General features: G+C 47.5%; 2 protein-coding genes, 1 long non-coding RNA gene and 1 pseudogene across 7 annotated transcripts; 1 reads left to right on the top strand and 3 right to left on the bottom strand.

Annotated features, from left to right (window-relative positions):
- Positions 1-16,662: 16,662 nt before the first annotated feature.
- On the bottom strand, positions 16,663-19,330 carry LOC102127537 (anamorsin pseudogene; annotated as a pseudogene).
- A 4,322-nt stretch (positions 19,331-23,652) lies between these two features.
- Positions 23,653-31,754, bottom strand: LOC135971831 (uncharacterized). Its single transcript, XR_012415098.1, has 3 exons — positions 31,593-31,754; positions 29,184-29,284; positions 23,653-25,742 (listed from the first exon to the last, which is right to left on the bottom strand). It is a non-coding gene; the product is annotated as an uncharacterized lncRNA (long non-coding RNA).
- Positions 31,755-31,947: 193 nt separating this feature from the next.
- On the top strand, positions 31,948-72,462 carry ANP32A (acidic nuclear phosphoprotein 32 family member A). The gene is made up of 7 exons (XM_005559910.5): positions 31,948-32,145; positions 63,447-63,596; positions 63,834-63,956; positions 66,764-66,962; positions 68,317-68,414; positions 70,900-70,963; positions 71,231-72,462. The coding sequence occupies exons 1-7, from the start codon at positions 32,092-32,094 to the stop codon at positions 71,290-71,292; spliced, it is 750 nt and encodes a 249-aa protein (XP_005559967.1). The 5' UTR covers positions 31,948-32,091; the 3' UTR covers positions 71,293-72,462.
- Positions 72,463-129,569: 57,107 nt separating this feature from the next.
- On the bottom strand, positions 129,570-280,881 carry CORO2B (coronin 2B). 5 transcript variants are annotated; one of them, XM_065548114.2, is made up of 13 exons: positions 227,939-228,026; positions 227,167-227,311; positions 212,081-212,281; positions 162,353-162,469; positions 147,004-147,153; positions 146,182-146,346; positions 143,857-143,973; positions 142,908-143,012; positions 142,237-142,333; positions 138,953-139,065; positions 138,530-138,620; positions 138,211-138,350; positions 129,570-131,532 (listed from the first exon to the last, which is right to left on the bottom strand). In XM_065548114.2, the coding sequence occupies exons 3-13, from the start codon at positions 212,279-212,281 to the stop codon at positions 131,401-131,403; spliced, it is 1,428 nt and encodes a 475-aa protein (XP_065404186.1). In that variant the 5' UTR covers positions 227,167-227,311; positions 227,939-228,026; the 3' UTR covers positions 129,570-131,400. The 5 variants fall into 5 exon arrangements, with proteins under 5 accessions (XP_065404186.1, XP_045251586.1, XP_065404187.1 ...); XM_045395651.3 differs by lacking the exons at positions 227,167-227,311; positions 227,939-228,026 and adding an exon at positions 280,265-280,881; XM_065548115.2 differs by lacking the exons at positions 227,167-227,311; positions 227,939-228,026 and adding an exon at positions 242,273-243,916.
- Positions 280,882-288,358: the final 7,477 nt, after the last annotated feature.

The raw sequence follows: 288,358 nt of genomic DNA, 5'->3' as shown, positions 1-288,358 counted from the left end.
TGCTGCATGGACACCTTCCCACCCTGTGCTGGGCAGCTGTCTTCATGTTGTTCCAGCTCTGACACCCCAAACCCCACAGACTGGACACCCTCCTCACACTATCAGAGAGATTCAGGCAGATCATCTTGTCCCCCTGACGCTGCTCTACGACCAGTTTGCCTAAGGCATCGCCTGTTCAGGGGGCTCAAGTGAAGGGCCTGGGCTTTATGAGGGTCTTTCATCCAAGGTGAATTCTGAACTTCAATATCTGTCTCCTCATAAATATGAAACTGCCAAAATCGCTGCTTAGCTTTTTAGCCTGTTTGCACCTCTTTATTTTTTTTTTATTTTATTTTTTTGGAATCTTATAAGCTCAACTTTGGTGTCAGCAAATGCCTTAGAAGAAGATTATAAATAGAATTTCAGGCTCACTCTTTTGTAGTTTCCTTTTTCCTGGGATTTTTGACCCCTCAAATCCTAGCTGTATAGGTAGCACTGAACTGCAATTTTTGTCTCCCTGTCCCAGTAAACTTGCTGAAGGTTCCAGGCTGCTGCTTTCTAGTCAGCTTCCATGGCCAGAACTGTGAATTTGCAAACACCCCAAGGGGAAAGGCTACTGAGAACGCATTTAGAAAACAATTCAATTCACTTCTCTTTGTTTCAGGATATTGGTCCTTCAAATCCTAGTTATCCGCTTCCTCTCTAGCGCTTTCGAACAGCTTTCATAAAATAGCTTTTTAAATCTAGTTTTCATAGTGGTTCTCAGTAGGAGAGAAAATATGGTATCAACTACTCTGTCACACCTAGATGCAGAAATCTACATTTGAGTTTTGTTTTTGTGTTTTTTGCTGAAAGTTTCTCTGAGTTGGGAAGTCAATAGGTTCACTGCCTGGTTTCCGGAGTAGGATTAGAGTAGTTGTAGACAACCATCCTTCTAGAGTAATTATCTATTTTGGTGCTAGAAGAAATTAGGTATATTCTGTTCCTCTCTAAAAGGGGCTAACATGAAACCAGCCATCCTTATAGGGTTATCTGTACCTAGAATGGCTCGGATATGAGCAGAAACTGTTTCTCTTAGTAGAAGCCCATTTCTTCCTTTTATCAAGTCTATATTATAAAACAGAGAAACTTTAAGCAAGGGTTACAAAAATTGGAGCGCATTTTACATTTTTACGTGTAATGAATGTGACCTTCTTTAAAATACAAAACAGGTACAACCTTTATATTTTATTATTTACTCTAAGATAATCGTAGAATTATTAGAGTATTAATTTACTCTACACTATCAGCACTGATGTCCAATAAAGTTTAAAGTTGTAAGAACATCTTTTTCTTCCACTCATCAGTGTACCTTACGAAGTCAGATATCATCTCATTTGGAAACAACATTCACATGTGATTCTCCGAAATGTGCATCCCTGACCATGACAGACCATACCTGGGAGAATTGTTCCAAAGAAACAGGAGTTAGAAGAAAACCCTGATTATGGCCTTATCCCTAGGCCTCAAGTTGGGAGGAAAATAATTAAGGTATAAAAAAATGTCCAGCTTTAAAGGTGTATCACTGGGTTGTCTTCACACTAGAATGCACATAGGTAACGAATTTAACAGACATGTGTCACTGTGAATATCCCAACTGTTGCAGGGCCCTGTGGCCCAGTGGGGAGGGTATGCGTTCTGGGTAGGACCAGGGTCTAAATCCCAGCCCCACCTACCATTCACTAATTGTGTGACCTCACAGAGGTTGTTTAATCTATGTGAGTTTGTTTCCCCCAAAATTAAGAGAAATTATGATATTAATAATGTCCACCTTACAGGCAGGGCATGGTGGCTTATGCCTGTAATCCCAGCGCTTTGGGAAGTCAAGGTGGGTGGATTGCTTGAGCCCAGGAGTTGGAGACCAGCCTGGGAAATATGGCGAAACCCTGTCTCTACTAAATATATAAAACTTAGCCAGGAGTGTGGTGCATGCCTGTAATCTGAGCTACTTACTTGGGAGGCTAAGGTGGGAGGATGGCTTGAGCCCAGGAGGCGGAGGCTGCTGTGAACTGAGATCACACCACTGCACTCCAGCCTGGGCGACAGAGTAGGACTCTGTCTCAATAAAAGAAAAATCCAACTGACAGAGTTGTGAGAATTAAATGAGACAATGGTGCATGAAAGCACCCGGCAAATTGTATTTCCTCTTTTAGTGACTATTTTCAAAGATGGTTTAAGATGTGGTTAGTGATTACTAAAACTATGTGAACACAACAGCTAGAGTGTCACTTCCACATGCAGAATACTTTCCACATAGAGAATATTTTTCCACAATGGCTGGCAATTAATTTTATTCCTTAGTCTAGTTGGGTGAGAATGGCTGTATGCAACATACATACATTAAAAGTGTTCATGAACATGAAATCATAAAGATCTAGAAGAATCTGTAGGATTATCCTGGTTGGATCTCTTTGTCTCATAGATGAGGAAACTGGGCCCAGGAGGTGAAAGGCATTTCCCTGGGTATCCTCCTAGTTTATTGGCAGAGCCAAGACTGGTTTGTGGGGGTCCAGACTCCTCACTCTCCTCTCCTCCCATGTGTCCACACAGATCATGTTTATTTGGAAGCCTACATTCATAACTGGCACTTTTTCTCTCCTGTCTCATTGTAATGGCCAAAGCAGGTCACATGGGCAGCACAGATTCAAGGCTGGGGAAGTGGACTCCACCTCCCAGTAGGAGTACCTGCAAAGTCACATTGCAACAGATATGGCTTTAGGACAGGGTGAAGACTCCAGAATATTTTTGCAATTAATCTACCACAAATGGCCAATATCTTCCACAACCCTGATCTTTTCTCCAGGCAAAGTAGCAGGGGGTCCCATACACACTTTTTCAAGTGCAAGTATTATGTTTGTCTTTTGGCATTCTAGACATCTCCTCTCTAAACTGTGGGGAAGCCTTGGAAAGGTCTGTAAGTACCTGCTGAGTGGCTATTGTGAGCTCAGCACCACTGTGAGGCTGAGGAGCGTACAGAGGCACGAATCTATAGGAATCAGTAAGCTGTCTCTGCAGGCTCGCAAGCGAGATAAGATACACATGGGAACAATCAGGAGATGTGAATGGCAGTGAACCACAAGTGACCCCAACACGGGCAGAGAAAGATGAGAGCAACCTGCCAACACTCAGGACAGCAAAGGCGCCTTGAAGGCAATGAAATGTATACTAGGCAGGGAAAGAAATAGGACTTAAGTAGCCAGACGGAGTGCGGGGAGAATGTCTTAGCTGAGGGAAACTGCATGAGCCTGGGCTGCTGCGGGGAGTTAGATGGCATTCACGGTGGAAAGATGAGGTTAGTCCAGATAATAGTAAACCTTCCATTCAGGATGGCTGGGACACAATGAGGCAGCTGGGGCTACACCTGGTCTTCGAGGCAGGGGTATGGAAAAGAAGGACAAATCTAGTGGTATATGTGAGGCAGAGCTGGGGCAACTTCAGGAGCGGAGACAACAGAGAAAAGCCTTCTTTACCAAACCAGGCACTGGTGGAAAAGTGTTTGGGTTAACAAGACCTGGGCAGTGGGAACCCAATGGGAAATGCAAAGTCTTGTTTGAAGGAAGGATAGAGAGGATTTGGAATTTCTGTGTCCCTTGCATTCAGACCCTAGTGGCAAACTGCATTATAAGTTAATTCAGTGTTTCATGATTCCGACATATACGTACAAAGTCGAAGGTTCTTTCTTTTCACTGTTATCTCCACTATCTTATCCTAAATGCAAAAATATTAGTTGCTTGCTGGGTAAATAGAATTTTTCAGCTTATTTTTCCATTCTTGAAAATATTCTAGAACAAATGCAAAACAAAAGTACCTATTTGGAAAGTTCACCTTTGAAAATGTTGTACTTAATACTGCTCACCTGCAACACCTAAATTAGCCAATTCTACTAGGCCCAGTATTTTTATTTCAGACCAGAATTGTCCCACATGTAAGCCACTACCGAGTACTTGAAATGTGGCCAGTCCCAACTGAGATTTGCTGAAAGTGTAATTTATACACTGGATTTCAAAGACTTAGTACAATAAAAGAATATAAAAGATCTCTTTAATCATGTTATACTGATTAGTTATTTAAATGATAGTATTTTGGATATATTGAGTAAAATATAAATATTAAAATTAATTTTACCTATTTTCTTTTTACATTTTTGAATGTGACTACTAGAAAGTGTAAAAGTATATCTGGGCTCACACTTGTGGCTCACGTCGTATTTCTGTTGGACAGTGCTATTTTAAAAGCACATTATGGGCTGAGCGTGGTAGCTGACACCTGTAATCCCAGCACTTTGGGAGGCCGAGGCAGGTGGATCACTTGAGGTCAGGAGTTTGAGACCAGCCTGGCCAACATGGTGAAACCCTGTCTCTACTAAAAATACAAAAATTAGCCAGTTGTGGTGGTGCACGCCTGTAATCCCAGTTACTCGGGAGGCTGAGGCAGGAGAATTGCTTGAACCCAGGAAGCAGAGGTTGCAGTGAGCTGAGATCGCGCCACTGCACTCCAGTCTGGGTGACAGAGTGAGACTATGTCTCACACAAAAAAAAGCATATTATATCTAGAAATATTATGTTATGGAGATGCCCATGTTGCAATTAATGACATTAACAGGTAGAAAGGTTTCTCATGTCCAGTGAAATGAAAAATTGTTCCATACATTTCTATTTTCTTCCCAGGCTGAATCTGTAATTTAGTGATAAATCATACAAATATCTTGGAGCACATGTTATATTATCTGCTTTCAAGGATAGCCATTTATATGATTATGGTTTCTTTTCCCATGGGAAGGAATACAAAAGCAAATTGCAATAAAAATTCCCATTTATTAAAAAGTTTTAATAATAAATATTTTTGATTATCGCTAACACATCATAAATGAATGTGCCTGCATCATTTTTGCATTAATTTATAAAATCTAAGTGCAGCTAGCAGTAGGCCCTCACTGAACAGGTGTGTTTTGTTGTTGCAATTGTTTAATTAGGTCCCTCAAGTGTTTTTCATCTACAGCAGTCCCCTTGCTACTGCTCCTGCTTCTTTACATGACATTGACTTTTTGAAGATTCCAGGTCAATTGCCTTGTTAAATATTCTGCATGGTGTTCTTTAACTTGTCCCACTATTCCCTGAATTCCTGAAAGGTAGAGATCCGGTCTAGAGGAGCTTGCTTACACTCAGGCCACACATTGTAGTAAAAATGCTTTGTAGTTGATGTTGTACGCTTAATATTGCATCATATTAGGACGCATACATATCAAGTTTTTCTATGATTCATGATGTTGAATTTGATTACTTGCTTAAGGTGGTAATTGCCAGATTTCTTCATTGCAAAGATATGTTTCAGTTTGCAGTTTACGAATAATCTGCATGATTCAAATAATCATGTGAATATTTGGTTCCCTAGTAATTGTTCACCTAATGACTGTAACATCCATTGCCAATCCCAGCAATTGGGATGGGATTGCCATCCAATCCCAGCTGGAACCAAAATTATTTCATTAGAAGTTGTAAAATGGTGACTTTAAAATTCTATCATTCCTTTTACATCTATTAGCTACTAGCACTCTTCCACAAAAAAAATTGCCCTTTTCTCTCTTTATTTCTATTACCATGAATTCATGAATTGTTATTTATGCAGTATTTACAAATAATTATGGTCATTATTCATTTTGATGCTCAAATTTTCCCAGATCTGACTAGTGTCATTTAGACATGCCTGCCATTCTTTGAGCACTTCCTTGCTTTCTTGTACAGTGAAATGTCCCAGGCTCACCTTGTACTTCCTCTGCCCCATATTGGGCCCCCTTTATTGAAGGAAGCTATTTAGAAACCCAACTCTGGGCACAAGGTGTGCTTGGTGATACTTGGGTCTCTCAATGAACATTTTTTCATTGAAATATAATTCACATATAAAATTCATCCTAAAATGTACAATTCAAAATGCAAATCAAAACTGCAATGAGATATCATTTCATATTCATTAGGATGGCTATTATAAACAACAACATCAGAAAATTAGTGTTGATGAGGATGTGGAGAAATTGGAACCCTGTGCACTGTCAGTGGGAAAGTAAAATGATATACCCACTATGGAAAACAGTGTGGCAGTTCCCTAAAAAATTAAAAATAAAATCACCATGTGATCCAGCAATGCCACTTCTGGGTACATATCCAAAAGAACTGAAAGCAAAGACTTGAACAGATATTTGTACATCGATGTTTATAGCAGCATTATTCACGATAGTCAAAAGGTGAAAGCAACCCAAGTATCCATGATGGATGAATGGTTAAATGAAACATGGCATAAATGCATAATGGAATATTATTCAGCCTTAAAAAGGAAGGAAATTCTAACACATGCTACAACATGAATGAACCTTGTAGACATTATGCTAAGTGAAATAAGCAAGTCACAAAAGGGAAAATACTATATGATTCTACTCATATGAGGTGCCTAGAATAATAAATTCATACAGGAAGTAGAATGGTGGTTGCCTGGGGATGCAGGTAGAGGGGGATGGGGAGTTATTGTTTAACGGGCACAAAGTTTTGGTTTGGGAAGATGAAAAACTTCTGCAGGTGGCTGGTTATGTTTGCACAACAATATGAATGTGCTTAATGCCACTGAACTGTACACTTGAAATGGTTAATATTTTAATGGTTAATGGTAAGTTTTATGTATATTTTACCACAATTTTTAAAACATTGTTCAGTTCACAGAGTTGTATAACCATCATCACTATCTAATTTGAGTACATTTTTATCCCCCCCAACAAGAAACCCAAGCCCATTAGCAACCACTCCCTGTTTCCTCCCACCCCAAGCCCCAGGCAATCACAAATCTTTCTGTCTCTGCAGATTTGCCTATTCTTGACATTTCATATAAATGAAATAAAATATGTGGCCCTGTGTCTTTCTCTTAGCATAATGCTTTCAAGGGTCATCTATATCATTGCATGTATCAGTACTTCATATTTTTCCATGGCCAAATAGTATTTCATTGTCTAGATATACCACATTTTGTTTGTTAATTCATTCGTTGGTGGATATGTGGGTGACTTTCCATGTTTGAACTATTATGCATAACGCTGCTGTGAACATGGGTGTACAAATTGTTGTGTGAACACGTTTACAATGTTTTTGTAAACATGAAAATCAATATACCTAGGAATAGAATCGCTGGGTTATAATGAAAACTCTACGTTTAACTTTTTGAGAAACGGCCAAGTTGTTTTCCACAGTGGCTGCATATTTTACATTCCCTCCAATATATGAGGGTTTCAAGTGAAAAGTTTCTAATGCTGTTCTTTTCTAAACTTCTAAAAGCTTGTATAACTTGGTTTAAATGATACAGCTTTTGCCTTGTATTGTTTTGCAAATGTATAATAAAATACACTGGGAATGCCATACACATTAAAAAAAAAAAAAAAACAATTTTACTTATAAACTATATATAGTCCAAGCTCTGCTATCTATAATCCAGATCCTTTTCCGACTCAACCTGTGACCTTCTGACTCCCTGGCTGACAGGTAAGGTGGGACGATTTCCAGCCGGACCTGGCGTGTTGTGTTGGATAAACAGACAGCGCTCAGCATCCTTCCCGCCCCTCCTCCGCAATGCAGAGCAACGGGAACTACACTTCCCAGGATGCCCCCTTCCAGCTGGAGTTTGCCTTGGGAGGAACTTGAGGGATATTTGGGAGAAGGGAAGGGGATCTATGATTCTCCTGAGGTGGTGGCAGCCAGTGCTGAACAGATGTGAGAGTCGCTGAGGCGCCCCAGCGAGCTCTCAGGAACCGCCCGCGTCAGGCTAACACCTTCATCTCCGCTGCCACCGTCGCAGCAGCTGCTTCCACGCCGCTCTCTGGACCTGCCAGCTGCCCTGTGAGCCTAGCGCGGTGTGCACGGAGCCCGCCACGGCGGCAGCGCAGAGCCGCCTGTCTCCTGAGCAGCCCCTGAAACACACACGTGTGTGTGTGTGTTGGAGGGGGGGCGGCGGGGGCGGGGAAGGGTGGAGGCAGTATTTCAATACAGTGAAGGAGGACAAAACTGAAGCGTGTTCTTAGAAGCCAATTGTGCTTTCACCACCGGGAAGTTTCTATTTCGGACGGGTGGTGAAAGCACAGTTGGCCTCTAAGACACGCTTCAGTTTTGTTCTCCTTCATTGTATTTAAATACTGCCTCCACCCCGCCTCCCCCCCGCCCCCGCGCCTACACACACACAGAGTTCAGCCTTGCTGTCCTTAAGTTATCGTGAGCATAAAACATTAAAAAAAGAAAAACGTAGTATTAAAAACTCCTTGTAAACACCATTTAATGGTAGAATAATAATCCATCAAACGGATGTCTCATAATTTAAGAATTAGTCCCTTAATGTTGGCATTTAATTTTTCTTGTTTTGATTTATGAATAATCCTGAAAAGTATTTTTATTATTTCTTTTAGATGGATTCCAAAATGTGGTATTTCTGATTCAAAATATATAATCATATTAAGGATTATCACTACACATCCCTAGATTGGCTTTCAGAAATGTAACAATTACAGCCTTCCACGTATTGAACATACATTCATCTCGCCACGCCACAGCTGCCATCGAATGCTATCATTTAACAATAATTTTGCTACTTTGATAGATTTAATTTGGGTGTAAAAATTCAGGTTTTTTATCCACCTGCTGATTAACCATCTGTGTTCTCCCCACTCTGTTCTTCCTTAACTCCTTTCCCTTTTTTTTGTCTTCTTTTTTTCTTTCCCTCCTGCCATTGTTCCTTTCCTACCTTCCTCCCTCCTTTCTTTCCCCTCTTTTTTCCTTTCTAGATTTACATTCTTTATTTATAAATCTGTTGAATGTCCTTCTGTTTTTGTAGATTCCCCCAACTTCCTGTTACATTTAATTGCTTCCATTTCATTATGTATTGGGGTATTCTAATGTAGCAAAAATTTACTTGGTTAGAGTTCCTAACATTACTTTTAACCATTGAAAGTTTCTTTGCAACTCAGAAAGCAGATAAATGTTAACCCCTGTTTTCTATTATTTATGACTTAATTTAAAATTTGTGGCTTGATTTTATACATTACCTCTTTGACTTACCTAAGTATTTTTTGTATATATTAAAAGAAGATCTAACTTAAGTTTTCCTCAAAATAACTAGTTGCTTGAGTGCAATTTGGACAAATCCCACTATCTTCATGTAATTATATATTTAGATGCTCAATGTGGCTCTTTTTAAAAACTAAGACATACTGGTTGAAATAGTTCAAAACCTCAGAAATACATAATGTGGGAATCCCGTTCCCTAGAGATAACCACTGCTGAGGATTTAGTACATTTTAAAGTTTTTAGCTTTTTAAATTGAGATATAGTTTACAAAAACAATATGCATAGATTTTAAATGTACAATTTGATTAGTTTTGTCAAATATATACCACCACCCAATCAAGATATCAAACATGGCCAGGCACGGTGGCTCACTCCTGTAATCCCAGCACTTTGAGAGGCTGAGGTGGGTGGCTCACTTGAGGTCAGGAGTTTGAGACCAGCCTGGTCAACATGGTGAAACCCTATCTCTACTAAAAACACGAAAATTAGCTGGGCACGGTGGCGGTAGCCTGTAATCCCAGCTATTCGGGAGGCTGAGGCAGGAGAATCACTTGAACCTGGGAGGCATAGGTTGCAGTGAGCTTAGATCATGCCACTTCACTCCAGCCAGGGCAACAGAGACTGTCAAAAAAAAAAAAAAAAGATATAAAATATTTCTGCACCCAGAAATTTTCCCACAATCCTTTTCAGTCAATCTCCTTTTCCCCAAAGCAACAACTATTCTATTCTAATTTCAATCACTATAGTTTAGCTTTGAATGTCCTTGAATTTCATATCAATGGACTCATAAGTACAAACTCACCTGTGTCTGACTTCTTTCATGCAACATAACACTTTTGAGATTCATCCATGTTGTTCCGTGTGTTAGCAGCTCATTCCTATTTATTACTGAATAGTATTCACATTGTATGGACAAACCACAATTTATCCATTTGCTTATTAATGGACATTTGGGTTCTTTCTAGTTTGGGGATATGTTGAATAAAACTTAAGAATACACAGGTCCTTTTGTGGATGTGTCTAGAAGCAAAAGTTTGTTACACCTAGGTTAGGTGTAACTTTAAGAGAAACAGACACACAATTTTCCTAAGTGGGACAGGTGCTCCCTTTCCTCACAAACACTTGGTATTATTTGTGTGTGTGTGTATGTGTGTGATGATAATAGTTAACAAAATTTTGGCATAATCACATATTTAGAGAAAGTTGCAAGAACAAAACAAATAACTTTTTTTCTGAACGTTTTAGAATAAATTGCCAACCTGCTCCATTCCCCCTAATTCTTTAGTGTGCATTTTATACTAACAAAGACATTCTCCTACTTAACCACATACAGCCAACAAATTAGGAAATTATTGATGCAAACAACCATCTAATTATCAGACCCTATTCAAGCTTTCTTTAAATTTAAATTTTATTTTATTTGTAGAAACAGGATCTTGACATGTTGCTGAGGCTGATCTCGAACTTCTGGGCTCAAGTGATCCTCTTGCCTCAGCCTCCCAAAATGCTGGGATTACAGGCATGAGCCACCGTGCTCAGCCCCGAACTTTAACAATTATCCCAATAATATTCTTTCTAGTAAAACGATGATTCAAAAATTATATGCTGCATTTAGTTGTCAAATTTCTTTAGTCTCCACCAAGCTGGAACTGTTCTCAGGTTTCCTTGACTTTCATGATCTTGCTACTTTTGAAGTTTACAAGCCAAGCATATTGAAGAACAGCCCCAAATTTGGGTTTATCTAGAAATTTCACTTCTAGACACGTCCACAAAATTTGGGTTTATCTAATGTCTCTTCATAATTACATTCAGATTATGCAGCTTTGGCAAGATTATCATAGAAGGCACATCACTTTCATTTGCCCCTTTACTGATGATGTTCACGATCACTTGAATTAGATGGTGTTTGCAAGTCTTCTCCACTAAAGTTATTGTTTTCCCTTTGTAAGTAATACTTTTGCACAGAGGTACTCTGAGATTAGTTAACAAGTTGTTTCCCAGACAGATTTTTAATTTGTTCATTTATTAATTTATATCTGCATAAACTTGTGGTTTCCTATATTCTTCAGTGAGTTATAATCTATCATTTATTTTAATACTCAAATTGTGCTAAATTTGGCTCTCCAAACTGGCTTCTGTGTCCTTTTGACGCACATGTTCCTATCATTCTTGGAACAACCTATTCCTTTCTGGAACAAGAATATCCAGAATCCCCTATATTTTTTCTATCCAACCCTGGAATCAGCCATTTCTTCAAGGAAGCCTAGTTTCTTTTAGTGAAAACTTGTATCTAGAAACCAAAATTTAGGCACTTGGTGTGCTCAATTTTATGGCATGTTACTGCTTCCAGGGCGTCTCTCAGAACATAGCTAGAGAATATATGGATGGATACACAAACACACACAAGCATATACGTTTACATCTGAATTTATTTCTACACCTATGTGTATTGAAAGCCATGAGTGTACACTAATATTTGTTCTTTTTTTATTTTTAGTAGAGACGGGGTTTTGCCATGTTGCCCAGGCTGGTCTTGAACTCCTGGGCTCAAGCGATCTGCCCACCTCAGCCTCCCAAAGTGCTGGGATTATAGGCGTGAGCCACCGTGCCCGGCCTATGCCAGTACTTCTAAATCCAATCCAACACCATAGAGTTCACTTTAGTTTTTCTCCTTTCTGCATTCATAGCTCCTTTCTCTGACACGTGCTGTCCTTATTATATCCACTTATTTGGTCAATATGCTAAGTGCATCCAATCTCCCATGTTCATTGCCATCCCCTCCCCAGCATGGTAACCTCTTCATCGCGCCCACTCTCTGATGCTCCATTCCAGGTCATCCCTCTGCCAGTGTACCCTCTTCACCTCGCCTCTTGAAATCTTCACCTTGAAATCTTCTTTGAGCCTCCCCTCCAGTAGATGCCCTCCTTACTCCACTTACGCTCTGACTCCCCATGCTGGGCCACCTTCACAGCAACACCCCTCTCACCGGGCTAAGGCTCTAATTCCCCGGGTTGGGCTATCTCTCCTATGGACTCTGCTCTCCTAGTTCAGGCTCTGATATGCAACACTGGGCTGCCCCTATCTGGATATCTGTCTCACCCTGGGGCTCCTACTCCAGTACGCCATGCTGCACTGTCCCTGGACGTGACCACCTCTCTTTCTCTCTCTGCTGGAGCTCTGAACTCCTCCATGCCAGGCTTCCTCCTACATGACTGGCCTTCTCTCCCTACCTGGGCTCTGACCATGCCAGGACTTCCACTGTGGGGATGCTTTACTCACCTTTCTCAGGCTCTGATAATACTGTTCTAACCTATTGCAGCTGCCTCCCCCTACCTCACCAAATCCCCATCATGTGGCATGTTCTTACTAGCCGTTTATACATCTTCCTTTGTCAAATGTCTGATTGGGTTTTTGCCCACTTATAAAGTTGTTTTTCTTGTTTATTGGTTTGTAGGAGTTCATATATTCTGGATCCAAGTCCTTTTTAAATCAATACATTGAGAATGTTTTCAACCACACTGTGGCCTGCTTTTTATTTTCTTAATGGTATTGAGCAGAAATTTTTACTTATTACAAAGTCCAATGTGTAAGTTTTTAATTTTATGGCTAGTGTGCTTTTTTGTGTGTCCTGTCTGAAACACTTACCTAAATTCAGAAAGATATTCTCCCATTTAAAAATAAATTGTGTATGCTGTGAGACAGAGGTCAAAGTTATTTTTTTAAATGCAGATATCCAGTTTTCCAACACCATTTATTGAAAAATATATTCATTTCCTGATGAATGACCTTGGGTCTTTTGTCAAAAATCAATTACCAGGTGAACGTGGTGGTTCACACCTGTATTCCCAGCATGTTGGGAGGCCAAAGCGGGAGGACTGCTTGAGATCAGGAGTTCAAGACCAGCCTGAGCAACACAGTGAGACTCTCTACAAAAATTTAAAAATTAGCCAGGTGTGGTGGTGTGCACCTGTAGTCCTAGCTACTCAGGAGGCTGAGGTGGATGATCACTTGAGCCCACGGGACAGAGGCTGCAGTGAGCTATAATTGTGCCACTGCAGTGCAGCCTGAGAGAGAGCAAGGCACTATCTCTAAAAAATAAACAAGTAAATAAATAAATTGCCATATATTGGAGATTCATTTCTGGACTCTATTCTATTCCATTGATCTGTAGTCTATCAATACACCAATATCCCATGGTACTTGGTTACCATAGCATTTATTTATTCATTCATTTAGAGACAGAGTTTTGCTCTTGTTGCCCAGGCTGGAGTACAATGGCACGATCTCGGCTCACCACAACCTCTGCCTCCCGGGTTCAAGCAATTCTCCTGCCTCAGCCTCCTGAGTAGCTGGGATTACAGGCATGTGCCACCACACCTGGCTAATTTTGTATTTTTAGTAGAGGCAGGGTTTCTCCATGTTGATCAGGCTGGTCTCAAACTCCTGACCTCAGGTGATCCGCCTGCCTCGGCTTCCCAAAGTGCTGGGATTACAGGTGTCAGCCACTGTGCCTGGCCACTATCGCATTGATAATCAGGTGGTATAAGCTCTCCAATTCTGTTCTTCTTTTGCAAGATTGCTTTTCCTAGGTCTTTGAATTTTCTATATCTAACTATGTGTATTGAAAACCATGAGTCTACAGCAATTCTTTATTTTTATTTTTAGTAAAGACAGGGTTTCCCAGCCTATTGCCCAAGCTGGTCTGGAACTCGTGGGCTCAAGCAATCTGCCCACCTCTGCCCCCTAAAGTGCTGGGTGGGATTACAGGTGTGAACCATCATGCCCATCTATGCCAACACTTCTAATTCCAATCCAATGCCATGTAAATATAAATTCTACACTCAGCTTGATTTGCTACAAAAAAAGTACTGCTTGGTATTTCGATCGGGATTATGTTGAATCTATATATCAAATTGGGGAAAATTGTTACCCTAATAATACTAAATTTCTATTCTATGAACATCATATATTGCCATTCATTTAGGTATTTGGTAAATTTTCTTACAATGTTTTATAGTTTGGAGTATAAATGTTTTGAAGATATTTTATCAAACTTATTCTCAAATATTTTATACTTCTGAAGAGTATCATAAGTGGTATTTTTAAAGTTTTTATTTCAATTGTTTGTTGGTAGCATATACAAATATAGTTGACTGTATATTGACTTTGTATTACACAATATTTTTAAATTCGCTTTTCAGTTTTAGTATTTTTTCATAGATTTTTAAGGATTTTAAATGTAAACAATCATGACTGCCATAAAGACAGTCTTGCTTCATTCTTTTTCAATCTGCATACCTATTTCTTTTTCCTGTCTTATCACACTGGCTAGGACTTTCAATATAATGTCAAACAGAAGTGGTGATAATGCATAGTCTTACCTTTTCCTAATTTTAGGGAAGTATCATTCTGGCGCTGTCACCCATGCTGGAGTACAGTGGCACAATCTCAGCTCACTGCAATCTCTACCTCCTGGTCTCAAGCAATCCTCCCACCTCAGCCTCCCACAGCTTGGTTAATTTTTTGAATTTTTTTGTAGAGACAGGGTCTCACTATGTTGCCCAAGATGGTACATTTAATTTTCTACTTATGTTATAAACCTTGCAAATATTTGTTATAATTGTTGTTTTAATAGTAAATGGTCTGCTGTGAGGCATGCTGGCTCACACCTGTAATCCCAGCATTTTGGGAGGCCAAGGCAGATGAATCACCTGGTCTCATTAGCAGTTCGAGACCAGCCTGGCCAACACAGTGAAACCCTGTCTCTACTAAAAATATAAAAATTAGCCGGGTATGGTGGCAGCTGCCTATAATCCCAGTTACTAGGGAGGCTGAGGCAGGAGAATTGCTTGAACCCAAGAGGTGGAGGTTACAGTGAACCAAGGTCATGCTACTGCACTCTAGCCTGGGTGGCAGAGCGAGACTCCATCTCAAAAAAAGAAAAAAAAGGAGAATGGTCTTCTTTCGTATTTACTGGGCAGGATGACATGGGATCATTTTCTTTTGACCTGATAAATTACTTTAGGATTTCTTCTCATGTTAGTCTACTAGGTGTGCAACTTCACAGTTCTTATTTGTCTGAGGACATTTTTTTCACTTTCATATTTGAAGTTCTTTTTTGGTGGAGGGTAACAGAATTCTAGGTTGACAGGGTTTTTGTTTAGCTTTGTATTTCTTTCAGCATTTTAAAAATGTTATTGTCTTCTGCTGTCCATAGGTTTTTGATAAGAGATCAGTTATCTTTACTGTTGTTCCCCAAGAGAAATTGTATCATTTTTTTCTCTGACTGCCTTTATTGTTATTATTATTATTTTTGTTGTTGTTGTTGAGACAGAGTCTCACTCTGTCACCCAGGCTGGAGTGCAGTGGCCAGATCTCAGCTCACTGCAAGCTCCGCCTCCTGGGTTTACGCCATTCTCCTGCCTCAGCCTCCCAAGTAGCTGGGACTACAGGCGCCCGCCACCTCGCCCGGCTAGTTTTTTGTATTTTTTTAGTAGAGACGGGGTTTCACTGTGTTAGCCAGGATGGTCTTGATCTCCTGACCTCGTGATCCGCCCGTCTCGGCCTCCCAAACTGCTGGGATTACAGGCTTGAGCCACCGCGCCCGGCCTATTATTATTTTTTTTAAGGCTGAGTCTCACTCTACTGCCTAGGCTGGAGTACAGTGGCATGATTTCTGCTCACTGCAACCTCCGCCTTTCCGGTTCAAGTGATTCTCCTGCCTCAGCCTCCCGAGGCACCCACCACCACGATTGGCTAACCTTTGTATTTTTAGTAGAGGCGAGGTTTCACCATATTGACCAGGCTGGTCTCGAACTCCTGACTTGAGGTGATCCACCCGCTTCATCCTCCCAAAGTGCTGGGATTATGGGCGTGAGCCACCACGCCTGGCCCCGGGTTGCTTTTAAGATTTTCTTTTTGGACCAGGTTTGGTGGCTCATGCCCGTAATCCCAGCAGTTTGGGAGGCCAAAGAGGACGGATCACTTGAGGTCAGGGGTTCGAGACCAGCCTGGCCAACATGGCGAAATCCCATCTCTACTAAGAATACAAAAATTAGCTGGGTTTGGTGGCACGTGCATGTAGTCCCAGCCACTCAAGTGGCTGAAGCACAAGAATCGCTTGAACCCAGGAGGTGGAGGTTGCAGTGAGCTAAGATAGTGCCACTGCACTCCAGCCTGGGCAACAGAACAAGACTTTATCTCAAAAAAAAGATATTTTATTTTTATCTTAAGTTTTCAGAAGTTTTATTGTGCTGTGCTTAGGTGTGCATTTATTATCCTGCTTGAAGCTTTTCAAATCTGTGGACTTTATCATTTATTAGATTAGGAAAATTCCCAGCCATTATTTTTTCAAGATTACTTATGTTCTTTCTCTTTCTCTTCTCTTTCTAAATGCTAATTACACATACGTTAGACCTTTTACCTATGCCCCACATCTGTTATTTTTTATCCCCATTATGTTTTTTCCTTCTGTGTTCCATTTGAATATTTTATATGACTATTTTTGAATCTAGACTGGTGCTGTAACCATTCAAATAGTTCTTAATTTCAGATATTTCTTTTTTTTTTTTTTTTTTTTTTTTTTGAGACGGAGTCTTGCTTTGTCACCCAGGCTAGAGTGCAGTGGCCGGATCTCAGCTCACTGCAAGCTCCGCCTCCCAGGTTCACGCCATTCTCCTGGCTCAGCCTCCCGTGTAGCTGGGACTACAGGCGCCTGCCACCTCGCCCGGCTAGTTTTTTGTATGTTAGTAGAGACGGCGTTTCACCATGTTAGCCAGGATGGTCTCGATCTCCTGACCTCGTGATCCGCCCGTCTCGGCCTCCCAAAGTGCTGGGATTACAGGCTTGAGCCACCGCGCCCGGCCAATTTCAGATATTTCAACTTGCATTTATAAATGTCCATTTGACTCCTATTCAGAGATTCAAATGATCAGTTAAAGTACTTTATCTTTTCATCCATGTTATCCATCTTTCCAATTTTTTAAAACATACTCATGATCATTATTTTGAAGTCCTTGTCCACTAACTCTTGTATCTGAATCATCTCTGGGTCTGCTTCTTTTACTGTTTTATCTCATGATTGGTTGTTTCTTCCTTTTTCTTTTTTTGTTGCATGTTCAGTGATTTTTTTTTTGTATGCTGGATATAGTGATTAAAACAGTGGATGGGCTCTAGATTATATTCTTCTGCATGTTTAATCTTGTTCTAGCAGCAAATTGAAATTTAGCCCTCACATGCCATAATTGACACGTCTTATTTGAGAATTACAAAATTGGATCATGATCATATTGTAGCCTATCAAAGTGCTCTAGAAATTTTCAGTGGTTTACATGAAGTGGTCATGGGTGTCTGGAGCACCCTGAAACTGTATCAAAGTTGTACATATTTCCAAACACTTTTATTTTATTTATTTTCAAGATATGCAGCAAGTTTAAGACCTGAAGGTTAACAGAAATGACAACAGGACACAGATGCAATGCTACAGTAAAATGGGGCTGGGGGTAGAACAGGGCAGAGGGACACTGGATATCATCACAACCACCAGTGAATGACTCCTCTGGTGCCCTGAGGTCATGAGACACTTGACTGTGTCACAAAGAATGAAGTAAACGAACAACTCTGAAAGACAAGTAAGGTGGCAGCATTGCTGAGATTAGACTAGGGGCCAGGGCCTGGAGCTTTGTCACAGAGTGTTGATGCTCAAGCATGCCTGGGCTCAAGAGTGTCTGGTCAGCATTTTAACATAAGGAGAAGGGCTTCTTCAGGACATACTCCCTTCTCTTAACACGAGGTGAAGAAACCCATCTCATTCTGGGTAACGGGGCCCCATAATACCTTGGTCTTTTGATACACAGCAGCACTACACACAACTGTGCCCCCCAGCCAGCTTCACTCTGTCTGCTAAGCACCCACTTTGCAAACGGATCTCAAACAGAGAGAAGAAATCCAGAGGAGGTGGGAGGAGCACAGTGGTGGGATTTGAGGAACAGGAGTTGGCCAGAGGAGCAGATGTGTCCCATGTCAGGTCCCTCCTAGGCATGGTGAAGACTGCTATCGCTCAGAAGCACCTTTTCCCCAAGTTTGAAGGCTGGCATCCCAAGGTAGGGGCGGCTGGCACAGCGGAAACTATCGCCCAGATAGCAGTTTCCACAAGCTGACTTGGGTTGGGAGCTCATTTGCTCCCTTGACTTCTCTTTTTCCAGTTCTTCAGCAAGGCCATGGGTGCAGCTCTGGCAGGTCCTCCTTTTTTTCCCTTCCCCACAAGCAGTCCACAGGGGAGCCAGATCTGGCTTCTTCAAATCTTCTGGATCCAGCAGCTCCTCTGAGTCAATGAGAGCCATGTTGTCATCCTCCATATCATTGGCTGAGAGGGTCCACAGCTTGGCAGCAGCAGGGTACCCAGCAAACTTCACTGAAGATGACGTCTTGGTGATGGAAAGCTTAAGCTAACTAGAAGAACCTACTTCAAAGTTTGCTTGGTTTTTTTTGCTTGTGATCTGAACAAACAGCAGGCTGTCACTTTCATGACCCAGGTGTTCTTGAACAGACTGTACCTCCTCAGGGCTTAAGGGCTCCCACGGCAGCTCTTTCACTTCCACAAGACCAGAAGGAGTCAAGGCTGAACACAGCTTGCTGTCTTCGCTTTGCTATTGTTACCTACAGCTGTCTCTATGGTTCTTTCAGAAAAAGACATCCACTAGGCTGAAGGATCCGGGCGATTTCAGGCAAAAATCTCAGCACTGTGCAGAGTGGTACTTCCCAGGCCTAAACCCAACAAAATAATGTCAAAGCTGGATTATTTGTGGGCAGACTGCAACAGGTGGTTGATGTTTTCCACAGACACGCGGCCTTTATTGCCAGTTAACATTTGAAGTTTATCCACCAGATCTTTCAGAGCCTCCACTGGGGATGACTTATCCCAGACCACTGCCATAAACTGGCTAGCAGAGATCCCGAGGTCTGCCATTCCTGCAGTGCAGTGCTGATGAACCTAAAAACTGCCGCCTGGGCTCGCTCCCAGCTTCTCCTCAGTCGTTGACCCCACGCAAACATTTTCAAAATGAAAAGCCACTCTCGTGTTCTCCTCCCTCTGTGCACTTTGCTGTTGGTGTGACAAGGCATCTAAAGATGTTTCTGGCTTTTTTTTTTTTTTTGGTAAGGTGGTGTTAACTATGTGGTTATTGGCTAGAAATTCTAAGTTATCAACTGTGTGTGTATATATGTATATATTATATATAAAATACACGTATATATTATATATAATATAATGTATATGTATATAATATATGCATATATTATATATAATATATACCTATATATAATATATACACACTATACATATAATACATGTATATATTATATATGTAATATTTATGTAATATATGTAATGTATATATTATATTGCATATATGTATATATAATATGCATATATAACATATAATATGCATATATTGTATATTTTATATATATTTGTAAAAAGAACAAAACAAACGAGATGAATTCTTGACACTCCCTGCTTGGCGTCGAGGCAGTGGAGAAGATGCCTTTTGGAGGGGCGGTAGCTCAGGGCGTGCACTGCGAGGCTGGGCCTGTTGACTCTGCAGTGGCATCCATTTAGCTTCAGATTGTCTTGTTTCTGTATATAGTGACAGCATTCTGCTGCCATCTTAGCTGTGGACAAAGGGGGATCAGCTGGCATGAGGAGCTTTTTTGTTTCCTTTTGTTTTGTTTTAGTTAAGTGCGGTCGTTTTTAAACTTTGTTTCTAAACAAATTGTAGAACTCTTCACTGTCAGCAAAGCGAAGAGCCACTGTATGAATGAAAGTTCAAGAATCTTCCATACTTAAACACAATTTGTTATTTTGTTGTTATTTTTTGTATGTTTAGAATGTTGAAATTTTTTGAGGTTAAATAAATGGCATTACATTAAAAATAGATAAATAAGTAAATAAATAAATAAATTTAGCCTTCACTCCTACTGTGTAACACTGGTAATTCATGGTCCATAATCCTAGGATGTGGGCTTTCCAGTCTCTGTGAATACCTCGGCATCCATGAAGGTTTACACATTGTACATTAGAATGAGCCTAACGGCTTGCATATCCACATTATTGTGCAACCTCTGAAATCTCTGTTCAGCTCTCAGCCTCCCAAAAACTATTATCTGCTAGACATTCTGAAGTCTTGCCCTGAAAATACAGATCTTAACAGTGCGCTGAATAGCTGAGGGAAATTTTAATGCAATTTGCGAGGGCTCCTTTTCTGTAGCTCCTGTCTCCTTGCCCTCCAAACCCAACTGTGTTAGAAGGCCTGAGCTCCAATCTTTGTTTCTTCTGCCCAGAGACACTGCTGCTCTCTCTTTGGGCTCCATCTCTCTGTGCTGGGATGAATGTGAGGTTGGCCACAGGCTTCCTTTTTCTGAAGGATAATAATCCAGTGACGCATGTTGTCATTTTACGTAATGTGTCTAGCTTCTATTGTTGTTTACATCAGAAAGGTGAATCCAATACCAGCTCCTCAATCATGACTGGAACTGGATGTCAAGAAATTTATTTTTTTAAAGGAATAAATTTGAAAAACCATTATGCTTTCCCCATCTCTAGTTGTAGTGCACGGCTACACATAAAAAGGCTCTTACCACATACTCTGACTAAAATTCAGATTACAAGTTGTATTTTCCTGGCCAGTTCTAAGAGCCAAGAAAGTTCTATATTTTTATAGGGTTCTGTCTTTTATTTTCATACCTTCCATAAAACACTTAATCATGGCTGGGCGCGGTGGCTCATATCTGTAATCTCAGCACTTTGGGAGGCTGAGGTGGGTGGATCACCTGAGGTTAAAAGTTCGAGACCAGCCTGACCAATATGGTGAAACTCCGTCTCTACTAAAAAGTACAAAAAAATGACCGGGTGCGGTGGCTCATGCCTGTAATTCTAGCACTTTGGGAGGCCAAGGCTTGTGGATCACCTGAGGTCAGGGGTTTGAGACCAGCCTGGCCAACATGGCAACACCTCGTCTCTACTAAAAATACAAAAATTAGACAGGCGTGGTGGCGGGCACCTGTAATCCCAGCTACTCAGGAGGCTTAGGCAGGAGAATCGCTTGAACCCAGGAGGTGGAGGTTGCAGTGAGCTGAGATCACACCACCACATTCCAGCCTGGGCAACAAGAGTGAAACTCAATCTCAAAAAAACAAAAAACAACCCCCAAAATGATTAATAACAAGATAGAATATATTTGACCTAATCTTTGAGGATTTTTCTTTTATTCCTATAAGAGGAATAAAACTTTAAAATTTACTTTTTTTCTTTTTCTTTTTTTTTTTGAGACATTTGGTTCTTGTCACCCAGGCTAGAGAGCAATGGCACGATCACAGCTCACTGCAACCTCCACCTCCAGGGTTCAAGCAATTCTCCTGCCTCAGCCTCCCGAGTAGCTGGGATTACAGGTGTGTGCCACCATGCCAAGCTAATTTTTATATTTTTAGTAGAGACAGTGTTTCATCATGTTGGCCAGGGTGGTCTTGAACTCCTGACCTCAGGTGATCTGCCGGCCTCAGCCTCCCAAGTGCTGGGACTACAGGCGTGAGCCACCGTGCTCGGCCAATATTGATTTTCATAATAATAGCACACTATAAAAAAAATATTTCTTAGGTCAAAGACAGAACATGGAAGTACAAGTGCTCAGATTTCCTTCAAAAGTGAAATAAGAGGGAAATAGATGAGTTTTGTTACCCCATTTTTTTCTTGCTTTTTGGTGAAAACAAAATCTAAAGGAATAAAAGCCGTGCCCAAGTACCTTCACTAAAAATGGCTTGTACACAAAATTAGATCAGAGTTAGGAAGATCTGTAATTCCTATTTCTCCTACAAATTGTCTTTTAAGACAATTCAATTCCTGGTTAGGGCCCTAAAATAAAAGACAATTCCTGGGTAGGAGCCCAAAATAAAATCTTTATAGTAGAAAAATCTTCTGTGTTATGGTCATAGAAACTGGAATTTATTTTTGTTTCCTTCATTTTGGAAAGAATAAACAAGTTACTTAGCAATCTGTTTCCCCAATACCCTATTGTTATTTACTTGACATTGAAGATTAAAGTTATTTAAACGTTTCAAAGATACTTTTTAAAGTCTGGAGCTCACTATGTTTAAAGTATTCATTAAGTCATTAAATATATATTAAATATTTAATGTTCAAATAATGGAGGGGTAATAAAAATGAATCAAACATTTTTCTTCAAGGATTTATTGTAATTTTGTGGGAGAGGTAAATAAGCACAGCATGTGGAAGAAAGCAGCCACTTGCTATACTTTACAATGTTATGCAAGTTCAAGGAGAGGAAAGCTCTTGTTTGTGTGGGTAAAGTGGATCAAAGGTTTCAAAGGAGGCAGTGATATCAAATGTGGTCTTAAATTTTGGGTAGAATTTTGAGTGGTGGGGAAAAAAGGATAGACTGTACAGGTGCAATAACTGCATAGTCAAAGAGAGGAAACAAAAAGGAATAATGGAAGGTCTAATTTGCCTGGAAATTAGGAGATAACACTGGAAAGGTAGTGTGAGGTCTTCTTTGGGGAGTTTTAATGCCAGGTTGGGGAAAGCAGGCCACAGGGAACCAGAGAGGCTGTTGTTGACCAGAGGAGCACTGGAACTGGAACTCAGAAACATTCATCTGGCCACAAGACCACATCAAGACCTCAGGGCCAGTGCTGATCTAGGCAAGACTTTCCAACTACCCAATCTTGAACAAGGTAGTGAATTCTCATAAAATTAAATTCAATGTAGAGGAATGTCCTATATTCTAAAGCTGAGTCCTCTCTACATTACCATTCTTAAAATAGTCTATAGAATAAAAGATAAGTTTTTTAAAGAATGTCTTTATCTGGCAAAATTAAAAGTTTGGAATTCTATGTTGGTCCTAAACCCTTTTTTGAAATGTTATTGGTGAGAAAACCCAAAGCCTGGGAACTCTTAGCACACGGTGCCAATTTAGACATGAGAGAGTGGGGCGAGCTTGCTTGGATAGAGTGGTGAAAAAGTGGGGCTGGTAGGAGGAAAGGTAGTTGGAAATTTAGAGGACGAGGTAACTATTTGGTTATGGGAGTCAACAGAGGATAATTCCAAGGGTACCATTAATCAAAACAGGAGAGCCAGGAGGATAAAGGTAGTTTGGTGGAGGCAGAGTAGGCAGAGGCTGGCAAGGAAGAGATTCATTTTGGAAATGTCATGTAGTTTGTTCCTGTAAGACAGCTGTTTGGAAATGCCCAATGAGCAATTAAAATGTGAGTCTGCAGCTTGGGAGGGGACGGTTACTTATTGATGAAACAACAGGCATTTGTTTTATAATTACTATGAGCCAAGCACTAAGTTTGGGGGAAAGAGACACATTTACATGTTATTCTATAGACTCCCTTGCACTGACCTTTTCTTCAATAAGTACTTGTTAATATAATCCTTCTATCTGTTTTATGGTGCTTTGAACATGTAAGCCAAGATACAATGGAAATACAATATTCACATTTACAATTGGTCTACAAATGAATAGAAAACTAAGACCGAAAAAAACCTTTATTATTGTACTAGTTACTAGCATAGGCTACAGTAACAAACAGATACAAGCACATAATGGCACAGCCCCATAAAAGTTTCTTGGTCACAATTCATCTCTTGGTGGGCAAGTAAATAGGTTGCTGAAATGACTCTTAAGAGATACAGCCTGAGAGGGGGTCCACCTCATAAACACAAGGTTTCCAAGGGTCACTGCATCTCAGTCAGTATGCAGTGGCACTTTCAAGCCTTTAAGTGGCAGCATCACTTCCACTTATAATCAACAAGCTAGAACCCAGTCACATGGCCCCATCTAACTGCAAGGGTCATCTAGGAAACATAGTCAAGTTTTGTGTTCAAGGAGAAGAGGAAATGGACTTTGTTGAACAATGAGCAGACTGCCATAATTTTCATTAAATTATCTGAGAAAAAAGTTAAATTATAAGAAATAAAACACTGGGTCATGAAGAACACTTAGTGTACCAATGAACAGAATCTTTAGCACTGATTCTCTGAAGTAATTTGCACTTATAAGGAACTTCTATCCAGGTAACAGTTAAACCATGTTTTATTAGAAACAAAACAGCTGAATTCCAATATTGTTCAGAGTCCTTGCAAGGGTGTAATTTGTTTTTTTCTAGCTGAATAGTAATCTAAGCTAACTGATCTGAAATGATGGGAAAGAAGACAATATTCCAGTATTAATATGTTTTCTACAAGCACATCATTGATAATCTTCCTCTTTGTTCCCAGGAATATAGGCCTCTTCAATGTGTTTGTGGTTTTTGCATTCGCTTCACCATCAGCATTTTTTCTTCACAATTGTCCTTCAATGACTGCATCCTGTTATGAACCCTTACTTAGCCTGTGACCACTTGCCTACTTCCAGATTTTGACTAAATTCTCAAACCCTTCATGTTAGTTCTGCACTTGAGCCTGAACTTGTGCTCAGAGTAGCAGACAGAAATCCATTAGCAGTAATCCATCACTGCTCAAGATCTTCTATCATCTGATATCTAGAGAGATTTCCATTTATCTATGAAATATATAGATTATCCCTTAGAACTAAATTCCTTGTAATTTAAAAATCAAATATCTCTACTAGGGATATTTCTTTTCCAAGTCTTAAGATTATCACCAGTTCTGCTTTGGTAGAGTTTTTTGTTTTTTTTTGTTTGTTTGTTTGTTTGTTTTGAGATGGAGTCTCACTCTGTCACCCAGGCTGGAGTGCAGTGGCACCATATTGGCTAGCTGCAACCTCCACTTCCCAGGTTCAAGCCATCCTCCTGCCTCAGCCTCCCAAGTAGATGGGATTACAGGTGTGCGCCACCACGCTGAGCTAACTTTTGTATTTTTAGTAGAGATGGGGTTTCACCATGTTGGCCAGGCTGGTCTTAAACTCCTGACTTCAACTGATCTGCCCACCTCGGTCTCAAAAAGTGCTGGGATTACAGGTGTGAGCCACGATGCCCAGCTGAGGAAGTCTTATTGACATCAGCAGGAATACATTGTTTCTTCTGACTTCAAATTTGGGAAGGCAAGCATTTGAAAAGAAATTGGGATTTCAGATATTAGCTCTGCTTTACATTGATCCTAAATAGGTGATATGGTCTCTTGCTGGTAAGTAGTAGGGAGGAAGAGAGGAGATACTATGGGAGTAACATGGATCATCAGGAAACCTTCACAGCATTATTTTGTTAGAACATGTTCATGGATTTTTGGTTTTGGTCACCTAGCACCAGAACACTTTGTTTAGGCAGAGTCCTAAAATAGGCAGGAGGCAGGGTCACACATCCCACCGTAGAAGCTGAAGGAGGAAGATAATCTTTTTTCTCTGACAGCTGGGGCATCTGCAAATGTTCTTGCCAAGGGCTTTCAACCTCGAGGGAGTGACACAAAAAGGCAGGATGCTGAGATCATTGTAGGTATGGTGGGGTTCACAGCCCACAGCATAGAGATGACTTCTGAGGTGTGCGGTCCTCTGAAGACTGTACCTAGGGCAGGGACCATCTTGGCTGTGCTCCAGGTTGCCAGCTTCCCTGGCTGCTTATTCTTTCCTAGACCTTGTTCTTCTTCTTTAGCTCTGTGACAGACTTATAAAAATTTTTCTTGCGTTGGTCAGGGTACATTTCTGTTGTCTTCACCAAAAATTCTGACTAGCATAAACATTCCACATATCATCTACACCTATAATTTCCATTAAAATAACTGTTTCATTGCAAAAATTATCAATGGAAAACTTTTAAAATATAGACAAGTAAAAGACCCCAAAACCAAAAACCACTATGACCTCATCACCCATGCAAAACCATTGTAATCAAAGTTTTAAAATATTTTTTGGTACATACTCTCCCAGACTTTTTTCCTGGGCATATGAGTCTTTTCTGTTTTTTTTTTTCTTTTTAATTTTCCCTCTTCCCCTTTCTTTTCTTCTTTTTTTTGCTATTATAAAAGTGCTATGATACGATGATCAACACGTCTGCTATACATCTTTGCACACTTGTATCCTGAGTTTGTCTGCTCTTCTGCCTCATCTATAGAATTACTTCTCAACATGAACACAGACATGAGTTGGTCTAGCCTAGTGAAAAATGTTTGTCACACTTACTTGACTTGCCCTCCAACAAATAGATGTAGAAGTGGTAATTCTCATATACAAGAAGGCATATACAATAATTTCACGTACATTATTGAGTTATAAGACCAATGCAAGGCTGGGCAGCACGGCTCACATCTGTAATCCCAGCACTTTGGAAGGCCCAGGCAGGAGGATCGCTTGAGCCCAGGAGTTTGAGACTAGCCTGGCCAACATGGTGAGAGCTCATCTCCATAAAAATTTAAAAATTAGCCAGGTGTGCTAGCACATACCTGTGGCCCCAGTTACTTGGGAGACTGAGGCAGGAGGATTGCTTGAGCCCAAGAAGTCAAGGCTGCAGTGAGCCATTTGCACTCCAGCCTGGGTGACAGTGAGACCCTGTCTCAAAAAGAAAGGAAAAAAAAAAAAAAAAGACCAACGCAGCAGAGTAAAACATGAAACATGTTCCTCCACTGGGTAAAAGTCCTCTAACACCTATCATGGCTATCTCATTTCGTCATGTACAAATGAATTCAAAGTTTTTATACTATAGTTGCTAGGATCCAGAACTTCCAAAGAAAGTTTAGGGTATACATATACTCTCGCCTGAAAGGACCCAATATTTCAACTAGAAATACATTAAAAATTTACTAGTTTCTCAGAATGCATTAAATTGATTTCTAATTCAAGAGGCGTTGTAGAAAATGTTTTACAGATAGATCATTACTTAAGAGGTACAAATAACAATTGCCATTACAAAGCAGAGAATCTAAGAGGATTTAATTATTGTACACATAATTTTACTATGTATATGAAAGTTACAAATGCCATTTGCAAATAGCAAAAATATTAAAAGTTCCTAAAAAGTCTGATCTCTACCTCACATCTTAATAGATTTTAGTATTCTTTTCTTCATAGAGGTAAACCTCAACTCCAGATGGATTAAAACAAATCAGTAGAATCTAACTTAATTGTATTTCTATTTTACAACCAAAATTGCCTTAGGTCACTTTGTTCTATAGCTCCTCATTCCATTATCTGTCTTTAAGGCATTTATTTTTTTCCTTCACAGTCATATTTTAATACTAAAAGTAAGAGCTTACAGCTCTGGTTTTCTTCCTGATGAATGGTAAACAAACTTCCCTCATTGCTACTTCAAAATTGTCTTTAATATATTTAAGAAACTGATTCACAAAATTTTTAGAGACTTCCAAACAAGTGTGCAAGTGTTTTTTTTGTTTTTTTTTTTTTTGAGATGGAGTTTTGCTCTTGTTGCCCAGGCTGGAGTGCAATGGCGCAATCTTGGCACATGGCAACCTCTGCCTCCTGGGTTCAAGTAATTTTCCCACCTCAGCCTCAGCCTCCCGAGTAGCTGGGATTATAGGCATGTGCCACCAAGCCCGGCTTTTTTTTTTTTTTTTTTTTTTGTATTTTTAGTAGAGATGGGGTTTTACCATGTTGGCCAGGCTGGTCTTGAACTCCTGAGCTCTGGTGATACACCTGCCTTGGCCTCCCAAAGTACTGGGATTACAGGCGTGAGCCACCACACCTGGCATTTTTTTTTTTTTTTATGAGACAGGGTCTGGCTATGTTGCCCAGGCTGGAGTGCAGAAGTGCGACCTCGGCTCACTGCAACCTCCACCTCCCAGGCTCAAGTGATCCTCCCACCTCAGCCTCTGGAGTAGCTGGGACTACAGGTGCACGCCACCATGCCTGGCTAATTTCTTTTCTTTTTTTTTCATTTTTGGTAAAGATGGTTTCACTATGTTCCCCAGGCTGGTCTCGAACTCCAGAGCTCAAGCAATCTGCCTGCAGCTTCCCAAAGTGCTGGGATTGCAGGCGTGAGCCACCGCACCCAGGCCTGTTTTTCCTTTTTAAAAGAAACCAACCATCTTAAAGCTGTTTGTAAAGATTTTGACTATTTTTTGTCTTTAGAGAAACAGGTCTTGCTATGTTGTCTGAGCTGTTCTTGAACTCTTGGGCTCAAGCGATCCTTTCACTTCAGCCTCCCAAGTAGCTGGGCCTACAGGGGCACATCACCATGCCTGGCTTATTAATTTTAAAAGTCACATATATGACTGTTTTCATCCAACAGTGCTTTTTGTCCATGACCAACCCATTGATAAAGTAACTACCCAATCATTAAAAAAAAAAAAAAAAAAAAAAAATCCTTTTTCTAAATTATCAAATACTTTATTAAGCAAAAGAAAATAAGGAATAAACTTTTTAGATCCCAGGCTTCAACATTATTTTGCTATTCAAATAAAAATGTAGTAGTTTTCACATTTGTTACCACAGATTTCAAAATAATAATCTACATTCCTAAAAACTATTTACATATACAAACAAAAGAGAATATAATTAAGCTGGAGTTTTTCCATGTCATTGTCTTTGGGGTTCAAGCAGCAGAACCATGATGTAGGTAAGAGTACTATGGCCGATTGCCAGTGATGTGATTCAAGTTCAAAAACAAAAAGCTGAGCTGTGGGTATATTAGCTTGACTCATAAAAAGGATGTTAACCAAAAGGTCTCCATCTTCAGAGACCAAACAAGGGCAAATGTGCTATTGGTGCAAAAGTAATTGTGGTTTTGCCTTTTTTTAAAATGGTAATTACTTTTGCACCAACCTAATAAAATGGCAATAGTAACGATATGGTTATTTGTAAAACAGTACTCTCCTACACATTTCAAAAGAGCCTAAAGATACTCATAGATCACAGGTCTTTAAGAACAAAATAGGCTGCTTATTTATTTGGAATGGTTCTTGATGGAGGATATTCTAGAAGGCGGGAAGATCTTTCCTCCCTTGGCCATCTCTCTCTCTAGGGGGTCAAACTTTGAATTGTATCTCATTTATTTTTCTCAGTGTGACTCAAACCTAGTTTCAGAGGTTAGAGATTCTACATCTTTCAAACACAATTCCTATTGTAGAATTACACAGTAGATAGGAACTCTTACCTGTTCCCAACTCCGTTTCAAAATTCAGCCAAGATTCCTTGATATAGGATTTCTTTTCTTTCTATATTTTCTGCATTGCCACTTAGAACACTTATTTACTCCTATAATATACAATAAAATGTAATTTAAAAAACAACTTTGTAAAATAAGGTATGTAAGAGCAGTGTTTTTTTGTTTTTTTGTTTTTTTTGTATTTGGTCATGTTGTGTGGGGCAAATACAGCTCCGCTTTGGCTGAGCTATATTCCTTTTTTTAATAATAAAAAAGCAAAATCATATGAAAATTTTCTTACAAATAGATGTATTTGTAAAAGCAAAAGAAAATTTCTTATTTCAAGTATGTAAGGAAAGCGGAAAGTATTCAATTGGTTATACATATACTTTTAGATATTTCAGTCTCTGTAATGACTAACATCCAGTGAAGCCTTCTTTCAATTTTCTAACATTAATACAAAAGTTATCAAAATGCATAAAAGTAAGATGCTTCTAAAAACAACTGTCACATTTAATGTTGTGATTTAGTAATCAGGTCATGATTTTTTCAACTCTAACTTTAATTTGTTTCTGTACTTTCTCTTTAATGGGAGAGGGGGTGGGCTTCTAAGTCTTCCTCTTGAGTCTTTGTACAATAAAGTGAGCTATTTGCTTCTATTTAGCAGAGTTGGATGGGGCATATCTCTGCATTTGATTGGTTGGTTTTTAAGGGATTACTCCTCTGGAAAGACACTGTCTCATATCGAATTGCTAGCAGCGTGGTCTTAACTGTGGTTCAACTTTTAAATAGAAGATGAACATTTACCATCAAAGAGAACACAAACTTCAGGACTCCTGTGTTACACAGATCATACACACTATATTGACCTGTTTTGATAAGGTTCTGTTTGAATACAACCCTAAACACCATCTCCAGAAACAACAACTGTCTCAATGGCATAAATCGGTAATTTGGGGTTTCTCGTGTATTACAAAGAAGCCAATAAAACTTAGAATAAATTCCAACTATACAAATAGGCTTCAGTAAGATTAACAAAATCTGAGGATGACAGGTAAGTCAACAAGTTAAATAAATTATACTATTTATACCCAGATGAAATAAAACAATGACTTCTAACTTTTATGTTGCATTTCCCACCTACTCAGAGTAAACATCAGACTTCAAATTCCATTTATCATTTTATCTGAAAGAATTTCCTCAGTCAAATCCTTAGTTGCAGGGCTTTACACTTGCAATCCATCAGGTTGCAACATTAAAGTTACTACAGCTTCTTCCCCAGTGTAAGCATTCTGTATGTGTTTTATTTACATTGTCACTTTTTACTTCCTCCTCAACTTTATATGTCTAAGAATGAAACTGTATTGCTATTATGTAACAGTATTTTAACTTTGCAACATACATACTGGTTTCTCTCTCCTTTGAACCCGTGTTCCTGAAAAATAAACACAATGTATCCGGAAAAACTATCTTGAGGTGTGTGGGGAAGAGTGCAGACATGTAGAAACAGACACTAAAATACAGTTGTGTGGAAAGGTAAGGATGTATCTGTCCTTGTTGACAACAATCCCCGTGGTTTATTAACAGCCACAGGCAGCCAACTTAGTGCCATAAGTCGGTAACCCAGTGGGCATCAGGGCTTTAGGGTCTCTTAAAACTTAATGTGATTCAAAAATACCCAAGGCAAGCACGCCGAAAAACCTGGAGAAAGTGCTCCAGTTAGAGCCTCCTTGGCAACCCAAACCGAACCAAATGACTCAGGTGGACGATTAGAATAAACCGTGCGCCGTTCTCTTTCACTAGGTCTATAAAGCCCATAAATTATGTTTCGTCCAGAAAACCAGGAGTTATGAGCACCTTCCTTTTCCACCTTTTAATATTCTGTATATCCAGCAACAGTTCTTAATCCATGGTCTTCATTCCTTTATTGCCTAAACAAGATCTTGGGTGTCTCCTGGTGATCACTTCTTCCAAGCTGACCTTATGTGACAGCAAACTGAAAAGCCTCTTCGTGGGAAGGGTCGCGACCGCGCGGTAAGTCATCCAAAAGTGGAAGCATCTTGCTTTTACTGACTTATGTATACGCGGGTGGCGACGGCGGCGGCCTGACCGGGACGAGGCCGGAGGGGAAGAGGGGCGCGGGCTGGGCGGCCGCGGCGGGGGTGACGGGGGCAGCCACGTTCCCCAGCGCTAGCCGCCGGACCCGGGACACGACGAGCCCCTCCCCGCATTGCACCCTGACCCCTCCCCTCCTTCCAGGCCTTTCATCTGCCCTCCCGCTGGGCAGCCCGCGGCCCCCAGACCTCAAGCCTCCCGCCTCCTTCCGCAACCCCGTCGCGCCGCCTCGCGAAGCCCTCAGCCGGGCGGGGACCCCGACCCGACCCCTCCGGCCGCGCCCCTCCCCCTCGTAGAACGCACCTGCGGCCCCGCCCCCGGCCGAACGCTGAGGCGGCGGCGGGCTGGCGAGGCCGGGCGGCTCGGCCCTCGAGGCACAGTCACCTTCCCTTCCCCCGCCATTCCGCCCACCCCCCTCACTCAGCCACAGAGCAGCCGCTGCGCTCCTCAGCCGCCCCGAAATCTAAAGGGGTCCGTCTCCGGCACCACAACCAAATGGCCGAGCCTCCCTGGCCGGCTGCGCAGCCCGCCCATTGGTCCCTTCCCCCCCCGCCGCCGCTGCCATTGGCTGTTGCCCGGAGACCCTCGGCGGCGATTGGCTCGGGCCGCTGCCGCTCGTCCGCGGGGCCGCAGATCCCGCCTCCACGGCGATCAGGTTAGTGTGCGCCGCGGGTGCTGGGGGCTCGAGAACCGAGCGGAGCTGGTTGAGCCTTCAAAGTCCTAAAACGCGCGGCCGTGGGTTCGGGGTTTATTGATTGAATTCCGCCGGCGCGGGAGCCTCTGCAGAGAGAGAGCGCGAGAGATGGAGATGGGCAGACGGATTCATTTAGAGCTGCGGAACAGGACGCCCTCTGATGTGAGCATTTGCCAAAAATATCTCTGTCGGTCCATTCTCCTACTTTGTGTGTGTGTGTGCGCGCTGGGGGGAGGCACTTTTTTTGGGGGGGGCGCCCGGGAGGTGCGGGTTTGGGGGTCGGACTGCAAGCGAATTGGCAAGGCTGGGGGGTTGCAATGCCATCCGAGCATGTTCCGGCTGCCGCCGCCGCTGCCCTTGGTGTGTGACTACCTGTGCGTGTGCTCCCGCGTGTGCGAGTGTGGGTGCGAGAGTGTGCGTGCGAGTGTGCACCCATCGGGGGCCGGCGGGCGCACGCGTTTGGGTCGGAGAGAATGAGGCGAAATCACCCTCGCAGATCGCTGCTCCCGTGACTCCGTCTGGGGGGAAGATTAACGAGGGAGGAGGAGGAGAGGGGCTGCCTCCTGAATTTAACAACAAAAAAAGGGGGTTTTACATTTTATAAATGTATCCCCCCTTCCGCCCCCCTCCCGCGCCTCCCCCCTCCCTTTCTCTCGCTCGCTCGCTCGCACACACAATAAGTTTGGGGCTTCGCGAGTCCGGTTTAGTTTCTGATAAATGTGGGCCGAGGGCCCCGGGGAGAGCGCGTGGGGAGGGGGCTGCAGCGGAGTTGGGAATGGCTGGAGTTTAAAGTGCGTCTTCATTTCTTTGCAGTGATGAGGCGAGAGACGGGGGAGCCATATTTGTAACTTTGTAGTGTTCGTGAACGCGCCCTTTCTCTCCCTCCCTCCCTTTCTCTGCCTCCCTTCCTCTCCTCCTCTTTCTCCCTCACTCTTTCCACCCCACCTTCGGGCCAGATGCTGATGTTTCTTCCTTTCCTTCCGAAGGGAGGATAAATTAGAAGGAGGGGGAGGGATTTTCGAACGTGCAAAGGCACAGATAATCCCCGCGCCTCCCTGCCTCCAGTGATCGCTGGTGCAAGTTGCCCAAAGGCTACGTCCCGGTCCCCCCTCGCCCCAGCTCCTTCCGGCCTCCCCAAGATGCCAGCCTTTGGGCCCTGGTGTCCCCCAGCTCGAACCCCCGGCCCGTCTTTCTCAGGGCTGGGCTCGTCGGCAGCCATTCGGCGCCTGCTTAATAAATGGGCACGGGAAACTTTGTCAGGACGCGAGCTGCCCGGAGCTGGCGCCGGTGGTGGGTACTGGCTGGGTCCACGTTTATGCGGGCATGGCAAACACGCAGCTCTAGGATGGGAGTTTGCCCGCTAGCCGCCGTTATTGATTGGGCAGCGGCGGGAGCACAGCCGGAGGAAACTTACACGGGTGGGAATCGCCAGGCTCGAGCGAAAGCCCACCCCCGAGGAGGGGGAAGGTGAGGGTGGGTGACTCGAACGCTGGTTTTTATTTCTGCCTCCCTCTCGCTTTCAAACCTGAGTGTTTTCGGCGAGTTGGCGGCTCTGGGGCGGAGACCCCGGCCAACTCCCCTCTTGGCCCCTCGAGGGGACCGGGGACGCGCTGGCGGGAGGACGCCCCCAGTCTCGGTGGCCCGAGCTCCACGGAGTTGGGAGTTTGGGCAGCACCGTGCGCTGGCCTGTCGCTCCTCCAGCCCGTTAAACCCGAATCCCCGCGAAGGCAGGCCTCGCTTCCTCTTTTCCCTAGTTCCTCCCCCCAAACCTGAGTGAGACTTTTGAAAACAAGATCCTTTTTGTCTACCCCCTCCCCGCCTTAACGCAGCTGTGGACTGGAGACGTGCGAGTGCCTTATGGCGCGCAGGGCGGGGAGGGGGCGGTCGCGGGAGAGTAGGGGGCGCCGCCGGAGGAGGCCGGAGTTTCCCCGCACTATTTGCCATTGGTTTGCTTCTCTCCGGCCGCTTTCGTCCTGGCCGGGACCCGGCGCCTTGCGTTTGGGGGCTGGGTGTGGTGATGGGGGAGGGGGTCGGGGCCGCGGTCTTCCCGCGTACTTTCCGGAAGCCCCCTGCGCGGAGGGGGAAGGGCGCCGAGCGCGGGGTCGGGGTCGCCGCGGGTGGGTGTGGGGGCGCGGCTGGCCTGGCGAACCCGACTGACGCTGCCGGCCCCCCGGGAGAGAGCCGGAAAGCGGGTCGAACCGGCTCTTTAAACTTCCCCGAGTGTGTGTGTGTGTTGGGGAGGGGAGCGCACCGCGCCGTTCTGGGAGCGATTTCTCACGCTTCGCCCCCTCGCCTCCCAGCCTCGCGGCCCACACGCCTGCCCCCTGCCTGGAGGCGGGGTGGGGCGCGGGTGGCGGAGGAGGGGGCACTTTCTGCACATTTGCGGGGGTGGGGGAGAAAGCTAGCGAAAGAGGGACAAAAGGGGTGGGGGAGGAGGAACTGTATTTTTTTAAACGTTCTTAAGACAAATGGCTCCCAGAGCGTGCCCCCTGCGCCCCTCCCCGCCGCGCTGCTCCCAGGCCCCCCACACACCCACCTTCGGCACCTCTCCCAACTGGGCTCCGGGAGCTGGTGGCCATGCCGCGACGCCGAAATAGGACGAGCAGCCATGTTTCCCGGGGCTCGCGCCGCACGCCCCGCCCCTCCTCCCCGGCGCGGGGCGCGGGGCTCGGAATGCGGGCTCCGGGCTCCATGCGGCGCGGGGCGCGGGCAGGCGGGCGGTGGGGGTGCAGTACGCGCGGGGCCGGCCTTGTGGCTTCCCGGGCTGGTTTCGAGCTCCAGGTTTTATTTTTATTATTTGTTTTTGTTTATTTATTTATTTTAACGGCTAGGCCCGCCAGGGGCTGAGCCCGAAGGGCGCCCAGGCGTTACTGGGGGGCAGGAGCCGCCGCCAGGGCCCTGCGCGCCTGTGGCACGACTGCCGGGCGCCGGGCTGCCATTTTGTCACCGTGGCTGTTGTCGCTGTGGGGGGCGGGGGGAGCGGAGTCTTGCGCCATCGCCCCGACGGCCTCCCGCGCGGAGGCGGCAGGGGGAGCCGGCATTGGGGACCCCCAGTTGTGCTCTGAGCCCCGATGGGGGTTTCCGCCCGGCGCCAGCGGCCTGAGGCTGTGCTGGAGCGTCACGGCGGCCGCGGCGCCGGGAGGACGACGATCCTCTGTGCAAGTGCCCCCCCACGCGCTCCCTGCCTCCCACGCCCTCCTCTCCGGGGTTTCGCTGTTCCTCCTGCAGGCGTTCAGACGTAGTTAAATGTGGCCTTAAGGACTAACCGTTCGCTCTGGTGTTTGCTCTTTCGGCGGAAGTGATAGAGTAAGGGGAACATTAAACATGAGGTTCTTTTGGCGGGGGTGAAGGGTGTCGCGCACGCGACTGTAGTGGCCCTGACTGAAGCCAAGGACAGCAGCCTCTTCCCCGGGAGGGAAGAGTTGTCGATCCGTTGGGGAAACGCCCTCCCGGGCTGGGCTCTCCGGGAAGGTAGGTCGAGCTCCGTGTTTCAGGTGGATGTTGCAGCGCCCTGCAGGCTAGGGGAACCCTCCTCGGTCTTAACCTGCTCCTTCGCCCTTTTATTTTTGCCTGGGGGAAGACAGCTACAATAGTAATGAGGTCCTAAACCGAAAGAGAGGGATGAAGGTTTGCTTTTGAAAAAAGTAAACCGCCTTTCTCCGGCTGTTGACTTAGGAGCCAGGCAATTCGTCGTGTCGGGTCCTCCGGTGCTGGCGTCTCTGAGAATTTTTAAAAGCCGGTATTTAGGTGCTGGTTAAGCACCTCACGAGCTGAACTCTGGTATCTGTGCAGAGACTAACTTTCATGGCAGTGTCCAGCAGAGACTGCCTTGGAAGCCAGCTTTTACTTTGACCTTTGGAATACATCGCATGATGTTTTCCAGGCTGACTTACTGCCTAATTGGGTTCAAGTAGCATGGTATTAACTCCAGTTTATGCAAGCCAACCAGGAACTCACAGGCAGAAAATTGAGCCTGAAGTTCCCGTATGGTCATAGTCAGTTGAGTTCTGCTGCTGATAGTTTGGAGTTTGGGGGGGCTCCATGATGAAGATGGGCTTAGGAATTACACAGACCTGGGTTTGAATTCCCCCTGCCACAAGGAGGTAGGATACGTTTACCTGCCCTTGTGACCTTGGACTGGTGAGCTTAACCCACCTTTTTGAAACTTGGTTTCTTCACCTGTAAAATGAAATAATTCCATTTAATCAGTAAATGATGACAAAACTGGTTTGATATGACTCTCAGTATATGCTGTCTATATGACAGTGTTAGTCTCCGAGACATATCAGGGTGCTTCCAGGCATTACTTTGAGCTCCTCCATGGTTTAGGATAATAACAATATTAGCTAATGCTTACATAGCAGCCACGCTGTGTCTGGCACATTTCTTAAGTGGATTACATGTATCAACTAATTTAGTCCCCACAACAGCACTGTGAGGTAAGTATTATTATCATCATTATTGTGCATATGGAAATTGAGGCATACAGGGGTTGTCATGTGACCAGGGAGTGGCAGAACCAGGACTCAAACTCAGCCAGTCTGCATACTCAACCTCTACACACTCCTTTGAAACACCCTTTTTTCTTAAGATACCGTAAGGAAGAGCTTTTACTTCTCCAGCTTTGGAGTGGTGCCACCTTAGAAAGAGAATGAGTTTTCTATTATTGAAGATGCTGAAATGAAGAGTGGATAGCATCCTAGTTGAAGATATTAGAGGGCCAGGAGGTTCAGGACCAGGGGCTCTGGATTATCATTTTATGAAGCCATGCATTGAGTTTACTTTAGCACATCACAGTGGGTTAGATTGAAGTGGATCTGGCCTTTAAGGTGCTGGGGGACACGTTTTGAGTAAGGAGAAGACAAGCAGGAGCTGCTCAGGCAGTCTGCATCTGCAGCCAAAAAAAACTCAACATAATTGGCATGTCGTTAGTATCTGGGACATAGTATACTCATAACACCTCATGGATCATCTCACTTAATCATCCCAGCAACTCTTTAAGGGTAGGCCAAGCAGTGCAATGCCATCCCTGTTGTGAGGATGAATCATCTGATTTTTGGAGAGGTTGAGCAACTGGTAGGTGGCACAGCCGGGTTCTCGCACTGCAAAACCACAGTCCCCTTTGGTGGACAGTGGACAGAGACTCCGAGGATTGGATAGTCCGTTGGATCCATGGCCCATTACCAGAATCATGTGAGAGGCATGTAAAATGTGGATTTCTGGGCTCTACCCCTAGTCACAGGAGTACCACAGCGATCACCAAACTGTAACTGAGCTCCCTGTTTTTGTACAGCCATGAGCTAAGAATTATTTGTACATACAAACATTGCAGTCAATCTGATGGTATGGAACACTATCTTTGAATCCCAATGACGAGATGTTATTCCCTCCCGAAATAAGAAATCCACTTGTCTCGTTAGCAGATCTCATTGCAAAAAAAAAAAAAAAAAAAAAGTACTCAATATATTCTGAACTTTATCAATAAAAGAATTGTGGAAATGTGTTAGATTTTTCTCTTGTAAAAGTGCCTATGTAGTGTTCTCAATTTTGGCTCTTGATGAAGTTTACTGTCTGTCTCCTTTGCAGAAGAGGTTTGGTGAAAAGGTGGTTCAGTAGATTGGCCCCTGGGATCTGGTGTTTTGCTTTGTTTAAGCAAATGGCAAGCCATATATTTGGGTGGTACTCTCAGGGTCTTTTTAAGTCCTTTTATGTGTTCTGTGCCCTTTAAGTAATTGGCGCCTAGTGGAAATCAGCCTCAACCCAGGAACTTCCACAGGAAGAGAAATTATCCTTGTTACTGGTTTAATATGAAGCACTTCTCATCTAGAGTTCTGTATAGCCAACTGAAATTCTTCGTTGTGTACCCAGAACATGTCAAAGCCTTCTGTGTATCTTGTAGTTGAATGGTCACTCTTAGGTTCTAGATGTCATCTCAGACAGAAGGAGCTTTGGATTGCAACAGTTAGAGCTTTGAGGCTTGAACCAAAGGTGGGGCCCCAGTGGCTGACATCAGCCTTTCAGAGCACAGATCTTTGAAAACAACAGATAATCCTGGAATCTCTAGTTTTTGGCCTGCTGCTTTTCTACCATGTGTGTTTCCTGGGGAATGAACCAGCAGCATAGTGGCTTTGAGTTTCAGAACAGTTTTTCCCTCTAGCCTCTTATGCCTGAGCTAATGAACGGAAGGAATGGTTATAAAATTGGCCAGGTCAAGGGAAGGAGGAGATAAATTCAAGGGGACAAATTCTAGTCCCCATAACGGCAGCCTGTGTTATGACAGCAAACCACAACCCCAGTTCCCTCTCTCGTACTGCTGCTGCACCACCAGCCTCTCAGGGTGACTTACTCTAGACTTAGACAGTTGGCCATCCTTCTTTTTTTTTTTTTTCTTTTCCTCTAGCAGTATGAGACTTGTTTCCTTTATTTATTTATTTTATAATTTTTGTAGAGACGGGGTTTTGCCATGTTGACCAGGCTGGTCTCAAACTCCTGGACTCAAGTGATCTGCCCACCTTGGCATCCCAAAGTGCTGGGATTATGGGTGTGAGCCAGTGCGCCTGGCCCCCTTCTTCAGTACCACTGGAAAACACCTGCTTGAGCTTTCAGAGCTGGCCATCCCAGAACTTGGGTCCAAATTAATTACATCACACTGAAATTAAAAACTTCCTGGAAATTGTGTAGGATACTCTTCAGACATCTCATGCCTTCTCTATTTTGGTGCAGTCACTTAGGAAAGGAGCAGGGAGCTTGTTGGTGATTGGGCCCTGGCCCAGTGAACGTGGTCCAATTGTCTGGCCTGAATTCTAACTTAGTTTAAGAGGAGGCTCATAGCTCTGGTGTCCAGAGAGGCATTTCTTTAGAAACGTTTGCCACCAGGATCCCTCCTTCTTGTTCTGGCAGTCCATCCCTTGCTCTAGCTAGTTCTCTGGTCTCCTAGGAACTACCCTCTCCCAGTCCCCCAGCACCGCTGCCTTCAAGTAGAGAAACATGGACCTGACTCTGAATCTTCTATTGCTTTGAAATATAATTATACAACAAATGATAAATACCCAACAATGATGTTTTCATTAAAGAGATGGAGTCTGGCAGGGACAGAGATTTGTGAAGGCATCTGTTATTCAGAACTTCTCATTTAATAAAATTTGTTGAAACTAGATGAGCAAAGCACCATGGCCCTGAGCCACCTTCTCAGACATGGAAGCAGCCTCCTTGTCTAGAACTAGTTGTCCTGATGATATACAGACTCTAAAGAAGATAGACGTCCCTTTATTCTACCATACCAAGCCCTGTGCTGGGCCACACCCTGCAACCCCCTGCTTTCCCTCGGATTTATTTTGTTTTTAGCTCCACAGCTGCCCCCTGAATTCATTCAGCTACTGTTTCCTTTACCAAAACTTGCTCCAGGCAGCAGATCTAAAAGATCAGCTTACTTACTACTCCACTGTTATTTACTCTAATGTGGATTAAAGTCAGCGCTGTTTTTCCCAGAGGTATTTACATTTGGAGATTCTGGTTTGGTAAGGAAATTACCGGACAACTATTAAAGACTTGGATACTTTGCTATTAACTAAGTTGAACAAGTTGTTTGGCTTCTTTGGGCCTCTGTTTTCTCCATTCTAAAATGGGAGTGTTGAATTAGATCAGTGGCTTTCAAACTTTCTGGTCCTAATAGTAAGAAATCCATTTTACACCACTACCCGTTGTGTACATGCATTCCTGTGTTCTGTGAAAAACCGACGCCACACTCCTCCCTTACTACATGTAAAATATTTTTATTCATTAAAAAGAAAACTGACTGGCTTGGACCTACAAATTAGTTTCATTACTTGTTAATGTTTGAAAGCCATTAAAAGATGGATATGCCCTTGGTAACTTTGTGAGGTCTCTCCACTGAGGGTCAATCATGACTTGTTTTAAACCAGCCCACCCCATCTTCTCCAGCTGCTCTCCTCTGTCTTGCTCCTCTCCCCGCAGACCTCACAGCATAAGGACTCAATCCTAGGCTCCTACCCCAGACTGGTGCCTTCCAAAGTTCCTGGTGCCAGTGGCCCCCCATCAGCCATGTTCCCCTAGCCCCTTCTCCACACTCTTGTCACCCAGGGCACCCATCCTTCAGTGCATTGCACACTTTGTGTGCTGGGTCAGGGTAGACTGTGGAGAGAGGACAGTGCACCCGGTTTCCCCACATAGACTGCGTGGGGGTATGTCCTGCCTCCCCTACTTCCAACTGTGGCACTTGGGCATGCCCCTCTCAGGGCACCTTCCCTTTTTGTCTCAGCAAAATGAGGTTGTAATAGTGCCTGCCACACTGTGTGGCACACAGTAAGCTCTCAAGAAATGTTAGCTGTTGTTGCCATTAGAACACCATAGCTGGAATACCATAACTGGTATTCACTTAAAAAAAAAAAACAAAACCTTAGGGCTGGGCGCAGCGGCTCACGCCTGTAATCCCAGCACTTTGGGAGGCCAAGATGGCAGATCACCTGAGGCCAGGAGTTCAAGACCAGCCTGGCCTTGTCTCTACTAAAAATACAAAAAAAAAAAAAAAAATTCAGCCGGGTGTGGTGGCGGGTGCCTGTAATTCCAGCTACTCGGGAGGCTGAGGCAGGAGAATCGCTTGAACCCAGCAGATGGAGGTTGCAGTGTGAGCCAAGATCATGCCACTGCACTCCAGCCTGGGCAACAAGAGCGAAACTCTGTCTCAAGAAAATAACCAGCTTATATTATTCACAGACAAATTACATAAAAAAAGTGACATTTCTTTCAATGGGAAAAGAGGTTTAGGAGCCAGAGATTCAAACTTACCAGAAGTTACTTTTTCCCACTAGGAATTCACTACAGTCATGATATTGGACTCTGGGTAGTTTCTACTGAGGATAAAGCGACTCGTCCCTCTTCTGGGTAGCTCTTCTTACTGCCCTCAGCAACTATTTCAGGCCTCCACCCGTTCCCTCCCAGCCAGGACATCCTCCTCACAGAAAGTGGAAACCTCCTGGTTTCCTAAGCAACTGTGAGGCTGAACCTGCCTTAATCCCTCCCAGTTCAGCGGTCCTCTTGTCTTGGCCACCCCTGCCTAGTTCCCTTGTTCCTCCTGGGCACCTAGCCACTCCTGTCCTTTGGATTCTTCTCCAGCTGGGGATGCTTCTCCCATCTTAAAGCAAAGACTCCCTTAATTGATCCTGTGTTGTGCTATAGTTACTGCCCATCACACTCGTCTCCCTATTCCCTAAACTTTCTGAATTGTCTATCTTCTCCACCCTGTCACCTCTCTGACTCCACCCCGTGAAGTCTGGTTTGTTTCCAGATAGTGCCAAGAATCCCAACAGCCTTCATTTCTTATCTTGCATGATGTCTCAGTGGCGGGATTCAGCATTCTTTTTTTTTTTTCCAGACAGAGTCTTGCTCTATCCAGGCTGGAGTGCGCAGTGGCGTAATATCAGCTCACTACAGCCTCCACCTCCTGGGTTCAAGCAACTCTCATGCCTCAGCCTCCCAAGTAGCTGGGATTACAGGTGCGCACCACCATGCCTGGCTAACTTTTCTGTTTTTAGTAGAGATAGGGTTTTACCATGTTGGCATGGCTGGTCTCGAACTCCTGACCTCAAGTGATCCACCTGCCTCGGCCTCCCAAAGTGCTGGGATTACAGGCATGAGCCACCACGCCTGGCCGGGATTCAGCGTTCTTGACTTTATGAAAGATGTTCCCCACTTGGCTCTCCCTTTCTCTGGTATGTCTTCTACGGCTCTAGTCACTCCTCAGTTTCTGGTGTCCTGTTGCTCTCCTGTTTAGCCATGAAGTACTGACTTAGTCAAACGTGGGCACTGGGCCTTCTTATCCTGTATTCTCTCCAAAGGGAAATTTGCCCTCCCTCACTGACAGCTGCAGGTACTATGTGCTGCTCCCTGAGGTTTGATGTTTACTGCTTGGGTAAGCTCGAGACCCACCTGATGTCTCCACCTGGGTGCTCCAACAGTGTCCTACTCTTAAGTCCAAAGGGAACCCGTGTCCTCTGTCCCTTGCCCCCCACCACCCACACACACACACACACACACACTCATGATCCTCTTTCCATCCATCACCATTACAAGTCCTGTCTGTTTAAAACATGCTCTGTTGCTTGCCACTGATCTCCCTGTATCATAGTCTAGTCCTCTTGAAGCCATGCTGTGACCTTCGACTAGAATGATCTTATCAAAGCACACATGTAACCATGTCACCCCATACTTAAAATTCACCATTGTTCCTAGGATAAAGTCCCAAATCTTTAATAAAGACCAACAAGGTGCTGCATGGTCTGGCCACTGCTGGCCTTTTCCTGTCATCTGTTCCCTTGCCCCACCCTCTCTGGGCCTTCCCGGCTACCTCTCATTCCTGCAAATCTGCACTACACGGAGATTGCCACTGTATCCAGTTAGCATCTAGTCATCTTTACTGTCTCCAGCCTCCTCTCTCAGGTTTAGATCTAGTTCTTTTGCCAGAAAACTCTTACAGAACTTTTCCCTCAGAGTGCTTCAGTTTATAACTACATATTCCAGATTATGAGTGTTTAATTAGCATCTCTGTCCCCTTGCCTTGTGGGTACACTGCACGATTTGAGGGACTTGCTTTTGCTGATCATTATAGTCCTCAGAGCTCCACACTGTGCCCGGCACATGGTAAGCATTCTAGAAGTACTGATGGAGAGAAAGATCTGCGGTACTTACACCTTCTTGTCACTTTCACCACCTACCGGTTGGTACATCAAGCAGGGAAGCCACTGAAACGAAGCCCACACCTTCGCACCCCCACCCCCACCCATGCTGGTATGAGTTTCTGATTGGAGTTGCCTCTGGGTGGGTGATGCATACTTCGCAGGTCGCTGGTCATCACGTTTTTCTCATTATCACATCCCTTACCAGTAAACAATTTGAACCTGAGCCCCAGTATGTCTATCTTGCAGTTACAGTTATTCACATACACTACCTATAAATATGTACATTATAAAATGTAACACCAAAAATATAAATTAAAAAGGCTGCGTTTAAAAATCTAAGAAGTCCTGAAATTCTTGCATCCCAGTGGTTTGTCTTGGGCAGTCCACATAAGAGACGACTGTTCTAATTAATTGCTCATTTTATTTTAAATTCAGTTACTAAAGTTCACTCTGTAAAAGAAATGCTCATACCTTCCCAGACACTGTTTGCTTGTTAAGATCTCTCTAGCCCTAGCGTGTGATGAGTAGGGGTGGGGGACATTCACAGTCCCCCTTTAATATAATAAGCTAGCTTGCCCGAGATCCTTGGTGAATCAAGGCTCCATTGCCACGTGTCAGCTTGGTACTCTTTGTTTAGGCTGTGTGGACAGATCCACCAAAGTCCCCTCCAGTCACCCCTGGGCTCCCACGTTGATAAATCCCCAGGTTCTCTCTGCCCATGTCCTGAGAGGCCAAGAAGTAGCTATGATAAGGATTCCATCAGCCATAGACTCAGGGTGGGTGGGAACGTGGCTTTCTCCTAGTTATCTTGGAGTGGGGAACAGGTAAGAGGCAGCATATGTGGGCTGGAAGGGCAGAGACAGAGGTACACAGTGAAGCTTGAAAGAGAGGCCCGCAGAGTCTCTTTGCTGAAAGATTTCAGCAAAGTTGTGCTGGGACTCTGCAGCCAGTAGTGCCCACCCCTGGGTTTCTGGATTCTGCTGCCTCCTATAGAATTCGTGAGAACTATGTGTGTATGCATGTGCGTGTGCAGGGGGTGATAGGGTGGAGGCAAGGGCCTGTCATTCTAAATTTAGAGGAATTACTTTCAGATTTCTTCAGGGACCATGCATCTGGAGGAGGGACTCATCTTCACTTTATGTAACCAACTGTCACCTTAGCCACTGGCTTCACAGGCAGGCCTAAGTAGTATAACTGAATGGAGGGGTGAGAGGAGTCCACTGACATGGCCTGTGTGCCCAGCATCCAGAATGAGGCAAGGAGTTGTATAAATGCTGTGTAAGTATTTTTGTAGCAAATTTCATTTCTTGAATCCAGTCTTTGCATCCTGGGCTGGGTAGGGGAGAGTGATTATAGAGGATGGTGGTGTCTGGCTCCCGTGGTGGAGCTGGGGTGATGGAGCATAGCACATACACTGGAGGGAAGAAGGTGTGTGGTTAGTAAAGCAGATTTCAACCCCAGCTGTGGATCAGAACTGCCAGGAGAGCATCTGAAGCAATACCCAGGCTCTGCCTGAACTGAATCAGTCTCTGAGGGTGTTGCCCCAGTCCGTGTATTTTTAGAAAGCTCTAAAGGGGACTCTAAAGCACAGTTGGGAACTACCCCATGGAGCAGGGTGCAGAGCTTCACAGCAGGTAGAAAGAAGTAACTAAGTGGAAACTAGAGGAAAATGCAGCAGAGAAACCAGGAAATAGGAAAGAAGGATGCAGGATTTAATCTGCTGGGGTATAGGGATCCGCTCCTTGACTTGCCCCCCACATCCCCACCACCACGGGGTTCACACGAGCACGTTCTGCTCATCACACTTGGAATTTTTCATTTACGTGTATTTCAGGATGCTGCTGCTGGGAGTGTCGAGTGAGCCTTACTGATCAAGACTGGACTTGGCCCATCCTTCATGTCCAGCTCTTGAGAGGCCGTGGACCTTTTGTAAAATGGCAGGGGCCCAGGCACAGACCCAGGCAATCAGATACAGTGGGCAGTAGTGCTTGAGGACTACTGAGCCTGAGGATGTTGGCAAGTCACCTCACTGAGCCTTCGTTGGCACATCTGTGAAATGGTGAATAACAGTACTACCTGCTTCCCAGGGCTTATTGTTAGGACTGAAAGAGATACCCTTTATGCCAGGTATGTGTCGTAGAAGGACTGAAGGTTAAATTCTACCCGTCAGGGCTTGAATGAGCTGTTTGGTCAGCGGTGGGGGTGGGGTGGAGTCAGCCCCTATCCAGAAGGCGCTTGCTGGGGTGGGAGCAAAGTCGGAAGAGCTGTCTCGGCCTGCCCCAGGAGGAGGCCTCGCCTGGAGCTGTTGAAGCGGAGGAGAGGGGGCAGGGAGGCTCTGGGCAAAGGAGAGACTCCCCCCAGTTTTTTGGGGCGTTGGGGCTGGAGGGATACCAGCCAAGCTGCAGGCATCCCCTGCCCCCTGCCAGGCCTCTTCTGGAGTGTGGGCTCTCGCCCTGGCTCACCTTTTCTGTAGCAGTTATTCTGTGACCCTAGCCTTCTTGCCTCTAAACTCCCCTTCTGGCTGCAGAACTCTGGGCAAGCCTCTCGCTGTCCTTTATCTTTCATTCACACAGCTCCTGAGAGGTCCCCTTTTCTGGGAAGCCCTCCTCAACTCATTGGAAGAAAGGGAGCAAATTGTGTCCACCCAGGTGATGTAAGTCCCCACCCTGGGGACTTCCAGGGCACACAGCAGCGTTCGCCTCTCAGCCAAGTCCGGTACCACTCACTTAGGTGTGCATCTGTGGCTTTCTCTGTGTCTGGTCAGTGCTCCTTTATATGTCCATACCCCCTGCCAGAGGGCAGCATTGAGGGTGTGCAGAGCCCAGTGTGACTCTCCTGCAGCTGGGGACATAGAAGAGCTCTGTGATGATAGCAGATGTGGTTCTCCAGCCTCCCGCCTGGCTGCCAGTGGGAATAGCCTGTCTGCTCTGGCACAGGGGCCTGTTCCGTATGGAGGGCCAGGAACTGGTCTTCACAGCCACCCAGGCATTCCTTCCACTTCTGTACGTCTTCCTTTCCCCGTGAAGATTTGGGTGTACCCTGTTTGTGGCCTGTGAAGACTGGGCAGGCATGTACTTTGTGAAGCTTTCTGCTCTCTCTGGTAGGCCCGATGAAGCCTATCTGCAGAGGTTGGCCTGAAGCCATAATGAGCAGTTCTGTTCTTTTTAGCCCTTGTCTAGTTTATGACTGTGTTGCAGACATGCCTTTCTGTGTCTTGGTTAAAAGTACTGGTGTGTCTGGGCATTTAGGTGTGGTCTATGAGTCTGGGAAAGCTTCTCCTAGAGGAGAGCCCTCCAGGGTTGCTCTTTGGGGTGGGAGTAGTGGGAGCGGAAATGGAACGCTAGCTGCCCTCTTAAAGCCAAAAGCCTACTTCGTTCAGGGCAGGCAGTTGGCATGTGTAGGCACTCAGGAGCCTTCCTTCAGTTCCAGCGGCCAGTGTGGTCATCATCAGGAGCGATAAGGTCGGATGTGGGAGTGAGAATGTGCCTCTGAGATTGACCAGTAGCCATAGACTCCAGCAAGATGAGGATCTTGGTCTGAGAGGTGCCCACTGTATCAGAAACTAGACTTGTATTGAGCAAATGGCTTGTTAGCCCCAGGAGGCTTTTTACGGCCACAAATGTCCCTGATGGTGAGCAGCACTTGGCCACTACTGTCTGATGTTAACCAGAGTTATGGGGGTGGTTTCTGCAAATACACAATACTGTGGAGGGGTTATGTGGCTTACCCAGAGGTGCCCAGATAGCAAATGAAGGTGCAAGATTGGAATCCCTGTCTTTCTGGTTGACCCTTGGCTTGGCTAACTCACTCATTCATTCATTCCATTCCACACACACTGATGAATGCCGATCCTGTACTGGGTTCTGTTCTAGGAACTAGATAAGACACATCACCTATGCTGCTCTTGTGGGGCTTCTGTTCCACTAGGGGAGACAGTCAGTAGTAAGCCATCAAGCAAAGGCATGGCTGCTGGTGTGATGAGTTCCATGAAGACCCATAAAGCTGTGTTAAAGGAGATGGGTGGTCCAGGAAGGCCTCTCTGAGGAGGTGGCATTTGAGCACTCAAGTGACTTACACTGGATTTCTGACCCCATGAGCTGGAACTTAGGATATCTGATCTAGAAGTACCTCTAGAAGTCCTTTTCCCAGTAAACAAGCTAGGGTCCAGTGAGGTTAAGGTGTGAATTCATGGTACGACTCATGGGAAAGATGAAATTATATCCAAGAAGGACAAGTATAATAGCTGGCCACTGCTCTGCCCACACCAGCCTTGGGCTCTAGCCATCTGCCTTTTCATCCCAGAATGTGTTTTATTTTCCTCAAGACTCAGCCCTTTGAAAGATTTAGACTTCCAAATTGCATTTATTAGCAATAATAAATGTATTTTCTCATGGCTGGGTGTGGGGATGGGGTAGAAATTTTGAACACATTTGTGATGGTTGATCAGCCCTCCAGGTAAGGCAAGGGCTGACTACCTGGAGCTGGTGTTTTTCCTGCCTAGGCAGAGACACGGCCCAATTTTGTACCACCAGCTGCTGTCAATGTCTGTCAGAGTGGAATTTCTGTTGGTGTTTCTGAAATAGCAGTGTTTCTTGGAAGACCCCCATTAGTACTTTCTGGATTCCATCTGGACCTGGTTTAGGGGGTTAGATGCTTTTGAATGGAGGCTGGAGAGACCCTACTGATGCCTCTGACCAGAGATGGTGAAGCAGGACTCAGAGGGCCCCCAGGGCTTATTTCAGGGAGAGAGAGGCCCACAGTTAAATCAGAGGTCACAAATAAAGCAGCGGACCCCACCTCTCCCAAGGACCAGGCTGAGCCATAATTGGCCAATAGTTTCATCTAGAAGCAGGCATCCTACATCAATTTGAAAGGAGCTTCTGGTTGAAGTAAGGCTTTATTAATTAGCCTGTTAGGAAAACAGCTTCCCAGTATTATGAGGGCTGGATAATTTCATGCCTAATATTTTTCTTGGAGCTTCTAAAAGGAAGACACGGCCGCGCACAGTGGCTCACGCCTGCAGTCTCAGCACGTTGAGAGGACAAGGCAGGTGGATCACGAGGTCAGGAGATCGAGACCATCCTGGCCAACATGGTGAAACCCCATCTCTACTAAAAATAGAAAAATTATCTGGGCTTGGTGGCACACACTTGTAATCCCAGCTACTCAGGAGGCTGAGGCAGGAGAATCGCTTGAACCCAGGAGGCGGAGGTTGCAGTGAACCGAGGTCGCGCCACTACACTCCAGCCAGGCAACAGAGCAAGACTCTGTCTCAAAAAAAAAAAAAAAAAAGTTTGATTGTGAAATAGAGCACATAAAACCAAACAATATGTGTGAAATTTAATGATTTTTTTGCCTATTTTTTTCTATTTAAATTATTATTTAATACTTTCAGGGATATCCTAGTAAAAGCGACTTTCCCTGTGCCTGCCTGTGCCTTTCTGTGCTAGGGCGTTAGAAATGTGTCTGGGTTTCCCCTGTGGCTCTGACACTCCATCAGACACCAGGGCTTGTGCACGCAGGTGAGAAGCATCCCCAGGTGCCTCAGAGATACCGAAGAGAGTCTGGAATGTGGGAGAAAGGCAAATAGTTTTCCAATAAAAGTAGGCTAAGACATAATTAGGGGCTTAGGTGCTGCTTTAAAAAATAAGTAGCAGCGTATTCCAGACTCCTCTAAGAAAAGAGAATTGCTCATTGTGGAACAGGTGTGGCAATGCAGTGCCTTTGCCTGGAGCACCTTGCTGCTGCCATCACTTAAGACCCATTCTGGGATAAGAGGAGGCTTACCCGTTATTGATTATCTACCATGAGCTTTGTACTTTGTATGGTCCTTGCTTGCCAGGTACTTGGCAAGCAGCATCTTTTTGACCTTTTAGAACACCCCTGAGGTGTAGGTATGGCCACCCATTTCCAGACAGAGATTGGCCTAGAGGTCCAGATGGCTTCCAGGGCACACTGAGCAGCCCTTGTGTGTTGTAATGGTCCCTTCTGTTTGTCCTTCCCAGGCTGGACACTTTGGGAGCAGAAGTCAAAGACACCTTTATCATTGTACCCTTAGCACCTGGTGTAGTCCCTGGGATTTAGTAGGTTCCGAGGAGCGTGTATTGAATGAATGGAGGTTAAGTAACTTAGACATTAGATAATAGGACTCTGGGCTGGGCGCAATGGCTCATGCCTGTAATCCCAGCACTTTGGGAGGCTGAGGTGGGTGAATCACCTGAGGTCAGGAGCTCGAGACCAGCCTGACCAACATGGTGAAACCCCATCTCTACCAAAAATATAAAAAATTAGCCGGGCATGATGGCACATACCTGTAATCCCAGCTACTTGGGAGGCTGACGCAGGAGAATCGCTTGAACCTGGGAGGTGTAAGTTGCAGTGAGCCCAGATGGCGTCACTGCACTCCAGCCTGGGCGACTAGAACAAACCTCCGTCTCAAATAAATAAATAAATAAATAAGATAATAGTACTCTGAGGCTCTATGACTGCCACCCTGTAGGTCAGAAATGGGATCTCATTCCAGCTCTTATCAATAAGCTAGGGGAATGCAAACTGACATGCCCAAGCTTATTGATATTGCAAAATTATTTATTACAGCAAAAGATTGGAAGCAACCCAGATATTCATCAATAAGAGACTGGTTAAGAAAAATGATCTCACACTATGTAGTTGCAAATAAGAAACGAAGAAGGTTTTTATGTGCTCTGTTACACAAACTCCATGAAAAAAAGGCAAGGCAATGATTAGGATAATATGCTAGATTTTTAATAAAAGAGAGAAGAAATAAGATTCTGAATTTGCTTGTATGTGTGTGAATGTTCTAGAGAGATACTTAGCAGGTAGTATGGTTGACTGGGCAGACAGAGGATAAGATGGGAGGGAGAGTTAACTGTGTATCTTCTTATACTTTTTAGTTTTAAAACCATCAGAATGAATGTGCTAGTCAAAAAATTGAAAAGAAAAAAAATAAAAGAGGTGACCTCGAACCAGCGATTCCACTGACCTGGCGTTAGTCTCCCTATCTGTATGTGAGGCAGTTGGACCAGATTGTGACTCCTTAGTCTGAAGTGGAACGTTGTGAATATTGTATTTCCCAGGCTTTCGTGGACTTTTCCAGGAGATCCTGACCTTGTGCTAGGGTAATCTGCAGTCCCTTTCATTGGTGGCCTGGCCTGGCCCTCTCAGGATGTTTGAGAAAGGTTGGAGGCCACAGAGAGCAAGGAGCCTTCCCCAGAGGAGTCAGGCCTTGTTCCTGTCCCCTTTCCTCAGTTTATCCTCTGAGCACATGCCTCTGATGTGACTCAGTTGGTTCTTCCTCCAAAGTGAAGGATTTCAGTGAAGAGAGACTGTTCTGGAGCATTCTGGCAAAGTGCTACAGTTTAATAGGAAGGAAAAAAATGGCAGAACATTTTCCGGGTTATTTTTAATGCTTCTCAGTTCTGCAAACATTTATTGAAAGCTAAGTGCAAGGCAGTGTGGGAGAATCAGTTGCGTAATACCTCACCTCTGCTTTCCGGGGTGCAAAGTCTTAAGTAAGAAACATGCTCATAAAATTCATCATAGTAACCTCTAGGACAGCCTGGCTTACCCATGCTCTCATTGGGTCCCATGGAGACATGTGGGATTGGTAGGGATTCTTCCCATTTTACAGGTGAAGAAACTGACTCGCAGTGAAGTCTTGCTCAAAGCCATACAGTTTGGAACCAAACAAGATTTTCCGACTACTTCTCACGTGTCCTAACCCCCGTAATCAAAACATTCTCCCATAGGAGATATCTGGGGTGTAGATTAGGCCGGTTTCCACCTGGAAACATGGGGCAAGCACAGTCCTGATTAAAGCTTCTTCTCCTTCACTTTTTTCCATTGCTTTTTTTCTTCCTTTAAGGCAGAGCAAGGTAACTCTTAGGCTTATGGCCAGATCTCAGGTCTTATCTCCTTTCCTGTGGTCCAAGCAATTCTTCTTGCTTTGCCTGTGAAACCCACTATCCTGCCACCAGTTGCATGCGGAATGTCCCATGTGGGTAAAGGTGTGTGTAACCTGTGTAACCTACAGCAGCCTTCTCTCCACCCCAATCTCATGCTGCCACCTCCTTTCATTCCCTTCCACAAATTCTCTCGTACCAACCTGGCTTCCTAGCTGTTCCCCAATAGAGCCAAGCATGCTGCCCACTTAGGGTCTTTGCCCTGGCTGTTCCTTCTTTCTGCCTGGAAGGCCCTTCCCAGTTGTAGACTTGGCCTTACGTCTCTGCTGAAAGCTCACTTTGGATAGGCCTTCCTGGTTACCCTTTCTAAAGTAGTATCCCTTGTCACTATTGCTTTTCTGTCCTTTTTTTTTTCTTTGAAGCATTCATACACATTATATACACATGTATATATTTATTGGTTTATTATTTGGCTCCCCTACTGGAATGTAAACCCGTGAGATAGGCACCTAGTTTTGTTTACCACGGTATCACTAATGCCTAGCATGGTACCTAGCATGGCATGTAGTATATACTCTATATGGACTGTTGAATGACTGTATCAGGCCTGCATCCTAAAGCAAGTAATATTTAAGAAGAAGGAATCAAATCATAGCATTTTAAGAGGGGAAAAGACTCAGGGCTCTCTTTGTAGGGCTTTATCATACAATATTATTAATTCATCTAATAAGCATCCAGCACTGTTTATGTATGAAGCTCTTTGCAGACAGTCACTTACAGCCTTCTGATTCATACAGGGATGAGAAGCTCCCAAATTTTCAGAGCAGCCCATTATTTTGTGAGACAGCCATAATGATCTGGGGACCTTCTTACAAAGTACACTGGGGAGAAAGCTGTCCCTATGATTCCTGCACTCTGATCTTAGTTCTTGAACCGCTGGAAAACACAATAAACATACATGACACTCCTTCAAATAAGTGGAGAGAGAGAGAGAGAGATCATGGTCTCCCCTACCCTCAGGCCTAAACATCACTAGTTCCCTCAGTTATTCTTCTAGTATCCCAGTTTTCAGATGCCTTCCTACCCTGGTTGCCTTCCTCAAGTTTGTTCTTCAAATGTTGGAATTTCAGGTCTAGTCCTGTCAGTGCAGAGTGTTTCGGGACCAAGGAACCCTGGTCCATCCCACGTGTTCCTATCAGCATAGCCTTCAATGGCTCGTCTGTGTTGGCTGCCATGGTAGAAGCCTCCTTCATGAGCCTCTGATGAAGACTAAAATCATTAAGCTCCGTTTTACATTGTCTCGAGTCATGTGGACCCTCCCTGACTCTTCATAGTTTTTTTGGTTTGAGGGTTTTGTTTTTTAGCATTTTGAGATTAAAGCAGCCATAGACTTGTGAACAACAATAAACTTAACCTGCACTCTTTTTAAAAAACAAGTGTAGGTAAAGTTCTATCACCAAACCCAGGGGAAGGAGATGGAACTCTGGAAGTTCAGCAATACCTGCAAAGCCTCTAACTCCTTTCTTCCCTCTCCGTGTCTTTCTCTGCGTCTGTCTCCCTCTCCCCTTCCTTCCAGCAGCCCCTCACTTTGCCATAGCTTCCTTGCTCTCCCTCATTCCATTGCTTTTATTAATCCTCCTTCCAATTAGAAATATGGAGCTAACATATACTGCTAGCATTTCTTGCACTTCCATCACTAATATTTTTTGCCATACATGTGTAATTTACAGATTAAGGAAGCTGCACATTTCACACTTGTCTAAGGGAGAAATAACTAATGTTAAATGGCTTCTTATGTGTAGCCCTTGGCTAATTTGTTTTGTGGCCTTGGATAGAAAAAACTTTCAGCCCCAGCCTTAGGTTCTTCTGCATGATTGGTTCCCATTTCTGCCCAAATCAGCGATTTCCCATTGGTGGTTGGACACTAGGGCTTCAGTGCCGAGGCGGCGTTTGCTCTGCTTCTGTCATTGCTGATGCTGCTGTCATTTTGCATAGAGGTGGCAGGGAAGGAGGCCAAGGTCGAGGTTTCATCTATGAGGCCATTTAGCTTTCCCTGCCTCTTCTGCATTTGCAGCCCTGCCTGGGTGTGTGGAAGGTGGGAGGGGAGAGCAGGGGCTGAGTTCAGGCCGGGGCTCTTCCTAACAGCTAATTTTGTTTTTCACCTTTCTTTCCTCTTGCTTCAGGGAGGATGGAGAGGCCTGTAACTTTGAGGGTGTGGGCCCTAAGTTAGGAGTCTTGAGAGAATGGCCTAAGGTTCGATTCTACAATGGGGTAACTGTGTAGCCTTGGGTGAGTCAGAGTTAGTTTCCACCCAGCTTCGTCAATTGCTAGGGAAGTTGGATTAGATACAGTGGTTCCCGAAAAGTGGCATTGATGGGGTCCTTTATTTCTTTGAAGCATTTTTTAAAAGCTATCTGGAAATGGAGCAGACGCTCACACCACGGCTGTGGGATGTGTCCCGGCCTCTGAATCTGATTGGCATGTTTTCTTAGATGGGTTACGCTGGGGGCTGGAATAGGCAGAAACTTTGAACTGCCAGCTCCTGGGTCTCTGAATAGTAACACTGGGGAAATGAATTAACTTCTGTTTTGCTGACAGTTCCTCCACTCGGGGGTCCATCCCGGACTCCGAGGCAGAAACCCTGGGCTGCTCCCTGAAGACTCCAATGGGATTTCCTTAGCAGACAGCTCCCGCAGTCCGCAAGCGGTCCCAGCCAAGTTGGGCTTCAATCTCCCAATCTGATTTCAGCAGCCAGAATTAACCCTATCTGTATCTGTCAGCTGGGACAGTTGATTTTTCTGAGTGGTTTTAGTGGGGAGCTTTGCCTCAGAAAGTGAATAAAGGGTTTGCCTTCTATATAATCTAGATGATTCTCCAGAGCCATTCCCCACCCACACCCCAACCCCTCCCCTAGCCTGTTTGGCCATTCAGCAGGCATTTACTGAAAGCCAGCCCCTCTGGGGAGGGCACCAAGGTGACCCTGAGACCTCGGACCTTAGCAAGGCTGTGTTGGGGGAGAGACAGGAGGAAGAATGACTGGCCTTCAGCAGCTCTCAGGGCCCTGGTGGACAGGGGGCAGGTTGCCTGGGAGGGACAGAAGGGGTAAAATTTCCATTGTCTATGAGGGGAAGCACTTTGTAAACTGTAACATGCAGCACCCAGTTGTGTCATTATTTTTGCTGCACATCAGGGAGGCTAGCAGAGGGCTGAGATGGGAGGAAGCACAGGGTTTTTGCCAGAGGACACTGATGGGTGGGGGGCCTGGGAATCCTACTCTGGATTTACACTTGATCCCTGTGGCCATTAAAAGCTTTTGGACAGGGGAGTAATGAGACATGATGTGATGTGATCAAAGCAGCATTTTAGGAAGATTGAGCAGGATTTACCCTCTTTGCTCTCTAGGCCTTGGTCTTCATTCTCTGTGGCTTTTCTGTTGCATGGGTGCAGTGCTGTGGCTCTGTAATAAGATCACCAAGAATGGCTGTGGTTTGTGTTGTGAATCACCGAATTGTCAGCTCACGGATGTGAGTAGTGATTGGTGATCCTAGTCTCTCCTCTCCTCCCACCCCAGGCATCTTGGAGGCCACGCAATGACCTGTGAGAGGAAAGACATCAGATGGGACAATGCCGGACTCCCACATTCGGAACCCAGCACCCGGGGCCTCTGGGGGGTGTTTTTATATCCTGATGTGTGGTTCTTAAAAACTTGTAATTAATTTTACAAATTGATATAGTTGTACTTACTTTGGGGGTGCTGATATGTTTTAAGAGATTAGATGATTGAGTTTCCCATTTCACTCACCCAGGGTAACTGCCCCGTGTCCCAGATTTCCTTTCTGGCATCCCTCAGTGATGAATCCTGGGCCCCTTGGCCCACGAAATTGGCCACATTCTTTCAGGAACAGTGACTGAGTTTGGATGTGGCGTGGGCACTCAGGCTCAAAGTGTATGTACCGAGAGAATTTTGAAACTAGAGGGACCTTATTTCTGTACTCAGGCTCTATTGTCCAGTGTGTGGACTAGAGAACTTGGAGAAGCCCAGAGAGTGGTAGTGACTTCCTGAAGGGTACGCAGCAAGTTAGTGGCAAGGCAGACCAGAGCCCAGGTCATCAGAGTGCCTGACAAGTATTCTGTGCACTACACCTTGGTGCATCTTGGCCCCCTTTCCTTCTCTTCCCTGGTTATTGTTCACACACCACCTGCTGGGACTCTACTTCCAGTGCCTACCACTTCAGTCTTCCAGCATTCACTGAAGGTAGGAAGGGAACAACCATTTAGAAGAGTCAAGTCTGTGGCTGGGTGCGGTGGCTCATGCCTGTAATCCCAGCACTTTGGGAGGTGGAGGCAGGTGGAACACATGAGGTCAGGAGTTTGAGACCAGCCTGACCAACATGGTGAAACCCCATCTCTACTGAAAATACAAAATTAGCCAGGTGTGGTGGTGGGCGCCTATAATCCCAGCACTTTGGGAGGCTGAGGCAGGTGGATCACCTGAGGTCAGGAGTTCAAGACCAGCCTGACTGACATGGTGAAACCCCGTCTCTACTGAAAATACAAAATTAGCCAGGCCTGGTAGTGGGTGCCTGTAATCCCAACTACTTGGGAGGCTGAGGCAAGAGAATCGCTTGAATCTGGGTGGCAGAGGTTGCAGTGAGCCGAGATCATGCCACTACACTCCAGCCTAGGTGACAAGAATGAAACTCTGTCTCAAAATAAAATTTAAAAAAAAGAGTCATCGAGTCTGTGAGATTTTCACTGGGTCATGTAACCCGCCAGTTCTAAAACCTTCATCTCCCCTTTTCCATACTGCAGCTCACATCCCCCAGCAAAGCTAGACCCAAGACCCCTCCTTCCCTTCTTCAGACCCCAAAACAGTTCCTGCTCCTCCTGTGAACACTTTTAAGAGCTATACATGCTCTTAAACCAGTCAGGCCTGGGCTAGAGGCTGGGCAATCATGGAAGGCTTCCTGCAGGAGGTAGAACTGACAGGTCCTTGATGTAGAGTCTATACCAGCTGGTAGATAGGAAGGAGGTTTAAGGGGAGGAAGCGAAGGAACAATATCAGGGAGGGGCCCAGCTAGGATTTACCAGCTAAATAGGCCCATTTGGCAAGCCCAAAACTCAGGTCCGGCAGCCACCCCAGCCTGCAGAGTACTGCCCTGAGTCTGTTTCTGGCTGGAGGAACATCTGCGGTGGAACCAGCTCCTCTGCTTTGGTGAAGCAGAAACCCAAGTCCCTCTCACACCCACGGGAGGAGAGAGAGGAAGCCGGTTCCAGGCGGTGCAGGAGCAAGTCACAGGGTTTATGTTAATGAGGGCCCTCCCCGCGCCGGCGGCTTAGCCTATGAGCTGGGGCCCTGGCAGACAGCTTAATTACCGCTGCAGCGCGCCTCAGCTTGTGTTCCTTGGCTCCCTAAAATAATAAGGATGGCGTCACCGACTTCCCCGGGCCATGTGCTCCCCGCCTGCCTTCAGAGCTCTATTGTAGGAAACAAACAACAACAAAAAAAAACATCAGAGACATGGATGCTTTTTTCTTGGGGAGATTTTTTGTTTGTTTTAAAGTAATAGGGGACTCTGCCCCTAGTTAAGATTTTAAAAGATCTTTGAGAGGTGTAGAGATCCGGATCTACTACTGTTGAGGCTACAGGCCTCCTGTTAGCAGAAACTTGAAAGCTGCATGGGTGATCTGTTAATTCCATGGTCTTCCATTGGGGATGTGAGTTCTGATGCCTAGTGGTGGTGTGTTCTGCCAGGAAACGAATCGCCCAGCTCACAGTGACTCTGGGCCCAACTCTGGACCTTGCTTCTTCCTCTGGAAAAAGAGAGCTGAGCTACACCAGAGTTTTGCAGACTGTGGGTCACGCTACACATATTTTGTTCTAAGTAACATAAGAAAGTAATTGCAAGTGTTAAGTTTTGTTTTCAGTTGTGTCTGTGTACACATAAAAACGTGTGTACTGAGCCACGCTGTAAAATGTGGAAAGCCACTGGCCTAGGAGATCCCTAAGACCTTTCTAGCTTTCAAAGTGTCTAACTTTTCTCCCAGAGCTGTTGCTTTTCCCTAACATGGAACCTGACCGATTTTTGCAGGTTTTGCCACACTGGCTGTTCAGCAAAACAATCGATTTTATGGTTAAAACAACAAAATCACAAGCATCTATCACCCCAGTCTAAAACCTCGGTGTCTCAGACAGTTTGGCCTTCTAGCTGAAATGGGATCTGCAACAGGGGATGGCCCATTTAAAAGCTGACCTATTTAAAACCCACGAGCACCAAAAAACACAGGGTCAATTTGATATGAGTCTTCTCTTGTGTGCAAAGACTGGAACCTGAAAACCAAATTGGTCAGGGACTGACAAGGTTGAAACCAAAGCTGCAAATATTTACTGAATTCTTGCTCCGTGCAGGAAAAGAAAATCAAGGGTAGTCAGGGTTAGTGTGAAAAACAAAACAAGGTGTGAATGTAAATATCCAAAGGGGTTTGTTTTGAGCACACCATTCCTGGTTCCCCAATAGGTTAAGAGACCTCGTATTTCTGTAAGGAAGCTGTACAGACAGCTTAATTGACTCAAATCTGCTAACCTGCCTTTTGTTCCCATTCTTGTGCCTTGACTATACACAACAGTAAAGATGGCCGTGGAAAAAGGGGAAGGCAAGTGGCTTTTTCCAAGCTGGGGATGCTCTAAGTACATTCTTATTTAATCCAACCCTAGGTGATGGACATTATAGTCACTAAAGGAAACGGAAGCTCAGAAAGGTAAGCTGGACTAAAAAGAAGAAAAATTGAACTTGAGCCAGTTCTCTTGGACTCGAGAGCCTGCCTTCTGTCCACCTTTCCATGTTGCCTCAGGAAGTACTAGAAAAAGAAGGAGCAGTTCTTACTGTAAGCTTCCTTCTCTCTGGTCCTGTCCTTCAAAGGGCTCTGTTTCAGGCCCAAACTGTCTACTTGAATCAGAGCCAGCTTCACAGGCATGCGACCCCTGCAGCATGTACTTGGTTTAATGCGCTGCTGTCACTGTCTTGGAATTCTTAATAATTTTTAAGCAAGGGGCTCTGTGTTTTTCATTTTATGCTGGGCCCTGTAAGCCAGTCCTGGCTTTTGATATAGTGTATCTCCTCTGTAGGTCCTTCTGGGTCCCCCTCATCTGCCTTTAGCGTGCCTGTTCTATCTGGTAGAGGCATTTGAAGAATGCACCCTGGCCCGGCCCATGTCCTGCTACCTGGCACACTGGACTGGAGTTGTTTACTGGTGGCTGTCTCCTCCCAGCCGGCCACCACACCTCTTGCTGGCAAGGACCCCGACTTTGGCTTACTGTTTCTTCCGTGTCCCCTCAGCCAACAATGTCGCAGGCGTGCCCCATGTGGAGAGGGCTGGAGACCTGCATGCAGAACACTGGGCCAGTCAGGTCGGGGGGAGTGTGCACAGCTGACCTGCCTCTCAGGGGCTTATGCTTGTCTTGGGGCACAAGAAAGACTCCAAAAAAAAAAAAAAACACTGGTGTTTATAAAAGGTAGGGTTCACTCAACATTTATTCGTCATACTGTTGAATACATTTCATGACAGTTTGACTCACCTCTATATTCCCAGTACCTAATGTTATACCTGGCGCAATAAACAGGACATTTGTTAAGCAGTTGCTCTGGTCTCCGCTCCCTGCTAGGCTGATTACGGAGGACAGTCCCTGACCTCTAGGAGGATCGGATGCTTAATACACGATTAAATGATTCATGCAGCAGCTGCCCTTGGTGCCCCAGGATGCACAGAGCTGGGCTGGACAAGGCTTCCTGGGGAGGGGAACTGGATTTGTAGGGTAAGAGTGAGAGATGGGGGGTGCTGAGGCTGGATGAAGGGGAGGGAGCTGCAAGAGTGGAGAACCTTGGAGGTCATGTGTAGGAAAACATTGAATTTTTCCCAAGGCAGTGAGAAACCAGGAACGTTTTTCAGGCTGGAGTTTACCCTTTATAGGTTAAATAGATCTCATCATCCCCTTTCTACAGAGGCAGAAGCCTGAGGCCTGGGGGAAAGAGCTGAGATCATTGAGCCAGTTGGGTCCTTGCCCTCTAGGTCGAGGCCTATTCCCAGTAATGGAGGCTGCCTCTTGACCACTTCCATCCTCATAGTCATAGAGACCTGGTTTGGAGGCAAAAGCAGGCTTGAAGTGACTTGAGGTGACAGTGCAATGTTGGGAACAGAGAGGAAAGGCCAAATTTGAGAGATTTGTAAAGACAAGATTTCAGTTTTAAACAACAAGTTGTTCCTTGGAGTAATCACGTATTTGTGTTTATCATGGAATTTTCAGGTTCCATTGATGAAAAATGACTGACAGGTCTTTGCTTTGGGGACAAGTTTTTCAGGAAATACAGGACCCCCAGCAATCTGACATCTTGGGAACCTTCACTGCCTCCTCACTGACCTCTCTTACGAGTATGAGGGCCCCTTTTAGGTGTTCACTTGAGGAATGAAGCATTGGGTCCTGTGTAGGTTTCTCTTTGGGGTGTTGGAAAAGCTCCTGATACAAGCAGAGTAATTTCAGTTCAACTGGATAGAGTAACCACATTCGGATATTTTTAAATGGCCAGTGGAATTGGGGAAAAGTCTACGAAAGTACAAATTTTCAGTTTAATTTTAACTTTGCACTTCGCTCACATCCAGGACTTGGCAGGGGAAGTGGGCCTTGATTTTTTTTTTTTTCTTTTTAAAGCGGAACACACCCTGGATGGAAAAGGGATGTTCTCTTCGCATGGAAGGGTTAGAGCCAAGTACAGAGGAAATGGGTTGGTATTGTAGCAAGAGTTCAGGGGTGGGTCTAGTGTTTGAAACTGGAGCAGTAGGAAAGTGTGGCCCTCGTGGAGGCAGGCAGGGAAGGGGATGGGTTCACAGGCAGCTGTTGGGCTGGCGTTTTTGTTTTGTCCTGTTTGATGCATTTCAGATACTTCATAGCTCACCTGCTGCTCCCATTGGGACCCCTTTTCACCTCACAACGAAGCAGGGGGTCTTTCCCCCATGTGATTTGGGCTTTTTGGTGGTATCAGCAACCTCAGGTCTAAGCCCTGTCCCCTCCCTCCCCTCTGTGATCCCACCCTGCACAGTGCTGAAACCAATCAAGGAGGAAATGCAGAAACAGTGGGGATTCTGAAGACCTCACCTTTAAAAAGATGGGGATTTCCCAAGAGAGTGGAAGCAACCGCTTGCTGTTTGGGGAAGAGCAGGGTCCCAGGTCCCTCTCTGTATCCTTGCCCACTCCTGCAGTGTCATCTGAGCCAGGGCAGGGTTGGGCTCTGTGCTTTGGTTGCTAAGGATGTGTAACCAGAGCAGAGACCTCTGGGGGTGGTGCCCACCTGGTTGGTAGAACAGTTAGAAGAGGAGCTGAAAAGGAACAGTTACAGCCGTAGGGGCGGAAAGGTGTATTCCCTTTCCTCACCCATCATAAGAGTCATGGCCAACACTTAACAAAAGAAAGGCTAACAAAAGAAAAGCATAACAAATTTATTTAATTAAAGTTGTGACATGAGAACCTTCAGAGAAGATGACCCAAAGACCCAGGGAAACTGCCTATTTTTATACTTAGGTTTGATGAAGAAAAGACAGCCATGAAGAAATGTGACTGGACAAAGGGGTGTAGGCTGAGAGGGAACCCAGAAAGGCCTGTCTGTTCAGATAATTTGTGGCCTCCAGTGTAGCATTCCTTCCTCCTGGATATGGGGCAGGACCTCTCTGGAATGAGGGTCTTCAAGGGAGAAGGGAGAGGAGACAGTAGCCTTTCTCAGTTTTGCTTTGGGAGACAGGAATTCTAGTTTCTGTGGCCTGCCTTGAGGAAGAGAAGTTCTGGATTCTATGACTTCTGGGGAGAGAGGGTGAGATAAATTCACAGAGCTTGCTTCTGTGGCCTTCCAGTCTTCTTTAGTTCAAAGTACCCAGCACGCCAAAGCCCCTTACATTGGGGGTATTGTGTTCTGAGCCCCAACACAGTCAAGAACTTGTAGAATTGACTTAGGGGTCTGGAGAGAGCTTGCGCCTGAGCTTCCTGTCCCAAGAAGCAACCAGGGGCCCCTCCGCATCTTGTGGCTAACACCAGCCACCTGAGTGCAGTAGACACCCACCCTCCTGTGACCTTCTTTTGGGATTTTAGGATAAGCAGTTCGGATATGCCTTTAAAACAGAGAGAACACACCCCAAGGAATGGTTATGGAGATTAAACGAGACTGTGTATGAAGCACCTAGAGTGTGCCTAGCGAGTGTTCGAGAAAGGTACGATGATTATTTTTAATAAAAGCATTGATAGTGGTTGCTTGCATATTGTCCTCGAGAGGAGCAGCCACCAGTTTTGGTGTGGTGGTAGGAGCCGGGGACTGGCCTCGTCAGGACTCCGAAACCTATGTCTATCTGTAGCATTCCTGGGCAGGGGTGACAGGCAGCACTGTTCCTCTCCAGGAAGGAGGCCAACTTCCTAGATGAATTCCCTGGGCTCCCCAGCACCGCACTCTGAGGCCCTCCTCTCCTTGGCAAACAGCAGTAAGAGGAGAAGCCATTGACCTGTCTAGAAAAACCGCATGTCTGCAGTCTTTGAGGGTAGACTGGAATCTCTTCTCATATTTGCCTTGCTTTGGTGGAGCTTCAAGAATTCCCAGGCCTTCCAAGAAAACCAATTACTAAAGAAGACTGTGGGCCATGTGACTCCAGTGTTTACTGCAAACAAAGGAGATGTCTCCCCTCCCCCAATACAGTTACTCTCCCTCCATCTGCACTGGTCCCCTAAGGCCTGACTTCCTGGCTCTATACTGCTTTCCTGTCCTAGGGCAGAAGGCCTTAGAGGATTTATTCCCAGGCACTCTTGCCATGACCTTGAGAAGGTGGCTTGACCTGGACATCTGGATCTCAGGGACTGAGGGGGTGGGAAAGGACTGAACCTCCCCCTCCCAGACCCAAACAGGAAGGTGGGCCTTGGTGACCATTTCCTAGGCTGAGAACGCCTTAGCTCCAGGAGAGGGCTGCGCTCCCTGGCTCTCCCGCTCTGTGGGCTGTGCTAGATGAAAGCCACAAATTGCTGCTGTCCCTGGCGGAGCGGCATGCCTCCACCCACCAGTGAAGAATGAAGGCAGGGCAGCTGCAGGGCCCTGCAGGACTCTGAGATCCAGATGTACCCCAGTGCTCCCCTGCTCTGCCCACTGGCAAGAGGGGGCTGAGGAGGGGCATAGCAGGCCTCACGTGGACTCTGTTTCCATCTCCTTTCCACCCATATCTCTGTTTGGTCCAGAGATGCCTGAGTAACAGGGGTACCTGGTCACTCTGGGCCCAGAAGGAAGAAGGTAGGCATGTTGGCCTGCTCAAAGGAGCAGGAGCGGCCCTGGACAGGGACAGGTTAGAAAGCCTGGCTGCTTATCCAAGAGAAGAAAAGGCCCTGAGGGGCAGGAGCAACCCTTTGAACAATGCCGTACTGCTGTTGAGAAGGACAGGCTTGTACCATGTGACCCATTGGTGAGAAATCAGGGCCTGTGGATGGAAGTTCCAGGGAGGGAGGCAACAAATCCAGTTGACATTGGTAAGTGTTTCCTGGCACCTACTGGGAGCTTGGGCTGCTGCGTCTTGGGCTGAAGGGACTCTTTCAGATATCAGGTGCACGCAGGGATCACCTTTAAGGTGTCTTCCAGTCCAGAGAGGCCAGGTTTCCCAGAAGCTGGCTGCTCTGGGGCAGGATGGAGAACTCTGGGCCAGCTACCACACGCCGGGTCTCCCTCGCTTACTCCAAGGGTCATTTCGTGCCTGCGACCTGGTTACTCTTCTCGGCCTGTCTTCTTACCTTCATTAGAACCTGCAGTTTCACCTTCAGCTAAGTCTACCTCTTAACAGCCCCGTGAGAGGGTGGCCTTTTATTCGTTCTTTCTACCTCATTAGAAATAAAGGATTTAGGACCCAAATTGTGGGTAAGGGAGCTGAGTGGGGAAAAAGACAGCCACAGAAGTGCCTCCAAAGACAGCCTTTGAGACAGACCTCAGCATTTCATTATGGGCCCATCCTAGGTTTGTGGGTTTCCACTCTCCTTCCACGTCTATGCTGGACCATGAAGAGCAAAGTCTAGAGCTGTGCTATCCAATATAATAGTTACTTGTGTCTGTTTATACTTAAATTAATTGAAATTAAATAGAATTAAAAGCTCCATTCCTTAGTCTCACTGGCTACACTGCAAGTGCTCCATGGCCACACGTGGCTAGTGGCCCCTGTCTTGGACAGTACAGACTGTTGCCATCCTTGAAGGAAGTTCTATTGGACAGTGCTGGGCTAGAGGTCGGAGAGTTGGAGGAGCCCCTGGTCTGCTGCCCCTGCCTCAGGACAGGCCACATGGGTACTGCTGTGTGAATGCCAGCTACAGGGGCAGGCTCTGCTGTGATGGCAGGAGTGGGTGAAAGCAAATGGGCATGTGGGGGGATTGGGGTGGCGGGCCAAGCCCAGAAGTCCCTAACAACGCTGTGGCTGATGTGTGTGCGTTTTGGGATAATGGGAGAACAGGGTTGGAATGAGACCATCAACCTTGCAAAGGCAGCAGGGCTTACTGGGTTTGTCTTCTGCAGTCCAACCAAGGCCCCTGTCTGGAGTGGCCCCCTGGTTCTGCAGCTTAGCTCACCACAGACTTCTTCTCACCCCAATGTTGAAAAGGCAGAAAAGTCAGGGTGGGCAACTCCATCCTGTGGTCGTTGGCAGCACAGTGATCCGGAAAGCTAGAAGAAGTGACGGAATGACGGACCGCTTCCTGCCTCTGTCTCCCTGTCCCCTAAGGAGTCCTCTAACACCCTTCCCCTGCTTCAGCCCCATTCCTCACCCCCACTCACACAGCTGGGCCTTCTTTCAGGTGAAAGAACTTGTCCTGGACAACAGTCGGTCGAATGAAGGCAAACTCGAAGGCCTCACAGATGAGTTTGAAGAACTGGAATTCTTAAGTACAATCAACGTAGGCCTCACCTCAATCGCAAACTTACCAAAGTTAAACAAACTTAAGAAGGTAAATAGAGTGTTTGGAGTCTGTGTGTGCTGGGAGGCGGGGGTGGGGAGGGGAAGGGTTATTACCTGTGTTTAGGAAGCGTAATTGAAGGGAAAACCAGGTGCTTGCACTAACATGCCAGACAATTCCCTGAGACTGCTTTCCCTTCTTGCCCGTCTGGGGAAAGCCAGGCAGCTCTGAGCCAGGAGCCTTCATTTTAAAAGCCTTTTCTGATTTTTCTCTCCCTGCCTTGTTTAGCTTGAACTAAGCGATAACAGAGTCTCAGGGGGCCTGGAAGTATTGGCAGAAAAGTGTCCGAACCTCACGCATCTAAATTTAAGTGGCAACAAAATTAAAGACCTCAGCACAATAGAGCCACTGGTAAGTCATTCGGACCCTCCCCTCCCTGCAGGGGTAGGAGGTGGGAGGAATTGGCATCAGCGAATACTATTTTTGCATTTATCCTTTTCCCACTTAATTTCTTTGACTCTCATGATGTGCTATGAGATAGAATTGAGCTGTTGTTTCTGCTGAGTCCATAGAGAAACTGAGGCCCAGAGAAGTTAAATACCTTGACCAAGGTCACACAGACAGAATGGGCAGCTTTTGTATGGGTAGGGTAGAACCCTAGTCTCAATTTCTGCTCCTGCTTTTCCACTCATAGTTTCTGCTCAGCTTTGGAAACCTGAGCTGTAATGTCTTCAGGTTCTGGGCGTGGCTTGTTGCCCCTTTTTGGGAAGGGAGGAGCAATCCAAGAATTAAACTGTCCCTGGAGGTGGACTCCAGTTTTCTCCTTGGGTCGCTGGCCCCTGAACTGTGGGAGATGAGTCAGTCCTGACATAGAACCCTGGAATGACTGAGAGCCGTGTGGTGTGAGAGCCTCATGCAGGCAGGCCTTCCTCAATGTGGTGTGGAGAAGACTGACCCCTGGTCACCAGTCCTTGGTGCAATAGTGAACAGGCTCTCAGGGGCCTGGGCAGCGTTTCTGGCTCCTCTGCTCATCCTTGTAGAGATGGACATCCCCTAAGCTTCACCGATTTACCAGCCAGAAAGGGGCAGGTCATGTTCAGAACAATGCTTTCTTTATTACCAGGATCTGATTTGCTGTATTCCTTTGATTTTTAAGGAAATCAACTGTAAGATGTGTCACTGAAAACAACTCTTTTGGAATAGGAAATACTACCACATGAAGTAAATACACCTGTTGTGAATATACATATAGGAGTCACCTCATAAGGCCAGGCGTGGTAGCTCACACCTTTAATCCCAGCACTTTGGGAGGGCGAGGCAGGTGGATCACCTGAGGTTAGGAGTTTGAGACCAGCCTTTCCAACATGGTGACAACCCTATCTCTACTAAAAATACAAAAATTAGCCGGGTGTGGTGGCAGGTGCCTGTAGTCCCAGCCACTCCGGAGGCTGAGGCAGGAGAATTGCTTGAACCTGGGAGGCGGAGGTTGCTGTGAGCTGAGATCGCATCATTGCACTCCAGCCTGGGTGACAGAGCGAGACTCCATCTCCAAAAAAAAAAATGGGGGGCAGCAGCAGCACCTCAGGCATCTTAGAATTGGGGGAAAGACCAGGAGGACAATTGGCCACGTTTGCCAAATTTCCGTTCTGGGTTTATAGGGGAGGTGGGGTATCCCTCAGATTGGGTTGGAGTTTTCAGGGTTTCTGTCCCAAAAGGCACTCCTTGCTCTCCATGGATGCTCATGGGACTTGCTGGTGGCCAATGTGGCAGAACAGGACACTGGCATTTCTTTTCCAAGCTCTTTACCTGTCCATCAATGGCATTGGGGCCAATTAGTAGAATGTACTTCCCACAGAACTTCTTTTCAGGCCTTCCACTGGTCTTCCAGGAGAAAGCCAAACTATTCTGATCTGTCTGGAAGTCTTGATTTTATGTTATTACAAAAGGAAAACGTCTTTGAAGTTCTGTGTATGGGCGAGGTATGGGGATTGAGTATATAAAATCCTTGTAAAACACTGTGATTCGGTCACCATTAGGGATCAGGCACTCAGGCACGCCCATGTTCACGCTTTCCACTGCCCCCTGCCCAGATCACCCGTGTCTCAGTGCTTTCCCTGCCCCTGCTTGTCAGTGTGTGTTACCTTACCTCCCTGGGGCAGGAAGCTGCTTTTGGTAGGGGGTGCTGGGCTTGCCTACACAGTCCACTGTCAAGACTTCCTCCTTGCCCTTGGCTTCTGCTGAGAATGACCCAGGTCTCAACTGCAAGGTCGTAGAGAGAGAGCAACCTAGCTCCCGACATTGACTCCAAGGAGCAGTGTTTTACTCCCTTGTTAGACCTGGCCCCCTTTGGAATGGGGACTCAGCCTGGGATGGGATTTTTTTGTACCTGGTGCCTCGAAGGTGGGTGAGGTGGGAAGTCAAAATGCAAATCAGTTACTTTCAAGCAGTATGACCCTTCACTTCCTGGGCCTCAGTTTCCTCTACCATCAAATAGGGATAACATTGGCTAGAACCCGTCTGGTGTGAAGCTTTGACAGAGCACATGATGTCAGATACTACAGACAGAATTGGAATCCTCCATCGCTTTTTCTCTTATCCTTTTCTGAGAGGTAGTATTTCAAAGAGTAAGAGCACAGGTCTGAAGTTGGGCTGCCTGATGAATTACCAAATCCTGTACTCTCCATTTCCACATAGGTGAAATGAACTAATAATTATTTCTACCTTACAGGGGTTGTGAGATAAAGTGACTCAGTACATGAAGTGCTATGTTAACTGCCCTCATCATCATCATTATCAGATACAGAAGGAGTTAGTTTGTTAGTTCAAGTTGCTTTTGGTTTCCCTCTCGTTCCTTAGTCTCAGGGAAAGGCAGCAAACCTCTTGGCTCATGCACCAAGAAAGCCCCAGGCTAATTTCAAGTCAATCACTGTTAAGAGAAGCTATAATTGCAAAATAAAAGTGTTAACATTAGATAAGGCTTCAAAGATCCTCCAGTCCAACCCCGTATTTTCCAGATGGAGACACTGAGGCCCACAAATTGCAGGTGATAAGTCTGGGCAAACACTGTGGCTAAGCAGAGCCAAATCCAAGCTTCCTTATCACCTGGAAGTCGTGGTCTGTCCACTGTATCTCATGGCATCCTTGCCTTTTTGCTAGGGCTGTTCCCCCGCCTTCCTCCCACAAATCACTTACTGTTGGTTTCATTTTTCCACTTGCAGAAAAAGTTAGAAAACCTCAAGAGCTTAGACCTTTTCAATTGCGAGGTAACCAACCTGAACGACTACCGAGAAAATGTGTTCAAGCTCCTCCCGCAGCTCACATATCTCGACGGCTACGACCGAGACGACAAGGAGGCCCCTGACTCGGATGCTGAGGGCTACGTGGAGGGCCTGGATGACGAGGAGGAGGATGAGGATGGTGGGTGACAGGGGGTGGCCCAGGGCTGCAGGGGCCCAGCTGAGGCCTTGGGGCTCCTCCTTGGCTTTGCAGAGGTGGGTGGGCTGGGTGTTGGGAGGCCCCCACCCAGCTACTGAAGGCTGGCTGGCTGGCTGGCTGGCTGGCTAGCTGGCAGCTACCTCCTTCCAAAGCTAGGGAGGGGAGTGGGGCTGTCTGCTTTATTTTCCATAGTCCCTAACCTGTCTCATTGGTTGTCTTCCCTAAAAGAACAAAGTATGAGTCCCATGCTCATGGAAATATCCTGAGATTCTCCAACTGCGTAATAACTCCTTTAAAATCATCCAGCTGAATCCCCACTTCAATTTTTGTCCCTTTCCAAAGCCCTTCAGGGAGTGGTATTCTACTGTCATCCTATAGTGTGACCCGCACTTAGACACTCTCTCAGGGAGGGAGGGAGGGGATAGAGAGAGAAGAGGGTGTAGACCCCCCTTTCCTGTCTAGGTATTCAGTAGTGGAGAGGAGGTCCAGAGCTAGAGGGGTTGTGGGGCCCCCTGGTAGTTGCAGCCCACAGCCCCACACTTAGGGGCACTGGCTCAGGTGCTCAGGAGCCACAAGTGCTGGGAAGTTGAGGGCTGCAGGCCGCCTGTAGGGTTCCCTGGCAGTGTGGTGTGCAGTCGCGGCCTACAGGAAGGAAAGAGGGAAAAGAATGGGGTTCTTCGTCCTGTTACATCCCCTTCTCCCTTGCCACCAGCACAGTGCAGCTTTCCCATGGGTCTTCGTGGCCAGATAAAGTTGAGAATGGAGACACTTGCCTGATTGATTCAGATACAGGATTTTGGTTTTCCTTGTTCAATTGGGAGTGTTTTGCAAGATACTCAGAGACCGTGTTTGCCTTGGTGGGGATCTTGTGATATGGCAGAAAGGAGCCAAAACTGGCAGTCCCAGTACCAGGTCCCCTAGGCCCAGCTCAACCAGTGACTCAATGTGTGACCTTGAACAAGTCAGTTCTCTCTGTGCCTCGGATCTCTCACCTTTAATGTGAGGAGTTTGGATTGACCTTGCCGCTCTCCCGGGCCCTGGAACTTATTGTTCCGCTCTGACAATTTCCTGGTGGTCTCAGTGTGAGAGACCTCCAGAAGGGGTCTTTCACATTCATAACACTTGTGAGGGGGGGCTTATCTTTGGCACAACTTCAGGATGTGTTTAATTATGTCGGCATTGTTTTCATGAGAGTTAGTGTGTTCAATCTTTGGGCTTAGGTGGGTGTGGCAGGGTCGTGAGCCCCACACTGAAGACGCTACAGGGGCCTGTGCTATGTGGGGGCGGAGCCAGCTCACCACTAGTTCTGTTTCCATTCCCCATTTCCATTGCACAGAGGAGGAGTATGATGAAGATGCTCAGGTAGTGGAAGACGAGGAGGACGAGGATGAGGAGGAGGAAGGTGAAGAGGAGGACGTGAGTGGAGAGGAGGAGGTAAGGAGGCTGGGCTGGGCTGGGCAGGGCCACCGTCTGCCCCTTTGAGGCAGTCCCACTGACTGCCTCTGTGATCAGTCTTGGCAACCCTGGAGCCCTGGTTAGGAAAGTCGCTCCCCCGTGGGTAGTGAAGTGAGTCCATTTCAGAGCCTTTCACTGGACTGTTTCTGGGGAGACAAGACTTGCAGCAAGCTCTGGGGAGGCTGGATTAGAAGAGGGGAAGAGGATTTTAGAGGCAGGGACTGAACCTGCTGGGGTAAGCCTGGCCATTGTTTCTGTGTGAAGAAGTACAGAATGCATGACCCCATTTTCTGCTTTTTGCTTTCATATGCTAATTAAGATATTCATTGAGCACTTAAACTGTGCTGGGGAAAACCAAAGACTGCCTTGAACTGATAGGTAGCAGGATAACACTGCTGGATCCCAAATCAGAGAGTGACACTATGGAAATAGAGCGTCAGGAGTTGGCCATTTTCCTAAACAGATTGGCTGGTTCCCAGTTTTTTAACAAGATCTGTGAGGGGGTGAGTCCTAGATCTACCACTTACTAGCTGTGTGTCCCCGGACAATTTACCTGACCTTTCTGAGCCTATTTCTTCATCTGTAAAACAGGGATCATGATAGCTTTCTCACAGGGTTGTTAAGAGGATAAAGTGAAGTGTAAGTAAAATGCTTAAGGACAATGTCTGACAAGGGGTAAGTGTCTGACTGCTTATTGTAGGCGTTCACACCCTCCTCCAGGTTCCTGGCACTGTGTTGGGTTTTGTGTTTGTGTGTTCTGAGTCTCTCTGTAGCAGAGTCATTTTCTATAACTTGCTCAGAATTCTAAATCAACTCTTGCTAATTGCAGAAGTTAGACCTAGAGAGTTTTAAAGTGACAATAGCATGGACAAGGTACCTGTGTCCCCTCCCAACTCCCCCCGCAGTTTCCTGTCTCCCTCAATGGAGGATGCAGACACATCCGCTTGCCACACGGACTCACTCAGATAGTGTCTTCCAGTTTCAGCCAGCCGGCCCAGGCTTGAGAGACACAGGCCAATGACAATAGAAAAGCGGAGGCCAGGCGCGGTGGCTTATGCCTATAATCCTAACACTTTGGGAGGCCGAGGTGAGCAGATCGCTTGAGGTCAGGAGTTCGAGGCCAGTCTAGGCAACATGGCGAGACTCCTTCTCTACTAAAAATATAAAAATTAGCCAGGCATGTTGACGGACACCTGCAATTCCAGCTACGCAGGAGGCTGGGGCACGAGAATCACTTGAACCTGGGAGGCAGAGGTTGCAGTGAGCCAAGATGGCACCACTGCACTCCAGCCTGGGCAATAGAACGAGACTCAGTCCAAAAAAAAAAGCTGGCGAGATGAGCTTGGTTTCTGTTTAGTTGTGCTGCTGACTTTGTCTTCTCCCTAGGTCTAGACTCTTAGGCTCATCTCTAAAGAATATTGTATTTTAAAAATAAAGTCTTAGTAAAACAGGTTTCCCTACAACAGGGCAGTAAGTTGTATTGGCTAATAGCTGTTTCGTCTTCCCCTTCCTGTCACAGAAGTGCTGCATGTGGGGTTTGGCGGCGGTGCAGGGCGGGGAGGATTGTGGGGTTTTTTTTGTTTTGTTTTTTTTTTTTTAATAATCTCACTGACCATCTGCATATTTCCAACTTTCAGTAAAGGAGAGCTTATACATGCAGAAAAACCCAGAACCTTAGCAAACAGACTTATGAGGGAACTCTTTGGTGACATTTTAAAAGAATATTTCCCTTGACAAAAAAGAAGTCTGTCACCAAGTTCTTTTAAACTTCAGGAACTGGGTTTAACAAGCAGAGGTTCAGCTTGCATATACTTTCAGGAGCAGAGGAAAGCCACGGTCCTGTGTTGAGAAGGAAAGTCGTATACCTTGCTGAACCTCAAGCTGGTTGGCAATGATGTCCTCAGGGGGGTCTTGAATTTATCTTCCCCATCCCTTCCAGGTGGTCCACGTTTGCAAGCTAGGGAAGGGACTGGATCGGGTGACATTGGACTTGCCCACAGAATCTGGATTTGCTGAAACTGGGGTCTTCCCTTGAAGCCAAAACTAGATTGAGGACAGATGCAAGAAAGGATGGCCTACTTTGCACAGCAGGGAGTCTGCTCGGGAACTTGCTCTCCTCAGAGAACGCGCAGACAGGAAAGCTGCCTGCCTTACAGGGACTTCAGATGGGAGTTCTTAACCTGGGTGCTGGAATCCATCACCCCCTGAAACTGCTTGCAAATATTATAAATGATGCGGACATTTTCTGGAGAAGGAGTTCAAAGCTTTCTGCAGATTCCCCAATGGGTCCTTGATCCAAAATAAATTAAGAACCTTTGCTTTACATTCCTCCCGAGATGGCAAGTCTTGGTGGGGGCTCTGAGAGGCTGGGGGTGACCCCGGCCTTTTTGTGCTCTGTGTGGCTTCCTCAGCGTGTCTCAAGGCGGGGCGTTTCTAATGTTCTGGTGCCTGTCTTTTCTCCTAGGAGGATGAAGAAGGTTATAATGATGGAGAGGTAGATGACGAGGAAGATGAAGAAGAGCTTGGTGGTATGGCAGCCTTTTTACTCTCAACTGGTAGCAGCCTGGCCCTTTTACTTTGGCCTTAGATCGCTGAGGCTCTGAGTCCCCTGGCAGTGGGCAGGACACTCCTGTCAGAGGCCTCAGGTTCCCCCTCCAGCTGTGCAGATGTCTTGCCTTGGTTTCCAAGGATGGCACAGCTTGGTAGTCGTGGGCCCCGTGGCTTCTCATTGGGTGGGTTGAGTTAAAGAGGTGGGATTCATAACTAATCTAAATGCCACTTTCTTGCTCTTCCAGAAGAAGAAAGGGGTCAGAAGCGAAAACGAGAACCTGAAGATGAGGGAGAAGATGATGACTAAGTGGAATAACCTATTTTGAAAAATTCCTATTGTGATTTGACTGTTTTTACCCATATCCCCTCCCCCTCCTCCAATCCTGCCCCCTGAAACTTATTTTTTTCTGATTGTAACGTTGCTGTGGGAACGAGAGGGGAAAAGTGTACTGGGGGTTGCGGGGGGAGGGAGGGCGGGTGGGGGTGGAATAAAATACTATTTTTACTGCCACTCTTTATTTTTTCCCCCTACTTTTTCTTTGTGTCCGGTTTTTGTCCCTGTAAATGCGATAGCTAAGTACACACTAAGTGAGCATTTGTTCCTGACTCTCAAAGAGGATGGTTTGGAGTTCTCTTACGTTTCCTGGTATTTCCCAAGTCTCTTGGGTTGGGTGGAAGGCTGTGGCTGGTCTCAGTTTGGTTTCTCAATGCCCAGGAGGGGCTGAGCACCAGCCATGTTTTTTTGCTTTGGTTCATGTGATACCTGCTTTTCTCGGGCCTGCTAGAGGCATCCAACGCCCTGGTTTGTAAATAGCAACCTAAAGGCGTATTTTGGCACTGGTCTGGGGACATTCCCCATCTCTCATCCCTTTTCCCCCTTCACAGATGGTGGTGGGCTTCGCTCTACAAAGAGGACTCTGATGTTACTCTTGAGAGCTTATGAGCCAGAGAGCTGAAAACGGCAGGCTTGTGAGTTACAAGGAAAATGGATTTGGTAATTAAAATTAAAAGAGAAGAAACACACCCTCAAACTTCAACTTCTTTAAAAGAAAAAAAAAAATACTGTCCTATCTTGTTCTGTAAAATATTAGAACGCTTTGTTTTACAAAAATGATGAGAGAATTCTTCCACATGTACTTCTGTGCTTAGAACATTTTTACAGTCCTAAGCGCTGGAGACGTTGCTGCATGTCGGCTGGGTTTTTTTTTCATACACCCGAGCACGGAAAAACTAACGCAAAATTGTATTTTCTTACCTAGTGGAAATCTGAAATGACTGCAAATTCCTAGTGAATGTACAGGTTTGCTTTCGTGTCCCTCTTCTGGTTGCTTTAGAAGTGACGTGTAATTTCTGAACCCATGTTTCATCTGTATAAAAGAACATCTGCACCAGTTTTTCTCCTGCCCCTCAGAAGAGCCAAACTTTGAGTTTTATGTCTGTTTGTCATTGATAAATTTCAATAAATCTTTTTATACAATTTTTTTGGGGATGGCTTCTTTGAGTCCAACAGGCCATTGATCTTGTCAAGATGCATTCCAGATGAACTGCTAGGTGAGGGGGAAGCTTCATTTTTGTTACCTGACAGAATAGCTTTTCTGAGATATATATATAATGTGATACTAAGTTTGGATATTTTTGGTCTTAAAGCAAGACTCAGTGGTGTATCTTCATTAAAAGCTTCCTTTAAAAAAGTTACAGAGTTACTAAAAAAACAAGTACCCAAAAATCAAGTTGGGCTAACCTTGGAACCTTGTTTTGAATATCTTTCATTGTTTTGTTTGTCGTATTGTAAAAAGAATGTATGGTTGAAAACTCAGGAATGTTTATAAAACAAATTATTTCACAAACCCAGAGGTTTACATATGGTGTTTTATTTTGTTACTTTACTTAACAGTATTAGAATCATTTCCTTGTACCTTTAATTTTCAAAAGCATGTATCTTAAATGGCTACATAGTAGTCCATCAACTATATTCTGATTTACTTAATTCTAACCAAATGGTTAGATGTTTTCGTTATGTCCAACTTACCCCTAGAGTGGATATTGTTATATTACTACTTATTCATACTTTTTGTGGATTTCTTAGTACAAACTCTTAGAAGTAGTACAGTCATTGGACCAAAAGCTGAAAACATTTATGAGGCTCATGTACAAGGTTCCATGTTTTCCAGAAGAGTTAAGCCAATTTACTGTGGTTGTTTATACATGTTCACATATACTCATTCTTATGTATTCATTCTTTACAGCCTTGAACCCACAACAAGCCCTAATTCCTTAGAGTGTCTTATAGTTATTGTGTGATTCCAGCAGTGTAAAGTGTTTCCAGAAGAGTCTGTGACCCACCTCACCCTCTGGGTGGTACCCTGGCACCTACTGCCCTTTGGAGCAAGCTGCCTGTGGTTCCAAGCATGGGATGGATGGGATGGAGAAGTGACCTCCTCCGGGCCAAGTGCTGTGCTAATAAGCACCTGGGCTGTGAAAATGAACTAGGCAAGCATGTTCTTGTGCCTCTCAGAGTGAAAGAACATGGAAGTGGGGTAAAATTGAGAGATACTCTGGTCTGGCCTCAGGTTTTCTGGCCCTGACTTCCCTCCATGGGGCCTTTAAGGATCAGGTGACTAACAGATACAGCAATAAATACCATAGGCCAGGCACGGTGGCTTATGCCTATAATCCCAGCACCTTGGGAGGCCAAGGCGGATGCATTGCTTGAGCCTAGGAGATCGCTTGAGACCCACGTGGGCAACAGAAGGAGATCCCGTCTCTACAAAAAATACAGAAATTAGCCAGGCGTGGTGGTGCATGCCTGTAGTCCACTTGAGCAAGGGAAATTGAGGCTGCAGTGGGTCATGATCACCCCACTACACTCCAGCCTGGACGACAGGCTGAGGACCTGTCTCACAAAGAAAGAACTAAAAAATATAAGGAAAAAGGGAAGGTGGTGAACAGGTTGATGTTAATGGGCCTCGGGGAGGAGAACCCTTTCTGTATTGATCATGCCAAGCATTCGTGTTAACCCTTGAGGAAGATCGTATTATGCCCATTTAACAGATAAGGAAAACAGGTCAAGTCACTTGGAAAAAGTGGAATCAGCATGCAACCCAGGCCCATCTGGGGCTATTTGCATTTCGTGGAACTTACGAGTGGCACAGAAAGCTCAGACAAAGAGGAGAGAGGGGCAGGGCTGGCTTTTCCTGAGCTCTTGCTATGTTCTAGGCCCTTTGCTTCAAATGCAGCATCTCATTAATCTTACCGAATCATCACAGCCACCTTAGGTAGATGCTGTTACCCTTGCTACACAGTGGCTTAGAGGGTAATGCCCAAGGCCATACAGCCAGGAAGAAGAGCACCATCAGGAACTAACCAGGTGTGCGATTCCAGAGCCGGCCCTCTTGCCTGTACCATAAGTGCCTCCCACGTCCTGACTCCTGCTCCCCAGATCAGACCACTTGTGTGAGTGAGGTGTGTTGGAGTAGTTCCTCACCCTGACCATCACGGCTTCAGCGAGGGAAGTTTCACCACTCAGTGTGCTAGTAAATGCCATAGGACAGACCCCTGAGATAGAAGGACTTAGGTTTCTAAGTCACCCCGTGCAACCCTCTTATTTGACCAAAGAGGAAATTGAAGCCCAGAGAAGGCAAGTGACGTGCCCAAGGTTTCACTGCAGGGGAGTGACAGCCAAGCCTGGAAACCAGGACTCCCATCCGTGGGCTTCTGCACCGTCTCACACACAGCTGTACTGTTTGGGTTGGGGGAGGCCAGCTGCAGTGAGAAGACACACCATGCAGTGTGTCTTCCAGGAAGGAAACAGCTGAGCCTTGAGTGAACAGGATATAGTGAGTACCATGGCCAGGTATGTGTTTTAGGTGGCTTTGGAATGCATCATAGGTTCTTGCTATTCACAGTGGAAAATTTGGCTCCCTGACATTGTCCTATCTGACACTGATCACCACTGAAGGGCTGCGTGTTTCCTGGTGCAGACCGGTGCCTGGAGAGGACAGTAATGACGATGCTTCTTGATTATGAGCTACTGTGTGTAATGTGCTTTCCATCCATTGCCTCCTCTAATCTTTGCGGATTTCACAGAGGAAACCGAGGCTCAGAAGTGAGACAACTAGCCCAGCTAGTAAGTGAAGGGCCTCAAAACGACATCCTTCTGACTCCAGAGACCTTGTTCTTAGCCACTGTGTTCAAAGTACCAGGCAGATGAGGGAAGGGGGGTTGAGCAATTCAGTTTGTCTCATTTGCTGACTTGCAAAGGCTGTTTTTATCCTGGTTTAGAAACTCATTGTTCATGGTTGGAAGAATTCCCACAGTGGGTCTCTAATAAGCAGCTTTGGACAACAGCAGCTCTAAGTCCCTGGTCCAGCCCTTGGACAGGCCCCTGGGACAGGCCGGCCCAAGGGTGAACAGGCCAAGGAGGGGGCTGGAGATGGTTGCACTGATGAGGGTAGGTCCCAAAGGCTGGGTCATCCGACTGAGACCCTCAAGTCTGGCGGTGGTCGCACTAGCAGAGGAGAGATTGCCAGACGCTCCGGAGTCACTGAGGCATCTGGAGGCTGCTGGCTCACTGCGAACTGGGGAGCTGATGCAGGGAACGTCCGTGGGGCTGCCTGCCAACCATCCGTTTTTCTTGGCCTAGCAACAACTCCAATGGACCATTGGAAAGACTCACATGGATATGGACCATTCTCCACTCCTGAAGTTCAGATGGGCTGGCCCCCATCCCTCTGGGTCTTAGGTAAGCAAGTTATTTTGTCCTGGCCAATCAGCCTAGTCCAAATCCTAACCACAGTGACTGGTACAAGGAAGGACCTGAAACCCAAATTGGTCAAATGAGGCTTGCTGCCTGAAATCTAGAAAACAAGAATCTTCCCATGGGAGGTGCTGGGCTAGAGGATGGAGGCCTGGAGTTGAGGAGGCACAGCACTTGGATAGAGCCAGGACAGAGAACCAGCGAACCTCCAGGTGATCCCATCCCATCCTGGGAGTCGTGATGAGTGCAATGAAGTGAGGACTCCAACAGATACTTACAACTTACTGTTTGCCAGGCACTATACGTTATTATTCTTGTGTTTCATCATAACCCTATCTGGTAATCATTATTATCCACATTTCAAAGATTGAACCCATCTAAGCGCTCAATATTGGCTGCTTAGTGCCAGACACAACAATAAATGCTTTATAAAAATCAACCTAGTGTTTCCCAAATTTCCCTGATAATCCCTGGGGCCTGTCAGACTGCCAGGCCTCATCCCTGGGAATTCTAGTTCAGTAGCCCTGGACTAGGGCCCAGGAATTTGTGATTTTAACAATACCCAGAGGATTCTCATCATGAGGGAAGTTTGGGAAATGCTGCATTAAACTCAATAGCCACAGCTAATATGGCCATACTCATTTAAACAAAAAAGTGAGGCTCAAAGAGGTTAACTGACCTGCCCAATATCACACAAGTGGCAAGCAGAATTCAAATCTGGGTCAACATGTCTTTTACACCTCTTGTAGAAAGGGGATGATAATAGCCAACTGTGTATCTCACAGGCTGTGAGATGATGGAAAGATGGTGTGTCAGTCAGTTCTTACCTCACTCTAAAGAAATGCCTGTCTGGGTATGGTGGCTCATGCCTGTAATCCCAATACTTTGGGAGGCTGAGGCAGGCAGATCTCTTGAGCCTAGGAGTTAGAGACCAGCCTAGGCAACATGGTGAGACCCTGTCTCTACAAAAAATACAAAAATTAGCTAGGTGTGGTGATGTGCACCTGCAGTCCTGGCTACTTGGGAGGCTGAGGTGGGAGGATCGCTTGAGCCTAGGAGGTCACGACTGCAGTGAGCTGTGATTGCACCACTGCACTCCAGCCTCAGCAACAGTGCAAGCAAGACTCCATCTCAAAAAAAGAAAAGAGTTTTAATTGGCTCATGGTTCTGCAGGCTGTACATTAAGTGTAGTCCCGATATCTGCTCGGCATCTGGTGAGTCCTCAGGGAACTTTTTTTTTTTTTCTGAGACGGAGTCTCGCTCTGTCGCCCAGGCTAGAGTGCAGTGGCCGGATCTCAGCTCATCGCAAGCTCCGCCTCCCGGGTTTAGGCCATTCTCCTGCCTCAGCCTCCTGAGTAGCTGGGACTACAGGCGCCCGCCACCACGCCCGGCTAATTTTTTGTATTTTTTTGGTAAAGACATGGTTTCACCATGTTAGCCAGGATGGCCTCGATCTCCTGACCTCGTGATCCGCCCGTCTCGGCCTCCCAAAGTGCTGGGATTACAGGCTTGAGCCACCACGCCCGGCCTCCTCAGGGAACTTTTACTCATGGTGGAGGTGAAACAGGAACAGGTCCGTCACATTGTAAGGGAGCAAGAGAGAGAAGGGGGGATGCCTTGCTCTTCTAAACAACCAGATCTCTGAGCGAACTCAGAGCAAGAACTCACTCACTACCATGGGGATGGCACCAAGCCACTCGTGAGGGATCTGCCCCACCCAAACACCTTCCATCAGGCTCCACCTCTAACAATGGGGATCACGTTTCGACATGAGATTTGGAGGGTACACATATCCAAACCATACCAGATGGGAAAGAGCAGTGGAAAGTGAAAATTTCTATTTTTTTAAAAAGTATGGTAAAGAAGCCCAGGCAACCCAAATATTTTTTGTAACAAGGAGAAAACAAAATTTTCAATGGCCCTTGGTAATTAAGACAAGCTTCTTAGAAGTTTTCCTCCCTTCCCCTTAAAAATTTACATTAGCAAAATCCACTCTGTTGTTTTTTGTTTGTTTGTTTATAAATGTAAGGGATACAAGTGCAGTTTTGTTACATGGATATATTACATAGTGGTAAAGTCTGGGCCTTTAAGTGTAACCATCACCTGAATAATATACATTGTATCCATTAAATGATTTATTTGTATCAACCACCACAGTCATGATACATTCCATGGACTCTCTTGGTTATAAAAAGCAATGGATTTGCCCTCTGGGAGTATCCTAAATCTTGCTGATGGCCTTCTGCAGGTGTTACACATTTTGGTGAGGCGCTCAGGAGTCAGGAGACCTGGATTCTCATCCTAACTCTGAAACTAACTAGCTGGGTAGTCGCCAAGTCACCTCTGTGTCCTACAAAAACAGTGATGCGAACTAAATGACTTTGACAGTCTTAGTCGATAGTTTGTTGTATTATTTCCCTCATTGCCCTGGGGCCTGTATTTACATCTATTTTGAACACAAAATAAAGCATTCCCCTGCCAAAACTCTGCAGTGGCAGTAGGAAGGGTCAACGTGGGAGAAATAGTAGCCTCTCTAGTGAGGCAGGAGTGTTTTGATGAAGAATTTGCAAAACGGCTTTCTGAGGTCTCAAAGTGTAGACCGATAACCTGATCTATACACACCTACAATTGCCTGGGTAATCCAACTGGCTCAATAAGGAAGTGTAGATAAAACTAATCTGTCTTGAGTGCCCCTTATGTGCCCAGAACTTGACACACATGATCTCATGTAATTCTCACAGCAGAATTCTACTTGAAGTAGCTATTATGATTTCCACTTTCCAGATGAAGAAACTGATGTTCAAAGACATTATGTTAAGTTGCTCAAAGTCACACAGCCAGGAAGGCACCAGCTGGTATTAGAACCCGTAGCTTCCTGGTCTAAAGTATGAAGCTGTTTCCTCAATTTTTAGGTCTTATGCAGCCTACAACGAACTGCAGCAAGATTCATCTCACCCAAATCTTGGCTTGATTAATTTCACACCTTTTCTCAAGAATCCAGCTCTCAGGCCCAGCACGGTCCTCCCACTCATCTCTGCAGTTCTCCAGACTTCCAAGCCTGTGACAAAACCAGTCTTTCCATAGTCCCTGGGAACAGATGTCTTGCAACAAAAATGTCTTGAACCTCAGGAACAAGGATAATGGATCTCTGCTTCTGGAGAGAGGGACACTAGATGTTGTGAAAGATCAACAGCAGCTCCTTTCAATGCCTGAAAAATAGGAAGAGGCAACACAGTTGGTGGTACCATCCTAGGCTAGAGCTAGGAAGCCTGTGTCACCTTGGACTAACTACCTCTCTCTACTCTCCACCTCCCAGAGTGTCAGGAGATACAGGACATCCATGCATGCTGATAGGAATGATCCAGTAGAGAGGGATGCATCGACGATAGAGGAGAGAGGGGGAGAATCTTTTTTTTTTTTTTTTTGAGACGGAGTCTCACTCTGTCACCGAGGCTAGAGTGCAGTGGCCCAGTCTCGGCTCACTGCAACCTCCACCTCCTGGGTTCAAGCGATTCTCCTGCCTCAGCCTCCTGAGTAGCTGGGATTACAGGCACATGCCACCACGCCTGGCTGATTTTTGTATTTTTAGTAGAGATGGGGTTTCACCGTATTGGTCAGGCTGGTCTCAAACTCCTGACCTCATGATCCGCCCACCTCGGCCTCCAAAGTGCTGGGATTACAGGCATGAGCCCCTGTGACCGGCCGAGAGGGGGAGAATCTTGGAGAAATTCAGAGGCATGGGTTCTAGCACATAAATAGAAGTTTGACCTTTGGAAAAGTACAGGACGCTTCATCCTTCATAAAAGGAGAGTAGGAGAAAGACTATAGGTACAGGTAGGTGGGCAGATTCGGTGGAGGGAAGATGGGAGAGTTCATGTTGGCTTTTAAAGGAAATGTGAAGCAAGGTCATCAGTGGGAGATGGGGGCACAGAAGGGCAGAATGGGAGTGGGAAGTTTGAGAGATAGGAGGCATGAGAGTTGTTTTGGGGGCGGGAAACTACTACACCAGGGAGGCATGGGAGAGCTAAATGCCCACTTATTTGAGACCAGTGAGCATGATGTTAAGAGGAGGCCCATCATCATGGCTCAGCAGCTTGAGTGCAGGCACCAAGGAGGCAGACAATTGCGTTAACTAGCCAGATGATTCTAATGAGTAAAGCGCAGGCCGTGGAGGATAGGGCATTTAGAAGACTGTAAGGATGGACCATGAGTTCTAAGCTGGCTAGGGAAGGAAGTGAGTCCGCATTGATAGTGAGAAGGTGGGGAAGGTCAACAGATGGACATGTGCTAGGGCTGAAGGGTTGCTGGGGTGGGAACATCAAGAAGGTCAAGGTGAGAAGATGGTGAGAAGGTCAAGGATGTGACCATGGGAGCAGGTATCTCATAGGATAGAGGAGCTGACCTTCACTGGACATGAGGAGGTTGCAGAACTGAGAAGTTGAGGTATTGGACAGTTCATTCTTGAGATTGTTGACATTGCTGAGAATGATAATAGGAATAATACTAGAAAAAAAAAATGAATCAAAGCTAGTCCTCATTCATGCAGAGGCCAGTTGCAGCAACGAAGAGGCACTCATGCCTCTTTGAAGGAGGAGGGAGGAGCCATGGAAGCAGTAATGTGGAACGAAGAACAATGCCCCAGTTCCAGGCTCTGGGGCCCAGGAAGGAGGGGCAGCCGTCCCTCTGGCTTCCTCATGAGAAGTCTGCAGGGGGAGTGGAGTTATCAGGCAGGGAGCAAAAGAGGAGGTTCAGCAACTGCTTATCAATGGACCACACATGGTCCCAGCAGGTTGAGGACGTGAAAAAAGTAGAAAATAGCCCTTGTTTTTCCCGCTATAATGTTCATGTATTTTCTTAATTAATTTTTAGAGACAGGGTCTTGCTCTTTTGCCCAGGCCGTAGAGCAGTGAAGTGATCTTAGCTCACTGCAGCCTCTATCTTCTGGGCAAATATGATTCTCTCACCTCAGCCTCTCGAGTAACTGCCTGGCTGATTTTTTAAAATTTATTTATTTTTTGTAGAAACAGGGTCTTACTAGGTTATTCAGGCTGAGCTCAAGCAATACTCCCACCATAGCTTCCCAGAGTGCTGGGAAAGTGCTGGGATTACAGGCATGAGCCACTGCATCTGGCCACAGAGCACTTGCAGTGCAGCTAGTGAGACTAAGGAATGGAGCTCTTTTTTTTTTTTTTTTTAGATGGAGTCTCATTCTGTCACCCAGGCTGGAGTGCAATGGCGCGATTTTGGCTCACTGCAACCTCTACCTCTTGGTTCAAGTGATTCTCCTGCTTTAGCCTCCCAAGTAGCTGGGATTACAGGTGCATACCACCACACTCAGCTAATTTTTGTATTTTTAGTAGAGAAGGGGTTTCACCACATTGGCCAGGCTGGTCTCAAACTCCTGACCTCAAGTGATCCACCCGCCTTGGTCTCCTAAAGTGCTGGGATTAGCAGCGTGAGCCACTGCACCTGGCCTAGGAATGAAGTTTGTAATTATATTTAATTAATTTAAGTGTAAAGAGACACAGGTGGATATCATATTGCACAACACAGCTCTAGGCTTTGCGCTTCAGGGTCCTGAGCATATATATGGAAGGAAGTATTTTTAAGCTGCTGATGTGGCAGGGCTAGGGCAGGCTACAGAGCCAGATTTTTCTGTTCCAGTGCTTATGGATGTCCACAGAGATGCTGGCTGTCTTGGGTTTTGCTTGTCTTCTCTGAGTCTCTGGAGATTGCTGGCCTCTCCTTTTGAGGGCTGCCCAACTTCCTGCAGCCTCACACCCTCACTTCTCTGTTCTAACCAGGAACAGATGGCAGTCACCGCCTGTTGCCTCCGATCCACCCACCCTCTCAGACCAGTTCTGGCAAGAAGTTCACTGACTGAGCATTCACTTTCCAGATACATAAGTCAGGTGCCCCCTGTCACCTCTGGCCAGTGTTCCAAACTTCATCGTTAGAATTCAAATGGCAGGGGGAAATCAGGAACACCACAGTACCATCCAAGCCCCATCCAGACCATACAACAGGTGTTTTGCACAACTGCAACCAAGGTTCCTCTGTCACCTAAACATGATGGCAGCTCCAGGGCCACAGGCATTCAGTTCACTCTGCTGTTCTCTGCATGACCCAGGCAAAAATTAGCTGCCTAAGCTGGTTGGTTACCAACACTGGGAAGCTCCCTGATTGGTCAGGTTCTGGCTTGGACACCAACCCATGCTTCAATCATCTGGTGAGGGGGCTCCTGCTTTAATTTATAGGCCCCCTCAACTGTGCAGAAAGAACTGCCTGGGCCCACTTTCCCAGAAGAGGCTGTGGGCGTGCTCACCACTTGGAGCTCCACGGATTGTCTAAGGCAGCAGAGTGCCTGAGTCTGGCTGCCCACACTTCAGCACTCTAGATCCCCCTGTCTTTGCTGGCTTCCTTGAACCCTATTCATATTCTGCAGATGCTTACCTGACTTGACTGGCCTCTGAAAGTCTCTCTGACCTCCGTCATTTTGGTTCCTGGCACAGTCCTTACTGCTCCTTACCAGCTCCAAGCTGTCGCCATTCAATTCCTTAGCAGGCAAAGCGGGGCAGAAATATGGAGTTTCTGCAGTGAGGAGTCTTAAACAAGAGGATAAACCCATGGTTCTGTTGACATTGTGGAGTCAAACTTCTCGACAGATTGGTTTTTAGGAAATGGACCACACTCCAGAAAATGGTAAACGAGAGCAGATATATAAAGATATAGAAAGAGAGATTTTTTTTTTTTTTTTTTTTTTTTTTTATGAGACGGAATCTCACTCTGTCGCCAGGCTGGCGTGCCGTGGCACGATCTCGGCTCACTGCAACCTCCACCTCCCAGGTTCAAGTGATTCTTCTGCCTCAGCCTCCCAAGTAGCTGGGATTGTAGGTGTTTGCCACCATGCCTGGGTATTTTTTTTTTTTTTTCAGTAGAGATGGGGTTTCACCACATTGACCAAGCTGGTCTCAAACTCCTGCTCTCAGGTGATTCACCCACCTCGGCCTCCCAAAGTGTTAGATTACAGGCATGAGCCACCTCCCACCTGGTCAAGAGCAGACACTGACCACCATACCAACCACTGGAGTAGGTATTGGGTGGGGCTACAAAGTTTAAGGAGGTTTATTTTCCACTGTTTCAAGACAGCAGACTGAAGCACGATTTGGACTTGAGGTGTCCCTTGAGATTTTATAGTGACAGACAAAATTTTGCCAAATTTGATCAGCAGCCACCAAAAATGAGAATTCTTAAAACTGTCTCAGAATGGAAAGAGGCTTCTGACACTTTAAAATGCAGTTTCTAGCTTTCTAGGAGGAAAAGGTACAGGAAGGGATGCTATAATATTTATTGAAAAGAAGAGAAAACAATTACTGTGCATACAAATGGGGATAGTATGTAAAGTTTATTGTCATATGAAAAGTTAAATGCTCTAAATTCAATAAGAAAAAAAAACAATTTAAAAATCAGCAAAATATTTGAACAGACCACAAAAGAAGAGTTCCTACAGGCACAGGAATGGGGACTAATTGGAAAGAGGCACAAGAGAACTGCCTGGGGGGATGGAATTATTCTATCTCTTTACTGGAGTGTGGATTACACATGTGTATACGTTTGTCAAAATTCATAAGCATGTGAAAAAGTACCCAACATCATGAATTATCAGGGAAATGCAAATGAAACCCACAATGGGTTATCACTCACTCACTAAAGTGGTGAAAGTTAAGGAGACGGACAACACCAAAAGTTGGTGAGGATGTGGAGCAATCAGAGTGCTATGTATTAGCTGGTGGGCATGGAAAATGGTACAACCTCCTAGGGAAACATTCTGGCAATTTTTAATTTTAGAATTGTATACATACCTTAAAACCTAGCAAAATTTTTTTTCTTTTCTTTTTTCTTTCTTTTTTTTTCTTTTTATTTTGAGACAGGGTCTCTTTAGGTCACCCAGGCTGGAGTGCAGTGGCACGATCTCAGCTCACTGCAATCTTTGCATGTCCCCACCCCAACTCCCCTCTGACCCCCAGGGGCTCAAGCGATCCTCTCACCTCAGCCTCCTAAGCAGCTGGGACCACCACAGCTGTGCACCACCACACCCAGCTATTATTTCTTTGTATTTTTAGTAGAGACAGGGTCTTGCTATATTGCCTAGGCTGGTCTTAAACTCCTGGGCTCAAGTGATCCACCTGCCTTGACCTCCCAAAGTGCTGTGATTATAGGTGTGAGCCACTGCGCCCAGCCAGACCCAGCCATTCTATGCCATGATATTGACCCAACAAAAGTAAAATACATTCACAAAAAGACTTGTACAAGAAAGTTTATAGCAACTTTGTTTGTAATAGCCCAAAACCGAGACAACTGAGTTGTCTCAAATGTCCAAAAACAGATGTATGAAAAAAAAATTGCGGCATATCCATACAACAGAATACTACCCAACGATAAAAATCAGTGAATTACTGATAAGCACCACCCAGAAGAATCTCAGAAACATCATGCTGAGCAAAACCAAGCCAGACACAAAAGTGTACATCCCACATCCATTTATATGAAATTTAACAACAAGCCTCTGCAAGCATGGGAATGGGGACTGATTGAAAAGAGGCATGAGGGAACTGCCTGAAGATGGAATTATTCTATCTCTTAATTTGAGTGTGGATTACACATGTGTATGCATTTGTCAAAATTTGGACAGGTGCAGTGGCTTATGCCTGTAATCCCAAAACTTTGGGAGGCCGAGGCAGGCAGATCACCTGAGGTCAGGAGTTCGAGACTAGCCTGGTCAACATGGTGAAACCTCGCCTCTATTAAAAATACAAAAAATTAGCCTGGCATGATGGCCCGTGCCTGTAGTCCCAGTTACTTGGGAGGCAGAGGCAGGAGAATCACTTGAACCCGGGAGACAGAGGCTGCAGTGAGCTGAGATTGCACCACTGCACTCCAGCCTGGGCAACTGAATGAGACTCCGTCTCAAAAAAAAAAAAAAAAAAATTTACATGTTGTTGTGCTAACCCCTATCAACTCCAGTGAGGATGGCACCAGGTTCAAGAGGCCAAAGAAGAGACCCAGAGCCACCAAATGTGACACAGAGTTTTAATGGGGGCTTACATGCAGGGGAGAGAGTGCAGTGGTGGTGGGGCAGGCAAAAGAACTGCAACTGCTTGCAAATGGCATGCAGTTGATACAGCATTTCCACTTAGCACCGTCACAACCTCCACCTGGCAACCTTCATTCAGCCCAGAACTCAGAGACTCAATCTGCCGTATGGGCTGTCTTCCACAGGGTGGGACTGGGGCTCAGATATTCCTCATACATAAGGAACAAATCTCCAGGTTGGCCACCCCCAGATTCCCTAGCTCAGAACACACATTCAGGTGTGTCTGCCATACAGGGTCATTTTCAGGGTACCCCTAAGTTATTGCTATCAGGTGCATTTACCACACACATAAGATTTGTGCATTTCACTGTGTGTACATTGCAAAAATAAAAAATATATAGAACTGTTATTAATGATATACATGCTGAGGCATTTAGAGATGAAGTGCACTGATTTCTGCGCTTTATTTTGACATGCATAAAAAAGATGAATTGATGTATATATGGTAAAGTAAATATAGCAGAATGTTCATTATAGAATCTAGTTAGTAAATATATTTTCAGGCTTTCAGTATATATTAAAAATTTCATGGCAAAATAATGGTGTGAAGGTAATATGCAAAACAAAGATACAGAATTAAGATTACGGCCAATTTTTAAAAACCACAGAAAACATTAATTTTGTGTTTTTATATTTAATTAAAACGTTAACATAATACTTGTATTATGAGTAAAACAAACAAAAAAACCCAAAACTCATTATAGAAATTCTGAGGCCAGGCGCAGTGGCTTACGCCTGTAATCCCAGCACTTTGGGAGTTCGAGGCAGGCGACCTCACTTGAGGTCAGAAGTTTGAGACCAGCCCGGCCAACATGGTGAAACCCTGTCCCTTCTAAAAATACAAAAATTAGCCGGGCGTGGTCACGCAGGCATGCATGTCCCAGCTACTAGGGAGGCTGAGACACAAGAATCACTTGAGTTAGGGAGGCAGAGGTTGCAGTGAGCCGAGATCGCACCACTACACTGCATCCTGGGTGACAGAGTGAGATTCTGTCTCAAAAAAAAAAAAAAAAAAAAGAAAGAAAGAAAATAGAAAAAGAAATTTTAAAATATGCGGAGAAGTAGAAATAACATCTTAAAAATCTGTACTCTCATGACCCATGGAAAATCACTTACAACATATTAGTATATTTCTTTTTTTTACTTAGCATATCTTGAAAATTTTCCACTGTCATTAAATGTTCTTCAAAAAAATGATTCTTGGATGGTAATATATTCCATTGCATGTATGTACTATATATAAATTGTTTAATCACTCCCTATTGTTAGATGTTGGCTTGTTTCCAAGTTTTTCTATTCCAAACAAAGCTAGGGTGAACATTACTGTGCATACATTTTTGACCACATTTTGATTTTTCTTTAGGTTAGATTCCTTAAATTTGGCTTACTGGGTCAGAGGTTAGGAACATTTTTAATGTTTAGTACTAATAAATTGTTTTCCAGAAAGGTTATACCCAGTTACATACCCTATGTAGTATACTAGAGTGTTTGTTTCCTGCAACTTTGATATCTTTGGGTATTTTTTTAAATTTAGGTTTTTTTTTTTTTTTGGCCAATCTAGGGGAAAAATTGTATTGTGTTATCATTGTAGTTTGTATTTCTTTGAATACTATTAAATTTAAACATTTCTTTTTTCCAAATTCTTACTAGCGATTTGTATTTCTTCTCTGAATTATCTGTTTATATCCTTTCTCTATCATGTGGGGGAGGCTGTTACTACTTTTATATTGATTTGTTGAAGCTTTTTGTAAAATAAGTGTATTAATCTCATGCCTCGTGTGTTTGCTACAGCTATTTCTCAGCTTATTGCTTATCTTTTCCATTAAACTTTTGATTTTGAAATAGTTATAGATTCACATGTAGTTGTGAGAAATAATACAGAGATTATGCATACCCTTTACCCAGTTTCCCCAATGGTAAGATCTTGCAAAATTATAGTACAGCCTGGGTGAGGTGGCTCATACCTGTAATCCCAGCACTTTGGGAGGCCGAGGTGGGCAGATCACCAGAGGTCAGGAGTTCAAGACCAGCCTGGCCAACATGGTGAAAACCCGTTTCTATTAAAAATACAAAAAATTAGCCAGGCATGGTGGTTGGTGCCTGTCATCCCAGCTGCATGGGAGGTCGAGGCAGGAGAATCACTTGAACCCAGAAGGAGGAGGCTGCAGTGAGCCAAGATCATGCCATTGCACGCCAACCTGGATGACAAAGGTGAAACTCTGTCTCAAAAAAAAAAAAAAAAAAAAAGATTATAGTACAATATCACAACCAGAATATTGACATTGATAATAGAGTCAAGATATAGAACATTTCCATCACCACAAGGATTCCCCATATTGTCTTTTTCATAGCCACACCCACTTCCTTCCAGCCCCTAATCCCTTCTTAATTCCTGGCAACCACTAATCTATCCTCCACTTGCATCATTTTGTCATTTCAGGAATTTTATATAAATGAAGTCAACATTACATAAACTTCTGGGATTGTCTGTTTTCACTCAGCAGAATTCTCTGGAGGTTCATCCCAGCCGCTGCATGGATCAGTAGCTTGTTCCTTTTTATTTCTGAGTAGTATTCCATGATCTGAATGTACTATAGTTTAACCACTCACCCACTGAAGGACATCTGGGTTGTTTCCAGTTTGGGGGTATTATGAATAAAGTTGCTATAAACATTCATGTACAAGTTTCCACGTAAACATGTTTTCATTTCTGTGGGATAAACACACAGGAGTGCAGTTGCTGGACTGTATGACAGTTGCATGTTTAGTTTTCAAAAAAGCGGCCAAACTCTTTTCCAGAGTGCCAATGCCATTTTACATTTCCACCAGAATATATGAGTCATCCAGTTTCTGTACATCCTTGCCAATATATGATGTTGTCACTATTTTAATTGTTTAATTAATTAATTAATTAAAGAGATAAGGCCTTGCTTTGTCACCTAGGCTGAAGTGCAGTGACACAATCATAGTTCACCTGAGCCTCAAACTCCTGGGCTCAAGTGATCCTCCCACCTCAGCCTCCCAAGTAGCTAGAACTACAGGTACATGCCACCATGCCAGGCAAAAAACTTTTTTTCTTTTTCTAGAGACAGGGTCTCACTATGTTGCCCAGGCTGGTCTTGAACTCCTAGCCGCAGCAATTCTCCTGCCTCAGCCTCCCAAAGTGTTGGGATTACAGGTATGGGCCACTGTGCTCAGACACTATTTTTATTTTAGAACTTCTTTTTCTTTTCTTTTCTTTCTTTCTTTCTTTCTTTCTTTCTTTCTTTCTTTTTTTTTTTTTTTTGAGATGATATGTCACTCTGTTGCCTAGGCTGGAGTGCAATGGCATGATTTCAGCTCACTGCAACCTCCGCCTCCTGGGTTCAAGCGATTCTCCTGCCTCAGCCTCCGGAGTAGCTGGGATTACCTCACCACCACACCCAGCTAATTTATTTTAGAACTGATTTTAGAACACACATTTGATAGATGTGTGTAATAGCTCATGGTAGATATAATTTGCATTTCCCTAATGATTAATTTTGAACACCTTTTCATGTACATATTTACCATCAGTATATCATCTTTAATGAAATATATCTTTATGTCATTTGTCCATTTTCTTTCTTTCTTTCATTTTTTGAGACAGTCTTGCTCTGTCACCCAGGCTGGAGTACCATGGCACGATCTTGGCTCACTGCAACCTTTGCTTCCCAGGCTCAAGCAATCTTCCCACCTGAGCGTCGCCAGTAGCTGGGACTACAGTCTCACGCCACCACACCCTACTCATTTTTGGATTTTTTGTAGAGATAGGGTTTCATCATGTGGCCCAGGCCAGTCTTGAACTCCTGAGCTCAAGTGATCCACCCAACTCGGCCTCCCAAAGTGCTGGGATTATAGACATGAGTCACCATGCTTGGCCCCATTTATTGATTTTCTAACTGGATTCTTTTTCTTTTAACCATTGAGGTTTTTTTTTGTTTGTTTTGTTTTGTTTTTTGAGACGGAGTCTTGCTTTGTCACCCAGGCTGGAGTGCAGTGGCGCGATCTCCACTCACTGCAAGCTCCGCTTCCCGGGTTCACACCATTCTCCTGCCTCAGCCTCCCGTGTAGCTGGGACTACAGGCGCCCGCCACCACGCCCGGCTCATTTTTTTAAATGTATTTTTAGTAGAGACGGGGTTTCACTGTGTTAGCCAGGATGGTCTCGATCTCCTGACCTCATGATTTGCCCGTCTCGGCCTCCCAAAGTGCTGGGATTACAGGCGTGAGCCACCGCGCCCGGTCAACCATTGAGTTTTAAGAGTTCTTTATGTATACTAGTTTGTCCTTTATTGAAGTTGGGATTTGCAAATATTTTCTCTCAGTGTGCAGCCTGTCTTTTCATCCTCTTGACATGGTCTTTTGCAGAGCAAAAGTTTTTAATTTTGATGAAATCTAATTTTTCAATTTTTCCTTTTATGAACAATTCTTTTGGCGCCAAGTCCAACAACTCTGCTTATACATCCAGAATATTTTATCCTATGTTTTCATTTCCAAAGGTTTTATAGTTTTACATTTTATATTTAAGTTCACAATGCATTTTGAATTAATTTTTGTATAAAGTGTGAGGTTTCAGTTGAGGTTCTTTTTTTTTTTTTTTTAAGCTATAGACGTCTGGTTTCTCCAGCACAATATTTTGAAAAGCCTCTTTTTTCTCCATTGATTTGCTTTTGCATCTTTGTCAAAAATCAAGTGAGCATGTATGTGTGAGTCTACTCTGGGTTTTCAACTCTATTCTATTGATCTCTATGTCTATCACTGCACCAATACCAGACACTCTTGATTACTGTAGCTATATAATGTCTTGAAATTGGATAGACTGATTGTTCTTACTTCATTCTTATTTTTCATAACTGTTTTTAGTTATTCTACTTCCTCTGCCTTTCCATATAAATGTTAGAGAAATCTTATCTACGTCTGCGAAAAATTTTCCCGGGATTTTGGCAGAAATTGCATTAAGCTTATATGTCAATTTAGAGACATCCTTGCTATGCTGTCTCCTAATCCATTAACACAGTACATCTCCCCATTTATTTATATCTTTGATTTCTTTGATTAGTGCTTTGCGGCTTTCGGCACACCCGTTCTGTACATGTTTTATTAGATTTATACCTAAGTATTTCATTTTTTGAGTGATGATGGTATTTTATTTTTAATCTTGATGTCCACATGTTTATTACCAGTATACAAAATTACAATTGACTATTCTATCTTGATCTGGTATCATGCGACTTTGCTAAACTCACTTATTCTAAAAGTTTTTGGTAGATTCCTTGGAGTTTTCCATATACACAATCATATCATCAGCAAGTAAGGGCTGTTTTATTTCTTTCTTCTAATCTTTATGTCTTTAATTTCCTTTCCTTGCCTTAACACTCTGTCTGGAATTTCCTGTACTATCTTGAATATGAGTGGCGAAAGCAAACATCCTTGCTTTGTTCCTAAAATTTGGGGACAAGCACTCAGTCTTTCTTCAGTGAGTATAATGTTAGCTGTACGTTTTTTGTACTCCTGTTTTCCTATTTTTCTAAGAGTCTTTATCAGGAATGGGTATTGAATTGATTTTTAAGTGTTGAACTGGTCTTGCATCCTGGAAATAAATCTGGATTTTTTATGATGTATGATTCTTTTTATTTTATTTTTTAGGATTTTTTTTTTTTTTTTGAGACAGAGTCTTGCTCTGTCGCCTAGGCTAGAATGCAATGGCGTGATCTCTGCTCACTGCTACCTCCACTTCCTAGGTTCAAGCAATTCTCCTGCCTCAGCTTCCCAGGTAGCTGGGATTACAGACATCCGCCACCTTGCCTGGCCAATTTTTGTATTTTTAGTAGAGATGAGGTTTCACCATATTGACCAGGCTGGTCTGTAACCCCTTAGGTGATGCGCCCACCTGGGGCTCCCAAAGTGCTGTGATTACAGGCTTGAGTCACTGTGCCCAGCCTGATTCTTTTTATATAGTGCTGAATCTATTTGCTAATATTTTGTTAAGGATTTTTGCATCTATATTCATAGTGAATATTGGTTTGTCATTCTCTTTGTTGTGCTATTTTAAATCTGATTTTGGTATCAGGGTAATATTAGATTCATAAAATAAATTGGGAACTATTCCCACTTTTGTTTTATGAAAGACTTTGTTTAGAATTGGTGTTAGTTCTTTAAATATTTGGTAGAATTCTCCAGTAAAACCATCTGGGCCTGATTTTGGAAGTTAAGTTATGAATCCAATTTTCTTAATGGATAAAGGTCTAATCAAGTTATTTCATATTAGGCGAGTTGTGGCAATTCGTGTTTTTTGAGGATTGATCTTTTTCATCTAAGTTGTCAAACTTATGTATGTAGAGTTGTTCACAGTATTCCTTTATTTTCCTTTTGATCTCTGCAGGGTTTGTGGCAATATCCGCAATTCCATTCCTGATATAGGTTATTTAGAATTGATGTTTTCTCTCATTTTTTTCTGTACATCTTGCTAGAGTTTTGTCAACTTTATTGATCTTTTCAAAGAACCAATTCTTTGTTTCATCAATTTATCTATATTTTCTGTTTTTAATTTCGTTTATTTCTCCTCGTCTTTATTATTTCCTTCCTTCTTGCTTTGAGAGTATTTTGCTCTTTTTCTGGGTTCTTGAGGTGAGAGCTTAGATTGTTGGTTTGGGGCTTTCCCTCTTTTCTTTAATATTTATTTATTTTCTTTTTTTTAGAGATGGTGGGAGTGGGGGTGGGTGGAGGGGTATCTCACCATGTTGCCCAGGCTGGTCTCAAACTCCTAGGCTCAGGCAATCCTCCTGCCTTGGCCTCAAAGTGCTGAGATCACAGGTGTGAGGCACCATATTTGGCCTTTTTTTTTTTTTTTTTGGAATATTTATTTATTTTTCTTTCTTATAGAGATGGGATCTAACCCTCTTTTCTAATGTATGTATTTAGTGCTAAAATTTTCCTCTCAACACAACTTTGTCTTCCGCAAATTTTCTTTCTCTCTCTCTCTTTCTCTTTCTTTCTTTCTTTCTTTCTTTCTTTCTTTCTTTCTTTCTTTCTTTCTTTCTTTCTTTCTTTCTCTTTCCTTCCTTCCTTCCTTCTTCCTTCCTTCCTTCCTTCCTTCCTTCCTTCCTTCCTTCCTTCCTTCCTTCCTTTCTTTCTTTCTTTCTTTCTTTCTTTCTTTCTTTCTTTCTTTCTTTCTTTCTTTCTTTCTTTCTTTCTTTCCTTTCTTCCTTCCTTCCTTCCTTTTTCTTTCTTTCTTTCTTTCTTTCTTTCTTTCTTTCTCTTTCTTTCTTTCTTTCTTTCTCTCTCTCTTTCCTTCTTTTTCTTTCTCTTTCTCTCTCTCTCCTTCCTTCCTTCCTTCCTTCCTTTTTCTTTCTTTCTTTCTTTCTCTCTCTCTCTCTTTCTTTCTTTCTCTCTCTTTCCTTCTTTTTCTTTCTCTTTCTCTCTCTCTTTCCTTCCTTCCTTCCTTCCTTCCTTCCTTCCTTCCTTCCTTCCTTCCTTCCTTCCTTCCTTTCTTTCAGACAGGGTCTCACTTTGTCACCCAGGCTGGAGTGCAGTGGTGTGATCTCGGCTCACTGCAGCCTCACTTCCTGGGCTCAAGCCATCCTCCCACCTTAGCCTCCCAGGTAGCTAGGACTACAGGCACATGCCACCACGCCTGGCTAATTTTTGTATTTTTAGTTGAGACAGGGTTTCACCATGTTGCCCAGGCTGGTCTTGAACTCCTGGACTCAAGCAATATGCCTGCCTCAACCTCCCAAAGTGCTGGGATTATAGGTGTGAACCACCACACTGGGCCACAATTTTTCCTATGCTTTATTTTCATATTCATTCAGCTCTTTGTATTTTTTTTTAAATTTCTGTTGAGACATTTTTTACTCATGGATTATTTAATAATGTGTTGTTGTGTTTATAATTGTTTGAAATTTTTACTCTCTTTTTTTAAATCAATATCTAGTTGGGTTCCATTGTGTTCAAAGAATAAACTTTGCATGGCTTTCACTCTTAAATTTGTTGTTATCTTTCTATCAGCCTCATCTGGCAGATTTATATATGAGGCACTATAATGGGATTTAAGGCTTGAAATCATGGCATTTGTGATCAGGATTAATGAAAAATTTTATCTCTTATCCCTTGCTACTTTAAAATAATAAAATAAAATACTTCTTAGGCTTAAAAGGTAAATATCAAAATATTGAAAGAACAAATGGATACAGAAACCTCATCAGCTGAATATCTAGGACCACTTTTCTCATATCATTGGTATATTAATTTGAAGCAAAGTTAAAATTCTTGTTCCCTTTTGTTTTAAATAGGTAATACATTCACATGGCTCAAAACCCAGATACTATTAAAAAGGTGTATAACAAAACATTTCACTCCCACCCCATCCCCCAATTCCTCTGTTCCCACCCCACCCTTCCCTACAAGTGACACACTTGCATCACTCTCTTTTTATTCCAAGATCCTGTTTTACAAATATGAATATATTATTATAACTTCTCTTCCACCCCCCCACTTTTTTTTCACACAAAAAGTAGCATAAAGAACATTTAAACATGAACTCTGAAGCCAGACTGACAATGTCAAAACTGCAGTTCTTCCACTCACTAGCTGTGTGTCTTTACGCAAGTTTTGTAACCACTCAGTGTCGCAATTTCTTCATCCATATGGTGAGGATAATAATAGCATCTGTCTCATATGGCTATCTGAGGATTAACTAAGCTAATATATGTACGAAACATTTATGACAGGGCCTGGCACATGGGGATCCTTCTATCTGTGGTACTGTTATCATAGGGAGGTGTGGTTTCATGAGTCTAAGGACTCTGGAGCCAGACTGCCCAAGGCCAAATTCATTTTCTTACCTGTAAAACGTAGATTATAATAGTACTTACCTGGCGGGGCTGGGCGCGGTGGCTCACACCTGTAATCCCAGCACTGAGGTGGGTGGGTCATCTGAGGTCAGGAGTTCAAGATCACCCTGGCCAACATGGTGAATCCCTGTCTCTACTAAAAATACAAAAATTTGGTGGGCGTGGTGGCACATGCCTATAATCTCCACTACTCAGGAGGCTGAGGCAGGAGAATCGCTTGAACCTGGGAGGCGGAGGTTGCAGTGAGCCAGGATCAGGCCATTGCACTCCAGCCTGGGCAACAACAGTGAAACTCTGTCTCAAATAGTGGGAATAATAACAATAGTACTTACCTTCATAGGGTTGTTGTGGGATTGAATGATCATATATATATATGTAAAATATGTATTTATATGTATATAAAACTTAGGACAGTGCCTTGCACAGGGCAAGCACTATTCTATTTCATCAGATCCAAGATGCCATGGATTATAAGACACATCATTATTTTATGTACTAAGAAAGAAAAACCATTACAATTAAATTATGACCTGCCTTTGATTATAACACATCCACATTTCAAATATGTTACGAAGTAAAAAAAAAAAAAATGCACATCTTAGAACTGATGAAATATGGGATATAAGTGTTAGCCACTCCATTCTTATATTTACTTAAAAATATATCTTGGATATTGCTCTGTATTGGTACAAATAGAGCTTCTCCTTTTTTAAAAAAATGGCTATATAGTAATCCATTGTGTGGATGAGCCATAAATTATTTAACCAGTGTCCTATTAGTTTCCAGTCTGTTGCTGTTACAAACAATACCACAATGAATAACTTTGTAGACGTGTCATTTTGCAAGTCTGCGGTGTATCTGCAAGATAAATTCTCGGAATTGTCACTGTTGGGTCAAAGAGTAAACATATTTGAAATTTTGGCAGGTACACTAAGCTCAAGTTTTAACTTGCCAGGCCACTTCAAACTAAGGAAATCATGGATCAAATATGTTTGGGCCACGCACGGTGGCTCAAGCCTGTAATCCCAGCACTTTGGGAGGCTGAGGCGGACGGATCACCCGAGGTCAGGAGTTCAAGACCAGCCTGACCAACATGATGAAACCCCATCTCTACTAAAAATACGAAATCAGCCAGGCATGGTGGTGCACACACCTGTAGTCCCAGCTACTTGGGAGGCTGAGGCTGGAGAATCGCTTGAACCTGGGAGGCAGAGGTTGCAGTGAGCGGAGATCGCACTTCTGCACTCCAGCCCAGGTTACACAGAGAGACTCCATCTCAAAAAAAAAGAATGTTTGAAAAGGATGGGCCTGATGAGAAGAATCCCACCCAAAGGTATGGGAGAAAGAACTTTCTCATTCATTTCTGGGGTTCATGTAAATAGGTCAGATTTTTGGAAAATTTTTTCTTTTCCTTTTTTCAATTGTACTTCTAGAAAGCAATCTTACAAGGCCAGGTGCAGTGGCTCACACCTGTAATCCCAGCACTTTGGGAGGCCAAGGTGGGTGGATCACCTGAGGTCAGGAGTTTGAGACCAGCCCTGGCCAACATGGTGAAATCCTGTCTCTACTAAAAATACAAAAATAAGCCGGGCGTCGTGGCAGGCACGTGTAATCCCAGATGCTTGGGAGGCTGAGGCAGCAGAATCGCTTGAACCCAGGAGGCAGAAGTTGCAGTGAGCCAAGACCACGACATTGTACTCCAGTCTGGGCAACAAGAGCGAAACTCCGTCTCAAAAAAAGAAAGCAATCTTAGAGAAATACAAGCACAAGTTACAAAGACATATGCAATAGTGATAGCAAGCGCTTACTGTGGAGCAGGCACAAGGCTAAGTAATTTACAGGAATGAACGCATCTACTTCTAGTAACACTCTGAGGTAGGGGCTACTATCCCAGTTTTATAGATATGGAAACTTGAAACACAGACAGGGTAAAGCTAAAAATCTGCAGAACTAGGCTTGGACCAAACTAGCCTGGTACAAGTCTGTGCCCTTAACCATACAAATACACTATTTTGAAATAAGCAGTGGAAAAAAAAAAAAAAACAGTGAAGCCTGAAAGTCCCAAAGTGAGCTAGTGCACTATGGACCCTCTCCCACACTGTGGAAAACAATGCAACCATGATAAAGAATAAGGCAAATTTTTACACACCAATATCAACCTATGTCCATAACGTATTGCTTTGTTAAAAAAAAAAAAAATACATGTAATTCCAGCACTATGGGAGGCCGAGGCAGCCGGATCACCTGAGGCCAGGAGTTCAAGACCAGCCTGGCCAACATGGTGAAACCTTATCTCTAATAAAAATACAAAAATTAGCCTGGCGTGGTAGCGGACGCCTGTAATCCCAGCTATTCGGGAGGCTGAGGCAGGAGAATCACTTGAACTGGGGAGGTGGAGATTGCAGTGAGCCAAGATCTCGCTATTGCACTCCAGCCTGGGGGACAAGAACAAGACTTTGTCTCAAAAAAAAAAAAAAAAAAAAAGGAAAAAAAATACAAAAGGGGGCTGCAGGGCAGCTTGAACAGCATGAGTACATTTCAATATATACATGTATGTAATGTATCAATCACATAGATGGATGCATGGATGAATAGGTACATAAATAGATAACATAATATTAGAAGGTCTGAAAGGATAATTAAACAATTAAGGATATTCACTACAATTATGTCTGCATGAGAGAAGGGTAGGGAAGGGGGACTTCACATTGTATACTTCCAAATTATTTGAATATCTATGATAGACTTGTTCTTATAATGAGTTTATTGTTGTTAAGAGGCAGCAGTCGTGGACATTTAATTCTTGACTCCTAACTTTTACTTTACTCCTGCACCAGTGTTATCAGAAACACCAAGAAATGGTTGGGTATAAAAGGGCACTATGGACCTTGCGAGTTGAAGGAAAAACGAAAAACAACCAACCTCGATTCATGAGGGTTGTACACTGACTTGTGCTAATGTATTACCTAGAAAATGATTCGGCATTATCACCTACAGAAGTAGGCCCTACCTGCTCGGCACTTTTCAAATACAAATATTCTTTAAATGATTAAAAGTAGTTTAGTTTTCAGCCAGGCGCGGTGGCTCACTCCTGTAATCCCAGCACTTTGGGAGGCCGAGGCGGGCGGATCACCTGAGGTTGGGAGTTTGAGACCAGCCTGACCAACACAGAGAAACCCCATCTCTACTAAAAATACAAAACTAGCCAGGTGTGGTGGTGCACGCCTGTAATCCCATCTATTCTAGATGCTGAGGCAGGAGAATCGCTTGAATCTGGGAGGGCGGGGGTTGCAATGAGCCGAAATCATGCCATTGTACTCCAGCCTGGGCAACAAGAGTGAAACTCCATCTCAAAAAAATAAAAATAAAAATTTAAAAATTAAAAAAAAAGTAATTTAGTTTTCTTTAGCATTTTAAAGTATGATTTCCTCCATTTCTAAGTAGTTTTTACTCCCTAGAATCTTCCTAACCTGACTTGAATCTCTCTCTGGAAACATCTACTGTCTCTAGCTCGTTTATGCTGTGATAATAAAATACCCCAGAATCGGTAATTTACAAAGAAGAGAAAACGTATTTCTCACAGTTCTGTAGGCTAGAATTCCAAGATCAAGGTGCCAGCACTGGTGTCTAGCAAGGGCTGCTCTTTGCTTCCAAGATGGCACCTTGTTGCCTCACCCTTACATGGTGGAAAGGGAATGGGCAAGAGAGTGCCACCACTTGTAGCTAATTTTGTATTTTTAGTAGAGATGGGGTTTCTCCATGTTGGTCAGGCTGGTCTGGAACTCCCGACCTCAGGTGAACCTCCCTCCTCGGCCTCCCAAAGTGCTGGGATTACAGCCGTGAGCCGCCTCGCCCTGCCTTTGAGCCCTTTTATAAGGGTGCTAATCCCATTCATGAGGGTGAACCCTCTTGAATCACATCCCTCAAACCAGAGCATCTACCAATTAGAGTAAAATTAAGATATTTTATAACAGGACATGTGTATAAATGATCCTAAAGGGAATATCATTTTTGAAAGGTGTAGGCTAGGCTGAGAGGGTGGAGTGAGTAGGCCTGGGCATGCTGGTGAGAGGAAAGTCAAGAGTATTTCAGGAATACAGGGTGCAGCTGCCTACAGAGGATAGCAGCCTCCTACCAAGATAGCCCATCTCCGACTCACGAATGAACCCTGCCCTGCCCACTTGTCACCGCTGGGGGTGGTGTGCAATGAACTCCATTGCTTCTGGGGAACAAAGACTGTTCTCAAGAAAGGAGGAGAATCACTGAAAAATGAAGAATTGATCTTTGGAGAAAGTCGTTTGAAATCATATAAAGGGAATTTTTAGGGAATCAGTTTCCTACCAGGAAAACAGAGGAGAGGATAAAGCTTCATCTTCCAATAAAGAATTTTTGTGCTGCTGAAGTTGTCAGCAGGAAGTGTCTATTTCAGTACACCTGACCCTCTAAGGACAAAGTTGTTGCACCTTCTAGTTTCAGGCTCTGGATAAAGTTTCTATCTGAGGAATCCTAATTTTCCAAGCTTCTTTTCCTTTTTATCATCCTTTCCCTACTTTCTGAGATACTCAGCCTGCTTTCCTCCTTCGCCTTAGCATATTCTTGCTCCCATTGTTTTGCTGAGTTTTCTGGAGTATGGGCCATCTGGAAATCTTTCTTAAGAAAAAGATTCTTGGTTCTGCCTTCTTTCCCATTTATCTTAAAATGTGATGTTCGTTGTGTCTTGGGGGACCCTGTTTTACTGTCCTATTACTCACCTTCCCATTTATTACTTTTCCCAGATGTCTTACTGGTGCTGGGAGGGGTTTCTTGAGCTGATATGGTTCCTGAGCCCTCACTCAATTTGTCCAGAGGTCAAAGGAATCTGCATCTTTGGCCATCACTGGAGTCCCTAAGTTTTAAGCCATATTCAGGGCATTACAGCAAAAAGTGATTGAATTTGTCATCTTCTTTTAGCCCTTTTCTGGCAGTGCTCATCCTCACTGGTAGATATTTGCTACTGGTGCTTTGTGGTTGTGCTTCTTTTCCTTTTTCCTCTCCTTTTCTTTATTTTCCTAAACCAAAACACTATCTTTTTATTTTTGTAGAGACAGGGTCTCACTATGGTACCCAGGGTAGTCTCAAACTCCTGGCCTCAAGCGATCCTCCTGCCTTGGCCTCCCAAAATGCTGAGATTACAGGTGTGAGCCATTGCACTTGGCCAACAGTGTCTTGATTTTCTTCTGCTTTATAGAACTATTCTAAACATCTATTCTTTTAAAAAAAATTCTGCTTTATTTTAATATATATATTTTTTCTTTTTTGAGATGGGATCTCACCATATTGCCCAGGCTGGTCTTGAACTCCTGAGCTCAAGCGATCTGCTGGCCTTGGCCCTCCCAATGTGCTGGGATTACAGGTGTGAGCCACCCACGTGGCCGAAAACATCTATTATTTTCAGCTGCTCTTCTCTCACAATGAAAGAGGGGCAAACGTGTATCTTCGAGGAAGCCTGTATTCTGGTTTTGTGTCATCTCAAGAAGATACTTGTAGTTGGTGTCTCATCAGGCACTCCTCCGGGCTTGCCACCTCCTCAGCAGGTGGGACATCCTGCCCTGCCTTCCTTCTCCTTTCTCCACAGCCCTGGCATACTGCTGCAAAGCTCCGCAACGCCTTTGCTCAGGAAGTTCCCCGTGCAGGCTCTCATCAGGGATGTCTCCTGGATTGCGTCTATACGTAAATATGTAATTTCCCAGTAACATCACTTCCTGGAGTCCAGTTTTTCATTGGTCTCGGGAACCAACACTTTCCCTACTTGATTTTGTCCTTGTCACCTACAGGTTATTTGGAAGTCATCTTGTAGCTTTAGTCCCTGATGATTGCTTCCTCTGTTGTTTCACCTCTGGTAGCCTCTTGATGGGGCCATGAGAATGGATCATTAAGACTACTGTGGCCGGGTGCAGTGGCTCACTCCTGTAATCCCAGAACTTTGGGAGGCTGAGGTGGGTGGATCATTTGAGATTAAGAGTTTGAGACCAGCTTGGCCAACAGGGTGAAACCCCGTCTCTACTGAAAATACAAAAATTAGCCAGGCGTGGTGGTGGGCGCTTGTAATCCCAGCTACTCAGGAGGCTGAGGCAGGAGAATCGCTTGAACCCGGGAGGTGGAGGTTGCAGTGAGCCAAGATTGCACCACTGCACTCCAGCCTGGGCGACAAGAGCAAAACTCCATCTCAAAACAAACAAACAAACAAAAACTACTGCAAAGCAGCTTTTTATACCAATAAAATGTTTTCAGCTTAGTCCTGTTGAAGGGCAATCAGCCTTCCATCTTGTTCTTTAGTGTTATATTATATCTCTGTTTCTCTCTCCTGCTTCCCCAAGCCTATATTTAGAAAATGCCCAAAACACAGGTTAGAGAATACCTGTGCATCTACCACCCAGCTTGAGAAATAAAGCCTGACCAATACAATTGAAGCCTCTTTATAATTCACAATCACAATCACTCACACTTTCCACCCAGATAACACTATTCTTATAGTTCATACATTTTTTTCTTATTTAATTTTAATAGTGTATGTTACAGACAACTCATATTTATTTATTATTTTTATTTTTTTGAGACGGAGTCTCGCTCTGTTGCCCAAGCTGGAGTGCAGTGGCACAATCTCAGCTCACTGCAACCTCTGCCCCAGGCTGGAGTACAATGGCACCAGCTTCACTCACTGCAAGCTCCGCCTCCCGGGTTCAAGCCATTTTCCTGCCTTAGCCTCCCAAGTAGCTGGAATTACAGAAGCCCACCACATGCCCAGATAATTTTTGTATTTTTGGTAGAGACAGGGTTTCACTGTGTTGGCCAGGCTGGTCTCGAACTCCTGACCTCAGGCAATCCACCCGCCTCGGCCTCCCAAAGTGCTGGGATTACAGGCGTGAGCCACTGTGCCCGGCCCAGTCACATTCTCTACCATAGTTCTTATTGTGAAACTTCTTTAGTTTTAGCAATCTGATGAGTGTAAAATGATATCTCATTGAGGTCTAAATTTATATCTCACTGTTAATAATGACATTTAGCATCCTTTCATATATTTTTAACCATTTATCTCCTGTAGTATGTTCATTTCTTATTGCATGTCACTTTTCTAGTGAGGCGTTATTTCTTATTTATCTGTAGGGAGTATTTTCATATTCACTAATTCATTCACTAACTATTGTATTAATTGAAAGATTTTTTTTTCATTTGGTCAGACAATAGTGAATAAAACAAAGATCCTTGTCCATGCAAAGTTTACAGTCTAACAGAAGGCCACATACAATAAACACATGATAAATAAGTACATCATGTAGTAAGTTAGAAGGGAATACATAATATGGGGAAAGGTGGTGTGCACTCTTGGTATCACTCTGAGCTGTTAGTCTTCACTAATTGCTCTGTTGTTTTTAATGAGACCCTAGGGTATAATTGCTCTATGGTCTGATCCAGTTAAAGGTGGGCCCCTTTGCAGTGGCAGGGTGTTGCAAGGCATTAAGGCTTGCTCCTACCCTAGAAGAGTTCTTAGTTGTGTCTTACTCTGATTCTCTCTGTAACATTTCTAGCTGTTCTATAGTTTAACTCCCTCTTAATTTTCCACCACCAAAATCTGTATTGTTTCCCACAATGCCTTTAGGCATGAACTTCCCCAAGCTCCATTGCAAATAAAGTCAGGGAGAGCTGCTGAACTCGGTTATTCTGGTCCACCTTTCCCCTGAGGAGAACCTCTGCACACTGCCCTGGAGCTGAGGGTGAGCACAGCATTTACTTCTCCCATATGGATTCCAGTTATTCCAGTGTCATTTGTTGAAAAGACTATCCCTTTTACCATTAAATTAATTACCCTGGCACCTTTGTAAAAAAGTCAGTTGCCCGTATAGGGAATTTTATTTCTAAATTCTCTCTCTCTTTTTTTTTTTTTCTTGAGACAGAGTCTCACTCTGTCACCCAGGCTGAGTGTAGTGGCACGATTTCGGCTCACTGCAACGTCCACCAACGTGGTTCAAGTTATTCTCCTGCCTCATCCTCCCGACTAGCGCATCCTCATCCATCCTGCCTCATCCATCCTACCTCATCCTCCTGACTAGCTAGGATTACAAGCATCTGCTACCATGCCCAGCTGATTTTTGTATTTTTAGTAGAGACAGCGTTTCACCGTGTTGGCCAGGCTGGTTTGGAACTCCTGGCCTCAGGTGATCCGCCCGCCTTGGCCTCCCAAAGTGCTGGAATTATGGGCCTGAGCCACCCTGCCTAGCCTATTTCTGAATTCTCTATTAAGTTCCATTGATTTAAATATCTATCACTACGTCAATACCAATTGTGTTTACTGTAAATTTATAGTGAGATAGTCGAAATCAGGAAGTATAAATCCTTGCACTTTGTTCTTTCTCAAAGTTGTTTTGGTTATTTTAAATCCTTTGCATATAAATTTCTTCAAAGGAGTCTGCTGGGATTTAATTGAGTTTATAAATCAATATGGGAAAAATTGGCATCTTAAAAATATGGAGTCTTCTAATCCATGAACACGATATGTTCTCCATTCATCTCATGATGAATTCATCTCATGATGAATTTTCTTTTTTTTTTTTCTTTTGAGACGGAGTCTCGCTCTGCCACCCAGGATGGAGTGCATGATGTGATCTCGGCTCACTGCAACCTCCACCTCCCAGGTTCAAGCAAATTCTCCTGCCTCAGCCTCTCGAGTAGCTGGGATTACAAGCGACCGCCATCATGCCCGGCTAATTTTTGTTTTTTTGTAGACATGGGGTTTCACCATGTTGGCCAGGCTGGCCTTGAACTCCTGACCTCAGGTGATCTGCCTGCCTCAGCTTCCCAAAGTGCTGGGATTACAGGCATGAGCCACCATGCCGACCTCTCAGGTTGAATTGTAATCTCCATTGTTGGAGGTGGGGCCTGGTGGGAGGCGGATCCCTCATGAATGGTTTAGCACCATTTCCTTGGTGAATGAGTTCACAAGAGATCTGGTTGTTTAAAAGTGTCTAGCACCTCCTTCCCTAATCTTTTTTGCTCCTGCTCTTGCCATATGATACGCTGGCTCCCTCTTTGCCTTCTCTGTGATTTTAAGCTTCCTAAGGCCTCCCCAGAAACCGTAGCAGATGCTCAGTACCATGCTTCCTGCACAGCCTGCAGAGCTGTGAGCCAATTAAACCTCTTTTCTTTATAAATTACCCTCAGGTATTTCTTGATAGCAATGCAAGAATAGCTCAACGCACCAGGTCTTTAGTTTCTCAGTACATAGGTCATCTTGCACAGTTTTTATTAAATTTATCCCTAGTAGTTCATTTTTTAAATGCTACTATAAATAGTATTGATTTTTTTTTTTTAGAGACGGAACTCACTCTTGTTGCCCAGGCTGGAGTGCAATGGCATGATCTTGGCTCACTGCAACCTCTGCTTCTCCGGCTCAAGCGGTTCTCCTGCCTCAGCCTCCCGAGTAGCTGGGATTATAGGCACCCGCCACCACGTATGGTTAATTTTTTGTATTTTTAGTAGAGACGGGGTTTCACCACGTTAACCATGGCTGGTCTCGAACTCCTGACCTCAGGTGATCCGCCCGCCTTGGCCTCCCAAAGTGCTGGGATTACAGGTGTGAGCCACCACACCCAGCCAGTATTGATTCTTAATTTCTTTTTCTAACTATTTGTGGCATTTTAAAAAGTACTGGTTGGGTGTGGTGGTTCACGCCTATAATCTCAGCACTTTGGGAGGCTGAGGTGGGTGGATCACTTGAGCCCAGTGGTTCCAGACCAGCCTGGCCAACATGGTGAAACCCTATCTTTACTAAAAATACAAAAATTAGCTGGGCATAGTGGTGTGTGCCTGTAATCCCAGCTACTCGGGAGGCTGAGGCAGGAGAATTGCTTGAACCCAAAATGCGGAAGTTGCAGTGAGCTGAGATCTTGCCATTGCACTCCAGCCTGGGTGACAGTGAGACTCTGTCTCAAAGAAAAAGAAAAAGACAAAGACAAAGAGGGGAGGGACATCTCAAAGAAAAAGAAAAAGACAAAGAGGGTACAGGTGTCTCAAAGAAAAAGAAAAAGACAAAGAAAAAGGCGGAGGAGAGGGGAGGGGAGGAGAGGGAAGAGGAGAAGAGGGGAAGGGAGGGGAGGAAGAACAAATGATATCTGCATATTGACTTTGTATTCTGTTAATTTTGCTAAACTCAATAATTCTAGTAGCTTTTTAATACATGCATTTAAATTTTCTTCCTATGTTTATTATTATATCATCTGCAAATAAGACAGCTTTGCTTCTTTTTCTTTCCTTTTTCCTTTCTTTTTTTTCTAACACAGAGAAGGTAACCACAGCCATAAACAAATTGTTTTATACTTCAGAATTGCCTAAAGGGGCTGGGTGTGGTAGCTCACACCTATAATCCCAGCACTTTGGGAGGCTGAGGCAAGGGGATCCGTTGAGGCCAGGACTTTGAGACCAGCCTGGGCAACATAGTGAGTGCTGTCTCTAGAAAAAAATTCAAAAATTAGCCAGGCATGGTGGCATGAGCCTGTAGTCCCAGCTACTCAGAAGGTTGAGGTGGGAGGATTGCTTGTGCCCAGGAGTTTGAGTCTGTAGCGAGCTAAGATCCCACTACTGCACTCCAGCCAGGGTGACTGAATGAGACCTTGCCTCTAAAAAAACTAAAAACTCAAAACACAAAGAAATGACAAATATTTGAAGTGATGGATATCCAACCACTGTAACTTGATTACTACATATTGTATACACCCCAAAATAAGTACAATTACCATGCATCAATTTTTTAAAAAATCTTTGCGTTTCATGGTCTTAGTATAGAAAACTCCTAGAATTTCTTTTCTTTTCTTTTTCTTTTTTTTTTTTTTAAGACAGGGTCTCACTCTGTTGCCCAGTCTAGAGTGCAGTGGTGCAATCTCAGCTCACTGCAACCTCTGCCTCCTGGGTTTGAGTGATTCTCATGCCTCAGCCTCCTGAGTAGCTGGGATTACAGGCATGCGGCACCACGCCCAGCTAACTTTTGTATTTTTAGTAGAGATGGAGTTTTGCCATGTTGGCCAGGCTGGTCTCAAACTCCTGGCCTCATGTGGTCTGCCTGCCTTGGCCTCCCAAGGTGCTGGGATTACAAGCGTGAACCACCATGCCCAACCCCTAAAATTTATTTAGGTGAAAAAGCACTTTCCTGTGACTGAGTGTTAGATTCAGCACATTCCACCATAACCGTGAAGGGTAAACACAATCCAGATTGTGTACAACTAGGAGAGTCCACAGCTTATCTTTTTTGTTATTATATTCATTCATTTCTTTTTTTAACCTTCCTCTTCCTGAAGAGCTTTCTGATCCCCAACATTTTTGGGCACCAGCTTCCCGCAGCAGTGTTTCTCACTAGAAGCAAACTTTGCTATATCAAAGTGGACCCATTGGAAGCATAGCCCCAACCATTGTTCACAATCTTATGGACAAAATTCACAATTTCTTTCTTTTTTTTTTTTTTTTTTTTTGAGACGGAGTCTCGCTCTGTTGCCCAGGCGGAAGTGCAGTGGCACGCTCTTGGCTCACTGCAAGCTCCGCCTCCCGGGTTCAAGCCATTCTCCTGCCTCAGCCTCCCAAGTAGCTGGGACTACAGGTGCCTGCCACCACGCCTGGCTAATTTTTTGTATTTTTAATAGAGACGGAGTTTCACCGTGTTAGCCAGGATGGTCTCGATCTCCTGACCTCGTGATCCGCCCGCCTCAGCCTCCCAAAGTGCTGGGATTATAGGAGTGAGCCACCACACCTGGCCAAAATTCACAATTTCTGGCACATACACACTAACTGGTTAAAACATCCAGAGAGAGGACGTTCAGAGTTTCCACATATTTGTGGAACTCCCCATCCCAGAACTTGCGCAGTTTGGAGAAAATGAAATTGTCAGTCACCTGACTCCAGAATGTGGAATCCAGCAACTCAGAAAGCAAATCCTTGGCCTCTTCCAACAATCCTTGCACACAGCTGTTGACTTTCTCTCCAGCAAGTCTGCACTACACAGCTTTCTCAAGCGGTTCTGTGTCAAGCTTCATTATGTGCTGAATTCATTATAGCATCTGCTTTTTATCAGGATCTGTGGTCTCATTGAATTTTACTAAAAATGGCTTCAGGGGCCGGGCGCGGTGGCTCACGTCTGTAATCCCAGCACTTTGGGAGGCCGAGGCGGGCGGATCACGAGGTCAGGAGATCGAGACCATCCTGGCTAACACGGTGAAACCCCGTCTCTACTAAAAATACAAAAAACTAGCCGGGCGCGGTTGTGGGCGCCTGTAGTCCGAGCTACTCGGGAGGCTGAGGCAGGAGAATGGCGTGAACCCGGGAGGCGGAGCTTGCAGTGAGCCGAGATCGCGCCACTGCACTCCAGCCTGGGCTGGGCGACAGAGCGAGACTCCGTCTCAAAAAAAAAAAAAAAAAAAAAAGGCTTCAGGGCAATGTGAACATGCCCCAGGAACTGTGCCACCTGGGACTTCTTCTCCCTATACTCCTCAACAAGTAGTTCTTACCACCAATGTCCCTAATGTTCTTGCAATAAAGGACATCACATTTGAAGTAATCCTTCAACATTCTTCTCAAGATAACGAAAGAGATGTAGGACCTGGCGTGCCCTGTGGGACATACATCTTAGATGGTTGGCCTGGACCATGTCACCTTTCTCCCATCTTGAGGTACAAATGTGTCCTTGCTCCCAGTGAGGCTGTTGCAAAGGTGAAGCTTACATGGCTTGGCTGGGCCCAGTAAAAAGGGACCATGGAGGCCGTACTCTCTGGCCTTTATCCTGCTCCCCTGAGGAACCTGCCATGGCTGGGAATCCCAGGCCCACAGCCACAGCGACAGATACTTCCCCTTTTTCTTCTTTTTCAATCTGCTTACCTTTTATTTCTTTTTCTTGATTTATTACACAGGCTAGGACCTCCAGTACAATTCTGAATAGAAGTTGTGAGAATGGCTATCTTTACCCTTGTTCCCAATCTTAGAAGAAAGCATTCATCTTTCACCATTAGGCATGATGAGAGCTGTAGTTGTTTTTAGATGCCTTTTATCGGGGTGAGGGAGTTCCCTTCTATTCCTAGTGTGATAAGAGTTTTAAATGTGAATGAGGTTGAATTGTTAATATATATTATGGGGAGATATTTTGTTTGCTTGTTTGAGACAGGGTTTTGCTCTGTCACTCAGGTTGCAGTGCAATGGTGCCTTCACAGTTCACTGCAGCTTTGATCCCTGGGGCTTATGCAATCCTCCCACCTCAGCCTCTTGAATAGTTGGGACCACAGCGCACACAACCACACCTGGCTGATTTATTTTTTTCAGTAGAGATGAGGCCTCCCTTTATTGCCCAGGCTGGTCACAAACTCCTGAGTTCAAGCAATCCTCCTGCCTGAAGTGCTGGGATTACAGTTATGAGCCACCTCGCCTGGCTGAGTGTTGAGTTGTGTCACATACTTTTTCTGGTATTTTTTTTTGTTTGTTTGTTTTGGTTTTTGTTTTTTGTTTTTTTAGACAAAGTCTTGCTCTATCGCCCAGGCTGGAGTGCAGTGGTATGATCTCAGCTCACTGCAACCTATACCTCCCAGGTTCAAGCAATTCTTCTGCCTCAGCCTCCTGAGTAGCTGGGATTACAGGCACATGCCACCATGCCCAGCTAATTTTTTGTATTTTTAGTAAAGACGGGGTTTCACCATGTTGGCCAGGCTGGTCTTGAACTCCTGACCTCGTGAATTGCCCACTTCGGCCTCCCAAAGTGCTGGTGTTACAGGTGTGAGCCACTGCACCCGGCCTGTTGTTGTTGTTTTTCCTTTTTTTTTTTTTTAGACAGATCTTCATTCTGTTGCCTGCCCAGGCTGGAGCACAGTGGCTTAGTCTCGGTTCAGTGAAGCTTCTGCCTCCCAGGTTCGTGTGATTCTCCTGCATCAGCCTCCTGAGTAGCTAAGATTACAGGTACACCACCACACCCAGCTATTTTTTTTTTTTTTTTTTGTACTTTTAGTAGAGATAGGGTTTCGCCATGTTGGCCAGGCTGGTCTCAAACTCCTGACCTCAAGTGATCCACCTGCCTTGGCCTTCCAAAGTGCTGGGATTACAGGCGTGAGCCACGAGGCCAGCCTCACATGCTTTTTCTATATCTGTTGAGATACTTATATGGGTTTTATCATCTGTTTTATCAAATTACCCTTGAATTCCTGGAATAAAGCCCACTTGATCATGATGTATTATCCTTTTTATATATTACTGAATTCAATTTGTTAAAATTTTGTCTAGAATTTTTTTCCATCTATGTCCAAGAACTATAGTAGTATGTAATTTTATTTTCTTGTAATGCCTTTGTTTGGTTTAAGTATCAGGGTACTACTAGACTTAGAAAATGTCTTGAGAAGTGTTACTTTTTCCTCAATTTAAAGAAAGTTTATAGATTTTTTTTTCTTAAACGTTTTCCAGAATTCACCAGTGAAGCCAAATGTTCTGGTGTGTTCTTTGAGGAAAGATTTTTAAATTACAAATTTAATGTTTCAAGTAAATATGGGACTGTTTTAATTTCTTCTACAGTAAGAATTGTACTCTGTGTCTTTCAAGGAATTTGCCCATTTCATCTAAGTTTTAGAATATGTGGGCATAAGTTGTTTATAGTAGTCCCTTATTATCCTTCTCACAGCTGAAGTATCTGTGGTAATGTCCCCTTTTTAATTTCCCTTTCATTGTTAATTTGAGTCTTCTTTTTTTCTTGATCAGTTGAGCTAGTTTATCAACTTTGTTCATCTTTTCAAAGATCCAGTTTTAAGGCCAGGTGCGGTGGCTCATGTCTGTAATCCCAGCACTTTGGGAGGCTGAGGCAGACAGATCACCTGAGGTCAGGAGTTTGAGACCAACCTGGCCAACATGGGGGAACTCCGTCTCTACTAAAAATACAAAAATTAGCTGGGTGTGGTGGGACTTGCCTGTAACCCCAGTTACTTGGGAGACTGAGGCAAGAGAATCACTTGAACCTAGGAGGTAGAGGTTGCAGTGAACTGAGATCGTGTCACTGCACTCCAGCCTGGGTGACAGAGCAAGACTCTTTCTCAAAAAAAAAAAAAAAATTTAGTTGGGCACGATGGCTCATACCTGTAATCCCAGCACTTTGGGAGGCTGAGGTGGAAGGATCACTTGAGGCCAGGAGTTCAAGACCAGCCTGGGCAACATAAGTGAGACCCTGTTTCCATAACAACAAAAAACACTTAGCCAGGTGGATGGCATGTGCTTGAATTCCCAGCTACTGAGGGGATGGGGGGCTGCGGTGGGAGAATCGCTTGAGCCAGGGAGTTTGAGGCTGCAGTGAGCTATGGTCAGGCCACTGCACTCCAGCCTGGGCAACAAAGCAAGACCCTGTCTCAAAAAAAAAAAAAAAAAGGCCAGGCACGGTGGCTCACGCCTGTAATCCCAGCACTCTAGGAGGCCGAGGTGGGTGGATCACGAGGTCAGGAGATTGAGACCATCCTGGCTAACACGGTGAAACTCCGTCTCTACTAAAAATACAAAAAAAAAAAAACAACGTTATTCTGGGCTTGGTGGTGGGCACCTGTAGTCCCAGCTACTGAGGAGGCTGAGGCAGGAGAATGGTATAAACCCAGGAGGCAGAGCTGGCCGTGAGCAGAGATTGTGCCACTGCACTCCAGCTTGGACGAGAGAGTGAGTCTCCATCTCAAAAAACAAAAAAAAAAACAAAAAAGAAAAACAAATTTTGTACCAAATTAATTAACATTCTCCATTCTTTTCTTCTTCTTCTTCTTCTTCTTCTTTTTTTTTTTTTTTCTGGATACAGAGTTTGTCTCTATTACCCAGGCTGGAAGTGCAGTGGCACCAGTCTCTTCTGGGCTCAAGCCATCCTCCCACCTTAGCCTCCCAAGTAGCTGGGACTACAGGTACGCACGCCATGACTGGCTAATTTTTGTATTCTTTGTAGAGGCAGGGAATTTGCCGTGTTGCCCAGGCTGGTCTCAAACTCCTAGGCTCAAGCAATCTGCCCACCTTGACATCTCAAAGTGCTAGGATTACAGGCGAGAGCCACTGCGCTTGCCCTCTTTGTCCATTTTCTATTTCATTAATTCTACTCTTTATGATTTCCTTCCCATTTACTTTGGGTGTATTTTGCTCTTTTTTTCTAGTTTCTTAATATAGAGGCTTAGAACACTGCTTTTAGGCACTTCTTATCCAAAGTAACCAATTAAAGCTATACATTACTCTCTAATTTATTAGCACCATTTTAGATGTGTCTTATAAATTTTTGCTTATTGTGTTTTTATTTTCATTCAGTAATAAATATTTTCTATTTTTCAGTGCAATTTCTTTCTTTCTTTTCTTTTCTTTCTTTCTTTCTTTTCTTTCTTTTTTCTTTTTGAGACAGAGTCTCACTCTGTCACCAAGCCTGGAGTACAGTGATGCCATGCTGGCTTACTGCAACCTCCACCTCCCAGATTCAAGCGATTCTCCTGCCTCAGTCTCCTGAGTAGCTGGGATTACAGCCATGTACCACCACACCGGCTAAATTTTGTATTTTTAGTAGAGATGGAGTTTCCCTATGTTGATCAGGCTGGCCTCGAACTCTTGACCTCAGGTGATCCACCTACCTTGGCCTTGCAAAGTGGTGGGATTACAGGCGTGAGCCACCATGCTCAGCCATCAATGCAATTTCTTCTTTAACTCTTGGGTTACATGGAATTATACTGTTTAATTTCTCAATATTTAGGGATTATCTAGATATTTTTCTTTTTCCTCTTTAATTAATTAATTATTTTTCCAAGACAGGGTCTTACTCTGTCGCCTAGGCTGAGTGCAGTGGTATGATCTCAGCTCACTGCAACCTCCGCCTCCCAGGTTTAAGTAATTCTACCTCCGCCTCCCGAGTAGCTGAGATTACAGGCATGTGCCACCACACCCAGATAATTTTTGTATTCTTAGTAGTGATGGGGTTTCACCATGTTGGCCAGGCTGGTCTCAAACTTTTTACCTTGTGATCTGTCCCGCTTGGCCTCCCTAAGTGCTGGGATTACATTACAGGTGTGAGCCACTGCACCTGGCCCTCCTCTTTAATTTAATTCTGTCATGCTCAGAGAATATATTTTGTATAATTTCATTCCTTATAAGTTTATTGAGATTGTATATGGCTTAGAATATGGTTTATATTTGTGAATGTTCTATGCACCCTTGAACAAGATATGTATTCTGCCAGTGCTGGGTATCATGTTTTGTAACTGTATATCAGGTTAAGTTATTTAATAGTATTATTTAAATATTTTATATACTTATTGGTTTTCTATCTCCTTGTTCTGTCAATTAGTAAGAGATAAGTGTTGAAATCTACAACTGAAATTGTAGATTGTCTATTTTGTCTTTCAGTCTGTCAGTTCTTTTTTCATGTACTTTGAAGCTCTATTACTTGGTGTATGCATATTTAGTTATGTCTTCTTGACGACATAAACTTCTCATCATAAAATGTCAGTCTTTATTTCTGCTTATAATCCTTTCTCCTGAAGTTCACTTTGCACAAATCGATACATCCATTTCAGCTTTTTTCATGATTAGTGTTTGCTTCATATATATTGTATTTTTTCTATTCTTTTACTCTTAACCTACCTATGCATTATATTTAGGGCTTATTCAGGTAGACTTTTTATATAGTCTGACATCTCTGCCTTTTAATTGGAGAGTTTGGGCCATTTTTATTTAATGTAACTATAAATATGGTTGTATTTAAATACACCAGCTTGCTATTTGTTTTCTATTTGTCCCTACTGTTCTTTGTCCATTTTTCCTTGTTTTTTCTTTTTTACTTCTTTTTTTTTTTTTTTTTTTTTTTTTGAGACGGAGTCTCACGCTGTTGCCCAGGCTGGAGTGCAGTGGCGCGGTCTCGGCTCACTGCAAGCTCCGCCTCCCGGGTTCCCGCCATTCTCCTGCCTCAGCCTCCTGAGTAGCTGGGACTACAGGCGCCCGCAACCGCGCCCGGCTAATTTTTTGTATTTTTAGTAGAGACAGGGTTTCACTGTGGTCTCGATCTCCTGACCTTGTGATCCGCCCGCCTCGGCCTCCCAAAGTGCTGGGATTACAGGCTTGAGCCACCGCGCCCGGCCACTTCTTTTTTAATTCGTAAAATACTTTAATGATTTTATTTTATCCCTACTTTTGGCTTATTAGCTCTATCTGTATTTTACTTTTGAATGATTGCTCTAAAGTCTACCATGTACATCTTTAAATTATCACAGTCTAACTCCAAATAATGGTATAAAACTTCACATAGGCCAGGTGTAGTGGCTCACACCTGTAATTCCACACTTTGGGAGGCCGAGGCAGGCGAATCACTTGAGGTTAGGATTTTGAGAACAGCCTGGTCAACATGGTGAAACCCCATCTCTACCAAAAATACAAAAACTAGCTGGGTGTGGTGGTGCATGCCTGTAATTCCAGCTACTTGGGAGGCTGAGACATGAGAATCACTTGAACCTGGGAGGTGGAAGTTGCAGTGAGCCGAGATTGTGCCACTGCACTCCAGCCTAGGCAACAGAATGAGACTCTGTCTCAGAAAAAACAAAACAAAACAAAACAACAAAACAAACAAACAAACAAAAACACACAAAGAAACAACTTCACATAGTTAACAAGAACCATGAAGGTTCTGAGGTAATATTCTACTTGCAAGCATACAAATTAGCCTGCCACAATTTTATGCTAGTAGAAGATTCAAGATGTTTTTGTCTGCCTCTACTGATGGTATAAAAAGTAAAGAAAAAGAAAAGACTCTGAACTTGTGCATCCTGGGTCAAAGACAAAGAACCTTATAACTCATACCACAGTCAGTAGTCAGTGGATGCTATACATACAGTGAATTTGCATTCCAGTCAATGAACCCTGGGCTTAGGAAACCCCAGTCTTTTATAAGGGTCTGCAAACATATCTTCTCAAGCTTTGCCCTTGAGGGACAAATGCAAGTGGCTTTGTTATTTCCTCGGAATGTTGTTCTTCACAGTGTTTTTACATTTCTCAACCAGTTCCTCTGTTTGAAAGTTGTGTGTATGTGTAAACACATACTCTCAGCGGACGAAACTGAAGCGTAATACCTCTGGTGGGCTAAGGTCACATTTCTCAGGCTCCTTGTGAAGAATTTAGGATATAGCTGATAGATGCCAGCCACACCAAACTGGCCTCTGTGGTAGGCCTGAGACCATTTGCTTCATTTCTCAGTTCTGCTGTTTGCTACTATAAGGCCTTGGCTACACTGTGAATATTCCCTAGACCTTGATTTTCCTAGAAGTTAGCTGGGCATAATAAATAATGCTTGTATTTTCTCGGCATCTCTTCATCACTTGAAATTTTTAAGAAGTTTTTGTACTTATTGAAGGGCTCTTTTAGACTTATTTAGACAGATTTTCTTTGATCCTGTGTCTCTCTTGTGTGCACATAAAAAACAAATATAAGCAAAATAAATTGGTTATGGCTCTCCTAAGACTTCTCCACAATTAGAGTCTGGTTCTTCTGAATCACGATGGCTCAGCATCGTTGATGTCTGTGTTTTTTTGACACAAGATTGTATACTCAGTGTTAGCAAGAAGTTGAAGAGGCAGCATTTCTTTTTTTTCTTTTTTTTTTTTTTTGGAGACTGAGGCTTGCTCTGTTACCCAGGCTGGAGTGCAGTGGCATAATTTGGCTTCCTGCAACCTCTGCCTCCCAGGTTCAAGCAATTCTCCCACCTCAGCCTACCAAGTAGCTGGGATTACAGGTGTGTGCCACCATGTCTGGCTAAATTTTTTTTTTTTTTTTGTATTTTTTGTGGAGATGGGGTTTTACCATGTTGGCCAGGCTGTTCTCGAACTCCTGACCTCAAGTGATCTGCTCACCTCAACCTCCCAAAGTGCTGGGATTGCAGACATGAGCCACTGTGCCCGGCCAGCATTTCTTGATAGGACACTTCATATTTTGCCTTTGGAATTTTCTCCCGAACGAGTAACACTGATTTTGCAAGTGCAAGCAATAAAAGTGTCTCAGAACTGCTGCATGGTTGAATGATTTGAAGATGTTAAAGTGGGAAAAATCAGGGTTTTTGAATTGGAAAATATAGTATGGAGTGTATTTTTCCTCATGTGATGTGATGATCAATAAATAACCTGCCTTCTGTTTCTTCATAGTCCTTTGTGATATAGGTCCTTTTATCATCTCTTTATTTTTGGGGTTTGAAACTAAATCTCAGAAAGCTAAAGAAACCTGTGCAAGCCGCTGGAGGAAGGGTTAGTACCCAGCTGTGTCTGACTCAAAGCCATCCCCTTTATATTTCCCTTCCTAAGCCTCCATTCTGACTTTTTTTTTTTTTTTGAGATGGAGTTTCACTCTTGTTGCCCAAGCTGGAGTGCAATGTGCAATGGCGCAATCTCGGCTCACTGCAGCCTCCGCTTCCTGGGTTCAAGTGATTTTCTCACCTCAGCCTCCTGAGTACTAGGATTACAGGCACCCACTACCATGCCCAACTAATTTTTGTAGTTTTAATAGAGACGGGGTTTCACCATGTTGGCCAGGCTGATCTCGAACTCCTGACCTCAGATGATCCTCCTGCCTCGGCCTCCCAAAGTGCTGGGATTACAGGCGTGAGCCACCGCAACTAGCCATTTCTGACTCTTTAAAACTTTTTATTTTGCCCTTGGGGATTAGTAGGCCTTGGGCACTCCGTTTCTCCAAGCCATACCAGCTTGGGTAACAGAATATAATTACATCATAAAGAGCATGAATAAAACAGTGTTTCTCTGACTCAGTCTCTTCCATGGAATTGCAGGAATCTTAGAGCCTCTCAACTCCCTCTCAACCAGCTTAGGGAATCCCCAAGGGATCTCACATGTGATTCCCAATTAGTCCACCTGACCCTTCCTCAGTCAGTTTCTGTCCCTCGCTTGTCCTGTGGGCCTAAAGCCAGCGGTCACATATTCCCTGGGGAGGGCTTTCATCCTGTGCCCTCACAGGATCGAAACCGTCTCCACACATGAGGGGCTCTCCTGCTGCTCCTCACCTTCAGGGCTGGGTCCTTGGAACAGCCTTGTAGGGTGTATTTCTCTTCTGAGAGAAGCTTTTCTGACCTTTATGAAAAATGATTCTCCCTCCTTTAGTCTTTCTGTCTCTGGCCTAGCCCCCCACCCCCACTCCAAACCCTCCAGACATGCTTAGATATACAGCAATTTATAGCTGAGGTAGCTTAGGACTAAGCGCTTGGTCAAGGGACCCCCCAAAGACAGACCTTATCTCCCTGTATTAGTTTTATCTTGTTATTAAAAAAAAAAAAAAATTAGAGATAGGGATCTCACCACGTTGCCCAGGCTGGTCTCAAACTCCTGGGCTCAAGCAATCCTCCTGCCTCAGCTTCCCAAAGTGTTGGTATCCCAGGCGTGAGCCTCCGTGCCCAGCCACTGTATTAGTTTTCTATTGCTATAGTAACAAGTTACCACAAATGTAGTTTCGTAAAACAACACTTAGTTATTATCTAACAGCTCTGTGGGTCAGCAGTCTAGGGAAGCTAGGCTGGGTTTTCTGTTTAGGGTTCTCATAAGGCTGAAACCAAGGCGTCAGCAAGACTAGGCTCTTATCTGTAGGTTCTAGGGGAGAATCTACTTCCAAGCTCATTCGGGTTGGTAGAACTCAGTTTCTTGCGATTGTAGGACTGAGGATCCTGTTTCCTCCCTGGTGGTTACTTGGGGGTATCTTTACTCCTAGAGGCTGTCTTCATTCTTTCTCACGCTTTTCATGTCCCCACCCATCCCAGCAACAGTGAGTTGAGTACCCCTCATGCTCTGAATCTCTGGTTTCCTCCTCCTCCTCCTCCTCCTCCCTCCTCCTCCCTCCTCCTCCTCCTCCTCCTCCTCCTCCTCCTCTTCTTCTTCTTCTTCTTCTTCTTCTTCTCCTCCTCCTCCTCCTCCTCCTTCTTCTTCTTCCTCCTCCCCCTCCTCCTCCCCCTCCTCCTCCCCTTTCTTCTTCTTCTTCTTTTTTTTTTTTCTCTTGTTGAGATGGAGTCTCACTCTGTTACCCAGGCTGGAGTGCAGTGGCACTATCTTAGCTCACTGCAACCTCCACCTCCTGGGTTCAGGCGATTCTCCTGCCTCAATCCTCAGCCTCCTGAGTAGCTGAAACTACAGGCATGAGCCACCAGGCCTGGCTAATTTTTGTATTTTTGGTAGAGACAGGGTTTTGCCATGTTGGGCAGGCTGGTCTTGAACTCCTGGCCTCAAGTGATCCACCTACCTTGGCCTCCCATGGGGAACTTGGGGGGTCCTGCTGTCTGACACCAGGAATTAAAGTGGAGAGTTAAAATTCCGGAGAATTTAATTTTGAATTTTTTTTTTTTTTTTTTTGAGACAGAGTCTCGCTCTGTCAGCCAGGCTGGAGTGCAGTGGCGTGATCTCAACTCACTGCAACCTGTACCTCCCAGGTTCAAGCGATTCTCCTGCCTCAGCCTCCTAAGTAGCTGAGATTACAGGCATGCACCACCACACCTGGCTAATTTTTGAATTTTTAGTAGAGGTGGGGTTTTACCATGTTGGCCAGGCTGGTCTCGAACTCCTGACCTCGGGTGATCTGCCCACTTTGGACTCCCAAAGTGCTGGGATTACAAATGTGAACCACTGTGCCCAACCCTGAAAATATACTTTACTCAGAAATTGATAGAGGAAAGTATCTCCCTTGTGGGAGGTAAATGCCTTCAAGTCTTCCGCTCTTGCAGGTGGTAGTCTTCAGAGCGTGGTTCTCTTCGGTGTGAGGAAGGCTTTGGGTGCTGCGTGCTGGTGCTGGGGAAGAGGGACAAGATGGCACATAAGCCTGGGCAGGATGAGTGTGCTTAGGTCCAGGAAGCTGGGTTGACAGATGCAGGCTTTTCTCAGGTGGGCTCTCAGCCAGTGCTTTGGGAAATCTTAGAGACAGAGGCAGTGTGGCTGAAAATAAATCCACACACATCTGGTCAGGTCTATTTTGTGTGGGGGTCTACCACATTCAGGACCTCACCAAACCTCAGAGAAATCCCTCTAGGTGGGTTATAGAGGCTTCATTTTACAGACCAGGAAACTCAGGCTCAGAAATTGAATGGTATGTTCAAAGTTACACACTGAGGCACAGAGGCAGGACTGGAGCCTGCTCTTCTGTCTTGTAGTTCAATGCTCTTTCTGTTTTTGTAGTTGCCTCCTCGGTTGGAGGTAGGAAGCCGTGGTTTGTCCCTGATGTATTAGGTGATGGTGGAAGCTCCTCTACTTGTTATTCAAGTCCTAGCCTACCTCTTTCCTCAGTCTATACTAATCTCTTGTTTCTTCTGAATTCCTACAACACTCATTTATTCATTCATTCTGAACTCAATACATACTTAGTGAGTGCCTATGACCTACTAGGCACTGTGCCAGATGCTGGATACAATGGTGAACAAGACAGACATGGTCCATCTCTCAATGGCTTACAGAACTGCCTTCACTCTTGGGGAAGACAGACAATTATATCAGTAACAACGGTGAAGTGTGATGAGTGTTGGGATGGGGAAATCGAGGATGCTATGGGATTACCAGGGTGTAGGTTCTGACTATTCTAGTGATGTAAAGGATGTTTCTTGGGAGGTGGCATTGAACCTGAGACCTGAAAGATGAGACGAAATTCGCCAGACCAAGAGAGTAGGCAGGTGATCCATGCAGAAGGAATGCGCTATATGATGACTAGGAGGCAAGACAGTCCCTGGACACAGCTCAGGAAATCAGAAAAACAAACCAAAACAAAAAGGTCTGTCTGGGATGTTTTTTGACACCAACCAATTCCCCGACACCAGCTGGGTACCCAGCAATTCAATTCAATTCTGCGCTACCTACCCAGAATTAGTGTGGACCCCACAGCTTCAGGGCTCAGTTGCACAAGACTGCGCCCACTTCAGACTCCAGTCCCAAATCTCAGACCACCTGTACTTCTGACCAACTGGCTGTAAATCAGGGGTTCCCATGAACCCCTCCTCAGGTTTGTTAATTTGCTAGAATGGCTTGCAGAACTCAGACAGGCACTTTACTTACAGTTAAGTTTTTATTATAAAGGATATCCTAAAGCATACAAATGAACAGCCAGATGAAAAGGTACATAGGCCAGGTCTGCGAGGGTCCTGAGTGCAGGAGCTTCTGGCCCTGGGTAGTTGGGGTGCATTCACCAACTCAGAAGCTCTCAGAAGCTTCCCGTTCAAAAGTTGTATAGAGGCCAGGCGAGGTGGTTCACACCTGTAATCCCAGCACTTTGGGAGGCCGAGGCAGGCAGATCACATGAGGTTGTGAGTTCAAGACCAGCCTGGCCAACATGGCAAAATGTTGTCTCTACTAAAAATACAAAAATTAGCTAGGCATGATGGCGGGCGCCCATAATCCCAGCTACTGGGAAGGCTGAGGCATTAGAAACTCTTGAGCCTGGGAGGTGGAGGTAGCAGTGAGCTGAGATTGTGCCACTGTACTCCAGCCTGGATGACAGAGTGAGACTTCATCTCAAAAAAATAAAAAGGTGTATAGAGCAGTGGCTCATGCTTGTAATCCCAGCACTTTATGAGGCCAAGATGGGAGGTTCACTTGAGGCAAGGAGTTCAAGACCAACCTGGGCAACACAGTGAGACCCTGTCTCCATACAAAAATAAAAGTAGGCTGGGCGCAGTGGCTCATGCCTGTAATCCCAAAACTTTGGGAGGCCGAGGTGGGCAGATTACCTAAGGTTGGGAGTTCGAGACCAGCCTGACCAACATGGAGAAAACCCGTCTCTACTAAAAATACAAAAAATTAGCCGGGTGTGGTGGCGCATGCCTGTAATCCCAGCTACTTGGGAGGCGGAGGCAGGAGATTCACTTGAGGTGGAGGTTGTGGTGAGCTGAGATCATGCCATTGCACTCCAGCCTGGGCACCAAGAGCAAAACTCCATCGCAAAAATAAATAAATAAATAAATAAATAAATGTAAAAATATTAACCTAGTGTAGTGGCACATACTTGTAGTTCCAGGTACTCAGGAGGCTGAGGTGGGAGGATCTCTTGAGTCCCAGAGTTTAACGAGGCTGAGTGAGCTATGATCATGCCACTGCACTGAAGCCTGGGTGACAGAGTGAGACCCTGTCTTTAAAATAAAATTAAGGCTGGGCGTGGTGGCTCACATCTGTAATCCCAGCACTTTGGGAGGCCCAGGCGCACAGTTCACTTAAGGTCAAGAGTTCAAGACCAGCCTGGCCAACATAGTGAAACCCCATCTCTAGTAAAAATTCAAAAATCAGCTGGGTGTGGTGGCACGTGCCTGTAGTCCCAGCTACTACAGAAGCTGATGCAGGAAAATTGCTTGAACCCAGGAGGCGGGGGTTGCAGTGAGCCAAGATCATGCCACTGCACTCCAGCCTGGGCGACAGAGTGATACTCCGTCTCAAAATAAATAAATAAATAAAATAAAAATAGTATCAAAAGTTTTATAGAGCTCTATCTCCAGGCCCCCCTTCTCCACTTTGAGGTCAGTGGATGGCGCTGAAAGTTTGCATTCTCTTTTTTTTTCTTGTATGTTATTCCAATGAAAAGTTTCTATCCTCTTTTATAGGGTGGCACTCTGTTGCCAGGCTGGATGATCACAGCTCACTGCAGCCTTGACCTCCTGGGCTCAAGCGATCTTCCCATCTCTCAGCCTCCCGAGTAGCTAGGACTATATGGTGTGCACCAGCATGCCCGATTGATTTTTTTTTTTTTTTTTTTTTTGAGACAGAGTCTCGATCTGCCGCCCAGGCTGGAGTGCAGTGCTGCGATCTTGGCTCACTGCAAGCTCTGCCTCCTGGGTTCATGACATTCTCCTGCCTCAGCCTCCCAAGTAGCTGGGACTACAGGCACCTACCACCATACCTGGCTAATTTTTTGTGTTTTTAGTAGAGACAGAGTTTCACCATGTTAGCCAGTATGGTCTTGATCTCCTGACCTTGTGATCTGCCCGCTTCAGCCTCCCAAAGTGCCGGGATTACAGGCGTGAGCCACCGCACCAGGCCTAATTTTTGTATTCTTTTGCAGAAATGGGTTTTTGCCATGTTGCACAGATTGATCTCGAACCCCTGGGCTCACGTGATATGTCCACCTCAGCCTCCCAAAGTGTTAGGATTACAGGTGTGAGCCACTGCGCCCAGCCAAGTTTCCATCCTCTAATTACTTGGTCTTTCTGGTGCCAGTCCCATCCTGAGGCTCTACCCTAACTCACCTCATTAGCATAAACTCAGGTATGATGGAAAGGGGCGCCTAATAAATTACAAAAGATATTCCTATCTTTCAGGAAATTCCCAGCTTTTTAAGAGCTCTGTGCCAAGAACCCAAAACAAAGGCCAAGTATTTATTTTATTATTACCACAGTCTATAAGGAACAGAGAGTTTCAGGCAGCAAATGGCAAGAGATGAGGTCTCAGAGATTAGAGGACCAGGCCAAAAAAGAAAGAAGTTAAAAAATCTCAAAAAAAAAAAAAAAAAGAATTTCTACTTTCCATTAGGGCAATGGGGAACCACCAAGGGTTTAAGTAGGGGAGTGACTGTGATTTGATTTGCATATCATAACAATTACTTTTGTGTCCTTGTGATGAAAGGGGCTAGGTGCGGTGGCTCATGTCTGTAATCCCAACATTTTGGGAGGCCGAGGCAGATGGATTATTTGAGGTCAGGAGTTTGAGACCAGCCTGGCCAACACGGTGAAACTCTGTCTCTACTAAAAATACAAAATTTAGCCAGGTGTGGTGGTAGGCGTCTGTAATCCCAGCTACATGGGAGACTGAGGCAGGAGAATTGCTTGAACCGGGGAGACAGAGGTTGCAGTGAGCCAGGATCGCGCCACTGCACTCCAGCCTGGGCGACAAAGCGAGGTCTCAAAAAAAAAAAAAAAAAAAAAAAAAGAACTAATTAAAGGGACAAAGCTGGAAGCTGTTGTGGTAATCTGGGTGGAGACAATGAGGGCCTTGGAGATGATCATGAAGATGGAAAGAAGTGGGTGGGGCTGTGAGAAGGTAGAACTGGTCTACCTTTGATTTTGGATGCCCTGTGATCTCTATCATTCTTCCAGCAATGAATTGTGCTGTACCTTAAGACGTTTGTTTTTATATTTATTTCTACTTCTTCAATGCTGTTGTCTTTTCATGCAATTCTATCTTGTCTCTCCAGCATTCCTTGAGATCAGAGATTGACTCTCATGCCCAATCCACATTTAATTGTTTGATTCTTTGGACCTCAGCTTCCTCATTGCTAACTTGGGGAATCCATGCCTTTCCTGCTTTGTAGGGTTATTTTGAAGATCCAGCATCTGATCAGACAAGGTGGGGAAGAAGCTTTAAATAGCATGCAGATGCAATTGATTATTATCAAGAAATTACCTGTTTGCATTAGGTAAGCACTACCCAGAGTGTAGTCTGATCAGAATGCAGTCAGAAAAGAGAAGTAAGAAGTTGAGGTACCCTCTCTTGTCTGGTTGATTATTAAGTTATGACTGAAGTTCAATCAATAATAGCCAAATAGGCCGGGCGCGGTGGCTCAAGCCTGTAATCCCAGCACTTTGGGAGGCCGAGACGGGCGGATCACGACGTCAGGAGTTCGAGACCATCCTGGCTAACACGGTGAAACCCCGTCTCTAGTAAAAAATGCAAAAAACTAGCCGGGCGAGGTGGTGGGCGCCTGTAGTCCCAGCTACTTGGGAGGCTGAGGCAGGAGAATGGCGTAAAAACCCGGGAGGCGGAGCTTGCAATGAGCTGAGATCCGGCCACTGCACTCCAGCCTGGGCGACACAGCAAGACTCCGTCTCAAAAAAAAAAAAAAAAAAAAAATAGCCAAATAATATTGACTTTAGCCAGAGAGAAACCTGGAGAAATGTTCACCCTCATAATAGACAAAAATTGAAAGCCAGTGGTTTCAGGTATCTACTGGTGTAATTCTAACACCTCAACTCTACATGAGATTGGTTTGAACCCCCATCCCACAATCTAGGGGAAACCCCATGCCTTCTGCAAGATTTCTGTGAATTCCCTGGGCTTAGGTTCCTCAGCGTCATCTCTGGCTCTAAATTTCCTTATTTGCTGTCTTGTGGCCAAACCTCTGTCCCAGAATTGCCCAAAAGTTGAACATAGCCCTTTCTTTATTGATGCCTACCTACCCTGCTTCTACAGGGCAGCTTGTGTCATAGACATTTATTGGAGATTTGGGGAATGGATTACATTGGAGAGGAGAGTTGGATTGCAAAACTGCAGTCCAGAAAATTTAAAATATAAACTTATATCTCTCTAAGAGCTTCCCCAGTTTCCCACCTATTAGGGCTTTAGTTTCTAACCACATTGCTTAGCTTTCTTTTTTCCTCCCTCCTTTGTTCTTCCTTATCCCCGGATTCCTGTTCATTTCTTACGCAGAGCTATTTGGCGACCTTTGTTTTTTTTCTTCCCAGCTCATGTCTTCAGGGCCTCACCTTTTACCCCCAAGGGGCCTATCAAGGTATTTCCCCAAACAAAGACACTTCCTTCCCTAAAAGGAACTCTGAGACCAGCTGATGAAATAATAACTTCTCTTCTTTTCTACTGCAATGACAAGGTTGCCAAACTGTGCCTGTTCTTTGGGAACTCCAACATTAACTGGGCCTTCTGGACAATGGGAAAAGTAACCAGTCAGCAATCCTTGTGACTTAGGATGCACCCAAGATCTCATTGAATTTAATGCTTGCAAGTTTGGGAGGAAGGCTGGGAAGTTATGATTAACCCATTTTATGATGGGCAAAAGTGGGGTTTAGAAATAGTTTAGCGACAACTGGATGAATGAGCTTCTGAGCAAGAACTTGAACCCAAATCTGAGCTCATTCAATTTTCTCTTTCTTGGGAGTCTTTATGAAAATGGAAAATGGCCCTTGCTTGTTAGTCAAGTCAGCTGTTTTGACAATGAACTTGGTGCCCTGGTGCAGAAGGTCAAAAGAGACATGAGCAATGTGGCAGATAAGTTGTACTAAGTGCTGGGAGGAAAAGATAAGCTGTCAGTAGAAGCTTTTCTGTGTTGAGACAGAAATGTTGTCTCCCCAAGATAACCATCTTGAGGCTGTTAGGCAGGGCTCTGGCTAAGGAGGAATCCAGCAGGACTGCTTTGGGAGCCACTTCTTAAGGCTCCTCTGTCATGCCTTTCCCTCATGCCTTCCCCTGTCCCCTTCCCTACACCCTTTCCTCCTTTAAGGCCTAGTTCCCACGGCCTCTGGGAAGCCATCCCTGGCAGCCACACCTGGGTTAAATCCTCTGTCCTGGAAATCCTGTAGGCAATTTTTCTCTACTTTGCACCATTAGCAAGTTCTAGACCAGTGGCTTTCAAAGTTTGTTGATTGTAACCCATAGTGAGAAACATATTTTATTTTGCATCTCTGTATGTATAATACACCACTTTCTCTTTCTCTTACATACACACACACACACACACACACACAGAGAAATATTGTGTGTGCACCATTAAAAAATGTTTCAAATTTCATCCGGTCATTCTGATGCTTTAAAACCTCCTGAGGTTTTCCATTGTATAAAAAGTACATTCCAAGTAAATAGCCTGAGTATAAGGCCCTTTGCTGACTGTTCTACTCGCCAGCCTTCTCGTTGGCTTCAGAAACTCAAAGCCCTTTGGGATTCTCCCCACATGCCAGCTGCCGCCTTTCTCTCACTTTGCACATGCTGTTCCTCTGACTGCAGTGCCGTTATCCCTCTTCGAAGTGGTTAGAAAACTGCTTTCACTTTAGGAACTCAGATGACCTGTCACCACAAGGTCTGTCCTCTGTCTTCTGCATTTTGATTGCTCTGATCTAGTACTCATCACACTGAATTGTAATTACTCATTTACAGGTCTGCATCCTTCTGTAAACCAAGTCCCCAGGTCCAGTGATTTGTATATCTCAGTTGGTTTTATATCACTGGCACCTACTGTAGTGTCATTGTCCAGCAGATGTTCATTGAAAATTAGCAAAAGGACACTTTTTCTCCAGTTCCATATTATCATTGATTAAAATTCTTCCATTCCATATGGTCTTAATAGCTCTGGCCCTTTATATATACGTGTGTGGTGCAGGGAGTGGGAGAGGTTGATTTTGGAAGTAGTCACAGTTGATTCTACAGTTCCTGGTGTACCTCCTCCCACTCAGCCAGTAGTTTTCATTGCTAAAGGGAGGATCAGGATTCTGATAGCTGGAATACACAAATAAATAAACAGTCAGTGCCCAGCTTTTGAGTTTTTAAATAGATTTGCAAAAATTCATGGCTGCGACAGTGAAGTCTTAAAAGCCAAGGCTTTTGTTTATTTTTATCTAATTTTTTTTGAGACAGTGTCTTGGTCCTGCTGTGTCACTTAGGCTGGAGTGCAATCACGGTTCACTGCAGCCTCCACCTCCTGGGCTCAAGGGATCCTCCTGCCTCAGCCTTCTGAGTCGTTGGGACAACAGGCATGTACCAGCACACTTGGCAAATTTTTTACATTTTTGTAAATATGGGGGTCTTGCTATGTTGCCCAGGCTAGTTTCAATCTCCTGGGCTTAAGCAATCCTCCTGACTCGGCTTCCCACTGTTGGGATTACAGGTGTGAGCCACCATGCCTGGCCAAGGCTTTTGATTTGAAGAGAAGAAAGGGCACAATGCCAGAGAAAGCAGGTCATAAGGTTTATGCCACAAGTGGTAGATTGGGAAGAAAATGGGTGAAGAGACAGTGTACCTCACCTTATGCAAGTTTAGGGATTGGGGCCACCTGGGGTGGAGTGGGAGGAGATCAGTGGGTGGAACCAGATCAGGAGGGATCAGGTAGGCAGGGCAGAGTCAGCAACAAGAGGATCAGGGAAAGGCTGAGCATCTGCTGCCACAGTGGCCTGTGCTGGGATCCCTATGAGGCATGCCTCGCATTGTGGGGCTGTTTGGTGGTGGCTGGGCCTTCTGGTCAGGACCCTACCTGTCAAGTGTCCAACGGAAGTGACACCTGGCCAGCCCTGTCTGCTCACCCCATCCAGCTACCCTCCAAAGGGACAGTGGTGATGTGGGAGGAAAAGCCCTGGCATTCCTGGTGAACTGAACAGAATAAGCCTGAGATTTCATCCCGAGGGACACAGTTGTGGCAAATCCTTAACCTTTACATACTTTTAAAATGTCTTTAAAATTAAAGAATACCTTCCTGTCTTATCCTGTTACCCTGAGATAATCACTGCTAATTATCTCAGTCCTTCCAGACATTTCTCTCTGCATCGAATATGAATTTTAATTATAAATCAGACTGGAACCTCTCTGAGACCAAGAACTAACATCTTATTCTAGCACCCAGGACAATACTCGATGCAGAAAAGGCATTTGATAAATATTTGATAAAATAATTTTGAATGAAAACTGTCTCAAAATTCCAGTAGGCAAAGAAAAATAAGCTGTTTTCATTATTTCATTATTATGAATGACTTTCAGACAGCTCTGTGAATTTCAGGCCGGTGGGGGATACGCTAGAATCGGAGATGGCTGGTAGGTGGGGGATTTAGAATCACTTGGATCACACTGCTAAGAAGCTCTAGGGCCTGCCAGGTCTTTCAGTGATTAAAAAATCCCAACAAGCTGTATCTCTTTTCTTTCTTCCTCTCTCCTTCCTTTCTTCCTTCCAATAAAGATAAGGTCTCACGATGTTGACCAGGCTGGTCTGGAACTCCTGGCCTCAAGCAATCCTCCCACCTTGGCTTCCCAAAGTGCTGGGATTACTGGGATTGTAGGCATGAGCCACTTCGCCCCGCACCCAACATGCTTTCTAAGACCAGCCCTTCCTTTCTCAGGTAGCCAAAGGAACATTTGTTAAGCAAGCTGTGGCCAGCATTGCTGTTGTTGGTTTACAAGGGGATTACGGAACACGGTCCCTATCTTTGGGGAGTGCCCCATTAGACAGCAGGGGGTGGGTCATCTCTGTCCCAGTTCTGGTTCCATTTCTGAGAGTTCTCCTAACCTGTCCTCTTCTTCCTCCCTCTTCCCTGTTGCCTCCCTGTCCCCTCCTCCCACCCACCCCTTGGATCAAGGTCAGTTTCTTATCTCAGCAAGCTCTCTTAAGTCTGCCATAACTACTGTCCCAGGCTGGGCCACTCCTATCTCCTATCTGGACAACCCACCAGCCCCCACCGTTTCCCGGCTTGTGTTGCCCTCCAATCCCTTCCACTGAAGCAGCCAGAGGGAGGTGTCCACTCCTGATTCAAGCCCTTCCTTAGCTCCGCATGGCCTGGGGTGGAGTCCAGCCTTCCAGGGCAAAAATTCAGGGCTTCCTGGGTCTGGCCCTGGCCTCTTCCTCTGTGTCCTGGGCTGCTCCCATGCCTGGGAAGCAGAGACCCTGGACGACTGGTCCTGTTTGTCTCATCAGGAGCTTCCTGGAGGCTGTGTGGGCTGGAGCAGTAAGCCCCAGGCTGGGCTGGGCTGGGCTGTGCTTGGCTGAGCTGCAGAGGTCTGGCCTGGACACCTGCTGCCCCCACCCCTGGTTTTTTGCCCCCCATTCACTTTCCAGCTCTTCCTTCTACCACCCCCTCAGCCCAAGCCTCATCAAACACAGACTCTCCAGGCAGAAAGGGACCCTCCCTGTCACTGTTCCTGTAGGGAAACTGCTCAAGGTCACAGAGCAGGTCAGAGGCTGCCTGGGTGGGGTGAGAACACCCAGACCAAGCCTCTTTCCTGTGCTTCAGGGAAGACCAGGCAGGGTCTCCACAGTCCCAGAGGGAGGAAGGTGAGGTGCGTGCCCTCCTCTGGCTGCGCCTTGGAAACAGCTGGTCTCTGGGCTGCCCTCCTTCAAGCCTCCCTTCTCCACTTGGGGTGCTTTGATTCCTGGCTGTTCTGTGCGCCTGCTTTGCCATGAGGCCTCAGTGCCTATGGTTGGATCATTAATTCTGGAGTGAGTGGGAGGTGCAAAAGGGACCCAGTTTAGAAAAAATGGGCTTGATAGAAAGGCCATAATCTGCCACCTGCTGGTTGGATTCAAGTTTCTACAAACTCCTGGTCTTTGAATCTTGCTGTCATCACTGTGACCTTGAAATCCAAGATCTCTGCTCAGTGTCCCTACCTCCCTCCTCTCACTCAAGACCCACCGTCTTTCGTTGTTCCCATGTCCCCTTTGCTGGATCCATTCTCCCGATTCACACCTGCATCCCAATCCCAGGGGGATTTGCACATGGAGATGGTTCTGGCAAGGGCAATGCTTAACCCAAAGAAACTGTGTGCTAATGGGGGGATTCTGGGCAGCATGACAAGCCCGATGCAAGGGAGGGGCTCTGGGACAGGAGCTTGCTAGAACTCCTCTCACCCGATCTCTAGACACTCACCTTCTTTCTCTGAGTAAGACTGACCCATTTGTGCTTGTTACTGAATTAAAATTCCAAGGAAAGACAGGCTGCAGGTTGTTCCCAAATAGGAAACACACATACACAGAGAATGAGGAGCCTCTGCCAACATCCCAGGCAGGCCTCTTCCCCTCCCTGCACCATAGCCCTACAGTCCCTGTGGAGGCTGACCAGGGTGAGGAGAAGGATCTGGTAATGTTTCCTGTGGCCAAGGTAAGTGCCTCTGCTCCAGGCAGCCCCCATCACGGCAGCCCTTCCAAGCAGGAAGGCTGGGGGGCGGGGGCCTGGAGGTGGGAGTGTTTTCAACATGAAGTCATTTCCCACAGTGAAGAAGCAGCCACGTTCTGCACGGTCCACTGGCAGTCTGGGATGTTTGCCCAGCACCAGGAGAGAGTCTAAAAATGCCCAAGCCCATCTTGGGATCTCAGGAGGCTGGCTGGAAGACAACCCAGGAGTCGTCCAATCCCAGAACAAACTGCCCACTCCACACTGAACCCAGCCTAGGGTGAAGCTCTTCCCAGCCTCCAAGGGCTCCAGGTCCTGCTGGATGATATGATGTCTATACATAGATCACTGACTGGAGCCCCTCAAGAGCAGGGCTTGTTCTTTCTCATGTCATGGTTCCCAGCACCTGGTCCTAAATAGATGCAGCTACTTGGTATGTGTTAAACTGAGTTGAAAATTCGATTAGGTGTCAGGGGTGGGATAAACAGTTGTAGGCACGCGCAGGAGGATACTCTTGCTGATGGTAAAGGCATTAGGGACATCTCCATAGAAGAGAAGGGTTTGAAGTTTAGCCTAAGATATCCTTACTTGGAGAACAGAAGGGAGCAGACACCTGGTAGGGAGCATGGCAGTGAGGATAGGTTCAAAGAGCCATGAACGGCACTCTCCTACATGACTATGATAATTAAAGCAATGTGTTGGACTAGGCAGTGTAATTGGCAATGTGTAACTGGCAGAGGGGCCAGTGTAACAGACTAGGCATGGAATATATAACATATGAAGAAATTAAGGATACACAGCCAGCCAATGGGGAATTGATGAGTTAATCAACAAATGCAGTTGGGAAAATGGGCTAGTGGGGAGACAGAAAGCAAGTTCGAGCCCGACCTTAGACAGCGTACCATAATAAATAATGACAAACAGCTGCCCCGTTGGGCTCAGAATTGGAGATTAGGTGGGACAGAGGTACATATGAGACAGATCACCTTATCTTACCTGTTCCCTGAGCCCCAGCAAAAGTGATTTTCTGCACCCAAGTCCTGTAGGAAGCCATTCTTTGCTTCTCTTTTCCCAATAAATTTCTTTTTTATTTTATTTATTTATTTTTTATCACTCGTGCTAGACAATAGGTGGTCTTGGGGATTTATCCCATCCTCTCAACTGCTGGTGTAATGGAAACCTAGGATGACATACCAGGAAGGGACCCTAGAAATTGTCCCATTGCCTCATTTTATAGATGGAGAAAATGGGGCCCAGGGAGAAAAAAAGCCTTATTCAATGTTGCACAACTAGTTGAGGGCAGGGCCAGGCCTGGACCACCCCTTCCCTGTGATCCTGCACACTGTTCCTCTGCAGCCCTTTATCCGTTCCTCCTCACCCCTTTTCTAAGGCCCTCACTGCTTTCCTCTGGCTCTTCTGAGTTTCCTGTGGTGTCCACACTGCCGGGTGCCTGTTCACTTTGCAGCCTGACAACTATTATTTAAGACAAACTTGGACTACTGAGAGAGTGAGGATGTCTCGCATCCTTGGTCTCAGAATGGGCCCCGGCCACCCTCCCAGAACAGACTCTGCCCAGCTCTGAGTCTGGCTGGGGACTGGGAACACAGACCTTCTCTGGCTCTGGCTCAGAAGATCCAGTCCCTGTGTATTTCCCCCACTACACTGGCTGAGTGACCTTGAACATGTCACCACTTTGGGCCTGACTGCTTTTCTTGAAAACAGGAATAATCGGACCTACCATTTAGAGCTTCTATGAAGATCAAATGAGTCAAGTGTGTGGAATCCTGCCTGATAAACTGCAAGACACCATGCCAGTGTAGAGTGTTGGTCTCACCCGGACCTCAACACGGGGCAGCATTTATTGAATAGTGGTAGAACAGTGGTTCTTAATTGGGAGGTGATTCTGACACTCCAGGGGACCTTGGGCAACATCTGGGGACATTTTTGGTTGTCTCAATTGGATGGGAGTAGCTATGGCATCTGATTGGTGAAGGCCAGGGATACTGCTAAATATCTTACAATGTATAGGGCAGCGCCCACAGCAAAGAATTATTCGCCCCAGATGTCAATATTGCTGAGATAAATGAAAGTGTGAAATTATATCTGTAGGTACAGACGTGGGTTGTCATTCCAGAAAGGCAAAGGACCTGTGGGTGGGGAGCTGACCATCAAGGTACCATGGTGACCAAGAACAGGAACCACCGGGGTCAAATGAGATGGCTATGCCCAAGTTTGATAAGTTGAAAACATTTTATTTCAATTCTATCCTTGGGAGGCAGCATAAATAATCACAGAAGACCACAAAGGTCACTGGGGAAGAAAAAAAAAGCTCCAGAAATGTAGGGAGGAGGAGATGAGTGCTGACACTGTCTAGCTGTGGGGTACGGGGTGAGGAGGCCCTACCATAGCTGGCTGGGAGGATGGAGGTTCTTAGAAGAAAGGCCCAGCTCACCTGGAGGGGCTTGGGTAGCCCCGGCCTCTGTGGATGGGATTTTCCGTAGGGCGGCCACGGGAAAAGCAGGTATGGAGTATAATGCATCTAGTAGATCCTAGCTAATGAAAGAAAAGAGTGGACACCCATTTCTCGATTTCCAGATCTCACCCCAAACTGTGACTCTTCTGAGAACAGTGTTTATAAACTCTTTGTGGGTAGTGGGAAATGAAAGGATGAAAAAAGAAGGAATAAAAGAACATGTGTACAAGATCAAATGAAATGTGACATCTCAGAGCTGCGTGACCTTGGGCCACTTCTCTCGGTTTCCTCATCTGCAGAAGCGAGTAGATGTGAGGCTCAATGAGATCCTATGTGTCAAAGGACTGCAGAAACTTTAAAGTGCTATACGGATGCGAGTGGCTGTGGTCATTCTACGTGCATAAGGCTGAAAGTGGCAGAGATAGTGGTGCTGAGACACACGCAGAGCATCCCTAGAAGCCATCAGACCCTGGTCTGCCTTCCCCAGGGCCAAGCTCCACCCTTCTCAGCCTCAGCTTCCAGGAGGATGAGGCCTCATCTCAGATGGAGTCCCCTGGGGAGGGTGGTGGTGACAACCGAGGGTGGGGACCTGAAGGATCTAGGGGCACAGCGTGAGGGGCCTCAACTGGGCAGTGTGGCACATCGGCACTACTGGTGCTGGGTAGACGGTAGCAGTGGCTTCCAGTTCTCATTCTCCGCAGAGACTTGGGCACTGGTGAAGCCCACAATGGGATTGGCATCTTGATGCAGTGGGAAAGGCCCTGGCCTTGGGGTCTGAACACCCAGGGTCCTGGTTGTGGGTCCATTGTTGACCTGCTGGGCGACTTCATAAGTCACTTCCCCATTGCAACCCTCAGTTCTGTCATTTGTCAAATGGGGACACTAATCCCTACCCTGCCTGGCTCACAAATTGAATGGGAAAAGGGTGTGCAAGAGCTTTGAAGAGAATCATGGGGAAGGCAAGGGGTCATTATGGCCTTGGAGAGCAATCCTCTGAATTCCCTGAAGACAAGAGGGTGGGAAGGGAAGAGACAGAAAGAAGCCGGGCCGCTCGCTGCCCTCGTCGGGTGAGGCAGGCTTCTGGGGCTGCTGGGGGAAGAGGGGGTGGGACGAAAGAGGGATCACTGCAGCCTGCAGTCCAGCACTTACGCTGTGGTACCTTCAGTGATGCTGAGAGCTCCAGGTGGGAGTGCTGAGATGTCCTGGCAGCCCCCTTCACAGGGGAGAAGTCCAAGTTCTAAGTCTAGCTGAGATCCCGCTTCCCCCTTTGCTTCTTGGTCCACTGAGATAGAGTCCCCGTCAACCCCAGAGAGTCTGTGGTCTTCACCCAACTGAGGGGAAGCCTGGGTCCTGGGGTGGCAGGGAAAGGGGCTGCCGGCGGGGGTCTCCAGGAGAAGCTGGGGACTTTTATTAGCATGAGGTCAGGAGGTCAGAGGTTGGCTTCCAGTTCTCAAGGTGGTAGGCGGGGGCCCTCAGGCTGGCCCCCTCTTCTGTCCTGGCTCTGTCTCTGGGGTCACTGGTAAGGGAGAAGTTAAGGGACGAGTAGAAACGACGGAGAGATCGGCTTAGAAAACAGCCCAGCTGCGGAGCTAACAGTTCTTGGGGCTGTTGCGCAAGTTTTTCAGTTCCAGCTGGAGCTGCCGAATGCGGATGTCCTTCTGGGACAGCTCTTCTTTCAACCGTCGAATCTCATCCTGCTGCCGGAAGAACATTCGAAGGAGCTGGGGTGGAGGAAGAAAGGGGGCCAAGGAGGGCCCAGGAGAGAGCAGGTGAGACAAGGATTTCCCAGGTGAGTCTTCCAGTTGCCTGCCGCCCGTGCCCTCACATTCCCCCAGGCCTCCCACTGCTTGATCCACTTATTCTCCCCAGCCACTCATCACCACTGCACCTCTCCCATCTCTAGCTCAGTCCACAGCTCTTACTTTCCCGTGTGAGGCAGGAAACAAACAAAACCTGCGTCATTAACTGATTCAGGATCACTGAAAAAGGAGTGACCAAACAGTCGTTTTCCAAATATCCCAAGCTTGTCCCTTTCTGGGTCCTAACCTAATGCTTTTCTTTACCATTGTATTAATAGATGTATTGATTATTACATCTATAATAATATATAATAATAGATATACAATAATACATAATCATAGATGTATAATAACACATAATAATAGATGTATAATGATACATAATAATAGATGTATAATAATACATAATAATAGATGTATTATTACATGTATTACATTATTATTGATAATTTACATATTTATTTACTTTTGAGACAAAGTCTCGCTTTGTCGTCCAGGCTATAGTGTGGTGGCGTGATTTTGGCTCACTGCAACCTCCATCTCCTGGGTTCAAACAATTCTCCTGCTTCAGCCTCCTGAGTAGCTGGGATTACAGGCATGCACCACCATGCCTGGCTAATTTTTGTATTTTTAGTACAGACAGGGTTTCACCATGTTGGCCAGGCTGGTCCCAAACTCCTGACCTCAGGTGATCCGCCCACCTCAGTCTCCCAAAGTGCTGGGATTACAGGTGTAAGCTACCACGCCTGGCTTGTGTTGATAATTTAGAACTTTCTAAAATGCTTTGTATCATTCTCTTCTTAAGGAGGCTCAGGATACAGAATGGAATCTAGCTTTTTTCCTACTGATGAGGAACTATGACAAGAATACCAAAGTTTGCACTGGTCAGGGATTCATGTACAGCTATCTTGGCAGATCTTTACCTCAACGACTCTCTAGCTTAACCCGCCTCCATTTCTCCTGTAAAACATATTGACAGATGTCCACAAAATGCTGAGCCCTGGAAAGCAGCAGGCTCCTTGCAGCTCCTGCACACCTGAGTTGAATGTTACCCACAGTCAATTGTGTTTGGCCTCAAACTTTCTGGTGTGAATTACATTGTTGTTGTAATTGCATAATTTAATGAAATATGATATAAATTGATGAAATGAGCACAAAAAGAGAGTTGTTGTTTCTATAAAAACTTAATTAAATGCTTAGAAAATCTTGATAAAGGTGATGCTAAAAAAAATTGCAGCTGAATTAGGTGTGGAAGATGTAGCCCTAAAAGACTGGAGAATATTCTATATCTTGGCTGATGGTGGCTGCATGACTGCGTGTGTTTGTCAAAACTCTGAAACCAACCCACTACAGAGGATGAATTTTACCATAGGCAAATTATACCTCAATGTCTCAAAAAAAGATGAGGGAAAACACTGTAAAAACTAGGACTTTGCTTTCAGATGGACTTTAAATTATTTTTCTACCCAAAAGAAATGGAAACCGGAAATGAGAGTTAAGGTGTGATTTGTTTGATATACATCACAGATTCCAACCAGGGAGGGCCTCCTTGAAGAAAAGGTCTTCATCGAAATATGCTAAATGAATGTATATGTTTTATTTTTATTATTTATTTACTTATTTATTTGTTTGTTTGTTTGTTTTTGAGACAGAGTCTTGCTCTGTCACCCAGGCTGGAGCACCGTGGCACGATCTCGGCTCACTGCAACCTCCGCCTCCTGGTTCAAGGGATTCTTCTGCTTCAGCCTCCGGAGTAGCTGGGATTACAGGTGTGCGCCACCACGCCCGGCTAATTTTTGTATTTTTAGTAGAGACGGGGTTTCACCATGTTGGCCAGGCTGGTCTTGAATTCCTGGCCTCAAGTGATCCACCCTCCTCAGCCTCCCAAGGTGCTGGGATTACAGGTGTAAGCCATCATCCCAGCCTACTTTTATTTTTTAGGGATAGAATCTTGCCATGTTGCCCAGGCTGGACTCAAACTCCTGGGCTCAAGCGATCCTCCCACCTGAGCCTCCTGAGTAGCTGGGACTAGAGGGGTGCCACTGCACCTGGCATGTTTTATGTTTAAAACAAAAATAAATGGTTTAAAGAATGTATTGACCAGGCATGGTGGCTCATGCCTGTAATCTCAGCATTTTAGAAGGCCGAGGTGGGTGGATCACGAGGTCAAGAGTTCAAGACCAGCCTGGCCAAGATGGTGAAACCCCGTCTCTACCCAAAAATATGAAAATTAGCCGGGTGTGGTGGCAGGCGCCTGTAACCCCAGCTACTCGGGAGGCTGAAGCAAAGAATTGCTTGAACCCGGGAGGTGGAGGTTGCAGTGAGCTGAGATCATGCACTGAACTCCAGCCTGGACAACAAAGTGACTCCATCCCAAAACAAAACAAAACAACAACAACAAAAACTAATGTATCTATCGGCTGGGTGCTGTGGCTCACACCTGTAATCCCAGCGCTTTGAGAGGCCAAGGGAGGTGGACCACCTGAGGTCAGGAGTTCGAGACCAGCCTGGTCAACATGGTGAAACCCTGTCTCTACTGAAAATACAAAAATTAGCCAGGCATGGTGGTGGGCGCCTGTAGTCTCAGCTACTTGGGAGGCTGAGGCAGAAGAATTGCTTGAACCCGGGAGGTGGAGGTTGCAGTGAGTCAAGATTGCACCATTATACCACAGCCTGGGTGACAGAGCAAGACTCTGTCTCAAAAAAAAAAAAAGAATGTATGTTTTTAAGATTCTCTCCTTTTTTTTTTTTTTTTTTTTGAGACAGAGTTTCACTCTTGTTGCCCAGGCTGGAGTGCAATGGTGCAATATCCGCTCACCACAACCTCCGCCTCCTGGGTTCAAGTGATTCTCCTGCCTCAGCCTCCCAAGTAGCTGTGATTACAGGCGTGCGTCACCACGCCTGGCTAATTTTGTACTTTTAATAGAGACAGGGTTTCACCGTGTTGGTTAGGCTGGTCTCAAACTCTTAACCTCAGGCGATCTGCAAGCCTCAGCCTCCCAAAGTGCTGGGATTACAGGCGTGAGCCACTGCGCCCAGCCACAATTCCCTCCTTTAACTAACTTAAAAAAATATATTTTTTGTTAACTAACAAGCCACCAGTCCCAGTTATATCTGTTCAGAGGTATGACATACTATTTGCCTTTGCACTAAATGACTCTATACACTCTTGTGTCTTCCAAGTTCTCAAAATTTCTTTGCATTGTTTTTTGTCCACTTTTGTCAAAAAAAACCACGTTAGTGAGGTGTAATTCACACACTATAAAATTCACTCATTTTAAGCATATGATTCAGCGATTTTTAGTAAAGTTACTGAGTTGTACAACTGTAGGTCTTTTCCCTTGCATCAAGCTATGAGTTGTTTCCTCACACTTAGATCAATGTGTCCACCTTTGACAGCCACACTTTCTAATTGGCTGCTTCCAAACTGCTGTGATGATTAAAGCTATGGATAAAGCCAGAGTCAGCAGGTTTTGAGAAAGCTTCTTCCCAACAAGGAAGATGCACAACTTTGGTGTAGATTGTGGCATCTGTTTTGTCTGCTCTGAGACCCTTTAAGGTTTCCCTCCAGGTTCTCAGTTCTGATTCACATAGGCAAATCTACAGCGAAATATTGTTTAACTACTATTGAACCCTGCCTTCTCCAGACCCAGTGCCAGAACTGAGTTCAGGCCCTTGTTATTGCCCTCCTGGGCTATCACAGTGACCCCTGTGTCTCTATCTTCAAAAAGTAGGGTTCTTTTAAAAACAAGAAAATAGCTTGGCGCAGTGTCTCATGACTGTAATCCCAGCACTTTGGGAGGCGAAAGTGGAGCCCAGGAGTTTAAGACCAGCCTGTGCAATATAGTAAGACCCTGTCTCTACAAAAATGTTTAAAATCAAATTAGTTGGGCATGGTGGTACATGCCTCTAGTCCTAGCTACTCGGAAGTCTAAGGTGGGATTATTGCTTGAGCCTAGGAGATTGAGGCTGTAGTGAGCTATGATCGTGCCACAGCACTCCAGTCTGGGAGACAGGGCAGGATCCTGTCTCTAAAACATAAATAAATAAATGCAAGAAAAAACTTAAAACATTTTTTAAATGAAAAATGTTATATATATATTAATAGAAAGTATAGCACCATGAACCCCCAAGTACCCATCACTCAGCTTTAGTCTCCACTTCCTGGGTTCAAGTGATTCTCCTGCCCCAGCCTCCTGAGTAGCTGGAATTGCAGGTGTGCACCACCATGCCTGGCTCATTTTTGTATTTTTAGTAGAGACAGGGTTTCACCATGTTGACCAGGCTGGTCTCGAACACCTGACCTCAGGGGATCCACCCACCTTGGCCTCCTAAAGTGCTAGGATTACAAGCATGAGCTACCGCGCCCAGCCTGTGGGACCATTCTTACTTCATCTCTACTACCACCCACCTCCCCTGCACCACTTTCCTCAGGGGTTATTTTAAAGCAAATGCCATTTATCACATCATTTCATCCAGCCCTGAATATCCCTCTACATTGGCATACAAGCATATTTTATGGCAATTATCAAGTTACCTGCCAATCTCCCCCTTAAGACTGTGAGGTCCCAGAGGTCAAGAAGGGTCTTATTTTTATTAATAATAGTGATAATGGGCCAGGCGTGGTGGCTCACATCTGTAATCCCAACACTTTGGGAGGCCAAGGCGGGTGGATCACCTAAGGTCAGGAGTTCAAGACCAACCTCGCAAACATGGTGAAACCCTATCTCTACCAAAAATAGAAAAATTAGCTGGGCATGGTGGTGCACGCTTGTAATCCCAGCTACTCGGGAGGTTGGGGAAGGAGAATCATTTGAACCTGGGAGGTGGAGGTTGCAGTGAGCTGAGATTGTGCCACTGAGCTCCAGCCTGGGCGACAGAGTGAGACTCCTTCTCAAAAAAAAAAAAAAAAAAAAAAAAAATAGTGATAACATAAGTTGGTGGTATAGGTGGTGTCTAATTTAAGATAGCTCCCATGTTATTCCCTCTCCTCAAGCATGGGCTGGCCCTAATAGATTGCTTCAAATGAACAGAATAGGGCAGAAGTGGTGGGATACCATTTCCAAGATTAGGTGACAGAAAGACTGGCTTCCATCTTGGGTGCCCTCTCTTGCTCTTCTGCTCACACACCCTGTTGTGAGCTGCCTTATGGAGGAGTCCACATGGCAGGGACCTGAGGGAAGTTCTGGCCAACAGCCCAAAGAGGAACTGAGGCCCTCAGTCCAATAGCCCCTGAGGACATGAGTCCCAGCAGCAACCACATGAATGAACTTGGAAGTAGATCCTTCCACAGTTGAGCCTTCAGATGTGATTCCAGCCCCAGTGGACAGTGTAACTGTACCCTCATGAGAGACCTTCAGCCATGGGCATGCAAAGAAACTGTGGGCTAATACGTGTTTGTGGGTTTAGGCCATTAAGTTCTAGGGTAATTTGTTACACAGCAATAGATAGCTGATACAGTTGACCTTTTCCTTTGAGCACTTAACATGAGCCAGGAAGAGTGCTAGATACTTATGAATTATCTCTTTAATGCTCATAGCATTCCATATCCCTATTTTACCACAAGGAAATGGACTTATAAAGATCAGTAAACTTGCTCAGTCACAGCCAGGAAATGGCAAAGCCAGGATTCAAATGCAGGTGGGGTCATGCAGCCATCTCCATTTCAGTTGTATCATGCCTTATGTCTGGCACACAGTAGGCATCCTGTGAACCCCAGCTGAGCTAAACCATGTTGGCATCAGGGAATGGGGGTGTGGGCTGGAAGGAGATACCACTGGGGGACATGGACAAGGCCCAGTCGAGCTGCCCCAAAAGAGCTTGCTCCCGTCCCAAGTGGTACAAAGAGCACCTTCATGGCTGGGCACGGTGGCTCATGCCTGTAATCCCAGCACTTTGGGAGGCCGAGGCGAGCGGATCACGAGGTCAGGAGATTGAGACCATCCTGGCTAACACGGTGAAACCCCGTCTCTACTAAAAAAAGACAAAAAAACTGCGGTGTGGTGGTGGGCACCTGTAGTCCCAGCTACTCGGGAGGCTGAGGCAGGAGAATGGCATGAACCCAGGAGGCGGAGCTTGCAGTGAGCCGAGATCGCGCCACTGCACTCCAGCCTGGGCAACAGAGCAAGACTCCATCTCAAAAAAAAAAAAAAAAAAAAAAAAAAAAGAGCACCTTCATAAACACCCAGTCTCTTCCACAAAGACTGGAAGTGTCAGACCCCAGCACTGCTGCAATGCCAGTGAGGGAGGCAGGGCTGTGATACACGAGGCCAGGCTTGCCCTATTAGTCAGGAATTTATAACTTCTGGAACACCAAATGACAGCAACGTTCTGGAATGAATTCATGAGGAGATGCATAACTCTGTAGGTTAGTGAATTTGAGGTGTGGGGGTGGTGTGGGGAACTGATATCTCCAGACACCCCAGCTTCTATTTATCGGGGTCAGAGGCATCAGAAACCAGTATCAGGCTACTTATGGTATTTGTCACAGAAAGAAAAACATCTCAGAATGGAACTGGCTTAAAGGCCTGAAGCCCGTAATTGAAATGTAAAGGTCTTGTTCTTCTAGGGCCTATGGAGGTAATAACTTACATTCCTTACCTCATTCTCTGTCCTGGGTGGGACATTTTCTAATAAATCTATTCCGTTGACCACAACACTCTTCTTTTCTTTGATGGGAGCCTTAAATACCATTTTTGAGGACTTCTTATAGCCTTCTTTCAAAGACATCAGCACGGGATCTAAAGAAGGCAAGGGAAATGCTCTCACTGATGATCCCATGGGCTGTCAGGTGATGGTCCAGCAGGCTGGGTGGGAGGGAAGTTCAAGCACGGGGATAGGCAAGGGGAACTGGGGCAAGCTGCGCTGAAGGCAAAGGCTGCAGCCCTCCTGTGCTCTGTGGAGTCCCCTGCTGTGGTACCTCGGTTGATGCCTCCCAGCCATTCATCCGGGGTCAGTGCTGGCTCCGTGCCTGGTGTCATTGGGTAAATGTCTTCCTGGTAGGAATCTGACTGCAGTGGGAGGAGCAGAAGAGAGGACAGATGGGGGGCTGCTAGAAAAGCCCCGACTCTTCAGTCAGACTCTTCTCACTGATCTCCAATCACGCTACCTGCTCTCCTGCCTCTATGCCTTTGCACTGCGTTTTCCTCCTGGAACTACCCACCTGCACTCATGAGCAAACCCAACTGTCCCGTCTGAGGATGCCCCTCACCCCAAATTGGGTTTGAAGACCCCAGTCCACAGCACATCTCTCACCTGGGTTTCTCCAGGGTCATGGTCAGTGGTGAGCAGGCTAGGATGCGATGCAGGCCCCCCTCCCGGAGCCCAGCCCAGCCCCACTTACCCTCCGGGGCACGATCATGGAGATGGGCTCGATGAGGCCCTTGAGAGTCACCAGCTTGTAGAAGCGGAACACCTCGCAGGCTGACACATCCAGCCCGTGCTTGGGCATGACCCCTGTAACAGGCACACATGTGGCTCCATGGGGTACCAGAAACTGCCTCTCAGTGACATCATCCCATGATGTTCTGGGCCGGGGAAAGGCTGAGGAATGTACTTAGGTTTGGAGGCAACGGCCCATGCAGAGGGCAGAGGGTGGACCCGGGCTTCTTCAATCAGTCTCTGTCTCTGGATGGTCACTTCTCAAGCTCTTTGGGCCAGACCTACCTCACCACAGTGCACGCTTTATAATTGGACCCCTCAGAATTGGAAGAGGTCTGGATGCAGCCCGAGATTACTGTTCTGTTCTATGTCTCCTACAACCAACAATGTGTGCACATGTTGCCTGTGTGAGTTCACTTGCCACGTGTCCCTAACAGCTGCCTCTGCTGAACATCTATCATGGGAACGAGGGGCAGTGCGGTGCGAGGAGCACAGTTCTATCTAGGGGTGGACCAACGGGGTTTGAATCCTGACTCTGTCCCCTTTCCATCTGGGAGTCCTTTGGCAAGTCACTACTCTCTGAGCTTCTAGTTCCTTGGCTGGTTCGAGGAGGACAACACAGTGGCCCCATATGAGGTGATCAGGAGAATATGTGCCAAGATACTCATTAACTGCCTGGCACCGTGACGAGCACAGACAACATTAGTTTCTTTCCCTGTATTGTGAATATGAGTTAAGGCTCTGCCTCTCCTCCACTGGGCTGGAAGCCTGCTCTTCCAGATAAAGAAATTCCAGGAGCTGGAGGGAAGGGGTGAAATGGTTTCCCAAATGGGATTAAGAGTCAGCAGATTCGGTCTGAGTTCTGCCTCTGCTACTCAGCAGGTAAGACCTGCCTCTGGTGAGCTGCTTAATTTGTCTGTGTCTATAATAAGTGCCTAGGTCACAGCAAATGCTCAATAGTGGTCACAGGTGAGGAGGATGAGGATGAGGATGAGGTGAGTCATTCTGAGTCCTTCCTCCTTCTTTCCTCTCCAGCCCTCTATATCTGATACCTTAGCAAGTCCTGCTGACATTACTTTCTAAACATCTGGATTCATCCTGTTCTCCCTGTCTTCCTCCTGTCCACCTATTATCCTCTCTTGCCTAAAAGTCTACAACTTCTTCCTAACTGGTTGCCCTGCCTTCCTCCTGCCCCTCCCAAATCCATTCTCTCTACTGAAGTCAGATAATTTTTTTTTTTTTTTTGACAGAGTCTGGCTCTGTTGCCCAGGTTGGAGTGCAGTGGTGTGATCTCAGTTCACTGCAACCTCTGCCTCCCAGGTTCAAGCGATTCTCCTGCCTCAGCCTCCCAAGTAGCTGGGATTACAGGGGTGTATCACCACACCCAGGTAATTTTTGTATTTTTAGTGACAGGGTTTAGAGACAGGGTTTCACCATGTTGGCCAGGCTGGTCTCGAACTCCTGACCTCAGGTGATCCACCTGCCTCAGCCTCCCAAACTGCCAGGATTACAGGCGTAAGTCACCACACCTGGCTGCCAGAGCAATCGTAACTAACATTTCAGATCACATCATGTTGTCTCATCTCCCACTCAAGAAAAAGAACCGTCCCCACAATGATTTCCTAATCAAGTGCAAACTGCTTTCCCAGGCTAATGCATCCCCTGGATTCAGCCCCTGCCCACCTCTCCAACGGTCTCCTAACACCCTACCCCCATCTCCTGCTACATCACAGAGTCTACACCATGTTCAGCCACACTGACCTCCTTTCTGTTCCTAGAACATGTCAGGCTCATTCTGGCCACAGAGCCTTTGCACTAACCATTCCCCCTGCTGGGACTGCTCTTTCTCCTTCCCATCTTTCAGAGCTCAACCTAAAATATCATCACAGAGAGGCCTTCCCTGATCACCTGTGTAAAGTAGCCCCCAGTCACTCTCTGTTCTAGCACACCCTTTGACTCTCTGCCTAGAACTCATCCCTACACAACATTTTTCTTATTTGTTTACTGCCTGTCTCCTGCTCAGTGGAATGTGATCCCCATGAGAGTAAGGCCATGTTCTATTTGCCACTGGACTTTGTGCAAGGTCTGGTATACAGTTGGAACTCAATAACTGTTTGTTGAACAGCTATGTGAAGGAGCAGAAGGAGTCAAGTGTTCTGTCAGGTGCCTTGCACATATGGTCTCTAAGCCTTACATTAGCCATTCAAGGATGGTTTGATTATCCCCATTTTACAGTTGAGGAAACTGAGACTTAGAGGGATTAAGTGCACAGCTGAGCCAGAATGTAAACCCAGGTCTGACTCCAAAGTTCAGGCTGATTTTTATACTATTTGATGAAGGAGTGACAGTGAAGGAGGTGGGGATGACAGAGTTGGGGAAGGGTAAAGTTGATGGAATGGTGATTGGGACTTTGGACATCTCTTGGCTTCCATTTTGCTGTTGGTCACTGGAGTGGGCTGTCAGGTCCTTTCAGCCCTGATGGAAGCTGGCCCTCAGGCCCTGTCCATAATACCAGACCCACAGGAAGGCAAACTAGACTCAAGCTCCAAGGAGGATCACCGCAGAGGTGGGAACGGGAGGTCCTTGAAAATAGGTGTTTCACTGGGTGATTTGGACCCCAAATGTAGAATTGCTGAATCATATGCATTACCAGGTTAGTTGAAAGGAGGGAAAATTGGTTGTAAGACTTTTAGTGGTGGGAGAATGTGGGTTCTCACTCACTACACCCTGTCAAGCCCGGAGCCCTCTCTGTGTTTCTGCCTGAGAGCCTAGGGAGCTTGGGGCTGCAGTCATAGGAACATCTGGAACTTCTTCCTGCCCTATCAGGCAGACAGAGCTGCTGCTGGGGTCTGGGAGTCCCAGCTTCCTAGAGGCTCAGGAAGCGACTTGTGCCTAGACCCCGCTCTGACCTTTAGTTACTGGACCACTTCCCACCATGGACCACTTCCCACCATCGTCATAACCACTGTGGGCTTCAGGCTCCCCATCTGCGATCAGGAGTGCAGACGCAGAGCACATGCTGGCAAGCTGCTACTGATGGTGGATGTGAGCGCGGTGGGGTGACAGCGCCGGTCCAGTGGGCAGTGACAACTGCAGCAGGGCCAGCTCATGCAGGTTCTGTTCCAACTTGCACATGTGCTGTGGCCTTCTGAGTCTGATTTTCCATTTAAGGGAGGGGGTGACCCATGGGCCAGATGTCCTCCCGTGCATGAGCACACCAGCCGTGGCAGCCTGGGGGCCCCTTACCTAGGCCTTTCTGCGGGGCTGGGGAGCGGAACTCCATGAGGTAACTCAGGTAGGGCTTCTCAGTGCTGATCTCGTAGTACCGGATGTTTCCATCACCCTGGGGTCAGGAGAGATGGAGGTGAGGAAGGTGGCAGGTAGGGAGGGCAGAGCAGAGCCTGGTCCCAGGAGCCAGCTGAAGACAGCTCTCTCCCGTGCGTCATGGGTGGTTATAAAAACCAAGGAAACCTGGCTTCTAGGCTCCTAGTGGGTGCACCACAGTGGACTCACTGCGGGTGGAGAGGTGAAGGTGGGTGGGCTGATGTGAGTGTGTGTGTGTGTAGACAGCCTTTCTGACAAACAAGGTTATATTCACCAAAGGATCTCCTGGTGGCTATCTCAAATTCCATCATTCATCACTGACTACACTGCAGGCTCTGATCTTTACTCCAATGTAAAACCCACTCCAGCCCACCTTTGAAGGAATTCTTGGTAGCAGACACTTGAGTAAGAATGGGTGTCAGACTTGAGGGCAGGTGTGAATGGGAGAGGTGAGGCCCAGGAACTTGGGTTGGGTCAGGGAACACCAGAGAGGTTAGGCTGGCTATTCTCAAGGGGGTGGGGCAGTTGCGGGGGTGCAATGAAGGCAGGGCTTTCCCACAGGCTGCCGCGGGCCCTCCCCCGCCTCCTACTACCTTTCCAGCCAGGTAGAGCATGTGGGTGTCAGCATCATAGAAGGGGAACAGGAGACCAGAGAGCCCATCGATTTCCTCTTCGATCAGGGGCATGGACAGGTCCTCCTGAGGGAGAGGAGCTGGTCTCAGCCTCTCTACAGGCAGGATGGCACGCCCCTCCCCAAATCCCAGCAAGGCCACTTAGGACGGCAACTACTTTATGTTAAGACCTCCCCTGGACGTTAAAAAGCCCGTCCTATGGGGGCCGGGCGCGGTGGCTCAAGCCTGTAATCCCAGCACTTTGGGAGGCCGAGGCGGGCGGATCACGAGGTCAGGAGATTGAGACCATCCTGGCTAACACGGTGAAACCCTGTCTCTACTAAAAAAAAAAAAAATACAAAAAACTAGCCGGGCAAGGTGGCAGGCGCCTGTAGTCCCAGCTACTTGGGGGGCTGAGGCAGGAGAATAGCATAAACCCGGGAGGCGGAGCTTGCAGTGAGCTGAGATCCGGCCACTGCGCTCCAGCCTGGGCGATAGAGTGAGACTCCGTCTCAAAAAAAAAAAAAAAAAAAAAAAGCCCGTCCTATGGGTGGTGGCAAGACTGACTTTCTTGCCACAAAAAGCAGCCAGGGGCAGCAGAAAGGGTCGTACAAACAGCAGGCAAGGGACTTGTTCTCATTGTGCCCAAACGTGCTACTTGCTATGTGTCCCCAGGTAAGTCTCTTGATCTCTCTGGAGCTCAGCCCCCACTCTGGAAAAAGAGGGGGGACATCTTGCAGGCGTGGCCGACATTGTCCCTTGAGGCCTCTGTACCCAAGCTCGGCCTCTGGGGGTCTCTGTCTGATTTCTCCGCTGGGAATGCTATGAGAAGCTGGTGTGCGGGCCCAGGCTCCTGACTTTCTGAGGAAGTGACCTCTGAGGCAATGACGCTTCCTTTAGCCCAAACCCAGCAGGCCTCCCGGTGGCTGACCTGGTCCCAGAGGGCAATCTGTCTTGTGTTCCACCTGGAGACCCCTGTCGTGAGGAGCCGCTTCATGTTCCCCAGGAATACCACCCGGTTCACTCTGTGGTTTTTGCAGTTGGCCTCCTAGTAGGAACAGAGGGAAATGGTGAGCCAAGGTCCTCAACATGTGGGTTCTGCAGTGGCATGAATGGTGGCACTGAAAAGATACACCCGTGTTCTCAGCCCTGGCCCCTGCAATTATTTCCTTATTTGGGAAAGGGTCCTGGCAGATGTGGTTAAGCTAAGGATTTGGAGATGAGATTACCCTGGATTATCCAGGTGGATCTTGGATTCCATCATGAGTGTCCTGGTGGGAGAGAGGTAAGATTACACAGACACACAGGGCAGAAGGTGTGTGACCCTGGAGGCGGAGACTGGAGTGATGTGGCCACCAGCCACGGGAGCCAGCAACCTCCACAAGAGGCAAGGAATGGGTTTTCTCCTAGAGCATCTGTAAGGAGTACAGCCCTGCTGCCACCTTGATGTGGGATATCTGGCCTCTGGAACGATGAGAGAATACACTTTTGTTTTCAGCCACCTAGTTTGTGGGCATTTGTTACAGCAGCCACAGGACACTGTTCTAAGCACTGTGCAGCAATGGCTCCACAGATGCCTTCTCTGTCGTTTCCCAGGGAAGGTGGGAACAGGGAGCGAGAGGGGAGCCAACCTCCACCAAGTCCAGTTGGGGGCTACACCACTCCAGGAGCTCTCACCAGGGGCATTGCTTTTCATCCTCGTAACAATATCTATCAGAAGAAATCATTATCCTCATTTTGAGGGTGAGGAAACTGAGGCTCAGAAGGACAAGAGGCTCATGCCGATCACTGCTCCACAACTCGCCTCATCAGGGAGTGCCTCCTTAACTGAGTTGTCTTGGGCCTCCTTTCCTGCTCACTGGCTCATGACACTTGATTTCCTCCTAACACACAACAGTCCTCGGCATCAGGTAAGTTGGCAGCAGGTCAGAAAAGAGGCTAATGGGGCAGTGCACATATTCTGGCTGGCATCACTCACTCTGAACTCTAGTTCTAGCTCTGCCAAAAAAGTGTAGCCCAAGAGAAGACCTTCACCTTCCCTGGGCTCATGGCCCCGTTTGTGAATTGGAGGTGGGGGTTCTCTGTTCATAAACATCCTTTCTGTTTGTCATGGGCTCTGGGTTTGAATCCCAGCTCCTCCTGGAACTGTGAGATTCAAGTCTCCCAACTTTGCTAAGGTTCAGTGTTCTCATATATAAAATGAGAGCAGTAACAGTGCTTAGCTGAGAGGGCTGTCCTGAGGATTACATGAGACGATGTGCAGAGCCCCGGGCACAGTGCAGGCCACACAGTGAGCTCTTAGCAGATGCCAGTTAACACTAATCATGCGAAGCAACTGTCATTATTCTTATTTGTAGTGGTACAGGTTGAGTAGCCCTTATCTGAAATGCTTGGGACCAGAAGTGTTTCAGATTTTGGATTGTTTCAGATGTCAGAATATTCGCATTATACCTACTAGCTGAGCTCCCTACATCCCCAAATCCAAAATCTGAAATGTTCCAACGAGCATTTCTTTCGGGTGTTATGTCAGTGCTGACAAAGTTTTGGATTTGGAGCCTTCTGGATTTTGGATTTTTGGATTTAGGATGCTCAACCTACAGTAGTAGATAACTTTCTGGTCTTGTAATATTGGACTACTCCAAGGTAAACAAACCCAGATCAAGCATCAGTCCCTCCTTGTGTAGAAGGCAGACCTCAGATATCATCCATATTTTCCATTCCATCTGTCCCCATGACCAGCACACAGCAGGTGCCCAAAAAATGGTAATTGCTTTTACTTCCAAATGGCACCTAACCCCTTCCTCAAACCCAAGACCCAGGAGATTCAAAGACCAAAAGTGGAGCTAAGTTCACCATCAACCTTGGCACCCTGAGCCATTTCCCCCAGGCTCATCCTACTGGGTGGCTGGGCAGTGAGTCCAGTGTCTCCTCCTCCTGTGCCTATGATGGACTTGGTTAACACCTGGGGATATATGCACTGAAGGGTGTCACCAGCTCAGCCCCCAAAGCAAGCCAGAAGAATCCTGTCTGGAGGTAGGGGGTGCAGTGGGGACAGGAAAGGTCCCTCCCCACCCAGAACAAGGCAGGGTTCCTATGAGCTGAGAAGGGTCCAGGAGAGCCAAAGTTGTTCAACAGAGGTGCAGTGAGATGCATTGGAGACGGGGGCTGGCACAGCCTTTTTTTTCCAGGCCTGCTGAAAGCTGAGCCCCAGCCCTCAATACCTTCCCCTTCAATCTCAAAAAATGTAGGGTTCCACCTGCAGAACACGGCCAGAGCGGGGCTCGATCACGCGCAGCTTCTTGTCCTTGCACGTGGTGGTGAGCAGGCTACCGTCCGTGTTGAAGGACATGCAGAGGATCACGTCCGTGTGGCAGTCGATCATCTTCACCGGCTCGCCCACGTCCAGGTTCCAGATGAGGACCTGCAATGGCAGACGCACGGGAGGCAGGGTCAGCGGCTGCTAGGGTCCTGGGGTGTTTGTCCCAAGTCCACACTGGACTGCCCTGGGAGAAGCACCCCATGCAGGGCCTGGGGTGTGCTGGGATACAGGAGGGGTCATTGAGTTCTATATGGAAAGGCTGATACATTCCTGGCACACAAATCCATCAATATCCTTGGTCAGATCCCAGCACCAGCCTGGGCTCAGTTGGTGGAAGAGCAAGAAGGATACATGTTCCTTGTCAGGTCCCATGTGGCAGCTCACCTTTTTTGAGGATGTGCCTGGGGCTAGGGGCTGAGGCTCCACTTTTTTCCCTCCAGCAGCTTTGGTTACCCCTTTTGCCACCTCTTGGTTAAGAAGTGGCCAGGCAAAGGGTGTGGGCATGGAAGGGGCATTCTCCTCCAGTCCATCAACCACCAGAGAAGGCAGAAAAGAAGCCTCCAGCCTCTGTGGACCCCAGGAATGACAGGGTGCACAGGAGATGCTCAGTTGCGTGTAGTGAATGAATGAATGAAGGAGCAAATGAACAGATGAGGCAATATTGGTTGCTTAGGAACCAACAGTGCTTCCCACAGGCACCCAAAAGGCCCCTTTCTCTTCCCCAATCCCTCTCCACCCAGCTGCCTGCCCACTGCATACCTTGTAGTCGTAGCCAGCGCTGAACAGGATGTTGTTGGTGGTGGGGTGCCACTCGACCAGCCCCACACGCCGGCTGTGCCCGTGCAGCTCCAGGAGAGCCTCTGTCATATTCCGCTTCAGCCCGCCCTCGGGGATCTCCCAGATCCGCACCTGCAGAGGGGGATGAGGGTCCAGGCTGGGTGGACATGGCCAAGAGGGCCCTTGATGAGAGGTGCCCCTTCCCTCGGACACCAGGCTTTCTGAGATCTGCCTGTGAGGCACCTCCCGGCTTGCGGCGATGGGCAAAGCCCGACTGAGGCCTGCTGGGAGATCTCAGGGTGTGGCTAGAGAGGAAAGAGACCATCTCTCTGCCTGTGGGAGGTTTTTCTCTGGGAAGTCTCTGCAGACCTAAGAACTGTTATTACTGGCATGTTGCTACTGCTGTGGCCTAGCCCAACTAAGAAGAACACGCATGAGCCTCTTTTAGCAAGTGTGTTAAAAAGTCTATCCTTGCTTCACATGCCAGATCCTTCTAGGAGACTCTGCCTTCCTGCTACCCTGCTCAGACCCACTTTGGCTGTCTGAACCACATGGCCTTATCCCCTATTCTGTCCCCCACGCAGGATGGACCCCTGGGCAGAGGGAACTGCATCTGGGAGGCTGAGAGGCCCCAGGTCTCTCCTGAGGGATGGTGGACTGGGAGACAGAGACTGATCAGATGTGCGGCCTGAGCTGAAAGGATGGGCAAAACCTGGATAGAGCTATTTTCAGTCTTGTGGATACCGATAAAGAAGCAGAAAAAGATGGTCTGCAGAGAGGAGGATGGGACATGCAGAGAGAAGCAGAGAGGAGACCATGTGGCCCCAGAGAGGGAGAGACTGAGCAGTTTCTCTGCAATCTTGGAATCACCCCCCTAATTATTTACATCAGCCCTGGTGGGCTTCTGTCACTCAAACCAAACCTCCTCTGCACAGCTTCAACTATTTCATCAATAAGGTGGGCGGGGAGTTGGGGGAACATCCCTGCCCTGCTACACCTACTGGTAGAATAAAAAGACACAATAGTGTAACAGTTTATAAACTGCAAAATGCTCTAAAGGCCAAAGGAATTATAATTGTTATTATTATCATTAATATTATTCATTAGAGTCTAACTGGTTGAAGAGGAAAGAGCATACGTGACTATAATTTAGTACACCTTAAAAAAAAAAACGAATCTTTCGGCCTGAGCAACACAGTGAAACCGTGTCTCTACCAAAGAAACAAAAATTAGCCGGGTGCGGTGGCGCACGGCTATAGTCCCAGTTACTCGGGAGGCTGAGATGGGAGGATCCCTTGAGGCTGGGGGCGGAGGTTACAATGCGCTGAAATCCACTGCACTCCTGCCTGGGCAACACAGCAAGACCCTGTCTCAAAAAAAACCAAAAAAACAAAAACAAAAACAAAAAACCATAAAACAAACAAACAAAAAAATCCTTTTGAAAATCTGAACTCCACCCTTGCTAGGAAGAAGAAAAACAGGAAAAACAGCCTTGAGATATAATTTGTAATCTGCTAAAATAGCCAACCAAAAAAATAAAAAGAGCCAGTGTTGGCAAGGTAATGCTGGAAGTTATAGATGGAATGGATGTTGGTAGTATTATAAATCAGAGTAACTCTTTTGGAAACAATTTGGCAATCTTTAGTAAGAGCCATAAAGACATTTATATTATACTCTTTGACCCAGTAACTTCACTCTTAAAATACAATATAAGCAAAAATCTCCATGCATGAAGAAGTTCACTGCAACATCATTTACATGGAAAATGTAGAAGCACTGTAAATGATCAACATTAAAGGAACAATTTAATACATTATCTCAATATGTAATACTAGTCAATTGATTACAATTCCAAAGGCTATGAATAAACGCAGAAAGCATGTTAAAGAAAGCCAAGGCCACGTGAGGTGGCTCACGCCTGCAATCCCAGCACTTTGGGAGGCCAAGGCAGGAGGACCACTTGAGCCCAGGAGTTCAAGACCAGACTGGGCAACATAGTGAGACCCCATGTCTACAAAAAATTGAAAATATCAGCCAGGTGTTGTGGCATGCCCCTGTAGTCCCAGCTATTCAGGAGGCTGAGGTGGGAGGATCGCTTAAGCCCAGGAGTTCAAGGCTGCAGTGAGCTATGAATGTACCACTGCACTCTAGCCTGGGCAACAGAGTGAGACTCTGTCTCAGAAAAATAAAAAAAAGGAAGAAAGTCAAAGGCAGACCAGAGGTCCTGGGAGCAAGGCTAGGAACTGCGGTGCCCCTCAGGGCATTCTTTGGACAAATTTTCTTCCTTGGTGCCTCCTCAGACTATAAGAATGAGCATTTCCCTCACGTGTGTTCCCCCACAGAGCCAGCTCCTGTGCCTGCCGACTGGGAGGTTTCAGAGTAAGAAAGGCAAGTTCTGTCAAGGGTTTGGGGTCACCTTTGGGTGCACCATTCTGTTTCAGTAAATCCATTTCAAAAGCCCACTTGAGAAAAAGTTTATAATTTGGGGAGAGTTTGAAATATTTTCCCATCTCCATTGTCATCCCCTTTGGTGGCTCCAAACCTTGAGTAAAGTCCAACACTCCCACACAGTCCTGTGAGATGGTGGAAGGGGGGAATGCGGGGAGGGGAGTGATGTATAGCGGGCCTGGAATACCCCAGTGTTCTTTCCTCAACAGCCCCTGCACGAGGGTGTTCAGGGATGAAGACTGGTCTGGAAGTGGCTGAGAGGGTGCAGGGGGAGCAAGCTGCTGAGTACATAACTCAGTAGTCACCAACAAAACACATTCCTTCTGTCCCCAAATGTACCGTAGAAAGGAGACCCTGAAATTGGGAGACTAATGCTTGGGCTAGACACCCACCTGTGACAGACACAGACACGTAGACACACGCACTTCTTTCTTTTTACCCAGAAGGGATACTATTACACACGTTCTCTTTCTTTTTTTTTTTTTTTTTTTTTTTTTTTTTTTTTTTGAGACGGAGTCTCACGCTGTTGCCCAGGCTGGAGTGCAGTGGCGCGATCTCGGCTCACTGCAAGCTCCGCCTCCCGGGTTCCCGCCATTCTCCTGCCTCAGCCTCCTGAGTAGCTGGGACTACAGGCGCCCGCCACCGCGCCCGGCTAATTTTTTGTATTTTTAGTAGAGACGGGGTTTCACCGTGGTCTCGATCTCCTGACCTTGTGATCCGCCCGCCTCGGCCTCCCAAAGTGCTGGGATTACAGGCTTGAGCCACCGCGCCCGGCCTACACGTTCTCTTTCAACTCGCTCTTCTCACATAACAGATAGTGGGCATCTTTCCACACCACTCCATGAATATCTACCTTATCTTTTTAAGTGGCCAGAGAGGCATCTGTTGTATGACCGTTCCATGATGAATTTAATCGACCTCTATTAATTGACATCTAAGTTCTGTTCACTTTTTTTTCATGATTACAATTCATTCTATGACAAACATGCTCGTAATACAAGTTTGTGCATTAGTGTGGATATTCTTGTAGGAAAATGGCTAGAAGTGTTTCATATTTTTTATAGTTACTGTAAAATTGTCCCCAAAAACTGTCCTAGTTTTTAACCCACAGAGTCTGAGACTGCTTCATTATGCCTCTAAAACTATACCTTTAAAAAGCTGGATTTTTACCCATCTGATAGGTCAAAAATGCCACCTGGTGTTTGGATTTGTGTTCCTTCCATTCTTAGAAATACCAAGGACAGCTGTGGTAGCTCACGTCTGTAATCCTAGCACTTTAAGAAGCCTAGGCGGTAGCTAGGTGTGGTGGCTCACGCCTGTAATCCCAGCTACTCAGGAGGCTGAGGCAGCAGAAATTGCTGGAACCTGGGAGGTGGAGGTTGCAGTGAGCCGAGATTGTGCCACTGCACTCCAGCCTGGGCGACAGAGTGAGACTCTGTCTCAAAATAAGAAGCCTAGGCGGGAGGATTGCTTGAGCCCAGGAGTTCAAGACCAACCTGGGCAACATAGTGAGACTGCTATCTCTACAAAAATTAGCTGGATGTGGTGGCATGTGCCTGTAGTCCCCGGCACTGGGAAGGCTAAGGCAGGAAGATCACTTGAGCTCAGGAAGATGAGGCTGCAATGAGCTATGATCACGCCACTACACTTCAGCGTGGGTGACAGAGTGAGACCCTGTCTCTAAAAAAAAAAAAAAAAAACCAGGCATCTTTTCTTGTGTCTATTGGCTACCCTTGTTTGCACTTGAGTAGGAAGCTCTGAAGCTTTCAGACTCAAAGGGATGAGATGTTTGGGGGCAGAGGATTCTGTCTAGGGACGTCTCACACTGTATCTTGGTACATAAGCCTTGACTGAGCAGAATAGTTGCCCCTGGCCATCAAGAAAGATCTTTGAAACCAAAAGTTGAGCCTCATTAACTCCGCTAACACCTCCCAGGGGCCTCCTATGCGCCAGTGGGGTGTGGTGTTGAACTTGCCCATGCCTGCTCTTGAGCAGCACTGAGTGGTGCAGGCAGACGGAGAGGCTGTGGGGGCACAGAGCTGTTCAGAAAGCTTGAACCCAGTTGTTAGGGGCACTGGGGTGGGAGGGTCTGGGAAAGCAGTGTTGGAAGACAGGATGTTGAACTAAGTTTGAAAAGACAGGTTGGGATGTTGGAAGGGGTGAGGAGGCAGAAGAATGCCCAGCGTGTGTGGGGTCAGGCGCAGCAGTAGGGAAACTGCACGGGGGTCAGCCTTGCTCGTAGCAGGCTGGCTCGTGGCAGAGGAGGCCAGAGGTCATGTGTGTCATATCTCGTCACTGAGGCTCGAAGAAGCTCTGCTTGGGCCCAGAGTCTCAGAAAAAACTCATTCCCAGGACACCCTAATTCCTGAGCAACCCAGTAACTGAGGTATCTCTGGGTTAAACCCATGCCCGGGTAACGTAGAGTCACCTGGGGGGCTGTGGAGTGAGCCCCAGCCAAGGCTCCAATCTTACTTAATAGCTGGGTGACTTTGAACAAGCCAGTTAACCTGTCTTGAGGCTCAGGCTCCTCATCCAGAAAATAGAGACTGTACCTGTTAGAGGTGTGTGGGTTCAACTAAATTGGGTGCAGAGCTCTTGGAAGCGTGAAGCCTTCTAGATACACGAGCTGATGTGCTGGGGTGACAGCTCTGCCTAGGAGCCTAGGGGCTAAGCCCAGGGGATGGGGGGTGGGGGTAGCTGTGTCTGTGCCCAGGCTCCAGCCCCTTGACTGGATTCAAGTCTCATGGAATGAAGGGCTATAGATGGAAACCAAGAGAGCTGTTTTCACCAAGAACTGTTGGATGTAGTGTCTCAGGCAGGACTTGGGGGACTCAGATGAATAAATATCCCACAGAGAGGGAGAGAGGTGCCTTGCTTTATCCCCATTTGATACCAGCCTCTTCCCTCCCTGGGTCCTGGTTTTCTCATCTGCACATTTACTTTATTATTTATTTATTTATTTATTTATTTATTTATTTATTTATTTTGAGATGGAGTTTCGCTCTTTCGCCCAGGCTGGAGTGAAGTGGTGTGATCTCAGCTCACTGAAACCTCCGTCCCCTGGATTCAAGCAATTTTCTTGCCTCAGACTCCCAAGTAACTGGGATTATAGGCGCCCACCACCACGCCCAGCTAATTTTTGTATTTTTGGTAGAGATGAGGCTTCACCATGTTGGCCAGGCTGGTCTCGAACTCCTGATCTCAAGTGATCCACGGCACCCCACCTTCATCTGCACATTTAGATAGTATTAGTTAATCTTCCAAACTTTTCTGCTTTGACATCACTGAATACATTACTGGGAGAAGGATACTGGCTCTGTTTGACCCATGGCTACAGCAAACAGTAGCACCACATGCTACATAGCTCAGAGGAGGAGCTGGAGTTCACAGTGGGCCTGAGTAGCTGGGAAAGGAATTCCAATCCCTTAGTATTCAAGGGTTTTGTTGAAAACAAAGAGTGGATAAGGCATGGGAGGAGCCCTGCGGATCTGCTCAGAGGTTGCTCCAAGAGGTTACTTCAATTCAACAGGAAACTCAGTAGCGTTTGCCAAACTGGATTTCTGGAAGGAAAGGGTGGGGGGAAGTGGCAAAACCACTCTCTCCAGCAAGCCAGCCTTGCTGGGGACTGTCCCCTTCACAGGTTCCTGGGTCAGAGCCTTGTTTAACTCAGTTATATTCAACCCAACAGAACATACCCGGGTCCTCTCTGTGCCAAACAGATTAGATACGGGGGAACGGTTCTTAGTCTCAAGTAGCTGTCAGTCCTGTTGGGGAGACAGCAGACACTGCAGACAAGGCAAAGGCAAGGCAGCTGATAAGCACAGTTAATAAAGCTACAAAACCAACTGTCCCTGCACATGGGAAAGGGAGCAGCTGGCCAAAAAGCAAGAAGCTTTGTGGTCTGACAGCTCCGTTAGAATCCAGGCTCTGACCTTATTGGCTGTGAGATTTTCCCCAAGTTTCTTAGCCTCTCTGAACATCTGTCTTTACACCTGTAAGGATAATTATACCCATACAGCAGAGCTGCTATAAATACTAAGTAAAGATAAAATGCATACACTACCAAGCAGATGACCAAAGAATAACACTTAAGGATGCTTACTTAATATTAATTAAGGATCATACCCAAGTTTTATAGTGGTTAAACTTTAGATGTAATTGAGTTATAGTTTTCTTTTCTTTTTCAGACAGGGTCTTGCTCTCTCACCCAGGCTGGAGTGCGGTGGTGCAATTTCGGCTCACTGCAACCTCCACCTCCCAGGATCAGGCCATCCTCCCACCTTAGCTTCCTAAGTAGCTGAAACTACAGATGTGCACCACCATGACCAGCTAATATTTGTATTTCTGTGTGTGTGTGTGTGTGTGTGTGTGTGTGTGTGTGTGTGTGTGGAGACAGGGTTTTGCTATGTTGCCCAGGTTGGTCTCGAACTCCTGAGCACAAGTGATCTGCCCATCTTGGCCTCGCAAAGCGCTGGGATTACAGGCATGAGCCACTGAGCTTGGACAAGTTATATTTTTCATGTGCACTTTGTTGCCCCCTGTGTAGTCAATACATACGTTATGAAGTATGTCTCCATTTTATGGAATGCAGCAACAACTTCATCTTTAAAATGCTTACATGATTATGGAGGTGTCTGGTTGGATCTCTGCTTTCTGACACGTTGAGGGTCATGACTGCTCGTGACTTAGGGCTAGGACTGTTAGTCCCTCTGATGACACTGTTCCTAAGGGGCAGAATTCTCCATTTAAGGGATCTGCTGCTTATTACACACTACAGCAAGCAGACAGGACCCAATGTCTGTATATGTGGTACAGAAGTTCACAGGAGGAGCTGGAGTTCACCACGGGCCTAAACAGCTAGGAGAAGATCTGATATCTGACCCCTTAGTAGCCACTTCAAAAAACAAACAAATCTGTTTTGGGGGAGTGTGGGGAGTGACAGGATAGCATAAGATATGGTTTCTGGGCTGGGTGCGGTGGCTCACACCTGTAATCCCAGCACTTTGGGAGGCCCAGGCGGGCAGTTCACTTGAGGTCAGGAGATCAAGACCAGCCTGGCCAACATGGTGAAACCCCGTCTTTACTAAAAATACAAAAATTAGCTGGGGGGCGTGGTGGCTCGTGCCTGTAAATCCCAGCTACTCAGGAGGCTGAGGCAGGAGAATCACTTGAACCAGGGAGTCGGAGGTTGCAGTGAGCTGAGATTGCGCCACTGCATGCCAGCCTGGTGACAGAGCAAGAGTCCGTCTCAAAAAAAAAAAAAAAAAAAGAAGATATAGTTTCTGGATTGGGCGCAGTGGCTCACTCCTGTAATCCCGGAACTTTGGGATGCAAGGTGGGTGGATCACTTGAGTCCAGGAGTTCGAGACCAGCCTGGCCAACATGGTGAAACCCTGTCTCTACTAAAAATACAGAAATTAGCCAGGAGTGGTGGCATGAGCTTGTAGTCCCAGCTACCTGGGAGGATGAGGCATGAGAATCGCTTGAACTCAGGAGGTGGAGGTTGCAGTGAGCCGAGATAGTGTCACAGCACTCCAGCCTGGGCCAAAGTAAGACTCTGTCTCAAAAAAAAAAAGATATGGTTTCTGCCCTCAAGAAGCCTCCAATTTAGCTGTATACAATACACAATCATTGGCTCCAAGATTTCCATCTAACCAATCTACAGAGATGATGCCTGGGTCCAAGAGCACAGTAACTGTGATGTCTCCTGCAGTGAAGAGAAAACTGAAGGTGTTTGCTTAGGGACCAGGAGGCTCCTGGAGCTCTCTCCTCCCCGTTTCTTGTCAATCATTCTGTTCATTCTAAAAATTAGTTTATCATCATTCATCTAAACAAGAGGTAGAATCTCAAAGTCTCCCTTGATTCTGACATCTTCTGAGCACCGGACTCACTGTTTCCCAATATGGGAAACAAATCCCACCAAACCCAGGGAGGTAGGAGGGGCGAATTGAGGACCCAGAAGGAAACATTGCTGAGCATCTATTGCTGCGAGTCCTGGGAGGGTGCTGCTAGAGGATGCACGAAGTGGTCGTTGCGGTGCTGGATGCATGAAAGGACACTGCTGCCTATTATTATTATGACTCTACTAATGACTGTCCTTGCACAGATAAGGGAACGAGGCCCACAGAGGTGAGGAGACTTGCCCAGGTGTCACAGCTGGGAAAGGAGGAGCTGGGGTTCAAACTCAGAACCGGAATCAGGCAGACTACCCTCCTCCTCTCTTCCACACTCTGTCCGTGCCCGTACCTGATTTTGCCTTCTTCCCTGGGCTGAACCCAACCCCCTGAGGAGGACATGATCTGTCCTTCCGCTTATCATGTTGGCCAGGCTGGTCTCAAGCTGCTGACCTCAGGCGATCCACCCACCTCAGCCTCCCAAAGTGTTGGGATTACAGGGATGAGCCGCCGTGCCCGGCCTGGGCAAGTTATTTAAACTCTTGGGCCCTCACTTAAGGAAAAGAAAGTAACAGTTAATGTCTATGGAGTTCTTAGGGGACACAAAACACTTTTATATTCATCTAGTTCTCAGAGCCCGAGATGATCCCTATTTTACAGTAGGGCAACTGGTACTCAGAGAGGTAAAGAAACTAGTCCTAGATCACAGAGCCTGGAAGTGGCAGAGCCAGGATTTGAACCTAGGCCTAGGGACTTGAGGTCAGGAGATCAAGACCAGCTTAGCCACGGAGCCATACTGCTGCTTTCTCTGTGGCTGCTAAATCATTGGTGAAGACCCACTCAGCTCACTGGCCCCTCAGAGCTACCTTCCTTCTACCTCTACGAAAGTGCATCACTCCCTTCCAGCTCCAAGAAGTACTGGTTCGGGAGCTCGGGAGGCGGGGGTGTGCGGGAGGCAGGGTGGTGGGTGGCTTCCAGCAGGGCTGACATCCTGTCCATCCCGCCCCCAGCTCCTCAGGGAGGGGCATCATATACAGGGTGAGGAGAGCAGACACAGGATGGAGGGCTTGAACAAAAGGCAAAGGAAAGATGTGGAGCTTGGCCCACCAGCAAGAGGTGCCTGCCTCTTCTCCCTCCTCCTCCTCTCCTGGGATCACTCTCTCCCTCTCCTTGAGATGACAGAAACCTCTCTCTTTCTGCGGCTGCTGGCCCCCGGAGAAGGGCTGGGAGCACGAGGCTTGGAAACCGATAGCGCCCTTCCCTGCCGCCTGCCAGCCGCCCTCCCTAGCTGCGGCAGAAGCTATAAAAAGCATAGCCTTCAACAATAGGTGACATCACCCAGCAGCGGAAAGAACTGGATTCTGCCAGATGCCAGGGAGAGTTATGGCCCCCAGCCCTCCCTCGGGCCCGAAGCCCCGGGGGAAGAGCCTGGGTATGTTCTGCTGGATCCCTGGTGGGATGGAGGCTAGACTCCAGAGGACCTCCTCCTGCTCAGGGAGGGGAGATGGATCCTGGGCGACGGGGATTGATTTCACTGGAGGTTGCAGGACTAGGGGATATGGGGAAGGAGCTGGGGAAATCAGGGCTGGTGAAATTCCACCACTGTCCTCTGAATGTTCTGAGAGACAAGTAGAGGGACGTGGAGGGCTGGGGGTGAAATGGGCAGGCACTCCCAGGGGAACTGGTCCAGACTTGCTGTGAAGAGCTTCCCTCTGGGCCCCTGTGGGCTGGCACCGTCCCCAGTCCTGTATGTAGCACAGTGCCTGGCACACACAGCAGCTTTGCTGACTGACCTCCCAACCCTGGGTCTGAATGTCGTGTCTGGTGTGCAGCAAGTTGACCGCTCCAGCTGGAATGAGTGGAGGGAGGGTGCCTAGGTGGCCTGTGCCTCAGGGGCTTTGATGGAGGTAGGGAGGCCGTGGGAAGGGCCCTGGCAGCAGTGCTGACCTCCTGTCCACCCCCTGGAAGCTGCAAACTCCATTTCCTTTACGCCCCACCCCCTCCCAGGCTGCAGTGGGGATGCCTCTCGTGTGCTTTCCCCCAGCACCCAGGTTGGGCCCTGAGGAGAGCAGATGCTGTGATGTAAATGTTGAGTGTGGATGAATCTGAACTGTCAGCCCAGTCCACCATGGCCCTGAGCCTCAGTTTCCTCCTTTGTAGAACCAGGGCCACCGGTGAGGGGCTGAGAGTGCAGACTGGGAGTCAGGGGACCTTCCTAGGACACAGGCTTTCTGTGTGACCTTGGGCAAGGCACCTCCCTCAGGGTCTCAGAGTGCCTCCTCCAGGAGAGGCTGGGATCTAGCCTCAGGGACCTGTTGGTTCCAATGCCAAGATCCCTAGCCCCGAGGTGGGGAGGGGTGGACACTCGGGTAAGATGGGGTTCAGGAATGTACTTCTGGGGCAGCTGGCCTGGCAGCCGGAGCGAGAGCTTAGTTCCTCTCTGATCCAGAGACTTAATCTCCTTGTCTCTGGATCAGCAGCCCAGGCCAGCCCCTCCCTTCCTGTGCTCTGAGCCCATGTCCCCTCCCTTCACTCCTCCAGCCACACCCCTCCGCTATTCCCCTCTCTCCACTGATTCACCAGTATCCAGCTAGCTCAGGCCCCATGTCCTTCATAAAGCTGTCTGTGACCCCCTCCATCCACACAGGTCCCCTTCCCTGGTTCCGTGGAGCGTGTAGTGTCTCCCATGCACCACACTCGGTAGGGTCCACTGATGCTCAGATGGCTTGAGAAGCACAGGTCTCGCTGCAAAGTTGGGCTGCTCACCCTGCATCCTAAGCCTTCTCTCCTTGGGCCCAATTGCCCTTCGCAGCCTCCCTTCTTGCCCGCTCCTCTCACTGACCACCACGCCAGGGCTCCAGCCACACAAGACTCTCTCTTTTCTAAATGCACTGTATATGCATTCTCTCCAGGCCAAGCACACTGGATATACTGGGTCTCTTCCTGGGACTCCTTCTCTAACCCTTTTTCTGTCTGTCAACGTCCTGCGTCTCCAAAGTCCAGCTAACTACCTCTTCTCCTCTCTGCATCTTGGTCAAAACTAATCCTTCTCTCTTCTCTGTGTGCATGGCCGTTTGTTTGACCTTGTTGGATGCAATGACCTCATTCTGCACCACCTTTTGGTGGGTGGGGTGGGCCCTGCCCCTCTGCCCCTCTGCCTCTCTGCTAGGGGTGTTTCCAGAGCAGGAGTGAGATGAGCAGGCATCAACGAAGGGACAGGCATACTACGGGGCACAGGTTAACCTTCATCCTCATCACAATAGCCACAGGGAGGTATCTTACTGTTTCAGAGATGAGCAAAGCCGAGGCTCAGAGAGGCCAAGTAACACTCCCTTGGCCACCCAGATGGTAAATGGTGAAGCTGAGATTCCAGCCCAGGTCTACCAGATCCCATGGTTGAGCTCTTTGGACCCCAGCAGCCAGGGTGTGAGGCATACCGTGCTCTCTCAGTCAGTGTGTGCAAAACTGAAGAGAGTCTCTTGGCTCATGTGGCCAGGGAAGCAGCCTTAGGTTTTTCTTGGACACAAACCATGGATGTCTTGTTTACAAGCTGGGGTCCTGGAGCATGAGGCACATATCAGGTTAAATAAGATGCCAAGCTAGGACTGGGCAGATCCTTCTCACACTGAGCCAGGCAGGAGAAATTGAGACCTGAGGAGGAACCTGGGTGGCCAGTGATTCCAGGAGCGCTGGTCTACTTTGTCCCCCCTACATCAAGACGGGCACTGCTCATCTCTTATCCTAGCTGGGTCTCTGGGTAAGATAGGAGCCGCTGGGAGATGGCATTGGCTGTCTGTGGCGAGGAAGCTTGGCAGAGCATGGGCTCTGCAGCGAGTGGGCCAGGTAAAATCCCTGCTCCTCTACTTCCTGGCTTGTGACCTACCTACCAATCCTCAGTTTGGGGGTGGCAATGTCTGTCTCACAGAGTGGCTCTAAGAGCTAAATGTATGTGAAAGGCCCAGCCCAGAGTAGGTAGAGGAGCAGTCTTGAGTTCTAGGGGCATCTACTACCTGCTGGCTGGTAACACCAGCTGGGGTCAGTCCTTCCCGCCACTCTCCCAGCACCTCAGCAGGCAGGGACGGAGCCAGCTGTGGTCACCGCATTCCTTCTTGGGCTCCCTGAACCCATTAGAGAAGGATGGGCAGCACCTCCACCTGCCGTCTCTCCCACTGAGCCCAGGTCTCTTGTGCTGGCCATTGGGCTCTCCAGCCTCCACCAGCTCATCTGCCTCCTTCCCAGCCCAGGAAGCAACCGGTGATCTCTCTGTGTCCCCCAGCTCCAGCGTCTGTGCCCTTCCTTCTGCAGCCCTGGCCTGCCTATGTCCTGACCCCTGACCACAGTCCCTAATTTGGTTTTGGGGCTGCTGAAGACTGATGGACCATCTTCATAACAGGCTCTTGCTCTCTCTGCTCTCAAGGGCCCTGCCTTCACTGCTGCCACTCTCAGGAGCCCTCTGTGATGGACCCTGGGCTGGTCAAGCACACTCCACTCTTCCAGTTACCTCCTTACCACTCTCCCATGTACTAGGTACTGTGTCAGCTGACCTCACCCCCAGCGTGTGAACTGATGGAGGCTATTTACTGTGAATCTCTCTTTCTTTGGATAGCTGATTAGATGGACTATATTAATTTACTCGTTCATTTGTTTATCTTTCATTCATCCACCTACCCACTTGTCATACAGTCGTCTACTTACTTACCCATTATTTCATTCATTCGTCTATCCATCATCCATCTACTCGTTCATCTCTCTATCCATCAATGTAGTCATCCATCCAATAATCCATCCATCCATCCATCCATCCATCCATCCATCCATCCATCCATCAACCCATCCATCTATCTATCCATCCATCCATCCATCCATCCATCCATCCATCCATCCATCCATCCATCCAACAATCCATCCATCCATCCATCCATCCATCCATCCATCCATCCATCCATCCATCCAACAATCCATCCAACAATCCATCCATCCATCCATCCATCCATCCAACAATCCATCCATCCATCTAGCCATCCAACAATCCATCCAACCATCCATCCATCCAACAATCCATCCATCCATCTAGCCATCCAATCATCCATCCATCCATCCATCCATCCATCCATCCATCCATCCATGCATCCATCGATCCTACCCAACACCTACTAAGCATTTATTAGGTACCAGGCCCTGTGCTGGATGCATGGGGTGCAGAACCAAATAGGTTATGGTCTCTGCTCCCAAGAGCTCACAGTCCAGTCTGGGAAGACAGGGAGACATGAACTCTGAAGTTCCTTTCCATTCCAACATTCCTGAAAATCTGACTGGTACCCAGGCTCTGCCAGTGAGCATCAGGTGGATGCTTGTGGCCTAACTAAAAGGCTGGGATCTTCCTTTGCCTGGGAACATCAGGGGCTTAGGCTGATCCTCCTTCATCTGGGAACACCAGGGCCCTCCTCACCAGCTCAGCTGAGGCTCTGAAATCTCCTCTTTCTTCCCAGCTGGTGTACGGATGCTGCTCAGGGGCAGTGTGGAACACAGTATGGGACCCTCCCTCTGGAAGGCCACTGCCAGCACCTCTGACCCTACCTCCACTGGTGAAAGTTGGTAGAGTCTGAGGAAGGAGTGGGCAGAACGCAGTTTCAAATTTTACTTTCCCTGGATTCTCTTTCTCTTTCTTTTTTTTTTTTTTTTTGTTTTTGAGGCAGTCTTGCTCTGTCGCCCAGGCTGGAATGCATGGAGTGCAGTGGTGCGATCTCAGCTCACTGCAACCTGCGCCTTCCAGGTTCAAGTGATTCTCCTGCCTCAGCCTTCCGAGTAGCTGGGATTACAGGGGTAGGCCAACACGCCTGGCTAATTTTTGTATTTTTAGTAGAGATGGGGTTTCACCATGTTGGCCAAGCTGGTCTTGAACTTCTGACCTCAAATGATCCACCTGCCTCAGCCTCCCAGAGTGCTGGGATTATAGGCATGTGCCACCACGCTCGAACTCTTTTTTTTTTTTTGAGACAGAGTCTCATTCTGTCACCCAAGTTGGAGTGCAGTGGTGCAATCGCAGCTCACTGCGGCCTTGACCTTCCAGGCTCAAGTGATTCTCCCACCTCAGCCTTCCTAGCAGCTGGGGCTACAGGTGTGCACCACCACACTCAGCTAGTTTTTTTTTTTTTTTTAATTCAATTTTTTTGTAGAGATGGGGGTCTCACTATGTTGCCCAGGCTGTCTCAAACTCCTAGCCTCAAGTGAGCCTCCTGCCTTGGCCTCCCAAAGCATTGGGATTACAGGCATGAACCCACTGTGCCCAGGCCACTTTCCCTGGATTCCTTATCCTCCTCTCTAAATTATCTCTTTCCCCCTTTCCCTCCCATCTCCATTTCTCCTATCTCTTCTCTCCCTGTTCTCTTTGTTTCCTCCCTGATCTCTCTTACTTATCTCCCTTCTCCTGTTTCTTCTCTCTTCTCATTGAATGCTGAGACACATTCAAATTTTGGGTCACCAGTGTGGGTCCTTGGAAAAGTCAGGACTCTTCTCTCAGCTAAGTCTTCTTTTCCTAGAAACCATGACTCAGAGAGGACAAACCAGAGAGTACATTTACCCTGCCCAGGCTGCAAAGAACAGGCGCTCCTTTCCTCACGCCCATCCGGTTCCTTCCTTTTCTCCCTCCCTCCTTGTTCATATTCTTTCCCTTGCCCTTCTTTAGAGAGCATAGACGAATGCTGAATCACACCCTTAATTTTTAAATTCTAATTCTCACCTACAAAAGCAACACCTCCAAGCTCAATCACACTGAAAACACAGATCTGTGGAATCCAGCACAGATTTTTTCCCTTGGTTCTTTCCTAGCTCCCATCCCATCCCCATCGTAGGGCTTGCTGGAAGGATGACAAAGAGGAGGAAAAGAAGGGCAAAGGGCGAAGGAGGAGGGGAGGGGAGGAAGAGAGGCCTCCCGAGGAAGCAGGGAAGGGCCTGAGCCCCCCCTCCTCCAGGAGCACCCCTCCGCTCACCGACGTGTCCTCCGAGCATGAGGCAATGATGTTGTCGATGAACGGGTTCCATTTGATATCCAGCACATTGCCCTGGTGGCCGCAGACCTTGGGGTAGTTGGGCTCAATCCTGCCTGTCTGCAGAGGAGAAAGAGAGAGAGAGAAGGAGATTAGTTTGATGGCCCTGGGGTGGCCTTGAATGGAGTGCCTTTTTTCTGGGCCTCTCAACTGGACTGGAATGTCCTGGAGGAATCACCTGTGTTTTATTTTTGTCTTTGGGCCCTGATGGGCCAAGTCAGGCTGGGCCACATTGCTCTGTGGCTGTGTCCTCCCCAATACTGAACGGTGCAGGGAGGCCGCACAGCCGTGGTGGGGCAGGCTGCTGCTCGTTCATACACACCTCTGCAAATGAGAAAAAGGTGCCCCTGCACGAAGTAAAAGTGTTTAAAGTTAAGCTGGAATGACCAAAGCCTGACGGGCAGTAGCCCTGATGGCACACACACAGGCCCACGTTCTGCCCCGTTCACGCACACCCAGACGCTGGGGTGCACCTACTCTCCCTGGGGCCCACACTCCCTGCTTCCCCCAGGGCAGAGTCAGGTTTGGATCAGGAGGAGGCTCTTTCCTGCTGCTCCGGGAGTCAGCGGAGAGGCCTGAATCTCTGGGTCCGCCTATACACTGTTCATATCTCCACGATATGAACGAGCATCCTTGTGCAGTGTACATCTTCAACCCCGGTATACAGTACCCTGTGGTTGAAAGCATAGGCTTCAGAGTCACACAGGCCTGTGTTTGAATCACAGTTCTGCTACCTTTTAGCAGTGAAAGTTGTGGCCTTAGAAAGTTAATGAACTTCTCTGAGCCTCAGTTTCCTCTCTCTAAAATGAGAATAGTGATGTCTACTTTTTAGCATTGTTGTGAAGATTATGTGAGCCAATATGCACAGCAAAGCACTTAGTGAAGAGAGTATCAGTAAATGCTCAATATATGACAGCACTTATTATTGTACAGCTTAGATGACACCTCCTCCAGAAAGTCCTCCCTGATACCTTAGTGGGTGAAGATCTCTTCCTCTGTGCTCTCACAGCATTCTGTGCTTCCCTCCATAACACAACCAAGCCCAGTGCGGTGGCTCACGCCTGTAATCCCAGCACTTTGGGAGGCCAAGGCGGGCAGAATACCTGAGGTCAGGAGTTTGGGCCCAGCCTGGCCAACATGGAGAAACCCCATCTCTACTAAAAATACAAAAATTAGCCAGACCTGGTGACACACGCCTGTAATCCCAGCTACTCAGGAGGCTGAGACAGGAGAATCGCTTGAACCCAGGAGGCGAAGGTTGCAGTGAGCCGAGATTGTGCCACTGCACTCCAGCCTGGGTGACACAGCGAGACTCTGTCTCAAAACAAGCAAACAAAACCACAACCAGATCTGATTTGCAGTTTGGTTCTGTTTGCCTGTGAGCAACTGAGGACAGAGTCTGTGTCATCCTCGTCTCTGAATCTCCAGCCCCTTACAGGCCTGGTACCCAGTAGGTGCTCAGTCCATGACTTCCTGGGGGGAGTGAGTCCACAAAAGGATGGAACAAGCGGTGTGGATGGGTGTGGAAGAGCTGTTCCATGTTTAGCGGCTACAAAGGTGGCAGAGAAGGGAGGGGGAATAGGCAGAAGCTATGCTTCCATCTCTCAGGTCTTTTTCATTGCTACTTTTTTGGGGAGTTTGAAGGAGAGGAAGCAAGGAGGTTTCTCCAGTTACTGTCCATCTGCTAACAGTGGGTAGGTGGTCAGAAAAGAGGGAGGTCTAGGAGGTCATACGGCTCTCTCCTTCAGATTCCTCATCAGAATAAGAAGGAGGAAGAGAACCAATTTCTGCCAAGTCCTTGCTACTGCACATGCCTAGCACTTCCCAGTGAGATGAAGAAGAGTTATTTCAGAGTGTGTGTCCTGCCATGACCTCTTCCCCACCACTTCCTGCCTGCATCTCTATTGGCTCATTTCCAGATCGTTTGATCTTTTGCAACAGAGCCATGGCAGGATGGGTAGAGGAAAAAACAGGACTGGAGAAAATGGCAGTGGTAAGGAAGATGCAGAATGAGGCAGAGAAAGAGAGGGGAAAAAAGCCTCAGAGGCTGGACCCAGGAGAACTTCACTGATGTTGTATGTTGTGGAAAATTAGAGGATAGAGAAAAAGGATTTGGAGAGTGTTGATATCAGTTATGATATCAATATTCTATGAATACTGAATATTCTATGAATATTGAATACTCTTTCAATATTCTATGAAAGATGTAATCAGGTTTGGCATATATTTTAAATTACTTTTGGGCTGTTAGAATATAATTTTTTAGGCCAGGCACGGTGGCTCATTCCTGTAATCCCAGTACTTTGAGAGGCTGAGGCAGGTGGATCACCTGAGGTCAGGAGTTTGAGACCAGCCTGGCCAACATGGAGAAATTCAGTCTCTACTAAAAATACAAAAATTAGCCAGGCGTGGCGGTGGGCACCTGTAATCCCAGCTACTCGGGAGGCTGAGCCGCAAGAATCGCTTGAACCGGGGAGGCGAGGATTGCAGGGAGCTGAGATCGCACCACTGAGCTCCAGCCTGGGTGACAGAGTGAGACTCTGTCTCAAAAAAAAATAAAATAAAAAAGAAAGTTTTAAAATTTTAACATTAACTTTTATTTACTTATTTACTTTTTGAGACAGAGTCTCATTCTGTCGCCTAGGCTGGAGTGCAGTGGCGTGATCTTGGCTCACTGAAACCTCCACCTCCTGGGTTTAAGCGATTCTCCTGTCTCAGCCTCCTGAGTAGCTGGGACTACAGGCATCAACCATCACGCCCAGCTAATTTTTATATTTTTAGTAGAGATGGGGTTTCCGTGTATTGGCCAGGCTGGTCTTGAACTCCTGACCTCAGGTGATCCACCTGCTTTGGCCTTCCAAAGCCGTGAGCCATTGCTCTCAGCTGAAGATGATTTTTTAAAAATGAGACTCTAAGCAGTGGCTGGGTCACATGTGACTCTGAGATTTATTAGGGTTACACACATTATCTTTAACTCTGGAAACAACCCTGTTAATTAGATATGAGGAAATTAAGGCCCAGAGAGGTTAAGCTACTTGCCCAAGGTCAAGCAGCTGAAAGCACAGCTGGGATTTCCACACAGGTGTGATTCTCAAAAGCGAGTGTTCTTGAACCCTACTGGTCACTGTTGGCCAGCTCCCCTCCTGCAGCTCAGACTTTTCATGGGTGGATAGGCCCTGTATCATCTGCTTCCACAGCTCACTTACTCTCTGCCAGAGTCATTCCTTCCGTCTGATCTCAAAAGCTGCATTGGAGTGCTCCCTGAGCAAGGCTGTCTGCATTAAGTGTTTGGCAGCCAGCCCAGCCCAGGCAAATCTGAGAGGCACCAAACCAGTCAATAGGTGGCCATCAGATAACAGGAGCTTCTAGCCAGCAGCCCACGGGTGATACACAGGAGGGGCAGGTTAGGCAACATCACCGGAACCTATTCTGAACATAGAGGAGCCTATTTAGAAGGGGGAGTGGCCACAGTCCTGCACTCAGGAAGGAGACAAATCTTTCTAGAGACTGATGAGCTCCATTGCTTAAAAAAAAAGTTTGAAAACCACTTTTCTATAGAGACATCAAGCAAATTTAAAAATGCAATTATTACCTCCAAGAAAAAATGCTGTCTGAGAAAGCTAACGTAGGCTGGGCACAGTGGCTCACACCTGTAATCCCAGCACTTTGGGAGGCTGAGGCAGGTGGATCGTTTAAGCCCAGGAGTTCGAGACCAGCCTGGGAAACATGGCAAAATTTCACCTCTACAAAAAATACAGCAAAAAAGTTAGCTGGGCGTAGTGGCACACACTTATAGTCCCAGCTACTTGGGAGGCTGAGGTGGGAAGATCACTTGAGCCCAGGAGGCCTAGGCTACAATAAGTCATGATCATGCCAGTCTCTTCCAGCCTGGATAACTGAGTGAGACTCCGTCTCAAAAAAAAAAAAAAAAGAAAACTAACGTGATCACAGTGCTTAATGCTTTATGTACAATATTTACATGATTGTAATAATGTAAAAAATAAGATATTTATATCTTTTTTTTTTTTTTTTGAGACGGAGTCTCGCTCTATCTCCCAGGCTGGAGTGCAGTGGCCGGATCTCAGCTCACTGCAAGCTCCGCCTCCCAGGTTTATGCCATTCTCCTGCCTCAGCCTCCCCAGTAGCTGGGACTACAGGCGCTGCCACCTCGCCTGGCTAGTTTTTTGTACTTTTTAGTAGAGACGGGGTTTCACCGTGTTAGCCAAGATGGTCTCGATCTCCTGACCTCATGATCCGCCCGTCTAGGCCTCCCAAAGTGCTGGGATTATAGGCTTGAGCCACCGTGCCTGGCCAAATATTTATATCTTAAGCAAGAATTGTGCTATGCTGTACTTGGAAGACAGAGGCAAGGAAAGTGTGTATGTGTGTGTAGTAAGAAGAGAGACAGAGCTGGAAAAAAGCTAGAGCCTCATTTTCCATAATAGGGAGCCAATAGGCCATGTCTAATATTTGAAAATCAAGACGCAGTGGTAAAAGCATGTAATTAAGAAATATGGGGTAAGTGCATAAAGAAACAGCTAAAACCAGAGTAGGAAATGCAGCGGTGTCACAAGACAGGACAGGGGTTGTGGCTCTAGGCAGTAGTGGGTTGTGGATGCTTAACAACTGGGTTTCCAGATTTAAAAAGGCCCTGATTCATAGCGTTTGCCAATTTTAGTGGTGTAAATATTCCCACAATCACTGATTTCAGGCTAATGTCACCAAATACGGAGATAGAAGAGGCTCTCAGCACACTATTATAGAATATTTCCACTATGCAAATGTAATAGGCACAGATAACCTCAAGAACACAGATAATAGTGAAATAATTGGGAAGTAATACATTTTTAATATTTAGTACTTCTGCTTTTACTATAACTTAATTGTAAGTTTATTCAATGTAATTTATAATAATGGCTCTGTTTAACAACCAGCTTGCAAAACTCCTAAATTCCTAAAAATTTTACCAATAGGCTCTCATGAGCCAGCACAAGCCAACCCCAGCACATCACTTTGCAGTGCTACAGGCTATAGAGTATTATCAGACCTTCTGACCTCTGCACATTTATTACTTTAACAAACATAAAAATTAAAGAAAAAACAAAATGCCTCTGCCAAATGTTGTAAAGGAAGCTGATTGTAAATTTTTAAAATGTGAGCAATTTTCTCCCCAAGCTCCACACATGCCTCTGTTGTACAAGTTACTGTTTCTGTATAGGGAGTGTGACCAGAGACCAAACTTGGTTCTGTTGCTAAAGCCTGGTTCCTAACTGCTACACAATACTGTTTTCTCATGCTTCATACTAATACACTAACACCAACACTAACACATGCCTATTGATAATATCATAGCATATTAATATAAACACATTTGTATTGATTTACAAATATAATCAAATTTAATCCTCATCACAAGCCCATTGTACAACTAAGAAAACAGAGATTTAGTGAGCTTCTCTGGAGTCAAGATTTTTCAATGTTTCATGACTGTACAATGACTGTATAGATGGTCGGCTCACAGAATTATCCCAGGGGTAGGGCTCTCAGAAGTCCAGGGCTCTAACCTGCCATCTGGTCCTCCAACCTCAGAGAATTTCAGTCCCAACAGAGCTGGGGCAAAGACCTTGCTGCCTGGGGTTGGGTGTGGAGGAAGAGACCTATTATTTGGAATTTATAACCCTTAGGGAGATCTTCACCCTGTTTTTGTGGGTGTTATCCTGGAGGGCTCACAGAACAAGTCCAGCCCTTCTTTGCTGGGACAGCCCTTCCATGTCAAATGTTGAATGGCAGCTGTTGTGCACTCTGAGTCTTCCCAAGGAAGAGCCCAGGGCTGGGGATCAGATTTTATCTCAAATATACCCTGAGTGCCAATGCCAACAGACAGAGTTATTGGCAGATAGGGTGTCTTTTAGATATAACCTGATCACCAGCCCCAGGAGAGGGGCATGGATGCCCTGCTCCAGGATGAGTGGGAGTGTCAAGTAGGGCAACTTCTCCGGAGATCCACTTGACGGAACCTCTCCAACACTTTTAAAAGGTTCATGACCTTTGACCAATAATTCTGCTTTGGGAATATACCCCAGGGAAATCAACAGAGAAGCACACTAAAACAGTCACCACCATGTTATTTATCATAGGGACAACAATGGGGACATTGTCAAAATAAATTACAGTACACCCATATAATTGAATATTCTGAGGTCATTTAAAATCATATATTCAAAGAATATTTAGTGGCATGAGCATTGCTAAAGATCTACACTTAGTAAAACAGAATCAAGCTCTATACAGGTTGAGTATCCCATATCCAAAGTGCTGGGACCAGAAGTGTTTCAGATTTTGATTGTTTTTTTCAGATTTTGAAATATTTGCATTTTACTTACTGGTTGAGCATCCCAGATCCGAAAATCCAAAATCTAAGAGCATTTACTTTGAGCATCATGTCAGTGATCAATATGTTTCAGATTTTGGAGCATTTTGGATTTTGGGTTTTTGGATTTAGGATGCTCAACCTGTATATATAAAAGGATCCCTATCTATTTTTAAAAAAACCAATCTACAAGAAAATACATCAAAATGCTAATAGTGACAACATGTAAATAGTTGGATATTACTAGCAGCTTCCAATTCTAACAAACATATAAAATTGTTATTAAAAAACAGATATTATTACAAAAAACACACCTCCCATAGCCTTGATTGAAAAATACTCCTCTCTGGTTTCAAGCAAACAGGTCTTAAAGAATAATATGCAGACTGGTGCCTACCAGATTTACATGTTTCGAAAGCTTTTGTGCAACATAAATGTATTTGTTCATACAGGTTTCTCTACACCCTTGTTACCACATGGATGGTTTGGAGGGTGCTATGGCTTGAATATGTTCCTCAAAGTTCACGTGTTGGAAACTTAGTCTCCAATGCTACAGTGTTGGGAAGTGGTTATAAGAGATGATTAGGTCAGATTAGGCACAGCCCTCACGCATGGATTAATGTCTTTATCTTGGGAGTGGGTTAGTTATTGTGAGTGGGTTTGTTATAAAAGTGAGTTTGGTCTTCTCTTGCTCTATCTCTCTTGCCCTTCTACCTTCTGCCATGGGATGTCACAGCAGGAAGGCCCTTGCCAGATACCTGCATCATGCTCTTTGACTTCCCAGCTTCCAGAACCGTAAGCCGAATACATTTCTGTGTATTGTAAATTGCCAAGTCTGTGGTTTCTGTTACAGCAACATAAAACAGAATAAGACCAGGGAAAACACATCTTTGAAATTAAATAAAATTATATAATTAATTGAAAGTGCATTTCAGTGTGTGTGTGTGTGGCATGCACTCAGGCAGCCATGGCTGGGCCCTCCCTTGGAAAGGCTGGCGGCACGGTGAGTCCGTGGGTGTAGCTCACCCAGCAGGCTGTCCAGGGGAGTGGTGGGTGCTCTCAGCCCCTGTCCAGGATTTTTTTGAACCCAATGAACTGACTGGGGATGAGACAGTTTCAAACCAACCTGCATTGCAGCTTCAGCTTCCTAGATTCTCCCATCACTGCAGAGCTGAATTTTGTACATGGAAGCAAAATGTTTTCTTACCTAGAGAATCAGCTTAGCAAGGCAGAAACAACAGACTGAGCAGGAGGCAGGATTTCCACACCCAGTTCCGGCACTCACTGACCCAGTGACCTTGAACATAACCCCAGGCTTCTCTGGGCTTCCCAGATTCCCAGACCCTGGTCTGATACCCTTACTACTTTGTCATGGTTCCCCTTTTTACTTTATGAAGCAAGACATACCTGCAACCACAGAGTGCCATGCTTCTGATGTACCAGCACAGAACACAGGAATTCACATTGAGTCCACATGAAAAAGATGTGGGATGGCAATGCCAGAACTACCATGAAGAAGACAATAGTGATAATCAAAGACTATTTGATGAGTGATTGCAAAGTACCAGGCCTTGTGTTAAGCAATTTTTTCATTTTTTTTTTTTTGAGACGGAGTTTCGCTCTTGTTGCCCAGGCTGGAGTGCAATGGTGCGATCTCGGCTCACGGCAACCTCCACCTCTTGGGTTCAAGCGATTCTCCTGCCTCAGCCTCCCAAGTAGCTGGGATTACAGGCATGTGCCACAGTGCCCAGCTAATTTTTTTCAGTAGATACGGGGTTTCACCATGCTGGTCAGGCTGGTCTCGAACTCCTGATCTTAGGTGATCCACCTGCCTCGACCTCCCAAATTGCTGGGATTACAGGCATAAGCCACTACACCTGGCCATGTTAAGCAATTTATAGACATTTTAAAATTTAATCCTTGTAACAACCCTATAAGGTTTTATTAAATCCTTATAACCCTCTGGTAACAGTTCATTTTATGGATGAGACACTGAGCTCTTGGAGGTGACTTGCCCAAGGTGACTCAGCTGGGAAGTGAGGAGCTATCACCTGCACTTGGCTGTCTGCCTCTAAGGCATCTCTGCTATGCTGGCTTCTGTTTCAGGATGTAGATGAGACACCAAGTAAACCAGGGAGGAAAGTCGTTAGAAATCAGTGCAGGAGGCTGGGCGCGGTGGCTCACTCCTGTAATCCCAGCACTTTGGGAGGCTGAGGCGGGCAGATCACCTGAGGTCGAGAGTTTGAGACCAGCCTGGCCAACATGGAGAAACCCCGTCTCTACTAAAATACAAAATTAGCTGGGTGTGGTGGCGCATGCCTGTAATCCCAGCTACTCAGGAGGCTGAGGCAGGAGAATTGCTTGAACCTGGGAGGCGGAGGTTGCGGTGAGCCGAGGTTGTGCCATTGCACTCCAGCCTGGGCAGCAGAAGTGAAACTCCGTCTCAAAAAAAAAAAAAAAAAATAGAAAAAATCAGAAGTAGAAGCTCAACATTTCTAGTGTGGTTCCCACAACGGGTCGGTGGCAGCTCAGTCGTGAAGCCCCTTAGATTTGTTCTTGGAGACCCTCCCTTCCTACTCTTTTTCTCACCCAGTCTCTCCTCCGCCTAGAGCTTGCCAAACTGGGCTACATTTTAGCATCACCTGGGAGTTTAAATAATCCCAATACCCAATGAGCAATATCAACTTAATTATCAGTTAAATTATCAATAAAATAAAGTGATTAATTAATAAAACAATTAAGTATCAATTTAATCCCAATATCTGAGAGGCAGGAGCCAGGCACTGGTATTTTTAGCATGTTTCCCTGACTGATTTCAATGAGCAGCAAAGACTGGGAACCACTACCCTAGAGGCTCCGTAGCCTGCTGGGGCCTGGGCCTCCTGCCTCCTGGAGCACCTGAAACACTTGTGCATTCTAAGAGTTAGCAGCTGAAGGTTAGTCTTGTCTCCTGTTGGGGAGGGTGAGCAATTAAAAACATTATCGGCCTGGCGTGGTGGCTCACGCCTGTAATCCCAGCACTTTGGGAGGACAAGGCGGGAGGATCACCTGACCTCAGGAGTGTGAGACAAGCCTGGGCAACATGGCAAAATCCTAGCTCTACTAAAAATACAAAAATTAGCTGGATGTGGTGACACGTGCCTGTAATCCCAGCTACTTGGGAGCCTGAGGCATGAGAATTGCTCGAACCCAGGAGACGGAGGTTGAAGTGAGCCGAGACCGCACATCTGCACTCCAGCCTGGGCAGCAAAGTGAGACTGTCTCCCCAAACAAAATTAAGAACATTATCATGCACATTTAATACAGGCTCATTTGTAGAAACCACAGGTAAAGCAAATAGGAAGACAGAAGTCACATTAGGTGATGAGCATGTAAAGGAGAACCCAGGGCAGTGGCTAATGCTGAACCCAGCGGATGGGTGATTTACTGCCGGAATCCCAAGCCTCAGTATGAAAGATGTTTTCTCATGGGCCACCCTATCATCACTTTCCCTCACTGCATGCTGTCCCATGCATCCCAGACCATCTGATTAGGTTGCTTACAATCTTCTTGGGTCTCTCTTCTATGACTGGGAGTTAATATTAAAAGAGAGAGTCATTATAAATAGGTATTGTAGTCCTTCTCCCCAAAGTCCCGGGCAGGGATCAGACTCCCCGTGTTCCAGGCTCCTGGGCCTGAAGGAGGGTTTGCCCCCAACTCACATTTGCACAACCCCCAACACTTGCACAGACATTATCTTAATTAGCGTTACCCAGAGAAACCAACTAAATGAGGACACTTGCCCCTGGTCACACCACTTGGCAGGGACAGAACCAGAACGAGTTTATGCAGGCTCCGAGCTCTGGGTACCACTGTGGGGCGGGGGGGGGTCTCATGCTCCTAAACATGGATGTCCTTCATCCAAAGTGCTGCCTGCTCCACCACAGGGTGTTCCCTATTTTCCAGTGACTGTCCCCAACATACACATGTATATGCTTGCACGTGCAACACACACACACACACACACACAAGTGCGCCACACAAGCTCCTCTGCTGTGGTCCTTTCTGCCCTGGCCTCTGGCTGTGTTCTTTCTCTCCCTCCATCCCAATCCAGACGTACTTGTCTCGTGTCCCCTATTTCAGGACCCTGCTTGCTTTGGCCAATTAATCAAGTAAACAAAAGCCTTCCAAGGAGGACTGGGAGACATTGGGTTAGTCCATTTCTCCTTGCGGGTCATCTATGTACATATCGACGGAAGCCTTTTAGAGAAAGCTGCTTGGCCCAAAAGTGTAATCTCCTGGGGTTTTTAGACTCTCAGACAGACTTCTAGGCCATCTATTTTGAGTCAAGGGCTTTATTCACTCTAGAGCTGGCAGGATTTCTGAAGTGGGCCCACTGGTTTATCTCCTTCCCTGTAATGTCTGCTCTGTTCAGTTCTCTCTCCAATCCACCTTACACACTGTTGCCTAATTTTCCTAGGATGCAACTCTGATGAAATAACTTCCCCTGCTCCAAAATCTTCAATGGCTCCCTACTACCTAGACCTTAAAAGCCAAACCCCTTATCCAGGCATCAGAGCTGTTGTCATCCCAGCATGGTCCTGCCTTAACACTCTCCCTCAGTCCACTGCCCATGCCATGCACATGGTTATACACCTCCGCCTCCAATGCTCCTTCCACACTGAAGGACCTTTGGTTCCTGGTTCAACCCTGCCACCAGGCTGTGAGCACCATGATGACAGTGGTCTTGACAAAGGCCGCACTCTCTTGTTGAGAGGCAGAACATGCTCTGCAGGGAGAGAGGTGAGGCAGGTGTGTCCTGAGATGGTGAAATCCCTGCTTCCCAGCATTCGAGGCCTTAAATGTGACTGGCAGGGAGACCGCAGAGGGAAGGTGAGGCTCCCAACATCCAGTCCCACCGTGATGTCTCAATATCCTACAGTGGGGGGAGGGTGTGGTACACAAATACTATAACTGTTGGAAATGTGAGAAGCGGCAAAAAAAAGTTACATGACAGCATCCATGCAAATTGTGGGAAAAGCACATTTCTGGTTTAGGCAGAAAATCAAAAGAAAAGGACAGTGCTTGCACCATCTCGAGGCTGCCATCACTAGCTTTCTCCTCCCCCGCCACAGAGCCGTGTTCTCCAAGCAGGTGGGAGTGCTCGGGGTACGGGGTCTGGACCAACAAGGGAGTCAGCTCTGGGGTCTTCAGTATCTTCCCATGACTGGGCCCCAAACAGGCCTTCGTCCTTCAGGCTCCTCACCAGAGGCCTTCCTGAACATCAGGACCCCCTCCCCAGAGGAAGCTACCCCGACTGGGGGTGGCCTAGAGAGACATATAGGCATGGAGGATCCTGGGCAGGTGGAGCTCCGTCAAGGTCAGGAGCAGGTTCCTAAGTCTGCCCTCCGCTTTTTGGCCCAGAGGTCTGGGTTCTGCCATGCCAGGGGCCCTCTCCATAGAGGACCCACGAGAACTTCTCCTGTGTGCGGGGGCTGCTGCCAAAAGTATAAAAACCCCTCCTTCCGTTTGCCATCGGGCCCAAGGAACGGGGAGGGAAGAGGATTCTCCCGCCAGGTGCCCTTCCTGTAACACCCCAACTCCCCACACCTCTCCTATAGCGTGAAAGGAAACTTGTTTCGAGTTGTGCTTTTTTTGCCCAGCCCACCTGGGATTTGGGGAGCATTACTAAAGCACTGCTACAGCAGAAGGGCAGCAGCCTGGGATTCAGGGGACCTGGGTTTTCATCTCAGCTCTCCTGCGCACTGGCTGAGTGGCCTGAATCTCTATCTCTCTAGGTCTCAGTCTCTCCCTGCGAAAAGTGAGACATTTTGGGGGGACAGGGATAATAAACGTGGTATTCTTGCCCCTCCTGGAGTTTCTGTAACTATAACAGGCATTGCCAATCGCTCACTGAGTCCTGCCTGAGCCCAGCAGTCCTTAGCACAGCATCTAGGGAGTCCCGACCAGTCCATCAGAGAATGTCAATCTGGGGCCATGTGATCTCTTAGAGCCCTGACAGCTGTAAACATCCTGAGCCCCTTGCTAAGCCTCTGAGACTCCCTGTACCTCTCCGTATTCAGAGAGGATTCCCGGAGGCCTCTGATGAGTTAATCCCCACAAATGCCTCTACATCTGCTCCTTCCTCTCCAGGTGCACCCTGCCCGTAGCCTTCCTGAGGCACTCCAGTCTTCTAATTGGTCTCCACGGTGCTGGTCTCTTCTCGAACCCCAGAGCAAGATCAGCCTTCTATAACTATTACTTTCCTTGTGCAACTCCTCCAGAATCTTCCACGGCATACGTAACTATCTGTAGGAGTTTTTGGCAATTGGGCATCCAAGCCCCCTTCCTGCTTCGGAGGACTCTCCCACTGTGGGCTGTCCTGGTGGGATGCAGTGCCCCACCACGAAAGCTGAAGCAGGGGCTCCTCCTACCCAGGGTCCTCTGCTGTCCAGGGACAGGTCATGGGACTGGGTTTGGCCAATCATACTCCTACCCAGGGTGGGCTGGGACTGGGCCCTCGGGAGCTGTCTTGGTGCTGATCTGGTTCCAAGTCTGGCTCTTCACTGCTGCAGCCCTAGCCCTTTAAATCTATGAAGCCCCTAAACCCTCCCTGCATAAAAGGACTGGGGTTGGCAGTGATTTCTGTTGCTAGCAACAGATAACCACATCTGTGTTATCTCTGCTCCTCAACAATGTCTCCACTTTTCAGAGACAGAAACTGAGACCTAGAGAGACAGAGATTTGGGCCACTCAGCCAGTGTGCAGCAGGAATCCTGACTGAGTCAGCTCCCCTTTCTCCGTCTTATCAGATCCAACTTACCTGCCTGGCCCTTGAGGGGCACGCACACCCTGTTCCCACCCCCACCTGCCCTCTAACCTTATTCTTCGGTTTGCTCAACCCTATGGGGGTCACACTTCTCAAGTGTGACAGACCCAATTTTAAACGTGATGTCTCAGGTCCCATGAAAACAGTGATATCTGCCCCAATCCCAATATTTGGATGACCACACCTTTTCCCAGACTTCTTCTCTAAGGAAACACAGATCTTCTCTGCCAGATCATGTGTGTCCTGACCCTTGGTTTGGGAAAATACGGTCCCCAATCAGGGTGCCCCTCACTGGCCCCCTCCCTGCCTTCCTTGTGACACAGTCCTTAGAAAGGCCTGCTCCTCTGGGCTTCTGCACCCCTCGAGAGATGCCCCAACTCCTGCTCCCACTGAGACGACTTAGTGCACTTCGCATCTTGTGGTCTTCCTTTTCCCTCAACTTTTCTTTTCATTATTATTATTATTATTATTTTATTATTATTTTTTTTTGAGATGGAGTCTTGCTCTGTCATTCAGGCTGGGGTGCAATGGCACGATCTTGGCTCACTGCAACCTCCTCCTTCTGGGTTCAAGCGATTCTTCTGCCTCAGCTTCCCGAGTAGCTGGGATTACTGGCACCTGCCATCATGCCAAGCTAATTTTTGCATTTTTGTAGAGACAGGGTTTCACCATGTTGGTCAGGCTGGTCTAGAACTCTTGACCTCAGGGGATCTGCCTAACTCAGCCTCCCAAAGTGTTGGTGCTACAGGCGTGAGTCACTGCTTCCGGCCCCTTTTCCCTCAGTTTTTCTAAGCCCTTCTTCCCACAGCATTTGTGATCGTGCTGGCTATCATTAAAGGGCTTCCCATGTGTCAGACCTGAAGCCAAGTGTTATTTCCATTTTTCAGCACAATAACCTTACGAAGTACAGGTCATTGTGTCCATTTTGCAGATGAGGAAACTGAAGCTCAGTGAGATTAACTAACACAGCGGCAAAGCCAGGACTCAGCCCTTAGTCTGTCTGACCTTCAAATTAGAATGTAAGCTCCATGCAGGGTGGCGCTCTGTCTTGTTCTCTGCTATAACTCCAGTATCTGGAATCGTGCTGGACCCACGGTAAGCTCTCATCAAATTTTGTTGAATTAATGATGCCATAAACGGTGGACCTAATCAGGATCCCTTCTACAGTTGCATGAACTGTGCACTGTACAACCCAAGGGGGTACCATTTGCATGGTGCAGAGCCTTCTGTGGTGCTCTGGGCCTCACCATGACACTGTCCTGCTTCTCCATTTAGCACTGTCTTGTATTGTTTGCTTTATTTCATGGATGTTTGTTGCCTTCCCAAGAGATTATCCGCACTATCATCTTAAATGAGATAATCGTGGAGGGTTTCCAGCAGAGTGTGAGACACGAACGAAACCTCAGAGGTACAGACATGCTTCTTACACCCTCTGGTCTCAAACACAATGCTGGTCTATATTCAGGATCAAATGATTCCCCCAGCCACATGCTGCCAGCTGCAAAGATGCTGTTGTCATTGAAGTGGGAGTGGGTCACATGGCACCATCCACTCGCTCCCAGGCTGGGCCACTCTGCCTTGCCTCTTAGGGGTAGCCACTGAGAGAACTGCCATCCATCAAGAGCATGCACACTTTGCAGGAACCCAGTGCCTACCATCTTCCCTGCCCAGACACCATAGAGACTCCGCCCTGGGCCAACACTGTCCCCATGGAATCCATGGAATCTGTGGGCTGGGCAGGGGACCTCTGGCTCAGACCTTCAGCCTTGCTCCATGAGGGACATGTAAGGGGCCAGAGAAGGAGATGCACCACCTCCGAGGCAATGACCCTGGGATATCTATGACCTTGAAAATGTCCTTCACATTGTAAGTGAACAGCCCAATGCTGAGATGACCCTCCCCATCCCAAGCTTTCTCTCTGCTGTATCTGTGGAGACTGGCTGATCCTTAGGGCATGGGGTAGTGAGAGAAGGAACATATTGCACTCCGAACCCCTAGAAGTCAGGGTCTAGTTTGGCTCAGCCCACGCTAAGGACTGACCGAGCAAGTTCCTTCCTCCCAGGGCTTCAGTGTCCTCATGAACCAATAAATACAAACTCACTGGGCACAGTGCCTGGCCCCGCAGAAGCACTCAATAAATGGTAGTTATTATTATCATCTGCAAAATGCAGGTTAGCTTCCTCCCTCTGCCTCCGTGCTCTGCACAGCCCCTGGGACCAGACCCTCCTTTGTACTGTGCTTAGTGGCTGCCATGGCTGTCACCCTCACCAAGGGTGAGCTTTCTGTGGGTGGGGCATGTGTCTAACCCATCTTTGTACAGACCCTTTGGCCTAGCATGGCCAGCCTCCCTGGTGCATGCGCTCAGAAAGTGTCTGCACAGTGGACCTGAACCATCAGGGCCCTTCCAGCCCTGCCAGTCTGGGGTTATACGTTGAATCTCCACCCAGCTCACCAAACACAGACAAGGACCCTCCCTGGGCCTGGAGCTGGCCACCTAGAGATGAATAAGATGGGATGGTTCCCTTGGATGTCACTTCCACCACATTCTGTCTGTTTTAGTCACTCCTGTATCCCAACACCCAGCATAGTGCCAGGCCCATAGTAAGAGTCTCAGGAAATATCTACTGAACTCATCCACAAGTGAGAAGCAGGTGATATTTCTGGGAAGGCCCTCACTCCGCCTGACCAGCTCAGAGGGCCAGGGCAGGGACTGGGTCCTGCTGTCAAGCAGAATTGGGCTGCTGGAGGAGGAAGGGAGGTGAACACACCCTAGGTACAGTGGTCCCCTGGCCTCTAGCCAGATCCACTATCTTTCCAGTAACCTAGGGCTATATTTTCTACTCTAATTCTTCCCTACCTGAGCACTGGAGGACCAGCAATGAAGGCTGGGGTTTAGGTGTGTCGTGCCTGTGTTTTTGGGCTCCCAGGGGACACGGCGTGGGCAGCTCTTCTGAGCCTGGTGCTGGCTGTGATCCCTGGACACACTCAGCTGCTTTCTTTTTTCTTTTTTTTTTCTTTCTTTTTCTTTTTTTTGAAATGGAGTCTCGCCTTTCTCCCAGGCTGGAGTAGTGGCCCAATCTCAGCTCACTGTAACCTCTGTCTCCTGGGTTCAAATGATTCTCCTGCCTCAGCCACCTAAGTAGCTGGGATAACAGGCACGCACCACCACACCCGGCTAATTTTTGTATTTTTAGTAGAGATGGGGTTTCACCATGTTGGCCAGGCTGGTCTTGAACTCCTGACCTCAGGTGATCTGCCCGCCTCGGCCTCCCAAAGTGTTGGGATTACAGGCATGAACCACCACCTGCTGTCTTTTCTCTGTTATTGCCCAACGGCCCTGGGGCGCCCTTCTGGGGGCTCAGTGTGAGAGAGGGGAGAAAGGGCTCCCATTGACACAGAAATTGTGGAATTCCTCCTTCTCCTCCCCCTGCTCTTACTATGGAGCCCTAGGCTGTTCTGCTGACTCCTTCTCTCACAACAGGACCTGGGTCTGCCGTCCTCCCAGACTCAGTGGGAAAGGTCCTAACTCTGCCAGGGTTGCAGGAAGAGCCAGCGGCCAGTGGCACGGGTGCTGTACAAGTCACCTGGGGGGAAAGTCAAGTGCACATTAGGCCTTTGTCGGGAAGCAACAGACCTTGCAAGGGAAAGGAGGGCTCCTGTTAATCATGGAGGGGCAGGGCAGTCTCCTGGGCCAGGGGGCTGGGCCTCACCAGGCCTCCGAGAGGCAGGGGATTTTCAGGAAAGGACAGGAAACTCTCAAGCCAGCTAATGTTCATGTTTTTCCATGGCTGCGGAGAGCCTGTGGCTGGCTGAACCAGGGGATCAGGACCTGTTCTTGACACAGTAGAGGGGACTTGGCCACCCAGCTGTGGTGAAGGAGATGGTGAAGGCAGGAACAGACATACCAGGAGTGGGGAGGCCGGAGACGCACAGAATGGGGCTGGGCAGTGTGTGAGAAACCCTCCAACCTGGTAGGGTTGTTTTATCTGCAGAATGGACAGGGGCTGAGCCAGGGTGGACAATATCCCAACACGAAGTCACCAAGGCCTGTGACTAGGACAGCTGCTTTCTTCCTGCCCATGGAGGTTGTGAAGGTCCGCTCCCAAATAACCTTTGCCTCTCCAAGCAAATCCCTGAAAACCCCTGGAGCCCAGCCTCAGTATCCCCCCGCTGCCACCTGGCCTTTCCCAGAAAGCAATGCTCTCTCTGTGGCAGAGAGGGGCCCTTGTACTTAGCCATTGCATGACAGCGGGAGGGTCTCAGCTCCACCCTCTGCGGTGTGGCCTTTAGCCAGCCCTATCCCTGTCTGGGCCTCATTTGTATCATCCGTACAATGGGGCTTTGTGCAGGGTGACCTTTGAGGTTCTGGAATTTTCTTATTTGTAGTCTCTGCCAAGGCCCAGTGGGAATGACCAGCAGTGCACCCTGCAAATATAGTGATGGGGGCGGGGGTTCAATTGGGAACTTTACAGGAAGGGTAGAGGAGCAAGCTTTGGGGAGGAAGGGGGAGCACTGACAGATGGCTTGGAGGAGAGGGAGGGTGTGCCTCCGGGGCTCCAGGCCTGGTGGGGAGCACAGTCCCAAAAGTGCTGCTAAAAACAGGTCTTGCACTGGGCACCGTGGTTCATGCCTGTAATCCCAGCATTTTGGGAGGCTGAAGTGGGAGGATCACTTGAACACAGGAGTTCAAGACTAGCCTGGGCAGCACAGTGAAACCTGTCTCTACAAAAAAAGAAAACAAATTAGCCAGGCATGGTGGTGCACACCTCTGGTCCCAGCGACTTGGGGAGGCTGACGTGGGAGGGCCAATTGACCCAGGAAGTTGAGACTGCAGTGAGTCGCGATGGCGCCACTGCACTCCACCCTGCGTGACAGAGCACGACTCTGTCTTAAAAAAAAAAAAATCCAGAAGAAACAAAAAATACAGATCTTGGGCCACCGCTAGACCTCCCGAGTCAGGTCAGGGCCTCTGGGAACAAGCATTTTAAACACTCCCCTCAGGTGGCTGCGGTGTGCACACGCTAGCACAGAGGCGGCAGCAGGACTTGGGAACCACGGCTGAGACCTGCACTCCAGCTTGGGAGTCTCATGGACTCTAGTTCAAGTCCCGCCTCTGCAGCTTTCTGAGAATAACAGCCCCATGTCACAGGGGAACAGGGACAGTGTGTGGAGGTGTCCGGCATTTGACAGGTTTAGTCAGTGGTGGTTATCCTTGCAGACCCTTCAACCTCTGGCACCTCAGTCCTGACAGCTGAGGAAGGTGACTTGAAGCTAGATTGGCCCCTGGAAATTAAAGGCTAAGGTGGGCCAGCAGGCAGAAGTCCTGCTTCAATTCAGAATCCTTTGGAGGGTTTGTGCAGCTCATCATGACTCCTATGTCCCTCTCCCATAGATGCGGACACCAGCAGTCATGTTAGCACAAGTGTTGGCCACTGCCAGCACACGCTAAACTGATTGGATCATAATGGGCATCTGACTAAAGCTGAGCCAATCAGATATCCTTATCTGCCCCCACTGTGCCCTTGCACACACAAACACACAGCTGATTGGGCCAGGATGAGCGTACAACTCAAACTGAGCCAATCAGATTCCCTGACCACTCTATTTAAATTAAGCCACCTCTCCACCTTCCCACACCCCTGTCCCCTTCCCTAATCAATTTCTAGCATTATTCTATTCTATTCTATTCTATTCTATTCTATTCTATATTCTATTCTATTTCTGTTCTATTATTATACTATATTATACCCTATAATCCACTTTATTATCTGTCTCCTCCATTAGCGTGTAGGCCCCATGAAGGCTGGGGTTTTTGTCTGTGTTGTTCACTGCTGGGTCCCCAGTGTTTCCCACAGTGCCTGGAACAGAGAAAGTGCTCAGTAAAAATTGGTTAAGTGAATAAATTCTCTCTTCCAGGAGGTGGAATTGCAGCTAACATTTACAGAGAACCTACAGTGTGTTAATGTTTTCCAAGCACTTTAAATATGTACTAACTTGTTATGATCTCCATAACCTTGGTTTTATAAAAACAGGTCTATAAGCATCTTGAGTCTTACTACCTCTGTGGAGGAGTTATTATGTCCCTAACTTAAGAGATGAGACAACAGAGGCTCAGAAGGGTTCATGGTCTTGCCCAAGGTCATGCAGCAACTAAGTGGCAAAGCTCAAACTAGAATCTACAACTTCACCTCCTACCTCCCCGAGTCCCCATTTCTTTCCAGACACAGGACACCCCTCCTCTGCCTAGAAGATGCTATTCCTGCCCTCTGAGGCTTTACTTTCCCTGGGAAGGTGAGCTAGAGGAAGAGGCTGAACTGACCGAGGCCTGAGCAGAGGCTGAACTGACTGAGGAAAGGGAATTGACATAGCTTGTTTCCTGTCCTCAAAGTTACTGTGAAATCCTCATGAATGACTGACAGCAAAATGGGAGGCAGCTGCCGCAAGGGGAATTCCAGAGCATGCTGAAGCGGGGTACAAACATTCCAATTCATGCTGGACTAGAAGGATTTTCGCCATCATGGCTGCCTTCTTCAGATTACCTTCTGCTCTATTTCCCAATTTAAGTGTGGCTCACGGAGCTGAGAACAATACTGTACTTCCAGCCTGTGGTCTGACAAGTACAAAAGGAAGGGGGAAGATTTCCTCTTCCTTCTTACCTGAGTCTTTTTGCCTTATACAAGAATCTCTGACTCTCTAGTTGACTGATACCTGACGTTCTACTCCTAGGGATTCATTCCTTTGGTGCTCCACCTTGCTGCCTCAAAATAAAATAAAAATACCCCTAAAGAGAGCGTAGTGGGGGATATATCTGGTCACTGTTGACTCATTCTGAATAAGCTTTGAGAACATTCCTGAAGGCAGGACTGGGGGACCAGAGCATGAGGGCACCGGTGGAAAGGCTGGAGGGAGAGATAAGGAGGGAATAAGGTAGCTGGGATCAGGGCAAACTGTTATTCAGACCCTGCCTGGTGAGGTCATGGAGCACAGCTGACTTTGATGTTCTTCGCGTGTGCTCCACGGAGAAGCCCCTGCCCACGAGCCTTTCTCTGGCGGTCAGGGTCCCTACTCTTCCACCCCACCGCCAGTGCAAGGCCAGTTTGGGGAGGGCACTTGCTTGAGGTCACCCAGTGAGTAAGTGGGAGATGGCTGTGCCAGGCCACACCCAGGTTTGCAGACACCCAGGCCAGTGCCCCATCCCACCTGTCAGTTCTGGAGACCTTGCTCACAGGAAGGGCAGCAGGGTCACCTGATGACACAGGGCACACAATCACCTGGGGCATTCGCTGGCTTCACTCCCGAGTTACAGACACTGGCGGGCATTCCGATGGCCTCGCCTGCCTTCTTGGCACATCTGTGCAGAGGATATCTCCTACCCACCGTCCCGAAGCCCCCAGCAGGGAGCTCAGACCCCAAAGGGTTGCATCCTCTCTGGAAAGCCTCGCCTGGCCAGAGGGTTGCGACGTGGCCAAGCAGGAAAGCTGTGCTACCAGCATTCCACCAGCAGAGGGCGGTGGCTGCGCTGCTCTCAGACACATCCCAGCTCCTAGGCTGTGTGGGAGGGAATTGAGCCGACCAGGACGGGAGACACACACTCAGCCTCATTCCCGCTCCCAGTCAACCCCAGCTCACAACTGTGCCCATCACTTAGAAAATTCTTCATAATGAGATGAAAATCCGCCTCCTTCTAACTTTTGCCATAAGCTCCTACTTCTGCTTCCAGGTCCACACAAAAATTCAACCACTCTTGTTTGCCAGCTCTTGGGAGCTGGAGTCCCTTTCCTAGTTGGTCACCCACAGTGCTGTGGGTCTTGGCAGGACACACTTTCCTTCTTTTTTTTTTTTTTTTTTTGACGGAGTCTCGCTCTGTTGCCCAGGCTGGAGTGCAGTGGTGCGATCTCGGCTCACTGCAAACTCTGCCTCCCCCGTTCGGGCGACTCTCCTGCCTCAGCCTCCTGAGTAGCTGGGATTACAGGCGTCCGCCGCCACACCCGGCTAATTTTTGTATTTTTAGTAGAAACAGTGTTTCACCATGTTGGCCAGGCTGATCTCGAACTCCTGACCTCAAGTGATTCGCCTACCTTGGCCTCCTAAAGTGCTGGGATTACAGGCGTGTGCCACGGCGCCCGACCAGGACACTTTCCTTTTCTAAGAAAGTTTTATTTTATTGAGACAGTGTCTCACTATGTGTGCCAGGCCAGAGTACAGTGGTGCGATCACAGTTTACTGCAGCCTCGACTGCCCAGGCTCAAGAAATTCTCCTACCTCAGCCTCTCAAGGAGCCAGGACTCAGGCATGCCTGGCTAATTTTTTATTTTTTTCATTTGTAGAGACAGGGTTGCCCAGACTGGTTTGGAACTCCTGGGCTCAAGCAATCCTCCCACCTCAGCCTTCCAAAACGCTGGGATCATAGGCATGAGCCTTTGTGCCCGGCCTCCTCTTTATTTCTCGTCTTTAAGAGATTGATGAATCCCGATCAATTCTGAGGCTCCTTCTAACTCTGACATTCCAAATGACACCCCTTTCACAGTTACTGCGGAAGGGCAGAAGAGGGCAGACTGTGCGCTTCCACCGCCCACCTCCCCGCTTGGATTTCCGCACTCACAGTGGCCCCCATTCACCACCCCTGTAAACTACAACTTGTTTGTAGACCCTTTCCCTGGGGGTGTGGGTTCTCCTGCCTGCTATGTCCTCACATCCGCCTGCACCTGAGCTCATCTTCAACCCACACCCCACACCGTGGTACCTCCCATTAGGCGCATCTGATCCAAACTGTGATATGAGGGGCTGCTCCAAGGTCGCGGAGCTCACACTCTGTGGCTCTCACATTCCACCTGCCGTCCCTGGCCACTTGCTGGGGTGGGGAGGGACAGGTTCATGGGGTGGCAAGTCCTTGCCTCATAACCTAAGGGGCCTGGTTTGCTGTCTGATGTATCTCCTCCTCTCCCTAGGCCACTCCATCCCAGAACAGGATTCTTCCTGGTTCCTCGAGGCACCGTTTCTTCAAAGCTGGGTCACTGTATCACTTGCAGTCTCTTTTGAGAGTCAGATGAATTCACTGTCTTCAGACATTTCTGTTTTAACTTCAAAAATGATATGTATTATACTTGGCTCATGTCTGTAATCCCCGCACTTTGGAAGGCTGAGACAAGAGAATCACTAGAGTCCGGGAGTTCGAGGTCAGCCTGGGCAACATAGTGAGACCCCATCTGTACACACGCAAAAATTAGCCAGGCATGGTGGTGCACATCTGTGGTCCCAGCTATTATACAAAAATTATATGTACTTAGCTCATGCCTGTAATCCCAGCACTTTGGGAGACCAAGGTGGGAGAATCACTTGATTCCAGGAGACTGAGGCTGCAGTGAGCCATGACTGTACCACTGCACTCCAGCCTGGGTGACAGAGTGAGATTCTGTCTCAAAAAATTTTTAAAACCAGAAAATTATGCGTACTCAAAGAAGATGACTCAAAAAACACCAAAAAAGTACACACACACACGCACACACACAACCAAGTTGCTCAGGGATAGTCACTGTTACTTGAGATATAAATCTTCCCCATGCTGCACTCAGTGAACAAGTGGAGTGGGGTCTTTTTGCCCCTGTTCACTATTCCTGCGGGCCCCATCATGCTCCCAAGGGCTTCCAAAAAATGGGCACAGTCAGAACTTTGGGAGGTAATGGATAGCCCCTGACTGCCCCTTAGAACACACCTTTCCCTGTTAAGCACTTTAACCCTGGGATGGTCCCCTGTAATCTCACCTCCTGGTATACATGCCCTGTGTATTCCCCTCCCGTATTACACCAGGGTTGGTCTGTGTTACTAACAGAATGTGGCCAGGGTTACACAAGATTCCGGTTTCTGCCTGGGCTCTCTTGCTCTCACCTGGGTCATCACTCAGAGGAGGCCAGCTGCCATGAGTGAGGACACTGAGCCTATGAAGAGGCCAGGTGGTGAGAGACTGAGGTCTCTGGCCAACAGCCTGCAAAGAAGTGAGGCCTTCTGCCAATAGCTGTGAGAATGAGCTTGGAAGCGTATGTTCGCCAATCGAGCCTTCAGATGACTGCAGCCCTGGCTGACAGCTTTAACTGCAACCAAATGAGACCCTGAACCAGAACTACCCAGCTACATTTTGGGGTAACTTGTTATGCAACAGTAGAAAACGAACACAGACATATTTTCTATTTGTTGTGAGGGAGACAGAACAGGCATTCTCGTCTCAGATTTTGATAGGGGAAACTGAGGCAGGTAAGCCATGTGGGTGAGGCTTTGGCTTACATGTGGGTCTACAGCCAACAGGGATGTTAAGCCAATTTTCCTGGGTCTCAGACTGTGGGCACAGTTCCTGACATTCCAGAAGATCCCTCTTCACTTTTTAAAAAAAAGTAGGGGGAAAAAAAACCCCAGAAAATTTGGGAAATACAGAAGAAGAATAATTCCTATTATGTCCTGGTGAGTATCAGCTCCACTTTATGCCCAACTGGAGACAGTGGTTGTGGTTCCTTTTCCTGTGCCATTGAACATTCTTGGACAGCATCATTTTCATGGCTGTGTTGTATTCCACAGTGGCTGTACTACAATACATTATGCAATCCCCCATTTTGGGATCCATAGTGCTTTATAATTTCCAATACTCTAAAAAGGCTGAGGCAAACACTGTAGCTGAATCTTTCTACACATGAATTTTTAAAAAGATAAATTCTTGTAAGTGAAAATGCTAGGTAATAGGTCTGTACCTTAAAAAAATACTTTTGTGGCCGGGCGCGGTGGCTCAAGCCTGTAATCCCAGCACTTTGGGAGGCCGAGGCGGGCGGATCACAAGGTCAGGAGATCGAGACCACAGTGAAACCCCGTCTCTACTAAAAATACAAAAAATTAGCCGGGCGCGGTGGCGGGCGCCTGTAGTCCTAGCTACTCAGGAGGCTGAGGCAGGAGAATGGCGTGAACCCAGAAGGCGGAGCTTGCAGTGAGCCGAGATCGCGCCACTGCACTCCAGCCTGGGCAACAGCGTGAGACTCCGTCTAAAAAAAAAAAAAAAAAAAAAAAATACTTTTGTTATGAATTTTAAAATGTCTTTCACAATGGTTGTGCTAATTTACACTCTCTTGAATCAGCAACTCAAGAGAATGGCCATTTCCCTATAACCCCTGACAGCACCTGATATTATAATATTTTTATCTTCTTATTTTCAGATGAAAAATATCTCATTGTTTTCCTTTGCAACCTTCCTTGTAAGGTTGCTTATATCTTCATTTGCTTAGAAGATATTTGCATTTATTTGCTTGTAATTCTTCTGATTCTATGAGGCACTCAATTATTTGCTAATGGTGTATTGGTGTCTATCTTTTTCTTAATAATTTATAAGAGCTCTTTGTATATCAGAGATATTAATTCTGTGTATTAGTTCCTTATCACATTCATTGCCCTCTTTTCACTTCTGATCCATCTATGGAAACTAATGATTCTAAATATTTCTGCTGGCTGGGTATGATGGCTCATGCCTGTAATCCCAGCAGTTTGGGAGGCTGAGGCAGGAGGATCACTTGAGCCCAGGAGTTCAAGAGATCAGCCTAGACAACACAGTGAAACCCTGTCTCTACCAAAAAAATAAAAATATTAACCAGGCTTAGTGGTGCACACCTGAAGTCCCAGCTACTTGGGAGGCTGAGGTGGTAGGATAGCTTAAACCCAGGGGGTGGAGATTGCAGTGAGCTGAGATCACACCACTGCACTCCAGCCTGGGCAACAAAGCCAGACCCCGTCTCAAAACAAAACAAAACAAACCACTAAATACTTCTGCTTTGCCATTTTGGTTCTGATCCAGTCCTCTCCTAGTTGATTATCTATACATAATTTTTCAAAAATTTTAAAATTTTTCTTCCCCCTTCCCCCACCACCGCTGCCTTTTTTTTTTGAGACAGAGTCTCACTCTGTCACCCAGGCTGGAGTGCAGTGGCATGATCTCGGCTCACTGCAACCTTTGTCTCCTGGGTTCAAGCAATTCTCTTGCCTCAGCCTCCTGAGTAGCTGGGATTACAGGCGTGCGCCATCATGCCTAGCTAATTTTTGTATTTTTAGTACAGACAGGGTTTCACCATGTTGGCCAGGCTGGTCTGGAAGTCCTGACCTCAAGTGATCCACCCGCTTTGGCCTCCTGAAGTGCTGGGATTACAGGCATGAGCCACCGCACCCAGCTTTATTTATTTTTTCTTATTTGGTTTATTTCTCCAAGAAAAATACATTTATTTTATTAGCAGGAAACTGTCAGGGGTTTCTTTGTTGAGCCCAAAACCCACCCTTGGATTGTAAGTTGAAATTTTTTAGTAAGTTGAAATTTTTTCCCTGAAACTCACAGCTAACTCAGAGCCAGCCTTGCCCATGGAGCTCAATGAAAGTGAGGCCAAAAGTCAAGGTCAGTCACGGGAATGGATTGCTCTTCTTGGCTGTCCTAGCCCTGGCCCACTCATGCATTCATGCAAAGCATACTGCAATTTCGGTCAGAGAACACGTCCCACCCACCAGGCTGGAAAACCAGCCACAGTCTTCACAGCCACTTCCCACCTTTGCCCTGGCCAGCAAGAAGACCTGTTCCCTTTAGGGAACTGCCCAATTGCAGAGGTGCCAAGGTGCCCGTGTGGATTTCACACACCCAGCTGTGTCCTGAGAGATAAAGGCTCCAAGTCGCCTTCCCCTCAGCACAGCGAACAGGCCATGGTCTGGGCATGAACAGGGCTCCCTGCTTCTCAAGGCCGAGTCCTGTCTCCAGCTTCCTTCCCTCCTTTCCTTCCTTCCTTCCTTCCTTCCTTCCTTCCCTCCCTCCCTCCCCTCCTTCCCTCCCTCCCTCCCTCCCTCCCTCCCTCCCTCCCTCCCTCCCTCCCTCCCTCCCTCCCTCCCTCCCTTCCTTCCTTCCTTCCTTCCTTCCTTCCTTCCTTCCTTCCTTCCTTCCTTCCAGATAGAGTTGCAGTCTTGTCGCCCAGGCTGGAGTGCAATGGTGTGGTCTTGGCTCACCTCAACCTCTACCTCCCAGGTTCAAGCAATTCTCCTGCTTCAGCCTCCAGAATAGCTGGGATTACAGGCGTGTGCCACCACGCCCAGCTAATTTTGTATTTTTAGTAGAGATGGGGTTTCTCCACGTTGGTCAGGTTAGTCTTGAACTCCCGACCTCAGGTGATCTACCTGCCTCGGCCTCCCAAAGTGCTGGGATTACAGGTGTGAGTGTGCTCGGCCTGTCTCCGGCTAGTTTCTATGGGGTGTGTTGTTACCATATTTCTTTGTTTAGCTCAAGTGAGAGGTAACCTTGAGCTTGAAACCATCCAATGGCTTCCCACAGCACCTAGAAGAAAATCCAAACTGGCGTGGTCTCCAAGGTTCTGGGTCGCCCACCCCCTGCCTACCATTGGCTTCCCACCCTGGGGCTCCCCACCCTGGGCCTCAGCACATGCCGTTCTCTCTTCCTAGGGCATGATTCTTCCCCATGCTCTTTACTTGACTGGCTCCTTCCCATTCAAGTTTGCAGGGAGGTCCTTCTGACTGTCTTGCCTAATATATCCCTCGCAAGGCTCTACGGCATCACTGTATTGGATTTCTTCACAGCACCCATCGCTGTCTGATGTCATCTTAATGACTGTTTGCATCCTTGTTCATTGTTTGTCTCCTGACTGGCTCACACAGCTCCTGAGAACAGGGACCTTGTCTGTGTTGTCTGCTTGATCCAGAAGGTTCTTGGATCCTCCGTAGTGCCTCTCCTCCCCTGCCCTGGGCCATGCCTGCAGGTTGCAAGTCTGAGCACGTTGTGGGGCAGATGACCTAGGCCCTCCCGCTGACCAAGGCTCGCTGTGTGTCAGGCACGGTGCTAAACTCTTAGCCAGCATCACTCTATTTTATTCCAGTTCCAACACTTTCCAGCTGTGCGACTTTGTATAAGCTATACCTGTTTCCTCATCTGCAAGGTTGCTGAGTGTTCAGTGGCACGAGGCGTCTCAAGAGCTTAGAACAGTCCCTGGCCCTTTGTACGTGTTCAACAGGTGTGGGTGATTACTGTCATCAGGACAACTCTGCCAGGTGGGATTTATTACCTCCAGTTTATAAATAAGAAATCCAAGGCTTTCGGGAGTGATAACTCATCTAGAAAATGGCTGGGTCAGGACTCTAGGTCCCAAAGACCACGGTCTTCACTGCCCCATATTCTATTTCCAGAGATGGAAGTAACTGGTCTGAAGTCTCTTCCCTTTCCAGCAACTCCCTCCACCAAAACATAGAACTAGCTCTTTCTGCATTCCTCCACATCCCTCCGCCCGTCTTCAGTGCACTCTCCCATCTCACAGATGGGGAAACTGAGGCTGAGAAGGGGGAGGTAGGTGAATAGAGAGGCCCAGTGCAAACCTGGCTTGTCCACAGGGCCTCACCCGTCCCACCCCTCATGCAGGGTTTTAAATCCAAGGCTTTGCCATGGATTTAAGGCAGACGTGGAGCTTTGGCCAAGACTCATCAGCACTCCGGGCCTCAAAAGCTTTCACTGTCCAAAAAGATCCCTGTGCAGTGTTCGGGCTGAACTCCGGCTGTTGGGAATGGAAAAACAAATGGGTGTGTTTCCCAGCCTCAAGGAGCCCATTGCCTAGAAGCAGGAACAGGTGTGAAAACAGACCAAGATACCCCTGTCCCAAACACGGCAGGGACGTAGTGGGAAGCGTAGAGTCTGTTGGCAGAGCAGAGGAAGAAGCAGGATGGCTCCAGGTGGCTTCCTGGAGGCGGTGCCCTGAGCTGTGCAGGGAGGAGCGTGAAGAAGGGCAGGCAGGTGGGAGAGACCGGGGCTGGCTCAGGGTCGGGTGTGGGCAGGTGAATCAGGATGGGGCAGAGTGGGCCAAGCTGTGGAGCTGGGGTGGGGCAGGACTTCATCCAGAAAGGGATGCCTTAGGAGCTTTTAGAGTAAGGATAAGGGAGCATGAGAGTGAGGGGAGACCAGGAGCGGGGAGCCTGGGGAGAGGGAAGCCTAGGACCTGTTTGCCGAGGGCCTTCTTTGCTCCTCACCCGTGCTGCAGCTGAGTTGCAGATCCTCTCACTGCCCAGGAAGGAGCCGAGAGCCAAATCTCACCCAAGGACATGCGGCAGGTTTCTGGCAATGCCTAGATTTGGGCTGGTCTACGGCCATAACACCCTGAACACGCTGATCTCGTCTGAACCCAAATCTGCCTGACTACAAAACTGTGTATTTTTATCTTCTTTTTGGACTCAATGCAGTGATTGCAATAGTGTAAATAAGATAGGACAACGTCAAGGCCCTGTCCAGCATGGGGTTGAGGGAGGCACAAAGCTCCCTTAGCCCCTTCCCTGCCCATCCCCCAACACAACACCCCAACCCCCAGTGCCCACAGCCCTGCTTTCTCCACTCCAGCTGTCCAGGAAGAGCCCATTCAGGGAAGGAGGGAAGCACCTGCTCAGGCCACTTCTCTTCCTTTGTCTGGGGCTCTGCCAGGAGAAGCCAGCAGGGAAGGAGTAGTAGACAGAAAGAAAGAGAAAGGAAATTCATTCCCACCAGCTGTCAGGAAAGAACAGTGTCCTGGAAGGCCACTCACCCCCTCCCTGGTTCCTGTGGATTTCAGAACACTGGGGACTGGGGGAGGCCTTCATCCTTTGCCTCCTCTCACCTGAGAATCACCCTACCCACCTTACGTCCTACATCTGGGCTCTTCCCTACTTCTGACACCTCGTGACACCTTGGAAAGGGAACTAGCTGCCTGGGGCCTCACTTTCAGTATTTGTATATCTGAGCATCCTCTGATGACTAGCCACGTGCCAGGTTTTATGTCCACTACCCAGAATGTTCTCAAATAATTATCTGTTTGAGCCACTTCTCTACCTCAAACAAATAGGGCACTCAGCTTCGAGAAGTACAGCAAGCTGTTAATACCATTAATCTAGGTGGTGTTCACTGCTAAATGATTTAAATTTTGCAGTACGTTTGAAAGTTTAATAATAAAATGCTGGGAGGAAAATCTTTCTTTCTCAACCTCAAATATTTAATAGATAAATACCTGATGCATTTCCATCAAAGTTAGGAACAAGATGCTGCTGTGATTTAATATTTTCCTGTAGGACCTGCCAATGCAATTAGAAAAAGAAAGATATACCAGAGGTATAAAAGTTATAAATGAAGAGGAGAATTATCACTACTTGCAGATGATAAGACAGTATCCCTAGAAACCTCAAGAGAAGCCACTGAAAATTAGTATAAGTTATTTGTTAATTTAGTAACACGGCAAAATATTAACATACAGAAACTTATGGCTTTCTAGTATACAATCATCAATTAGCAAACATAATTTTAAAAGGATACACAATACAATAAAAAAGCTAAATACAAGTAACAAGAAATGAGTAAGAGCTATGTGAAGAAACTTTTAACACACTATGAAAGGACACAAAGGACTAGAAAAAGTAAACTATGATCACAGATATTTAGACTCAGCATCATAAGATTGACATTCTCTTTAATTTATGAATTTAACATAATCCCAATAAAAATATCAATATGTTTCCATCTATATAAGCAGATCCTAAAGTTAAATATTAAAATATGTAAGCTGGAAGAGCCAACTATGTCTGAGAAAAGACCACAGTGAGTGGTGACTATCTCTGTTGATATCAAAACATATTATAAAGCCTTAGTAATAAAGCATTGTGGTACTGGTACATGAATAACAAGACTATTGAGTAGAAAATAATGGACAGTCTGTAAAATAAACCCAAATACATTCAGAAATGTAGAATGTAGCAAAGCCTAAATCTCAGATCAGTAGGGGAAAGGATGAATTACTCACTACATGGAATTATTTCAACTGGATGGATAGCTGGGGGAAAAAGTTAATCTATACCTCATTCTTTACACCAAGATAAGTTCAAAATGCACCAAAGATTTAAATATAAGAATGAAATTCTAAAAGTAGTGAAAGGCCTAGTAAAAAGGTTACTTCTTTGTAATCTCAGAGAAAGGAAAACCTTTCTAAATATGGCCCAAGATCCAGAAGCCATAAAAGAAAAGACTGGTAAACTTAAATACTTGAAATGTAAACAAAGAAATCTGCATTGCCAAAAGCACCATTTGAAACGTATACTTGCAACTCTTATTCCAAAAGCCTAATTTCCCTAACATATAAAGGACTTCTTCCATCAATAACAAATGAATCAAAGACCCTATAGAAAAATAGGTGAAGAATATGGACAGACAATTCATACAAAAAGGAAGCGCAAATAGATTTTAAGCATACAAAGATATTTTCAACCTCATTTTTAATAAAAATGTTAATTGAAACTACTCTGACAAAGTTTCCCACTCATCAACATGGCAAAAAATTAAAACATATGATAACGCTTAGTTTTTAAGAGGTTAAATGAACAGGCACACTTACCCTTTGCTGGTTCAAATATAAATTATTGCAGTCTCAATGGAAAACAATTTTGTCAACATTTCAGAAGCACACACCTTTCCCCTGACTCTGAAACTTTTAACCAAGATATACTTGTACCCCCTAAAAAATAGAGATCTTAACTGTAAGGCTCATTGAATTTTTGCATGTGTACACTCATAAACCCACCACCATGATCAAAATGTAGAATACTTCTGCCATCCAGTTTTCCAAATTCGCTGTAACATTGTACGCTCCTACCAGTGTAGCATAAGAGTTCCAGTTGCTCCTCATCCTCATCAACACTGGATATTATCAGCTTTCTAAATTTTGGCCTTTCTGGTGGATGTACAGTAGTAACTCATAGTTTTAATTTTCATTTTCCTAGTGAGTAATGATGAACAAAGCATATAAACAATTCACACAAAAATAAATGCAAGTAGATCTTAACACATAAAGAGATTTCTTTTTTCTTTTTTTTTTTTTTTGAGACGGAGTCTCACTCTCTCCCAGGCTGGAGTGCAAGTGGCGTGATCTCTTCCACTCACTGCAAGCCCCGCCTCCCGGGTTCCCACCATTCTCCTGCAGCCTCCCGAGTAGCTGGGACTACAGGCGCCAGCCACCACGCTCGGCTAATTTTTTTTTTGTATTTTTAGTAGAGACGGGGTTTCACCGAGTTAGCCAGGATGGTCTCGATCTCCTGACCTTGTGATCCGCCCGCCTTGGCCTCCCAAAGTGCTGGGATTATAGGCCTGAGCCACTGCGCCCGGCCATAAAGAGATTTCAACTTCTGTCTTAATAAAAATGCTAATTGAAACTACTCTGAGAAAGTAGTACCTTTTCACAGGCCTATTGACTATATGGATATCCACTTTCATGCAATGATTGTTCAAGTCTTGTCCACTTTTTCTCCTCATTTTTAAATTCAGTCACATATTATGAATACTAATCCCTTGTCAGATATATGCAATGCAAATATTGCTCCTCTGTCTGTGGCTTGCCTTTTCACTTTGCTAATGAATCTTTTGATGAGCAAAAGTTTTTAATTTTGATTAAGTTCAATTCATTGATTGTTTTATAGCTATTGCTTTCTGTGTCCTGTTAAGAAAACTGCCTACTACAATGTCAGGAAGAAATTCTTCCGTGTGTGTGCACATGTGTGTGTGTTTCCTGTAAGAAAGCACATACCTCTTCAACTATCAATTTAACTTCTAGGGATTTAATCTACAGACATACCTGCATGCACGTGAAACAAAGCATGTCCACAATTACTCTCTGCAGCACTGTCTATGATGGTGAAAGTTAAGAAACAATTGAAAAACTCATTAATAGGCAAAATGTGGCTGGACAAATGATGACCATCCAAACAATGGAATACTGTGTAGCTATAAAAATGAGCAAGAAAATTCTTTCTATATTTGCTGTGGAAAGATCTCCAAGATATATAATTACATGAAAAAAACCAAGATGTAGCGAGAACAATGTAGGTAGTTGGTGATCTTTGTGTAAAAAAGATTGAACTCTGAACAACACAGGTTTGAATTGTGTGGGTCCATTTATCCACAGATTTTTTTTCAATAAATTGGAAATTTGTTTTTGGTTAGCGACAATTTGAAAAAACTCACGATAAACCAGGTAGCCTAGAAATATTGAAAAAAATTAAGAAAAAGTCCTGTGTTAGCTTGTTTAGAAAAAAAAATTAAGAAAAAGTTATGTCATAAATGCATAGAATATATGTAAATACTAGTCTATCTTATCATTTACTGGCATAAAATATATACAAATCTATTATAAAAAGCTGAAATTTATCAAAACATACACACACTTTCAGATCATACATGGTGCCATTTGTAGTTGAGAGAAATGTAAACAAATGTTAATGACACAGTATTAAGTCATAAGTGCACAAAACTGTGGCATCTACTGTACTACTGTAATAATTTTGTAGCCTCCTCTTGTTGCTATTGCAGGAAGCTCAAGTGTTGCAAGTATCTGCTTAAAATGCATGTGAGGCTAATCATCTCCATGTGTATGATTCAATCCATCTCTCCAATAAATTGCATATGGCAATGCAAAACGATCTTTTGAGGTTCTCCTGTATTTTTCATTGTGTTTAGTGCAATAGTGTAAACCTTGAATAACAACTGCAGACCTCATTTCAAGATAAATGAATCCAGCTTAAGGACTATTGTAAAAAAGAAAAGAAAATTCATGAAGTTATTGTTGAGTTATGCCAGCAGGCGTGAAAACCCTGCACTTTTCAAAATACCTTATCTCATTTTGAAAATACAGCTTTTATGTGGGTAAAGGATTACTATAAGAAAGGTATATAACCTATAGATTCTAATATGATTCCAGAAAAGGTGAAGTCATTATATGAAAACAAAGCAAAAGAAAGTTGAAGGATCTAAAGTCAGATAATTTAATGTCAGCAAAGGGTGGTTTGATCATTTTGAAAGAAAATTGGCTCAAAAAATGTCATGATAACAGGAAAAGCAGCTTCTGCCAACCAGGAGGCAGCAGATGAGTTCCTAGACGCCATTAAGAAAATCACTGAAGAGAAAGGACATCTGCCTGAACAGGTTTTTATTAATTAATTATTTATTTAGTCATTTATTTATTGAAACAGGGTCTCACTCTGTCACCCAGGCTGGAGTACAATGGCATGATCTCAGCTCACTGAAACCTCCACTGCTTGGGTTCAAGTGATTCTCCTACTTCAGCCTCCTGAGTAGCTGGGATTACACGTGCACGCCATCACACCTGGCTAAGTTTTGTATTTTTAGTAGAGATGGGGTTTTGCCATGCTGGCCAGGCTGGTCTTGAACTCCTGTCCTCAAGTGATCCACCCACCTTGGCATCCCAAAGTGCTGGGATTATAGGCGTGAGCCACCACGTCTGGTCAGTACCATGTGTAATAAGTCTTAAGAGTTCTTATGATCTCCTGATCTAGAGGCTGAATTAGAAACGTTGTGTTTAGGAGCAAGTTGAACTCATGGGGTTCTAGGTGGCCAGGGATATTGTCCAATATCAAAAGAACTTTAAAAGGCAGTTTTTCAGGGACAAAATATTCAACCAATCCAGAAAAAGGGTTCTGGTTATCCAGGCCTTCTTGTTGTACAAAGACTACCAGCTGGTGTTAATCTTTTCCCTTCAAGACTTGGGAGTGAGCAGCTTTCCAGGTAAGGGTAGTCCTGATCATAAACCTGACTTAGTAGAGTGGAGTAGAGTGGTGAAACTCTACTTAGTAGAGTAGAGTAGACTGGTGAAACCCCATCTCTACTAAAAATACGAAAATTAGCTGGATGTGGTGGTGGGCACCTGTAATCCCAGCTACTAGGGAGGCTGATGCAGGAGAATCGCTTGAACCCAGGAGATGAAGGTTGCAGTGAGCCGAGATCACTCCACTGCACTCCAGCCTGGGTGACAGAGCAAAACTCTGTCTCAAAAATAAAGGAAAACAAAAGACTCTTTACACATTACACATGGTACTGTATGGAAAAGATTGTCAACACTAAGGAAGAGAACCTCCATAGAGAGAACATCATGAAAATCTGGAAGGATTACATAGTTGAAAATGCCATCATTGTTACAGAAAAAGCTGTGAAAGCCATCAAGCCTGAGGCAATAAATTCCCACTGGAGAAAACGGGGTCCAGATGTTGTGCATAACCTCACTGGATTTACCACAGAGCCATTCAAGGAAATAATGAAAGAGATTGTGGATATGCAAAAAAGGTGTGTAGGAGTGAAGGGTTCAAAATATGAATCTCGGCTGCGTGCAGTGGCTCATAACTGTAATCCCAACCCTTTGGGAAGCCAAGGTGGGTGGATTGCTTGAGCCTAGGAGTTCAAGACCAGCCTGGACAACATGGTGAAACCCCATTTCCACAAAAAATACAAAAATTAGACAGGCGTGGTGGTGCACACCTGAAGTCCCAGCTACTTGGGAGGCTGAGGTGGGAGCATCACTTGAGCCCAGGACGTCGAGGTTACAGTGAGCCATGATCATGCCACTGCACTACAGCCAGGGCAACACAGCAAGAGCCTGCCAAAATAATAATAATAATAATAATAAAGATACAAATCTTGAAGAAGCCCAAGAGCTAATAGACATCACACCAGAGGAATGAACAGAAGACAGCTTGATGGAGACGAGTGCTTCTGAAGCAATGCCAGACAATGAGGACGAAGACATAGAAGCAGCAGCACCAGTAAACAAATTGACATTAGACAATCTGGCAGAAGGCTCCAATTATTCAAGACTGCTTTTGACTTATTTTATGACATGAACCTTCCCATGATTCAGGCACTGATACTGAAGCACATGGTCAAAGGAGAATTGGTACCATATAGAAACAATTTTAGAGAAATGAAAACGCCAGACAGAAATTACGATATATTTCTATAAAGTTACACTGAAGGTGCCTGCCTGCCTCTCTTGTCTTCCCTTCCACCTCCACCACCACTTCCACCTCTGCCACCTGAGACAGCAATGCCAACCCCTCTTCTCCCTCCTCCCCTTCAGCCTACTCAACATGAAGATGAGGATAGACTGTTTTTTAAGAAACACAGTCTCGCTCTATCGCCCAGGCCTTGGCTCACTGCAACCTCCATCTCCCTGGTTCGAGTCATTCTCCTGCCTCAGCCTCCTGAGTAGCTGGGACTACAGGCATGCACCACCACACCTGGCTAATTTTTGTATTTTTAGTAGAGATGGGGGTTTTGCCATGTTGGCCGGGCTGGTCTCGAACACTTGACCTGTCTGCCTTAGCCTCCCAAAGTGCTGGGATTACAGGCATGAGCCACCGTGCCTGGCCGAGGATAGGCTGTTATAATGATTCACTTCCACTTAATGAATAGTAAATATATTTTCTCTTCCTTATGATTTTCTTTTTAAAAATTTAATTAAAAAATTTTTTTTGGAGACGGGCTTTCACTATGTTGCCTGGGCTGGTCTCGAACTCTTGGCCTCAAGTGATCTTCCTGCCTGGGCCTCCCAATGTGCTGGGATTATCGGCACGAGCCATTGTCTCCAGTCAGTTTCTTTAATAACATTTTCTCTAGCTGACTTTATTGTGATAATTTAGTATACAACACATATCACATGTAAGATACCTGTTAATTGACTGTTTATGTTATTGGTAAGGCTTCTGGTCAGCAGAGTTAAGTTCTGGGGGAGTTGAAAGTTATATGTGGATTTTCAACGGTGCAGGGGTCAGCGCCCCTAACCCTCACACTCTTCCAGGTTTAAGTATGTATATATAAATAATTTTGGGAAAGACACTCCAGCAACTGCTAACAGCAATTACCTCCTAGTGGAGGAACTGAGTGCCTGGAAGCTGCGATTGACAGGCAGACCGTCCACTGCAGGTCCTTTGCTTCCGAAGTTTAAGCTGTCCAACTGCATGAAGGTTTTGCCTAAATATAAGTACTTATTTATAAATAGGTCTAAGTTATTCTAAGTGGGTAGAGTTGTATGCATGTGGATATTGGCGGGCGAGGGCAATCCAGAGGAAGGAACAGACGGGGCAAAGGCGTGTAGGAGAGAAAGCTGGCTGCAAAGCCTCCTGTGCCTGGGGACAGTGGCAGCACTTCACAGACATTGCACAGGGCTCATCAGGCCTCCATGTTGCATTCCGATCCGCGGGAGCATTTCACAGTCCCAGGTACAAGCTCTGTTTGGACAGGCCTGTGGCACTGAGTCAGCACTGAGCTGGGGTACTTTATCTACTCTGTTTCATTTACACTTTGTTCCAATCCCAAAGAGCAGGTCTTAGGAATGATGTCTACTGGACAGAGAAGAATGAAGCTCAGAGAGGTTAAGTAACTTGCCCAAGGTCACAGAGCCATTAAGCAGCCTGGATGGACCTAGGGCTGTGTATTACTTCCTTTCCAGAATTCTTAGATCAGAGTGGGAAAAGGTGGGGAGTGGGTGGAAAGAGTTAAGCACCCAAGACTGAGCAGCCAGACTCTTCCCTGCATTTTCTTGGCCAGCCCCTCCTGCTTCTACCCAGGTTGTTATCTGGACTAGGCCCCATCCACAACCCCCCACTGGCCCCCGCTGGCCGAAGGCAGGAAAGAGGCACAGATGGCAGGCGGGGACGAGGCCCCCAGCCAGGCTCACCCAGCTGTCGCTTTGGAGAGCACCATGTATCTCGCCCTCCTCCTCCTCCTCCATTGAACAATTGGGAGCTGGCCAGCCTGGCCCCAGCTGTTCCCTCTCCCTGGTCCAGGGCTCCTACCGACCCAAGCTTCAGGAGGTTCTGTCTCCAGGGGAGGAGAAGCACAGAGTTTCAGAATGTCAGAGCTGGCAAGACCTCAGAGGACAACGGGCCCAAAATCTCATTTTACAGATGGGGAAACTGAGGCCTAGAAAGGCAAAGGAACTCACCCAAGGTTACAAAGAAGCAGGCAGAGAAGCTAGGTTTCCTAACTGCCAGTGAAGCCTTAGGAGTTTGGGGAGCCCCACAGGAATGAAGGGTGCTCAGGTCTATTGCACTGCTCCCTCCCCACCAACTTTCAGCCACACAGTTCTGCCTGTCCTGATTTTATACAGTAATATTCCCCTCTGATTGTATTTCTAAGGTCTGTAATCTGAATGGGGCCACAGACCCTGTTAGGAGGTTTGCGAGCTTGGGTAGGAGAAAACTTACATCTATATTTTCACTAGCCTCTAACTGAAATCTCACGTTTCCTTTGTGTATAAATGTAGGCAGCAAAACCCAACAGGATTGGTTGAACTTATAATGTGTTCACCAACAGATATCACAGATATTTTCAGATCACTTCTGCTACTGTTATCTCAAAATATTTATGCTCATCATGACTTTGAAATTAGAGTCGTTACTGTGTCCTGCACTCAATCGTGGTGCGTAATGCATTGATAGAAAAGCACTTACACTACTACAGCACAGTTCTGGTATACATTTTGATAACTGTATTTCCTTTTTTTTTTTTTTTTTTGAGACAAGATCTCATTTTGTCACCCAGGCTAGAGTGCAGTGGCATGAGCAGGGCTCACTGCAGCCTCGACTTCCCCGGGTTCGAGTGATGCTCCCACCTCAGCCTCCCAAGTATCTGGGACTACTAGCATATGCCACCACACCTGGCTCATTTTTTTGTATTTCGTAGAGATGGTGTCTTGCTATGTTGCCCAGGCTGGTCCCAAACTCCTGGGCTCAAGCAATCCTTCCACCTTGGCCTCCCAAAGTGCTGGGATTACAGGTGTGAGCCACTGTGCTTGGCCTGTGTTTCATATAATTGGCTTCTTTTGTAATCCTATTTTGTATACTTAAAAACTTTATTCTGTGAAGGGGTCTATGAGTTTTTCTAGACTGCCAAAAGGATCTATGCCTGACTCCCCCAAAAGTTAATCTGTTTTATTTGAATAAAATGATTCAGTGTTAAAAACTAAAGTTTGTGAACTTTTGTACTCCGTCTGTGACCTCATAACATTAAGGCAGAATTCTCACGAGATAAATGAGCAAACTGGAGAGCAGGGGCACTGGACCCTAGGTGGGGAGGGTGCATCAGAGCCAGCAAGCCAGGATCACACAGGCAGACTTGCACTGAAAGGTTAGCCCTGAGCCAGGCACCTTCCAGGCTTTATATAACACCTCACTGAATCCTCAGAACAGCCTCGGGGTTAGGACTAGCATGGCTCTCACTCTGCAGCAAAGGAAACCGAGGCACAGATCAGTTACATAACTTGCCCAAAGAACATGGCTGGCAAATGGTAGAATCAGGATTGAAAGCCAGGCCAGCTGATGCAGACCCTGCACACCTAACCTCTGAGCACACTGCCTCCCTGTCCAGGTAGATGGAAGCCTCTCACGGGAAGTCTCTAAGGTGTTGCTGTTGTCTGGGTGCTTCTCTTGGTGGGGGAAGGAGGAGTGGGAAATGGGATGGTTCTGAAGCATTGGCTGCCAGGATCAATCATCTGACACATGGGGCACTAACTAGCTGTGCAACCCTGACCAAGTGTCTTGCCCTCTCTGGGCCTCTGTGTCTCCATCCATAAATTGCAGTTTTAAGCACTACCCTTCCATACCTTCCACCTCTCATGCTCACCTGACGACCCACTTGGAAACTCAGGCACAGGTTGCTTAGCAACTGAAATCAAGGTCTTGGCTGAGTGGAATGGAAAGCGGGGAGACAAGAAGTGCTATGTGATGCTGATGTCACAGAGCTGTCTCTTGACATGTGAGGCTGTGAATGCTGGGATCAACCGTTCTTCCTCCCACACCCCTCCATCAAGTCAAGAGCCTTGGGATGGGAGCTGGTGGTGGGAGGGTGGGGTGGTGGTGGGGGTGGTCAGGGACATGAGGAAGGCCATCTGGAAATGGAAACTGCCCTAAGAACTAAATCAGGCCTGAAGTTTCTCAGGCAGGGCAAACAGGCAGCCATTGTTCTGGAAGCTGCCAAGAGAAAGGCCAGTGGTAGGAGCCTTGGCCAAGGCCTCTGGGCCCCAACTGCCCCCAGGGCGAAGCTCTGTTTCAAGCCAGGCAACCTTAGTTCCACTCCCCACACCCCTCCTGCACCCTAAATCATTTTTGTCCCTTGAAGTGCTGAGAGTCACTGACACATGAGGAGGGTGCTTCCAAAGCTACAGGCTCGGACGAGACACAACAGTAAGTCACTGCCTGGCCTCCTGTTGGGGGGCTTGGGGATGGCTGCCCTTTGTGGAAAGATCTCCTGCAGACTGAAATTCCACTATTATCAACACATTCCTTCGGGTCTCAAGAGTTTGGTCTCCTTAAATCTCACCCTAACCTCCATCAAATGCAAATTCCCTTAGTAAAGGAAAGCCATTGTTATCATCAACACCTTAGTAGATGTGAGTTTGGACTCTCAGAAGGGACTGAGGGCAAGGATGCTGGGGAAGGGGGCCAGAGGGTGTCCAGGCATGTCATGCAACCTTGGATAAGACACTTCTCCTTTTTGGGATCAGGACTTGTCGTGGGCACAACAAGGTGGTTGGAATATATGATCCCTGGGGTCCCCTCTGACTCTGGCATTGTGTTAATGGAAGACTGGGATTGGGGCACTGGGGAGGTGGGCTGGTGAGAGGCATGGACTGTGAGGACTGTGTGGCTTCAGCCTGGCTCAGAGCACAGAGCTCATGCTCATTCAATGGGGCTGTGCTTCCGTCTGAGGCAGTTAGACCCCACAGAGCCCCCGTCTCAATTCCAGCACCGCTTTCTCCCACCAGCCTGGGTCTTTTAATAATAGAAGCAATATAGCTCAGATTTGTTGAGCACTTGCTCTATGCCAGGCACTGCGGTAAAACCTTTACATGCCTTCCCTCATTAAACCCTGGCAGGCAGTCCAAATCCAGATAAACAGGCAGGCTGGCTTGAGAGGGGCACCACCAGGCTCCATGGCAGCCCTGGACCCTCCCTAGAATCCCTCACCTCCAGGCGCCCAGCCTGGCATGGCCACCCCAGTCATGCCTCCCTGGAGGCCCCGCACCACCATCCCTGTACCCTTTTAGGCAAAAATGAATTGCCTATGGGTGCCTTCCCCTCGATGTAGCTCACTGCTAGGAATACTCAGGGACTGTGCCTGACAACAGTAGCAGGAAGGCCAAAGACAAGGCTCTCACTTGCTGGCCACGGGCTCCAAAGCTCACCAAAGCTAACAGGCTATTGCTAGGATGGGGAGGACTGGAGATGGGTAACAGTCCTTGGCATCACCATGGCTCCCATTTACTAGCACGTACTATGGGCCAGGCTACATGCTAAGCGCTTTTGACAGCACCTTATTTAATCATCGCAGCACCCTGAGCAGCATGCACTATTATTATTTCACAAACAGGGAAACTGAGAAGCAGACATTAGAGGCCTAGGGTTTCACAGCTGAGGGGTGGAGCTACAACTTCCAAAGGTATGGGAGGCTCCAGGCCCTAGAAGGAAAATGGGTAGCAGATCAAGCAGACTGGCCGATGCTTCAGAGGTCAGGGCAGTGCCTCTGGGCAGAGTTAGGGCCCATGGCTTGACTTCACAGAGTCCTAGTGAACCAGCTACTATAATTTTACTATAATTTCCAGCCTCCCTGGCTCTGCAAGGAATGAGAGGGATTGAGCCAGGAAGACAGCTCAGCTGTAGACCCTGGCTCAAGGCAAAGGGATGGATTCTTTGACCTACCATGATGCCCACCAGCCAGGCTGCATCTCTGGCCCCCTGGACTCCAAATCCAGAGAATGCGCATCCCATAACCTTGTAATAAAATAAGAGAGCGACACTTCCATTTCTGCTGAAGGGCTTGCCTTCATTTTCCTCAAAAATCAGCAGCCATTCTTCCAAAAAAGGAAAAACACAAAGCAAGGCTGTCAATCTTGGGCCTCAGACAAATGAAATAAAGTTGCGACTTTTCTCTTTGAGAGCACAATTCTCCTCCCTTTTCCAAAGTCACTTACTGTACATTCAGGCTGTCACGGGCTTTGAGATGCAAATTGCACCAAGCGGAAGGCAGCCTGAAGAACAAAGAACGATTGAGGAAAGATCTGAAAAATGGATTTGGAAAAGGCTCTCTGAATTCCCTTGGAGAGGCGGAGACCTCACTGCAGAGCAGTGATGAAGATTCAGGCTTTTTTTTTGTTTTTTGTTTTTCTGAGGGAGAGAAGGCTTGAGGAGCTCAGTGCTGATTGTGGGGGAGTGATGGGGTGTTACAGAAATCTGGAATGGGAATGAAGGCTTTGGGTGAGCAAACAAAATATTATTTTATTACAGTCCTCAGCACTGAGCTAGTCACCTTTCCTCCCAATCCTTCTTTTCATATTAGGCCTAAGACATGCTGTGAGCTATGGAGCTAATTGATCCACCAACTTCTAGATTCAACTCCAGAGTTAAGAACAGCTGGGCCATGCAATATCATTCTAAGGGCTTTCAGGGGAGGATGCAGCCCCTTTCGGTCCGGGCAGCCCCTGTAGGGTGCTGCATTCTCCCTAGGATCTGGTGGGGATGAGCTGCCAGGATCAGCAAAGAAAAGACCCCATCTCAGGGTAGATGGGCACCTGCCTCTGTGACTTGGCCATAGGTCAGCCCAATGGCCCCTTGGCTGAGGATCTACTGTGAGCCAGTCCCCGTGCAAACCAGATACATTTCCCACCCCTGGGGGCTCTCAGTCCAAGACAGGCAGCCAACTGGGCTAACTCCAGGTGGTCAAGACTTGGTGTTGTCCACTGCTTCCTCTTCGGTTGAGGAACTCTGACTGAAACCTAGCAGGCATTCAACACCCATCTGTTGGATGGATGGGCGGGTCGGTGGGCCAGTTTTGCCTCCTGACCTCTGGAGTCATGCTATCTTGTCTGGACCTCTCCTCCAGGACCCCACTCCTGCTTCTCCTTGCCAACTAGAATTGTTGCTTCATGCCTTCAGAGAGTAAGCTTCCCCAAGATCTGCTGCACTTGTATGGAGTCTGGAAACATCTATGCTCTTGGCTTCCAAAAGAGATGGACACATGGGGTGTCAGCTCATCAGAGAGGTGTACTAAAGTGTTGGCTGAATCAACGTTCAAGGAAATCCTCTAAGACATCCAAATGGCAGTAATAATAATACAAGGCACATTTATAGAAATGCTCCCCTCTAATCCACTGTAAGGTGGGCAGGCACATGACTGGGAGAGCCCTGGACTAAATTCTGACTCTGCTACTTGTGGGCTGTGACTTTTCTGAGGCTCTGTTTCTTTATCTGTAAAACGGGGAGAATAAGTATACTTTCATCATAGAATTTGAGGTGAGATTCAAACAGAGCAGGTACGTTAGATCCTCAAAATTTCCTCAGGCCACACTATTGTGGTGGGGAGGGAGAATGCACCACCCCAGCCCCAGAGACCCGGTGTACAGCTGGGACTGAGAATGGCTGGGTTATAGGGAGAACCCAGACTCTTGATATCTAGGCCAGGTTTCTTCTCTTTCTGCCAGGTGCCAGTTGGGGTAGCAGGTAGCTCTGGTTCTAGCCCTGGTCATCCTGTGGCCTGGATCTGGAAGTGGCAGGCAGTCCTGGTGAAGTGCAGCCGGAAAGGGGTGGCGCCCCTGGGGAGGCCCCAGTGGTTAATCAGGCTGCTGGGCACAGTGCCTGCTCTCTGGAATACTCATAAGGCCCCTCCAGCTGTGCCAGGCAATCAGGGTGCTGATTGCTCCCCCATCTGCAGCTTAACATTCCACTCCAGAGAGCTGGCGGCTGAATGTTAACTAGGGGAAAAAGCAGGCACTGGCCTTCACAACGGCAGCGTGAATATGAGACCTGGGGAAGACAGAGCCACTCCTTCGAGATCTGCCAGCCAGAACTTATCTGTTTACCAGCATCATGGGCGGCGGAAAGAATCGTGGATTCAGAAATAAGTGAGCTGGTTTGGGGTCCACACTGTATGCCCGGCTCTACCCACCTGCTGAGAGGATCAATGAACACAGAGTTTGCTGGAACTCGAGAGTGCTGTACCAAGGCAAAGCATCATCGCGGTTGTTGTTTGTAGTTGTTGTGGACATGGCTTCCTACTCTGCAGAAGAATTTTTAATCATAAATATGGAAATCTCAAGCAAGCTGGTTTTGAAGGAAACGGAGCAAGGAGAGAAAAGCTCTGTGGAAGGTTCTGAGCCTTCCTCAGGAGGTGTGGCCTCGGGGCAGGGATTTGGGCATCCTGGGCAGGTGCTATTCGCTTCTGGCCCACATCTCTTAGAAAAGCAAGCAAGGAATGAGAGGAGACACTCGATGATAGTAGAGGGAAAAAATTTAGAGAAGAACTAAGACAATTCTCTGCGGCCTGCTGTTTGCTCAAGACAAAAATCTGGAGCCATTCAGCGTAGGGACAAGACTGCCCCACCATCAGTTAATAGCTCATAACTAACGCTCAAAGTGATGATTTGCAGTCACCGAGAAATGGCCAAAATCTCTTCTGTGTTTGAATTGAATACAGGAAACTGTTTTCAGGGAAATTTCTATCAAACTGAGGGGGTGAAAACTGGAGCTAAAATAATCTGACCCTTCTTCCTCCTAGAAAATCGGGTAGCATGGAACAACATCTCCACCGCTGCCAAATCAAGGAAGGGTTCCGCATTGGGACTGACTGCCTCCCTCTCCCCGCACCCCCTGCACCAACCGGGAGGCTGTCCCATGCTTGCAGGCCCAGCCCTGGCCACAGGGGGCGGTAGAGGGACGGCCGTGGCCTGGGCGGCAGGGAAAGCCGGTGTTGGCTCCAATACCTAAGCCACTCCACTTTGGAGGCGGGACCCTTTGTCCCATAGTCCCCAGACTCGGGGTCCTGCCTGAAACTACTTGAGCCTCGCAGATCAAGGAGCTGCCTTACCCCCCCCCCACGGAGTCAAGAACCCACCCCACCCCTCGCCATGCCTTCATTATGGGTCCCGCAGTTCTGTTTCAACTTTCTGCAGCGAGCCCAGATTCAGGTGTTACTCTGGGAGGAAACATTTGCTACATACATTAGGGAGGGCTGATGTTCAAGGTAGATGAAGACTTTCATCTGGCCAGAGGGCAGCAGGCAAACCGAGCGGATGGGGCCCCTCTTGTCCATACCGGTGCACACACTACACTGAGCCCCTCTCCGGCCTGCAGGGCCTCTGAAACTTCAGGGGCTCCCTCTTCACATCAGCGAATTGCCTTTATTTTTTCCAAAGTACAAAACGTTAAGTACTCGTAAGAAATTTAGATCATATAGCTAAGGGAAAAGAAAATTACAGAGCACTCATGCTCCCAATACTTGGGAGATAATATAACTTTTGACATTTGATGTATATTTTTTTCAGTCGCTTCCAGATAGGTAAATAGTTTTTGTTTTTGTTTTTGAGACGGAATCTCGTTCTGTCGCCAGGCTGGAGTGCAGTTCCGCGATCTCGGCTCACTACAACCTCAAGCGATTCTCCTGCCTCAGCCTCCCAAGTAGCTGGGATTATAGGCACGCGCCATCATGCCCAGCCAATTTTTGTATTTTTAGTAGAGACGGGGTTTCACCATGTTGGCCAGGAATGTCTCAATTTCTCCTTCTCTCTCTCTTTTTTTTTATATGGAGTTTCGTTCTTGTTGCCCAGGCTGGAATGCAGTGGCCGGATCTCAGCTCACTGCAACCTCCGCCTCCCGGGTTCACGCCATTCTCCTGCCTCAGCCTCCGGAGTAGCTGGGACTACAGGCGCCCACCACGATGCCCAGCTAGTTTTGTATTTTTCGTAGAGACGGAGTTTCTCCATGTTGGTCAGGCTGGTCTCGAATGCCTGACCTCAGGTGATCTGCCCGCCTCGGCCTCCCAAAGTGCTGGGATTACAGGGGATAAATATTTGTAATGTGATTAATCATTTCTTCACGTAACAGTGTATCATATAAATAGTTTTCTCTTGTTAAATATTACTCTGCATCTCTGGTCCTCAGTGTATGGTCTGGGGACCTCTGGAGATCCCCGAGACCATTTTATGCAGTCCACTGGGTCAAAAGTATTTTCCTAATAATAGGACATTATCTGCCATTTCACTCTCTTTCTCTCTCTGGAGTGTACAGTGGGGTTTTCCAAAGGCTGCATAATGTGTGCTATGCAAAGCCAGCCAGCTGTCTTCTAATAAGCCAGACTAATATTAAAGAGATTTGCAAAAGTGTAAAATGATACCATTCTTCTCATTAACTTTTCTGTCTTAAAAAAAGTTATTTTTAACAAAAATGTTTTTCAGGAGAACATGAAATAGACTTATAATTATGTAAGTTAATAAATACATATTTTTAAATTCCTTCATTTTTATTTTGAATATGCTAAATATTGATAGATACAACCCATATAAACAAAAGTTCTTTGGGCTCCTCCATAATCATTAAGAGTGGAAAGTGATCCTGAGACTGAACGCTGGAGAACGGGACTGCTCTACAGCATCATTTTAATGACTGCATAGTGTCCCTTTGTGTGGCTCTTCCCTCATTTGTTTACCGCATTTCCTGACTGATGGACCTGCAGGTTCTTTCCAACCTTTCACTATCATAAAAATGCTGCACATTCAGTACTCATGTAAAATGAAAACTTCTTGAAATGAGAGAAAACAACAGAAATCAGTTGGTAGTGTGAGTTGTCACAATGAGTGCATGATTAATCAAGTTAAACCGAATGTATTACAGCATGTGAACAAATAAAGCTGAAAAAAGATGTATATCAAATACACCTTGTATGTGTATATAGAGAGCATATTTCTACATAGAGAGACAAACTCTGTAAAGAGCATTCTTTTCTGCTGTCCATGAAGTGTTTACCAAATGTGTTCATATTCTAGACCAGTGCTACTGACAGTGTAAAACATTTCGTTACCATTACAGAAATTGAGAGGAAGCGTTTAGAAACGTTTAAGCAATTTGACAGAGAAACTTTATTTTTATTGAATATAATTTAAAAATTGAGGCTTGTAAAAATAATCGAGTACTAAAAAATGCTGCACACATATTTTTTAAATACACTTGGGAATATTTCTGTAGGATGGATTCCTAAAGTGGAATTGCTAGGTCAGTAGACATGCACCTTTAAATATTAATAGAAATTGCCAACTTGCCTTGTTTACATCTTACCAAGAGTGTATTTGAGCAGCTGCTCTCTCACACTTTTGGCAATACTGATGATTATTACTCTTTTAAATCCTTTCCAATTAGTAGGTTAAAATATATATTTTGCCTTCTATGAATTGCTTATTCATATCTCCCTCCCTCCCTCCCTCCCTCCCTCCCTTCTTTCTTTCTCTCTTTCTTTCTTTCTTTCTTTCTTTCTGACAGAGTCTCGCTCTGCTGCCCAGGCTGGAGTGCAGTGGGCCATCTCGGCTCACGCAAGCTCTGCCTCCTGGGTTCACACCATTCACCAGCCTCAGCCTCCTGAGTAGCTGGGACTACAGACGCCTGCCACCACACCTGCCTAATTTTCTTTTTGTATTTTTAGTAGAGACGGGGTTTCACTGTGTTAGCCAGGATGGTCTTGATCTCCTGACCTCGTGATCTGCTCGCCTCCGCCTCCCAAAGTGCTAGGATTACAGATGTAAGCCACCACGCCCGACCTTTTCTCTCTTTTCTTCTCTTTTCTTTTCTTTTTCTTTCTCTCTCTCTCTCTCTTTCCTTCTTTCTTTCTTTTTTTTTGAGCTGGAATCTTGTTCTGTCGCCCAGGCTGGAGAGCAGTAGTGCGATCTCGCCCACTGCAGCCTTCGCCTCCCGGGTTCAAGCAATTCTCCTGTCTCGGCCTCCCAAGTAGCTGGGACTACAGGCGCACGTCATCATGCCCAGCTAACTTTTGTATTTTTAGTAGAGGCGGGGTTTTACCATATTGGTCAGGCTGGTCTCGAACTCCTGACCTCAGGAGATCCACCCACCTCGGCCTCCCAAAGTGCTGGGATTACAGGCATGAGCCACCACAACCAGCCTCTTCCTTTCTGTCTGTCTTTTTAAGAGACAGGATTTTTCTCCATTGCCCAGGTTGGAGTGCAGTGGAGTGATCACAGCTCACTACAGCCTCCAGTTCCTGGGCTCAAGCAATGCTCCCACCTCAGCCTCCCAAGTAGCTGGGACTTCAGGGCAAGCCTCCATGCCCAGTTAATTTTTCTTGTTTTTTCTTTTTTCTTTTTTCAATTTGTAGAAACAGGGTCTCAGGGTCTCACTAGGTTGCCCAGATTAAGCCTGGGCTTAAGCGATCCTCCTGCCTTAGCCTCCCAAAGTGTTGGGATTACAGGCGTGAGCCACGGCACCCGGCCCTAGTCCCATTTTTCTTTTTCTTTTCTTTTCTTTTCTTTTTTTTTTTTTTTTTGAGACAGAGTTTCAATCTTGTTGCCCAGGCTGGAGTGCAATGACACAATCTCAGTTCACAACCTCTGCCTCCTGGGTTCAAGTGATTCTCCTGCCTCAGCCTTCCAGGTAGCTGGGATTACAGGCATGCACCACCACGCCTGGCTAATTTTGTATTTTTAGTAGAGACGGGGTTTCTCCATGTTGGTCAGGCTGGCCTCAAACTCCTGACCTCAGGTGATCCACCCGCCTTGGCCTCCCAAAGTGCTGGGATTACAGGCATGAGCCACCGCGCCTGGCCACGTTCTTTTTCTTGTTGATTTTTCTGGAACTCTTTATATACTCTTCACAGGAATACTTTGTCTATTCTATATTGCAAATACTGTAGTCAAGTATGTGGCTCGAGTTTTCATTTTGTTTAGGTGTCTCATTGTAGTACAGAAACTATCTTTTAAAAATTTATTCTAATCTATTCATTTCGTTTATGATTTTGGGGATTCCTGTCTTTCTTAGCAAGTCTTTCTTCATTGCATGATTTTAAACATGCACTCCATTTTCCTCTAAAACACTTGTAGCTTTTCTTATTTTAAATGTTTAGATCTTTAATGCATCTGGAATTAATTTTTGTTATGGTGTGAGGTATTGACTGTTGACCCTTGTGAGCCTAATGTGGAGTATGGCAGGGTGCCGGCAATAGGTTTGAGCCTCAGTAAGAACCAGCCCACATGTTCCTGGGGACCTGCAGGCCTGAGTGGATGGAGCTGAGTGTGCGCCTGAGGCAACAGTGACCTGAGGCCATCTGATTCAGGAGGGAAGGGAAGCTGCACTTGAGGATCCTTCCGACTGTGTTAGAGCAGCTGTGAGCCTTTGCGAGGTTGACCAGCAGAGTGGATAACTTTCCCAAAAAAGTAACCAAACATCCTTAACATGTTGTGTGGTTCACTAGAAGCTTCACATCTATTATCTCACTTAAGGCCAACATGGCAGATGTAGACAGAGGAGGATTTCTGATCCTGCTTTTACCATTACAGGAAAATAAAGGTCAGAGAAGTGAAGTGACATGCGCACGGTCCCAAATCTGGCAAGTGCAGAACCCAGACCTCCCACCACCAAGTGCACACTCCTCAGACCTCTCTGTGCATCAGGTTCTGTCCTCAGTGTCCCTGCAGCTGCCCCTTTGGTGGAAAGGAAGATCTGGTCTAAGCCTTTTCCAAATCTGTGCTCCCCCACTGTGGGTAGGAGAGACTGGAAAAATCCATCCTCCACCACCAGCTGACAGTGAATTTTGAGAACCAAGGCTTCCTTCCACATGCACCTCTTCCTCCCCCTGAGCGATTTGGCGGAGGGTGGGAGTGGGGATGAGTCAAGCTGGGAAGGGGGAACTCAGCCATAAACAAGTGGGACTGACAGCGAGCACTTTCCCTGAAGCGCGTGACCTCCCACAGGCCTCCAGGGACTCCGCCTGAATGGCTTTGGCTTAAAAATTTCATGATCTAGGCTTTGCAGATTTAATCTGTTATATTCACGTAAGCAGCTGCAGAAAGGGGAAATCTTTAGCTAGGAGGTGGAGGATGGGGAAGAAGGTAAATTATTTCCAGTCTCTCAGTGGAGAGCAATTTAAAAAAAAATGAGTGGGCCGGGCGCAGTGGCTCATGCCTGTAATCCCAGCACTTTGGGAGCCGAGGTGGGCAGATCACCTGAGGTCAGGAGTTCGAGACCAGCCTGACCAACATGGTGAAACCCCATCTCTACTAAAAATACAAAAATTAGCCGGGTACAGTGGCACACGCCTGCAATCCCAGCTACTTGGGAGGCTGAGGCAGGAGAACTGCTTGAACCTGGGAGGCAGAGGTTGCATGAGCCGAGATCGCACCATTGCACTCCAGCCTGGACGACAGAGCAAGACTCCATTTCAAAAAAAAAAAAAAAAGTGTATAATTTTTGCAGTTGCTCAGTGTATAATACTTATGGCTGGGTCTCCATCCCTTCTGGCTCCAAACCAAGAGGACACTCAGGACACAGAGTGATAGAGCTAGACCTGGTCTTGGACATCAGAGTGTCCCACTCCTTCAGGGAATGAAACCCTGTATACACCAAGGGAGTGGCTTGTCCAAGTGCACACCTTTAGGCAAGCTCTGGAAAGAGATCTCAGGTCTCCCAGATCCAGGGCCTGTACTTGTTCTGTTGAATCTCAGGAAAATCCTGGAGAAGGCATAGCCACTAGATGCTTGATGAGGAAGTAAAAGGTAGGAACTCAGAGAGAAGTAGGGTCAACAGGCCTAAGAGAGACCAAGGAGGGCTCCTCTGCCCTGGAGCTTCCCGTGGAGTGAAGGTAGGGGCCACCTACCTGCTCCAGGGGGATGACGAGGAAGGAGCCGCCCCCTGCGCTCTCAGTGACGATGGCCAGGAAGCGGGCGTTGACGGCACAGAAGTGGTTGTCATGCACATTCTTTGTGATGGGGATCCCATCGAAGCAGTGCTCCCGGTTGGCCACCTTCCCGTAGACATTCCGGAACTTGGAGCTACGGTATTGCGGACGCCAGGACATCTGTAAGTGGTCAGGAGAGACAAGGGTCAGGCTGGGCCCTGTGCCATGAAGGGCCTGGGCTGGGCTCTGGGGGGAGGGAAGCTGCGGCTCAGACGTGCAGCAGGTGAGCAGGTCCTGGGTCCCCCGTCAGGAAGAGGTGGAAAGGAAGAAGCATCCAAGAATTTGGGCACACTCACAGGCCCAGCCCGTTCTAGTGGGTTTAATCTTTGAATAAAGTCTTACAAGAACAAAGATTGGCATAGGGGCTTTTGGTACACAGGCCCACCCCACTTTCTAGAAAGGCTGTAGGGTCCTTTTACTACCCAGGAACCTATCACGTGATAGAGCAAAGCAAGAACACAGACAGACTCCCTCCTGAGTATCCGGAACTGTGCTCGGTTCAGTATGGGAGGTGCGGACAGCAGAGGCCAGTGTTCACCAAGATTGAGGACAAGGCCCACAGCAGGAGTGGGGTGGGGAGATGTCTCTCCGTGTGCAAGAAGGCAACCCCCCACCCACTGTCATCCCCTCAGATTATCTAGCATTTCTAATCCACAGGTACACCCTCAGAAATCTCTGAGTCCTGGATGTTATCATCACATCATCAGGCACAGAGAGGTTAAGTGACTTGTCCAAGGCTACACAGCTAAGTAGGGCCATGAACATAGGTCTCCTGACTGGAAATCCGAGACTCCTCCTATGCCAGATTACCCATTGAAGCAAGGTTTCTCAGCATGTGGCCCACAGATCACCTGTATCAAAGTCATCTGGGGTGGGGGAGGTCGCTGGTCTTCCTATGTCATTCGTAAGAAATGCTGATTCCTGGGTCCCAATCTAGACCTACTGAATCCAATATTTTGAGGATGCAGCCCAGGAATCAGTACTTTTCCATCACAGCTAGAGAGTCTCATGTGATGACAAAGCACACGATTAAAGCGATCTGGATTGCTGAGTCACTACATGAGGCACTGCTGTCTTGGAGCACTTACAGAATCCATAGCAGACTTTGCATGAGTGACAAACTTTTGTTATATAAGCCGCTATGATTTTGGAGTTAATTTGTTGTTACAGCATATCCTAGCCTGTTCTAACTGATATACTTTGTGCAGTTTTTTGTTTGTTTGTTTGTCTCTTTTTGTTTGTTTGTTTTTGAGACGGGGTCTCCCTCTGTCACCCAGGCTGGAGTGCAATGGCGTGATCTCGGCTCACTGCAACCTCTGTCTCCCAGGTTCAAGTGATTCTCCCACCTCAGCCTCCTGAGTAGCTGGGATTACAGAGACCCACCACCACGCCCGGCTAATTTTTGCATTTGTAGTAGAGACAGATTTCACCATGTTGGTCAGGCTGGTCTTGAACTCCTGACCTCAGCTGATCCATCTGACCCGGCCTCCCAAAGTGCTGGGATTACAGGCGTGAGCCATGGTGCCGCCCAGCCTACATCTGATTTAAATCAAGCCAAGAGCTAAGTCACAAAGGCCTCTTTATTGAAGGAGGAAGTTCAGAATCCAGAAGGAGAATCCCAGGGAAGTCACTCCTCACCTTCAGGCAAATCCTCTTCCACCAGTTCTCTGGGCCCCAACCCCTGCCTCTCCACTGCCTCTTCTCCACTTCCCAAGGTTGCCCTCCATCCCACTGGGCCAGTCTCCCTGCTCTCTACTCCTCCCTACTTCCCTGTCTTTGCCCACGCTGTGTCCCTGTCCCTCCTGCCTTCTCTCTCTGCTGACTCTCTGTTCTCCCCCAGACTGTCTGGATAAAGTCATGCTGGAGAGGCAAGAGCATTGGCTGGGAGGCTGGTGGGTCACTGCCCTTTCCCCTCCCCAGGCTGACCGTGTGACCTCAGGCAAGCCCCTCCCGTCCCCAGGCTGACTGTGTGCCCTCAGGCAAGGCCTTCCCCTCTCCTCCCCAGGCTGTGTGACCTCAGGCAAGCCTCTCCCCTCCCTCCCCAAGCTGAAGGGAGAGCAGGCAAGGCTCTCCCTTCCCCAAGCACTGGCTCCTTATCAGGACACCAACTATTCCCAAAGTGAGGTCCCAGGTGGTCCTTTACATGTTTACAGAGATGAAGTTAATTTTAGCCAGTCATGCGTTTATTTTAAATTGCTTTAGAAAAAAATATAACTTGCGTGTCAAATCCATGGTTTCACAGATACTACTGCTAATGAGGCTAAGTTTCAAAAAGTGAATCAATTCAAAGAAAAATACAGTATGAAAAATATAGTATGGGTGGTTGGTGGACCTGGCAAAAGTTTAATCTGAAGTGAGGACACTAGGTATTGCTCTGCCTTTTCCACGCGGAACATTCTTGATGCCACAGTTTCCACACAAGAGAAAAGAGGTGTTGAGCTTGCTCACTCCAACCTCCTCTTCCTTGCTAGTGCAGTTCTAGCTTGGAATGTCTTCTCTGTGTAGCCAACTCTCAGCCTTTAAGGCCGGATTCACTCTGATCTGCATAGCCCACAGTGACCTCCTCAGAATCCGCAGACAGCCGGCACCTCTCCCCGGGCGGGCTCCTAGTCTAGAGCTTGTCCTAGCCTCTCCCATCCTGGGGGTGTGTCGCTGCTCTGTGATGGCAGGAGGTGATACCAGGGTCTTCTGAAAGGGACTGAAGACTACTGTGCACTTTTCCCAGGCAGCCTAGGTGAGTCTTGGAGGCCATGGGGAGACCTGCTGGGCAACTGACCTGGTGGCAGGCCCAGCCCATCCATGAAGGGAGTCCAGCTTAGTGGGGAGACAGATGACACAGTTCAGCATCCACCAGAACCCAAGGCTCAGGGAACCCAAGTTCTGTCTCCAACCCCAGCACAGCCTGTGGCTGGGCACCGGGGATGGTCTGCACAAGGCCTGTTTCTAGAGTGAGTGCCCAGTTCTGTGCTCTTCCCAGTGCAGACTTCACCGCAGGCTCTCCCTGGGGGACAACAAGGGGAAGGGTCACAAGAACTGGACTGAAAGCCACACAGACCTAGATTCAAATCCCAACCCTGCTGTGTGACTTGGGCAAGTCACTTAACTTCTCTATGCCCCTCCATCTACTCCCATATTAAAGAGGCTAGCAGGCATGGTGGTAGGCACCTGTAATCCCAGCTACTTGGGAGGCTGAGGCAGGAGAACTGCTTGAACCCAGGTGGCAGAGGTTGCAGTGAGCCTAGATTGCACCACTGCACTCCAGCCTGGACAACAGAATGAGACTCCGTCTCAAAAAAAAAGAGGCTAGGCCGGGTGAGGTGAGTCACTCCTGTAATCCCAGCACCTTGGGGGGCTGAGGAGGACAGATCGCTTGAACCCAGGAGTTAGAGACACTAACCTGAGCAACATGGCTAAACCCTGTCTCTACCAAAAACATACAAAGTTAGTCAGGCATAGTAGTATGCGCCTATAGTCTCAGCTACTTGGGAGGCTGAGGTGGGAGGATGGCTTGAGCCTGGGAGGTGGAGGTTGCAGTGAGCTGAGTTGCACCACTGCACTACCCGCCTGGGCGACAGTGCTGAACCCTGTCTCAAAAAAAATAAATAAAAAAAATAAAGGTGCCTAATCATCCCCATCACCTCCAAGGGCTTGGGAGGAGCCAATGCCAAGCTGCTTGCCATGTGCCCAGCACAGGACATGCTGACCTGATAGGCTCTCCTGAGCCCACCTGGCAAAGTCCACACGTACCCCAGGTTCCCCAGGTGGAGTGCTCAGCGGCCCGCAGTTTCTGTGCCTGTTTTCCCATCTGACTTCACCTCTTCCTCGTCCACCCTCCCCCTTCTCCTTTTCCCTGCTCCTTCTGCTTCCTCCCACTCTCTGCCCTTGTTTCCTCTCTCTCCCATCTCCCCATCTCCCCAGTCCTCAGGGTGTGGACACAGGAAGGAAGCATCTGTGGTGAAGGCTCTGGTGTGCACACTTGTGGTCTTCTTGAATGACTCCTTATCCATCTCCTGTTGCCCCCACAGCCCAGCTAGCACTTCTGAACTGGATGCTGCATCCCAGGGGACCACAGCGCTCAGGCTCGGGGCGAGCAGGCATGTTCTCCCACTGAGCATGTTCCCCGGGGATGGGCCTGGGCAGGCCCTAGAATGAGGCAGGCCTGCTTCCTGGGAAGAATGGAGAGTGTCTGTCTCTCAGCAAGCCTGGGCTGGCCTCTCCACCGTGGCGGGTAGGCTGGGGCTGGATCTGCATGGAGATTCTCTCTGCTGGGCCTTTGGAAGGGCCAGGGGAAGGGAGGTCAGGGGCTGCTGTTGATCAATGGCTCTATATCCCTGGGCCTGGAGCTCCATGCCACGTGAACCTATGCACAGGTGTTCACACAGGACCCTGAGCTGGGAGTCTGCAGTCCTGGCTCCGCGCCCCATTCAGACTCCTACTGACCTTGGGAAAGACATTTTGCTGCTCCAAGCACCAGCTGCTCCTCCCCCTCTACCTCAGCCCTTCTCTTTCTTTCTACTTCTGTGGAATTATGGGAAAAGAACTTGCAAAAATCATGACTCCTGCCTCCTTTTTACTTCCTTAAGCATTTCCTACAAAGGAGGGCAATTTCCTTAGCACATCACCATCATCGCATCCAAGAAAACTGACCATTCCTCAATACCATGTAATGCCCAGTCCGTGTTTACATTTCCCCCAAATACCTTCTACAGCTATTTTAGTTTCTGAACTAAGATTCAGTGAATCCTAGGTTCCCGTATTGCATTTGGTTGTGAACTCTCTTTTGCCTTCTTTAACCTAAAATACTCCTAGCCCTATGTTTTTTTTTTTTTAATGGCATTGCCTTTTGAAAGATATCAGCTCAGTCGTCTTATAAAACGTTCCAAAGATTTGTCTCATGATGCTTCAGGGCATGGCTAAAGTTGTTCCTGTATCCCTTGTAAACTTTAAGAGTTAGGTCTAAGGCCTTGATTTGATTCAGGTTACAATGTCTCCATTATTAGTTACTTGGCTTTGGTAAAGCATGAGAAAGGAGAGGAGAGGGCAGAGGGAATGTGTAAGCACACACTTGGTCTGGCTGGTGGCAGTGAGGCGGCCACCTGGCCAGTGCCAAAGGTTTGTTCTGGAAGGTGATGGACAGAGGTTGGAAGGCCAGGCCAGGCACCAGTACACACTGTGGGCCAAAGCTGGGTGTCTGCAGAAGGATCTGCATTACTAAGGGGCTGACCTCATCCCTGCCGAGACCTCAAAGGGAAATCAGTGGGGGCGGCCAAGAGGTGACCTGAAAATCTGACCCTTTGCCTTTACCCCTGATGCCCTGCCCAGATACTAGTAGATTCCCCCCGACTGGTTCTAGTGAGAGCAGAACACACTGTCTCTGAATCTTTTAGGACAAATGAGCACAAGACACAAGATTGGGACATATTGGTTTTGAGACTGGTTTTCAAGATTGGTTTTGAACTCCGTAAAAGAAAAGACGTTCTTAATGGTTAGAGCTGCCTAACTTGGAAAAAGAAGCTACCCTGATAGGTAATGAGCTTCCTATCCCTGGGGGGAGGAGGGGTTTCAAGATTGAGGTGGATGACCTCCGACCAAGGACGATGTGGATTAATGAGTGGAACTAGATCGCCTTCCAGCCCTGAGATAATAGAGTTCCTGTACTTTATTAAACACATGATGTTGGAACAGAGAGGAGCTTTGAGGTCTACCATCCTGGTTCTACCACCCTCCCTGGCTGGGGGTCTTCCTCCTCTATATTTCCCTACCCCAGTTGGGTTGCTGTGACCCCGAATGACAACAGCTCTTACATGGCAATAGCCACCTCCTCTTAGGGCGTCCCACAGAGCTGATTAATGCTTGGCACTTATTTCAAGCTTTAGATATGCATGTTTTCTGTCTCCAGTTACTGGATTGTAAGTTACCAGATCATCCAACTCCTTCTGGCCCCTGCACAGCCCCACCCCACTCCATGCCTAGTTCAGGGTTCCCTTATAGCTGAGCCTCATAGTGACTCTGGCTGAATCATCTCTCAGTACAGTAGGGGGGCAAGAGCCAAGGTCAGGCCCAAGGAGGTGCCTCCTTCAGGGAACTCACCCTAAGGCTGTGACTTCAGCCTGCTGAGGTTTTGCATTTTATTTTCAGGCTGATGTGCTGCCCTTGCCCACAGGATGAGGGGCTGGTCCTTACCCTCCCTCAAGAGCCCTCCCTCTACCACGTTCTTCCTTCTGGTCATGCAGCCCTGTCTCCAATAGGCTCCCTGTCACCAGAATATCGACGCCTCGGAACCCAGTACTGCTGTCAGGCTGAGGCCTAGCGAGTCCCTTGCTGTTGACAGCACAGAATCAGCCAGGGGCCAGTGCCCGTAGAACCACCCTGAAAAGCCCACCCGCAGTCATGATCCTCTCCAGACACCGCCTCAGTCAGCCCTGCTGCTGTCCAGCAGGCAGAGCTAGGCAGGTGCTACAATCCCATTTACAACATAGAGTGTCTGTGTGGCTAATGGAGGAGTTAAGAGACTTGTCCAAAGTCACAAGCTATCAAAATGGTGTAGCCAAGACTTCAGCCAAGAACTTCTGACTCTTTAGTCTACTTCTCTTTCCAATACAACACGCATCTTCTCCTCCTTCAGCCTCTCCACCTCAACTCTTACCCCTCCCCAATAGCTCCATAAATCCACGGCCCTACACAAAAGTGTAAAGAAACTGTATAGCAGGAAGGGTTTTAGGAGTCAGAAAGAATCCTGTGGTTTCTATCTTGGCTCTGCTACTTGTTAGTTGTACGACTTTGGACTACCTACTCAACCTGTCTGAATATCAGTTTTCTTAACTGTAAAATGAGAATAATGTCATCCAGCTCACTGGATACAATGAAGTGACCAAATACAAATTCCTTGGGAAAGTGTCTGGCCCAGGACGGGTGCTTGCTACACACTAGCTCTACCCTCTCTCCTTCTCCTGTGAGGGAGAGTCTCTGACTTCAAATAATCAAATGTTTACTTGGGGAGGTCAGGCTTTGCCAGGAGGAGGAGGACAGGGCTGGGCTGGGCTGGTCTGAGGGTCAGGAGAGGGAGGGAGAGGTTCTGGATTCCAGATGTGCACAGCTGCTGGGCCTGCTCCCTGGCAGCCTCTCCCTGGGCCCAGGGCCATCCTGGTCTCCCTCCCAGATGGGGAGGGCCCGGAAGGAAGAAGTATTCATTTTGCAGCTAAATGGCCCTTATAGCCTCTCAAGAAATGTAGGATAGCATTTTTTCCTCTTCTGAGATAATCACTATGTATACTCCACATGGAAGCAAATTGTATCCTGTCCTCGGATCTCAAAAATGATTTATTGTGGACAGCGGGTGCATTTTCTAGATGATGACATGAGCAAAATTTAGTTTTTAACTGGAACACAAACATGTAAGAGAGCACTTTTTTTTAAGTTTCTGACTCAGGTGAAGGGGCAATGTGGCTACATTCACATCAAAGGGCTGGGAGTAAGCCCTCTGGGAAAGAGCTGTGTAATGTGGGGAGCCCAGGAGACCTCTCAGATCTGCCCTGGTAGCTCCCATGGGGCAGCCCATCACGATATATGACAGAGCCACTCCCGGGTCATGGGCTGTCAGAGAAAGACTGGCACTTTCCATCTTGTTTGGTCACTAGCTGTGTGACCTGGGACAAGCCACCTTCCTTCTCCGGGCTCAGTGTCCTCTTCTGTGATATGTGGGTATCAACTGACCTGGGTCCTGGAATCTGTATGAGGATGGAACATGAGAACACAAGAGAAAATCATGTGGCACTGTCATGAAGGAAAGACACGGTTATCAACAGCTCCATCTCATCCACAGCATTCTGGGTCATGAGGGAGAGCTGATCATCTGTTCCTCCTCCACCCAGGAAGGCTGGACACACAGGAGGAACACAGTGAATATTTCCAAACTGGAGGGAGCAGAGGGAACCAGCCCACAGTCCCGAGGGGCTCGCCAGCCTGGGCAGTAATTCCCAGTGGACTTCAAGCTTCAGTGTCCTCCTCTGTAAAATGAGAAAGCCAAACAGACAATGGGAGATGCATGAACTGTGCCATTTCCCTCAGCATAGCATCTCTCAGACCCCTGCCCTGACCATTTCCAAACTCGGTTATGCATCAGAATCGTCTGGGAAATGTGTTTTGAAGGCATGGATCTGTGGAACCAATATTTGGGAGTATCTCCTCTTGCCTGTGTACCTTAGAGTAGGCTGAAACTGCACTGTCCTATATGGTAGCTACCAGCCACATGCAGCTGTTGAAATTCAGATGAATTAAAATTAAATGGAAAATTCTTCCTCAGACTAACCACATATCAAGAGCTCAATAGGCACATGTGGCTAGTGGCTACCATATGGGACAGCAGAGATTACAGAGCATTTCCATCACTGCAGTGTGTTCCATTGGACAGCACTGGGAGAAAAGACATCAATTAGCTCCTAAAAGTCATCAGTTAGCTACTAAAAGTCCTAAATCCTAGAAGACAAGAATCAATCCAAACCGCCACTCCTGGAAGTTCCTGGGTGGGGTGTACAGGGACTTAGGAAGGCTACAATTTGGAGTCACTCCACCGTCTTTCTCTGCATCTCTGGCAAACATGGAATTCTTGGGTTCCAGACCAGTTCTCCCACGAACTCACAGGGCCTCTCGGGCAAGCCCCTCATTCTTCTCACCCAGGAAATGGGAATGCCTCCTCGCCACCCAGCTCTGTCCTGCCTCCCTCATGCTATCAGGGAGCGGATCAAAGCCAAGTGGGAACAGGCAGGGCTGGGACGGCGCCTTCTCCACAGTCTCTAGAGGGGAGGATACGCAGCATGCATCCACCACCCAGTGCAAGCCCAGCCAGAGACACGGTCTATTCTGCACCAGGCCTCTGCCCCGAATCCCGGCAGCCTTTCCTGCTCCGGTGAACAAGGCCGGACATGTAAGGAGAAGGCTGTAGCCTCCTCTGCCTCAGTCTCTTCAAGACAGCTTCCCACCTCCCCCAAGACGGGCACTGGGAAGTCCTTCCCGAGGCCCCCAGATTTCATGCTGTGCTCCCCTTGCTCCTGGTTCACCACACTGACAACAGCCAATGTGTGTTTAGTGCTCACGATGAGCTGAGCATTTTACCTTCATTATATCCCACAATCCTTAAAATAACCCTGAGAAACAGGTACAATTATTATCCCCATTTCCAGACGTGACTGGGTTTGTCCAGGTCACTGAAGTGGAGGAGCTGGGATCTGATTCAGACCTGTCACCGAGGTCTCTCCTTTACTTGTCTGCTCCCCAACTATCCTGGCTGTTGTTGCGGGCGGGGACTGCACCTCATTCCTCCCATTTTTCCGGGCTTCCCATTGGGCCTAACATCATCTTGATAAATGGTTACGAAATATACGAGTGAGGGAAGGAATCGGAGGGCAGGGACAAGGAAGAGCAACCCAAGTCTTTGCCTCAGGGCCTACAAAAGTCCCCTTGGAGCTCCAGATCGCGAACCTCGTCCATCCCCATGTTCACAGGACCAGATCCCACAATATTCACTCTGCACAGAGAGCCAGGAAAAGGAAATGTCTGCCTCCTCTGGGCCTAACTTTTCCTCCATGTGGTCCTGACACAAAAAGGCTTTGAAGGAACTGTATCCTGTCAGAGCAGAAGAGGACTCACAGGTCCCCTAAATCCAGCCTCTCATTTCAGAGACCCAGAGAGGAGGAGCGACTCGTCCAAGGTCACACAGTATTGTCTCTGGATGGCCGGTCCACACTGCAAGCTTCCTGCCCTGGGGTGGTAGAATCTGGTGCCGCCACCTCTTCCCTGCAGGCAGATCCCATGGGAGTCTATCCGGGCAGGCAGTGGCAGAGCAGAACCCAGGCCTGCTGGGAAGGATCCACGCTACGCTGGGGTTCTGAGTTCTGTGTTTCTCTGATCAGGCGGAGAGGGGCGGTGGAGCTCAAAACACAGGCCCAACAGATGGTTTCTATTTGCAGCCACTGAGGCTGGTCTGTGCCAGACTCCTGACCTATTTTGAGGAACTGAGGGCCCTGCTGGCTCAGAGATGGCCTCCAACTTGCACCCCCTCAGCCCAAAGTCTGGCAGGAGATCAAATGGGTGGTTCAAGTCCAGTGGGGAGAGGAGTGAAGGTGGAAAACCTTTGAAAATGAGGCCAGCGTGGATGGTCTGCAAGCTCGAGCTCCAGGGAACAGGTCCTTGGAGCCCCAGATCATCTGCCTCAGAATCACCTGAAGTGTTTGTGGAAATGCAGGCTCCTGGGCCCCACTTCCAGCCTGCAGAATCACACATTGTGGGAATGAGCTAGGGAATGTGCATTTTAACCAAGCCCACCAGGAGATTGCTGTTTAGGATCTCTGCTGTTCAATGGACCACCTGTGGACCAATAGCACTGGCATTACCTGGAAGCTGGTAAGAAATGGAGAATCCCAGGCCCCACCCTTGACTCAAATCAGAATCTACGGTTGAACATGGTGTGGTCCAGGTGGTTCACACAGATGATTAAATTGAGAATCACTCTCCAGCTCAGTGCTTCTCAAACTTGCACGTGCATCACAATTACCTGGTGGGCTTGTGAAAACACAGATTGCTGAGGCCCATTGTTTCTGATTCAGGAAGTCGAGGGTGGGGCCCGAGAATCTGCATCCCTAACTCATTGCCAGGTGATGCTGAAGCTACTGGTCCCGGAACCAGACTTTGGTCCCTGAGCGGCACTGCAAGGAGCACTGGGCCCTCTGAAGCTTCAGCTCTGTGACTTTGCATCTGTCCCTTTACCTCCCAGTTCCTCCATCAGAAAAATGGATATAATTCATGTTTTTCCTAGGATGGTTAGGAGGATCGAGTGAAATAATACTGTGTGTGAACGTGCTTTGCTAACCATGACTGCTCAACAAAGATTATTTTATCAATCAATCTGCACCTTCAAAAGTGCTTTGGGTTTGCCCTTGACAACCACCCTGCCGGCCAGCGAGTGAGTAAAAGAGCTGGGCCTAATGCATCCCTCGAGGGCTTTCTTCTGTATTTCTAGACTGTCATGCACAAGATCGTGCACACAGCAAGTGCTTAATAAGGGCTGGTGGAATTCAACCCAGGACTTCTGGTTTTCAGCCCTATTCTCTTTCCACAGTAGGTCCTACTTCTCACATCCTCCTTCATGGCCTCCAGCCTCTTGGTAGGCGAGGCTGACCAACTTTTTTAAAAGGCTGTTTCATAGTCAAGGCTAAAGGCTGAGCTGGGGAGATGCCAGGCACAGCTGCCACTGCCGAGGCTCCCTGCCTGTGACATGCCCTGACCAACTCTCAGGATAACTGGGATCCCGTGTTCAGAGTGCCTGGCCTGGTCCCTGGTCCACAGACCAAGACCTTGCTCCCTGTCACCTGCCAGTGCAGAAAAAGATGGACTGATAAACTGTCCCCAGGGGAATATGGTAACTGGTGATGGGCCTTCCCCTTCCCAAGAGATAATCTATCTACATTACAGCCAGGGGACGGCATGGAAGAGAAGGACCGTCTGCTGGCTTTGTTGTAGTTTCTCTGTTCAAATAAAAGGAGGCCCATCTCTCAGTGCCCCAAATGAGAAAGGAGAAGCTGAAGTTCTTTATATTACTGCTAATCATTTTGGGTATAAAAAGGGGTAATAAATCAACTTGCCCATAAATAAATAGATCCCAGGCCCCATGCACAGAGCTTATTTGGAGATAAACCCTTTGCACTGTCCACCCTGTGCTGTCCCCAAGGAGAGAGAGAGAGAGAGAGAGAGAGAGAGAGTGTGTGTGTGTGTGTGTAGGAGTAACTATTTCCTCTAGGACTCTGGAAACAATTCAAGGGGCCTCACCAGCTGAGGGTCTAGAAACCAGAGCAGAAACTTGTTTTTTTAAATTAAACAATGTTACTGAGGAAATCAATGGGTTTTGTTTGAAAACATCCGTGATGACTGTCTCATGATGTTCTCCACCTCTCACTCACTGCCTTGTAAAAAGAATCCAGTAAGCCGGGCGCGGTGGCTCAAGCCTGTAATCCCAGCACTTTGGGAGGCCGAGACGGGTGGATCACGAGGTCAGGAGATCGAGACCATCCTGGCTGACACGGTGAAACCCCGTCTCTACTAAAAAATACAAAAAAAAAAAAACTAGCCGGGCGAGGTGGCGGGCGCTACTCGGTGGCGGGCGCTACTCCCAGCTACTCGGGAGGCTGAGGCAGGAGAATGGCGTGAACCCGGGAGGCGGAGCTTGCGGTGAGTTGAGATCCGGCCACTGCACTCCAGCCTGGGCGGCAGAGCGAGACTCCGTCTCAAAAAAAAAAAAAAAAAAAAAAAAGAATCCAGTAGTTAATTTAGGATGCAGCAAGGAAAGAGGAGTCTTCTTGGGATCTGTGACCAACAGTTCCCCTACGACGCCCTACAACGCCTTCTGTTCCCCCAATTCACAAGGGAGGCCACCTCATTCTAGGTGGTCGCGTAGCATTCCACATGACTGTCCAGCACACAGCTCTGCTCCATAGGAGTGATCCACACTCAATGGTGACAGCTAAACCAGCCAGCTCCTCCCCTTGAAGGGTTTAAATGTGGGCTACATTGCACCACTAGTTGGTGGCAGAGGCAGAAGCCATAAGCAGAGGGAAGCGAGATGGAGAAGAGGTCAGAGAAGAATGTAAAGGGGATCACTGCAATTTTTAAAATAATGTTAGTGCACTGTTCTGCATTTACTAGGTGTGACCTTCCTGCTGTTCCGCTAAATCACATCCATTTATTGGCCAGGCACGGTGGCTCACGCCTGTAATCCCAGCACTTTGGGGGGCCAAGGCAGGCAGATCACTTGAGGTCAGGAGTTTGAGACCAGCCTGACCAACATGGCGAAACCCCATCTCTACTAAAAAAAAAAAAATTAGCCAAACATGCTGGCGTGCGCCTAGAGTCCCAGCTACTCAGGAGGCTGAGGCATGAGAATCACTTAAACCCGGGCGATGGAGAATGCAGTGAGCCGAGATCATGCCACTGCACTCCAGCCTGGATGACAGAGCAAGACTCTGCCTCCAAAAAACTACAAAAATACAAAATAAATAAATGATATCCATTATCCAGGGAGAGTTCAGACTGTTAAAGCAGGACTCAAACAAATTTACATTCCGACTTCCAAGATAGGATTCCGCAGCCACAAAATATCTTAAGAGACAGAATTGTTGACAGAGGACTTTTCTTAACTCCCGTCTCTCCATGTTAGCAAATGAAGAGTCCTGTCTGGCTGACTCCATCACAGGGAGGTCCTGGCTGGACACCAGGAGGAAGGGGAAGCCTCACCCTTGCAGCCTGCAGGACTGTGGGATGAGAAGGGAAGCAGAAACAGATACATGGATGTTCAGGAGTGTGCTTGGAGTTCCTGTACTTTGGGCCAGAACCTCAGGGGAAAATGTGTTGAGGGTGCTCTGAGAACACAGGAGTGTCTCCCCAACCTACTGGTTGAGATTCTGGAAGGAGAAAGGACACTATTACAAGCAGTGGGTCAAACAGAAGTTGGCTTCACTGAATGAGATGGTGAGGGGTGTGGCCAGAGAGCCTGGAGCATGCCCTTGAGCCTCCTTTGGCGCCTGGCTGGTGGAGAGGACGCAGCAGTCTCCGCACAGCCCCGAAGCAGGGTGTGGAAGGTCTGAGATCCACAAGCTAGTGCGAGGTTGGCATGGGCAGGGGCAAGGTGCGGGCTCAGAGGCTGTTAGGGAGACAGTTTAGACATCAGCAGGAGATGCCCAAAGAATGCTCTGGGAGAGGACAGACCAGCCACACCTCAGGGGCATCAGTCAGGACATGTTTAAGGTCCACTGGGGAGCTAGGGCCCTTTTCCTCCAACCCTTGAAGTCACATGAGCCTGGGCCATCTCTATCCACAGAGGCCAGGGGAGGAGGAGTTCTGAAAGGTGATGCCTTTGGAGTCATCCAAGCAGATGTCAAATTACCCCCACCTGGCACGGTGGTTCACACCTGTAATCCTAGCCCTTTGGGAGGTTGAGGTGGGTAGATCCCTTGAGGTCAGGAGTTCAAAACCAGCCGGGCCAACATGGTGAAACCCCATCTCTACTAAAAATACATAAAAAATTAGCTGGGCATGGTGGTAGACGCCTGTAATCCCAGCTACTCAGGAAGCTGAGGCAGGAGAATCACTTGAACCTGGGACCAGTGGAGGTTGCAGTGAGCCAAGATCACGCCACTGCACTCCAGCCTGGGCGACAGAGCGAGACTCCATCTCAAACAACAACAACAACAACAACAACAACAACAATTATCCCCCAAAGGGTGAGCCTTTACATCATAAGTTACTGAATCAGACCAACTCCACTGGACCGAGCTGAATGCGTTTTATCACGGCTACCTACCAGGTGGGGCTCCCGGATGACACCAGACAAGCTTCAGAGGAAATAAACTTGTATCTTCTTTGCACATCCAAGTTGTCAGGGCTGCCAGCTAAGACCATGAGGGCTGTACCCTGCACAGATGGGCCGTGTGGATGAATAGCACCCAAGGAGTTATGCCACATGGGGGCTGCTGGTGCAGGAGGCACTCACATCACCACCCCAGAGACCCCACTGCGGCAGTCAAGATAACGGAAATCTGAGTACCTTCTAGCTCTGAAATTCCAGGCATCTGAGGCCTGAGAGCCTGGGCAGCCTGGCTGCTGGTCACTCTCTAGCCCAGACTCCCTCATTTACTAAAGGTCAACAGAATCCGTTGCTAGCAACCAACAGAGAGCCTGCTCCAGTGATGCTGAGGGGTGGCATGTGGCCCTCCCTGGTGGCCATCAGGGCCATTCCAGCAGCCTGTTTACACTGACTGCCAGAAGCATCTCCTCCTCTCCTCCTGGCAACTCAGGAGGGGTTGTCTGTGTGCAGGCGTCCGCACCTTCTCTGGTGTGGCTACTGATGTCAAGCGGTAAATGAACTGGCCCCACGGGGTCTCTGACCATCCCATCCCCAGGGACCTACCCTCCCCTGAACACCTGCGGCATTTCCTGGCTGCCACCCTGCCCCCTGGCACCTGGTGTGTACTTCAGGGTTGACTGGTTCTCTTTACACGTGTTGAGATTAACTTCTCCCGGACGCTGTAAGCTGGGCCCTGGTGTCAGCTCTGAGAGCTGGAATGCACAGGAACTCTAAAGGTTGCCAACTTCCTGGCTGAGATTCTGGAAGGAGAGAGGACACTGTTCCAAAGTGGGCCAAACACAGGATGGCTTCACAGACAGATACGGGTTTAAATCCTAGTGCCACCATTTACTAGGTATCGACTGGACAAATTCATTAACTTTTTGGAGCTTGTGTTCTCATCTATAAAATATTATAAAATGCATAACAAGCCCTAGACAAGTTCATTAACTTTTTGGAGCTTGAGTTCTCATTTATAAAAATGGGGGTAATACTGTCTCCTTCTCAGGACAACCTCCATCCTCTTGGTCTTCCTCACAATGCCCTATACATGGAGACTGTCCATAACCCACTGACGGGCAAGTGACTGGCCTTTCACCACTTCAGAACCTGGACATCCAGGTGTTCCCTGGGAGCACAGGGACAAGCTCCTGGAGAAGGGAGCAGGCAGACCTGCTGACTGGACTTGTACCTGCCATTCCCAGCCCCACCCCCACCACTGCCCTGCACGACCACAGGAACACCCCTCACCCTTGGGAGAGGGCCCAAGACCCAGTTCTGGCCAGTGAGACATAGGAGGAAGTCCCCTAGGGGGCTTCTGAGAAGATTTTTGTCTCACTAAGGAGAGAGACATAAGAAAAGTTCTTTCTTGGCATACTGGCACACACCTTTGCTTGCTTCCTGCCTTTGCTTGCATTTGAGGAGGTAAATCCTGGCGTTCTGGAACCCATTTTGTGGCCAAGAGGTAACAAGCCTACAACCAAAAGGCCAAAATGAGGAGAAGACAGACCAGAAGCACAGAAGAGGCCTGGGTCCTTGATGACACTGTGGAGCCACCAACCAAACCTAGGACCTCCTTCCTCTGCAACTCTTATTTGAAAAACCATGAAAATCCTATAGATTGAGTCAGTCTTGGCTTTCTTTGTTACTTGCAGCCTAAAGCATTTCAACTGATGGAAATAAAGAAGAGAGGGAGAGGGGAGCAGATCTCTGAGTCTTTGGACACTGCCTGTGACCTGTCCCCATGAGGTCTCTCTGCCCCCACAGCAAAGAACTTTGCTATTTTAAGGAGGCCCAGAGACCACAGAGCCCCACTCAAGCCTAGCAGGCCTGCTCCTGCCAGGAACAAAGAAAACCATTTCGTTTCGAGGTTTTCTCTCATCCTTCAGCACAGTTCCTTGGGGTGTGCTGATGCAGCTGCCTGTGCCTGCCATGCAGTTGCTGGAAAAGTTGCACAGCTCAGGGGATGATAACAATGACCACTTGGGTCAGGGGGAGCAACCCACACAGCATCCCCTGGGTCCAGCAACACTGCCGAGCCTTGAAAGGAGATTTTTTCCCTCTTTTTCTTTCTTTATTCCACTGAATGATGTCATTGCTACAGAAGCCATGAGGAAGAGGGGTGGAGAGGAAAATGAGGTAATGGATGCAGAACATCTGGCACGGTGCCTGGTGGGCACTGAGCAAACACCAGCACCCTCCCTTTTCTCTTCCAACATGATGGCAATGCTGGGTGACAGAACACAGCATCAGGCAACTCCTCCAGGGCAGCGGTGCCTCTGGCGGGGCATTACCTACCTTTTTGGATTCCTGGTTTTTAAAGGACTCTTTCTACTGGTGTGCTTTTCCTTCATGGTGTCCACTTAGACGTAGTGCATGTGTATGCACACAGCACACACAGACACACACGCATGAACACACACACACACACACACACACACACACACACACACACACGCTGGTTTAAGAGCCCAAGCTCCTGACTCCACAGCGAGCTGGGTCCCAGTCATCAGGTCAGGGTTCTCAATTAGCTTCTGCCTCAGCCTCATCCAGGTCCTCCTGATCTGATCCCCACTGAGGCTGCTCCTGTCACTGACCCTCCTGCTGGTCCCCTGTCCATTTCATAAGGACATGCGGAGGCCCTGGGAGCTGCTCAGTGCACAGCTTTTCCCTGCACATCGTTTCTTCCCCAGCACCTGGGCTCTTTGTTTGGGCCCTCCTGGTTTCTGTGAAAGTCAAAGCTGTGGTTGCCTGAGTACCAAACCACTGGCATAGTCCGGCCTCTGTCAATCCACCTCCGGGGATAAAGTCTCTCTCCTCACCTCTTCCACCGAGTCAGGACCACTCCAGTCCACAGGGCACTTTTATGAGAATAGCGAAAGGTGCCTCTTCCTCCAGCAGAATCAGCTCCAGGCTCAGGGAGTGGAATGTGGACTGGATTTCAGACCCCATTTACCCCCTGCCAGGTGCCTTTGTGCAGGGCACAACTCAGACAACCGTACACAGCAGACCTGCAATGGAGTCTTTCCAATTATTCTCCTGAACTTCTGAACTAAATGATTTTCTCAGACATTGACTCATTCAGAACTACTCCAGAATTTCCAATGTGGACCAGCCCCGCTGATGGGGCAACAACTTTGCAAAACTCCAAGACACATTCAGCACTCCCCAGCATGATCCCATGGCTCCCCCAGCAGACCTCGCTGGCCTCACCTTCCTGGCTCTCCTCTGCTAACTCTAAATAAAGTTACAGCATCTCTGCTGTCCAATTACAATTCATTCCTCCCTGCCCCATCTGGAGGCAAATGGCACATCTGTCCCAGGAGACCTGCTGGTCCCTCCCTCCCACATTCTCATCCTGCCCTTTCCCCAGCTTGCCTTATCTTCCACATCACATGGGAAACTGAAGGCATCCCTCTCAGCAGAAAGTCTCTTGTACCCAGCAATGCTTAGCCTCAGGGAATGAATGGAGAGGCTGGGTGAGCCCATGTAGACTCCAGAGGAGGCAGGAAAAGCCCTGGGAAAAGGCCTTTCTCTATTAGCTACTGTCGTGAGCAAGTTGATCTACCTTTTAGGACCCCATTTGTGTATCAACTGTGGTGATAATAATGGTGCCTCCTCATGGAGCTGATGTGGGGATTAAATGAAAATGCATGTACAGTGACTGTAACATTACTTGGCTCATACCATGGGCTTAATACACGTAACTATTGTAAAGTCCTTTGACTCACCTGTTTCTATCCCCTTGTTATAAAATGGATAAAGTGATATGTTACATATTTTAATGTATTTGACAGTTAGTGGTGTACTTGCTACATGTTAGGTACTATTCTAAGCACTTTGCAAATACTGCCTTCCTTAGTGTTCATCACAACCCAGTGAGGCAGACGCTATTATCTTCCCCATATCACAGGGGAGGAAGCTAAGGCACAGGCATTCAGTAACTTGCCCAAGGTCATCCAGGCAAGAAGGGACAGAGAAAGGATTCAAACCCAGGCCTTCCACTCCATAGGGTGTGTGCTTAACTGGGCTATGGGGTTTCTCTGTGACTCTTGTGAGAATTAAATGAGGTCATGCCTGCTAAGTGCTTGGCACGTAGAAGGCACCGGAGATTTGGTCATTATGGTAATGTACCATTATTGTTGAATATTTGTAATTGTTATTACTAATATATGCAAAGCCCCACCCAAATTATGCTGGCCCTTCCCCTTTTCTTCCTCTCTCCAGCACTGATGTTGCTGGTTTGGGTGGTGGTGGGGTTGGAGGAGGTGTCTTTATGGAAGGCTGTGTTTCCAGTTTGGGGGCAGGGAGGGAAGATTTTGGGTATAGACGTAAGAGTGAGCAAACTCCCTCAGCACAGAGCCTCATCGAACTGGTACACTAGAAGCTCAGCAAGTTATGTTAGCTACAATATGGGGAGGCGTGGACATGGGGATACACCAGGGTGTGTGGGGCAGGAAGGAGGCTGTACCCGTAAGCCTGAGGGTCTATGGCAGAGGTAAGCAGACAGAGGGAGATGAGGCTGCCCCTGCAAGATTCAGCTCAGCCAATAACCGAGTCACCTAATATAATCGTACAGGCTCAGAGCAGAAGCCATTGCTTGCTCACATCTCCCCATCCCATCCTGCAGATGAAGACCACACTTGTCACAGTGCCTCTCACTCCACCGTGATGCAGAGTCTCCTCTCCCACGAGCTCCTTATGCTATAGCCAGGCTCTCCTTATTGTCCCAGGCACGTGGTTACCTCCACCTCCCCAACCCCAAGACACTCCAAAGAGATGCCTGCCCTCTTCTCTCTGCACCCTGGAATTTTACTCATCTCTCTCCCAACACACACCTTCCCTGACCACCCCCCACCAACACACTCTTTCTTCCTGGGGACCCATCTGCACTTGAAGGTCCATAAACCACCCTCAGGCACTGAGGGCAAGCTGCCCTGCCCTGGTGCATTGCTTTTCCTGTGTTCAGGTCTAACTCTAAACTCCTTGATGGTTGGGATGATGTCTTAAGTCATTTCTGAATCTCTCATATGAGACCAGCACAAGATCAATACAATAATGAATACACAAATGTGAAGTAAAACAAATAAACAAATAAAAATAAAATTTTATAGGTAATGCATTTAGAAGCAGCTTATAGGAATTACCTAATTTGGTCCTCATTATCCTCATAAATTTGACATTATTGTGCCCATTTTGCAGATGTAGAAACAGGCAGAAAAGAGGTAAGTACCTTGCTAAGGACCCCCAGTTGGCAGTGGTGGGACTGGGAGCTAAACCCAGGAGTCTCACTACACATCCTGTGCTCAGAGCTACCCTTTGCACTCTCATTGGCCATTGATGAGTGACTCAGTGATGACACCTGACCTCTGCCTACTCTTCAAACTCATGACTTCCCCAGGGAAACTGGCAGGGAGAGGTGCCTGGGGGCTGGGGCCTCAGCCTCTGACCAGACCTCCTGGCCTCTCCGGAGCAGTGGTTCTCAGCCCTCACTGCTTAAATTTGCCCGCAGACATGTTTTTTCATAAGTACTGACACCTGGGTCTCTCCCCAGCCAACAAAATGGACTTGATGATGGGGCCTGAGCCTCTGTATTCTTGAGCTCCCCACAGGGAGAATGAAAAGCCACTGCTTTTGAAGCAGTGATTCCCGGGAAGACTCTGAGTCTCTTGCTCCCTCCTCCCCTCACTCAAAGGCTGGGAGTCCTGCATCTGTGTCAGCCAAGTCCCTGGCTTCTCCCTTCTGTCCACATCACTTGTCCCCAGAGGGCACAGGGGAGAAAATCTGTCTGAATCTCTAGCACTCAGGACCACATAAGCCACACGTCATGAGACAGAACTCAATCTAGCCAGCAGCTAGCAGCCAGCACAGTGATTAAGCATGTTCTAAATTAGTTGCCAACATTTTTTAAAAGTCAGGATCTTTAAGAAAAACTCAGACTTCTTTCTTTTGTTGAAAAATAAAAAATCAGAAACTACTATGCACCCACATCCCCACTGCAGCCCCTTCAGGAGGGGAGGGGATGCTCAGTTACACCCAAGCCCCCTCCTGCATTACGGTTCTCATCTGAGCCCTGTAAGCACCGGAACTACGTGCCCTCGCAGCAGCACGTAGTAGGAAAATTTTTAAAAAACTGCTGACGAATGAGTCTTTTTGACTTTTGAAGCAGCCTGTGCAGAAAGATTTACATATGAATCAAACAAATTGCATTTCTTGCTAGACAGCATTTCTGGATGAAAGCTAGAAACAATTAAATTACCCCAGGAAGAAAAGCTATGGCACATCCACAGGATGAAACACAAACTCAGCAATAAAAGGAGCAAACTACTGATACCCACAACCCCACAGATGACTCTCAAATACAGTAAAGCTGGGCCGGGTGTGGTGGCTCACGCCCGTAATCCCAGCACTTTGGGAGGCCAAGGTGGGCAGAGTGCTTGAGCTCAGGAGTTTGAGACCAGCCTGGGCAACATGGTGAAACCCTGTCTCTACAAAAAATACAAAAGTTAGCTGGGTGTGGTGGTGTGCACCTGTAGTCCTAGCTACTTGGGGTGCTGAGGTGGGAGGATTGCTTGAGCCCAGGAGTTGGAAGCTGCAGTGAGCTGTGTTCAGACACTCCAGCCTGGGCAACAAAGCAAGACCCTGAGACCCTGTCTCAAAAACACCCAACAACAAAAAAGAAAAAAACCTGTAAGCGGAGTGCACAAGCAGGTTCAAAGGCTACATACCCAATGATTCCATTGATATAATATTCTGGAAAAAAAAATCTTCTACAGATGGAACACGGATGAATGGTGGCAAGGCCTGGGGGTGGGAGGAAGGCCTGATCACAAAGGGGCAGGAGGGGATTTCAGGAGGCAGTGGAGATGTTCTGTATCATGATAGTGATGGTGGTTACATGATTGTTTGCATTTGTGAAATGCATAGAACGGGACACTAAAAAAGATGATTTTTTTAATGCATGTAAATTATACCTTGAAGAACCTGAGTTTAAAAAAACTAGCCGAAGAAACATTTGTCCCCGTTCTAGATACAGAAAGTTGCATAAAATAAACTGTGGAGAAGCTTCAAGTTTAGAGATTCCTAAACCCTGCAGGCAGCTGAGAAGACTGGGTTCCCTCAGCATACAGCAGCGTGCTCGGGCCGCCCACTGCAAGGAGGCTCAGGAACAGCTGAGTGTGGTGCAGAGGAAGGGACCCTGGGCATACAGTCACTTGTCCTGCAGTGCCCTTGACTTTGGGCAGGAGTGGTCTCTGACCACTAGCACTGGAGTTAAAAACAGAGACACGGCCAGGTTCAGTGGCTCGTGCTTGTTAATCCCAGCACTTTGGGAGGCCAAGGCGGGCATATCATGAGGTCAGGAGTTCAAGACTAGCCTAGCCAACATGGCAAAACCCCGTCTTTACTGAAAATACAAAAATTAGCTGGGTGTGGTGGCGTGCCCCTGTAATCCCAACTATTCAGGAGGCTGAGGCAGGAGAATCAGGAGGTGGAGTTCGCAGTGAGCCGAGGTCATGCCATTGCACTCCAGCCTGGGTGACAGAGCGAGACTCCATCTCAAAGAAAAGAAAAAAAGCCAAAAAACAAAACAAACAGACGCCCAGCCCCACCCCAGATCTAGTGAATTAGAATCTCTGGGCATGGACCCCAAGAACCTTTGGGTCTGATGTTTGAAAAGCCCCTAAGGTTATTTGAATGCACAATTAATACATCACATATTAGTTTTAGGCCCAAGAGACAGTAGTTCCTAACATCAGTTCCAGGCTGGAGGAAACACTGAACAGTACCTTTCACAGACTCATGTGGTGCTGATCACCATTGTTATTCGTGTTGGTAGTTGTGCTCACTGTTGACTCGAATATCATTTTTGTTGTTGTCGCTGGTTTTAGAGACGTGGTCTCACAGCTGTCCAGGCTGGAGTGCTGTGGCGATCACAGCTTAGTGCAGCCTCAAACTCCCTGGGCTCAAGTGATCCTCCCGCCTCAGCCTCCTGAGCAGATGGAACTGCAGTCTCACACCACTGCAAGTCTTGTGCCATGGCCGATTCTAATATCTGACATTGGTAGAGTGGTGCCGCTAGTTTACAGAGCACCCTGACATGGATTACCTGACTTAAGCTGGGCAGCTGGCTTTATTTTTTATCCTCATTTATGGGATGAGAAGACAGAATTAGAGGTTAGGTCACCTGCTCAAGACAGCACAAGAGCAGGACCTGCCACCCCAGTCCTTTGAGTCCATCTCAAGTCTCTTTCCATCACCCAGTCTCTAGGGTTGAAAATCCTCCTTCCTGTTGGAGGCTGAACTGAGGAGGGCTGGGCAGAGAGCAGGAGGAATGAGAAAGGGCGTCTTCCCAACAGAGCAGTCAAGGAATCTGTGCGACCCATGCTGAGCTGCAGAGAGAAGCTGCTGTAATCCGTGGTGTCGACAATGGAGGGGCTGGGGCTGTTCAAACACACCCGCCTCCAACCTCACGCTTTGCAAGTGGCACAAACGGGGATTACCCAGGAGCCGTCATCCAGCACGCGGTAATCCTCACCCAGCCCTGCCTGCCCTCCCACCCGATGCTGCTGCTCCTGGGAGCAACAGGCTACTGGATGCTGGGATGGAGACGCCCAACAGGATTTCTGGAGCAAAGGAACCTGAAGCTGCCCTTGGCTTGTCCCACCAGGGGACTATCATACTGCCCTGAGATGACTTCTGGTCCTCCAGCCTCTGTTTATGTGCAGGGTGGGAGAGGCTGACCTCACTCACTTCTGGCTCTTTGGGATGGGATAGGGTGGGGGTGAGGAGGTGGTGTAAACACAGCTGTGGGTGGGGCAGACTGGAGGTCACTCATGTTAGGCTTCCACATGCATGGACACTGCCAGGGCTTCCACGTGACCTTCCAATGGTGGTGCAAAGCACCCAGGGTCTGCGTCCAGCAGCTTCAGTCAAGGCCCCTGCTGTATCGCTCTGGCAAGTCTTGATGACTTGATTCAAGAGGCAGCATGGGCCTGGGGTTAAAAGAGCCAGGCCGGTTCCTTGCTGTGTGACTCTAAGCAAGAAACATCACGTCTCTGCTTCCTCATCTTTTTTAAATTTAAATTTTATTTTCTTTTAATTGAGACAGATTCTCACTTTGTTGTCCAGGCTGGAGTGCAGTAGCGTGATCTCGGCTCACTGCAACCTCCGCCTCCCAGGTTCAAGTGATTCTCCTGCCTCAGTCTCCGGAGTAGCTGGGATTACAGGTGCCCACCACCACACCCGGCTATGGTTCTCATCTTTAAAAGAGGGGCGATATTAATGGGGCTTACCTCCTAGGGCTGATGTGAAGATTAGATTCCCTAAAGTATACAAAGCACCAGACACATGCTAAGTATCTATAAATATCAGCTATCACCATCACCACCACCATCCTGTTTCCCAGTCTGTTCAATGGGATTCATCCTAATCTCTTCTGCCTACCTCACAGAGGCGTTGTGAGTTAAGGTCAACAAAACTATAAACTCTGAGAGGACAGAGCCTGTGTCTGCCTTGGTCCTCTGTTACATCCCCAGGATTCAGAATAGTATCTGGTAGTAGGGGTGCCCAGCAAATATCTATGAATGAATGAATGGCGTGTGGGGGTGAATCTAGTGATTCTGAAGGTGCTCCAAAGGGCTGAGCTGCTTTTGTTTCTAGCGAGTAGTCAGTGAGGTCCAACAATAGGATTTGCTGCATTTGGAGGTTGTGAGTTCCCCATTGCTGAAGGCAATTAAAGAAACTGGAGGTCACTTAGCACAGGTGTCAGGGATGGGACTCACATAGCAGGTTTAGGTGGAACTGAATGACACTGGAGAATCCTTTCCAACTCAGAGTGAATTACAGGCTAACTCACCCCCTACCAAATCCCCGTGGCCTTCAACAGCCTCAGGCATGTCTTGTCCAGTCAGCTCACACTCAAGGGAATGTACAACCAACCCTCACATCCTCACACTGCAGTCACACAGTCCACCCACCTGGGCGGTCTCAAAACACGCCCATGCCCCCACACACTCCACTTCCACATGCAGTCACTCACCCAGCAGCATTGCCATAATTGTCATTAATGTACGGAGCACCAACTACAAACCCGGCTATGGGTTAAGTCCTTCTCCAACTTCATCTCATTTAATTTTCACTCCTAAGCAAAAGAGATTATCCCCATTTTAAAGATGGAAAACCAAGACCGAGAAGGTCAAATAGTGGCTTACATTTATAATCCCAGCACTTTGGATCGGGAGGATCACTTCGGGGTGGGAAGATCACTTGAACCCAGGAGTTTGATACCAGCCTGGGCAACATAGTGAGAACCTATCTCTACAAATAATAAGAAAATCAGAAAAATTAGCCAGGCACGGTGGCATGTGCCTATAGTCCCAGCTCCTTGGGAGGTTGAGGTGGGAGGATCACTTGAACCTGGGTGGTCAAGGCTGCAGTGACCCATGATTGCACCACTGCCCTCCAGCCTAGGTGACAGAGTGAGACCTTGTCTCAAAAAAAAAAAAAAAAAAAAAAGCGAAACTTGCCCAACATCACATGACTGCCAAGGAGCTGAACTGGGCTTTGAACCCAGGTCTGTATTATCCCAAAGCTTGTCCTCTTGAGTCACATTGCCTCCCTATCTCAAACCAACAACCAAAGCAAAGCAAGGCCAATCTGTTCTCACAAGGCTCTGGTAACCCACCCATCTGGAAAGGCAGAGTTATGAAGCCAGAGCCACAGTTCATTCCCATCCCAGGTGCACATGTGCTGGTCTCCAGTTCAGGCCAGTGTGGAACTCTGGGCAGGTCCCCTTTCAGGAATGCCTCCTCCTCATTTCCTCCTGCCAAACTCTATTCAACAGTACGGTACAGTTCAAATGCTTCCTGTGCTGCAAAGCCTCTCTGGTCCCTGAGAAAGAACTCAGCACTCCCTGCATCGTGCTTGCTCCAGGCCTCCATGCTGGCATGCACTGCATTGTTCCGTGGCTAATTGTTTATGTGTCTGCTTCCCCTAGCCGACTGAGTCCCATGGGGTCGGGGGCAGTGTCTGATTTGTCTGCGCCTCCATTCCAGCCACGAGTACAGGTCCTGGCACCTCCAAGATGCTCAATTGCTCATTAAACGCTGTGGCTAAATTGCTTATGGCCTGCAGGGTCCCTACACCTGCACTGGCAGAGTTTATGGTGGTCACACAGTTGAGAATATTCACGGCTGATCTCATCTGTCCACTCCAAGCTGAGTAACACACGCGTTAATCAGCAGGCAAGGAGAACATCTGTGGCTCCTTCAGAAAGTAATAGCTTCCCGGAAGTGGAGCAGCGTATAATAGGCCCTGTACCGTTCCCTGTGCTCCCAAGTGGAGCTCGGCCAGCAGACTGCCTTGCATTTACCCCAGAAGACTTTCTACCCTTTGTTGGGAGATTTCATCACAGAAACTGGCTCCCCGCCCAACCCTGCCTGACACGCACAGTAGGAAGGCCTGGAAACCTTCTAGCCCTGGTCCTGCCTGGGCTGGCTGAGTGACGGCAGGCACACTCCCTCTCTGGGTCTCAGTTTGTTTATCTGCAAAACAAAGAAATAACTACCCTACTATAGCTGCTTGATAAGACTCAGATTAAAAAAAAAAAAAAAAAAAAAAGGAACGAGAGAATAAAGCAGAGAAGGCATTTTGGAAATATAAAACTGATTCAAAAGCAAGATATGGGACCAGGTGATCCCTAAACGCAGACTTTTGAATGAGGTTGGAAGGGGAAGACCCTCTGTACTCCCGTGGCTTAAAATAGCTTATCAGACTCATGGACAAGTGTTCTGTCCTTTCTGGGCCTCAGTTTAGTCATTCGTCAAACAAGAGGTTGAATGGAATCAGTGTTATCAGTGTTTTCCAAACTTCATAATTTGTGTACCACTGCCAACATGTTCTTGCCATTTCTACAAATCACCCGAACCATATCTATTTTAAAATTTTCTTTAAATTGGCTCTTTCTAACATTTAAATATCGGTACAAACATCATTCTAAGCAATTTAAGTCATGACATCACAGTTTGATGTCCCAGCTAATGTTTTTCCTAAAACACATTAAATAAATACACAACAATTAGGCCGGGCATGGTGGCTCACACCTGTAATTTCAACACTTTGGGAGGCCAAGGTGGGCGGATCACCTGAGGTCAAGAGTTCGAGACCAGCCTGGCCAACATGGTGAAATCCCATGTCTACTAAAAGTATAAAAATTAGACGGGTGTTGTCATGCATGCCTGTAATCCCAGCTACTCAGGAGGCTGAGGCAGGGAAGTTACTTGAACCTGAGAGGCAAAGGCTGCAGTGAGTCAAGACTGCACCACTGCACTCCAGCCTGGGTGACAGAGTGAGACTCTGTCTCAAAAGAAAAAATAAGAAAATATATAACTCCACTTTCATCTTCTATAAAATGAGAGTGATGATGCCAGTACTGTCCACCCAAAAAGGAGAGAACACAGCAGGGAAAGACCTAGAGTTTATCTGGTCCTACTATTCACTCTGAGTTTGCTGAGAATGAACACGTGCACACACACATGCATGCACACACTCATATATATGTACATATATATGTATGCGTGCATATATGTATGTGTACACATATATATACACACACACACACACATTTACACCCAGCATTTACAATTACACCCAACCATGTTTATTCAGGCCCCACTGAGACTATCTTGTGTACTACTGGTGGTCTATGTCCATTTTTGAGAAGCAGAGGGAGAGAGGACCCTGTGGAACATTTCCAGCACCAACAGTCCAAGGTTTACATCCATGTGATGCACACACCTGGCACCAGCACCACGACAGAAGCCCCGGGGGATGATAAGACAGTCTAGCCCTCTACGACCTTTCAATCTTGCACACACAAAAAATGCTCTCCAATTGCTTCAGTGTGTTTTATTTGTTTTTTATTTAAATCCTGCTCTAAGGCATCATACTAAAATGCATATGTTGCAGCAGGATGAAAATCTAAGTGATAAAATTCAGGCTAAAGGAAGGTGAGGGTAGGAGAACTAAGGCAAGGCAAAATGAGTATACAGAAGGCTAATAGCTCTTGAATGCTCCCTGGAAGAGTACCACAGATTGGGGCTCCGAGCTTCCTAGCAGTCAAAGTAAAAAGGAAAACATGATTCATCCTCCTTTCATTCTTGTTAATATGTGTTATATGAGCAACATCCTCAATTGCATCCCAAAGATAAATATGATGTAATGGTATCTGGGGCTGCTGACCTGACTAGGGAGATGCTGTTACCATCTTCTGATAAGTATCCCTGCCTCTCCTTAAGCCCATCTACTATGCTGATGCTGCTGTGACCCTCCCCTAAATAAATTTTTGACCACGTCACTTCCCTTTCTCAAAATCGCAAAATGTTTTCCTCTTCTCTACAGAATGAAATTTTAAATTTTCAGGCCTGTATTCAAACATCCCCTTGAACTAGCTCAAAGTATTTTTAGGGCCACATCTCTAGGAACCTCACATTGAGATCACAGTGTAATTGCCTGAATTCAAATCCTGGCTCCACCACTTAGTAGCCATGTGACCTTGGGCAAGTTACATAACGTCTCTGAGTCCCATTTTCCTCTTTTGCAACATGAAGAGATAAAAAGTCCCTGTCTTGTTGCTCGCCTCAGCAGTACATAAACTAGAAAGTCCCTGTCTTGTAGGATTATTGAGAACCAAGTGTGATAACCCAGGAAGAGCGCTGCTCATGTGCCAGGCACATCAGTGCTATCTCCTCAGCTGTGCACTCACGCCTCCCAGCCTTTGATCGCACTGTTGCTTCCATCTGGCTGCCTTTCCCCTTTTCCTGTTTACTCAAAACTTCTCACACATCTGGACTCAGCTCAAGTGCCACTTGAACTGGGAGCCTTCTGTGATTTCCCCAAATTAATGCATTTTTTGCTTTTTTTCCATAGCACATAATTTATATGTAATACAACATGTGTAATATATGCAGTGCTCAATCTGTGTTTCTCACACTGGAGGGTCACCTCCTACTAGTAGGTTATGAAATCAAAGTGGTAGGCTGCTACCAGCATTTTAAAAAAATGAAGCAGAGTAGAAAAGACTAGAAAATAGAATGCATATCATGACCTTTGGTTTTGTTTTGTATACATAACATGTATTTGTGTGTGTGTGTGTGTGTATTGGGTCACAACAAAATGATTTTTCTCACTAGCAACTATAGCAAAAAAGTCTGAAAGCCACAGCACTAACTGGGTTGCTGGAAGGCAAGGACTGACTCTGTTCGACTCCGTCCCCAGCACTTAGTAGGAAGCTTGGGACATAGTAGATGCTCAATAAATATTTATTGAAGTGAATTGAAAAATCTAGTGATCCAGAATGGCATGTTACTACGGCATTCCAGTAGCCTAAGATTCAAATGCAAACCCCCATGTTCAGCCACAATCTCTAAGGGCCCCATTCAGGCACAGGACTCCCCCACTGGGATAACAACCACCCACTGGGGATTTCAAGTTGAGGTTGTTAGAAGTGAGTGTAAGAGCATAGTATGGCTTAGTCCCTGCTTACCCAGGACTCCCTCTTATGACTCCACTTTCATCTTCCATAAAATGAGACTGATGACGCCAGCATTGTCCACCCAACAGGGGGAGAACACAGCAAGGAAAGACCGAGAGTTTATTTGGTCCTACTATCCACACTGAGTTTTCTGAGAATGAACACACACACACACACCCCCAACCACATATATATAGTCACAGACACACACATGCACACACGCACACATACACCCAGCAACACATATATAGTCATAGACACACACATGCACACACACACACACTACCCTTCATTTTATAGGTGGGAATGTGGAGGTCCAGTATGGGCAAGTGACCTGCTCAAGGTCACACAGCTGGCGAGTAGCACAGCTGGGACTAGAACCAAGTCCTTTGGTTCCCAGATCACCAGTGAAGGGAGGACAAAAGATACATTAAACAGAAAAGTGCTTGAAAAACACAGAAGAGTGAAAAGTGGTGTGAGCCTAGCTCCAAGATCTGCAGAGACAAGAGGCCACAGGCCACAGGCCACAGTGGCTGATGCACCTGTCTCCTCCTCATTGCCTCTGGGTTCCCACCCATCCCCAGTCCCCACTCCCCACAGCCACCAGTGTCAGGATATCACTCGGCCTGCTCCGTGGAGCCCAAGAAAGCCAATGTTGTTGGAAAGCACGGGCTTGAAGGCTGACAGATCTGGCTCTGTCTCAGTCTCAACAACTCCTGGACCATTTTTTTGACCCCTCAGAGCCCTGCTTCCTCATCTAGTGACCAGGGTTACTACTCTCCATATACATGGTTCTTGGGAAAATTAAATGAGACAAGGCAAGTTAAATACCTAGTGTTTGCAAACTTTACTTCCTTCCTTTCCCTTCTTCCTTTGAAACCCTTTATTTTATCCTCAGGCTTGTCTTCCAAATAAAACAAAACTCTGATTCAGCAAGGCTTCTCAGATCCATGCAGCTGGAATTAGTCTGGCTGTGTGTGTTTGGTTCCAGAACCAAATCCAGTTCGGCACACAGTGCCATCCCTCTGCGCACACCTGTCTGTCTCCCCCATGAGACCATGTGCACCCAAGAGGCAAGACCCAGCTCTCGAGGCCTTTGGTAACGCTAGGCCCTCGCCCATGGGAGATCTCGCAGATGACATGGGATTGCCTGCTTGCGCTGGGGCCCACGCGCTGACACAGCTGTACTCACCGCCTGTCAGAATCATTCGACCGCGGCCTGGAAGACTTGCACGATGGCCCACGGCACCCAGCAGGCGGTTTGAATCTGGATCCAGGGCAGCTGCCTGCTTTTAAGGGAGTGCAGCATGGCACTAAGGCCAGCACGCTGGGCAGCAAGAGACCTTGGTGGGGCTGCGTAACCTTGAGCAAGACCTTCCCCTTCTGTTGGAGTCATAGTAAAGTTCCAAAATCTATAAATAAGACTAAAAATAACACTAAGTACTTTTCTGAGAAGAAACTAGGATGACCAGAGAGCTTTTTAAAGCTATACATTTCCTGCCCAAGATTCTTAACCCTTCATCCCCCCAATAAGTGCATCTGAGGTGATGGGGAAGAGGCAGAGATGGGGAAGAGGTATTATTTTGAAAAGGCTCCAGTGATAATTCTGATTAGCCATGTCCCCAACAGCAACCCAATTATGCCCATCATTATACTGTTTACTACAAAAGCACAGGCCATAGAGTCAGTCCTTGGGCAATTACTCAACCAGTCTGAGCTGGGTTCTTCCATCACAGAATGGAGAAAAGGCTTCATGTTGGACAGGGTTGCTGGGAGGAGGGAGCAAGCCGCTGCATGTAAACCACCCAGCAGGTCTGGCCCACAGTAGGTGTTCTATAAACGGCAGCCTCCTCCACCCTGCTCATCTGGGCGAAGTCTATGTCTCTATCAAGCAGTAAGCATCTAGGAAGGAAGGCTATGGTCTTCCTTCTTGTCTCAGTCCTTTCAGGCTTCTGTAGCAAAATACCATAAACTGGGTAGCTTATGAACAACAGAAATTTATTTCTCATGGTTCTGGAGGCTGGGAAGTCCAAGATTAGGGCACTGGCAGATTTGGTGTCTGGTGACGGCCCACTTTCTGATTCACTGATGGGCTTTCTAGCTGCATCCTCACATGGCGGAAGAAGCAAGGGCCTCTCAGGGGTCTAAGTGAACTAATCCCATTCGTGAGGCCTCAACCTTCATGATTTATCATAAAGGTGACTGGTGAATGACCAATCACCCCAAGGGCTCCACCTCTTGGTAACTTTAGGGGTTAAGATTTCAACATGGATTTTGGAAGAACACAAACATTCAACCACAGCATTTGTGCTTCTCATCTAAGCCTAAGCCACAGCCACTGGCTCAGGAATGGGCACATCACAAATACCTGAAAACCCTTTTGCATCCCACACACATTCACTGTGTGATTGGCCTACACCAGGCGCCCTGGGTTAGGAGGATGCAGAGGGGAGCAAGACCTGGCTGCACCCCTCAAGAGTCCTGGTCCAGGGAAAATGACTGATTCTCTGTCCACTTTGATTAGGAAGGATGAGTGCTGTCTCATGAGTGCCCTAGGGAATTACTAACTAATTGGGGTCACAGTTAGTCAGAGATCCCCAGTTAATGACCAGGCAGTGCATCCTGAGTTGGCCTAGGAGCCCTGGGAGGTGGAGGATCATTTCTCTGGCTGCCCTGAACCTGAACTAAGCCATCACTCCTGCTTTAGCCAGGAAAGCCTGTTGTGGCACCCACAATGCCCTCACCTCTCTCCTCTCAGAGGCGGCATTGAGAAGCCCAGCTCCTGTACACAGCATCTCCACCATCCTACCCTCTCGCATCCCAGTGCCTGGTAAACAGGACTCTGTGGGGAGCAAGCCCCCACCCCACCCCACTTCTACACACAGGAGCTTTGTCCCAGCTGCTGCTGCATAATACATGGGCGCAGGCCCGGACCAGCCTCGGGACCATCTTGGACAACAGGCCCGTCACTAAGAGGCTGTGAGGGGCACAGCCAGGACACAAAGCTCTCCAGTCAGAGCTGAGAGGAGCGGATAAAGGGCCCGCTGCAGCCCTGGATCCAGCCCCTCCCCCAGCACACAAGGCAGGAATGGAAAGGAAGCCGCTTCCCCAGAGGGCTCCTGGGAGTCCTGAAATCCTCCCAGGCACTTTCCAGCACAGCCTCCAGACACATCCTTGACCGTGAGGGCTCGGGCGCTTTCCTCTCATAACCCTCTGAAGTCATTCAGGAGCTCTCCTTGTCTTAGTCCCTATGTCTCTTCTTTAAAATAGTTTCTCCAGCAAGTTACTGACTTGGCAGGGTCTGGTATGCTCCTTTGTGTCTTAGTGGTGGTTTCTAATCTTGGCTGGCCCAGAGGCTCCTAATCTACCCATACCCATGCATCAGTGGGAAAACAATAAAGAAGAATAAGAGAGGGACATTATGAATCACCTCCCAGGTACTTCCTAAAAGAAGCTATGCACAATTTGATGTGATAATACGGCACCCTCCTTTTGCAAGATATTTAAATAGAACAAATCCACATGCAACTATCTCTACAGAAGCAGAATTGGGGACTTACATGTGTAACTGATTTAACAGTAAAAGTCTGGATGGTTTGTTTCTGAACCACTCTGATAACACATTAAGATGTGTTCACGAGTTCTCACTGGCACAGAGGCATATATTCTAGGGACCACTCCCAGAGATTCTGATTTGGGAGGTCTGTGTGAGAACCCAAGAATCTGCATTTTAACAAGCACCCAAGAGATTCCAATGCAGGTGGTCCACTGATGACACCTTTAAGGCACGGTGGTGAATGAAAAATTACAGGCTTCAAATATACAAATAGGTACGACACACTGGTGGCTAACTGAACCCACAACAAACTAAATCTATAATAAGGAAGCTAAACTCACAGCAATTTATAATTGAAAAGCAAAAATAGCAGCAAATGGACTTTGGAGCTAAGATGACAATGAAAACAAAGTGTTCTTACTAAGACTTTCAGGAGTTTCAGCTATCTATACAGGTGCACACAGTAGGAGCTTTGCCAAGGACTGCAAAGATGCCAGCCATCTTAGTAGAATACTGATTTCAAGGCCCTGAAAAACTCTAGCGATGTGCTAATTTAGGTTTAAAAATGACATGGTTTGATAACCCCTGTTTAATTCAGGAGGATATCTGTAAGCAGCTTTTGGTTGTATATTAAAATAAAAGTCTACGGCATTGTGCGTCATTGATTCTTAACAAGCCAAGGAAGTGCTTGCAATTCCAAATCTGTTCTCAATTCTTCAGGGAGAGCCTTGCCAGCCACCAGGGAACTGAAGACTGGTCCTTCAAGATGTGCCACATGGAAAGAAAGAAGGGAAGTCCTGACAGTTGAGATGGGTAAGAAATTAAGTTCAATCGGCCGGGCGCGGTGGCTCAAGCCTGTAATCCCAGCACTTTGGGAGGCCGAGACGGGCGGATCACTAGGTCAGGAGATCGAGACCATCCTGGCTAACACGGCGAAACCCCGTCTCTACTAAAAACACAAAAAATTAGCCGGGCGAGGTGGCGGCGCCTGTGGTCCCAGCTACTCGGGAGGCTGAGGCAGGAGAATGGCGGGAACCCGGGAGGCGGAGCTTGCAGTGAGCTGAGATCTGGCCACTGCACTCCAGCCTGGGTGACAGAGCGAGACTCCGTCTCAAAAAAAAAAAAAAAAAAAGAAATTAAGTTCAATCTATTTTGATGAACCTCAATTTGATAAGCCATTTTGATATGCTGCTACTACTGTCTCATGGATTTTTGGAGTCCTGAAGCTCCAGGTTTGAAGATCTGTTTTTTGCAGAAATTGTTCATTTCCCATTCTTCTATTCTGGATTCTGTTCTTCTATTCTCTCACACAGTAATAGTCTTAGTTTTTATCAGGGAAAAAGACTACATTTCCCAGGTGCCTCTGCAACCTAGTATGTGGCCACGTGATAAAGTGTTGGCCAATTGGATGTAAGCTGTAGTATAGTGTGGCAGCTCCCGGTCATCTATGAAGGAAGGGGGAGCCTTCCCCTTCCTTTCTTCCCCCTTTCCACAGGTAGAAACATGGACATGGTGGGGAGCCATCTTAGACGACAGAGCAACAAGACAAGGAACCTGGGACCCTAACAACTTGGAAAAGCTGAGCCACCTTCACAGCCCAGACGCTTACGTCCAGACTGTGATGGGAGAGAAAAATGAACTTCAATTTCGTTTATGCCATTTTGGGTCTTTATTAGAGCAGCCAAAACCATATCCTCACCAAAGCCCTGTTTTAAACTCCTATTTCTCGCTCTTCCATCACCCTCAGGATGGGAGGCAGGGAGAAGAACTTCTGACCCCTGATTTTGAAAGGAGCCACTTAAGATAAAAGCACACAAACTAAGACTAAAGGCTGTTTCCATTACATGCCTCTTCTGGAACTCTCGGGAAAGACAGAAAGCAGCAGGTTTCTCTGAAGGGCCATCAGGAGTTTTGGTGAAGTGAGAGAGGGGAGTCCAATGTCATGCTGAACCTGGCTGTAGTGATTCCCCATGCAGTCCCATGGGAGTGAATGGCTCTGATGTCCTGGACCTGGGAAAGGAATTCTAGAAAGTTGTTCCAGGCCCTAAGGAAAAATGAGCCACAAGGAGCAGGGGAGCTGGGGTTAGTTACAAACCAGATAATGTCACCTTTCTCTCCCCAAATGCTGGGAACTCGCAAGCTACAGATTTGCAGAGCTGGTGGAATCCTAAAGATCTTCCAGCCCCATTGCCTCATTTACAGAAGAGGAGACTGCGGCGTGAGGATCATGAGTTTCTTCATGTGAAGTCATGAGTTCAAGGCCAGTTAGAGAGCAAGTTATCATCAGCAGACCAAGGTGTGAACTCAGATTGCCTGGCCCCATCCAGTTCAGTACTCTTTCTAGACTTTGTGCTCCAACTGCTGAACAGCACATTTCCCAGGAACTCAAGAGTGTGAAAAATCTTACCAAACAACCTCCTCTCAACCCAACAGCTCTCAGTTTTCCTGCTTTACCCCAGACCTCAGAGCTCTCACTTCCACATCATCCATACGAGTATTCCAGGACTCCTCTGTAGTGCTGGACATTTCTCTTCTCTTTTTCTCTGTCTCTCCTTTCTCTGCCCCTTCTCACGCACACCTCCTCTCATACATAAGTGCAGTCATTCACTACTGATTTGTCCTTATGACCATCATTTCAAAGTCTATACACAAAGAATGCCACAGAAAATAAGAGCTTAATCAGTATAGTGCCCATCTCTATCCCTCCATATTCACATATTTACTTTTGGACCTTTTCAATGTGTACATGCATCTGCATCCAGAGCTTCTAAGATCCTCGTTTGTTTTGTCTCATTCTATCTATTCCTGTGAATCTACCCCAGTAAACAATGAGCAGTGTGGACACATTTCGTGTTCAGAGATGCTTCTTAAAAGTAGAAAGTTGAGGCCAGGTGCAGTGGCTCATGCCTATAGTCTCAGCACTTTGGGCAGTGGAGGTGGGTGGATGGCTTGAGCCCAGGAGTTTGAGACCAGCCTGGGCAACATAGCAGGACCCAGTCTCTTTGAAAAATACAAAAATTAGTCAGCATGGTGGTGCACACCTGTAGTCCCAGCTACTTGGGAAGCTGAGGTGGGAGGATCACTTGAGCCTGGGAGGTTGAGGCTGCAGTGAGTCGAGATCATGCCACTGCACACCAGCCTGGGTGACAGAGTAAGATCTTGTCTCAAAAAAACAAAAAAGGTAGAAAGTTGGAACCACCTAAAAGTCCAATATAAGAGGCTAATAAAATATGTTTATGTTCATATGATAAACTATTATATAGGCATAAAAATCAGGCTTTTGAAGCACATTCCATATCTTATTAAATCTAATTCAATCAACTGTAGAACTGACTGTTATTTTACATTCATCTAGGAAAAAAAAAAGTAGTAATTAACTGTGACTTGCTTTCAGTTGAAGATATATCCAATCAGAGATAAAAAATTTGAAACATCATAATCAGTAAAATACGGGATGAATAATACAATGAGGAAATGCTCCTGATGCAATGTTGTAACATCAAAAGCAAAAGGTAGGAAATTGTCATATACGGTCATAGGGGAAAAAAACAAAGAAGTGAAAGGAAAACACCAAATGCAAAGGGTGGTATCTTGGGAGGGTAGGATAAAGTGTGATTTCAAAATTTCATCTTTACACTTTCCTGATTTTTCAAATTTTCCAGAATGAACATAGATCATTTTTATAATCTGAAATAGACACTGTTATTTTTTTTTTTTAATCTATAAAAACGGATACAACGGAACAAGAGAATCATGGAGCATGTTACTCCAGACTCTGCATTCTTCTTTTCCATTATCTCCAACATGCGTGTACATATACAGAACTGGTTCCCACGAGTCATGCTCAGTGGCTCAGTGGTGAGGCGCATTGTCTCATGTTGATGAACCGAGGTTGGATTAGCTTAGTTGTTGTTCAGTACGTGAAATGTTTCCCAATTGTTTTGCTAACACAAACAAAGCTTTGTACAGAGTACTTCTTTTATTTTCCCCCGGGATTCTTTCCTCGACCGCTTCCGGGGTGTGGAATGGAAGGTGCTACCTGCCATCAGCACTGGGTGTTAGTTCACATCTTTGTGAGTGGGAGTCAAGGGACAGAGTGGTGTCTAAGGTTCATTTCCACGCTGATGCTCTGTTCCTCTATGTGAATATTCTGGACTAGCCTGATGCCCTGTTGGCCTCCCAAACCCACCTCACAGAAACGGAAATTATTTGGCTGGGCCCCAGAGCATCCTACTCTGCAAGGTGATAAGCCATTTTAATAAGTGAAATCAACACATCAATGCCTTGGGAGTAACATATTCTCAGGTATAGAAGGCAGACGTAGGATCTAGTCTGGGACCAGGTTTCTACAAATTTAAATGCGCAGGATGCTGGAGGAGGGGCTTGGTGATGGAAGGATGGGAGAACAGGAGGGGATAGAGGATGTATGAGGGAGGGGATGTGAGCAAAAGAGCAAGGGGTCTGTTGTTCCTGGAACAAGGGGCTCTGGAGATCAGGGAGGAAGACAAGCCTGGGGCCAGGCAGCAAGGGTCTTAGATGCTAAATTGGGGGGTAAACTGGGAAAGGATGCATGCAGGGCCCAAGCCAGCCCCCAGCCCTTCACTAGGCCTTGAGGCCAGCGCAGCGCTTCAGGGCAGGGAGTGGTTCAACCATTTGCTTTGTAAATGAGGTGCTGGAGAACCTGTCTCCTCCTATGAAGTCTCCTCTTCTGGGCTGCATCCATTGACTTTTAGTGAGGGCTGCTGACACTGGAACCAGAGGGCTGCAGGGTCCCTGAGGATAAGGCCCATTTCCCCAAGATCTCTGCGTCATTCAATGCCTACTACCTAAGAGGAGCTCAGTGATACTCACCTAGTTAATTCTGAATAACACATGGAATCATCACCACATCCATTTTCTCTCTGTGCCTGAGTTTCTGGCCAGGTTTTATCAAGAGAAGGAGGGTGGGTAGAGGGGAGAGGCTGGTTGCACAATTACAGGGTCCCCTGGGGATGGGCTAGCTGGCCAATGTGGATGATTCATGCGGATTCCAGGTCAAGCTAGTGTACTGAACCAGACCGCTGTGTGCTCCCCTACCCCATCCCACCCTGCCTGCCGTCACAGTCAGAGACACGGCCCCAAAGGGCCATCCACAGGCTGCTGTACGGTGGAAAACAGCCCTCCAGTCCCAGGGCATGGGCTGACCCCAGCTCACCCCTGGGCAGCCAAAGCAACAGCCTTCCATCAGTAGCTTTTATGCCTTTGGTTAAGTCACAGGACGTCCTGGGAGAAGAATGGCAGTGAGGGAGCAGTGGGGAGGGGACAGCGGGCTAGGCCTGGCAGCGGAAGGAGCTGGGAGACCAGCAGCAAAGAGAGATGAAAACCCCATTTATGCCCTCAACTCCAAGGGAGATACGGATTTGGGAGGGAAGGCCCCTGCCCTGGAGCTCAGACATTTCCCTTCCTTTTCCTCTCCATCCAAGTCTAGGACAGAAGCTCATTTCCTCACACTTAGATGCTTGATGTGGACCACAAACCAATGCCCTGCCCCAAAGCCTGCACAGCCACAGCCCTCTTCTAAAATACAGGCCCTGCCGGGAGAAATAAGATGGTCACTAACAGCCTGGTGTGACTCAGTTCACCAGATCCTCTTCTCCTTTGCTAGATAAGGCTCAGACAGGGAACAATGGGGGAGGACAAATTATCTTGACAGCAAATGTGTCCCTTTCAGGTGACCATCCCCTCCCCCCACAAGGCCCCATGCCCATGTTGCTCTTGTCACCTACAATCCTTTTCCCTCTCTCTGCCCATCTGCCTAACCCAAATCCCAACCGTCCCCGGAGGCCCAGTTCCAATGCTGCTCCTTCCTTCCTGGAACCCAGTGCACGGTGCAGGCAGCCGGGAGCCCTGGCCTCAGCATTTCCCAGGCACGTGGCTTCTAATCACAAGTTGATTTCCTCTCTGCTGCACCTTGAGGATAGGGTCTGAGTCTGAGTGTTCATTCTCTCTCTCTCTCTCTCTCTTCCTAGTACCCAGTGGAGGTTTTGGTAAATACTTGTTGAATGGGTGGATGGAGGCTGAAATAGCAAACACAGTGGAAGGGAATGATGATACTGATGATGACGGCGCAGAATTTCAAGTCCCCTCCTGGAGTCCCACAACTCTTCAAGCCTGAGAAAGGGCATTCGGGAGTCTGGGCAGGGGAGGGGCAGAGAACAAAGCCATGAGGCTGCAACCATTCAGGATGCAGGAATGCTTGTTCATGGGGAGTTCCCTCCCTAGGAGAGGAGGAACTGGGAAGTAGAGGGGAGTATGTTCCCTGACCCACGGGTCGCTCATCATTCTCCAACAGATCCCTTCACTGCACAGAGCCAGGTCCTTGAAAAACAGAATGTCCCCCAACACACACACACTCACGCACGCGTGCACACTCACACAGAGCAATACCAGGAAACGGATGGGGGCTCGCTGGGGGAGAGAGCTGGGCTCCCGGCCAGCCAGTGGGTCAGCTTGGGCTGCCCGGCCTGGCCAGAAGAGTTGTCCTTCAGGCTGAAGTCCTCCAGGGGACCACAGTGTGGGGGAGGGAGAACCTGCCTTGCTGGCTTTTCTCCCAGGAGGCCTGGAAACTGTAACCACCAATGTTCGGGTCTGGGCTGGCCATGCGCAGCCAGCCACAGGAGGCCAAGCCCTGATCACATCACCCTGGGCCCCTGCCTAGCTCTTCACAAAGGAAGCGTCTGGGCCTGCAGTGGCTGTGCTCAGGCCCCCAGGTCTGGTTTGGGTTGCCTAAGTGTAAGGGAAGGAAACCTTGCTCCAGAGGTAGGTAGCAGAAAAAGTGGGATATGTTCTTTCACATTGGTGGCATTTCACCGGTGTGAAAGGACATAGCCCTCTGCAAAGCTGTGGTCTGGCAGCTGCAGCTGAGCCCATGTAGACCCCTCACTCCCACTCACTCCCAAGGTCCTGTTTCATGAGGTGCTATGCCCAAGGGCATGTGATTTTGACCAGAAGATGATAAAGGCCCTGGGGTCTTGTCTCATGGCATCTGTTCCCGGAGTCCTGGTCTGACCTCTCTTACAGAGGAGTGAAAGGGGCTTTTTTTTTTTTTTTTGAGATAGTGTCTCACTCTGTCACCCAGGCTGGAGTGCAGTAACACAATCTTAGCTCACTGCAACCTCAAATTTCTGGGCTCAAGCAATCGTCCCACCTCAGCCTCCCAAGTAGCTGGGACCACAAGCACACATCACCACATCAGGCTGATTTTTAAATTTTTTGTAGAGATGGGTTCTCGCTGTGTTGCCCAGGCTGGTCTCAAATTCCTGGCTTCAAGAGATCTTGCCACCTCAGTCTCCTAAAGTGTTGGGATCATAGGCGTGAGCCACCACACCTGGCCCAAAGAAGCTCTTCATAAAAAAAGATTTTGAGGCAGGTTCCATGTCCTCTCCAGTGGAATCTGGGTGTGGAAGTGACCCTATGTGACTTCTGAGGCTAGGTCATAAGGGATCATACTTCTTCCTTGTTTGTTGGAACACTTGTTCCTGGAGCCCCAAGTCATCATGTAAAACATCTGACTACTCTGAGGCGGTCATGCCATGAGGAAGCTCAAGCCGTGTGGAGACACTATGTGTAGATGCTCCAGTCAACAGTCCCAGCCCAGTCCAGCCTTCAAGTCATCCCAGTCCAGGCACCAAACATGAGTGTGAAGACACTTCCAGATTATTCTAGTCCCTCAGATGTCACCCCTAGTCATTTAGGTCTTCCTAGCAGAGACCCCAGACATTGTGGAACAGAGACAAACTATCCCCTTTGTGCTTGGCCTACAAAATCCTTGAGGGCCCTTGCTAACCCGTCCACCTACTTCAAAAGTCCAATATCCATCTCAAGCCTGGTGAGCCAGGGAGAAAGCCAGGGGAGACTCAAGATGTTTGGAGAAGGCTCCTTCTTATAGTACTCTCCAGCTTTGGGGGTGAAGGCTCTGACCAGCTGGCTTGCCCCTTCCCTGGTTCCGAGTCAACCCACAGTAAACAGAGGATTTATTGAGCACCTACGAAGTACCTGCCCTGTGCCAACAGCTCCAAGGGTCCCGTAATGTCTTCCATGTCCCCCCCTCCATGCTCAAGAAACTCACCCTCTATCTGGGGCCATCAGAAGCTGACCAAACATAACTCCATGTTCAGTTATGCTGTGGATTTTTCTGTGCCTGTCCCAGTTTCAAATATTCTGCCCCACTCTACCCATGAGCTAGCAAAATATCCCCATCCTTTCAATGTTTCTGTATCCAAACTGTATTTTCGACACAGCCTCTTCCACTCAGAAGCAGCTCAAAAATGCTCTCAGGCCACGTGCCAGAATTTGGGGTATGGAAAATGTTTACTTTAAGGAAAGCGCCTGAGCAACAACTGCACCATTCAGTGTAGCAGGACAGTACTTACGTGTGCTATAAGTCATGCTGCCCAGATGTAAGGCCTTATGCTGGGGACCACAGGGACCATCATTGCAGTCCTAGATTCACTGGAATTATCCAGGGAGCTTGGAATAAATGCTGATGCCCAACCACAGCCCAGAGGCTGTGATTCACTGGCCTGGAGGGATCTCCAGGTGACTCTAATATGTTTGCTTGGCTAAGCCCCACCACCCTAACTCTCTTTGCCTGAGGTCATTCATTTCTCAGGGCTTTAAACACCATCTACAAGCTGATGGCTCCAAAATTCCTACTACTGGTCTAGGCCTCTTTTTTGACCATTGGACCCTCCTTTTGGATTCTTGCAGTCACCTTTGACCTAACATGGTGGAACTAAACTACTGGTCTTCCCCCCACCCCAGTCTGCTTCTCTGCCACCATGACTTTCAGTAAACAAGGCTTCACCCAGCCAGCTGCTCACCCTCAAAACCCAAGAGCTGGCCCGGTGCCGTCGCTCACTGCTATAATCCCAGCACCTTGGGAGGTCGAGGTGGGCGGATCACAAGGTCAGAAGTTCGAGACCTGCCCGACCAACATGGTGAAACCCCATCTCTACTAAAAATACAAAAATTAGCTGGGTGTGGTGGTGGGCGCCTGTAATCTCAGCTACTCAGGAGGCTGAGGCAGGAGAATTGCTTGAACCCGAGAGGTGGAGGTTGCAGTGAGCTGAAATATCGCGCCAGTGCATTCTAGCCCAGGCAACAGAAGAGACTATGTCTCAAAAAAACAAAAGCAAAAACAAAAACAAAAAAACCCCAAGAGCCCTCTGTGACTCCTCCCAGCCCACTTCTAGGTCCTGTCCATTCTCCCTTCACTTTCCAGTCTCGAAGCATCTGTACTTTCCAAATAATTTTTACACAGTTATAATCATGATATGCGTAAAACTTTATGTCCCACCTTTTTCACTTAGCAAAAATATTTTCCAACATTGCTATATCATTTTGGTATTATAATTTTTAATGGCTGCAGAATATTCCATTCAATCAAAGATTCCTAATTTACTCAGCCAGTCTCATACCGTTAGGCCTTTATTTTGCTCCCAATGTTTCATTGTTATAAATAATGGCGTGATGAGCATCTTGATGCATACAGCTTTTCCCCGCCTTTGGATTATTTCCTTTGGACAGGTTCCCAGAAGCGGGATTACTAGGTCACAGGATATGGACATTTTTATGGCTTGTGGTGCCTGTTGCCAAATTGCTCTCCAAAAGGGTGATACCACTTCATGTGTCTTTGATAATGGCTTATACAACTTTGGACAACACTGCCATAGGACCCAGGGCAGTGCTAAGCAGCTGGGAGACTGAAGTTTTTCTTTTCAAAACTTCTCCTTTTTTTTTTCTTTTTTGAGACAGAGTCTTGCTCTGTTGCCCAGGCTGGAGCAGAGTGGCATGATCTCAGCTCACCACAACCTCTGCCTCCCAGGTTCAAGCGACTCTCCTGTCTCAGTCTCCTGAGTAGCTGGGATTACAGGTATGTGCCACCACGCCCAGCTAATTTTTGTATTTTTAGTAGAGACAGGGTTTCACTATGTTGGCCAGATTGGTCTTGAACTCCTGACCTCGCGATCAGCCCGCCCTGGCCTCCCAAAGTGCTGGAATTATAAGCGTGAGCCACCGTGCCCGGCCTCAAAGCTTCTTAACAGCTTGCTTAATTTTCTCCTAATTATTAAAGTAAAAAATGCACAATCTACAAAGGCAAAAAGAAAAGTATAACCATGTTAACAAAAACACCCATAATCCCACCTTTCCATAGGTTCTCAGAAGGTGTGATTTCTGATTGTTGGAATGCTGGGATGAGGGATTGGGGCTGAATTTACACAGAAGGGTGTTGTTTTTTTTTTTTTAAATCACAACTTATACATAGAGAGGACTCCAGCCTTTCCAGAGTGGTCCACTGGGGAGGACACGCACATATTCTAGCCATGCTATTGAGATCAAATCACCTTTAAAAAAAAAAACAAAAACAAAACAAACAAACAAAAAAAACCACCTTTTTAAATTTCCTGGTATGAAATTCTGCTTAGGACTAGCAAGGCATTCTTAGGGCTATCCTCAGTGATGGCAATCTTCGCCCTTGTTAATAGGGTCCTCTCAGCCATAATCCCAAATCATTCAGGAACACACTTGTTCTGCTCATGGTGGGAAAGGCGGTTTGGGGGTGGGGGCTGACCATGAAGAATGGAACCAATTTCCTGATGGTAGAAGCTGCTACTGAGAGCTGCTCTCAGGTCCCAAAACTCTGAGCAATGCTGGAGCCCTGGAGTACGCGTCAAGGGAAGGGGGCCCAGAGTGACAATACTGACAAGCAAAGAATAACAAGAGAATAAGAATGACAAGGGGCAGCTCATGCCTGTGGAGTGCTGACTGTGTGCCGGGCTCTGTGCCAAATGCTTTCTGTATGTGAAATACACTCAGTGCTCACAACACTTCTATGGGGTAAGAATTTGGACTCCAGCAGTCTGACTCCACAGCCTGGGCTCCTATGCTGAACCTCCTGGTGCACACGTCCTAGTATGAGCCTCTGAAGGAGACCAGATGTCCTTCTGAATTCTACAACGTGGCATGTTCTGTCTTGAGCTCCAAACTCAGATCCACCATCCCCTATGTATTAGACTGCTCAGGCTGCCCTAACAGAATGCCATAGGCTGGAGGCTTAAACAACAGATATTTATTCCTCACAGTTCTGGAGGCTGGAAGTCCAACATCAAGGTCCAGCAGGGTTGGTTTCTGGTGAGGCCTCTCTTACTGGTTTGCAGACGGCTGTCTTCTTGCTGTGTCCTCTGTGCACATGTGGAGAGACAGCGAGCTCTCTGGTGTCTCTTTTCTTATAAGGACATCAGTCCTACTGGGCCAGAGCTCTGCCTTTATGACCTCATTTACCCTGGATTATGTCCTTAAAGGCCCTGTCTCCAAACACACTGGAGGTTAGGGCTTCAATATATGAATTAGGGGGATACAATTCAGCCCACAGCACCATGTCACCCCAACTCTGCCCTAAACACATGGACTCCCTGACATCTGCTGATGACATTGCACTGTTGCTGCAGTTTGTCCTCCACGAAGGCTCTTCTGTCTCATGCCTCACACTAGTATTATCAGTAAGTGTGTTTTTGTAAGATAATAATTATTTGGAGGTTACAGGCCAACTTTCACTCATCTGTGCATACCCTCTCATCCATCCACTCATTCATTCATTCAGTTCATTTATTTGTTTGACAACACAGTCATCCAGCAACTAGTTTAGTAAGCACCTGCTGCAATCATGCACTGTGTTAGCCCTGGGACTTCCATGGTGCATAAGACACAGCAGACAATTCTGCATCCTAATTCGAAACAACCTACCCACTTCTCTCTCCATCTGTCTTACTCTCTCACCCCAGGCAACCAATCTCTCTCACCTCCTATCCTAACAGACCCTTGGCAGATCCCTCCTTGAGCAGGGGGCTCTTTGACACCTTCCTGCTCAGGGGAAACAGATGGTGTTAAGCCAATGTGGAAGCTGTTTCTAGGCAAGGGATTGCAAAGCTGTGTGTCCACCCCTTGCCCCAAGAAAACAAAATTATACATATCCCAACAAGGGAAACACGTGTGCTTGCAAGATTTGTACAGGCAGTCCCTCTTTGCCCAGGAAATAGGCTTGCTTCCATGAGACTTTTTTATTAGAAAACAGAAAGGAATTGCTTCTTAGTGTTCTCAGGAAGAAAGTGGGTGTTGCACGTTGCACAGAACCTCCTTCACTGAAGTAGAGAACTATGAAACTGGCAGTCACACCTCACATCTATGGTCTCTACCTCAAGAGGGGCAATAAAAGGAAGGGAAACCCCAAAGCAGGCAGACCTATGGGGCTCCCACCAGCCAGGCTGATCAGAGCCCTGGAGGTTACAGAACTGTGGAGGTTACAGCTGGATCCTGTTTAACAGAGTACACGATAGGGAGAGGCGGTTAAAGACACAGTAAGAGCGCTTTTTGCTCATCTCTCTCTTAGTGACCTAAAATTTCCATATCAAAGTGAATTACAACATGTAGGTAAAACGCGTGTGTGTGTGTGTGTGTGTGTGTGTGTGTGTGTGTGTGTGTGTGTGTGAGATCAGCCCCTGATTTGGGCAGGACCAAATATCTCAATCATGGCAAAACCCTTCCTGTCTCTCAGTTCTTCCCTTCCACAGCACCAGGAGTGTCTTTAAAAACATTATTTCTACTAATCAAAAAAATACATGTCAGAGTGGTCTCTTAAAACATAAACCTAGTTGTCGTTCCCCCGAATAAAGCCAGTCAACACTTCCCTCCACCCCCACTTCAGGACCAAGCCCATGGTCCTTGCAAATGGGATTATGATGGCTCCTGTGATTTGAATGTGTCTCCATCAGAACTCAGATGGTGCCAATGGGATGGTATTCAGGCAGGTCCTTTCGGAGGTGATTAGGCCATGAGGGCTCCTCCCTGGTGAATGGGATTAAGGGCCTTATTTAAAAAAAAAAAAAACCCTTCCCATGGTGTTTGGTCTTCTGCCTTCCACCATGCCAGGACACAGTGATCCTCCCCTCTGGAGGATGCAGCTCTTGCCAAACAAACGAACTTGCTGGTGCCTTGATCTTGGACTTCCCAGGCTCCAGAGCTATAAGAAATCAATTTCTGTTCTTTATAAACAGCTCAGGTGTTTTATTATAGCAGCACAGAGGGACTAAGGCCCTCCCGGGCCTGGGCCCTGCCCCAGCACCACTAAGTAAGCCCCAGCTGCACTCAACTTCTTTCTGCTCCTCAAAGCCCTCATTTCTTCTCCAGCCTTCGCACACACAGCCATTCCCTCGACCTCAGTCACGCTTCCCAGCTGTTCTCTTGGCCAAATCCTCCTCTTCCTTCACATCTCTGCTTCCAGGTCACCCCTGGGGCAGGCCTTCCGATGCCCCGACACTGTGTGGCTGCTCCTCCTCCAGGCCCGCACAGGCATCCTCATCCTAGCACTCCTCACACCGTGCGCTCAAGGCCGCACTCCCCACCTCACACCACTCTTGACTGTAAGCTCCGTGTGGGCTGAGGCCTCTGCCACACTCACTGTTTTATCCTCGGTGCCTACCGAAAAGCATGGCACCTGACAACACTCAGAGGATGCTGGCTGAATGAGGCCCAGGGACAGGTGGGACCCTCATCCTCCCAGTGCCACCAACCCCATCCTGTCCCCGCCTACTTCCCTGGAGCCCAGCGACAGTATCTCAACCATCTCTATATCCCAGGGCCTGGCACAGAGCTTGGCACTCAAGCCAAGAAATGTTCAAGAAACGTTTGCTGCACTAAGGGGAGAGGCTGTGGAGGAGTGAGGAGAGAACGCAGCTTTCTGGACAGCTTTTCCAATGGCTACCTCTGCCTGTCAACCATTCACACACCCACAAAACCTGCATGCCACCCCGTCCCCGTCGAGGGAGGCACACACACCACAGGAGTGCCCCTGCCTTAAAGGCTGGCTAGGAGGTGTCCTCTCCCTTTTAATTAAAAGTCAGACAGGCAACCTCCTCCCTACTCATTCCTCTCTCTCCGGTCATTTCTAGAAACCGAGAATCAGCAGGACAGCTGGGAAGAAGGTGCTGTGGTTGTGGGGAAATTGCCAGGTTTGCATCTCTCCCTCCTCACCTTCCTCCCACGCTTCATGTCTCCCTATGGGGGACCAGGCTGAGGGGCTCAAGGGCCAGGAAGCTGGAGGCTGGGCCAGGGGTGTCCCATTTACTGTTTCCATTTCCTCAAATATCCTCTTCTTCTCCACATCTTCCCCAAAGGCCTGGTTTTAGGGCATCCCCTCTTCCTTAGATAGAGAAGGCAAAGTGTCTGCCCACTGGTCAGCACCTATGGTCATAGTGGGCAGGAGAGCCTCTGAAGGCCCCAGAAGCCACATCCACAGAAAAGCCCCCCAGCCTAGGTCCAGGGGTGGGATGGAGTTCAGACAGAGGCTGTTAACAAAGACCCCTTTGTCTTTCGAACTAAGTCTTACATACCCTCTTCTTGTATGCCCAGAGAGGAGGGCAGTGGCGGTTACCCATGCTGGAGAAGCTTGTCTGCTGGTGGGAAGGGAGTATAGTGCGTACTCAGGGAAGTCCACTCCTGGGCAGATTGTGCTGAAAAATGTCCCTGGGTCACAAACCAAGCAAGGTGGCAGAATGGGGCTGGGAAAGAAACAAACATTCAGGAAGGCTTCCTGTAGGAGGTGACACTGGAGCCAGCTCTCCATGGAGGAGTGCAATTTTCACATTTTAGAAAGATTTGCAAAACAAGCAGCACTTAGGCTATTGGAATTTGATGTGCTATGTGTGTGGTTTTCAGATGGGGCCTTGTTTGTTTGTTGAAGAAATCTTCGGCCAACAATAAGGCTGTGGGATCATTCATCTGCAAGTATCTTTTATCCCTGAAGTACTGAGACAGACTGTAGGCTATAACTGGAAACTGTCTCTACTCCCTCTGCCAGCTCCAGGTCCCCTCTGGAGGGAGCCGACCCCAAGCAGCAGGGACAGCAGCAGCAGTCCACATCAAGGGGTGGGAGGGGCATGCCTCCTAGCCAGTCTCCAAGGATGCAGTTCATTAGGATGCATCCTTTGTTGCCATGGAGACCCCAGGCCCACAGAGCCTGGCTAATAGTCCCTGAATTCACTCAGGCCTCGAGCACAATTAGACAAGATTAATTTTTGAGTCAGAGCATAATGAGACCCGGACGTCCGGAAAGCATATGGCAGCCTCCCAGGGGAGGGCAGAGCCAGGGGAGGGCACACTACTGTCACGAGGTCACCAGGGCACTGCCTCTCTTGGGTGGGAGGTCTGAGAGGCAGTGGAGAGTGCGTTCCCTCCTTTAGAATTCCTCAAGGGCAACCCAGATCTGTCTGGGCAGCATGGGGGTGGGGGCAATTGAAGAAAGGAAGAATAAGCTCCCTGTATCTGTCCCAGGTCCTTGTGGGGACAGAGTTGGGTGGCTTTATTCTGTACCCTCTGATGAATTTCCCAACAAATGCATCTTATATGGCTGAAGCTATGATGCATGTACGGAATAGATTCTTATATCCGTGCAAAAGAATATAAATACATCATTCAAAAATCTGTAATAGGGCCAGGCATGGCAGGAGCACCCAATGGGATCTGTGGTACAACACGCTTCCTCCCACTCAGGGCATGGGACTTGCCCTCTGGCAGGAGAGATAGGACATGTTCAGATATAACTATCTCATCAGGGCAGTGGCATGAGAAGGATGGAGTTTGGAGCAAGGAGAGATCAGAGAAGGCTCTGTGGAGGAGGTGTCACTTTGACTGGGCTTTGAAAGAAGGAATCAGACTTTTCAAGTAGAGAGGGAGCAGAAAAGCAGAGGTTGAGTTTGGGGGCACCAAGCTGACCAGTGTCTGGTTTGGGCAGGGGCCAAGGAGGTAAACAGTGGCCAGAGAGTGAAGACTTTGAATGCCCAGCCAAGTGGCTTGGGCTGGGATGAGCCAAAGGATGGGGCAATGGGCTCCAGGAATACAGGCTGGTGGATCCCCTAACCCCTAGTCCTACTCGCCTAGTCCAGACCAGCTCCAGACCCAGCTTGGGCCTGTTCCCAGGACAGACTCACAGCATGGCTGCCCCAGCTCCCATCCCCACCAGCTTCCTGCAAGCAGAGTCACTCTTCCAGGCCTCAGGAGGGTCTGGACAGAACAGAAACTTTCTTTTGGCGACATTTCTGTACAAACCCCCAGATTTCTAAACAAAGTCCAGTTAGCAGATTAGCTCCTTGGTGCCCAGTAAAGAGATGGGAAGGCACAGAGGAGAGCTAGGTTTGTGGAAGAATTAGAAGTCCAAAGTAAGGAGCTGGGGGGATTAGGCTGCTGCAGAGGGGCGTTCAAGGCCAAGTGGGCTCCAGGGCAGGAATGGAGTCTGGAGACAAGCATGCCGGTGCTCACCAGGGACTAGCCTCTCTAGTCTAGGGTATGAACTCCTTCTGGCTTCTCTCAGGTTGAAGCCTTTTTTAGAAAGCAGGCCTACTCTCTAGAGAAAATTGGACTGCTGCCCTTGGATCATTTTTTCCCCAGAAGGTTACTATTAGTAAAAATCACTGACCACGCATAATAGAGAAGCAGAGACAGCAAAACTTCCAGTTTGTCTCCACCCCCTACCAATGCCCACACTCACGTGCACACACACAGCAGTTCTAGAAGGGTTTAGCAATGCTAAAATCCTGAAACCCACACGGCCTGGGCCAGGAACCAGCTCAGTTCCCTGAGAGCCGGGACGCTCCAATTCCAGCCAGACTGTCCGCCCTCTTCTCCAGGGGCTGCCTACAGAGCCCAGGGCACTGAGCTTCAGCCTCTGGGATCTGATCTCTGAAACAGTGAAAATGCTCTCTGAGTCCAGTCTATGGAACAAGGTGGATGATCCAGGTGGTGGAGGGGGTCTGTATCTGAAACCAAAGTGGAGAAATCAGCACCACCTCTTTCTCCTGGGTTCTCAGTCACTGCCTCTCCACTGACTTCTAACTCATACCCACCGCCACAGACTCATCAACTTCCAAAACATCACCCTGCATCCTGCCCTCCTCTCAGCCCTCACTGGTTCCCCCTGGCCAACTCAGGCCTCTCGCGTGGACCACCACAGTGGCCCCCTAATGGGTCAGATGCCTCCATACCCGCCAAGAGCAATGGGTCTAACTGTGCAGGCCCCTGGGAGAGGAACAGGGATGGGAGCCACAGGCTGGACTTTTGCCTGAGGTTCCTCTCTGCCCTTGTTCATCACAGTAACCCTGGTGAAGTCTCTGAGCTCCACAGCAATGGAGCATTTTGTTTGTTTGGCCTTTTTTTAAATTTCTTTATGGGAGGGAAACAGAAATTAGGGAGAAGTGATTGGCTAAAAGCAATGCTTTCGAGAGGCCAAACAGCCAGGCAGTTAACAGCATGGGCTCTGGAGCGTATTGTGGATGCAACAGAACCCTGGTTCCATTTCCGTTTACTAGTTGTGTGACCTTGGGCGTGCTGCTTAACCCCTTGGAGCCTCAGTTTCACAGAATGGCATAGTAGCAGAAGCCATCTCCCTGTGCTTTCTAGGTATTGAAAGGGTGATATGAGATGCGTGTAAAACAATTAGGACTGCCCCTGGAACATGGTAAGAGCTGAACAAGCATTAGTGATTCTGTCCTACTCATTAGTATATTTGGTTGCTGGTGAATTAAAATCCTACAGCATCTCCCCTCCCTGTTACCCCAAAACCAGGCCAGCCTGGAAAAGATGTGCCAGCAGCCAGGCAAGCAAAGCCACCTCTCTCTGTCATTTCTCCTTGACCCGAGGAGGCTGTGCCTCTTAATTGCTCTTTGGTTTTACGCAATTTGAAATGAGCAGGCCACCAATTCCCTGCAGGAAAAAAAAAGATATATATGCTTCTGCTCAAAATACTAATGAGGTTGGACTCGAGGTGAGGCTGGCAGCGGAGGGCGGTCCCTGAGGCCTTCTGTGGAGCCCTGCTGGCCCTGCAGGAGGAGACGACCCAGTTTGAAGCACCCTCCAGAAGGCAGGCAGGAGGACAGCCACTGTACGGGCTCCATGGGCCCCAGGTCAGGAGGCCAGAGTGGCGGGGGTGGCCTGTGGGAGGGGGCGTGGGGAGCCCTCGGCGGTGATGTGTGGCCATTTCTCCCCATGGGTTTGTGGATCTGGATCTTCTCCCAGGAACTCCGGGAAGACCCTGGCTGCTGTGTTGTACCCTCTCCTCCCACACCATCCCCAAGGCCTGAAGATACATCTTCCCTGTGCGTGCTGCCTCTGCCCTGGCTCCATCCTCATCACCTCAACATGGCTGCTGGCTCCAGGCTTCCAGTCTTACCCTTCACCTATCTGTCCTCCCAGTCAGTGAAGAAACATTAGTAAGCAGTTAGCACAGGCCAGCCCCATGGGAGCCAGAACCCAGCTTCCTCTTCGATCTCCTTTCCCACCAGACCAGGCCTGCTCACTGTGCTTTCCACGGCGGGCAGGCTCCTGCTGGATCCTCAAACTTGCTTCTCTCTCAGCCAGAAAGATCCCCCTAGATCCCATGGGGCTCCATCCCCCCTTCATTCCACAGGGGATCCCCTTCTCACAACCCCCCACCCCACAACCTCCATGCCCCTGTATTTTCTTTAACAGCATTTCTACCACTGATGTCAGGATTGTGTTCTGTCCTGTCTCCCTACCCTCCTGGGCCTGTCCCGAAGGGCAGGGACTGTTCCTGTTTTATTCACCCATGTGGACTGTCCCATCACCTAGGGTCATGGGCACAGTGCATGCTTAATGAAGATTTATTATTGTGGAATCTAATGACATCATCACTACTCAAAGGCTCTTCATGGACGGACTGATACACATAGGCCCAGGAACGGCACTCCTGCACAACTCTCTCCTCCCCGCCAGCCACCCCCAAGCCCTCATCACCTTCCCAGCCCCTGACCCCCCACACTCAAACCTCACTGGGCACCCTCGTGGCTCAGAAGCACCCCAGGGCGTCGTTGCCCTGGCCCCTGCTCACACTGCTCCTCCCCTCACCTAGCTTCAGAGCCACACTCTAACACCGCCTCCTCTCAGATGCACGCTCAGTCTCACCAGGGTCCCTCGGCCTTTAGGACTCGCATTCAATGCTGGGCCAATAGCTTCATCTGTGTTTGTTTGCCCGTCTGTCTCCCAAGCAGAATTCAACTTCCTTAAAGGCTGGGGAAATTGGTCCCCTTTGTGTGTTCCCTGAGCCAGTACAGAGCCTGGCATGGAGCAGGTGCTTAATTGATGGTCTTTTGTATTAAGATTTGGATTGGTCTAGTGATAATAACTGTTATTAACTTTACCACTCATGTGGTCCACCATGGGAAACAGGAAGAGCAAGCCAGTCACAGAGCTGAGAACAGAACCCACCCCTGGGAGAAGTCCCTGAAGCCCTGCCCAAGGGGCTGAACTGAAGGCAGGGGGTCCCAGTCCCCTAAGGGAGGACAGCAGATGATATGAGGCCTGCTGCATGGCTCAGGGCCTGGAGCCACCGGCTTCTACATCTGATGACAAGGCATATCCCACTGTCATGGGGAAGTGCTGCCTTGCTTCTCTGGTCTCTGCAACTCCCAGGGATGTAAACTGGACATCCACGTCCCCCTTCCTGGGAGGAAATCCTGCCAGTGTTCTCAGGGACACAGGACAGCAGGGCTTAGCTGGAGGAGGAAAGAGGGAGGGGGCCTCTTTGTCCCAACCTGAGGCAGCACAGGGCCCGGCTCAAGAGAGCACTCCCTCTGGCCTGACCCTACAAGTCTGGCTGCCACTTAGCTGGCCACTCAGCCAGTTCTCTGGCCTTGAATGCTGCAGAATTGGGACTCTGCATGGTGCAATGCTTCCTAAACCCACTTCACTGCACAACTCAACTGACTCTGAAAATACTGTCAAGGGGCAGACAGAACTGGACTGATAGCTAGAACTGCACAGACAGCTAGAACTGGACTGATAGTTTGCTTTTTTCAGAATTGGAAAAAATGATCCAGAGAGGTTAATAACTTGCCTAAGGTCACACAGCGTGATAGAGGCAAACCCCAGAATAGAAACAAGGCTGAGATTTCAGTTGTTATTACTTGGAGTCGCCAGGAAAGTATGTGCTGAAAAGCCTTCCTGGGACTGGAGGCAAGAGGTTGAGAGGGCTTTCTGTCCTCTCCAGGAATCCCACCCCCCTTCTTTCTGCAAGCACACAGGCTCTGTCTGGCTTCAAACCCAAAGAAATTCCATCTCTGCTCATTGGCTCGCAGACATGGGAAGTGGCTCATTCCCCACGGCTTCTTCCCTGGAGGATGAGTTCAATAAACAGAGCCCCTTTCTCATCTTCCTGCATAAATATTTCAGGAGACAGAAACAAACAGATCCGCTTTTGATCTGCTGCTGGTTATTTAGAAATCGGGGCTCCTCTATGCCAAGCAGGGACCACCCCGCCCAAGGAATTAGTGTCCCCCAGGCCATGGGAGATACAAGATAGCACCTTCCTGTCAGGGCTGCTCACCTGGGCTGGGGAACCTGGTGAGAGCTGGACAGCAAGCTCAGCTTGTACCAAAAGCGCCTCCACCTACCCATCCACCCACTGCTTGCTGTTCCTAGAAATGGGAGGAAATGGTCTGCTCCATGTCTGCTATTCTTGGGGATGCTTCAGTCATTGCTGCCCCTGGACTGTATTTCAGGGGACACCAGGTTCCTGCACAGACAGGCACCACCTATGGGGAAGAGGTGCAGAGCCTTCCATGCCAGGTGGACCAGAGTTCTGGCAGCAAATGTCAGCGATTTAGAGGGCCAATCCCCTTTATGTCTCCCCCAAACACCCCTTTTGTTTATTCATTCAGACATTTATGGAGCACGTTATTCTTGGATCCAGAACATTCAACAGCTCCCCATTGCCGACAGGATTCTGACTTCAGACTGTCATTTCCTGTGCCACCCAACCACATCTCTCTCTGTTCAAGTCATACTCCAGTTAGCCTAGTTCCTCCCTTTCCCCCAAATGAGCCCTTCCCCTTCTTAAATGCATTTGTCCTTTTGCCTTGTCTCCTCTTCTCTTCTCTCACCTTTCTCAGGTCAGGATGGCTCATGTGCCATCTCCTCCATGAAGCCTTCCTTGACCTTCCCACCCCACAATGGGACCTTTGCATGGTGCAATGCATCCTACACCCACTTCGCTGCCTCAGAGCAAACTCACTTCATGGCTCATCCACTTCTGGAAATACTATCAAGGGGCAGACAAACTGGACTGATAGCTCTTTTCAGAGTTGCAAAAAAAAAAAAAAAACCAAAGAGGGTCTTTTTCCCCTCCATCCTGAGCTCCCTTGTAGCTTTCTGCCACTGTTGCCCAGGAATTGCTCTTCTAACACTCTCATGTGTGAAGTCTTATTGTTCCAGCTCAGTCACAAGTGTTCAGAGAACGAGATTCAGAAACTCCAGATTGTGTTTCAGCAAGTGTCTAGGAGTAGGGCTACATCCAGACCTGGCTGCTAGAGAATGGAAGCTCAGTTTTTAAGAAATGTGAATGCCTGGACTCCACCTCTCAGAGATTCTGTTTCTATTGTTCTGAGGGAAGGAGGACAGGGAGGACCAACTATTTCATTTGCAGATCCCTTTTTCCAAAAATTTTGAAGAATTTCAAGACATTTGAAGAATTTCAAGTGACAACAGAACATTAAACCAAATGTGGCACAGGTCACACGCCCATGGCTATGGTTTGAATGTCTCTGCCAAAACTCATGTTGAAATTTAATTGCCAATGTAATAGTATTAAGAGATGGGGCCTTTAAGAGGGGATTAAGTCATGAGAGCTCTGCCCTCACAAATTAATTAATGTGATTATCCTGGGAGTGGGCTCCTGATGAAAGAATGAGTTTGGCCCGATTTCCTCTCTCTGTCTCACACACTCACTACGATGTGATGCCTCTGCCATGAGATGACCCTAACCAGATGCTGGTGCCACGCTCTTGGACTTCTCAGTCTCTAGAACCATAAGCCAAATAAACTTTTGTTCTTTATAGACTACCCAGTCTGAGGTATTCTGTTACAGCAGCAGAAAATGGACTAAAACATACATGAAGCTGGCCCTGGAGACAGGCATTTAAACCTCACCAGGTGATTTGCAGCCAGGTTGAGAACCACCACCACGGTCAATGTCCCCATGAGCCCTGACGGTTCTGTGCTTCTGAGCTCCCATGACAGTACACAGACCAGAATACTGTACATTCTGTACATACTGTACAGTACACAGACCAGCCTCTCCATCTCTGTATGCCTGGGTTGGCTGGAGCATAAATATTTATAGAGTGAATGAACATATGAATAGATGCAGAGAGGTGGAACTTGAACCAGAAAGCTGGGAAGAATCTTTTTTTCATTTATTTATTTTTAATTGAGATGTAAAATATATATGTAACATGCCTACAGTGCACAAATCTGAAGTGTTTGCCTTGATAGATTTTTATACGTGTATGCATTCATGTAACCACCATCACTCCAGAAGTTTCTCTCATACCCTCCCTCAGTTAATACTCTACCCCTATCCCCACCCCAGGTAACCAATAAAAACTGGACAGAATTCCATCAGATGAGGGCTCTTCCAATGAAATAGGCAGAATAAGCACAGGTGGGGTATATCCAAGAGACATGAAAGATGCTGACTCAGAAAATTCCCTTGTATGTGCCAAGGGCTGGAATTTACACCAAATGTATGACAATGAACACAAAAGTTGAGACTTCCTCCAAGTGGAAGCAAGCAAGCAAGCTGGCGGGACTCAAACTCTGGTCCTCAACCCCCAAGTCTCATGAACTCATCACAACTCTTGGCAGTCTGGAGTGGATGTGTGGTTGGAAGACATGGCGCAGAAGGAGACACACTGGCTGCAGGGTCTGCGGACACTGAGGAAGGGAGGAGGGTGAAACAGGGCCCAAGGCTGGGCAGCATCAGGGCATAAACTCACATCCAGAAGCTCACTTCTGCACCCAGCCTCAGACCAAGTGAAGTAGTCCCCAACCAGAGGAGGAAGTGACCAACCCAAGATCACACAGCCAGGGAGGGTCAGGGCTGGGGTTGAGGCAGGAGCTCCTGAAATCCCACTCCAGTGCTCTTCTCGCCATGCTATAACCACGTTTTCCTAGAATAAAACTTCTGGCCTTCTGCCGGCCCCCCCTCCATGTTCTCAACCCTTAGATCAAACCATCTGGCAGTCCAGGCAGATGGGAAAGGCCCACACCATAGAGTGGTCCAGGCCAGAACTCCCTTCTTAGGGTAGGGGGTGGGGGCACATGTGACACTCAGCTCCCAGGCACAGGGAGAGACTTTCAGGAAGTCTGGGCCGGAGGCTCAGAAACCCCTTCCCTGTCTCGTTGTACATAGGCTTTGAGAATGTCCACTCACCTCTCTGCCTCTAGGGCAACGCTGGTAGGGGCAGACCACCTAAAGTGTGAAGGGGATCACATCACTCCTTTGCTTAAAGCCCCTCTAGGGCTCCCAGCATCACCACACAATTAAGTTCGAGCTTCTTAGCTTGGCATCCAAAGCTCCCCACGGCCCCTGCCTGCCTGTCCAGCCTTGTTTCAACCACACACAGCCCCTCCCTTTCCAGCCCAGCAGCACCCAGCACCAACTGGTCTCTCCTAGAATAAGCCAAACATGTTTCCCCTTCCATGCCTTTGTTCACGCTGCCCGCTCAACCTGGAATGCCTTTCCTGCCGCTTCATCTGCCTCTGCCTACTCATCCTGGAAGACTGAGGGAAGATCTCTCCTTCCAGAGAGCTTCCTTGGCCTATCCAGCCACATCTCTCATAGTTTCACAATTCTGTGCACATGTCCCTGTCACTGCCATTCCATGCCTCCACCCATCAGCCTCCCTTCCCCAACATCCCTGCAGCCATGTGTCCTACTGAGTGGCCTGTGTCCCCCCCTAGACCAGGATCCTCCTGGGGAGAGACACTGCTTTGGTTCATCCCTGCACCCTCAGTGCCACTTAGGGCCTGGCACACAGGGCTCAGCAAATGTTTTTTGAATACATCTCAGTCCTCATTTTATTTGCACAAGGGTAGGGGTGGGGAAGGCGGCCCTGCACAGGAGAACAGGGTCGCCAGAGTGGAGAGGAACACAGAATAAGCTTGGCTGTCCTCTCCACTCCACACTCACTTCCCTGGCAAAACTGGCTCACTCACAGTAACAGCTCTCCCTCCTGCCTCATTTGCCTCTAAGCAACCTCTCTCCTGCACCTACTCTAGTGTTTTCCTCCCAGGAAGCTGGGTCTAGTCAATGACAACCACTTAGGGCATTATTACCCCCTCAAGGGGATTTGTATTTTTAAGAACACCTAAAAGACCCAAAGGAAGGGAATTCTATGGTGGGTTCTAAGCGAGGTGGTCGGGGAGGACATTCTAAACCAACGGCCCCGCAGCACCCTCGGCCATCCACTGCCAGGCCAGCTGGCCCGCATCTCCTGCTTGTGCATGGGGCGGTGCAGTCAGGGGGTTACCGTCCAGTTTGCTCCTTCCTGCTGTGTGAAGCAGGGCAGGCCATCCTCTCAGAGGCTGTCTCCCCCTCTGAAAAGTGGGGGTAACAGCAGAGTTATGGGGGTACCTGAGAGAATAGAAGTGCCAGGCTGGGCACGGGGGGGGGGGCAGCCTCTGAAGAGCTTTCTGGTTCCATTGTTCCCGCTGCTCTTCAAAAAGCAAAGGCCCACTGAGCTTGTGGCTCCCAGGCTGCTCCTACACGCTGGTCCTGGGAGGGGGGGCGGTGGCACAGAGGGGCAGCTTTGTTTGTGGCTCCTGAGTACCACCTCCCCTTCCCTCCACCCAGTCTCCCTCCCTCAGAGCCAGAGTTCCAGGGAAATCTTGGCCAGGAGACTTCTCAAGCTGGTGATAAGGTCTGGCCCGAGGAAAGCTCTTAGCAACCCAGGCTCCCAACCCAGCAGCCCTTCTCATGGTTTCAGAGAAACAAAGGAAGGAAAGATTGCTGGCAGCCCAGTGTGCCAGGACGGCCAGCTTCCAGGAGGGAGAGCCGGGGGTCATGGGTCACTGTGGAGGGCAGGGGGGCAGCCAGGAATGTAGGGCATGCACTGCCAGGCCTGGGCAGCCGCAGCCTGATGGTTGAGCAGAAAGGCCTCCAAAGTTGCTCCCTCTGCCTCTGCCACCACCAAACCGGGCCTCTGGTCAGGGCCCTCCTAGCTGGTCACTTGGTGAGCCAAGTCTCTCCAACCAGGTGCCACCTCCCATCTAGGTTAAGTTCTCAAAGTCTCCTTTCTGGAACTTTCTCCCATTCCCCACTTTTGAATCATTCCTTGGCCTGCCAACATTGGGCAACTACTAGAAGCCTAGGAAAAACAAAACAAAACCAAAAAAACCCCAGAGAATTGGAAAACCCAACCTGAGCCTGCCAGTAACTTGGGGGAGCCCCAGTCCCCACTCAGTCACATCTTCCCTATACCGCCTTGGGAAAACTTTCTGGGGCTTCAGTTTTCTCCTCTGCAAAATGGGGGTGTCTACTTACATCTTTAAAGTCCCTTCCGGCTCCAGCAGTCCACAGATCTCTAATAGTAAAGATTTTGCCCAAGCAACAACAGGGAATGTTTTAGGCTTGCTCCAAATCCTGCCAAATCTTGTATGTCTATACCTGGTATTCCAAAAATCCACAGCACACTCTTACTGGCATGCATAGCCCTTTGATGAGCGCTGTGAAAGCTACTAAAAAGGATCAGACCTGATCTCTAGCTTCAGCAAGCTCACAAGTTAGGGAGCCAAAGATCATGCTCATAAGATAATCGGCAAACAACATGGCACATAAGGCCTTTCCCTGCTGGCTGGTATACCAGGGATCACATGCTACAGGAGCTCCAAGGATTGAGAAATTAATGTGGATCCGGACCCTGAAAAGGTCAGTTTAACAGGACAGCTCAGGCCCTGAAACAGCCTCAATCCATAAGAACTTGAGTTTGTTCCCAGATCTTTTAATGAGTAAGGCAGGAAGGCAGACTCAGGGTCTCTAGAAGACAGATTTGTGAAGATAAAGTCATCAGTTGGCCACTCAGGTATGCAGAAATCCCCTTTCCCAGAATTCCAAATTTCTCGGAATCCCAAATTTCCCCATGCATTTCTGCAAGCTGGTCTTTCACCTGGAGGTCAGCAAGGCAGGCATAACCAGCAATTTCTTCGGGAGTTAAATAAAAATCCTCAGGAATTAAATCCCTTTGTCGCCTTCCACCAACACCTTTCTTTCCATCAGCCGTTCCACATCCTGGAAATTCTACCAGATTCCAGATTATAAAACTGTTAGTTCTGAAATCAAACTCAAGGTGTTTAAATGATTTGCTGCAATGCCTCAAGCTAGTAGAGGCTATTCCTCTCCATAAACCTAAAGGAAAAGCAGGTCTGAGTCCCGGGGGCATCGGGATGTATCTGGAGCAAAGATCAAGGTCATTTGACAGTGGGAACCTGGTCTCTCTGCCTAGGGACCCAGGTAGGACTGTGCTCTGGGGCCCACCTTTCCTCGCCTTCCACAGGGAGCTCTGATCTACAGAGAGCCGGGATGATACAGATCAAGGTTTGGATGCTTTATTTGGCTCACTTTTCAAATGAAAGCAGGACACCACATTTTTATAGCCAGATTATTTGTCCCAAGCATATTAAAACAGCCAAAATAGACAGAACAGGAAGAGAGAAAAGCAAGTTTTCATCCGCACCAAACTAGCCTGACAGAGTAAAAACAGATAGAGGCTGTTTGGAAGAGACGAACTTTTCTCTTCCACCCACAGAGTATGAATCAATTCTGAAATAAGGACTACAGCAGGGGAGAAGTGGGCTAGCTATTGGAAGGAACTGCCTAAATCTGAGGGCCTTGAAATACTGGTGAGGAAGAAGAAAGGAGGGGGCACAGATTAGACATCACAATAAACCATTTCCTTCCATGACATCTACAAAGCGCCTTATTTACATCTTTCCCGTGTTACTTGAATATTAGAGCACCCTACAGAGATAGACTACTAACTCCATTTTCACAGAGACTCAGAGACATCCAGGGACTAGCCCAAGGTCACACAGTAAGGAGCAGAGGCAAGAGCAAGGCCTGGGTCTTCTGCCTCCAGGTCCCGTGCTCTGGACTACATGTTTCCGGGTCATTCCCACCAGCCTGACAAAGTGGCAAGACAGAAGGCCTGCGAGGCAGGCTGAGTCCCTGACTGGCTGTGGGAACATTGTAAAAGTTACCTCCCTTCTTTCCCTGGACCTCCATTTCTGCAACCATAGGAAGGGGGATAATAATAGCACAGATTTCATAGACTGTCATGAAGCTTAAATGAATTAATACATATAAAACAGATTGTATACGCTTGGCATAAACTAAGTGCTCTGGAAGGGTTAGCCGCTTCTGTTATCATCGTTATTGTTATTGCCTGTTGGTCCCTTGAAAGCAGGGACCTAGCACCTGGTAAAAGGCTGGGAACTGCCTACTAGTAAATTAGTATTTTTAAAACTAATCTAAATTAAAATTAGGAATCATTCTCATATTCCTAAAAAGTGTAGAGTGCTGTACAGGCAGAGGGCCGGCCCAGATGACCTCAGACGTCTCCGGGGTTAAATACCGATCATGGAGGCTTCCCAGGAATTAGCATAAGCACCTACCCGGGGTGAGCCTCCACACACCACCACTCTGGGCAGCCAGAGCCTCCAGGGGTGTTAGCATTTGTCTCATACAGGGGCCAGTAAGTTTAAGCCTGTGGCATGAACACCACGTAAAACATCCACCTTCTCTGAGCTCAGGCAAAGCAGACACCAAACTGCAGACACTTAGGGGTTTTTGTTTGTTTGTTTGTTTTAGAGATGGGGTCTCACTATGTTTCCCAGACTGATCCTCCTGCCTCAGCCTCCTGAGTAGCTGGCACTATTGGTGTGGACTTTTAACACTTTAGAAAAAAATGTGTGCCTGTGTGTGTGCGCATACGTATCTCCCTATAGTTTGACTTTAAAGACCAAGGCCCAATATAGATAATAAGAAAGATCTAAAGAACAAAAATGGTCATAATTGAGCCCACTACAAATATAAGGTGGAAATTTTCCTGCCAGAGCAAAGTTTCCTTTTGGAAAAATAAATGACTTCTCCCTCCTGCCTGAGAGCCAGGAGAGCCTCTGGCCTCCTTACACAGCCCAAGGAGGCTCTGTGAGGCATCGGGGTGGGCAACTGAACTTGGAACTTCCACATCCCCCTGCCTGGGTTAGTTTTAGAAGCATCCAGGGTCAGGTCACCATCCCTATCACCAAGCAGCAGGCAAGGGGAAGGAAAGAGGCCAGAATCCAGAGGTCCGGACATGGACCAGTTCCATCCTGCCTCACTGGGCCACCTTTTACAGGTGACTTAGCCTCTCTGTGCCTGCGTCCTTATCTGTAAAGCAGGGATGATAACAGTAACCTATACCATGATGTTGCTCTGAGGATTAAATGAGTGGATACTTGTACCACGCTCTCATCAATGCCCGGCATGCAGGAAGCGATCAAGGTCCATGGTTTTTGACTCCTGACGTTTGCCCATTCATCCCTGGCCTATTGCTCCCTCCTCAGCTCCCCTCCTTTCACCTGCTACCTCCCACTCATCCTTCATGACTCAACTTAAAGTCACTTCCTGATCCCTCTGACTATATCAGGCCCCCTGCTATTCCCAGAGTTCTCTGTATTGCTCATTTCATAAGCCCCAGGACACTCATTAATTTTCTGTCTTCCTGAGAATAACAGCTAACACTACATGTCAGGCATATGGTAAGTGCCTCACATGGACCAGCTCACTTTATCTTAATAACAATCCTCTTAAGTGCTACTATTATCAATCCCAATGAATGGATGAGGAAACAGATGTTCAGAGAGGTGAGGCAACTTGCCCAAGAATACACAGAAAGTAAATGACAGACTGCCATGTGTTTGACTTCAAAGCCAGCATTCCTAGCCAGTGGCACCCCAAATCATCAGGGGCTATCTCGAGAAAAGGCTGCTTCTTGTAAGGGCTGCAGGCCTGGACCAGGGACCTGCGTTCTCTGAACCAAGCTACCCTCATGGAAATGGAGAAGGCGGCTCTGCCTCTGTCATACTTTGTTCTGCCCTGGGCTGAATGCCCTGCCCAAGCAGCCCGATCTGATGTCAAACACCATGCATAGGACACCCTCCTCCCCCAGCACCCTTCCCCGAATTATTTACATGACTCCCAGCTCCAGTAAAGACCACAGGCAAATCTAAGCAGGACACAACCATAGGCATCACCCTCAAGGCAACCAGCATTTGTCCTGCACATCCTCAGTGGCTGGACCACAGACACAACAGATAATAGCCCACTGTGTTGTAGGTGGGGGGGGGGGCTGGTGGGGAGTGGAAGCAGAGTAGGATCATGTCCCAGGACCAAAGGCCTAGAAGTGAGATGAAAGTGTTCTCTGGAGTCAGACAGCCCAGGTACAAATCCCTGCTCCCCCCCCATTCATTCAACCTGTGACCTTGAGCAGTTCACCTACTCTCACTAAGCCTCACTCTCCTCCTCTGGAAAATGGGATGGATAATAGAATCTACCCCATGGTTGTGCCGAGTAAATGCGATCATGCATGCCCAACGCCTGCTTGATAACTGTCATTATCGTGATGATGGTGATTAATCTTCACGGGTTGTGGACCATTATGTGATCGGATTGAAAAGGTTCTGGCTCAAAGCCAGAAGATCTGGGCGTGCATCCCGCCTCTGACCCACATTAGCTCTGGGACCGGGGTGTGGTCATCTCTCCACTCAGACATTGTTTATCCATCCCTAAATAGAGGGGACCCTCCCCACCATGAGAAAGCTGATGGGATTCAGGGCAGTAACCCATGGATGTATTCTGTACGAAAGACAGCCTGAGCAAACCTGGGAGCCTCCCATCGCTACATTAATTAATTGGAAGGAGGGTGCCAGCCAGAAACCAATTACAAAATCCCTCCAGGGGCCTCTGCGGGGGCAAAAAGGAGGGGTGAGGAAGGGCGGTGGTGGCTTCTCCCCATTCCCCACCCCCACCCCACTTGTGCCTCCTTAGCAGCTGGTCCTGCACTCCAGGCCCACAAAGGAGAGGCTCATTCTAAACAGCTTCTTTTCATGTGGAAGCCACTGGATTTGCATCTGTCCTTCCCTGGCAGGGCCTGCCCCATGCCAGCTGCTCCAAGCTCCCCAGGCTGCAGGGTGCTTCAGGACCCTGGGCCTGAGCCTGCGGGGCCAAAAGGGGGAGGAATGGGAACCCAATGGGGCTGATCAGGAAAAGAGGGAAGGAGACCGGGCTGGGCGCAGAGAGAATTTGCACACATTTTCATCTCCTGGACACAAGATAATCTCTGTGGCCAGGCATATCCAAATCAGAATCAGGGCTGCCCGGGTGCCAGTAGCCGAGACTCCACCAGTACTGGCCCTGGAGGAGGCTGTGTCTGCTCCAGCTAGTTGGCCTGGGAGAGCAGTGGAAAAACTCACTCCATCCCTGAGCTGCCAGGACATTGGCCCAGCCAGCGTCCACACTCCCAACCAGCCAAACTCGTGTGTGCCAACCTCACAGGGCTGGCCAGTGTGGGGTGATTCTGGGAGCCCTGGAGAGCCTCACACCCTGCCCAGCTTCCTCTAAGAGCTGCCATAGGTGTCAAGGTGGCAGTGCCTGGGGGGAGGGGAACACAGGGCCTCTGGGCACAGTCAGGAAGAAAGCATCTGACAGTGCTTTTCTGGAGAGTGAGCTTCATTGCCTAGAGGGAGAGACAGTAAGGAAGGAAAGAGCCTGCATTCATTAGGCACTTACAGTATGCAGGCAAGACAAGAGATCTCCCAGCTTGTGCCCACTGGACCTCGAGACTCTGAACTCAGGGCTTTGGCCTTTCCATGTCCTTCTCCTCTAAGGCCCTGGATCCCAGGGACTGTGGCTAATGCCACTGTGTTCCTAATGCCTCACACAGGGTCTGGCCCAGGGTAGGTGCTCAGAGGGTGCTGGCTAAAGGAACGAATGACTCCTAGCCGCACACCTCCCAGCATGAGAATGCTGGATATCTGGAAGAAGCCCGGGAAGGGAGAGGAGGCATAAAGGGTGTGTGGGCAGAGCAGGCAGAGCTCCTGCCCACCCGCAAGTGGGCTCCCACCCGGGAGCTGGCTCTGTGCTGGTTCCCCCGCTTCCTCTTCACCAAGGCTTCCTGAGGTGCTGGCTCTCTCACTTCCTCTCCCAGGGAGACCCAGATAGGAACAAGGTGCTGGGATGTAGAATGCCAGGAGGTTCAGGTATCTCCCAGATACCTAGATTCTGCATCAGGGAACCGGAGGCAGAGAGGCCTTATAATCCCCCTCGCCATCTGACTGTAGGTATAGCAAGGCTCCCATGGACTTGGCTCCCCTGCCCCACATCCTGTCCCTCCTCCCATCCCCGCAATGCTTTTTCCATCTAGGGCAGAGGGTATCCCACAGAGGGAAATCCAGGCACCAGCAGGACAGGCAGGGGCGATGCAGTGGGGTAACTGGAGTGGGGCCAAAACACCTGTGCCTGCTCAGGCTGCCCCAGGACCCCTTCCCAGGGCAGCCAGGTGGAAAGAGCACTGACCACCAGTCAGGAGGATTGACGTGCCAGCCCCTCCAGCCTCAAACTTGTTGAATGACTTTGGGCAAGTCACAAGGTCACAACTTCTGCTTCCAGGGTCTCAGCTCCCTCATTTCTCAAGGAAAGGGTTGGGGGATGTGCCTGCTCCAAAATTTTATTTTCCTGTGGGTGACTCTGTAGGGGCCCTAGAGACACACGATCTTTGGCAAATGCAGACCTGCTATTACCTGGGCAGGATAACATCATCCTCAGTCCTTTCACACTCAGCAGGAGCCACTGGCTCCTATCAGCAGTCTGTGCCCTGCTGCAGCTGGGGCAGCAGAGAGAAGGTTGCCCACAGAAAGAGGGGCCAAGGTACCGCTGACTGTGCTGCTCACGGACCTACAATCTATCTGCTTAGCAGGGAGGAGCATGTTGGCAACCAAGGTCTTCTCTTTTCCCACACTCCTTCTCCTGAGGCCTTCTGGGGTGCAGCAGGCAATTCTGCTGCTCAGGGCACTTGGTTCCTGGACCACTGACCCCTTGAGCCAGGCTCAGGAAGGTAAAAAGCATTCAGCTCATAGCATCTAACTTAACACGGCACACCTGAAAACAGGGGAGCCTGATCGCTGTAAGCCACCTCCTCCCTTACCTGGAAGACCTACCTCTGGTCACATCACAGCCAGCAGCCAGGAAATCCCTCAAAGGGCCTTTGAGCAGGACAAAGCGGGTTGCAAGGGCCTACACTTCAGCTCACAGGTTTTCTTATAGCCCATCAACTTGTACTTTACACACAACTCTATTAATGTACTTTGTCCTCTGCTTTTCCAGTTGATAGCAATGTAGAAACAGATATTTAGAACTGGAGAAGCACCGCTAGGCTGGTATATGACTGAGATGGAACACAAAGAGAAAAACTGTGCAAAGCAGTTAGAAGAACATGAAGAATAAAATCAGCTGGAGCTACTTGTCTCAGGGAAAGCCTTGGCTCCCTCACCCCGAGCTGCCCTAGGAAGCACGTTGGACTAAGACTGAGAGAAGGCAGCACCTTGACCTCCAGTGCATGCTCAGGGCTCTGCATCAGAGCCTTCCTTCCCTCCGCTCTTTCTTCCCTTTTGCTGGCTTTCTTCTCTTTCTCGTCCCAAAAGAAATTAAGGTAACTTACTAAATTATACACAATCAAATAGACTTTAAAACATAACCAGGAGAAATGTCATGGGGCTAGAAGATTTCCGGGGCTCTGTGTTCCTAAGGCTAGTTAGGGCAGGAGTCCTTCAGAAACCCACAGGGTTTGCCTGCAGCTTCAGCAGTGTACCTCATGGTTAAGGGGGCAAGGGGATGTATGAGAGAGGCAGAAAACGGAAAACAGGCTGACCTCCTCTGTGGAAGTGCTACTGAGGATCTAGCAACTTGCCATCTGGTTTCCTCTTCTCCACTTGCCAGGCCTCTCTGAGCTCAGAGCTCCTGCAGTCCATACCTAACCCTGAACCAGAGGACTCTGCCCTCAGGGGACCTGGTACAAGGACTAAGGCATTCGTCCAAGGGGCAGGAAGTTGGGACCCAGCCATGACCCTCTGCCTGGAGAAGCAACAGCAGAGAAGTCTAGAGCCCTAGACACTGCCCTGGGAGCTCACTCTCGAACCCATTCCCTCCCCTACCCACCGCTCCCAGTGTGTCAGCAGCGATCTTACCTCTCACACTCTCTTTAGGGTTCTCCTTCACATCTGTCTTGTAAACAGACCACCCCCCAGATAACAAAGAGTCTCCCAATCTCCATCAGAGGTGACTTTCTTGCCAGAACTGAAGCTGCACCAAGGCTCAGCAGAAGAGGCCCTAGAGATCACTGGAATCAAGTCTTACATTTGACAGACAGAAAAACAGAGGCCCAAGGATGGAAGTGACTGTCCAAGGTCACACAGCCTGTTGGTGGCTGATTTAGGACTAGAGGCCAGGCCTTCACACTTTCAGAGCATGGTGGCTTTCCCTATAGTACTGGAGGAGCTACCACCAGCAGGCTTGTAGACAGCAAGACAGTCCCCAGGACCTCTCCTGCACCCCTCCTGCTATCTGTTCCCCACAAGAACACGCCGGTCTGTGAAGGGCCAGCAAGGGGAGAGAAGATAGGGTTAAGGTGGGGATTTTATTTAATCCTCTGAGCTGGCTTAAGCCAAAGCCACATTGGTTAGAGCAGGAGGTGAGCGACATGGAGGGTTTGTTGGGGGCTGGGTACGGGGGTGGAGGAGTGTTGAATAGTCATTGGATACCAAGAAGCTAGGCCTGCCAGCGGGCTTAACAGGTAAGCACCCGCTTTCATGGACTCCCTGTCCCACCCCTGCTTCAAGGTTCAGGCCTCCAAGCAGTGCTCCTCTGCCATGGAAGTCCCCCAGTAGCCAGGATGCCCAACAGAGCAGAGCAGTGCAAAGATCACTGGCCATAGATTGAGATAGACTTGAGGACAAACCCCAGCTCTGCAACATACATGCTGTGTGATCTCAGGCAAGTCATTTCACGTCTCTGAGCCTCAGCTCCTTCCACTGTTAAAGCGAACCGAACACACCTTCCTTGCAGGCCTCCGGGGAAGGAAGGCTGCATGAGTTCACGCACATAAAGAGACACAGGGGAGGCGCCGAGTTAATCCTCAGCGCTATTATTCAAACCTCACATCCTTTCTCTCTCTAGCCGGGTCCATCCATTACTCCTCTGTCTCAGCCCACTTGCATCTTTGACATTAATAACCTTAATATCCCTCCCAGCTGAACAGCATGTGCATCATTTCAAAACCCTAAGCATCCTACCCGCGGTGGGTCACAACAGCCCTGCCAGAAGTAGCCAGAGCTGAGGAAGGCCCTGCACCGTCAAGTTCATCTTCTCGCAGTGCTCCCAAGTCCCAGAACCAGGGCCAATGGCAAAGTTTGGAGTTGGGCCCAAGAATCCGCACAAACATTCAGTCTTGGGGCACACTTGAGGAGGGCATGGGCAGGCCCTGGCTTAGCAGAAGGGGCCAAAACCACCCCACCTCCATCACTTGCACCCCAACCCTCCATCTGGCCCCACTGCTCTGACCACAAGTGGGCCTCCGGTCCCACTTTGGCCTCCAGCTCCCCAATTCTGGGACCCAGCTGGGCAGCTGGAAAAGGTGGAGTCTGGCCCTTGAATGGACGGCCAAGCCCAAGGCCACGGCCAGACTGTGAGCTCAGTACCCAGACAGATCTCTCTGAAGAGTGTGGGTTCACACCCTTGATTTTACTGGTTCTTTAACAGCCTGTTACCACCCAGGACCCATATTATCACCCTTACAGCACACAAGAAGAAACTGAGGCCCAAAGTGGACCCCTCCCCGACCAAGGTCATCCAGGGGATTTGGGATAGAGCTGGGGATTGAACTCAGGTCTCCCTGGTCCCTTGACCCTGACACTTTCCACTGCCCCATCATCTTTCCTCTTAACTCTTTCCTCCCTACAACTAGGAAGCCCCTAAAGTCTCTCCAATAAACGTGGGCCCCTATGACAAGGCCCAACAATCGTCCTCCAATATGGGGGCTGCCAAGATGCCCACCTTTGCTTCCCCTGTCACATTCCCTCCCCACATTTTCAAGTCAACCACCTGGACCTGCCCTGTCTCTGGTAGCGGCTCCCCGGGACTGGGCAGCGCCTTCTGCACAGAGTGGCTTTGGAGTGGAGCCAGCGCTCCCGGCATGGGCAGCGGAGGCTGGCAGGTGGGGTGGGGTTTCCCCTCCGCTGGCCTCCTCGGGGCGGCAGGCCCATCCCCACACCCACTGCTCAGCACCAGCCCCTGCCAGCGACGCTCCCCGCCGCGCACTCCCCGGAGGGACACCGCCAGCCGCCCAGCCCAGCTCTCTAGGGGTTAAAAATGCAGCATCCCAAACAAGGGTTAAAAATGCAGTCCCGGGGTTGGGCCGGGCGCGGAGGGATGTTGGCCAAACCGCCGGGGCTGCCAGAGCGGCAATCTCCCTCTGGCCTCCGCAGTCTTTGGGGGCCAGAGTGACTCGAGCGGATCCCGCAGCAAGAGAGGCGCGCGCCGCACCTTCTCAGCACCGGCGCCCCCTCCCCATACCCACACCCCCGCGCCCCCCGCTGCCCAGCCCGGGGGCTGCAGGCGCCGGCGGGTCCCGGGCGCGGCGGGCGAGCTGCGCTTACCTTTGTGACAGTCATGCAGAAACTCCGCGGCGGAGCGGGGGCGCGGGCGCGGCGTGCGGGGGCGGCGGCGGCCCGGGGAGGCGGCGGGAAGGGGGTCCGGCAGCTCCCGGCGCGCTCCCCGCGCCCCGCCGGCGGTTCGGCCGAGCCTGGGGGCTGCGCTCCGGGCGGGCAGCGCGCAGGGACCGCTCGTTGGCGCTCGCCCGCCGCTCGTCGCTGATGTCAGCCCCGAATGTGCATTTATAATAGATGAGCCTCCTTCGCCGCAGGAAGGCGAGGCAGGAAGAAAGGGAGAGAGGGAGAGGGCCCGGGCTGGGGGGCGGGGGGAGGAAGAGGGGCCGGGAACTCGCTACAAAAGAGGAGGCGGAGGGAGGAGGAGGAGGAAGCGCAGCCCGCCTGCGGCCGTGCCCCGCGCCTCCCGCTCGATCGCCGGCCGCCGGGCACTGCCGCTCCCGGAGCCGGGACGGGCGCCCGGGTCCGCGGCCTTAACTCCTTCGGGCCTGCGGACGCCACTCGGCTGGGCGAGGCTGGCTCCCGGCACCTGCCGGCTAGGGGAGCGGGCGGCGCCCCGGGCTCTCCGGTGTCCCGCTGGCCCGGGGACGCTGGTGAAGTCACAGACTGGACGGCCGAAGCACTGCGCGGGCAAAGAAGGCTGTCGGGCTCGCCCCCTGGAGGCTCGCAAAGTCGGCCCGTGGGCCGTGAGTGTGGCGCGGCGGGCTGGGAGGGGCGTGGCAGCCGCAAGCCCGGGAGCCCTGCCCGCACCCCACCTCGCGCTGGCCTGGGGCACAGGGTGGCCAGACGGATTTGTGTAAGCACTCTTTCGAATCTAATTCCCGCCGCGATTACTTGCCCGAAGGCCGCCTTAGTGAGTTTTGCAGAGGAGGAAACTGATGATCAAAGTGGGACGGACGTGGGAAGTGACTTAGACCACAGCACAAGACCTGCCTGCCCGAGTCGTTCCTCCCGCCCTTTCCACTCCGCTGCTAGCTCCCTAAGGGAACCTCTTGTTATAGAAGCTGCCCTGCCCTAGGACCGTCTACACTACCCCCGAATGCCGCTCTTCTCGTGGAGGGACAACACAGGTGCGTCCCGTGTGCTGATCCAATCCTGACTTGGGGCACACTGTGTCCTGGAGCTGCTGTGGGGATTTGAGGGACAGTCACCTGGAGGTGACCTCGCAAGTCTTGAGAAAGGAGTCTCCCTCCCAAGCACCTGGGCAGAACCGGTTTCCGCAGATACAGAACCGTGAAGAGGGTGGAGGGGAGGGGTTAGCAGAGATGGAGGCAGAGGAGTCCTCCAGGCAGGACAGCCTGGCAAGCCCGGAAGTGCTGGTTTCCTGCTCCGTGGTAATTACCAGTGCAATTCACCAGGACAGCGATGGCAACGTCATATATGAGCACCTGCTCTGTGGAAAGTGCTGGGGGAACAGAGAGGAGATGGAATGCCTGGCTTCCAGGAGACCAGTGTCTAGATTGGAGCAGTAATAAGAGTAACCAGCCTCCAGGAAGTGCTTTGTGGGTCATCGTGCAATTTTTGTTTTGTTTTGTTTTGTTTTTTGAGACGGGAGTAGTCTCTCTGTCGCCCAGGCTGGAGTGCAGTGGTGCAATCTGGACTCACTGCAACCTCCGCCTCCAGGATTCAAGTGATTCTTCTGCCTCAGCCCCTCAAATAGCTGGGACTACAGGCACGCAGCTACCACGCTGGGCTAATTTTTTATTTTTAGTAGAGATGGGGTTTCACCGTATTGGCCAGGTTGGTCTTGAACTCCTGACCTCGTGATCCACCTGCCTCAGCCTCCCAAAGTGCTGGGATTACAGGCATAAGCCACCGCACCTGGGCCTGCCATTTTTAACTACATTTTCTTGGGAACCCTAAATGCAACAGTGTAAGGAAAGAACTACCATCCCCATTTTGCTGATGAGTAAACAGATTTAGAGAAGGGAGGGGACTTGCCCAAGAAGACACAGTGACAGAGCGAGGACTTGAATGAAAGTCTTAAATCAAGCTCAGCATTGTGCTTTGAATCCGTAAACTCCAGGGTCCATTCCTACCTACTGCCTTATTTGAGTTTCACAGGTGTCTTAGGTTATAGGTAGGCAGCTATTCGTTCCCTAGAGGAGTTCCAGGGACTTACTAAATCTCTTGGGTAGCAGATGTGCTGCAGACCTCAGGCATCTCCTCTGTGCCAAACCCTTCCTAAGGCATCTTCCCACGTTGCTTGCCTGCCAGGAATGCTCTCTTATTCTTCTGCAGTAACTCAAATGCATCCCACCTCTCACGGCACCACCTCCTTGCCACCTCTCCTGACAACTCCAGCCCAATGGCTCTCCCTGTTGCATTTAGTTCTGAGTGTCTGGTCTCATTTTCATGAGCCTCTGAGCACAGAGGCATGCCTTCTCTCACTGTGTACCCCTGGGCACCTAGTAGGAGCTTAGCAAATATTTAATGCCACCGAGAACAAATCAAGCAAAATACACATTTAACCTGCAGCAGAGGAAATTTAAATTGGGCCCACGAAAGCATTTCCCACCAGCGAGCTGTCCAGCACTGGAAGAGTCAGATTCCCTGTCTCAGCTGTCTTGGGCAGGTTAGCCTCTAGCCAGGAGGATGGAACTCAAGACCTTTACAGGGCCCTTGCAGCCCTAGGACCCCATCAGAAGCCTTTAAAGGGCAACTCAAGGACACCAGTCACCCTGCACCCATGGCTGTGACTTGTCTGTCCACTTTTATATCTTACAGAGATTTCAAATCCCAGATTGTCATCCTGAGCTACCCAGCATGCCTCTTGGCACCTTTCCTACCATCCGCCGTTGCTGTGGGCTCTGGGAATGAGACAAGTACTTAATATCAGCTTGAGCCAAATGTAATTAGGAACATCAATCTGCTGCCCCTAACCCATGTGACGTTCTCCAAAGGCAGAAGGAAAATGTTTCTGATCCCTCCTGTGCTGCTGGCTCACCCCCTCTGTCACATCTCCCCAGGCAGAAGGGAGGTCTAGAAGAGCAAGGGCAAACTCAGACAATGCCACATCCCCTTGTGCCCAGTCATGGCCTCTGCGTGTAGGAGATACTGAGAAATACATGCATTTGCTTTTCTTTTCTTTCTTTCTTTCTTTTTTTTTTTTTTTTTTTTTTTTGTGACGTAGTCTCACTCTGTCACCCAGGCTGGAGTGCAATGGTGTGGTCTTGGCTCACTGCAACCTCTGCCTCTCGGGTTCAGGCGATTCTCCCGCCTCAGCCTCCTGAATAGCTGGGACTACAGGTGCCTGCCACCCTACGTGACTAATTTTTGTATTTTTAGTACAGACAGGGTTTCACTATGTTGGCCAGGCTGGTCTCGAACTCCTGACCTCGTGATCCACCTGCTTCGGCCTCCCAAAGTGTTGGGATTACAAGCGTGAGCCACCGCACCCAGCCAATGCATGCATTTTGTATGGTACGATTGTTAACACCACAACACTACTCATCCTGGGTCTCCGGTAACATAGCCCTTAGTTTGGGTTTCCTCCAAAGCAAAGCCTGAGAAAGGTGTTGGATGCAAGTGATTTAACTGGAAGGTGATCACAGGAGTGGAAGAGTGGGGCAGTGGAGGTGGGGAGTAGTGTGGTTGAGAAGGAGCAAAGGTGAATACGCCAGTATAAAGGTGTATTCTCGCCGGGCACGTTGGCTCACACCTGTAATCCCAGCACTTTGGGATGCCAAGGGGGACAGATCACAAGGTCAGGAGTTTGAGACCAGCCTGGCCAAGATGGTGAAACCCCATCTCTACTAAAAATACAAAAATTAGCCAGGCGCAGTGGTGGGCACCTGTAATCCCAGCTACTCAGGAGGCTGAGGCAGGAGAATTGCTTGAACCCGGGAGGCAGAGGTTGCAGTGAGCCAAGATTGCGCTACTGCACTCCAGCCTGGGTAACAGAGCAAGTATCAGAAAAAAAGAAGAAAAAAGTGTATTCTCAGTGTGACTGCAGGAGGCATCCAGGGGAGGGAGGCTCAGTTCCCCAGAGACCCCTGGACCGGATACAGAATTGCCTGTCAGATGAGCGGGGTGTTTACCCACGTTCCTCTTCCGCATTGTTTGAGAGCTGCCCCGAGGGCATTACCTCCTTGCACTTCAGGGCTGTGCTTTTGGGAGGGCAGAGCAGGCCTCTCAGCTTCAGAGAATGTCCTGGGGCAGAAAGTGAAGAATCCCTGGTTCTTATGGAGGTGGGATGCTGTCAGTTCAAGTCTGGGCTTTCTCAGATGTGCTAAACTGCAGGTGAGATTAGAAGTGGAGTAGCCTGAGGGGATACGGTACACACTGTGGGGTACATAAGAGTTTGCTGTATTAGTTCTGGTCTCTTCTAGAGACTCTCATGCCTCAATGCTTTAGGCCATGGTCTTTCCTGGGCCTCTGGGGCCCTAACCCTCTTTCTCAGCATGGCAAACTCCTATTCATCTTTCAAAGTCCAGCTCAAGTGTCAGCTCTGCATGTAGGTCTCCTGGCGCTGTATCCATGGTGGCCTGATTCACCCTGTATTATAATGAAATATATTTGCTCCTATCTCTTTATGGGCTCTAACCATGTGTTTGTTCTCTTTTTTAAAATCACAAGGCTGACACATGGGAGACGCTGGATAACTGCCTTGCTGATCAATAAGGCTGTGATGGCACCTTTATCTTCAACCTTAATAACCTCCTATTCAAGTCCAGGTTCCTATAGCAAGGAATGAGGGCCTCTCGGTGTGAGGCTCTGCCCTGCCTAGTGTGCTTCTTTGCCCAGCATCTGCCCAGGCCCTGTACCGAGTGCTACTCTACAGAGTGAGGAGGGCTTGGGCCTTGCCCCCAAGAAGCTTGCAGTCTCTTAGAATTACCTGCAGCTGTGGGCACCCATCCCAGACCATGGGTGAGTGGGTGCTGCATTGTGGCAGAGGCCACAGGGAGATTCCCAAAGCTGTAGAGCCCCAAAGAGGGAGATGCTCCTCCAGCCCTTGCTGCCTGCCTCGCTCATGCCACCCCAGGCGGCATGCCCACATGCTGGCCGCCTCGGCTCCTCAGGCTTCCAAGCCCCTGCAGCTCTCAAGTTCCCTCCCTCCTCTCTGTCTGCACGGTGACTGCCCTAGCTCAGCATTTTCCCTTGCTGGGCCACTCGGACTTGCCCTGTTGCCTGCCCTCTTGTGCAACTCAGTCCGTTCTCCCCCAGCAGCTCTTGCACACACAGATCTGGCTGCTTGAACCCCATCAGGGGCTCCCTGCTGTCCTCAGGATGAAGTCCAACAGGGTCCTCCAAGACCTGCCCCCACCCCCTGCATCTCCAGGCTTCCCGTCTCACCATAACCTGGCCCTTCTCTCCCGCTCAGCACCTGACTCTTCTTTAGTCTTTCCTTACGTGTTGCCTCCTCCAGGAAACCTTCCTAGACGGCGACTGGAATGGTCTAGCTGCACAGCCTCTGTGTCCCCGGCTTGAGGACGGGGACTGGCTCTTTCACTTAGTAATTCCAGCGCATAGTGCTGTGCTCTGTCAGCTTCGGGTCTCTCCTTCTCTGTATGTGGGTCTCCCATTTCTCCCTTTCTGTCTGTTTTGTCCCCCAGCCGCTGTCCCCCACCACATGCCTCAGCTCCCACCCTGCCCTGCTTCTCTGCTGCATTCACCTTTCCACGCTTTGCACCTCCCTGGCCATGTCTTCCCCACACTTCCTCAGGGATGCCTGTTTCCCCTTACTGCCCTCTGCCCACCGCAACCTCTCCCTGCTCTCCGGCCTGGCAGAGGCGCACCTCTCTGCTGCCCTCCCCTTGACCTTCATGGTTTTACTCTTCCTCCTGTCTCTCCTCCAGCTCTGCCCCCACCAGATCTGCTTATTTCCACCCTCCTGCCCTTCTCACCTCTCTGTGTGTTTGTCTCCATCTCCCTGTCTCTGTGGATGTCTCTCTCTCCTCTTTGTCCCACTCTTAGTCTCTTTCTCTCTTTGTCTCTCTTGCCCTTTCTCCATGGCCTCTGTTCAATGCACATATGCTGACTTTGGCATGGGGGATGCTGGGATGGGTGGAGGCCCTGCCCTGGGGTGTCGTCTCTCACCTCTGAGGGGTGATGACTGAGGGAGCCACCTGAACACGGGCTGGTCTGGGGCCTCTACGGGTTGCATCCTTGACTGGGAGGCCCTCACCTGAGCAGCTGCCTCTTGGTCCCGACCCCTCTGCAAGTGTTTGTGTGTGTCTGAATGTGAGAATGAGTGTGTGGGACTGTGTGTATCTGTACATGTGTGTGCATGTGTGGAAATGAGCCAGGGGGAAGGAGCCGCAGACCTGGGCACAGTGAGGGAACCCCAAGGCAGCCTCTCCCCAGAGGGCTGCTCCCCTAGATCTCCTTAGGGCCATGATGGCAAAGAAACCCGGTCCCTTTATAGAGCCAGCTGGGACTTGGGAACCAGATTTCCACCCTTTAGGTCGTTTTGCATCTAAATTTTGGTAACACCTAATCAGCAGTTCTCAAAGTGTGGGCCCCAACCAGCCTCAGTTTCACCTGGGAGCTTTTTCGAAATGCAAATTATGGGGCTCCATACCAGGCTGATTGATTCAGAAACCCTGGAGTTGAGGGGCGGTGAGCAGCAGGGAGGTATTCTGACACCCCTTCTGCCCCAGTTTGAGAACCACTGATTTACATCGTAAGGTGTGGTGAGTGCCCTGTCAGATAAATCATGCAAAACAGATATGAAGGAGTTGTTTTCACCTTCCATCTCTCAGGCAACATAGCTGAACAACATAACCGAATTTTCAGCCTGAGCCAGAGGCTTTTTAGATCTTTTCACCGAAGACAAGGAGGTTACAAGCATGGCAGGGAGCAAAAGCAAGGCAAGGGGCAGGTAACATGAAACAGCTCCAGCAAGGGACAGTAGCGTTGACATTTCACGCTTTGGTTTAAAATCCTCTGCAGATTTAGTGGCTCCTGAGACCATCCGGGACTTCCCACACTCTACCCTCCAAGGCCGAACCTGTAGCTGCCTCCAGTGACTGGAAGGGCAAGTCCCTGATTGCCTCCTGGAACAGCTGCTCCTCAATTTGAAGAGCAAGCGTGGGGCCTCTGGGACTGGGAGGAAGGCGTTAGAGATCCACTGACAGCCCACAGCCCCTTCCCAGTTGCCCCTGGGCCAGACCAGTCCTGGGCAGTGCCCCCCAGGTCCTGCTTATTCCTGTTCCTCTGTGTCTGCCCCCCTCAGGAGTTCTCTCCTCCAGGCATCAGCAGAGAGCCTTCTCATTACAGTGGGGACCCCACCACCACCACCCCGGTTATATCATTTCATTCCCTGCACTGAGCCCCCAGCACTTACCACCTCCTTGGGGCTAAATACCTCCAGGCATTGCCATCACTGCATTTCAGTCCCTTATATTTGTAAAGAGCAGGCTTTGGTTGCCAAGGTCTCTTCTTGATCAAAGACGTTTCAAACTCCTGTTCCCAAGAACAAGGCTTATCTCCCGGGTTACCGGTTACAGCTGTACTCAGCTTGTGCAGGCCTTGAGCGAATGTTTTTTTGTGTGTGGGACCTGTGTCTATATAAACAATTTGATTTTTAAAATGTAATTAAAAATTCTTGGCCCATATGAGGTATTGTTATGTATTGATGAAGGTTTAGAATAATGGGGAGAAAAGAGGTAGTAACATATTTGTTTATTTTCCAATCTGCATGCGAAGATTCTTTGCCAGGGTCCAAGAATTATCTTTTCCTGTTCAGGTCCAGGAACGATCTCTTTGTGTTCTTTACTGTCAAACGTCATTCCTGGCTAATTTCTTATCTCCCACCATAATAAAAAGGTGACAATGCTGTTGTTATTCACAATGCCATGGCTCTTAGGGATCTATTTGTATTAAAATAATATGAATCTTCTTGCCTCCGCAGTTCCCTATGACACCTACTACTGTGCATTTAATACTGGTTGCATCAGTGTTCACATGTACTGAGTACTGAATACTGAGTACTGAATACAGCCCAAGTGGCTGGGGCAGAATGGGAAAGGAAGGTTACAGGGAAATTCGTCAGAAACTAACAAAGAAACTCATTTAAATGTTCTTGGGCAGCTCTTTAAAGAGATATTTACCATCCAGATCACTATCCCAAATTCTTCCACA

This window comes from Macaca fascicularis, chromosome 7 (assembly GCF_037993035.2).
Source record: "Macaca fascicularis isolate 582-1 chromosome 7, T2T-MFA8v1.1".
Classification (NCBI taxonomy): Eukaryota; Metazoa; Chordata; class Mammalia; order Primates; family Cercopithecidae; genus Macaca; species Macaca fascicularis.
The sequence above is the reverse complement of the archived record's forward strand: the minus strand, read 5'-3'. Positions and strand labels throughout refer to the sequence as shown.

Excerpts from the sequence above, each read along its gene's own strand:
- ANP32A (XM_005559910.5), top strand. The coding sequence starts at position 32,092 with ATGGAGATGGGCAGACGGATTCATTTAGAGCTGCGGAACAGGACGCCC. Across the intron at positions 63,957-66,763 it reads TCAGCACAATAGAGCCACTG|AAAAAGTTAGAAAACCTCAA; the intron begins GTAAGTCATTCG and ends TTCCACTTGCAG. Across the intron at positions 68,415-70,899 it reads ACGTGAGTGGAGAGGAGGAG|GAGGATGAAGAAGGTTATAA; the intron begins GTAAGGAGGCTG and ends CTTTTCTCCTAG.
- CORO2B (XM_065548113.2), bottom strand. The coding sequence starts at position 214,958 with ATGGGCTGGGCCTGCCACCAG. Across the intron at positions 142,334-142,907 it reads TGCTCTACCTGGCTGGAAAG|GGTGATGGAAACATCCGGTA; the intron begins GTAGTAGGAGGC and ends TCCTGACCCCAG. Across the intron at positions 138,621-138,952 it reads CCATGATCGTGCCCCGGAGG|TCAGATTCCTACCAGGAAGA; the intron begins GTAAGTGGGGCT and ends CTCCCACTGCAG.